We start from the raw sequence: 287,720 nt of genomic DNA, 5'->3' as shown, positions 1-287,720 counted from the left end.
AGACTGAGGGAAGCAGAGAGAAGCATATGAGTGGATGTAAAGGGAGGTAGAGGAGGAAAGATTTAAAAGCCCTGTGAAGTCAAAATATTTGTTTCCCCTGTGTTTTGTATCATATTGTACAACAGCTGATGAAACTAACACTGTAAAAGTGTGAAAAAATGTGATCAGTAACCACGTTTCCATCCACAGTTTTTATGCGAGAAGTCATACCGTATAAAGAAAAATCACGACGGCTGTGATGGAAACAGGAATTTTTGGTACAATTGTATAGATGCAGACAGGTAATTTGTTTGTTCGACATGGTGGGATCTTTTGTGTCGGTAAAGTTATTTACGCAAAAAATGGTGGCGGAAACACCTTTATTCACAAATATTGATATAATTACATTTACATTTTAGTCATTTAGCAGACGCTCTTATCCAGAGCGACTTACAGTTAGTGAATGCACACATGTTTTTTATTTTATTTAATTTTTTTTATACTGGCCCCCTTGGGAAACGAACCCACATCCCTGCCGGCCAAACACACCCCTACCTTGGACGATGCTGGACCAATTGTGCGCCACCCATGGGTCTCCCGGTCGCGGCCGGCTGCGACAGAGCCTGGACTCTAACCAGGATCTCTAGTGGCACAGCTAGCACTGCGATGCAGTGCCTTAGACCACTGCGCCACTCGGGAGTCAACCACAACCACAACCATCCTATTGAAGTAAACTTGGAGTCATGCGATGATATGGTGTGTGGAAAACCATGCAGTTTATTAGGCTACAGATTAAATAAATTATGATGAACTTCACAGGGTGGTAAAAGTGCACAGTGATGAGCGTGATGCAGCTTTCCAATAAATATTGAGGGTCTTATTCTGGTGACATGATGATTGATTCTTGACTGCTGCAAAAAATTTCGCTCTTATCCATAATAATAAATGAATGTAGACTAGCCTACCCGCACTGTATCTGCGAGCTGTTTTTGGTAGAGCGCACGTGCCAAGACCAGAGTAGGCACATTTGCTATTTAACTCAACAGTTTCTGTGACAAAACAATCGGTAGAGTTTAAAATGCGATAGAAACACATTGAGCTTTAGGTTTTTAGTCGGTACATGAAAACGTACGTGAAAAAGTACATTTTGTGTGCACCATGTCATCACGCAATGATTTTTATCAGGTCAGTTTGGTGGAAACACACCACTGGAAAATGCCCATATTTTCTTTATGCAGATTTTTGAATATTTGCATGAAAATCTATTGCCAATTGGATGGAAACATAGTTACACTAAAAAATAAATAGTTTCTAGGACCTAAAGGGGTTATTCGGCTGTCCCCATAGGAGAACCCTTTGAAGAAACCATTTTGGTTCCAGGTAGAACCCTTTTGGGTTCCATGTAGAGCCCGTTCTACAGAGGGTTCTACATGGAACCCAAAAGGGTTCTTTCTGGAACCAAAAAGGGTTCTACCTGGAACCAAAAAGGGTTCTACCTGGAACCAAAATGGGTTCTTCAAAGCCTTTTTTCTAAGAGTTTAGTGTTATTTCCTGATAGTTGCTGGTTGAAAATACAATCTACACAGGACCTTCTATTCAGCAGGTTTACATGGGTGGGAGTTTCCGCTTTCCATAGTGGCATCACAATGTTAATAAACCAATAACAAAGAGTTCAAAACCTTTCTGCCAAAACGGCTGCATTGGGCCTTTAATTGGATTTGCAGCTCTCTGCTTTGGATATGTGTTATTTTTATCATTCATAATTTCCAATATATTAAAGCTTGTTTGAATTTGATTGCATTGAGAGATTGAGATCCACGTTCGGCCCTGTAGGCCACGGGGACAATTTGCACAATGTCGTCTCCCTGATTGATTTGCAGCCATTTGAGATTCACAGGAGTGTGTCTATAAATTAGCACAGCTACTGAAGTCTGCCAAGTTAAGTAGCAGTCCTTCAATCAGATCATCAACTTATATCCCTCCATATACAGTGGGGAAAAAAAGTATTTAGTCAGCCACCAATTGTGCAAGTTCTCCCACTTAAAAAGATGAGAGAGGCCTGTAATTTTCATCATAGATACACGTCAACTATCACAGACAAATTGAGAAAAAGAAATCCAGAAAATCACATTGTAGGATTTTTTATGAATTTATTTGCAAATTATGGTGGAAAATAAGTATTTGGTCACCTACAAACAAGCAAGATTTCTGGCTCTCACAGACCTGTAACTTCTTCTTTAAGAGGCTCCTCTGTCCTCCACTCGTTACCTGTATTAATGGCACCTGTTTGAACTTGTTATCAGTATAAAAGACACCTGTCCACAACCTCAAACAGTCACACTCCAAACTCCACTATGGCCAAGACCAAAGAGCTGTCAAAGGACACCAGAAACAAAATTGTAGAACTGCACCAGGCTGGGAAGACTGAATCTGCAATAGGTAAGCAGCTTGGTTTGAAGAAATCAACTGTGGGAGCAATTATTAGGAAATGGAAGACATACAAGACCACTGATAATCTCCCTCGATCTGGGGCTCCACGCAAGATCTCACCCCGTGGGGTCAAAATGATCACAAGAACGGTGAGCAAAAATCCCAGAACCACACGGGGGGACCTAGTGAATGACCTGCAGAGAGCTGGGACCAAAGTAACAAAGCCTACCATCAGTAACACACTACGCCGCCAGGGACTCAAATCCTGCAGTGCCAGACGTGTCCCCCCTGCTTAAGCCAGTACATGTCCAGGCCCGTCTGAAGTTTGCTAGAGTGCATTTGGATGATCCAGAAGAGGATTGGGAGAATGTCATATGGTCAGATGAAACCAAAATAGAACTCTTTGGTAAAAACTCAACTCGTCGTGTTTGGAGGACAAAGAATGCTGAGTTGCATCCAAAGAACACCATACCTACTGTGAAGCATGGGGGTGGAAACATCATGCTTTGGGGCTGTTTTTCTGCAAAGGGACCAGGACGACTGATCCGTGTAAAGGAAAGAATGAATGGGGCCATGTATCGTGAGATTTTGAGTGAAAACCTCCTTCCATCAGCAAGGGCATTGAAGATGAAACGTGGCTGGGTCTTTCAGCATGACAATGATCCCAAACACACCGCCCGGGCAACGAAGGAGTGGCTTCGTAAGAAGCATTTCAAGGTCCTGGAGTGGCCTAGCCAGTCTCCAGATCTCAACCTCATAGAAAATCTTTGGAGGGAGTTGAAAGTCTGTGTTGCCCAGCGACAGCCCCAAAACATCACTGCTCTAGAGGAGATCTGCATGGAGGAATGGGCCAAAATACCAGCAACAGTGTGTGAAAACCTTGTGAAGACTTACAGAAAACGTTTGACTTGTGTCATTGCCAACAAAGGGTATATAACAAAGTATTGAGAAACTTTTGTTATTGACCAAATACTTTTTTTCCACCATAATTTGCAAATAAATTCATTAAAAATCCTACAATGTGATTTTCAGGATTTTTTTTCCTCATTTTGTCTGTCATAGTTGACGTGTACCTATGATGAAAATGACAGGCCTCTCTCATCTTTTTAAGTGGGAGAACTTGCACTACTGGTGGCTGACTAAATACTTTTTTTCCCCACTGTAACTATGACAAACTTTCCACGAGGATGGGGATATTTGGAAATGTACCCAGGGTTTATTAACTGACAGTACTTTCTTAACAAAGACTAAGACATTGATAAAAATACTTTTTCTTGCACAATACATGTTCAGCAGACCCACTTATCATATGGGATGCCTATAAATGTGCCTTTAAAGGCCATTCAATACAATTTTCATCTCAAATACCAAAATGTCGGTCAATGGAGAAAAGACTTACAACAGAAATAGAAAATCCAACATTACACATCAATAGTGTTGATGAATACAAAAACAGAAACCCTGAATAATCTATATGCAAAACAAAAGGATTTTGAGGAACTTATTCAGGTAAGATTGTGTTTCACAAATAGGATGGAGAACGACGAAAAATGCACCATGTTTTTCCTAAACCTTCAATATAGAAACGCAACCAAAAAGAACCTACAGAAAATATTTACAAATGATGGAGAAAGCCTTCTCACCAAAGGAAGTATGAGGAAGTAAAGTATTTAAAACAAATGTTCTCGTCAAGTTCCTCCAACCTCACTTGACGATGAGTTTTGTGATATCCTTCTCCCCAAAAATCATGTTAAACTATCTACAACACTGTTACATTCCCCAGCAAGAAAACCAAAATGTTTTGCTCAAACAGAAAGGGGAACTAATAAAAAGAGTCACTGACAACAACCAAAATGAAACAGGTGGGGACTTAAGAGGGGTTCTGAAAGACACTCATGGGGTGTCCACTGAAAGTTGACTAGCAACAACAACTGGGACCTAAAAGACATCCACCAAGAAGAGGCAAACAAAATAAACCCCCCCCCCCAGACCAAACTGAAAGACAGGAAGCAAACCACACAGTGGAGCAAAACGAAAACAGGGAAGATCAGATAAAGGATTGACAAGATTCTCTGGTCTGATGAAACCAAGATTTAACTCTTTGGCCTGAATGCCAAGCGTCACGTCTGGAAGAAACCTGGCACCATCCCTAAGGTGAAGCATGGTGGTGGCAGCATCATGCTGTGGGGATGTTTTTCAGCGGCAGGGACTGGGAGACTAGTCAGGATCGAGGGAAAGATGAACGGAGCATAGTACAGAGAGATGCTTGATGAAAACCTGCTCCAGAGCACTCAGGACCTCAGACTGGGGCGAAGGTTCACCTTCCAACAGGACAACGACCCTAAGCAGATAGCCAAGACAACGCAGGACTGGCTTCGGGATAATGTCCTTGAGTTGCCCAGCCAGAGCTCGGACTTGAACCCGATCGACTGTCTCTGGAGAGACCTGAAAATAGCTGTGCAGTGACGCTCCCCATCCAACCTGACAGAGCTTGAGAGGATCTGCATAGAAGAATGGGAGAAACTCCCCAAATACAGGTGTGCCGAGCTTGTAGCGTCATACCCAAGCAGACCTGAGGCTGTAATCGCAGCCAAAGGTTCTTTAACAAAGTACTGAGTAAAGGGTCTGAATACTTATGTAAATGTTTCCATTATAAAAAATAAACGTTTTTTGCTTTGTCATTATGGGGTATTGTGTGTAGATTGATGAGGAAAAAACACAATTTAATAAATTTTTGAATAAGGCTGTAACGTAACATAATGTGGAAAAGTAAAGAGGTCTGAACACTTTCCGAATGCACTGTATAGGCTGGTGTGTGCCTTTCCAAATCATGTCCAATCAATTGAATTTACCACAGGTGGAGTCCAATCAAGTTGTATTAACATCTCAAGGATGATCAATGGAAACAGGATGCACCTGAGCTCAATTTTGAGTCTTAGCAAAGGGTCTGAATACATCTGTAAATAAGGTATTTATGTTTTCTATTTGTAATACATTTGATAACATTTCTAAAAACCTGTTTTTGCTTTGTCATTATGGGGTACTGTGTGTAGATTGATGAGGATTTTTTCATTTAATCAATTTTAGAAAAAGTCTGTAATGTAACTAAATGTGGAAATAGTGAAGGGGTCTGAATACTTTCCGAATGCATTGTATAACTGGCAAAATGTCGGACACACAAAAAGAGGGACTGATCTCACTCCTACTGAAGCAGGAGCCAGGCGGGGCAGTACAAATGGGAGGATGGTGAAGTTGATGTTCTTGATGTACATATCCTGGAAAAGTTTAGCAGTATTGCAACTATTAACTTTGATAGAAAACGTAACAAAATAGATAGGATCTTGAAACCATAGAGAGGGAAACACCTGTCCATCTACAGTCATGGTCAAAAGTTTTGAGAATGACACAAGTATTGGTCATCACAAAGTTCGCTGCTTCAGTGTTATGAGATATTTTTGTCAGATGTTAATATGGTATACTGAAGTATAATTACAAGCATTCCATAAGTGTCAAAGGCTTTTATTGACAATTACATTAAGTTTATGCAAAGAGTCAATATTTGCAGTGTTGACCGTTCTATTTCAAGACCTCTGAAATCCGCCCTGGCATGCTGTCAATTAACTTCTGGGCCACATCCTGACTGATGGCAGCCCATTCTTGCATAATCAATGCTTGGAGTTTGTCAGAATTTGTGGGGTTTTGTTTGTCCACCCGCCTCTTGAGGATCGACCACAAGTTCTCAATCGGATTAAGGTCTGGGGAGTTTCCTGGCCATGGACCCTAAATGTCGATGTTTTGTTTCCCCCGAGCCACTGAGGTATCACTTTTGCCTTATGGCAAGGTGCTCCATCATGCTGGAAAAGGCATTGGTCGTCACCAAACTGTTCTTGGATGGTTGGGAGAAGTTGCTCTCGGAGGATGTGTTGGTACCATTCTTTATTCATGGCTGTGTTCTTAGGCAAAATTGCGCGTGAGCCCACTCCCTTGGCTGAGAAGCAACCCCACACATGAATGGTCTCAGGATGCTTTACTGTTGGCATGACACAGGACTGATGGTAGCGCTCACCTTGTCTTCTCCGGACAAGGTGTTTTCCGGATGCCCCAAACAATCGGAAAGGGGATTCAACAGAGAAAATGACTTTACCTCAGTTCTCAGCAGTCCAATCCCTGTACCTTTTGCAGAATATCAGTCTGTCCCTGATGTTTTTCCTGGAGAGAAGTGGCTTCTTTGCTGCCCTTCTTGACACCAGGCCATCCTCCAAAAGTCTTCGCCTCACTGTGGGTGCAGATGCACTCACATCTGCCTGCTGCCATTCCTGAGCAAGCTCTGCACTGGTGGTGCCCCGATCCCGCAGCTGAATCAACTTTAGGAGACAGTCCTGGCGCTTGCTGGACTTTCTTGGGCGCCCTGACGCCTTCTTCACAACAATTGAACCTCTCTCCTTGAAGTTCTTGATGATCCAATAAATGGTTGATTTAGGTGCAATCTTACTAGCAGCAATATCCTTGCCTGTGAAGCCCTTTTTGTGCAAAGCAATGATGACGGCACGTGTTTCCTTGCAGGTAACCATGGTTAACAGAGGACAATGATTTCAAGCACCACCCTCCTTTTAAAGCTTCCAGTCTGTTATTCTAACTCAATCAGCATGACAGAGTGATCACCAGCCTTGTCCTCGTCAACACTCTCACCTGTGTTAACGAGAGAATCACTGACATGATGGCAGCTGGTCCTTTTGTGGCAGGGCTGAAATGCAGTGGAAATGTTTTTTTGGGATTAAGTTCATTTTCATGGCAAAGAGAGACTTTGCAATTAATTGCAATTCATCTGATCACTCTTCATGACATTCTGGAGTATATGCAAATTGCCATCATCAAAACTGAGGCAGGAGACTTTGTGAAAATTAGTATTTGTGTCATTCTCAAAACTTTTGACCACGACTGTACAGGAAAATTACACTGATTAATGATCTAGCGATATCACAGTTTACATATTCATTCATGGCTCTACCGACTCCAGGAGAATCCTTTTTCAAATCATGCGAGAAATAAATATTTCATTTTATTTGGAATGGCAAACCAGATAAAGTTAAAAGGGGCATATTTATATAACAAACCTGAGTTTGGAGGGTTAAAACTATTAAATATCAAGACATTAAACCTCTCTCTTGTAGCCTCCATTATACCGAAATGATATCTAAATCCAAATTGGTTTTGCAGCAGGCTACTCAGAGAGGCACATCCAATGTTCAAAAGGGGGCTTTTTGCCGTTATACAGATTAAAACCAACCATTTCCAGTGGATTGACAATGGAAGCCTGTTTAAAGTATCCTCCTTTTAAATGAAGCCATACAGAGTTGGTTACAATTCCAATTTCATCCTCCAGAAGAGGCAGAACAAATATTACAGAAAATAATATGGCTAGACTCCAATGTATTGATAGAGGAAAGACCAGTTTTCTAGGAAAAAAATGTATAAGGAAGGTATCATGTTTATGAATGACATTTTAAATAATGACAGTAAAATTATGTCACAAAAGCAATTAACAAAGGTGTATGGAGATGCATGCTCATAACAAAAGTATAACCAACTCATAGCAGCTCTGCCACAAAATGGAAGAGGCAATTACTCAAAAGAGAATGGAATGAATTGGTTTGTCTGCCAATGGAGAACCATGCATGTCTTAAAATGACTACTATGATTCGTAAAATGTATCAGTTTCACTTAAGGTCAAGAGGTTTGACAACTATGCCGCATAAAATTCAAGATAGTTGGGAACAGACTTTTGATGTCCCAATACCATGGCACCGGGTTTATGAACTGATATACAAAACAACAATTGACGCATCAATCCATTCTTTTCAATTTAAACTATTATATAAAATTCTTGTTACAAAACTAATAATCAATATATTGGGCATTGAACAGTCAGCCCTGTGCAGAATCTGCCACGAGGAAACAGAATCTATAGATAATCCATTTTGGTACTGTCCTTCGGTGGCTCGCTTTTGGAGTCAGGTCCAGGAGTGGTTGTTAAGTCATAATGTCTGTGTTCAGATGGACCTACAAAAAGTACTGTTAGGAGATCTGAAAAACCACGGCCAATCAATGGGAAATATGATGGTCAAGTATTTTCAGGGCAATGTCAGTAGAAATGGTACATATAGAGAGGTTCAAGACCCTCGTAAGACATCACAGTAAAATAGAAAAATGGAAAAGGAAATAGTTAAATGGTAGTGTACTGAGAAAGATGGGTTAGTCTGTGGACATCTGAGGGTTGGAATTAAGATTAGAGTGATTGATTGGTTGGCCGATACACTTGAAATCCAGTACGATTATTAAATAAACTTGGACAGCAGGGACCTGGACTTGTATGTACCAAGCATCTCAGAGTAGGAGTGCTGATCTAGGATCAGGTCCCCCCTGTCCATATAATTGTATTCATTATGATCAAAATCAGGCAAAACTGATAACAGATCAGTACTCCAACTATGAGACTTTCAGAGTAATCGTGGAGACTTTCTATGAATACAGGCCCTGGAGACAGTCTGCCCCAATGTGGCCTTGTTGTGAATCGGTCTCTATTCCCCCCAAATCTGACCTGGAAGTGTGAGGGTGGGAATGTGGTGGGATCGACGGCTTTCAGCCCAGGAATATTGATGCTCTGGGAATTTTGGAATGTGGGAATTGCCAGTGGGAATAGGGGGATGCGGGGTCTCATTTTCCAACTCAGTGGTCTATCCCAACATTGGTTGACACAATGAGGGGAAAACAAACGAGGGGAAGAAAGAGGGAGAATAAGTGACAGAGAAAGGGAGAAAGAGGCAGGTATGAGAGATAGAGAGAAAATGAGATATGGTAAAGAGCTAAACAAATACAACATGAGAGACAGAAGGAGGGTTACATTTACATTTTAGTCATTTAGCAGACGCTCTTATCCAGAGCGACTTACAGTTAGTGAACACATATATATATATTTTTTTTTATACTGGCCCCCCGTGGGAATCGAACCCACAACCCTGGCGTTGCAAACGCCATGCTCTATCAACTGAGCTACATCCCTGCCGGCCATTCCCTCCCCTACCCTGGACGACGCTGGGCCAATTGTGCGCCGCCCATGAGTCTCCCGGTCGCGGCCAGCTGCGACAGAGCCTGGATTCGAACCAGGATCTCTAGTGGCACAGTTAGCACTGCGATGCAGTGCCTTAGACCACTGCGCCACTCAGGAGTGGTTACAGAGAGAAACTAGCTGGTTGTAAAGAGACATGCAGTTAATCGTGGCTGTTTGTGATTGAGAAACTGGAGAGACTGATGTATGTGGAGATTTAGGAGAGGAGTATCCCAGCTAACAACAAAAGTTACCACAACTTTAGAGAATGTTCCCTTAAGAGTCTCATTAGGTCATTACCTAACATTTTCATACAGTTGAAGTCGGAAGTTTACATACACCTTAGCCAAATACATTTAAACTCAGTTTTTCACAATTCCTGACATTTAATCCTAGTAAAAATTCCCTGTCTTAGTTCAGTTAGGATCACCACTTTATTTTAAGAATGTGAAATGTCAGAATAATAGTAGAGAGAATGATTTATTTCAGCTTTTATTTATTTCATCACATTCCCAGTGGGTCAGAAGTTTACATACACTCAATTAGTATTTGGAATCATTGCCTTTAAATTGTTTAACTTGGGTCAAACGTTTCGGGTAGCCTTTCACAAGCTTCCCACAATAAATTGGGTGAATTTTGGCCCATTCCTCCTGGATTAAGGTCAGGGCTTTGTGATGGCCACTCCAATACCTTGACTTTGTTGTCCTTAAGCCATTTTGCCACAACTTTGGAAGTATGCTTGGGGTCATTGTCCATTTGGAAGACCCATTTGCGACCAAGCTTTAACTTCCTGACTGATGTCTTGAGATGTTGCTTCAATATATCCACATAATTTTCCTTCCTCATGATGCCATCTATTTTGTGAAGTGCACCAGTCCCTCCTGCAGCAAAGCACCCCCACAGCATGATGCTGCCACCCCCGTGCTTCACGGTTGGGATGGTGTTCTTCGGCTTGCAAGCTGCCCCTTTTTCCTCCAAACATAACGATGGTCATTATGGCCAAACAGTTCTATTTTTGTTTCATCAGACTAGAGGACATTTCTCCAAAAAGTACGATCTTTGTCCCCATATGCAGTTGCAAACCGTAGTTTGGCTTTTTTATGGCGGTTTTGGAGCAGTGGCTTCTTCCTTGCTGAGCGGCCTTTCAGGTTATGTCGATATAGGACTCATTTTACTGTGGATATAGATACTTTTGTACCTGTTTCCTCCAGCATCTTCACAGTGTCCTTTGCTGTTGTTCTGGGATTGATTTGCACTTTTCACACCAAAGTATGTTAATCTCTAGGAGACAGAACGCGTCTCCTTCCTGAGCGGTATGACGGCTGCGTGGTCCCATGGTGTTTATACTTGCGTACTATTGTTTGTACAGATGAACGTGGTACCTTCAGGCGTTTGGAAATTGCTCCCAAGGATGAACCAGACTTGTGGAGGTCTACAATTTGTGGAGGTCTTGGCTGATTTCTTCAGATTTTCCCATGATGTCAAGCAAAGAAGCATTGAGTTTGAAGGTAGGCCTTGAAATGTGTCCACAGGGACACGTCCAATTGACTCAAATGATGTCAATTAGCCTATCAGAAGCTTCTAAAGCCATGACATCATTTTCTGGAAATTCCAAGCTGTTTAAAGGCACAGTCAACTTAGTATATGTAAACTTCTGACCCACTGGAATTGTGATACAGTGAATTATAAGTGAAATAATCGGTCTGTAGCAATTGTTGGAAAAAATACTTGTGTCATGCACGAAGTAGATATCCTAACCGACGTGCCAAAACCATAGTTTGTTAACAAGAAATGTGTGGATTGGTTGAAAAGGTTTTAATGACTCCAACCTAAGTGTATGTAAACTTCCGACTTCAACTGTAGTTAATATCCAGTGATTTGTATTCACCTCCTTTGCTATGAAGCCCCTAAATAAGATCTGGTGCAACCAATTACCTTAAGAAGTCACGTAATTAGTAAAATAAAGTCCACCTGTGTGCAATCTAAGTGTCACATGATCTGTCACATGATCTCAGTATATATACACCTGTTCTGAAAAGCCTCAGAGTCTGCAACACCACTAAGCAAGGGGTACCACCAAGCAAGAGGCACCATGAAGGCCAAGGAGCTCTCCAAACAGGTCAGGGACAAAGTTGTGGAGAAGTACAAATCAGGGTTGGGTTATAAAAAAATATCAGAAACTTTTAACATCCCACGGAGCACCATTAAATCCATTATTAAAAAATGAAAAGAATATGGCAACAACAAACCTGCCAAGAGATGGCCACCCACCAAAACTCATGGACCAGGCAAGGAGGGCATTAATCAGAGAGGCAACAAAGAGACCAAAGATAACCCTGAAGGAGCTGCAAAGCTCCACAGCGGAGATTGGAGTATCTGTCCATAGGAACACTTTAAGCCGTACACGCCACAGAGTTGGGCTTTACGGAAGAGTGGCCAGAAAAAAGCCATTACTTAAAGAAATAAATAAGCAAACACGTTTGGTGTTCACCACAAGCCATGTGGAAGACTCCCCAAACATATGGAAGAAGGTACTCTGGTCAGATGAGACTAAAATGGAGCGTTTTGGCCATCAAGGAAAACGCTATGTCTAGCGCAAACCCAACACCTCTCATCACCCCGAGAACACCATCCCCACAGTGAAGCATGGTGGTGGCAGCATCATGCTGTGGGGATGTTTTTCATCGGCAGGGACTGGGAAACTGGTCAGAATTGAAGGAATGATGGATGGCGCTAAATACAGGGAAATTATTTCAGTCTTCCAGAGATTTGAGACTGGGACAAACGTTCACCTTCCAGCAGGACAATGACCCTAAGCATACTGCTAAAGCAACACTCGAGTGGTTTAAGGGGAAACATTTAAATGTATTGGAATGGCCTAGTCAAAGCCCAGACCTCAATCCAATTGAGAATCTGTGGTATGACTTAAAGATTGCTGTACAACAGCGGAACCCATCCAACTTGAAGGAGCTGGAGCAGTTTTGCCTTGAAGAATGGGCAAAAATCCCAGTGGCTAGATGTGCCAAGCTTATAGAGACATACCCAAAGAGACTTGCAGCTTTAATTGCAGCAAAAGGTGGGGGGTGAATAGTTATGCACGCTCAAGTTTTCTGTTTTTTTGTCTTATTTCTTGTTTGTTTCACCCCAAAATATATTTTGCATGTTCAAAGTGGTAGGCATGTTGTGTAAATCAAATGATACAAACCCCCCAAAAATCCATTTTAATTCCAGGTTGTAAGGCAATAAAATAGGAAAAATGCCAAGGGGGGTGAATACTTTTGCAAGCCACTGTAAGGTCCCACAGTAGACAGTGCATGTCAGAGCAAAAACCAAGCCATGAGGTCGAAGGAATTGTCCGTAGAACTCCGAGACGGGATTGTGTCGAGGCACAGATCTGGGAAAGGGTACCAAAACATTTCTGCATCATTGAAGGTCTCCAAGAACACATTATTCTTAAATGGAAGAAGTTTGGAACCACCAAGACTCTTCCTAGAGCTGGCCGCCTGGCCAAACTGAGCAATCGGGGGAGAAGGGCCTTGGTCAGGGGGGTGACCAAGAACCCAATGGTCACTCTGACAGGGGAGAACCTTCCAGAAGGACAACCATCTCTGCAGCACTCCACCAATCAGGCCTTTATGGTGGAGTGGCCAGACGGAAGCCACTACTCAGTAAAAGGCACATGACAGCCCACTTTGAGTTTGCCGAAAGGCACCTCAGACCATGAGAAACAAGATTCTCTTGTCTGATGAAACCAAGATTGAACTCTTTGGCCTGAATGCCAAGTGTCACGTCTGGAGGAAACCTGGCACCATCCCTATAGTGAAGCATGGTGGTGGCAGCATCATGCTGTGGGGATGTTTATCAGCGGCAGGGACTGGGTGACTATTCAGGATTGAGGGAAAGATGAACAGAGCAAAGTACAGAGAGATCCTTGATGAAAACGTGCTCCAGAGCGCTCAGGACTTCAGACTGGGGTGAAGGTTCACCTTCCAACAGGACAACAGCCCTAAGCACACAGCCAAGACAACGCAGGAGTGGCTTCGGAACAAGTCTATGAATGTCCTTGAGTGGCCCAGCCAGAGCCCGGACTTGAACCCGATTGAACATCTCTGGAGAGACCTGAAAATAGCTGTGCAGCGACGCTCCCCATCAAACATTGACAGAGTTTGAGAGGATCTACAGGTGTGCCAATCTTGTAGCATCATACCCAATAAGACTTGAGGCTGCAATCGCTGCCAAAGGTGCTTCAACAAAGTACTGAGTAAAGGGTCTGAATACTTATGTAAATGTGTATATTTCCGTTTTTTATTTTTAATACAAAAACCTGTATTTGCTTTGTCATGATGAGGTATTGAGTGTAGATTGATGAGGAAAGAACACAATTTAATCAATTTTAGAATAAGGCTGTAATGTAACAAAATGTGGAAAAAGTAAAGGGGTCTGAATACATTCCGAATGCAGTGTAAGCTACAGCTAGCTAGCACTGCAGTGCATAGAATGTGGTGAGTAGTTGACTCAAAGAGAGAGAAAGACAATAGTTTAACAGTTTTGAACAAATTAATGTATTCAAAAATGAGAGAGAGAGAGAGAGAGAGAGAGAGAGAGAGAGAGAGAGAGAGAGAGAGAGAGAGAGAGAGAGAGAGAGAGAGAGAGAGAGAGAGAGAGAGAGAGAGAGAGAGAGAGAGAGAGAGAGATTTTGTATTTTCTTTTCACTTTCAATTACTTAGGTAGCAAATGCAGCTAGCTAGTTTAGCCTACTCAAACACCTGGCTCAAACAGAGGGATGCTATGTTAGGTAGCTGGCTATGACTATCCAACACTGGAACTCTTCCAAGTCAAGGTAAGCTTTTGGTTTTACAAATGTATTGCCACCGGGGCCCGCCGGTGTAACTGCTAAACTGCTTACTGACTGTACACTGTACTGCATGATTGTAGCGGGTTTACTAATGCGTTAGTTCTATTAGCTATGTTGACTATGGCGTTACTTTAGCTAAGATGGTGACAACGATGTAGGCTGTGTGTAGCGGTTATGATATGAAGGTTTGACTTGGAAGGTTTTTTTCGCCTGGTCAAGACAGCTGATGTGCATTGAAGTCCACAAGCAAAGGGAAAAGGTGAGAGGAGGAGAGAACGTAGATGCGAGAAGGAATACAACCAGTACTTGACTCGGGCGGGAGCTCCCCGGGGCTGAGTACCGGCACCTCAAATGTTCTAATGCTTGAGCTCCTGTTCCTCTTACAGAATATGTTCAAAAGTAGTGTAGCTCCTGCACCTAAATATAAACAGTACCAGCACCCAAAATGAGTACCGGAACCTATTTCAGCCAAAGTCAAGCACTGAATACAACGAGCTGTTTGTATGTGGCTGTTTGCGTGTGATCAGGTGTGTATCAGGTTCGTTCCGCCGATTCTGTTGAAAAACGTTTCTTAAACGGAAGCAAATGGAACAAAACGTTGTTAAACATACCTGAATTTGTCCAACAGAAACTCTTGTTTGCAACTGATGGACATTAATATCTTATATTCTGAGAACATGGCAACGATGTTGATGGAATATTCTCCTAACCATCAGAAAACTTAATGTTTTTGCAACGTCTTTTGAAACTTGTCTAGAACAATATATTGTATATTCTGAGGACCAGAGGAGGCTGGTGGGAGGAGCTATTCCATCCATTACAATGAGCCCGTACTCCTATAGCTCCTCCCACCAGCCTTCTCTGCTAAAAACATGGTAACCACGTTCTGGGTAAGTTATGTTTGACATTAAGGGAATGTTCTCCTAACTCTAATGCCAAAACATGCTAAATAGGTTCTCATGAGTTTTTTTCCAACATACATAGAATTTTCCCGTAACTAACGGAAAACTGGACACTCAAACATTAGGTGAACATTACAGGTAACATTACAAAAATGTTCTCTCTCCCTAGAGTTGTTAGCTGGGATGGGAGAGGGAGAATTGGGTAAAGAATAAGCGATAGCTATTTACTGTAGCTCAGGACTCTCTCTGCACCCCTAAAACTGGGTCTGTTTTGATTTTGTAAATATTGCACACACATACACACACAATCCCACAAACACTGGGTCCAATATGGTTAGTAAATATAGCACGCATACACACATGGTCTGAGGAGAGCCTTATGAGTGTGAAATGAGCGGGATATTTGGAGCAACACCATTTATGTTTAACAGCAGTGTTCAGTAGTGGCGGCCTGCTGAATCTCTGTGTCTGAGCTTCAGAGAGAGGGTCCCAACTGTCTTACACTAATCTCTGTGTGTCTGTGTCTGTGTGAACTTGCTTCTGCCTGTGTGTGTCTATGTTTATGCGTGATATGAAAGGGGTGTCGGGTGAGGGAGTGGGATGTTTAGGATTAGGGTCAACAGGGAGCAAGGACAGACTGTGGGGCAGGAAGAGAGCGAGGGGGCACTAGTTGATTTCCTGTTCTACAAATGTCAAACAGCTCACCCATAAGTAACTACCCATTCCTACTGTAAAAACTGTCCTCCTGTTTATTAGTTGCAACATGCATACGCATGGTGCTAGCAACCCAGCTCATCTGGAGGTGATATATTTAAGCAATAAGGCCAGAGGAGGTGTGGTATATGGCCAATATACCACGGCTAAGGGCTGTTCTTAAGCACGACGCAACATGGAGTGCCCTTAGCCGTGGTATTTTGGCCATATATCACAAACCCCCGAGGAACCTTATTGCTATTATAAACTGGTTACCAACGTAATTAGAGCAGTAAAACTAAAAGTTTTGTCATACCCGTGGAATACGGTCTGATATACCATGGCTTTCAGCCAATCAGAATTCAGGGCTCGAACCATCCAGTTTATAATATACAGTGGGGATAAAAAGTATTTAGTCAGCCACCAATTGTGCAAGTTCTCCCACTTAAAAAGATGAGAGAGGCCTGTAATTTTCATCATAAGTACACGTCAACTATGACAGACACATTTAGATTTTTTTTCTCCAGAAAATCACATTGTAGGATTTTTTATGAATTTATTTGCAAATTATGGTGGAAAATAAGTATTTGGTCACCTACAAACAAGCAAGATTTCTGGCTCTCACAGACCTGTAACTTCTTCTTTAAGAGGCTCCTCTGTCCTCCACTCGTTACCTGTATTAATGGCACCTGTTTGAACTTGTTATCATTATAAAAGACACCTGTCCACAACCTCAAACAGTCACACTCCAAACTCCACTATGGCCAAGACCAAAAGAGCTGTCAAAGGACACCAGAAACAAAATTGTAGACCTGCACCAGGCTGGGAAGACTGAATCTGCAATAGGTAAGCAGCTTGGTTTGAAGAAATCAACTGTGGGAGCAATTATTAGGAAATGGAAGACATACAAGACCACTGATAATCTCCCTCGATTTGGGGCTCCACGCAAGATCTCACCCCGTGGGGTCAAAATGATCACAAGAACGGTGAGCAAAAATCCCAGAACCACACGGGGGGACCTAGTGAATGACCTGCAGAGAGCTGGGACCAAAGTAACAAAGCCTACCATCAGTAACACACTACGCCGCCAGGGACTCAAATCCTGCTGTGCCAGATGTGTCCCCCTGCTTAAGCCAGTACATGTCCAGGCCCGTCTGAAGTTTGCTAGAGTGCATTTGGATGATCCAGAAGAGGATTGGGAGAATGTCATATGGTCAGATGAAACCAAAATAGAACTTTTTGGTAAAAACTCAACTCGTCGTGTTTGGAGGACAAAGAATGCTGAGTTGCATCCAAAGAACACCATACCTACTGTGAAGCATGGGGGGTGGAAACATCATGCTTTGGGGCTGTTTTTCTGCAAAGGGACCAGGACGACTGATCTGTGTAAAGGAAAGAATGAATGGGGCCATGTATCGTGAAATTTTGAGTGAAAACCTCCTTCCATCAGCAAGGGCATTGAAGATGAAACGTGGCTAGGTCTTTCAGCATGACAATGATCCCAAACACACCGCCCGGGCAACGAGGAGTGGCTTCGTAAGAAGCATTTCCAAGGTCCTGGAGTGGCCTAGCCAGTCTCCAGATCTCAACCCCATAGAAAATCTTTGGAAGGAGTTGAAAGTCTGTGTTGCCCAGTGACAGCCCCAAAACATCACTGCTCTAGAGGAGATCTGCATGGAGGAATGGGCCAAAATACCAGCAACAGTGTGTGAAAACCTTGTGAAGACTTACAGAAAACGTTTGACCTGTGTCATTGCCAACAAAGGGTATATAACAAAGTATTGAGAAACTTTTGTTATTGACCAAATACTTATTTTCCACCATAATTTGCAAATAAATTCATAAAAAATCCTACAATATGATTTTCTGGATTTTTTTCTCATTTTGTCTGTCATAGTTGACTTGTACCTATGATGAAAATTACAGGCCTCTCTCATCTTTTTAAGTGGGAGAACTTGCACAATTGGTGGCTGACTAAATACTTTTTTTCCCCACTGTACCCATTATCCACACCTGGCAACCCTGGTCCTGTGGATCAAAGGTGATGTTTGATGTTATGTAATTTGTCTCCGTTGCTCTCTCACACTCCTCAATCTTTCTCCTTTTATCTCCCCCTCTCTGTTTCTCTCCCTCTCTGTCTCTCTCCCTCCCTCCTTCTCTCTCTGTCTTGCTTCTTCATGCTCAGACTGACTTTAATTATCCCACTCCATAGACACTTAAATACCACTGCCTGTTAGTGAGAGAGCATCCTTCTATGCTTGAGTGCTTGCGTATGTGTTCAGACTATGTAGATTAGGTCAGTGTAGTTTTATTGTAGTAGTGTGGTGAAGTGTCAGTAACCGTCTGTTGTGGAAACCCAGTAACAAAGTTTCTTGGTGCTAGGTGTTGATTGGGGCCATAAAGAAGTTCCACCAATCAGATAACTAAGCTCCCTCTCTGGGGGTGTGTCTCTATTGCTATGCCAACTCTGAGTGAACCGCTCACAACCAGAACCATGAGACAGGTGTATGGTCGATGATGAGCATTCACCCAAGGGTTTATGTAGAGCAGATGGATTTTTTGGAGAGGGACATGTTTTTATCTCAGTGTTGCATGAATTGAGAGCTGTGACCTACAATACTACAGCCATGCCTCTTTGGGCTGATTCAGACCCGGCCTCGCTTCCTCGTTCTCTCTCTCGCTTTCTTTTCACCTCTCTGTCTCGCTCTCCCTTTCTCCATCTCTTTTGTTCTAAATTACTCTCTCTCCTTCTCTGAAACACACGTGCAAACAAACAGTACACTAAAGCTCTAAGAAAAACATTTGCCAAACGGCTCCCAGATGGCCTGAGGAGAGCAATGAGCATAAACACAAACACACAGCCAACACTAACTTTGACTGTATCATTTCATCTTGACACAAATCAACGGATATATGAGAGAGAACACTGAGACCCACACCTACAGGCCGCACTCTGCTCTGACACACACACATGCATGCGTTCGTATTCATGCGCACACACAAACACACGTATACGAGTGGCGCAGCGGTCTAAGGCACTGCATCTCAGTGCTTGAGGCGTCACTACAGACCCCCTGGTTCGATTCCAGGCTGTATCACAACCAGCCGTGATTGGGAGTCTCATAGGGTGGCGCACAATTGGCCCAGCGTCGTCCGGGTTTGGCCGGTGTAGGCCGTCATTGTAAATAAGAATTTGTTCTTAACTGACTTGCCTAGTTAAATAAAAGTTTAAAAAATATATATATATAAAAAAATTATTTAAAAAATACACACATACACTCAGTGGCAACCATCTGGAAGGGATACATATCAACACCTGGCATATCTGAACTATGTATCTAGTGTGTGATGTTGAGCTTTGGGGGACTATACAGGGTCCCCTGTAGCTCAGTTGGTAGAGCATGGCGCTTGCAACGCCAGGGTTGTGGGTTCGTTTCCCACGGGGGGCCAGTATGAAAAATGTATGCACTCGCTAACTGTAAGTCGCTCTGAATAAGAGCGTCTGCTAAATGACTAAAATGTAAAAATTATAACACTGATTATGTGTTGTGTCCACGTGCAAACAAGCTACTGTAGATCACTAGCTGTACATGGTCCCTGTCAAATAAACAAATACAACTATAAATTGACATTTTCGAGAAACTTTGCTTGCGACAGTGATCTATGAGCTATTTACAAATTAAACAGCATCCTTAAATAAAGCACTTGCTGTTGCTGTCCCAAGCACTAACTTCCAGTTCATTGGGAGGAACGAGGTCAGGTCACTCTATATGAGAAACGGCTATGGTCTTCTATGATGTTCTCTGATGTGTCCTCTATTTGACCGTGTGTCTGTATTTTACATCTCGTGTTCTTAAGCCAATGTTTCCCCAAAGATGGGAACTCTGTCCCTCTGTTATTGGTGATTCCAGGCAGAATTCCAATGTATTCCGGCCTTATGAAGTCAGAGCTCTAAATCTTTTTTGAGTCTGTAATCGTTACACATCGTCTTCTTTGTTCCATGGCTGAGGGAGTAAATCAAAGCCTTAGAAATACAGTTCAGAGACAGTTATATTGTTATTACTGTGTGTATATGTCTGCGTGTGCGTGCATGCATTTGTGCGTGTGTGCGTGTGTCTGACATGTTTAGTGATGATGTGGCTGAGGGATTCTGTCCAAATGTGATTTTGATCAAATCCATGATTCTTTCCAGATGGAATCCAAACAACAAGTTGAGAGTGAGATTACAGAGCCTGGGCCCCACTAACCATACTGCTCTGTGTGTGTACTGTGTGTTGATTGTCAGTCTCTTCCTGGTCAGTGTACCGGAGGAGCAGCGGTCAGGGAGATGGAACCCTCTGTACCTCCTAAGGATTGTTTGCTAGTGGCATGGACCACAGCAAAACACATAAGCCAGGTTTCAGTGCAATATAGTGTTATTGATAATTGGGTCTGATTCTGCATCTAGCAATTGACTCCAAGGGAAACTGGACACACAGAAATGTAAATAAGACATTACCACCCACAGTCAATTATGGGAGTTTATGATTTGTATATGTATAAGGTACACTATATAGACACAAATATGTGGACACCCCTTCAAATTAGTGGATTCGCTATTTCAGCCAACGCCGTTGCTGACAAGTGTATAAAATCGAGCACACAGCCATGCAATCTCAATAGACAAACATTGGCAGTAGAATGGCCTTACTGAAGAGCTCAGTGACTTTCAACGTGGCACCGTCATAGGATACCACCTTTCCAACAAGTCAGTTCGTGAAATTTCTGCCCTGCTAGAGCTGCCCCGTTCAACTCTAAGTGCTGTTATTGTGAAGTGGAAACGTCTAGGAGCAACAACGTCTCAGCCGTGAAGTGGTAGGTCACACAAGCTCACAGAACAGGACCGGTGCTGAAGCGAGTAGCGCGTAAAAATCGTCTGTCCTTGGTTGCAACACTCACTACTGAGTTCCAAACTGCCTCTGGAAGCAACATCAGCACAAGAACTGTTCATCGGTAGCTTCATGAAATGGGTTTCCATGGGCGAGCAGCCGCACACAAGCCTAAGATCACCATGCGCAATGCCAAGCGTTGGCTGGAGTGGTGAAAAGTTTGCTGCCATTGGACTCTGGAGCAGTGGAAACGCGTTCTCTGGAGTGATGAATCACGCTTCACCATCTGGCAGTCCGACGGACGAATCTGGGTTTGGAGGATGCCAGGAGAACGTTACCTGCCCCAATGCATAGTGCTCACTGTAAAGTTTGGTGGAGGAGGAATAATGGTTTGGGCTAGGCCCCTTAGTTCCAGTGAAGGGAAATCTTAACGCTACAGCATACAATGACATTCTAGACTATTCTGTGCTTCCAACTTTGTGGCAACAGTTTGGGAAAGGCCCTTCCCTGTTTCAGCATGACAATGCCCCTGTGCACAAAGCCAGGTCCAAGAACTTGACTGGCCTGCACAGAGCCCTGACCTTAACCCCATCGAACACCTTTGGGATTAATTAGAACAGCGACTGCGAGCCAGGCCTAATCGCCCAACATCAGTGCCCAACCTCACTAATGCTCTTGTGGCTGAATGGAAGCAAGTCCCTGCAGCAATGTTCCAACATCTAGTGGAAAGCCTTCCTAGAAGAGTGGAGGTTGTTATAGCAGCAAAGGGGGGACCAACTCCATATTAATGCCCATGATTTTGGAATGAGATGTTCGATGAGCAGATGTCCACATACATTTGGTAATGTAGTGTTTGTATACTGTGTGTGTGTGTGTGTGTGTGTGTGTGTGTGTGTGTGTGTGTGTGTGTGTGTGTGTTGTATCAGGTCGCCGTTGCGCCTCTGTCTGTTCCACCACCCCCCATAATATCCCTTATTCCCAGTAGGCCTTTACCCTGCTCCTGTCCCCCTCACTCTCCCCCTCTCTTTTTCCCCTCGCTCCTCTGGAGTCTTTCATTACTTAAAAATCTATTATCCCCATGTTTGTCAACTGTGGTCATTTCACTCTCTCTCACACACACACACACACAGTGCTCTGTTGTTTCGTCGTGGGCTCTAATGGTGATTTCAATCTCTAATGGCCACTCCTGAGGAATTCTGGGATTTTGAACGGTTAGACCCTAATTCCCACAATCCTTTTCCTCATGGTTCCTGATTCCCCGATCTGACATGATCCGTGCTTCATCCATATCTTATCCGTGTTTTAATACAGTGGCTTTCATCACGGAGACAAAGGCAGTGGCTTGAGAGTGAGATTACAGAGCCTGGGCCCCACTAACCATACTGCTCTGTGTGTGTACTGTGTGTTGATTGTTCAGCCAGAAGAACCTCAACTCAGAAGTCAGAACGCTATGTACTCTATGGATGTGACCAAAATGTAATATACACACACTCCCACAACACACACACACTCAGACACACACTCATGCACGCACGCATACACATTCCCTCACTCACATATCTCTGAATTCATTGTCCTTTGAGAAGCGAAACCACTGAATTAAATAGAACACGTATCTCTTTAAGTGACACAAAGATTCATCCATAAAGATAATGAACCCCTCTCCTCTGGGTCATATAGCGAGGATCGCTACAGTGCCCCCTCAGAACGGGAAGGCATTTCCCTGTGCTTCGACTTTCTTTCAAGCCGACTCACACGTCCGCCTGTGCATTTCGATGGCCTCATGGCCACCATCCCACTTCTGACACCAATGTAGCGAACGGTGGGGCAGGGAAGCGAACCCGGTTCGCTGGTGTGAAAGGCAGACACCATTCGCATCGCGCCAATAGGGTTAACCAACTTGGTGGGAATTGTAAAGATTGCTACAATATAACATATACACACACACACACTCATAGACACACACTCATGCACGCACGCACACACACTCCCTCACTCACATATCTCTGAATTCATTGTCCTTTGAGAAGTGAAACCACAGAATTAAATAGAACACATCTCTATGGGTGACACACAAATACATCCATAAAGATAATGAACCCCTCTCCTCTATATATTATTCATATACCATCTTAGACATGTACAGTACATCAGGGTAGATTAGTCATTCTGATTGAACAGCTTCAGTTAATGTTTGATGCTCATCTTAAATAAGTAATCTCAGAGTCAAATGGTCTGTCATCTCCTAACTGGTCTCTTGGGGGCCGTGGCTCGTGGTGTTCATATGAAGTAATCATATCATATCATATCTGACTAAGTACAGCTGGGTAAATCAGTCCTCCTCATCTGCCCAAGGAGAGGAAGTGGTGGTGTTCTCCTTATCAGCAAAGAGAGACATTTAGATGGCTCAGAGAGTTCCATTTGGGGTGTGGGTGCGTATGTTTGTGTTCTTTTCATGTTTGGATCCTGACCGTTTGGAGTGGTCGTTTGGATAATGGCACAGTGTCATCAAAGTGCAGGATGTGTGTGTGTTTGTTCATGCGTGTGTGTGTGTGTGTGCGTGTCTTTGTATTAGGTTTTTGCGTGTGATGTTCTATGTGAGAGTGTTTGTTGTTTGGTGAGAGTTTAAGGGTGTGACTTTTCAGGAGGCAGGGAGAGACCGCAGGCCCCATCAGTACGCTGCTAGCTAGTACTTGTCACGAACGTCGGGAACAGATGAGGACCAAGGCGCAGCGTTGCAGGCAAACATACTCTTTATTGAGCGAAACGCGATCAAAACAACAAAGACGGTAACGTGACAGTACACGGTCAAACACAACCAACTTGAAACAAGAACCCACAAAAACCCAAGGAAAAACCGACAGTTTAAATATGGCTCCCAATCAGAGACAACCAGCAAACAGCTGACACTCGTTGCCTCTGATTGGGAGTCACTCAGGCCAACATAGAAATAGAGAACATAGATCTACACACCCTGGCTCAACATAACAGTGTCCCCAGAGCCAGGGCGTGACAGTACCCCCCCCTAAAGGACTCCGACCGCGCCAACTAAATACCACAGGGGTGGGACCGGGTGGGCACTCCGCCTTGGCGGCGGATCCGGCTCTGGGCCCGATCCCCACTCCTCTCCAACCCCCCAAAGTACCCCTGGTCCGGGTCTGGCCCCGCTGGCCGAGCCGGACTGACGACACGCACCCCTGGCTTGGGTGCGTGGAGCAGGAACGACCGGACCGGGCTGACGATCGCACCCCTGGCTTGGTGCGTGGAGTAGCAACTGGCCGGACCGGGCTGACGATGCGCACCCCTGGCTTGGTGCGTGGAGTAGCAACTGGCCGGACCGGGCTGACGATACACACCCCTGGCTTTGTGCGTGGAGCAGGAATGGACCGGACCGGGCTGACGTTACGCACCCCTGGCTTGGTGCGTGGAGTAGCAACTGGCCGGACCGGGCTGACGATACGCACCCCTGGCTTGGTGCGTGGAGCAGGAATGGACCGGACCAGGCTGACGATACGCACCCCTGGCTTGGTGCGGGGAACAGGCACGGGCCGTGCTGGACTGACGACGCACACCACTGGCTTGGTGTGGAGAGCAGGAACGGGCCGAGCCGGGCTGACGAGACGCACCACAGACTTGGTGCGGGGAGCAGGAATGGGCCGGACTGGGCTGACGAAGCGTACCACAGGCTCGATGCGGAGAGCAGGAACAGACCGGACCGCACTGGGGACACACACCACTGGCCCTACGCAGAGATCAGGAACGGGCCCGACCGGACTGGTAACACACCCCAGTACCTCTCGCCGTGCCTCCACACTTTCCCTCTCCTCTGTGACCAGTGGCCCCCTTAACCTGGCGGCCTCCTCTGCGCACCCGCTGGACCGCCTCCATCGCGGCCTCCTGCTGCCCCGTCGTCCCACGACGTGAGCCCCCCCCTAAAAATTTTCTGGGGGTCTCTCCTCCCCGTGGACCAGGCCTCCCTTGTTCTCGCCAGACTCTCACCCCACTGCTCCAAAGTCCAACCTCTCTGCTCTTCACTTGGCTTGGCCCAGTCGAGACTCCTACTCCACTGATCCCAGGTCCATCCTCTCTCTTCCTCACGCTGCTTGGTCCTGTCTTGGTGGGTTCTTCTGTCAAGAACGCTGTAGGTGGGTGTAGTGGTGGAATCAAGCGCAGGACACCGAAGTATAGTCCAAAAGACTTTAGTTCAAATTCGAACAAGGAAAATACGAACAAAACTTGCCCGAAGGCGAAACTACGCACGAAGGCGACACAAACAAAAGGCGCACTAAACATGTGCGTAAACGCTCCAACACAGTGGAGTGAAGCTCAACCGAGCGAAAATACAAGCACAACACACGACAGAAAATAATCACACACAAACACAGACACACCCAACGAGACTTAAATAGAACACTAATGAGGACTAACTAGACACAGGTGTACAACATCAAGACCAAAACAAACGAACATGAAACATAGATCGGTGGCAGCTAGTACTCCGGGGACGACGACCTCCGATGCCTGCCCGAACCAGGAGGAGGAGCAGCCTCGGCCGAAACCGTGACAGTACTATGCAGCAAGATACACTCAACAGCCAGTTTATTAGATACACCACCCCGTTCATGAAAAGGGATCGCTCCTACAGACAGTGGCATTCAGTTACTGGGCCGGCTGGTAGCTTAGTGGGTAAGAGCGTTGTGCCAGTAACCGAAAGGTCGCTGGTTCTAATCCCCGAGCCGCCTAGGTGAAAAATCTGTCGATGTGCCCTTGAGCAAGGCACTTAACCCTAATTTCATCCTGTAAGTCGCTCTGGATAAGAGCGTCTGCTAAATGACAAAAAAAAAAAAAAAAAAATTACTGCTCGATTGAACATTAGAATGGGCAAAACGAGGCGCACCGGATCCAGTATCTCAGAAACGGCCGCCCCCCTGGGCTTTTCACGCACGACAGTGTCTAGGGTTTACCGGGAATGGTGCGACAAACAAAAAACATCCAGTCAGCAGCAGTCCCGTGGGCAAAAACAGCTCATTGATGAGAGAGATCGAAGTAGAATGGCAAGAATCATGCAAGCTAACAGGCAGGCCACAAAGAGACAAATAATGGCAAAGTGCAGAACGACATCTCGGAACGCACAACTCGTCGATCCTCGTCACGGATGGGCTATTGCAGCAGACGACCACACCGGGTTCCACTTCTGTGGGGAATGTTTTCCTGACACACGTTAGGTCCAATGATACTAATTGAGCAATGATTGAACACCACAGCGTATCTAAACATTGTTGCTGACCAAACCCAATAGAGCATCTTTGGGCTGTTCACAGCATGAATGTACCACCTTCCAATCTGCAGCAACTGCGTGATGCCATCGCGTCAGCATGGACCAACATCCCTGTGGAATGTTTCTGGCACCTTGTAGAATCTATGCCCAGAATAATTCAGGCTGTTCTGGAGACAAAGGGGGGTCCGATCCCGTACTAGGTTGGTGTACCTAATAAACTGGCCAGTGAGTGTATCACTTCAACATTCACATGGTAGGAAAGTTCCATCTTTATCACTGTTTCCTACCCACTCTAACCCCCTGCTTTCCATCTTTCTCTCTCCCTCTTTCTCGACCCCCCCATTCCCCTGCTCTCCCTCTGCTCTCCATCTCTTCTCCATCTTTCTCGCTGCCTCCCCTCTCTTCCCCCTCAAGACACAGTATGACCCTGTCGCAGCCCATGTGTGAAACCTGCATCTGCTTAACACTTCCAATCTATACCAGAACAGTGTGAGTTCACAGTGCGATGTATGTTTGTGTGTATGTGCAACAGCGCCTAGTGAAAGTCTACACACCCCTTCGAGAGTCTTTCCATTTTGCCACCTTAAAATTCTATTTAAAAAAGAGATTACATTAGATTTTTCTTCCTGCAGATCTACACAACCAACTCCAAATCTTCAAAGTGAAAGAAACTTAAAGAACATTTTCCTAATTCATTTTTCAACAATAATTGCGTCTGTCTTCACACTCCAGAGTTAATACTTAGTGAAAGCACCTTTGGCAGCCATTACAGCTGTGAATAATATTCTACCAACTTTGCACAACTATTAGGGTGTGAATGGAATTTGTTTTATTATGCACTAATGGAATTTTTTAGATATAAATCAACAGTTAAAGTGAGGGAAAAAAGTATTTGATCCCCTGCTGATTTTGTACGTTTGCCCACTGACAAAGAAATGATCAGTCTATAATTTTAATGGTAGGTTTATTTGAACAGTGAGACAGAATAACAACAAAAAAATCCAGAAAAATGCATGTCAAAAATGTTATAAATTGATTTGCATTTTAATGAGGGAAATAAGTATTTGACCCCCTCTCAATCAGAAAGATTTCTGGCTCCCAGGTGTCTTTTATACAGGTAACGAGCTGAGATTAGAGCACACTCTTAAAGGGAGTGCTCCTAATCTCAGTTTGTTACTTGTATAAAAGACACCTGTCCACAGAAGCAATCAATCAATCAGATTCCAAACTCTCCACCATGGCCAAGACCAAAGAGCTCTCCAAGGATGTCAGGGACAAGATTGTAGACCTACACAAGGCTGGAATGGGCTACAAGACCATCGCCAAGCAGCTTGGTGAGAAGGTGACAACAGTTGGTGCGATTATTCGCAAATGGAAGAAACACAAAATAACTGTCAATCTCCCTTGGCCTGGGGCTCCATGCAAGATCTCACCTCGTGGAGTTGCAATGATCATGAGATCGGTGAGGAATCAGCCCAGAACTACACGGGAGGATCTAGCCAATGATCTCAAGGCAGCTGGGACCATAGTCACCAAGAAAACAATTGGTTAACACACTACGCCATGAAGGACTGAAATCCTGCAGTGCCCGCAATGTCCCCCTGTTCAAGAAAGCACATATACAGGGCCGTCTGAAGTTTGCCAATGAACATCTGAATGATTCAGAGGAGAACTGGGTGAAAGTGTTGTGGTCAGATGAGACCAAAATCGAGCTCTTTGGCATCAACTCAACTCGCCGTGTTTGGAGGAGGAGGAATGCTGCCTATGACCCCAAGAACACCATCCCCGCCGTCAAACATGGAGGTGGAAACATTATGCTTTGGGGGTGTTTTTCTGCTAAGGGGACAGGACAACTTCACCGCATCAAAGGGACGACGGACGGGGCCATGTACCGTCAAATCTTGGGTGAGAACCTCCTTCCCTCAGCCAGGGCTTGAAAATGGGTCGTGGATGGGTATTCCAGCAGGACAATGACCCAAAACACATGGCCAAGTTAACAAAGGAGTGGCTCAAGAAAAAGCACATTAAGGTCCTGGAGAGGCCTAGCCAGTCTCCAGACCTTAATCCCATAGAAAATCTGTGGAGGGAGCTGAAGGTTCGAGTTGCCAAACGTCAGCCTCGAAACCTTAATAACTTGGTGAAGATCTGCAAAGAGAAGTGGAACAAAATCCCTCCTGAGATGTGTGCAAACCTGGTGGCCAACTACAAGAAACGTCTGACCTCTGTGATTGCCAACAAGGGTTTTGCCACCAAGCACTAAGTCATGTTTTGCAGAGGGGTCAAATACTTATTTCCCTCATTAAAATGCAAATCAATTTATAACATTTTTGACATGCGTTTTTCTGGATTGTTTTGTTGTTATTCTGTCTCTCACTGTTCAAATAAACCTACCATTAAAATGATAGACTGATCATGTCTTTGTCAGTGGGCAAACATACAAAATCAGCAGGGGATCAAATACTTCATTCCCTCACTGTATGTGATGGCTGGGGATTAATCAGTTGATACATTTTACTGTTTAGAGACGGACTCATTCTCTTTCTATAGGTCTGTCTCTTTCCATCCCTTCCTATCTCTCCCTCCCTTATATGGAATAGTTGGAGTTGCGTGAGGTAAAGGAATGTATGGTAATCTAACTACATATAGAGGAGAGTGAGGTAAATTTTGCCATTATTTTTAACATTTGGCATTACTCCGTCAAGGGAAATATAGTATTTATTCTAACAAAGGTATCAACATATATTTCAGGATGTTGTGTATCCCTGGAAATAATCAAAGTTAATGTAAACATTATAGTTTTGAAAACATTGCTTGTCTAAAAAAAAGTGTTATCTTGGCAAAACGTACCTAGCCTCATACAAATCTTTGTAGCGAAACAGAATGTGAGCTTGCGAGATCAGGATGGTACAAGGTAAGTTAAGCCGCACTGCTTCTTGACACAATGCCCGCTTAACCTGGAACCCAGCAGCACCAATGTGTCGGAGGAAACACCGTACACCTGGCGACCGTGTCAGTGTGCATGCACCCGGCCCGCCACAGGAGTCGCTAGAGCACAATGGGACAAGGACATTCCGGCCGACCAAACCCTCCCCTAACCAGGACAACGCTGGGCCAATTGTGCGCCGCCTCATGGGTCTCCCAGTCGCGGCCGGCTGCGACAGAGCCTGGACTCAAACCAGGATCTCTAGTGGCACAACTAGCACTGTGATGCAGTGCCTTTGACCACTGCGCCACTCGGGAGGCCTATTTTAAGCATCTTTTAACACAGGCTTAACACATAACACTTTGTACTTTTTAAAACACTTTGAACATAGGACAGACCCTGTTGTTACCTCATATCCCAGTGATAATGCCTTGCATTACACCTGGGAAGAAAACACTTCAATTTGCTCAACTTGCCATTGGCTCAACTTACCACAAGGCAAACATTTTGACTACACTGCTCAAAAAAATAAAGGGAACACTTGAACAACACAATGTAACTCCAAGTCAATCACACTTCTGTGAAATCAAACTATCCACTTAGGAAGCAACACTGATTGACAATAAATTTCACATGCTGTTGTGCAAATGGAATAGACAACAGGTGGAAATTATAGGCAATTAGCAAGACACCCCCAATAAAGGAGTGGTTTTGCAGTTCCTCAGTTCCTATGTTTCCTGGCTGATGTTTTGGTCACTTTTGAATGCTGGCGGTGCTTTCACTCTAGTGGTAGCATGAGACGGAGTCTACAACCCACACAAGTGGCTCAGGTAGTGCAGCTCATCCAGTATGGCACATCAATGCGAGCTGTGGCAAGAAGGTTTGCTGTATCTGTCAGCGTAGTGTCCAGAGCATGGAGGCGCTACCAGGAGACAGGCCAGTACATCAGTAGACGTGGAGGAGGCCATAGGAGGGCAACAACCCAGCAGCAGGACTGCTACCGCCGCCTTTGTGCAAGGAGGAGCAGGAGCAGCACTGCCAGAGCCCTGCAAAATGACCTCCAGCAGGCCACAAATGTGCATGTGTCTGCTCAAACGGTCAGAAACAGACTCCATGAGGGTGGTATGAGGGCCCGACGTCCACAGGTGGGGGTTGTGCTTACAGCCCAACACCGTGCAGGATGTTTGGCATTTGCCAGAGAACACCAAGATTGGTCTTCACAGATGAAAGCAGGTTCACACTGAGCACATGTGACAGACGTGACAGAGTCTGGAGACGCCGTGGAGAACGTTCTGCTGCCTGCAACATCCTCCAGCATGACCGGTTTGGCGGTGGGTCAGTCATGGTGTGGGGTGGCATTTCTTTGGGGGGCCGCACAGCCCTCCATGTGCTCGCCAGAGGTAGCCTGACTGCCATTAGGTACCGAGATGAGATCCTCAGACCCCTTGTGAGACCATATGCTGGTGCGGTTGGCCCTGGGTTCCTCCTAATGCAAGACAATGCTAGACCTCATGTGGCTGGAGTGTGTCAGCAGTTCCTGCAAGAGGAAGGCATTGATGCTATGGACTGGCCCGCCTGTTCCCCAGAACTGAATCCAATTGAGCACATCTGGGACATCATGTCTCGCTCCATCCACCAACGCCACGTTGCACCACAGACTGTCCAGGAGTTGGCGGATGCTTTAGTCCAGGTCTGGGAGGAGATCCCTCAGGAGACCATCCTCCACCTCATCATGAGCATGCCCAGGCGTTGTAAGGAGGTCATACAGGCACGTGGAGGCCACACACACTACTGAGCCTCATTTTGACTTGTTTTAAGGACATTACATCAAAGTTGGATCAGCCTGTAGTGTGGTTTTCCACTTTAATTTTGAGGGTGACTCCAAATACAGACCTCCATGGGTTGATAAATCTGATTTCCATTGATAATTTTTGTGTGATTTTGTTGTCAGCACATTCAACTATGTAAAGAAAAAAGTATTTAATAAGATTATTTCATTCATTCAGATCTAGGATGTGTTATTTTAGTGTTCCCTTTATTTTTTTGAGCAGTGTATATTAGCCCACACAGCTACACAGATGCACTTTCATGCTATGTTTAGGACCTCATATTGAAGCTTATGGAGACCCCAAATGATGTATAGAACAATCTTACAATTATCTAATTTGGTTTAGATACAACCGTCATGAAACCTCTAACATAATAAATAAATTTGACTTGGTGAAAATCCGTTTTTTGGGACGTAACTTGTGGTTACGTTCCATGTGGTTTCTTCCTTCACAGACTCCATGAAATGATGACCTCGTCCTAATTTTGGTAAAATGATACATTTTTTTAACGGTTTCTTAGAAACAAGGGTGGCTCAACTTACCCTTTGGCTCAACTTACCCCACTCTCCCCTGGGCAATATAGGCACCCTTTTGAAAAGGGTCAGAAAAGGGTGGACGAGACAAAGCTCTGGTGTGACGCTGATATACAAGTGTGTTCGAAATGTGTGTAGTGTGTGCGTGTATGTGTGAATGGAATGGAATGTGGTTATGGAGATGTTCAGTAATGGAATGTTTTAGATATAAATCAACAATAATGTGATGGCTGGGGATTAATCAGTCATTACATTTCACTGTTTATAGACAGACTCATTCTCTCTCGCTCTCTTTCTTTCACTCTCTCCATCCCATCCTATCTCTCCCTCCATCAGATGGAACAGTTGGGGAGTGGCGTGAGGTAAAGGAATGTATGGTAATCTAACTACATATAGGCAATATAGGCAGACGAGAGACAGAGTGTGTGTGTTTGCATGTGTCTGTGTGGTCCAGCTTCCCTCTCAACCTTGTGAAAAGGGTCTGGTGTGACTCTGATATACGAGTGTGTTTACAGAGAATCCCTCAATGCCCCTGGTGACCTGAGAGCCAGTGATGACCCATGACCATGACTGGTGAGGGGGTTCAGGCTGACCCCCCCGTATCTGACCCCCACATATCAGAGTTTACTAGGACAGGGCAGGGGGAGCGTGAGTTAGTGGACATGGGAAAGCACTCTTATTGGGTCATTCACCTCAGAGAGTCTAAACATTGTCAATGGTAGGTCAATGGGGAACTCCCTATGAAGACAGCCAGATTGCTCACCTCTTTCCCTCTCTGAAGTCCCTGCATCCATCCATCTCCCTTGCTGATCTCCCTCCATCCTTCATTCTCTTCCTCTTTAATTTCCTGTGGGCTTGTCTCCTGTAATGGACTGTACTCATTTACGTTTCCTTAATCTAATGTTGATATACTCACTGGAGCTCAGACAGATTTCTTTTATCACCTCTGTAAGGCTTTGGCATCAGCTTCTGTGTGTGTTGTGGGTGTGTGGTGTGTGTGTGTGTACTGTATGTTTTAAGGCTCTCTGCCATAGAACAACCTGTTTTCCAAGGCATGCAAAAGTGCAATCTACAGTCTATGAACTCAGGAAAGCGGAAACGAGTGAATGAAAGAAAGCGAATGAGAGAGGGAGGTTGACATACACTGATAAAAGGAGAAAAAGGTGTGAAAGAGCGATAGTGAATGTCAAACAGAGAGAGGAACGGACACCAAGCGTGAGAGAGAGCCGGAGAGAGCGAGAGAGTGTAGAAAGAGAATGATGGATAGAGAGAGAGATTTCGTGAAGCAGCTTCAGAACATAGACAGAACACCAAGGCTTGGAATGGAAGGAGGGGGACCGTTAATGAGGTTACACACTGGAAACAGGAAATGAGTAGAATGGGTGAATGAGGGGTAGATAGGCTGTCTGTGATCAGACCGACTCCCTTTAATTCTGTTAGGACTGCTGTTAGCTCCAGGTGAAGAAAATGATTCTCGACAATGGATCTTCACTGAACCATGTCTTTTTAAAGGGAGAATGGACTCTCATTTCCCTTTTTGTATTTCCCTTTCGGAATCAAACAACAGAATCCGGTGGGGACATGTTGTGTTTATGTGTGTGTGCGAAATGTGTGGTGTAGTGTGTGTGTGTGTGTGTGTGTGTGTGTGTGTGTGTGTGTGTGTGTGTGTGTGTGTGTGTGTGTGTAATGGAATGTGGTTATGGAGATGTGCAGTAATGGAATGTTTTAGATATAAATCAACAATAATGTGATGGCTGGGGATTAATCAGTCATTACATTTCACTGTTTATAGACAGACTCATTCTCTCTCGCTCTCTTTCTTTCACTCTCTCCATCCCATCCTATCTCTCCCTCCCTCAGATGGAACAGTTGGGGAGTGGCGTGAGGTAAAGGAATGTATGGTAATCTAACTACATACAGTTGAAATCGGAAGTTTACATTGGGATGGTGTTCTTCAGCTTGCAAGTCCACCTTTTTCCTCCAAACGTAATGATGATCATTATGGCCAAACAGTTCTATTTTTGTTTCATCAGACCAGAGGAAATTTCTCCAAAAAGTACGATCTTTGTCCCCATATGCAGTTGCAAACCGTAGTGTGGCTTTTTTTATGGCGGTTTTGGAGCAGTGGCTTCTTCCTTGCTGAGCGGCCTTTCAGGTTATGTCGATATAGGACTCGTTTTGCTGTGGATATAGATACCTTTGTACCTGTTACCTCCAGCATCTTCACAAGGTCCTTTGCTGTTGTTCTGAGATTGATTTGCACTTTTCGCACCAAAGTACGTTCATCTCTGGGAGACAGAACATGTCTCCTTCCTGAGCGGCATGACAGCTGCGTGGTCCCATGGTGTTTATACTTGCATACTACTGTTTGTACAGATGTACGTGGTACCTTCAGGCGTTTGGAAATTGCTCCCAAGGATGAACCAGACTTGTGGAGGTCTTGGCTGAAATCTTTTGATTTTCCCATGATGTCAAGCAAAGAGGCACTGAGTTTGAAGGTAGGCCTAGAAATACATCCACAGGTACACCTCCAATTGACTCAAATGATGTCAATTAGCCTATCAGAAGCTTCTAAAACCATGACATCATTTTCTGGAATTTCCCAAGCTGTTTAAAGGCACAGTCAACTTAGTGTATGTAAACTTCTGACCCACTGGAATTGTGATACAGTGAATTATAAGTGAAATAATCTGTCTGTAAACAATTGTTGGAAAAATTACTTGTGTCATGCACAAAGTAGATGTCCTAACCAACTTGCCAAAACTATAGTTTGTTAACAAGGAATGTGTGGAGTGGTTGAAAAATAAGTTTTAATGACTCCAACCTAAGTGTATGTAAACTTCCGACTTCAACTGTATAGGCAATATAGGCAGACGAGAGACAAAGTGTGTGTGTTTGCATGTGTCTGTGTGGTCCAGCTTCCCTCTCAACCTTATGAAAAGGGTCTGGTGTGACTCTGATATACGAGTGTGTTTACAGAGAATCCCTCAATGCCCCTGGTGATCTGAGAGCCAGTGATGACCCATGACCATGACTGGTGAGGGGGTTCAGGCTGACTCCTCCGTATCTGACCTCCTCATATCAGAGTTTACTAGGACAGGGCAGGGAGAGCGTGAGATAGTGGACATTGGAAAGCCCTCTTATTGGGTCATCTACAGTATCTCAAAGAGAGTCTAAACATTGTCAATGGTAGGGCAATGGGGAACTCCCTACGAAGACAGCCTGATTGCTCACCTCTTTCCCTCTCTGAAGTCCCTGCATCCATCCATCTCTCTTGCTGATCTCCCTCCATCCTTCATTATCTTCCTCTTTAATTTCCTGTGGGCTTGTCTCCTGTAATGGACTGTACTCATTTATGTTTCCTTAATCTAATGTTGATATACTCACTGGAGCTCAGACAGATTTATTTTATCACCTCTGTAAGGCTTTGGCATCAGCTTCTGTGTGTGTTGTGGGTGTGTGTGTGCGTGTGTATCAGTGTATTTTTTAAGGCTCTCTGCCATAGAACAACCTGTTTTCCAAGGCATGCAAAAGTGCAATCTATAGTCTGTATGAACTCAGGAGAGCAGAAAGGAGTAAATGAAAGAGAGAGAATGAGAGAGGGAGATTGACAAAAGAAGGAGAGAAAAAGATGAGAGAGAGAGAGATCAGGACTGCTGCTGTGGGGCACAGTGACGGGAAGGAGGGGGACCGTTAATGAGGTTACACACTGGAAACAGGAAACGAGCAGACTGGGTGAGTGAGGGGTAGATAGGCTGTCTGTGATCAGACCAACTGCCTTTAATTCTGTTAGGACTGCTGTTAGCTCCAGGTGAAGAAAATGGTTCCACGACAATAGCTCTTCACTGAACCACGTCTTTTTAAAGGGAGAATGGAATCTCATTCCCCTTTCGTATTTCCCTTTCGGAATCTAACCCCGGACTCCGGTGGGTACATGTTCCCATGTTTTGAGTGGGTTTCTCTCAGTTCATTTCAGGTAGCTCTATGCTTGTCTCCTTGTAAGTCGCTCTGGATAAGAGCGTCTGCTAAATGACTAAAATGTAATCATATCATCCCCTTTGGCCCTCCTTATCTACATAATTATTGGGTGGCCAACCTTTTTCTATCCCTGTGGATCCAGAGTAATGTCTGTCTAGTAGTTATACTGGAATGGGATTTCCTCAGAGGGAGAGAGAGAGAGAAAGAAGGCTGTTTATGTACACTGCTCAAAAAAATAAAGGGAACACTTAAACAACACAATGTAACTCCAAGTCAATCACACTTCTGTGAAATCAAACTGTCCACTTAGGAAGCAACACTGATTGACAATACATTTCACATGCTGTTGTGCAAATGGAATAGACAACAGGTGGAAATTATAGGCAATTAGCAAGACACCCCCAATAAAGGACTGGTTTTGCAGGTGGTGACCACAGACCACTTCTCAGTTCCTATGCTTCCTGGCTGATGTTTTGGTCACTTTTTAATGCTGGCGGTGCTTTCACTCTAGTGGTAGCATGAGACGGAGTCTACAACCCACACAAGTGGCTCAGGTAGTGCAGCTCATCCAGGATGGCACATCAATGCGAGCTGTGGCAAGAAGGTTTGCTGTGTCTGTCAGCGTAGTGTCCAGAGCATGGAGGCGCTACCAGGAGACAGGCCAGTACATCAGGAGACGTGGAGGAGGCCGTAGGAGGGCAACAACCCAGCAGCAGGACTGCTACCTCCGCCTTTGTGCAAGGAGGAGCAGGATGAGCACTGCCAGAGCCCTGCAAAATGACCTCCAGCAGGCCACAAATGTGCATGTGTCTGCTCAAACGGTCAGAAACAGACTCCATGAGGGTGGTATGAGGGCCCGACGTCCACAGGTGGGGGTTGTGCTTACAGCCCAACACCGTGCAGGACGTTTGGCATTTGCCAGAGAACACCAAGATTGGCAAATTCGCCACTGGCGCCCTGTGCTCTTCACAGATGAAAGCAGGTTCACACTGAGCACGTGACAGACGTGACAGAGTCTGGAGATGCCGTGGAGAACGTTCTGCTGCCTGCAACATCCTCCAACATGACCGGTTTGGCGGTGGGTCAGTCATGGTGTGGGGTGGCATTTCTTTAGGGGGCCGCACAGCCCTCCATGTGCTCGCCAGAGGTAGCCTGACTGCCATTAGGTACCGAGATAAGATCCTCAGACCCCTTGTGAGACCATATGCTGGTGCGGTTGGCCCTGGGTTCCTCCTAATGCAAGACAATGCTAGACCTCATGTGGCTGGAGTGTGTCAGCAGTTCCTGCAAGAGGAAGGCATTGATGCTATGGACTGGCCCGCCCGTTCCCCAGACCTGAATCCAATTGAGCACATCTGGGACATCATGTCTCGCTCCATCCACCAACGGCACGTTGCACCACAGACTGTCCAGGAGTTGGCGGATGCTTTAGTCCAGGTCTGGGAGGAGATCCCTCAGGAGACCATCCGCCACCACCTGTAGGGAGGTCATACAGGCACGTGGAGGCCACACACACACTACTGAGCCTCATTTTGACTTGTTTTAAGGACATTACATCAAAGTTGGATCAGCCTGTAGTGTGGTTTTCCACTTTAATTTTGAGGGTGACTCCAAATCCAGACCTCCATGGGTTGATACATTTGATTTCCATTGATCATTTTTGTGTGATTTTGTTGTCAGCACATTCAACTATGTAAAGAAAAAAGTATTTAATAAAGATTATTTCATTAATTCAGATCTAGGATGTGTTCTTTTAGTGTTCCCTTTATTTTTTTTGAGCAGTGTACTTGTTCTTATGTACAAATACACAGATAAGCTTCATGCACAGATAAGCTTGGACAGGAAACTATAGATCAAAAACAGACCATCAAAGCTCAAAATGCCTCTAACCATCCACAACAGATCCACAACTCCATATATCAGTCAAATACATACATCCCCTAATATGCTGCTCTGTACTCATATCTACAGACAGTGACATACACACTGCTTTAAGCTAAGCACACCAGAAACACAGGTTGCGATCCAAAAATGGCACCCTACTCCCTATATAGTGCACTACTTTTGGCCAGGGCCCAAGTGCACTATATAGGGAATAGGGTGCTATTTGGGACTGAACCATAGTCTAACTATCTGTCAGATCTGGTAAATGAGGGTTGTGTAACATGGACATGGTCCTCTCCTCTCTCTGTCCCTGGCTAACCTAATAGAGCTGGGCCTGTGGCTGGCTTAAGTGATGTGATGAGGGCACTTACTGCCTGGTTAGTCTGAACAGTTCTCAGGAGCTTCGACTAGCCTCATGGGGAGAGATACAGGGCATTTCTAGGATTTGTTTAATGGGGTGGCCAAGCGGGGACCAAGAACCAGTCATTGGTGGCCATGGGAAATCAGCTAATTGTATCACAAATAGCGTTGAAAATTGGCTTAAACAATTATGCATTGTATTGAATAACTGTTTCAACTGTTTATTTGTATCTGCCTCTTAACCGCTAGGCTACCTGTTAACCTTTTTATTGGATTTTCAACATTGCATAACTAATTTTATTTTTGTAAACCAACGTTTACAATTTCAATTTAGAAAAATAAAAGACAAATGACATTGACAAAACAGTTTTGAAAACATAGCTTGTCCAAAAAAAAAAGTGGTATCTTGGCACAACTTACCCCGGATATGGGGTAAGTTGAGCCTGGTGATAGGGTAAGTTGAGCCGCCTTGGGGTAAGTGGGTGATGGTGCTGGTAGGTCAACATTTAATTCATGGAATGGGGGTGTGGTATATCTTAAATGTATGCCTACATTCAGATCTGTTCGGTCGGTGCCGTTTAAGATTCATTCATATTCCATTCACCCAGTTCAGTGTAACATCGATAGGTTTACGCTACTACATGATACTCTAATTTTCCATATATACAAATCTATGAATGAAAGTTTACAACATAGGTGAACACCGGTCGAGAGAAAGATTTGAGGTGACAGACAGTGACACATTGACAGACAGTGACACATTCAATAACGCCTTGCACACTCTTGCCTGCATCTAGCTGATCTAGGGTGTAATCATTAGTCCAACAGTTTCAAACAAGAGTTTCTATTGGACAGATTCAGGTATATTTATCCCCGTTCCGTTCCGTTTGCGTCCTTTTAAGAAAAGTTTTTCAACAGAATCGGCAGAATGAATACACCCTTGATCACACATAAACAGATCACTTTCATAGCTACATACAAACAGCTCGTTGTATTCCTTCTCGCATCTATGCACTCTTTTCCTCTCACCTTTTCCCTTCGCTTGTGGACTTCAATGCACAACACATCAGCTGTCTGTGACCAATTGAAAAAACCTTTCCAAGCCAAACCATATCATAACCGCTACACACAGCCTACATAGTTGTCACCATATTAGCTAAAGTAACGTCATAGTCAACATAGCTAATAGAACTAACACGTTAGTAAACCCGCTACAATCATGCAGTACCGCGTACAGTCAGTAAGCAGTTTAGCAGTTATATCGAGCGGGCCCAGGTGGCAATAAATTAGTAAAACCTAAAGCTTACCTTGAATTGGAAGAGTTCCAGTGTTGGATAGTCATAGCCAGCTAGCTAATATAGCATCCCTCTGTTTGAGCCGGGTGTTTGAGAAGGCTAAATTACCTAGCTGTATGTGCTAGCTATGTAAGTGAAAAGAAAATGACGAAATATAGCTAGCTCTCTCGCTCTCGCACTCCTCCTTCAAATATTGTCTTTCTCTCTCTTTGAGTCTACTACTCACCACATTTTATGCATTGCAGTGCTAGCTAGCTGTAGCTTATGCTTTCAGTACTAGATTAATTTTCGGATCCTTTGATTGGGTGGACAACATGTCAGTTCATGCTGCAACAGCTCTGGAGGATGTCCTCCGGAAGTTGTCATAATTACTGTGTAAGTCTATGGAAGGGGGTGACAACCATGAGCCTCCTCGGTTTTGTATTGAAGTCAATGTACCCAGAGGAGGACGGAAGCTAGCTGTCCTCATTGCAAAACAGTATGTTCTAATCAATTATTTGGTGACATGTTAATATATTTTGTATAGTTTTATCTAAAAATGATAACTTTTTAATGTTAGTGAAACACTTTTTTATGAAATTCACTGAGGAGGATGGTCCTCCTCTGAGGAGCCTCCACTGATTCAGATATAGATCTCTCTGTTCAATATCACTTACCCTTCCATTGCTTGATCAGTTGTCTGGGACTGGGATATTGTTTAGTAGTGCCAATTCGTAGGAAAGTTATCTGTATTTGAAGCCCATGAAACTGGACCACGAGATTCGTGATATGTTAAGCAAGCTCAGACTCAGATAAGACCTTGTGTGCCTCTGCTCCTCTATCATAGCCTGTATTTTGCACAGATACATGTTATGTTTGTCAATGTACCTCTTCAGTGTCATTCAGTCTATTTTTTCATCCCTTGCTGCTGCTCTAATGGACTTCTTCCCTTCTCTTACTTCCTTGGCTGCTCTCTCAATAACCTCAAGGGGGGCCAGACCCCTGCTTATTTTATGTTTGTGTGACACACACAAATATATATATATATATATACACAGTACCAGTCAAAAGTTTGGACACACCTACTCATTCAAGGCTTTTTCTTTATTTTTTACTATTTTCTACATTGTAGAATAAGTGAAGACATCAAAACTATGAAAGAACACATATGGAATCATGTAGTAACCCAAAAAGTGTTAAACAAATCAAAATATATTTTATATTTGAGATTCTTCAAATAGCCACCCTTTGCTTTGATGACAACTTTGCACACTCTTGGCATTCTCTCAACCAGCTTCACCTAGAATGCTTTTCCAACAGTCTTGGAGTTCCCACATATGCTGAGCACTTGTTGGCTGCTTTTCCTTCACTATGCCGTTCCGACTCATCCCAACCCATCTCAATTGGGTTGAGGTCAGGGGATTGTGGAGGCCAGGTCATCTGATGCAGCACTCCATCACTCTCATTCTTGGTAAAATAGCCCTTACACAGCCTGGATGTGTGCTGGGTCATTGTCCTGTAGAAAAACACGTCACACGTAACAAATGTGAATGTGTAGATGTATGGTGATTGTTTTTTGGAACCTGAGACCTTTTATTTTTGATACTGGAATATGGAATGGGAAAATGTAATACTACAATAAAATTGTAATGTACTGTATAATTGATTTTGAGAACAAAAAAGAACAATATTTGAATAAATCTTGGAGTGCCTACTATTGAACACTACTAACATTTCTCAGTCTCATAATTTCACCCTGTTAATTCAGGTTCAGGTTTATCATCTGCTGACCACGTCTCAGTCCGAGGCGTGCAACATTTGAATACAGGGGGCATAAAGATTTCTGCTTTGTAACAATAAAAATGCACTATCTTGAGTTCCTATGCATGATCCATTGCAAAAATACTATGCATGAGGGGGAATTCTGACCCGAGTTATGCATGCGTAAATTGAACTTAATTATCTTTTTATTCACTATGCGTATTCTGACCTTGAACTTAAGCATGATAATATCATGCTATTCACCAGCTATTCATTTGGGGTGGAGATCAAATGAAGGTTTGGAGGAGGAGTGTCTACAGATACTCCATATTCTGACCTTGACTTAATTCCCTCATAATTTCACCACCTTTACGCTCAAGGAAACCATGAAAAAGGTTGAGCTAACCAGGTTCCAAGTGGAAAAAGCATCTACTTTCTTTTTTTCTGATAGAAATAACAGCATTCTCCATGCACTGTGCCATTATTCAACATGTTTATTGTATGTCCTCATAATTTGCGGGGATGAAATTTGGAGACCCAAGGGAAGGGAATGGAAATGGAATACCTACAGTGCCTTCGGAAAATATTCAGACCCCTTGACTTTTTACACATTTTGTTACATTAGAGCCTTATTCTAAAATTGATTACAATTTTGTTTTTTTTCCCTCATCAATCTACACACAATACCCCATAATGACAAAGCAAAAACAATTTTTTGCAAATGTATTACAAATAAGAAAACTGAAATATCACATTTACATAAGTATTCAGACCCTTTACTCAGTACTTTGTTGAAGCCCCTTTGGCAGCGATCACAGCATCGAGTCTTCTTGGGTATGACGCTACAAGCTTGGCACACCTGTATTTGGGGAGTTTATCCCATTCTTCTCTGCAGATCCTCTCAAGCTCTGTCAGGTTGGATGGGGAGCGTTGCCGCACAGCTATTTTCAGGTCTCTCCAGAGATGTTAGATCGGGTTCAAGTCAGGGCTCTGGCTGGGCCACTCAAGAACATTCAGAGACTTGTCTCAAAGCCACTCCTGCATTGTCTTGGCTGTGAGCTTTGGGTCGTTGTCCTGTTGTAAGGTGAACCTTCGCCCCAGTCTGAGGTCCGGAGCAGGTTTTCATCAAGGATCTCTCTGTACTTTGCTCCGTTCATCTTTGCCTCAAACCTGACTAGTCACCCAGTGCCTGCCGCTGAAAAACATCCCCACAGCATGATGCTGCCACCACCATGCTTCACCGTAGGGATGGTGCCAGGTTTCCTCCAGACATGACGCTTGGCATTCAGGCCAAAGAGTTCAATCTTGTTTTCATCAGACCAGAGAATCTTGTTTCTCATGGTCTGAGAGTCCTTTAGGTGCCTTTTGGCAAACTCCTAGCGAGCTGTCATGTGCCTTACTGGGGAGTGGCTTCTGTCTGGCCACTACCATAAAGGCCTGATTGGTGTAGTGCTGCAGAGATGGTTATCCTTCTGGAAGGTTCTCCCATCTCCACAGAGGAACTCTGGAGCTCTGTCAGAGTGACCATCGGGTTCTTGGTCACCTCCTTGACCAAGGCCCTTCTCCCTCGATTGCTCAGTTTGGCCGGGCGAGCAGCTCTAGCAAGAGTCTTGGTGGTTCCAAACTTCTTCCATTTAAGAATGATGGAGGCCACTGTGTTCTTGGGGACCTTCAATGATGCAGACATTTTTTGGTACCCTTCCACAGATCTGTGCCTCGACACAATCCTGTCTCGGAGCTCTACAGACAATTCCTTCGACCTCATGGCTTGGTTTTTGCTCTGACATGCACTGTCAACTGTAGGACCTTATATAGACATGTGTGTGCCTTTCCACCTGTCCAATCAATTGAATTTAGCACAGGTGGACTCCAATCAAGTTGTAGAAACATCTCAAGGATGATCAATGGAAACAGCATGCACCTGAGCTCAATTTCGAGTCTCATAGCAAAGGGTCTGACTAGTTATGTAAATTAGGTATTTCTGTTTATATATATTTTTTAAACGCAAACATTTCTAAAAACCTGTTTTCGTTTAGTCATTATGGCGTATTGTGTGTAGATTGATGAGGGGAAAAAATTATTTAATCAATTTTAGAATAAGGCTGTAACCTAACAAAATGTGGAAAAGGGTCTGAATACTTTATGAATGCACTGTAGTCAGTTGCACAACATTATACATTCAACCGAAATGTATCTTCTGCATTTAACCCAACCCCTCTGAATCAGAGAGGTGCGGGGGCTGCCTTCATCGGCGCCCGGGGAGCAATTGTTGTTGGGGGTTAACAGCCTTGCTCATAGGCAGAGCCGCTAATTTTTCCACCTTGCCGGCTCAGGGATTTGAACTAGCGACCTTTCGGCTACTGGCCCAACACTCTTAAACGCTAGCCAACCAGCTGCCCCAAGCTATAGGCTTCTGTAGCGCCGAATCTATCAAGATGATTTATGCGTTTTATGTTTTAATTATATGCCCTGGCTTTTCTCCGTTTAATTTTACAATTTGAATCATGTTAAATATTAGCGACTATCAGTAATACCCACATAATTGTAACTTTAGACTTAGTTTCCTTCAATTTGTAGGCTACATTTTGCATTATTCCATTCCATTCCGTTTATCTTTCTCTGTCACGTCTGTGTGTCCGTGATGGTTGCTAGCAATAGTAGATCATATTAGGCTAACGTTGTGCAATAATTTGGGACATGCAGTCTATTTCAATCATTATGGAACGCAGACCATAAGTAGCCGTTTAAACCTGGAGCCTGGCGCACGGTTCACAATGACTGACCTTTGTCATTACAGTTCCATGATTTGTGAGGATTAGGGTAGATTTATAGGACTAGCCTATTGTTCAAACCCTATTGTACACTTTTTTCACCTTCCAATATTTAATGGTTTGAACTTGAATATGGCAACTTTCAGGATTATTAAACAACAACAAAATATTCATCAATACATTTTGTACGTAAAGGCTCTCCAAACCTGTTGTTTTATGAGTCATACATACTTTCCTAACCTTAAAATGTGCCTAAATAATCTACAAGATCAGAGTATTTTTAAACCAGTTGGTGCCTAAATGGAGACAAATATGCATATATTTAGATGGCTTCCTTTCATTGATCACTAATATTCTGAAGCCGTTCTTTCGATGTATTCTAGTGAGTCTGTCGACAACATTAAAAGGTACACCGTATGTAAAGGGATGGTTTAAGATAAATGTACTGAAAACTCTATTGAATGAAAACTCCACAAGAAAATCTGTTGGAAAATCTGTTGGCCAGCAAGTGGGAGGGTTTTCAGCGGTTGAATAAAATGTATTCAGACTGTGGAAGGGAACCATGCCTGCAAAGCCGGTTACAAGCCTGCATAAGGTAAGTCTGAATACCAACTACTAAGAAGTGCGTAGTAATGGCATGCGTAGGAAAAGCATACATTTCCTAAGTCTGAATCGGCTCCATTATGCATAAAACGGACAAAATGTAATCAACATTTATATGGACATTGGCTCAACTTACCCCCCAAGGCAAACATTTTGACTATATTAGCCCACACAGGATGCACTTTCATGCTAGGTTTAGGACCTCATATTGTAGCTTATAGACCCCAACTGATGTATAGAACAATCTTAAAACTATATACTTTGGTTTAGATACAAGCATCATGAAACATAACACAAATTCATTTGACTTTGTTTTTTGGACCAAACTTGGTTACCACCAGTGTTGGGGAGTAGTGAACTACATGTAGTTCAACTAGTGTCTTTAACTACATTTTGCAGTAGCTTGGTGGTAGTTGAACTAAATTCAAATCTAGGTAGTGTTTTCAGTACTTAATTACTTTTTTTTGCCATGTAGCAGTGCAGCTAATTACTAGAACTACACACTTTTTAAAGCAAAAATAAAATATGGGTGAAGTAGGCAATAATGTATTTTTGGAATATCCTACGTCCTCTCTATCCCTAATTTATCAAGCTAGATATGGGAGACCACCTGGGTCAACACAACACCATGCCTTCCAGTGGAGTTCTCACATATTATTTAAAGGGTAATTCTAAAACTTTCCAACCTCATATTAATTATCCCCCCACCACCAAACCATGTATTCTATTCTATAAATGAAAAAACTATTATATTTGATAAAGAGCTAGGTCCAGAGGATGTGTGAGTGGAGTAACTAGCAGGACTCTACTGCCATCTGGTGGCAGCAGGCAGCAGGGCCATAGGCAAGACTGCATCCTGAAGAGGGTTCTGTAGATATGCATAGTGTCACTAGATGGCAGACCAGTCTGGATCAACACACAGTGGAATGAGCAGGTCCTTGGGGCACTTGCGATTTTAGCATGTAAATGTTGGTGGGGTAAACCCCCCCTGGCAGCAAAGCCACTACACAACACTAAACGCTAAATGACTTAAATGTAAATGTAAACAATACCCGGGCCTCCCGAGTGGCGCAGTGGTCTAAGGCCTCTAGAGATCCTGGCTCTATCGTAGCCGGCCGCGACCGGGAGACCCATGGGGCGGCGCACAATTGGCCCAGCGTCGTCCAGGGTAGGGGAGGGTTTGGCAGGCAGGGATGTCCTTGTCCCATTGCGCCCGGCCCCCCTGTGAATGAACTGTTTCGCTGATAGCCAGGTGTAGTGGTGGTAAGGATTCACTCCATGGTGCTGAAAAGAAAGCTCTGCTGTTGGGACAGCTTTATGTAGACAGTTTGTGGGCGTTATAGTGCACGCTGACCCGGTCTACAGGCACACAGTGTTTCCTACGACACATTGGCGCGTGCAGTTTGTGGGCGTTATAGTGCACGCTGACTCGGTGCACGTGTTTCCTCCGACACATTGTCGCGTGAGTGCGGCTGGCTTCCGGGTTAAGAAGTTGGTTGTGTTTCGGAGGTTGCACGTCTCTCGACCTTCGCCTCTCCCGTGTCCGTACGGGGGTCGCAGCGATGGGACTGTAACTACTACCAATTGGATACCACGAAATTGGGGAGAAAAAGGGGATAAAATACCCCCCCAAAAAACAACTAAACAATACATTAATTGCACTATAACGCCCACAAACTGTTAGGGTCTACATAAAGCTGTCCCAACAGCAGAGCTTTCAGCAGAGCTTTCTTTTCAGCACCATGGAGTGAATCCTTACCACCGCTACACCTGGCTATCAGCTGAGCCTTGTCTGGCAGCGAAACAGTTCATTCATTCAGCCTCATTTACTGCCTTTAAAAAAAAAACATAGCTGATATGGTTGACTTGCTTAAACAAATGTGGTTTCTACAGACAACTATGGCATAAGGGAAGGATGGGCGGATAAGAGGCAATCCGTAGTTTCGATGAAAACATTAATGAGCGAGCTAAGATGGACTTAGTCAATATAACTATCTGTTCAGCACTTTTGAAATTAACAGCGACAGAATTCAGAACATGGGCCATTCTTACAATATTCTCCCTGTACACAAAGTCAGAATCGTAGGATAAATAAAGGGGCCATATAAGCAGACAATGAAAGCTCTTACAATATTTGATAATGACATTTCTCTAAAACGGGCTATAGGCTACATGTGCACCACGAAGTCAGAACAAATCAAATCAAATTTTATTTGTCACATACACGTGTTTAGCAGATGTTATAGCGGGTGTAGCGAAATGCTTGTGCTTCTAGCTCCGACAGTGCAGTACTATCTAACAATTTCACAACATATACCCAATACACACAAAACTAGTAAGGAATGGGATTTAAGAATATATACATATATGGACAAGCAATGACAGAGCGGCATGGACTAAGATACAGTAGAATATTATAGAATATAATGCAGTATATACGTATGAGATGTGTATTGCAAGATATGTAAACATTATTAAAGTGACTAGTGTTCCATTTCTTAAAGTGGCCAGTGATTTCAATAGGCAGCAGCAGCCTCTAATGTGCTAGTGATGGCTATTTAACAGTCCTTGAGAAAGAAGATGTTTTTCATTCTCTCGGTCCCAGCTTTGATGCACCTGTACTGACCTCGCCTTCTGGATGATAGCGGGGTGAACAGGCAGTGGCTCGGGTGGTTAATGTCCTTGATGATCTTTTTGGCCTTCCTGTGACATCGGGTGTTGTATGTGTCTTGGAGGGCGGGTAGTTTGCCCCCGGTAATGCGTTCGGCAGACCGCACCACCCTCTGGAGAGCCCTGCGGTTGTGGGCGGTGCAGTTGCCGTACCAGGCGGTGATACAGTCTGACAGGATGCTCTCAATTGTGCATCTGTATAAGTTTGTGAGGGTTTTAGGTGCTAAGCCAAATTTCTTCAGCCTCCTGAGGTTGAAGAGGCTCTGTTGCGCCTTCTTCACCACACTGTCTGCATGGGTGGTCCATTTCAGTTTGTCGGTGATGTGTACGTCAAGGAACTTGAAGCTTTCAACCTTCTCCACTGCGGTCCCGTTGATGTGGATAGGAGGGTGCACCCTCTGCTGTTTCCTGAAGTCCACGATCATCTCCTTTGTTTTGTTGATGTTGAGTGAGAGGTTATTTTCCTGGCACCACACTCCCAGAGCCCTCACCTCCTCCCTGTAGGCGGTCTCGTCATTGTTGGTAATCAAGCCCAACTACTGTTGTGTCTTCTGCAAACTTGATGATGGAGTTGGAGGCATGCTTGGCCACGCAGTCATGGGTGAACAGGGAGTACAGGAGGGGGCTGAGCACGCACCCTTGTGGGGCCCCAGTGTTGAGGATCAGCGAAGTGGAGATGTTGTTTCCTACCTTCACCACCTGGGGACGGCCCGTCAGGAAGTCCAGGACCCAGTTGCACAGGGCGGGGTTCAGACCCAGGGCCTCAAGCTTAATGATGAGCTTGGAGGGTACTATGGTGTTGAATGCTGAGCTATAGTCAATGAACAGCATTCTTACATAGGTATTCCTCTTGTCCAGATGGGATAGGGCAGTGTGCAGCGTGATAGCGATTGCATTGTCTGTGGATCTATTGGGGCGGTAAGCAAATTGAAGTGGGTCTAGGGTGACAGGTAAGGTAGAGGTGATATGATGCTTGACTAGTCTCTCAAAGGACTTCATGATGACAGAGGTGAGTGCTACAGGGCGATAGTCATTTAGTTCAGTTACCTTTGCTTTCTTGGGTACAGGAACAATGGTGGCCATCTTGAAGCATGTGGGAACAGCAGACTGGGAAAGGGAGAGATTGAATATGTCCATAAATACACCAACCAGCTGGTCTGCGCATGCTCTGAGGACGCGTCTAGGGATGCCGTCTGGGCCGACATGCTTAAATGTCTTAATCACATCAGCCATGGAGAAGGAGAGGCCACAGTCCTTGGTAGTGGGCCTCGTCAGTGGCACTGTGTTATCCTCAAAGCTTGTCTGGAAGCGAGACATCGGTGTCGGCGACGTGGCTGGTTTTCTTCTTGTAGTCCGTGATTGTCTGTAGACCCTGCCACATACGTCTCGTGTCTGAGCCGTTGAATTGCGACTCCACTTTGTCTCTATACTGATGTTTTGCCAGTTTAATTGCCTTGCGGAGTGAGTAGCTACACTGTTTGTATTCTGCCATATTCCCAGTCACCTTGCCATGGTTGAATGCGGTGGTTCGCACTTTTAGATTTGCGCGAATGCTGCCGTCTATCCACGGTTTCCGGTTAGGGTAGGTTTTTATAGTCCCAGTGGGCACAACATCACCTATACACTTCCTGATAAACTCAGTCACTGTTTCAGTGTATTCGTCTAAATTATTTTCGGAAGCTACCCGGAACATATCCCAGTCCGCGTGATCAAAACAATCTTGAAGTGTGGATTCCGATTGGTCAGACCAGCATTGAATAGTCCTTAGCACGGGTACTTCCTGTTTGAGTTTCTGCCTATAGGAAGGGAGAAGTAAAATGGAGTCGTGGTCAGATTTGCCCAAAGGAGGGCGGGGGAGGGCCTTATAACCATCCCGGAAGTTTGAATAGCAATGGTAGAGGATTTTAGCAGCGTGAGTACAACAGTCGATATGTTGATAGAACTTCGGCAGCCTAGTCCTCAAATTTGCTTTGTTAAAATCCCCGGCTACAATAAATGCAGCCTCAGGATATGTGGTTTCCAGTTTGCATAAAGTCCAGTGAAGTTCTTTGAGGGCCGTCGTGGTATCGGCTTGAGGGGGTATATACACAGCCATGACTATAACCTAAGAACATTTGATTGTGAGATATTCTAGGTCGGGTGAACTGAAGGACTCGAGTTCCTGTATGTTACTACAATTACACCATGAGTCGTTAATCATGAAACACACACCTCCGCCCTTCTGCTTCCCGGAGAGATATTTATTCCTGTCCGCGCGATGAACTGAGAACCCATCTGGCTAAGTTATGAGGGGGAAAGGGACCAAATTATTAGGGTGAGGCACATACACCTAGTATTACTTTCTTAGCTACAGTATACAGTGGGGGAAAAAAGTATTTCGTCAGCCACCAATTGTGCAAGTTCTCCCACTTAAAAAGATGAGAGAGGCCTGTAATTTTCATCATAGGTTCAACTATGACAGACAAATTGATATTTTTTTTCTCCAGAAAATCACATTGTAGGATTTTTAATGAATTTATTTGCAAATTATGGTGGAAAATAAGTATTTGTTCACCTACAAACAAGCAAGATTTCTGGCTCTCACAGACCTGTAACTTCTTCTTTAAGAGGCTCCTCTGTCCTCCACTCGTTACCTGTATTAATGGCACCTGTTTGAACTTGTTATCAGTATAAAAGACACCTGTCCACAACCTCAAACAGTCACACTCCAAACTCCACTATGGCCAAGACCAAAGAGCTGTCAAAGGACACCAGAAACAAAATTGTAGACCTGCACCAGGCTGGGAAGACTGAATCTGCAATAGGTAAGCAGATTGGTTTGAAGAAATCAACTGTGGGAGCAATTATTAGAAAATGGAAGACATACAAGACCACTGATAAAATCCCAGAACCACACGGGGGGACCTAGTGAATGACCTGCAGAGAGCTGGGACCAAAGTAACAAAGCCTACCATCAGTAACAAACTACGCCGCCAGGGACTCAAATCCTGCAGTGCCAGACGTGTCCCCCTGCTTAAGCCAGTACATGTCCAGGCCCGTCTGAAGTTTGCTAGAGTGCATTTGGATGATCCAGAAGAGGATTGAGAGAATGTCATATGGTCAGATGAAACCAAAATATAACTTTTTGGTAAAAACTCAACTCGTCGTGTTTGGAGGACAAAGAATGCTGAGTTGCATCCAAAGAACACCATACCTACTGTGAAGCATGGGGGTGGAAACATCATGCTTTGGGGCTGTTTTTCTGCAAAGGGACCAGGATGACTGATCCGTGTAAAGGAAAGAATGAATGGGGCCATGTATCGTGAGATTTTGAGTGAAAACCTCCTTCCATCAGCAAGGGCATTGAAGATGAAATGTGGCTGGGTCTTTCAGCATGACAATGATCCCAAACACACCGCCCGGGCAACGAAGGAGTGGCTTCGTAAGAAGATTTTCAAGGTCCTGGAGTGGCCTAGCCAGTCTCCAGATCTCAACCCCATAGAAAATCTTTGGAGGGAGTTGAAAGTCTGTGTTGCCCAGCGACAGCCCCAAAACATCACTGCTCTAGAGGATATCTGCATGGAGGAATGGGCCAAAATACCAGCAACAGTGTGTGAAAACATTTGACCTGTGTCATTGCCAACAAAGGGTATATAACAAAGTATTGAGAAACTTTTGTTATTGACCAAATACTTATTTTCCACCATAATTTGCAAATAAATTCATTAAAAATCCTACAATGTGATTTTCTGGAGAAAAAAAATCTCATTTTGTCTGTCATAGTTGACGTGTACCTATGATGAAAAGTACAGGCCTCTCTCATCTTTTTAAGTGGGAGTACTTGCACAATTGGTGGCTGACTAAATACTTTTTTCCCCCACTGTATCTCCCTGGCATATTACATCATTTATGCAGCAGAATACAATACATTTTTGGACTCACCTTGTTGTGCTGTGCTCACTTGAACAGGACGGTGGTGCGGCGGTCTTCTTGTGGGCATATTTTGTCATGTAACTTTGTCATCAAAGTCTGACATTCTCTGGATTTATGATGCTTTCAAGACAACTGGGAACTCTGAAAAAAACAAGGTTGAATCATGACGTCAGTGATCTTCAGGTCGGAGCTCTAGAAAGAGACCAGAGTTTCCGAGTTGGAATTCCCAGTTGGATGACCGTTCAAAATATATTTTCCCAGTCATTTTTTGTGTTGAACTCACTGAAGTCTGTCAGTACCGAGTTTCCAGTAGTTTTGGCAGAAGTCATGCTGGACATGCTGGATTGACAGCATGGCAAATGGATTCAACCTTTTCTGGCCCATGGTGTTGCATGTGAATGTTTATCCTTTTAAGCCTGGAAAAGAGACCCTTAAACCCAGACTTGGTCCACACACCCTCTCCACTGAATAGCAGGCCAGTGATTGCTTTGCAACCTGATTCCTTCCAAACCACTCATTGTTGAATTTGCGATTTCCAACTTGTTGTGTAAGGTTAATGTCCAATGGCCGATGAGCACCGATACGTTTCATCTATCATTTCTCTCCATATGGCAAGGATTGAAAAGGATTTGCCAGTAGAGTGTCGACTTGATTCATGATGATGACTGCTTGTCTAGCTTGCTAGCTAAGATTTTGAAAGTATGATGTTGACAAGTATGATGTTGACATCAGTCCAATCAAAGCTACGGTATATATAACGGGATTTGACGTAATTTTATCTTTGTCTAATGACCTTGAGCCTTCTTGGATGGGCACTTCTAATGTAAATCTATGACAGCACCCAAGGGGCTTGCATTTTCAAGATCTCCCTGTAGATTTTGCAGTGACGTAGTGTCCCAATGAGTGACAGAACACTGAGCCAATCACGGCGCAACTAGAGAACATTACTAACCCCTACACTCTGTATTTTCCGCTGGCTGCCCCACCACCACAGAAAGCACTGAGCTAGGCTGAAACACCTGCATTTGGAGCTGCCTTAGTCAAGAAAGCAAAAAAGAGACCATGTTTGTATGCTGCTTTATTAACTCAATGTTGTTGTTTTTTACATTGTTTGCAAACTGATATGTGACACGTATTAATGCAAAAATAACAAGCAAAATAAAAAATATAAAAAATACACACATACAGTGCCTTGCAAAAGTATTCATCCCCCTTGACGTTTTTCCTATTTATTTGCATTACAACCTGCAATTTAAATGGATTTTTATTTGGATTTAATGTAATGGACATACACAAAATAGTCCAAATTGGTGAAGTGAAATGAAAAGAGAAATGAAAAAAATAACGGAAAAGTGGTGTGTGCATATACAGTATATTCACCCCCTTTGCTATGAAGCCCCTAAATAAGATCGGGTACAACCAATTACTTCCAGAAGTCACATAATTAGCTAAATTAAGTCCACCTGTGTGCAATCTAAGTTTCACATGATCTGTCACATGATCTCAGTATACATACACACTACCGGTCAAAGGTTTTAGAACACATACTCATTCTTCAAATAGCCACCCTTTGCCTTGATGACAGCTTTGCACACTCTTGGAATTCTCTCAACCTGCTTCACCTGGAATGCTTTTCCAACAGTCTTGAAGGAGTTCCAACATATGCTGAGCACTTGTTGGCTGCTTTTCCTTCACTCTGCGGTCCAACTCATCCTAAACCATCTCAATTGGGTTGAGGTCGGGTGATTGTGGAGGCCAGGTCATCTGATGCAGCACTCTATCACTCTCCTTCTTGGTCAAATAGCCCTTACACAGCCTGGAGGTGTATTAGGTCATTGTCCTGTCGAAAAACAAATGATAGTCCCACTAAGCCCAAACCAGATGGGATGGCGTATCGCTGCAGAATGCTGTGGTAGCCATGCTGGTTAAGTGTGCCTTGAATACTAAATAAATCACAGACAGTGTCATCAGCAAAGCACCCCCACACCATAACACCTCCTCCTCCATGCTTTACGGTGGGAAATACATAAGCGGAGATCATCCGTTCATCCACACCGCGTCTCACAAAGACACGGCGGTTGGAACCAAAGACCAAAGGACAAATTTCCACATGTCTAATGTCCATTGCTCGTGTTTCTTGGCCCAAGCAAGTCTCTTCTTCTTATAGTGTCCTTTAGTAGTGGTTTCTTTGCAGCAATTAGACCATGGAGGCCTGATTCACACAGTCTCCTCTGAACAGTTGATGTTGAGATGTGTCTGTTACTTGGGCTGCAATTTCTGAGGCTGGTAACTCTAATGAACTTATCCTCTGCAGCAGTGGTAACTCTGGGTCTTCCATTCCTGTGGCAGACCTCATGAGAACCAGTTTCATCATAGCGCTTGATGGTTTTTGCGACCACTTGAAGAAACGTTCAAAGTTCTTGAAATGTTCCGTATTGACTGTCCTTCATGTCTTAAAGTAATGATGGACTGTCATTTCTCTTTGCTTATTTGAGCAGTTCTTGCCATTATATGGACTTGGTCTTTTACCAAATAGGGCTATCTTCTGTATACCCCCCTACCTTGTCACAACACAACTGATAGGCTCAAATGCATTAAGAAGGAAAGAAATACCACAAATTAACTTTTACGAAGGCACACCTGTTAAATGAAATGCATTCCAGGTGACTACCTCATGAAGCTGGTTGAGAGAATGCCAAGAGTGTGCAAAGCTGTCATCAAGGCAAAGGGTGGCTATTAGAATAATCTCAAATATAAAATACATTTTGATTTGTTTAACACTTTTTTGGTTACTACATGATTCCATATGTGTCATTTCATAGTTTTGATGTCTTCACTATTATTCTACAATATAGAAAATAGTAAAAATAAAGAAAAACCCTTGAATGAGTAGGTGTGTCCAAACTTTTGACTGGTACTGTAAGTATTCACACCCCTGAGTCAATACATGTTAGAATCACCTTTGGCAGCGATTACAGCTGTGAGTCTTTCTGGGTAAGTCTCTAATTTGCCCCAAACTTAATGCGTTGTATTCAGGACATAAAGTTAATTTCTTTACCACATGTTTTGCAGTTTTACTTTAGTGCCTTATTGCAAACAGGATGCGTGTTTTGGAATATTTTTATTCTGTACAGGCTTCCTTCTTTTCACTCTGTCATTTAGGTTGGTATTGTGGAGTAACTACAATGTTGTTGATCCATCCTCAGTTTTCTCTTATCACAGCCATTAAACTCTAACTGTTTTAAAGTCACCATTGGCCTCTCACCATTTGCCTCATGGTGAAATTCCTGAGCGGTTTCCTTCCTCGCTGGGTTAGGAAGGACGCCTGTATCTTTGTAGTGACTGGGTGTATTGTCACACCATCCAAAGTGTAATTAATAACTTCACCATGCTCAAAGGGTTATTCAATGTCTGCTTTTTTTTCACCCATCTACCAATAGGTGTCCTTCTTTGCGAGACATTGGAAAACCTCCCTGGTCTTTGTGGTCGAATCTGTGTTTGAAATTCACTGCTCACCTGAGGGACCTTACAGATAATTGTATGTGTGGGGTACAGAGATAAGACAGTCATTCAAAAATCATGTTAAACACTATTATTGCACACAGAGTGAGTCCATGCAACTTATTATGTGACTTGTTAAGCACATTTCTACTCCTGAACTTATTTAGGCTTTCAGCCTAGCTCAATACTTTTTTACTGAAGACATTTCAGCTTTTCATTTTTTATTAATTTGTAAAAATTTCTAAAAACATAATTCCACTTTGACATTATGGGGTATTGTGTTTAGGCCAGTGACACAAAATCTCAATTTAATCCATTTGAAATTCAGGCTGTAACAACAATGTGGAAAAAGTCAAGGGCAATGAAAATACAGAGATGTAGCCTATGTTCCTAAGTCAAGGGGCGTGAATACTTTCTGAAGGCGCTGTACATGTAGGCAGGGGTAAATTGAAACAATCTGCGTTTCTCAATGAGTTCAAAGCACGTGAATGCATCCAACTGGTATTTACTGCTTCACAACTGGTAAATACCACCTTCCAACTTGGTTATGAACGCAGGGTAAGTTAAATGGCCAACTAGGCCTATTTGAAGTACTCCAGATATAACTAACTATATTTCTGACAATATTCCATAGGATAATTCTTGGTAGATTTCAGTTAATTGGTTGCCTTTCTAATTAATGCTTGGCTAGAGTGAAATCCAATACTGTGTCCTCAGAATAAGAATTCAATAAGCAACATTGGCTGCATTTACACACAGCCCAATTCTGATATTTTGCCACTAATTGGTCTTTTGGCCAATCAGATCTTTTGCCAATAATTGGGCAAAAGATCAGAATTGGGCTGCCTGTGTAAATGCAGCTACTATGGCCTGTCATTTTCACTCTTTCTTACAAGCCTCTAGAGCCCCTTTCAACTATATCCAGTCTTTCTCTGTTAGCACTTACCTCAACGAGTTGAAATGTCTCCTCTCTACTGTAGAAAATAAGTTATTTTAGGCTACCTGCAGGCATGCACCTGTGTTGCACTGTTGACCCAAACCCCCTCTGAATTAATCTCACAAATTACCTAATTAGGATTTTAATAAATTACCTATTAGTCATAAATCCTAATTGGACACGGGTCCTATCAGACGCACTGTATTATGACTGAGCCACAAAGCATAATAATGCAGGCCTTAATGCTCAAACCAGTTTTGTTTTTCCAATCTGTTTTGGAATACTGACTGTCCAAACAGAAATGTACAAGTGACCAAATCGGATTTGTGTGTTCAAACTGCAGTCATTTGCTGAATTGGCTACGCTAGTTGTCACTATGGGTGTGTGCGCAGTGGTGTAGGCTGACTGGTGGTGGTGCTCCTTCTTCCTATCATGCAGAAAATATGTAACAAGCTAAAGTGACAACAATGCCAGCCATGGATGTTTCCTAGTTGCTTTGAATGATCGAAATCATAGTGTAAGAACACTTTTGAAGCCTCAAAGGATAACATGATCCAACTTTCAAAACAAGTCCTTTTTGGCTAGCCACAGCAGTGAACTAGCTAGCTAAGTAGCGATTAGTTACCGGAGTGTAACTCCAGTTCTATGAGTGGAGCGGAGCCCCATAGGGGAGCTCTGCTCCTAGTGGTTTACCCTCTGCCCTAAGGCAGCAACAGCCTGAAGCAAAATTATGCACACACCTGCAGCCAATGGGAGCACAGGTGTCCCTATAAGAGGGGAAGCTTCCCCTCAATCAGCCTCCCGAGATATTATCTTCAGCGAGACTAGAGAGGGTCGGCAGGGCCTTGAGTCCTATGGGGCTCCGCTCCACTCATAGAACTGGAGTTACACTCCGGTAACTAATCGTTCTATATCGTGGAGCTCCGCCCCATAGGGGAGCTCTGCTCCTAGTGGTTTAAGGCGGAGCGTAGCGCTCCAAAATGTACTCCCTGCCGAGCCTAACACTTCCCATTAAAAATGAAAAGGTCAAGCCTAGCAATGGCCGCAACCAATTCCCGCAGTACTGCAACTAAAAACCCCTCCGGGCGTCACAATATACCGCGTCATCGGTTAAAGACCCGCCCCACCTAGTTCAATGGCAATGCCAATGACTAGTGGGCAGATCACCAGAATAGAAGCTACACTCATCTGTACTAGCAGATAGATGTGCCTCAATATCCTGTGAAAACACTACCGACCACTAATGGAATGACACCAAGTGTCACTCTACATTATGTACACAGTAGACCACCTCACTCACTCAATGGAATCCCAGAGATTAGGCAGGAACAAAATATAAGTCATACTAAACTGAACACTCAGATAGATGACCTCACATTCTGTCAATTCAATACATGTCTCTACTATACTGACCCTGTCAGTCAAGAGACATGCCACAAGATATGCTTTCCATCCAAAGCGGACCTGATAGAAACCTGTGTCCATCGTCCTGCTCTTCTCTCTTCTAGCTCAAGATTCCCCTTCAGCTATGCTGAGTACAATCGAGCCATAGAGATAGAAAGCCTATCTATCAAAAAACATGTTTTCCTAACCAAAGCGGACCTGATGGGAACCTGCCCATAGTCCTGCTTTATCCTCTCTTCCTGGCTCAAAACCCCCTTTCAGCTTTGCTGAGTACAGACCGAGCCAAAGAGTTAGAAAACATATCTGTCCAGAATATGTCTTCCTAACCAAAGCGGACCTGATGAACACCCATGTCCACAGTCCTGCTTTTTTCCTCTCTTTCTTGCTCAAGATCTCCTTTCAGCCACGCTGAGTACAGATCGAGCCAAAGAGTTAGAAGGCAAATCTCATAGATAGAAACAGAATATGTCTTCCTGACCAAAGCGGACCTGATGGACACCCATGTCCACAGTCCTGCTTTTTTCCTCTCTTTCTTGCTCAAGATCTCCCTTCAGCCACGCTGAGTACAGATCGAGCCAAAGAGTTAGAAGACATATCTAATAGATAGAAACGGATAAAAGGAGACGGTGTCGACCATGACGCTGCTCTACAAATATCCTCTACCCCTGTTCCTCTGAAGAGGGCAGTAGAAGCTGCTACTCCACGAGTGGAGTGAGCTCTGATACCCTGAGGCAGTTGTCGCCCCGCTGCCTCGTAAGCTGTCTCAATACCTTCACAAAGCCAATGAGACAATCGCTGTTTTGAAAGTGGTCTACCTAATGCAGCCGCACCGTGACACACAAACAGCTGAGGCGATGACCTAATCGCTGCTGTGCGCTCAACGTAACACGCCAAAGCGCGCACTGGGCACAGACAATGAAGCTTTTCCTCACTCCTCTCCCCATGAGGAGGGGGAGAAAAAGCCCACAACTCCACGGTCTGTGATCTATATGCACTGTTAATAACCTTCGGCACAAACGCCGGGTTAGGACGTAACACCGCTCTGCTCAGATCGCCATTAATGGCAAGGCAGTCGGGTCTCGTCGACAGGGCACACAAATCACTGACACGCTTAGCGGTAGTCAAGGCGAGCAACAGCGCCGTCTTGATAGACAGCATCTTGAGGGGTATTTGATTCAATGGCTCGAACGGCGACTTACATAGCACTTCGAGTACCAAGGCCAAATCCCACTGGGGCAGCGTGACTCTAGGCATTGGCCTAAGCCGCCGCGTTCTCAATAAGAAACGTTTCACTAAAGGATGGCTGAACACGTTCGTTCCGCCAAACCCCTCATGACCAGCTGAAATTGCCGCTGCAAACACTTTAATGGTGGAGGGCGATTTCTGCTTATCAAACATAAACTGTAGAAAAGAGAGCACACTCTCAACCTGATAGTTCATGGGGTCCACACCTTGTGTGTCACACCATCGTGAAAAAACGTTCCATCTGCTGGTATACATCCTAGAAGTGGAACCGGCTCGTGCACCTTGTATGGTTCTGATCACTGCATCAGATAACCCACGGCGCCTCAACCTGTCCCATTCAGGAACTAAGCCTTCAGTGGTTGGCCGATTATGGGCCACTGCCCTATCGAGCCTCCCGCCTGGGTCAACGCGTCCCGTCGATGTGGAATTGGCCAAGGTGGCGCAATCAACATCTGACTCATCTCCGCAAACCACGGAGCCCCGGGCGATCGGGCGCTATCAGTATCACTGACAGCCCCTCTGACCTCACCCTGGCTAGCAGTGGGAGAATGCAAGACAGCGGAGGGAATGCATACAGGAGAACTTTCGGCCATGGGTAGTGCGCGAATGCGTCTCTTCCCAGTGGTGGCTCGTCCTGTTCCCTCAGAGAAAACCATAGGGGACATTGCGCGTTCACGTGTGACGCGAACAGATCCACCTCGGCTCTCCCGAACTGTTCCCAAATTTGGAGAACAATGTCCGGATGCAGACACCACTCGTCGTCTCGAGGACCCCCTCTTGACATGAGGTCTGCTCCTACGTTCAAGTAGCCCGGAATGTGTGCTGCTCTCAACGAGCGATGGTGCTTGTGAGCCCACAGCCACAATTCCTCTGCCGCCCTGTGGAGGGCAGGTGACCTGAACCCCCCCTGGCGATTTATGTGAGCTACTGTGGTCCGGTTGTCTGACCAGACCAGCACATCGCGACCCCGAAGGGTAGGCGCGAAGTGGGTCAGAACCAGTCGAACCGTTTCCAACTCCAAGAGGTTTATGTGACGACCTGATTGAGGCCATGCACCTCCTATCGCTTGAGTCTGACATGTCCCTCCCCATCCAGTCAGAGAAGCATCTGTAAATACTGGAATGTAGGATGACACCTTGCCCATCGGGACTCCGTGCGTGAGAACGCCGGATTCCTCCAATAGTCCAGGTCTGCTCTTAGCGAGAGAGGAACCACCACCAACCGATGACGTTGACGCACTGGGTCTAGTCTTAGTTGGGCGAACCATCGCTGTATTCTGCGCATGTGCAGAAGTCCCAGCCGGGACCACAGAGTGGGCTGACGACATGAGACCCAAAAGTGACATGATCGACAGCGCCCGTCACTGTGTGATTCGGACGACACTTCCTCAGGGCTAGCAACAATGCTACCCTTCGAGGGTCCGAAATTCGAGCCCTCATCATTACAGTGTCTAGCTGTAGCCCCAGGTAGACAATCTGATGACTAGGCCAGGGTGCGCTCTTTTTCCAATTCACAGCGAACCCCAGACGCGTGAGATGAATCACTGTCTGTGTTGTGTGAGTGAACGCCAGCTCTGCTGACGGGCGAGAACCAGCAGGTCGCCTAGGTAGGCTAATAGCCTTATCCCTTGACGACGAGCGGCTCCAATGCCGCCTCCACACATTTGGAAAACGTTCGAGGTGCCAGGGCGTACCGAATGGCATCCTCGTGAACTCATACGCCACCCCTTGAAAGGCGAACCGCAGAAACTTCCTGTGACGCGATTGTATCGGCACATGGAAGTACGCGCCCTTTAGGTCTATGCTTGTACAAAAGTCTCCTTTCTGGACACATTCCAGTAGACGTTTTGTCGTCAGCATTCGGAAGGGTCGTTTGGTTATGCTCTCGTTGAGAGTGCGTAAATCCAAAATCGGCCTCACTCCCCCAGTCTTTTTGGGCACTAGGAAATAAGGCGAATATAGCCCTTTGTTCCTTTGCTCCCGGGGAACTACTGTGACCGCCTCCTTCACCAAAAGTTCCGTAATCTCTGACATCAGAGCGGCCACTTTGTCTGGCGTTTTCATCACCGTCTCCACCACTCCCCTGAACGGGGGTGCGATTCGATGGAATTGGAGGGCATAACCCTTCTGCAACATCTGTTCTAGCCAGCGTGAGAGGGTACAGCTTCGTTGCCACTGCCAGCAATGCAGAGAAAGCGGGCGCGCATGAAGCTGTGGTGCATCCAGTAGGAAGGACCTGTATTCCTCTATGGCCCTCGCCGCCGCTATTCCCCAGCACTGGGAAGGGAGAGGAAACATCAGCTCGTTCTGAGAGAATCGGAGGCCTTGATACGTCAGTTACGTCTGTAACTCTAGTATTCCGGCCCTCCGTGAACGCAGCACGGTTTTGAGCTGCACTGACTGAGGTATTAACCTGAGACAGAGCGCCCTCCCCGGATAGCAATTGCGTCATCATGTCATTGTCTGACTGAGACTGCTGCTTGCCATGAGATCCGTCCACTGCAGTACTCAACAGAGTCTGGAAAGTGTGGTCTCTAACTGGTACCACAAGGTGGCGCCACAATACCTATTTTTTACTGGTCTCATGAGGCTGCTCAACAGCACACTCTAGGTGTGGTGAGCTGCACTCAGAGTAGTGGGCATTGTTACGTTCTGAATTAACCGGGGGCGCCCATACATTGGTTACACCTGTAACTCTAGTATTCCGGCCCTCCGTGAACGTCGCACGGGTCTGAACTGCGCTGGCTGAGGCGTTAGCCTGAAGCAAGGCGTCATTCCCAGTTAGCGGCTGCGTCTTCATGTCATATTTAGACTGAGACAGCTGCCTGCTATGTGAGACCTTTACTACAGAGCTCCTAGGAGTCTGTAGTAAAATATCTTTATTAGGTGAGCTAAGGCTACGCCTTGCTACCTTTTTCTCCTGAGTGTATTCAACTACGCACCCTTGGTGGGTTGAGCTACACTCAGGATGGTGAGAGAAATTCATAGGACGTGAAGTACTCTGCAATGTGTCATGGAAGACAGGCCCTTTTGTGACAATGTCAGTGAGAGCCAGCTCTTTATTCACACAACAACAATAAACATTTCCCTCCATGCCCTGAACAGTAGGGTGGGGGGAACAGTGGGCTCTGTCGCGTCTTGCGCCGAGCCGTCATCCGTCCTCTCCCCCTCGTCCCGTCATTGACGCCCGTCGTTTCTGGCTGACCTTCTGGTGTTGCCAGGACGGTTTTGTGACGACCTCTCGCCGGAGGAATCGTCGCCACCACCGTCGCCGCTGGAGGGGCCGAGCCCGCTCGCCTGCTGTCGGTGGTAGGCGCCTGTCGCCTGGCCCGTCCCTGTAGTTCTACTGGGGGCGTTGGAGGTTGACGGGTTAGTTGAGGCCCTGCTAAACTTGCCTGCCAATGGCAGGTGTTTAGCCAGGTGCTTTCTCTCCTCGTCCAGCTTACCAAAGCTTGCCCGTCGCCTCCTTAACGGCGACCCCCAAAGAGGCCCTCGCTAGAGACGGGAGCGTTTAGTAGCGAGGCTCTGTCCGTCTCCTTCATGGCTGTCATTGACAGCCAGAGGTGACGTTCCATGACCACCGAGGTGGCCATGGACTGGCCTCGCGATATCGCTGACGCCTGTGTCAAATGAAGAATAGCGCCAGAAATCCTGGACGCCTCTTCAATCTCCTCGCTGGTCAACTCAGACCTACCCGTTGTTAGACGGGATAGGGAGGCCGCGAGGAGGGCAATGTTGTTAGCCGCTGACACAGCCTGGGCTCCCAGCGTAAAATACTTCTCAGCCAGCTGTGCTGTGAGTCTGTCTTTTTGTGCTGGCAAGGTGGATTTCTTGGAGGCCGCCCAGGGACTCGAACCCGGCACTAGATACGCCGCCATGGCGCTCTCGAGCCTAGGGATTCCCTTAGCAGCCCACTCACGTCCAGCCACTCTCGTGAATGGGGTGTACACCTTGGCCGGCGAACGCGCCGCCAGGGGTGTATCCCACGAGCCCTCAACATATTTCCAGAGGGAAGGCATAGCAGGAGCCATCGGCTCAGCTGCCTTCCTCGGTCTAGAGTAGGGGCCGCCCTCCATCATGTCGACCTTCACAGGGGGGGGAGCAGGGGGCAGCGCTATCTCTAGTCGGTTGGCGGCTCTCTCAATGAGTTCGGGGAAGTCCGAACGCAGAGAGGCCGCTGCGAAGGACAGGGCTGCTGACGTAACAGAGCCCGTGTCGTCATCGCACAAGGAGCCTTCAGATCTCACACTCCCCATAGGGAAGGGGGTCTTGAAGGTTGGCGCCAGAGGGTTGGATTGTTCCATTGGAACATCCATCTCTGCGTCTCTCTCCTTGTCCTCCCCTGAGTCAGCACTGTCCGTCGACGCCTCTGAAGCAGAGGCGAGAAGAGACAGTACATCCTCTAGGGGGATATCCTCCCTAAAAAACGCCCAACGCTGCTTCCTCTCCTTTATAGGAAGGAGGGCGCAGGAGGCACAATTAGGGGGATTGCCGGTCCCTTCCTTGGCATGCTGCGGCCCCAAACACACGAAACAAAGGTCGTGGGGGTCCGCAGATGCCATGGAGGAGCATCGGCACTGAGCCCTGAAAAGGGCTTTTGGGGGTGGAAAATTTCCTGGCGTGCTCATTTTAGAAGACGTCGATGGCTGGCTCATCGACGACGATTTCTTCCTGAGTCTTCTTACTTCTTGGCTTCTTCAGTCTAGTCGTCCAGTCGCTGAAGATAATGGGAGGCTGATTGAGGGGAAGCGTCCCCTCTTATAGGGACACCTGTGCTCCCATTGGCTGCAGGTGTGTGCATAATTTTGCTTCAGGCTGTTGCTGCCTTAGGGCAGAGGGTAAACCACTAGGAGCAGAGCTCCCCTATGGGGCGGAGCTCCACGATATAGAACTGTTTAGCTTTAGCTTGTTTGTAAACAATTAACAAGCTAGTTAACTACCACATGCTCTTGTCAAAATGTCAAAAGAGTAGCTAGATATGCCAAATAACAGTCCCAAAAATTAATAATTGAGTCACTTCAAACTGCCAATGTAAACAAAGCTTAAGTGGTCACGGTAGGCCTAACTGTCAATCATCTCTGGGTACCCACCGCTGAGTCCCACCCTTTCCCATGGCATTGAGCAGCAGGCTGGAGCGGAGTAGCGTAGCCCATAGTTTGTGTGGAAGGTTAGGTTACTGCAGGGTTAGATCAAAAAACACATATTGTACATAGTACGTAAACACCCCGGGAGAGACTTGAACAGGAGAAACTCCGACGAACGAGAGAGACCAGGGGCGCGTCTGACCAGTGGGCGTGTTCCTCTGGATTACCTAGTGTGAGTGCACCCCTCTCTTACCGCAGCCCAGTGTGTGTGTGTAGGCTACTGCCGGTGCCTCTCCCGCGGTCATTGACTCGCTAATGGGAAGTTGAAACTACCTGCTTCCCAGTTGACAGCTCACGGAGAACCCGTCCTTAGCATGGCTCAGGCGGTCACTGGCGGCTCTATGGAGGGTGATTCTGGATGATTGAGCGTTTTATCCGCCATCCCTTGAGGAGGAATAATACATTCTGTTGTTGCAGCAGTGAGTGGATATATTCCCTAGTATGTAACCTGTGGTTTGCGATAGCGCCTCGGGCATCGTAGACGCGCGGCAGAGCGGAATAATCAAGGTTTGGACCGTTATCTGATTTACCATTGTTAGTGCGTCGACATGTCGAACCTGGTCAGGAGCAAGAAGGATAAAGAGATAATTGCAGAGTATGAGAGCCAGGTGAAAGGTATGTTGTTGTTTTTTTATCACTAACGCGTCACACGCACATGCACACATCAAAATGTACGCACACATTTACACCCCTCATACACACCCACATGTTTATTAACCCCCCTCTCTCACAGGCACATTCATATATACACACACCTGTCCATATATACTAAACCTGCCTATGTTATGTCTGATTCTACTGCCTCTCACACAGGGCTTGTTTGGAGAATGGATGTGTAGTGGGGGTGACACCTCAGTATGAGATGTCAGTATTTCTGGGTTCATCCTGAGTGCTGCAAGGTGCCTGAGGGGGAGAGGATGAGGAGAGAGGGAGGGGGGGATTCTGCAAAGCTCTTGATCATTCTCAGCCATGTGGAAGTGTGTGTGTGTGACGAACTGTATATAATGAGCACTGCACTCTGCATATGGTGGGAGTGGGACACGGTGTAGGTTTCATCGTGTTGTCAACCCCACTGATGTCCCCGAGCAGAGAGGCTTGTTATGGTTACTGTGACAGTCAGACCCCTGCATAGTGCTGTATCTATGGAACTGCCCCCCTTCCCACCATTATGTCCTGTGGTACAGTATGAGATGAGGGGGACACCTGGGGAGAGCACTGACTGACTAGGTGTTCCACGCGAGACTGATTCTGTTAAATGTCACATCTTACACTAGCACTGAACTGAATACTTCCTCAGACATGGATGGACGTTGAATACAGACTTGTATCACGGGTGACCTGGCTGACTACTTTGTGTGGTGAGCGTTCTGGCACCCAGAGCTGCTGAGGCATCACCATCTTACACTGTGCTACACAGAGTGGAGGAGGAGAAGTCCATTGGCTATATGATGCCCTCTACAAGATCATCAGCAGACTCCGTCACCATCATCTACCATCCTCTGACCAGCTCTCTCCGCTCACCCATGAACTGACTCTCTCCATCTTCGTAGGATGCAGCTTTCAAAGACTTGGCCTCTATTGGTTGACCTGCCATCATATATTGCTTTATTTTATTTATTTTTTGCTCTTGAAGCGCTTTGAGATTAAATGAAAAGCGCTATAGAAATGTAATTTATTATTATTGTTGTTATTATTATTATTGTACTGAGGACTGCACACAGAGCAGTAGGATATTCCAACCAAGATGGTTGCCAGGCCACATACACTGAACATGGCTCTACACCCATCATAATTACATGGGCATGTTGTAGGGCTGTGTGGGATGAACTCTCTTCTTCTCTCACTCTCTCTCCCTCACATGCTCTCCCTCACAGTACCACAGAGCACATAACACATTCTCACTTTATCACCTGCAGTGCCTTCATGCCCACATGATCACTTATCTAAGAAAAGGAAATTGCTTTCACTTTTCACAGGAAAGAGCTCCACATTGTTGTGAAAAAGCCTGCTGTCCCTGCAGGTTGATATCAAAGAGCAAGGAGGAAATGGGAACGGGTGTTGGAAGAGTTTTGGACTGAAATGGCATGTTGTGTGTGTGTGTGTGTGTGTGCATTCTGATCAGGAAAGGTCAGGAATACATCATCAGCTCAGCCACGCACACAGACACACATTGCTGAGTGGAACTCAAGAGTTCATTGAAGAGAATTTCCTCCTCGCTTCTTTACTCTCATCTCTTTCTCTCTCTCCCTCCTGCTGTGCTCTTTCTGTCACTGATGAACTCTGAATGCACAGGCTCTTCCCTGGGCACACACACACTGAATCGACATCAATGACTTTGAGTGATTCGATTTAATGGAGAGCACCGAAGAGCGTATGTGTGTGTGTGCCCATCCCAGTCTGGCAGCTGGCCAAAACACACTTGGGGATGCCCTGCATTACAATGACCACTTAAAGATACAGCACCGCTTTGCTGCTGCTCTCTCCCGTCTTAGCGGAGGTACATGTATGTATCTGAATTGTCGCTATGTGGATTTGCAGTCTGCCTTCCCTCCCCGGCCTGTGATTGGTCAGGAGCAGCTGTGTTTACGAGGGGGGCTGTTCTACTCACGTGATGATGTCACAGTGAGCGTGTTGAGTGTCATGTCGTCATCAGTGAGAGGGTTGATCTGAAGCCCAGGTATCCCCAGGTATTCTGACCTCTGCTATGTATTCCACAATGCTAATGTCTGGCTGGCTGGCTGGCTCTGTGTGCAATGATATGGGACATGTTTGATAACATCAAGTGATGGCTTGGATCATATAAGCCTGAATGATAAATGCAAAAGAAGGAAAGAGAGAGAGCGGGAAGGGGAGAGAGGGAGAGAGAGAGAGAGGGAGAGGGGAATGGAAGGAGATTGGAAGAGAGAGGGAGGAGTGGGTGGGGGTTCGAGAAGAAGGAAGGAGGGGGGCCCTGTGAAAGTGAGCTCTGCTGCAGGCAGCTCTGCTTTTGCCTGCATCTGCATGTGTGTGATTACTGACCCCACATCTGCATGCCTGGGAGGGAAGGAGGGAGAGAGGGGAATGGAAGGAGAGTGGAAGAGAGAGGGAGGAGTGGGTAGGGGTTCGAGAAGAGGGAAGGAGGGGGGCCCTGTGAAAGTGAGCTCTGCTGCAGGCAGCTCTGCTTTTGCCTGCATCTGCATGTGTGTGATTACTGACCCCACATCTGCATGCCTGGGAGGGAAGGAGGGAGAGAACGAAGGGAATGGAAGGAGAGAGGGAGGAGGGAAGAGAGGGAGGAAGCAAAGAAGGAGAGATGGAGAGAGAGCACTCACAACAGTGTGTGGTTGTGAGACTGAAGGAAGAAGAATTTGGTGGCCAACGCCAACACTTACGTGTATGTGTGTCCCTTTATGATTATCCAGCGGTGTTCTGCCCTTGTGTCCTTGGACCTGGTTGTCATGGAAATTTGCCAGGATGAGCTTCCTCTTCCTGTTCAGCTGTGACCACACACACACACACACTCCAGGTGTCTAAGCCATGAAAGGTCATGTAGTGTCAGATTGGTGAAATGAATTGTTCTTGACTTGTGCAGAGTTGTATTATTCACATTCATACATTCAAGATTACTTGTAGTTTTTCATGTTGTCTGTCTGTAATTTTTTTGTAATGACTTGGTGCTGCCTATCTTGGCCAGGACGCTCTTGAAAAAGAGATTTTAAATCTCAATGAGCCCTTCCTGGTTAAATAAAGGTTAAATAAATAAAATAAAATAAAAAAATATCAAAGACACCCTCCACTAATCTTAGACAACAAACAAGACCAAAATCATGGATGGAAGAACAAGAGAAGGGAAAGGTTTTACTACATTGCTACAGCGTCCAACAGAAGTCGTGTATCTCACTCAGTCCTCAGGCCCGCTGTCTCTCTCTCCCTCCCCTGTATCTACCCCTCCATTTCTCCCTTCCTTTCTTTAATCCCTCTCTCTCTCCCTCCCTCCCTCCCTCCCTCCCTCCCTCCATCTCTCTCATAGCGCGTCTGTCTCTAAGGAGTCATCTTGGACTGCATCCTTTGGCCACAATAACATTAAAGAACACACACATTATACATACACAAACCCATTATACAAACACACACATTAAATATACACACACACCAATCCCACAGTCAGCATGGCGGTGCACACTTCAATGGTTGTGCTGTTTCAAAGTGAGGGATCTATCTGACCCAGGAAGGAGAGGACTGGCAGAGAATACACAATGATAACCCCCCCACCTCTCCCACTCTCCCTCTCTCGCCTCTCACACATACACACATTCTATATTTCTCTCTCTTTCTCTCCCTTCCTCATTTTCTTTCTCTCTCCTTATCTCGGTCTCTCCCTCTCTCACACACACATGCACACGCAGACACACCAATCTCCAGGGGACCCTCTCCACTCCACTACCTGTTGTCTTGGCAACCACACACTGTGTGAACCATGTGACGAAGAAGGTGAAGACAGAGCTCAGATCTGCCGCATCGACATTGACACACACACACACACGCACATATGCACAGATATGCTTCATAAAGATCCCAATAGAATAATATCATGGCCTTTAGCCTGAAGAATCTGATTTCCAGTCACGCATGCTCTCTCTCTCTTTTGTGTGTGTGTGTGTGTGTGTGTGTGTGTGTTTGCACACGCATGCACGTAAGTGTGCAGAGACATGCACGTTCCCCACTGTGATAGTGGATATCTAGTGAGCATGTGTTCTAACGCAAAATGGCTGCCATGCATCACCCAGGTGCCTAGCTACACATTAGTGGGTGATGGAGAGAGGTGTTCCCATCATCTGTAAATGGCTTTGAGACCTGGTGAAAAACACTATATGAATACAATTCATTAGTATATGGGCCAGTACTCTGCAAAGGTGTTATGTCTGCATCTGTTAGTGTGTGTTACTAGAGGTGTGTGTGTGTAACTGAATGATTGTGTTTGTCTGTAGAGGTCTGGTTTAGGGTGTGTGCATGTATTTCTGTGTCCATATCAGTGCAGGGAAGTGTGTAAACATGTCTGATTGTGTTTATAGTATGTCTCTGATGATTGTGTGTGTGTATTTCTATAATCGTATGTGTATATATCGCTGATTGTATGTGTGCCTGTGTGTATCATATGTGTATACAGTATATCTCTGATTATGAGTGTATCTGTGTGTAGATGTGCGTGCCCAGCTGGTGGAGCAGCAGCGGTGTTTGGAACAGCAGACCGAGATGAGGGTGCAGCTGCTGCAGGACCTGCAGGACTTCTTCAGGAAGAAGGCTGAGATCGAGACCGAGTACTCCAGGAACCTGGAGAAACTAGCCGAGAGGTTCATGGCCAAGACACGCAGCACCAAGGACCACCAGCAGTACAAGTAAGAGGATGGTGTGTGTGCATAGCTCATGTGTTTAAGTGTAAACAAATCAAATCAAATTTTATTGGTCACATACACGTGTTTAGCAGATGTTATTACGGGTGTAGCGAAATGCTTGTGCTTTTAGGTCCGACAGTGCAGTAATATCTAACAATTTCACAACATATACCCAATACACACAAATCTAAGAAAGGAATTAATTAAGAATATATACATATATGGACGAGCGATGTCAGAGCGGCATGGACTAAGATACAGTAGAATAGTATAGAATACAGTATATACAAATGAGATGAGTAATGCAAGATATGTAAACATTATTAAAGTGACTAAGATACCGTAGAATAGGATAGGATACAGTATATACATATGAGATGAGTAATGCAAGATATGTAAACATTATTAAAGTGGCTAGTGTTCCATTTCTTAAAGTGGCCAGTGATTTCTAGTCTATTTCTATAGGCAACAGCTTCTAATGTGCTAGTGATGGCTGTTTAACAGTCTGATGGCCTTGAGATAGAAGCTGTTTTTCAGTCTCTCTTTCCCAGCTTTGATGCACCTGTACTGACCTCGCCTTCTGGATGATAGCGGGGGGTGAACAGGCAGTGGCTCGGGTGGTTGATGTCCTTGAGGATCTTTTTGGTCTTCCTGTAACATCGGGTGCTGTAGGTGTCCTGGAGGGCGGGTGGTTTGCCCCCGGTAATGCATTGTGCAAGACCGCACCACCCTCTGGAGAGCCTTGCGGTTGCGGGCGGTGCAGTTGTCGTACCAGGAGGTGATACAGTGGCTTTATGCATGTGTTTGTGTTGATTTGACCTCCCCAATCTTTCTCTCTCCTACAGAAAGGACCAGAACTTGCTGTCTCCAGTTAACTGCTGGTACCTGCTGCTGAACCAGGTAATGAATGTGTTTGTTTGCATGTGTGCTCAATCTTGAAGGCACATATTGCTGACATGTTGGTTCTCTTCATTAAATAGTTGCCTGTGTTTAGGCAATGTAAACACATGATCTATCTCTCTCTTCAGGTGAGGAGAGAGAGTAAGGACCACGCCACCCTCAGTGACCTCTACCTGAACAACGTCATCACCCGCCTCACCCACATCAGCGACGACTCTGCCCGCCTGCTCAAAAGAGTGAGCCAATTACAGCCTCTTCTCATGCACGTGTCACATATCATCAGGGGTCAGAGTTCAAATATGACTTTCCCAAGGGAATAGAGGGTTTTATAGCTTTAACGACAAGTCTGTTAGTATAAGAGGAGCTAGAAAAGTTAACGTTTTCTAATGAAAAGTAAAGGCTTATATTTCCCCCTGTGTATTTTCCGAGAAGCCTCTTGGTTTGAGAGGGAGCTATAAAAGGAGCCACAAAGAGTTAACCTGATGGGTTTTAATCAAAAGTACAGAAGCGGCACACATTTTCCCCTGTGTATGTTCAAAGAAGCCTGCCTCCGAGTACTGTCGAACAAGTTAAACACACACACCCACACAAACCTCTTCCGAGTTCAGCTCATCATGTTCATTATTAATCTCTCTGTGGCTCCTGTTTTATTGATGAGAGCTAAAGTGCTGAGAGACCTGCTAGCTAGTAGCTACATACAGTACGCCTAGACATAGAGTCTTAGTAACTGTGTTATAACTGCTTTTGAAGCCAGGGGCGCAACTTTGATTTTAGAAGTGGGGGGGACAATTTATTTTTATATATTTTTCCAGTCGGATAAACACTCCAAAACAGCCTACCCGACCGCTCGGAGGCGTCCGCATGGTCCTAAGGCACATCGTTGCCTCGTTTTGTATCACATTACAATGATAAAACTGGGGGGGACAACAACAACAAAAATGCCCCCCGCCCCCCCGTCCCCCGTCCCCGTCCCCAGTGAAAGTTGCGCCCCTGTATTAAGCTCTAGCACACAGATGACACTTGTCAGTCACTGTGAGTGAGCCCAGGATGACACCAGCTGGTGACCATGACAACGCTGAGTTTCTGACAGCCTGGTGTCCATGGTGACAGAGTCAGCTGGTCCGCCTCACAGTGAGAAGGCTAGTGGAATGGGATTCATCCATTCTGGGATTTCAGAGTAATTTGTCTTAATGCAATATTAATGCTGTACAGAATGCTATACCTCAAACTCCCAAACTGGAAGGAGCTGTTTAATACATGAGAAGGACTCAGACACACACACACACACACACACACACACACACACACACACACACACACACACACACACGAGCTACAGCCTGGTTCCTGCCACTATATTTTTTATTCATATGCCCTCTTTTATCTGATTATGAAACGTTTCTCATTTGCAGTGATGACCTGTGTGTGTATTTCTATATCCTACAGTTATCCTCCCTTCTCCACTGTGTGTTGATGAAATATCTCTCTCCTCCTCTCTCTCTTCCTCCATACCTCCTCTCGTCTACCCTCTCTGCTCTCCTCCTCCTCTCCCCTCCCCTCCCCCTCTCAGAGTAAAGAGATCACCTTTCAGCTGCAGGAGGACTTGATGAAACTCCTTAATGAACTCTACACCGTAAGTGACATCAACTATAACTGCCACACACAGTGTCCATTAAATATATAACTTTAGGGAGTTGCAAGCTTTTTTTACTGTCACTTTTCCTGTGCTTAAACAATACATCATCAAAAACTGCCACACTTCATTTTAAACATTGCAACATGAACTTTGAGGAATGAGTCACTTTTTCTGTGCTTTACCAATACTTGTAATTTCAGAAAAATGCTTCAAAGGAAAGTTGCTGATTGGAGTGTTTAGTTAAGTTTAGTTAAGTGAAGGCTTGGCAGCCTTAAAAGCTTCTGGTGTAAATAAATAAACACATGAGCTAGCAAGAGCTTAGAGAGGGGACAGGTCTGTTCCTACCCTCACAGGGGGAAGGGAGGTTTAGGGTGGGTGCAACTCTGCCAATGGTGGGCAACATTTATCAGGTGCATTTCTATAGGTGATTGTGGTATCAGCAGTAAGGTCATGTTCAGTAGGCACGAAACAGGAGAAAACACTTTCAAACGATGGAGGTACTACCTGAACTTGTCCAATAAGGTGCATTCTTTCTGCTTTCCATGTCAAAACATTTCCGTCCATTAGTGCCTTCTGAACACGACCCAGACGATTTGCCTGGGCAGAGTTGTTGACAGATGGATGCATTGTGGGCTGTGGTTGCTAGGTGATGAAGACATACCACATGTACCATGGGGAGACGTTGAACGCGGAGACCAAGTTGAGGGATGCCGAGCGTCAGGTGGGGCCTGGCGGGGGGGTGGAGCCGTTATTCGGCATGCGTATAGAGGAACGCCACCAGAGACGCAACGCCGTCCGCAAGATGGAGAAGATGAGGGAGAAGGTACGGAGACCCCTGAGGGACAGACCTCAGACATGCACCCTCTCCTTTCCTGCATTAATTTAGATTTTTTAAGAGTCTCTAAAAAGTATAACTTTTCCTTTCTCCCCACCTTCCTTCTCTCTCCTCCCTCTGGTCTCTCTCTCTGTCTCTCTCTCTCCAGAGGAAGGCTAAGTACTCTGAGAACAAGCTGAAGTCTCTGAAGGCCAGGAACGAGTACCTGCTGACGATGGAGGCCACCAACTCCTCCGTGTTCAAATACTACATCCACGACCTGCCCGATATCATAGACGTGAGTACACACACACACACACACACACACACACACACACACACACACACACACACACACACACACACACCAAGCTTATTCAGTAGATTTCACTATTACCTAAGAAGTGTTGGCAAAAAGTGTTAGAAGCTGTGTATCTTTCTTTCTCTAAGACATTACCATCTCATCTCTCTCTCCCTCAGTGTTGTGACCTGGGGTACCACTCCAGTCTGAGTCGTGCGTTGAAGACCTACCTGTCTGCAGAGCTGAGTCTGGAGGCCTCCAGGCGGACAGGGTTGGAGGTACTGGAGGGGGCCGTGGAAGGCCTGGATCCTGCCCGAGACAGACAGCGCCTGCTGGGCCTCTACCCCACTGCCTTCTGCCCCCCGCCACGCTTCAGCTTCCAGCCCCACATGGGGGACCCGGTGAGTGCGCAAAAGTGCAAAAACACACAAGCACGCATGCACTCACACAGACAGACGTACACATACAGTGAGGGAAAAAAGTATTTGATCCCCTGCTGATTTTGTACTTTTGCCCACTGACAAAGACATGATCAGTCTATAATTTTAATGGTAGATTTATTTGAACAGTGAGGGACAGAATAACAACAAAGAAATCCAGAAAAACGCATGTCAAAAATGTTATAAATTGATTTGCATTTTAATGAGGGAAATAAGTATTTGACCCCTCTGCAAAACATGACTTAGTGCTTGTTGGCAATCACAGAGGTCAGATGTTTCTTGTAGTTGGCCACCAGGTTTGCACACATCTCAGGAGGGATTTTGTTCCACTCCTCTTTGCAGATCTTCTCCAAGTCATTAAGGTTTCGAGGCTGACATTTGGCAACTCGAACCTTCAGCTCCCTCCACAGATTTTCTATGGGATTAAGGTCTGGAGACTGGCTAGGCCACTCCAGGACCTTAATGTGCTTCTTCTTGAGCCACTCCTTTGTTGCCTTGGCCGTGTGTTTTGGGTCATTGGAATACCCATCCACGACCCATTTTCAATGCCCTGGCTGAGGGAAGGAGGTTCTCACCCAAGATTTGACGGTACATGGCCCCGTCCATCGTCCCTTTGATGCGGTGAAGTTGTCCTGCCCCCTTAGCAGAAAAACACCCCCTTAGCATAATGTTTCCACCTCCATGTTTGACGTGGGGATGGTGTTCTTGGGGTCATAGGCAGCATTCCTCCTCCTCCAAACACAGCGAGTTGAGTTGATGCCAAAGAGCTCGATTTTGGTCTCATCTGACCACAACACTTTCACCCAGTTCTCCTCTGAATCATTCAGATGTTCATTGGCAAACTTCAGACGGCCCTGTATATGTGCTTTCTTGAGCAGGGGGACCTTGCGGGAGCTGCAGGATTTCAGTCCTTCACGGCGTAGTGTGTTACCAATTGTTTTCTTGGTGACTATGGTCCCAGCTGCCTTGAGATCATTGACAAGATCCTCCTGTGTAGTTCTGGGCTGATTCCTCACCGTTCTCATGATCATTGCAACTCCACGAGGTGAGATCTTGCATGGAGCCCCAGGCCGAGGGAGATTGACAGTTATTTTGTGTTTCTTCCATTTGAGAATAATCGCTCCAACTGTTGTCACCTTCTCACCAAGCTGCTTGGCGATGGTCTTGTAGCCCATTCCAGCCTTGTGTAGGTCTACAATCTTGTCCCTGACATCCTTGGAGAGCTCTTTGGTCTTGGCCATGGTGGAGAGTTTGGAATCTGATTGATTGATCGCTTCTGTGGACAGGTGTCTTTTATACAGGTAACAAGCTGAGATTAGGAGCACTCCCTTTAAGAGTGTGCTCCTAATCTCAGCTCGTTACCTGTATAAAAGACACCTGGGAGCCAGAAATCTTTCTGATTGAGAGGGGGTCAAATACTTATTTCCCTCATTAAAAATGCAAATCAATTTATAACATTTTTGACATGTGTTTTTCTGGATTCTTTTGTTGTTATTCTGTCTCTCACTGTTCAAATAAACCTACCATTAAAATTATAGACTGATAATTTCTTTGTCAGTGGGCAAACATACAAAATCAGCAGGGGATCAAAAACTGTTTTCCCTCACTGTACAGTACCCACATACAGTACACACACACACACACACACACACCCCGGGTAGGCGCCCGGTCATGCTGTGTGTTGTTCCTGTTTCCTGTCAGGTGACCCAGATAGCCGCCCAGCCACAGGTGCAGGCGGAGCTCGCATCTAGGCTGCAGCAGCTCCAGTCACGCCTCTCCACTCTGAAGATAGAGAACGAGGAGGTGAGACACATTTATCACACAGTCATATGTACTTCAGTTTCCCAGTGTGCTTTGCTGTAGAGCTGAGACCAGACATATACAGTTTCCCAGTGTGCTTTGCTGTAGAGGTGAGACCAGACATATACCGTTTCCCAGTGTGCTTTGCTGTAGAGGTGAGACCAGACATATACATTTTCCCAGTGTGCTGTGTTGTAGTTTGGTTGACTCTCAGACTACATGCTGTGGGAAGAAGGAGAGGGAGGTTGGGTTGGAGTGATTTTGTAACAGAGGTAGACCTACAAATAAACTGTTTTTGTGCCCTGAAGCTATAGCTTTTTTTGGTTATGTATTGTGTGTTTTTGGAGTGTGTTTTACTGTTGAGCAAATTGTATATGGATTGCTGTGGAATAGGAGGGCAGCTGTTACCTCACCCTGAAGGGCACAGAAGTGCTGATGGAGACTGGAGTAATGAGCTGCATCTGCATGTCTCAGCACACACACATCATAATTACCATACACAAATAAACACACACCACCTGCACCATACAGATTTAAGATGCGCATACACACTCGCTCAAACCTCATATCCACAAATACATGAACACACACATACACACAAACACCACACATAATCTGTGAGTGATTACTTTGGTCTAACTCTACTTCTCCTACCCCCAGGTGAAGAAGACATGGGGGGCCACTCTCACCACCCTTCAGGACATGACAGTGCTGGATGACTATGACGTTTCCCAGAGTTTCACCCACAGCCCCTCTTCAGAGTCAGTCAAGTCCAGCGTGTCGGACGGCTACCTAAACAAACCCAGCCTCGCCAAGCGCCGTGCCAACCAACAGGAGACTGAGCTCTTCTACTTTACAGTGAGACACACACACACTCAGGGCCGGCCCTGGACGTTCTACCGCCTTAGGCAAGACAGAAGACTGCACAGTACAGCAGGGGTCTGCAATAGGTTTGGCCTTGGGCCAATTTCTTTCTCTGCTAAAAATCAGAGGAACAGAACATAATAGCAGCCCAATCCATATGCCTATGCTACAAATAAAAACGGAAAACATCTGGTTAGTAGGCTATATAATCACTACAATGTCAATAACATAGCCTAATATTTTCAATCTGATTACATTGATAAAATCACCAATGGCTCTATTAAATTCGTTTTTTTATTTCTGTGTGCGTTGATTGGGGGAAAACATCTTGCAATCAAAAGAAAATGGGCTGAAAAAGTCTCAAATGAAAGGTGGATGATGAAATAGAAGTTTCAGGAAAGAATGGGCAGTGAAATAGGCATTCTTACCATATTTCTCCCATGTCAAACCAGTGTCTTGTTTGCAACAGCTGTTTGCAAATAATAAAATCTTAGACATCCTTATGAATCTAAGCATGGCACTTTCAAAAGTTACCTTTCCACCCAGACAGACGCTCTACCGAAGCAGAAAAATTTAAGCTTAATATGCTGGCTACAACAGAAGTGCTTCCCTAAAAGCTGCCTGGGTTTAAACAAACATATTTTCTTTTCAGAAAGTGAAAACCTCAACTAATAGGGACAGAATAGCAAAGTCAATTTGTTTGTCTCCTTGAATATTATAGGCTGCAGCTCAGCTTCAGAATGTCATAGAGAGGAATCAATATATCCCCATATGCATCGGAGTCACGTCTTTCGCGTGCATTTTAAAGCTTGTTTCTACCATAAGGCATCACAGAGTTAAGCATTGTTATAGAACGCTTTATATAATCTGGATACTTTTTATGTATTTATTTCAAAATATAAATCTAACAATAGATATCCTTCCCAGACACTGAGGTATTTAAGGAGTGAATGCGACCGTATTGGAGGATTTGGCTATATCGACGTCTATGGATAGCATAATTGTGTTTGTCAAACAGTTAGGCCTACCACGTTTTTTAATAGGATGAAATAGGCTCCAATTCTATATGCAATTCTATGATTAGGCCCATACATTTTATTGTGTGCGCGCCTGCACATACAGTGGGGAAAAAAGTATTTAGTCAGCCACCAATTGTGCAAGTTCTCCCACTTAAAAAGATGAGAGAGGCCTGTAATTTTCATCATAGGTACATGTCAACTATGACAGACAAAATTAGGAAAAAAAATCCAGGAAATCACATTGTAGGATTTTTAATGAATTTATTTGCAAATTATGGTGGAAAATAAGTATTTGGTCAATAACAAAAGTTTCTCAATACTTTGTTATATACCCTTTGTTGGCAATGACACAGGTCAAACGTTTTCTGTAAGTCTTCACAAGGTTTTCACACACTGTTGCTGGTATTTTGGCCCATTCCTCCATGCAGATCTCCTCTAGAGCAGTGATGTTTTGGGGCTGTTTTTGGGATCATTGTCATGCTGAAAGACCCAGCCACGTTTCATCTTCAATGCCCATGCTGATGGAAGGAGGTTTTCACTCAAAATCTCACGATACATGGCCCCATTCATTCTTTCCTTTACACAGATCAGTCGTCCTGGTCCCTTTGCAGAAAAACAGCCCCAAAGCATGATGTTTCCACCCCCATGCTTCACAGTAGGTATGGTGTTCTTTGGATGCAACTCAGCATTCTTTGTCCTCCAAACACGACGAGTTGAGTTTTGACCAAAAGTTCTATTTTGGTTTCATCTGACCATATGACATTCTCCCAATCCTCTTCTGGATCATCCAAATGCACTCTAGCAAACTTCAGACGGGCCTGGACATGTACTGGCTTAAGCAGGGGGACACGTCTGGCACTGCAGGATTTGAGTCCCTGGCGGCGTAGTGTGTTACTGATGGTAGGCTTTGTTACTTTGGTCCCAGCTCTCTGCAGGTCATTCACTAGGTCCCCCTGTGTGGTTCTGGGATTTTTGCTCACCGTTCTTGTGATCATTTTGACCCCACGGGGTGAGATCTTGCGTGGAGCCCCAGATCGAGGGAGATTATCAGTGGTCTTGTATGTCTCCATTTCCATAATTGCTCCCACAGTTGATTTCTTCAAACCAAGCTGCTTACCTATTGCAGATTCAGTCTTCCCAGCCTGGTGCAGGTCTACAATTTTGTTTCTGGTGTCCTTTGACAGCTCTTTGGTCTTGGCCATAGTGGAGTTTGGAGTGTGACTGTTTGAGTTGTGGACAGGTGTCTTTTATACTGATAACAAGTTCAAACAGGTGCCATTAATACAGGTAACGAGTGGAGGACAGAGGAGCCTCTTAAAGAAGTTGTTACAGGTCTGTGAGAGCCAGAAATCTTGCTTGTTTGTAGGTGACCAAATACTTATTTTCCACCATAATTTGCAAATAAATTCATTAAAAATCCTACAATGTGATTTTCTGGAGAAAAAAAATCTCAATTTGTCTGTCATAGTTGACGTGTACCTATGATGAAAATTCCTGTAGAACTGTAAAAGTTTTGGAAACAAGTGCTTTCACAAATGCATGGCGGGCCTCGTTTCGCTGCAGCAGTGTAAAATAAGTTCTGTCAATGACCCAATTAATTTCGTTTATTTACATATCAAATTTGATTGTCGAACATAAGTTTCAGCATTTCTTCATTTCGTGTCCCGCCTAGTGGCCTCTTTCCTCTGCTGTGGTACTTCATTGCAGTCAGCGATGTTTTCTCTCGGTAGTAATTACAGAGTAAACAGGCGATAGATAATTGAGTAATCTTACAAATTACTCGGTGATAGAATTAATGCGAGTTTATGATCAAGGCTTACCTTTTCAAAGACAAGTTGACGCGCCTGGCCTTCCTGACAGCAAAAGCATACACTGCTTCTTGGAGGTTGATTTTGTAAAAAAGGCCCTCGGATTGATATCCTGCAGCACTGTCATCCGGGACGTGGAGCGACGAATCTGAGTCCGGGTCCTAGATAGTAGGGTCCCTGCTGGCATTGTTTGGAGGTGTGGCTAGGCCTGGTGAGACCAAATGTTCTTGTCCACCCAGAAAGCTGTCATCATCGGTGGAAGTGGATGGCTCGGTCTCCTCCGGTTCGCCCTCTTCGCTGCTAGAACCATTGAAGGGGGTTCGTCCGTCTTGGCGAATGAACGGCCTGTCCTCGGAGGCATGTTGAATCGCTTTGGTTTAGAGGTTGTGCCTCCTTTCTCGTTCGTTAAAAAAAAATATTCGCTTCCTGATAGTTTTTGTCTCTTAGACATGGTAGCATAGCTTACTTTTACCAGAAATTATTTCCACTAGTAGCTAGCTAACATTAACAGACTAGGTTAGGCTACTGCCTAAATCACTAACAGTCTTCCTCACACACAAACATTAAAAAACAATACAATAGTTTAAATCGGTAGATTAATTTTTATTAATGTTTCACAATTGGATAATCCCGTAAAAACACACACATATCACCATAGCTACCAATGATAGTGGGAATGAACTTCGGGGAGAAGCGGGAATGGGGTGGGGGTGGAACTGCAGCAACGGTTATGAGCTGGTGGCTTGGGCGCCGCCGGCGGTGTAGTAGCCGATCAGGGGCACCGGAGGGTGGCAACCAATTCAAGTGCCGCCGTAGGTGACCGCCTAAACTTGCTTAATGGGAGGGCCGGCCCTGCACACACTCAGACACACAGGCTAGATGATATCATTTAGTTAGGCAGATGTACAGTTAATAAAAGCTGCATGTTCTTATGTCTGTGGTCCACAGAAGTTCCGTGAGTATCTGGAGGGCAGTAATTTGATCTCCAAACTACAGGCCAAACACGACCTACTGAAGAAAGCCATGGCCGAGGGTAAGAGACCCCACATTCTATCTTGCTTTCTCATTCTTTCTTGCCGTCTACCCTCTCTCTCTTTGTTAGCCTGATCCACCATCTTGAACACTGCGCTCTCGTTTTGTTTCACTTGAATCAGTGTAGTGGAACAGAATGTAAGCTCGCAATATCAGGATGGTCGAACGAGGCTTTCTTTTTGGAACTCCTATCTCTCTCACTGCCTCTCTTTTACGGCTTAGAAATATGCCTTATGTGCTAATGCCCTCACCGTCTGTCAATAAAACGCCTGCCCTCTCTCTGTCTGCCTGTGTCTTTCATGTCTCTCCAGGGTATATAGCAGACACGCTGACTACCAGGTATAGCTCTTAAACTATAAACATTTTATTGACTGAAGCACTGTTTCTAGCCGTTTCTATCTTTTAGATTGTCTCACCTCTTGTCTTTGAGCTTTGCAAAACAAAACTGAGTCACTCTTGTCTCTGTTTCTCTCCTTCTAGCCGTGGACGAAATAACTCCCATAGCAAACACCAGGTAATGTTTCCACTCTTCCTCCCGCTGCTTCTGTCTGTGTGTGGTTGGCCTCTGCTGGTTGCTTAATTGCATGGATGTGTTTTTTAGGACTCGACTAAAGCCATTCCTCTGCTGGTGGAGAGCTGCATCCGCTACATCAACCTCCATGGTGAGTCTGACTGTTGAAAACAACATGGTGGATCCTCCACTTAGCCTATTTGGGGGCTAGGAGCCAAATCCATACCGTTTATACCTATCAAGTCCTTTCAAGTTCCTCTGATGTGTACTGACACATGATTAGACTCTCATAACCGCCTCTCCATCTCCTTCAGGTCTTCAGCACCAGGGCATATTCCGTGTGTCGGGGTCGCAGGTGGAGGTCAACGATATCAAGAACTCATTTGAGAGAGGTGAGAGGTCACTGTGAGGTCATCATACTTGTGCTTCCAGGTCAGGGGAGAGGAAACTGACCGTGTCCGTTTCTGTGTTGCCAAGGTCACGACCCCCTGATTGACGAGGAGAATAACCATGACATCAATTCTGTGGCCGGTGTGCTGAAGCTCTACTTCCGGGGGCTGGAGAACCCCCTCTTTCCCAAGGAAAGGTTCAACGACCTCATTTCCTGTGTCCGTGAGTAGCACTTCCTTCCTCTATGGTGTGGGGAGGTGGCGGGACAGGGATCACTGTTTTAACGGGGTGGGGGGGTTGTGTGTATGCAATTAGTGTGTGTGTTTGTAAAAATTATCAGCTGTGACGGTTTTGTGATTTACCATGACTGCAGGTGACATTTGGACAGCTCTAACATGCAAAATGACCTTATCAGCATTCAATACGGCCCTTAATTCAAAACGTTTAAAAAATGCAACAGATTCCAATTGCTTTGCATGCTTCACATAAATGCACCGTTTGTTTTAGGTCTCCATAAATGATCAGCGCCTGTTCATTGAAAAAAATTGCAGTTTTGAAATGCAGTGATAAAAAGTGTTATGAGTAATACATTCATGTCAAAATGGGTCCCTCTGTATCTCTCTCACTGTATCTCTCTCACTCTCTTCCTCCCACACACAATCTCCCAGTCCCATTTCTTTGTCTCCAACTCACTTAGTTTCTTTTTGAAACACACACACAGAGCTAGCTGCCTCTCTCTGTGGGCTGCTTATATTCCAGGATGTGTCAGGATTACACCTCATGCTTTCTTGGGAATATTACTGACAGCTGGTGTGTGTGTGTGTGTTCCCACAGGTAAAGAGAGCCTGTATGACAGAGCTCAGTGTATTCGTAAGATTCTGCTGGGTGTTCCACGGGCGACTCTGGTCGTGATGAGATACCTGTTCGCCTTCCTCAACCAGTGAGTGTTTGTACGCTAACACAAAACCACGTCTGGGCTAGTCTAGAACCCATAGAACCACACAGAACCAGGTCTGGGCTAGTCTATGACATATAGAAACACACAGAACCAGGTATGGACTAGTATAGAACCCAGAGAACCAGTACTGGATTAGTTGAACACACAGAACCAGTACCGGGTTAGTCTAGAACATATAGGTCTGCAGTAGTCTAGATCACACAGAACCACACGGTCTGTCTGTCTGTATTTGGCTGAACACGATGTCTCATCTCTGCAGCTCCAAATAGAGATGGAGGAGGAAGTGTGAACGGGAGGAGAGAGAGAGAAGTGTGAGGTGCAGGTGTGATCTACCACAGCAGAGTCTGAATGTTAGATTGCAGAATGTTAGATTGCAGTATTCAGTATGAGTATGAAGAACATTCAGTATACTTATATTTGTATCCTGGAGTTAGTGTTTCACTTCCTGCCTGGTCATGTGATGTGGTGTTTAAATAGTAACATTTGCCCTGTGCCCCCTGCCCAGCTTATCCCAGTACAGCGATGAGAACATGATGGATGCTGGGAACCTGGCCATCGTCTTCGGCCCCACCCTGCTGCCCACGCCCGACGCCCTGGACCAGGTGGCCTGCCAGGCGCATGTTAATGAGGTCATCAAGACGGTCATCCTGCACCACGACAACATCTTCCCCGACCCCCTGGAGCTGCCTGGGCCCATCTATGAGAAGTGCATGACTGGAGACCAGTACTGGTGAGACAGATGGACTATACTGTATATTCCAGCCTTGCAACCATCTGTGCTTTTATCCTTCTGTTCATCCATTTTGTGAAATATCAAGAGGGCCCAGTTCTAGCAAGTCTGTCTAGTATTGCTGACTGCTGCAGTTATGGTACTTACACTCCCTTTTTCTTTCTTTCCCTCCCCCCGCACCCAACCTCTCTTTCTCTCTCTAGCGAGAGTCCGTTCAGCGAGCCGGGTGGGGAGGCGGAGCCTGACGGCAGCACAGAGACCCAGACCAGTGAGGAGGGTACGCTCTGACCTCTACACAATCAACCAGTGTGCTTCTCTCTCATTCACCAATGATAGAGCTGTCTCCATGGCAACAGCTAGCATAGAGACCCCCCCCTCTCTCCCCTGTCGCTGTGTGCAGTGTGTGATTCCCATTGTAGGGGGGATGGGGTGCGGTGGGGTGATGGCTAGCCAAGACTCTTATGCTCTGATTTTCACGTCCCCCTCGTTCCTCATTGGCTGAGGTCGGGGCAAGGTCGAGCCGGGGAGATTAATATTTGACAGGTCCCCCTCGATCATACGATCTGGCTCTTCTCTCCTTTTTCTCTGTCCTCCCCCTTCCAGCCCCTTCTCTCTCTGTTTCTCTCTTTCTCTATAAGTATTTTCCTCCCTCCCTCCTCATCTTTCTTTCTCTCTCTCTATCCCCCTCTCTCTCTGTCTCTCAGAGGGGGAAGCAGTAGAGGCGGTGGCCAGGTTTGACTATACGGGCCGGTCGGGGCGGGAGCTCTCCTTTAAGAAGGGAGTGACCCTGCAGCTGTTCCAGCGTGCCTCACATGACTGGTGGGAGGGGCGACTCAACGGCACCCATGGCCTGGTGCCTCACCAGTACATAACACTGAAGGACAGGCAAGTACACGGCTACAGCATAGCTAGCACATAGCATACACACTAAGTAACACAACCATGCCAAGAGAACGTCTGTAAAATATGCCTACAGCGTTGTCCCGTTGTGGATTGTTATCAAATTAACTGTAGAATGAGGAATTTACGTGCTCAACTCCCTTTTCAGTGTCAAAGGAACTGCCCATGATTCTTTAAACAGTTTTTTGGGGGGATTGATGGATTGATTGACTGACTGATTAAATTGATTGATGACCTAAGTTATTAATTAAATTGATTGGAGTGAACAATTACTGGCCACTGGTATTGATTGACTAATTTATCATTTGTCTGATTAGTTAGAGTGCCCCGATTGGTTGTGTAACAGGTACTGTTTAACACTGATTGGTTGGGGAGCAGGTTCTGTTTAGTGCTGATTGGTTGGTAAGAGGTTCTGTGTGGTGTTTCAGGCCTGACTCTGCATCAACAGTGGACAGCGACAGTGGGAGCACTAGCAATGACGACAAGAGAGCCAGAAGGGAGCTGAGCTCTCCTGCTGACAGACAGCCAGAGACCTACAATAGGTCAGTAGCTAGATTGCCTGAGACCTACAACAGGTCAGTAGTTAGATTGCCTGAGACCTACAACAGGTCAGTAGTTAAATCGCCTGAGACCTACAACAGGTCAGTAGTTAATAACACACAACAGACCACCACAGACTTATAACTTGCACAAAGCTATCAAGCTAAGCTAGCGGTTTGTAGAGTGTATTGATTTAGTCAAGCGCTTATCTTAGCCAACGGTCTATACTGTACGTCTCTCCACAGCAGCCACCGCAGGAAGCGGACTGACATTTTCCACCGCCCCCTCGGTCGCTCTAAAGACCATGGTAACGGGGGTGTGTTGGAGAGGAACTCGCCGCCCGTCACTGGTCACTTCAGCCCACGGGAGCTCCTTCTGGGGCGGGGCACTGGCTTAACCCCGCCTCTCGACAGCCCAGAGCGTCGTCGCCGTTCCACTGCCGTGGTAACGGTTACCGTGAGCCGCCACGATACGCTGCGTCGGCCTGAAGACACACCTATCCGGCGCTCCAGCAGCGGGCAGCACGGCTTCAGCTCCAGAACCCTAGACCCAGACACACTGGCACAGGTACACACTCTCACACAGCAATTATACATAAACAGACAGCTTCTGCACACATCATCAAACTACACTTAATCTTGTATTTTCTCTCTGCCACTCCCTCTTTCCTCCACCCTGCCTCTTCCCCCTCTCTCTGTAGGACATAGATGAAAGTGTGAGTGTGGCTCTGGGGCAGCTGAGGCAGTTGGAGCGTGGGGGCTGCAGGCCGGCTCCTGACGTGGTCCTGGACACTCTGGAGCAGGTTAAGAACAGCCCAATCACAGCCTGCTCCTCCGAGTCGCCCAGCCCCCACAGCACCCCCTCCACCCCAGGGACTCCTGGTACCCCTAGTCCCCTCAGCCCTCTGAGCCCCCTCATTCCCCTCCCTGGCCCCCCTCCCGCACCCCTCCGATCCACCAACCCCTCTCCTGACACCCTGGGCTCCTTCAAGCCCGTAGCGGGAGCTCCACTCCGTATGGGGGCTCCGCTTCGCCCCCCAGCCCTGAGGCCCAAACCCCTGGTGCCCCCCAAGAGCAACACCCCCCCTCTGCCCCCGCTGCTGGACAAGTCCTGCACCATGTGATGAGCCAAACCAGGCCAACATAAAGAATAGGAGAACAGGGTACCTGCTTACTGTTTAGAAACCTGAACAAGGGTAGAAAGTGGTAGGACAGATCTGAAACTAAAAGGGTTTTATGTAGTAATACAAAATAATATATGATATGATCTATGATATGCCATGATATTTATGTGTGTTGTCAGGTTGGTGTGTACTTTCTTCTTGGTGTAAAGGAGTTTACTTTCTCCATGTATCAAAGCATTTATCAAAGGGTAGCTATGTAAAATGGGACTGCTGAATGGGAGAAGTACAAGAAAAAAAGTATAAGCTAAAGAAAGCAGAAACCCTATCCTGTAAAAGAGATGTAGTCACAGATGTGTGGGAAGTGTAGTTCTCCTCCAGTGAAATGTAGTTTCAGTGATGTGAACGTTGACTATGTAATGACGATAGGCTCCTCAGCTAATGAAGGTCTATCACCAAGAGGCTGCTGTATTCTTAGTGTATTTCGATTGGCTGCTGCATCTATGAACGATTTCCAAAGGCGAAGCGAAAGAAAGGGACAATGCAGAATGAAGAGGTGCCTGATGGGTAAAGGGAGGCTCACACAGAGTGGAAACATAAGGGCGGATGTCTGTGTGATCTTTTTTTTAATTATTTTCTATTTCACTTGGTTCCGCTGCTAAGCTCACTAATGCCTCAACCGAAGCCTCTCGAGGCATTGGTGACAAAACTCACATTCTATTTAACCAATGTTCAGCTATTTAATGAATGTTCCAGTATTTAAACTATGACTGTTCAGTTCTCTATTGAATGTTCAGTGGGCACTAATGTCACAGGGGTGGTGGTGGCGTTAACCCTCACTACTAGAAAACAGCCTTCTCGTGTTCAACCGATACACACACTCAGGCCAGGGGAAATAGTTGAGGTACAGTGGTGGAGTTTGTAGATTTCTGTACATTTCCCTCGGCCTGGGTATGTGTGATTTCTTTCCCATTACCTTGTTTGTCTGTGTGTGTGCGTTTCCTCTGCCTGCCCTCATTCTGTTCCTTTGTAAGTGCGATGGTGGATAAAATGATGGATTATTCATGTCTGCCTTTAGTACCAGAACATGTGCAGGACAGGGGTGCGTGTGCTGGCACTTAGTGTGTGTGTGTGGGAATATGGTGTATCTGGTTGTGTTACACTGAAGTCACTAAATAACCTTAAATTCACAGTAAGCAAACAGGGTGGGGCTCTTGCGTGTAAATGCCCAAAATACACTCGAACAGCAGCACACTGAATGTGTCCTCTTTACTGGTGTGTGGAGTACTGGGGATGTGTGTCTCTAAGAATGGGCTATGGGTGTGCATCAATTTGTGTGTGTGTGTGTCAATGTGAAAGTGCCTTTTTTTACCTTTGTCTTTGTGGGGAGTAGTAATCCACTCACGCATGTCCTGAACGAAGAGCAGCAGCACTTAGAATGAAATAATCATAAAGTGTTTAGTACAAGACTGAATTATGAATCCTAGAGTTAATCTATTGTGACATTGCACTTTGATGTATAGGAAAAATCATGTACTTGGCATGTAGCATTATAACATGTGAACAGGTGCATTTTAAGGGATGTTGGTTTCTCTCTGAATGTGTCTGATAATTAAAGGAAATGGTTTTGTCTGTTAGTGTTGCTGTATCTGAAACTCCTGAGCTTCCTAAAGACGAGCTCTTATAGCCAAATGGATAGTATTGATGTGTTGTATTTATATTATAAATAAAAGGGAATAAATGAACAAGTGTGTTTTGGTTAGTCAAGCCTTCATTATTGCCTTGTTTATCACCTGCTGAGTGTGTGAGTGGGGATGTGCTACAGTTGGCTGTCTGAACACTCACTTATGTCTCAGTCTTAAGCAGCATCTGAAACATGTGAAAGGACCTCTCACACACGTCATTATGCTTTTCTACATATTAAGCTTTTTTCTACAGTCATCTCAAAACTTAATTCCCAAATAACAGCAAAATAAGTACAACTAAATAAAGGATGACATACAGTAAAACCAAATTAAGCACTTCTGTTAAAACGGTAAACAAACACATCAATGTTAACAAAAGTATACATAAATTAAACAAAAGCTTTTTCAGTACATAGCAACATTATATCCCTGACAGGGGTAGGAAGTTAGCTATCCTGTGATGGAATAGAATCAAGTCAAAGAAACAGGTCAAATGTCTCAATCGAGCAGTTCACTGTGAGAAGGCCACACTGCGTCTAATATAGTCAGTGACGCATCTCTTTGGTCTGGAACTGATTTGTCAAAACAAACTAAAGGATTCAAAGCATGAAGCTCAACAGAACAAACAGTTGGACCATGGGTTGAAGTCATTCTCTCAATTAAAACAAGCTAATGTTGAGGTTCTAATTATATTTTATACAAATATCAAGTAGTAAAGCAAAAGGTCCTGGCCGCCCATTTTAAGAAGCTAAAACCAATCAGAATGTTGCAACAATGTCACTCAAGAAGCTTTCCTAATGATTAGACAACTTCTGTCTGTAACGGCCTGTCTGTCTATGGAACTGGAACAATGCCTCGTCTCTCTGTGTGTCCTCATAAGGGGCAGAGAGGTTGTGTGTGTATCGTTATAAGAGCTCTGTTTATGATGTGTGTGCGTAGTATATGAAGCAGGTCATATCTCTCTTTCAGCACTTGGAGCCAGGTTTGAGGGTGCTGAATGGTTTAGAGTTCCTCAGCGAGCCAGAGATCTCCTGCAGGAAGGCGGTGATGTGCGAGTCCTTCTCGGACTTCCTGCCGTCGAAGATGACCACCAGGGTGAAGTGTGATTCCGGTCGGGTCAGGTAGTAAGTGCTCTGGACTTTGTCGTCGTAGAAGTGCACCACCTTGTCCAGCGTGTTGAGCTCCGCCTCGCGGTCGCCCATCATCATGATGACGTTGGGCCAGTGCGTGAGCGGCCGTTCGCCCCCGGGAAGGGACACCACAGCAGGAAACTGCTCCACCCCCTTGGGCGCCTCGCGGTACGAGTGCGGGTGGTGGTAGCCGTGGCCCTGGAAGCTGTCCGAGCCACGGTTGTCGAACACCAGGGACACGTTGTTGGCATCGTGTTTGCGGATAAACGAACAGATCTTGCCGTGGTAATCGGGTGCCGTGCGTGCCGTCAGGGCCTTCATGTCTGCGGACGCAGTCTGACGGCTCAGCGCCTCATGGAAGTAGAAACTGAATTTAGCCAGGAGCGCCCCCTGGAGGCGCTGCAACCACACGTACAGGTGAGGCGGCTGCACGGCCTTCTGGGACTGGCCTCCGAACAGGTGCTTGCGGGTCTCCCTCTGGCGTTGGAAGAGCTGTCCCCAGGCGGTGAGCTTAGAGCTAGCCCCGTGCAGGCTGAGCAGGGCAGGCAGGAAGTGCCACTCTGACACCTGGGCCTGGCAGCGCAGCAGCTGTGTCACCACATCCACCTCTGTCTGGAAGCTCCCCTCCAAGCGGCCCAGGATGGGGTGGTGGAACCTGGGAGGGAGGAGATGGAGGGGGTCATTGGAGAGCAAGCTATTGCTAACATAAGGTAGAAATGTTGGTGTGTCAGATGGCAGCCTTAACTGATCACACTCCACTACGAATCAATCGTGTTCACTATTCAGTAAGACCAATTATCCTAATGATAAATAGCCTCCTCATTAGTACTAATGCTGATTAATATACTGTAAGAGATGGATTGTGGCCGTGGAACAGTATTGGATGTCTCTGGTCTTCTGTGCTGCTAAGGGTGTGTGCACTATGCACGTGTGGGCGACTGGGTGTGGAGGTTCTGGCCCTGATTAGCAGTTAATATCCTGTGTATTGTCATTCTCAGTGCCGATTACTTTCCCTGGCTGTGTCGACTGCTGTGCGAGAGAGTCACCTTCACCCCTAACTGCACAACCACCCGTGTGTGCCAGATTGTGACTCGCTGCAGTGTGAACTGCGACTCAGCCGCACAGTGGGGTTGGGCTTGCTTTGGTTCCGGCTGAGCTAAATTTTATATCTGCTGATTTCAGCAGAAAGCCCCCCCCCCCTCCCCCGTCGTGCTCGCTCGCCCACCCTTCCCCATTCTCTTGCTCTCTCTTTTTTTCTCCAATTTCTCTGCCACTCACACACTATTACAGTCTGCACAGACAGCACAGCTGAGCTTACAAACATGACACGTCCCACACACACCTGGAGCTGTATTTCTGCAGCACTGCGTCGAGGGTGGTGACCAGCTCCTCTGAGTTGATGTTCTTCTGGCTGCCCAGCGCGTGCATCTTCTCGTACAGGTCAGCCATCTCCATGCGGGCCTGGGTAAAGTGGCACAGCTGCTCCGACAGGTGAGACAGCAGTTCCTCCAGGTTGGGTGCGGAACCTGGCTGGGCGTGGCGCCCCATGGTCACCACCTTCCTCAGCGTGTTGAACAGGGAGGTGTAGATGGTGCGGATGGAGTCCTTGCGGCTGAAGAACGACTGGCCGCCTGCAAGAGTGGGTTATGATCCTGATTACCACACACACACACTCACTCACACTGCAGTAGCAACATATTGGAGTAACGTAGAGAAAACAGTCCATGTTGGAAATTGTTGTTTGGGGAGCTATAACCTAATGTGGCTGATGTAAAAAGACACCAGAGCGGAGTCCCAACAACCATTTTTCAGGGGAAATGGAAGTTAGGTTGAAAATACTGTATCCTTGAAAACCGGAAACATCCACTTTCAGCCGACCCCTCAGAGAGTGGGGTAGACGTGATGTGCTGTCTTCTTCGGTGGGGTTTATCGGCGGTTGGCATCCAACGTTATGGTGCATTACCGCCACCTACTGTACTGGAGTGTGGGCCAGAGACAAGGAGAAACTAAATCCTAAATCCTAACTGCCAGCCGCGTTGCTCTTAAAAAAGATAAAATGTGAGACTATATATACTCTTTAAAACTAATTTCCTGTATCCCCTTCTCCCTCATACTAGATCTCATCCTCTCTCTTTCCCTCTGATTCTGCCCACACTGTAGCAATACATGCTCAACGGTCTCTGTTTCCTGGCAATAATCACACATTTAAAGTCTTATTCAACCGGCTGTGTCCCACCCTTAATCTTGAAAAAATAACCTCCTCTCTTCTGTCCCTTCCTGCCGTCCTCCCCAACTTTCCTCTGTACTTGAAATAAATGCCTGCCCTTAGTACAGTGGCTTGCGAAAGTATTCATCCCCCTTGGCATTTTTCCTATTTTGTTGCCTTACAACCTGAAATTAAAATTGATTTTTTGGGGGTTTGTATCATTTGATTTACACAACATGCCTACCACTTTGAAGATGCAAAATATTTTTTATTGTGAAACAAACAAGAAATAAGACAACTTGAGCGTGCGTAACTATTCACCCCCCCAAAGTCAATACTTTGTAGAGCCACCTTTTGCAGCAATTACAGCTGCAAGTCTCTTGGGTTATGTCTCTATAAGCTTGGCACATCTAGCCATTGGGATTTTTGCCCATTCTTCAAGGCAAAACTGCTCCAGCTCCTTCAAGTTGGATGGGTTCCGCTGGTGTACAGCAATCTTTAAGTCATACCACAGATTCTCAATTGGATTGAGGTCTGGGCTTTGACTAGGCCATTCCAATATATTTAAAATGTTTCCCCTTAAACCACTCGAGTGTTGCTTTAGCAGTATGCTTAGGGTCATTGTCCTGCTGGAAGGTGAACCTCCGTCCCAGTCTCAAATCTCTGGAAGACTGAAACAGGTTTCCCTCAATAATTTCCCTGTATTTAGCGCCATCCATCATTCCTTCAATTCTGACCAGTTTCCCAGTCCCTGCCGATGAAAAACATCCCCACAGCATGATGCTGCCACCACCATGCTTCACTGTGGGGATGGTGTTCTCTGGGTGATGAGAGGTGTTGGGTTTGCGCCAGACATAGCGTTTTCCTTGATGGCCAAAAAGCTCAATTTTAGTCTCATCTGACCAGAGTACCTTCTTCCATTTGTTTGGGGAGTTTCCCACATGCCTTTTGGCGAACACCAAACGTGTTTGCTTATTATTTTGTGTATGTCCATTAAATGAAATCCAAATAAAAATATATTTAAATTACAGGTTGTAATGCAACAAAATAGGAAAAACGCCAAGGGGGATGAATTATTTTGCAAGGCACTGTATCTCTATTCCACTGCTCCTGCCATCTCTGCACCATCACTGTCCATATCAGGCTTTTTGCCTCTGCCTTGCTCATTGAAACTACAACATCAACATCCCCACTACTAAGTGCATGTTTAGCCAGTACATCAACTGCCTCGTTCCCCTCCACCCCCACATGGGCTGGGACCCAAGTAAATCTTATCTGTATAACCATCTGTCTAATCCTGCCATGGGTTTGTAGTACCTCATAAAGCAGGTCTTGTCTGCTACGTGAGCTAAAGGACTGAAGACTCAACACTGCACATGAATCCGAGAAAATAACTACTCTGGCTGGCTTGACTTCCTCCACCCACTTTAAGGCCACTTTAAGGCCAACAGTATGGCCATCTGCTCCACAGCCAGATGATCTGTAATGCGTTTCCTGAATGCCACCACACATTCCTGCACTACAAATGCTGACCCAGTGCGTCCTGTCCTTGGATCTTTTGAACCATCTGTGTACATGGCCACAAAATACGCTATGCTAACATAGTCTATTACAGATTGGATCAATGCAACATACATGGTCCTCAATGAGGAACGCCCAGTCTCCCACTCCTTCCCAGTCAGACATCGCATCACATTTAGCACCTTCTTACACTTTCCCACCACTCTCTCAATGTGTTCTGCCCAAGTACACCCCAAGGAACTGGAAGGACCCCACCCTCTCCAAGTTTCTTCCATATAACCTAAAGCATACCTCATCTCCCAACTTCCTCCTGGTAAAGAACACTGTCTGAGTTCTCTAAAGAGAACCTGAATCCCCACTGCTCTACCTCATCAATTGCTTCCTGTACCTTCCTGACTATGTATGGCACATTTCTTCCCCTCTTCCATAAGGCCCCATCATCTGCAAATAACGACCTCCCAATATCTGGCCATACCTGAGAGTAAACCTCATTGATCATTGAGAACAACAGAGGTCTAATCACGCTCCCCTGCGGTGTACCGTTATCCTCCCTCACCTGGATAGACCTTCCAAACAGGAAATCCTTTATCCAGTTGTACGTTCTTCCTCCTACCCCCATAATATCAACGTGATGTGCTGCTGAATACATAAGTCATAAAAATATGTGGGCTTGTATCGCCACCTGCTGTTAGAAACCTACACTTCAACTTTCTATTATGGAACGTGACTTTTCGTCAGGATAATAACATCATATTGGTATTGTTCATGGTGATACTAGTCCCACTTGTGATAGGTTGCATTAATTGCACTGAGGAGTGACATTTTGCCACACCAATGATTTTTGTAGTGCAACAAAATGGTCATTTCCTGTCAGTGCGTGTTTACATTGGGTGCTTCTTACCCAGTTTTTGTCCCAGGAACGTCATGTTGTGATAGGCTTTCTCCGCTGCGGCAAGGTGTGCGAAGGCGGCGAGGAGAGCGGCCCAGATGGCTCCTGCGCTCTTGCTGCTGTCCTTCTCTTTCTCCACATAGTCCTTCGCCCGGTCAAACGAGAACATTCCGAGCTGCGTGAAGAAACTCTCCAGAATCGCCCGCTCACGTGGCACCGGCCGCAGTTCTTCCTCGCACGGAGCCTCCATCATGCTTTTAGGATAGCTAATATAGCAAGTTAACTTGTCTCAAGAATAGTTATTGCCGTACTAAACTGGTCGCATACTAGCTAGATACTACTGATATCATGCTAACTAACCATCTAGGATAGCTTTTTTTAGCAACACCACTCTCGGCCCAAACTGAATTTCTGTCCGAATTTATTGTTAATCTAGCACTGGCATACAACACATTGAAGTTATTAAACATTATGCGTTAAATACTCGCTATTCCGTCAACGCCATCTTGGTTTCAATGCGCATCACAACACTATGGCAAATTAGAAGTGACTGGCGGGACCGTGAGAAGCGTTGCAATCTTAACCTCTAGCGCCTTCTTTTGGCTTGGAGTGGTTCAAAATACAGGTAGATACAGAAACACACTTGAACGGAAAAATGAAAATAAATTGTTTCATTCCATAATGTTCGTTGGATTGAGCTGTGTTAATATTTAAGTACTTACCAAGTTGTAGAGAGTGTCATGCCATCCCAATGCCATGGGAACGAAAAACCATCTTGATTTACCTTACAAAACCTGCAAACAAACACTCAATGTGACACAATTTACTTAATTTGGCTGTTAAAGTATCCCTGAACAACCTTCAGATTTTCTGGGGTGAGTGTTAGCAGCATTTGACGTCAAACATAAATGACTGATTTAGTACTCTAGAACTGCTAAAACCTGACACAGCACATTTTTGCCACACAGCAAGAAGAAGAAGAAAAATAAGAAGGTTAGGGTTGGGTAAGGGTTATGGTTAAGGTTGGGGTAGGGACTTCCCAAGGGTACTGGATAGCACTAACCACTTTTTTCATCTCTCATGCTGTTAATCAGTCACAGATGGATTAAATAATCCGTGACCACAGACCCAGAGAGAGAGTGGAAAAATACACCACAACGACCAATAATGTTTATCAATAGTACAATATAGGGGGCAGAACGGATTAATGTGTGCCATATTGGTAACAGATTATTGAAAATTGAATGCTTGATATTTAGAATCAGAACACTTCCCACTTTTATCCACAAGGGGGCAACATTCGCCATTGCATTTCTGTGATGCTCTGAATTGAACTCGATCGCCACAGCGTGGAGAAAAGTAGAACTACTAGTACTGCCAATCTGTTTCTGGTTTGCTGCTTCCGCAAATGAGAGGCACCAACAATGTCAAGTTACTCCAGAGTAATTCATCATGCCACCAGTATATTATGCAGCAACAAAGGTTCATTGGTCCTCCAGCAATTGCACAGGAAAGTATTCCAGCGTGTTGAAATAACCGAGGACGACTTTTGGTACATCGTAAAGAAGTGTTCTCGGTTTGCTGTGGTGCGGAACCGAGAGAGGACGGACGAATGGGGAGCTGACTGTGTGATTGTCGCCAAAACGTCGCTGCGACTATGCAAAAATTACACAAAGCAAGATTGCAGAGATTGCCAGGAGCTTCACCTTTGCAAATATTTTGTTTATGGAAACTGTAGATTTGGGAAAGGCAGGTAAGAGAAACCTCGACCGTGGTGAGTAGTTTTTGCTAGGTTAAGGAGGGGAGTGGCTAGCTATCAGCAGAAATAGATGAGATAGCTGGCACGCCCCCTTTTATTCTGTATTGATCAATCTGGACAAATAACACCTGCATCTTCTAGTCTAGTCCACTAATGCGTGTAAAGCTGTGGTAGCACATTTATTTTTATCATCAGGTATATTATCAATACAAAATATTGCAGTATGATGCAGAATTGCCTATATTTCCTTCAATTCCTTGATTTGGAACAAGGCATATTATGATCATGAGTTTTCAGTAGCCTACACAAAAACAAAATGATGCTTGATGTCTTTATGGTACGCTCCTGTCTGTTTACCTACTCTATCCACATGTACATATTACCTCAATTACCTTGAATAACTGGTGCCCCCGCACATTGACTCTGTACCGATACCCCCTGTATATAACCTCCCTACTGTTGTTTTATTTTACTGCTGCTCTTTAATTAAAATAATAATAATTGTTATATCTTAAACTGCATTGTTGGTTATGGGCTTATAAGTAAGCATTTCACTGTAATGTCTACACCTGTTGTATTCGGCGCATGTGGCAAATAACATTTTATTTTATTTGATCTGTGTGTGCTGTTCTCTCTCACTAGGAAGCAGTGTAAGTTCTCCCATGACGTGCGTTCGGAGCATAACTACCCGCTCCTGAGGGAGTGCACTCTGCATGAGCTGCACGAGGATGACCTGTTCCTGTTACTGCTGCAGAATGATCCTACCTTGCTGCCGGAGGTAACACACATACACACACACACAGAGAAAATAATGCACGGGCCGCTCTAGAGCCCCACTACACACCTGGAAGGAGCCTTAACAGGGCCTTGTGGTCTCCATTAAGAAATTAGCCCAGTTCCAATCCCTAGCACCTCTCCCTAAGCCCCTGTACACTTTCATATACCTTTTCTCCCTTAGATGAATACATTAGAAACACAATGCTTTGTCTCATGCTCTCTATGTATGTGAACTTGTCCCTCTTGCTCCATGAAGTCTTGCTCCCTTAAGTAAAATGTGGGACGTTTCTGCATTACAGGTTTCTGCCCTCAGGGAGGGTAGCAGTGTTCTGAGTGCTCTTTGTGTACGAGCTCATGGGTAGAAGGGGTAGACCTCCTCTATCTTTCTCTTTTTTTCTCTCTCACTCTCTTTTTCTCTCACTCATTCTATCTCCCCAGAGAGGGAAGGACAGGAGTAGCTTACATCCTGGCATTCCAGAGAAGGGAATTCTGGACGAGTTTATAGGCAGGTTCAGTGCCAGTGAGAAGTGAATCCTGCACACTGATCGGATGATACCTCTCCGAACCAGATGCACCCGTAATCTGATTGGACAACTATACGGAGGCCTCAGAGCCACAAACAAGTTTCTCAAAAAGAAAAATGAAAAAACGTGTGTTCAGTTTTCCGAGAGTAATGTTGGTTCATCCAGTCTAAACAAATATCACAGTAAATCAATGAAATGTTTTAAAAGACAAAACAAAAAACCTAAAAACACTACAAATACCACCACGTCCAGCCTAAAGCCCAATGTGGGTGAAGAGGGATCAGAGCGTTCACCTTCTGAGATGAAGACAAGCCACCTTGGATCTGTGGGACTTCCTGTGTGTAAAAAAAAAAAAAAAAAAAAAAAAAAAAGCTAATAAAGAATGTTATATATTTTTAAAGAATACAACAAAAAAGGAAATATAAAAAAACGTATGCTGTTGATGTGGGTTTGTCTCCGGGAAGTATTCGTTACCCAGAGAGGTAAAGTAGAACTTCTTGGTGTGCGAGGTTAGATTTTTTTTCAACGATGACCATGTAAGCCTTCTAAAGGCAACTGCTTGGCCCAGCCCCTCTGGTTGGCTATATATGACTGCATTGCCACGATGATTGTCTCTGACATTGTTGCCGTATGTTCCTGACGTCAGGTGTGCTCTCACTACAACAAGGGCTCCGGGCCCCACGGTGCGTGTACCTTCAGGGACGGCTGCACCAAGGTGCACATGTGCATGCACTTTGTGCAGGACGACTGCATGTTCGGGCCTAAGTGCAAGAGGCAGCACGTCATCGACCAGCATGGCCGCCGCATGCTGGAGGAGAGGGGCCTCAGCGGTGACATCATCAACGACCTGCCCTTCGTCTACCAGAACCTCCACCGCCTCAACACACCCACTACACCCTACGCTGCTAAAGGTACGATATCCCTCAACTGGAGTGTGTGTGTTCTTTTGGCTTGATCTGCAGTATTTGTGTAGCTGAGCTGTTCTCTTGGCCTGATCTGCAGTGTGTGTATAATCCCTCTGTATATGTAATCCCTCTGTATATCCCTCTGTACAGAGCGTGTAGGTGAGCTGGTCTCCAGGCCTGTGATCCAGAAAGAGGAGAGGAAGGAGATTTGTCTGCATTTCATACGCAGGAACTGTAGATTCCAGGGTGAGCTCTCTTCTACTTGATGTTTATTTTTATTTTTTTATGTTTTGCCTGTTGGGATATTTTCTATGCTTTTGGTATGTTTGGTTGTGGTTCTCTCATGCTTGTTTGTGTAATGCGTTTGTGTGCCCAGACCAGTGTATCCGTGTGCATTTTAACCTGCCCTATAAGTGGGAGGTGTTTGATGGGAACGGCTGGAAAGACCTGCGTCACACTGAGGACATCGAGAGAGCCTTCTGTGACCCCCGGAACACACACAGGTCAGGGTTCACTACTGCCCACTAAAGTTGAAAGTGGACTCTTATGCACCTTTCAAACAAAGACGTTTTTCTACCAACTTTCACTTTATTTCTGCGAACCGACCTAGTTGGGATTGCAGTAGTTATGCCTACGGCTTAGTATGAAATGTAGCCGTAATGCTGAGGCGGCATTGGCACGCACTTTGCTCTTAAAGGAAAATTCCACCCAAAATACTGGCTGTTTTTTTGTATTTTGAAAGTTATATATCTTGAAAACTTGATTTCTGACATGCAGAAGATTTTGGGACTATATCAACAATGGACTAATGAAACAAATACCAAAATATCATTTTTTGGTGGAGTTTTCCTTTAAGCTCTTGATGGTTGCTAGGCAGCGCCCTTACTACTATCCTCATGCAGTTCTAAACTTTGGGAGGCATGTCACTTCACCCATCTCTTCCCATAGCCTACCACAATAACTGCTTTCTTAACCACAACTGGATGGATCCATAAATAATGACTTTGGGAATAAGTATCACTGAAGGATGAACATATTGGAATAATGTAGGCTAATGCAATTGAAGGCATCAAATTGTTGCTTACTGAAACTCAGAAAGTCATCAAATTGTTATAATACATTTGAAGCATAGCCTACCTGTGTGTGGTCAACTATGTCAGCACCGTTTTGCGCTGCTTTGAGACAAGCGTGGGGACTCTTGATAAATCAATCAATGTCAGATTTTTCTTTTCACTGAATCTCAGTTTGGATATTGGTTAGGGTACAATTAGGCTGTAGAAATGTTAGCTAATTTGAGGTGAAGCTGCTCATGATCATCTTGTCTAGTTGGCTCATTTATTAGCACTGATCAGAACATTTTGCCAGCATGTTATGTAGCTTAACAAGTGGATTATTTTGCTCTTCACTTGCAGTCACTTAGTAGCCTAGACCTACCTGACCAAAAGATTGTGACTTGTCTTTTAATCAATGTGATTTTCTTTCACTGAATCTCCGTCTGTAGGCTATATTTGGTTAATTCTCTGGCTGGGCAAATAGAGGTGGTATAGCTAATCTATTTGTTTGCTCATCTATCACTGATATAAACATTTAGCATGCAATAATGTAGCCTAAATCAAGCCTGCAGAGGTTGTGAAATATGAACACGAGACATGCTTTTGAAAATATAGATTGCTATTATTTTCTGTCGGTATTACATTTACATTTATGTCATTTAGCTGACGCTCTTATCCAGAGCGACTTACAGTTAATGCATACATTATTATTCTTCATACTGGCCCCCCGTGGGAAACGAACCCACAACCCTGGCGTTGCAAACGCCATGCTCTATCAACTGAGCTACCTCCCTGCCTGCCATTCCCTCCCCTACCCTGGACGACGCTGGGCCAATTGTGCGCCGCCCCATTGGTCTCCCGGTTGCGGCCGGCTACAGCAGAGCCTGGATTCTAACCAGGATCTCTAGTGGCACAGCTAGCATCATGATAAAGATACTCTGAATGCAAGACCCTACGCCTGCTCCCTAACAAAGCGGAGTGAGGGTAGGAAAGAGCTGAAACGTGGATAAAAAAAAGCATGAGCTTGCCTTGGGCTCTGTTTCAAAATACAACTTTTTTATATGACAGCGGTTCCACACGTTGCCATGACGCAAGGTGTGGGGGGAAAATATTATTTGTATTTTATACTTTCGTCAGGTGTTATAAAATACACTGAACAAAAATGTGACCGACCACCTCGATTCGGTATTATGTAGCAACATTTAAAATTGTGTTTTTTACATTGGATAAAAGTAGAGACTCAGTGCTACAAAATTGTATATCGTACACTGCAGTTGAGGAACAATGGGAAAGTAATTCTGCTTTGAAAGTTGATAAACTTGTAACCTCACCTTTTAGAAAATGTCCCTTGAATGTTTTGGTACACCTCTTCTTCGTCTACACCTATTCAGCATTGTTCACACCCTCTTAAGCCATAGCCCCACCCATCTCTTTAAGGATTCACAGGTGAGGTCATGTGCTAAACAGAGTGAGTAAGGCAGAGTAGTAAACAACCAAAGATTTCAAGACTAAAAGTGGTGAAAGTAGTAGCCTCCAATAAGGAAAAACTCCAGGTAAAAATACACTGGATCTAGTCCTTGGCCTTTATCCTAATCTGACTTTGGTGCAGGTCATGTTTGTTATCCACATTACCGTCTCTGGTAAACACACACTATATCAAATAAAATCAATGTATATTTGTCACATGACACAGGATACAGAAGGTGTAAACGGTACAGTGAAATGGTTACTTGCATAGTAGCAATAACAAAATAAAAGTGTCCAGATAAAAAGAATGTATAATTATTAGATGATGCTTACCCAGACAGACACACTTGTCTAAAGTGATGGGTCATATGAAACAAATGCTATAACCAGCTGCCAGCCACATCTAGCTAATTGGATTGGTCACTATTGTCTAGACATGTACACATGTTCATGAAATACAATAAATAGATGGCCGTAATCACTCCCAGACACACCTGGCTAACTTGATGGGTCATGTAATCTGGCGAAGTGGAGTCTTTTGTTTAGACGTAGCAAAAAATGAACCATAATCCCAACCCATCCTACTAGCAATACAAACTGATTGTCATAGCTAGCCACCATGCATGAAATGCTGTAGTATGAATCTGCAGGTACAGTGAGGGAAAAAAGTATTTGATCCCCTGCTGATTTTGTACGTTTGCCCACGGACAAAGAAATGATCAGTCAAATTTTTATGGTAGGTTTATTTGAACAGTGAGAGACAGAATAACAACAAAAAAATCCAGAAAAACGCATGTCAAAAATGTTATAAATTGATTTGCATTTTAATGAGGGAAATAAGTATTTGACCCCCTCTCAATCAGAAAGATTTCTGTCTCCCAGGTGTCTTTTATACAGGTGACGAGCTGAGATTAGGAGCACACTCTTAAAGGGAGTGCTCCTAATCTCAGCTTGTTACCTGTATAAAAGACACCTGTCCACAGAAGCAATCAATCAATCAGATTCCAAACTCTCCACCATGGCCAAGACCAAAGAGCTCTCCAAGGATGTCAGGGACAAGATTGTAGACCTACACAAGGCTGGAATGGGCTACAAAACCATCGCCAAGCAGCTTGGTGAGAAGGTGACACAAAATAACTGTCAATCTCCCTCGGCCTGGGGCTCCATGCAAGATCTCACCTCGTGGAGTTGCAATGATCATGAGAACGGTGAGGAATCAGCCCAGAACTACACAGGAGGATCTTGTCAATGATCTCAAGGCAGCTGGGACCATAGTCACCAAGAAAACAATTGGTAACACACTATGCCGTGAAGGACTGAAATCCTGCAGCGCCCGCAAGGTCCCCCTGGTCAAGAAAGCACATATACAGGGCCGTCTGAGGTTTGCCAATGAACATCTGAATGATTCAGAGGAGAACTAGGTGAAAGTGTTGTGGTCAGATGAGACCAAAATCGAGCTCTTTGGCATCAACTCAACTCGCCGTGTTTGGAGGAGGAGGAATGCTGCCTATGACCCCAAGAACAACATCCCCACCATCAAACATGGAGGTGGAAACATTATGCTTTGGGGGTGTTTTTCTGCTAAAGGGACAGGACAACTTCACCGCATCAAAGGGACGATGGACGGGGCCATGTACCGTCAAATCTTGGGTGAGAACCTCCTTCCCTCAGCCAGGGCATTGAAAATGGGTCGTGGCTGGGTATTCCAGCATGACAATGACCCAAAACACATGGCCAAGGCAACAAAGGAGTGGCTCAAGAAGAAGCACATTAAGGTCCTGGAGTGGCCTAGCCAGTCTCCAGACCTTAATCCCATAGAAAATCTGTGGAGGGAGCTGAAGGTTCGAGTTGCCAAACGTCAGCCTCGAAACCTTAATGACTTGGAGAAGATCTGCAAAGAGGAGTGGAACAAAATCCCTCCTGAGATGTGTGCAAACCTGGTGGCCAACTACAAGAAACGTCTGACCTCTGTGATTGCCAACAAGGGTTTTGCCACCAAGTACTAAGTCATGTTTTGCAGAGGTGTCAAATACTTATTTCCCTCATTAAAATGCAAATCAATTCATAACATTTTTGACATGCGTTTTTCTGCATTTTTTTGTTGTTATTCTGTCTCTCACTGTTCAAATAAATCTACCATTAAAATTATAGACTGATCATGTCTTTGTCAGTGGGCAAACGTACAAAATCAGCAGGGGATCAAATACTTTTTTCCCTCACTGTAGCTAAAGCTAACCAACTAGGTTCAATGTTAGCTAGCTAGCTAACTTAAAGGCTATAACTAGCAATGGAAATGGCTTTCTGAGATACTAATAATATTACTACACAGAACATACACGTAACATTAGTTAGCGAGCCAGCAAGCTAACGTTCCCTAGCTAGCTAACAGTATGCTTTAACTTGCAATGAAAATGACTTTCTGACTAAATTAGAAACGTACAGTATAATATCTGAAAATGAAGCTAGACTCTTACCCGTATACATGGATGAACGCTTCACAGCAGACTGGAACCCCTTTAACTCTGTTTTGTCTGTACAACTTGTTTGACCCTCGTTGTGTCAAGTCACTCCGGTTCACACTGAAAGTGTGCAGAAAGTAGTACATCACAACTTTTTCCCACTGATATTTGTCAATAGTGCCTGCTAAATTCAGGGCAGCAATGTTTTCAAGAACAGTAGCAACACTTTTGCAGTTCTCTATTGCTAACGTTATATCTTTCAAAAAAGCAGTGGTAACAAGGATTATTTACACATACTGAGCAGCTCACGTTATAGACAGAAGCATGCAAAATCGAAAACCGTGATTATTAAAACAATAATCGAACCGAAACCGAACTTACCTCAAAAAGCACTAATCGCTCAACACTAGCAGTAGCCTAAACCTATCGATGTTACATTTAGCTGGGTGAATGGAATATGAATGACAGTCATCCAATATGCTGTAATAGAAATAAAGCCATGCTCATAAAATTAAACATTTGTCCTCCCTCATTTTGTGGACCGCCACTGACATCGGCCCACATGTACTCTCACTCTTAAACTTGCCAGCATGTTCACGGGAGACATAAAATGCTTATCCAAGCAAGAATGTGGTAAAAAGTGGACTGTATGAATTGGGTTCTAAAAAACATTTTCCGATTTTATTTTTTTACAGGCAACATACTGTAAAGTCTGACTGTAAAATGAAAATAATCCATGAACGTCTCTCTCTCTCTCTCTCAGTCCGGGCTCTCGGCCAGTAGACTTCCTAACGATGACGCGGGAGTCGGACCCCGTGCGGCGCCTCTCCACGGTATCCTCGGTAACAAAGCCGGCTCACTACATCCTGACCACTGAGTGGCTGTGGTACTACAAGGGCGACCACGAGAACTGGATTGAGTTTGGAAGACCCGTGAGTCTGGAGGGAGAAGGGGGGGCATTAAGCTTTGCAGTTGTTGTTTTGTGGTTGAGATGTGGTTGTGAGGATTCAGTGATGTTAAGTTGTAGTGGTGCTGTTGTGGTTGAGTTATGGTTTAAAAGCATTCAGTATTGGAAAGGGCCGGATTCAATCCCAGGCACTCTATAGAGCAGCGCATTACCCTTGAGTTTTAATTTAGCATTAGAGCCGACATGCGCAGTGTTTACCGTGAATGCTATCTCCGCGAACGTCGGGGAAATTACCATTAAAAGGCGCATTGTCGGCTGTCCAGTGTGCTGCTCTATAAAATGCCTTGGATTGAATCCCGGCCTAAGTATGTGGTGGTGTTGGTTGTGTTGTGGTCAGGACGATAAACAGCGAATGACATCCCTCTCTTCCCGTGAGCTGGAGGAAGCGTACCTGGCAGACAGATCTGCTGAGGTCACCATTATGAAAGGTCACCGTAACTACTACCTCAGTTTTCAAGGTAAAGCCCTTATTACATCCCCAACATACACCTGCACTGAAATAGCTGTGTAAGAAAAAACCTGATCAATATGTTTTATATCAAAACATACAGTGACCAGGATGAGGAATCATTAGTCTTTGAACTCTCCTCCATCTCTTTTTTGTACCCTTCCTTTCTCTACCCTACTCTCATCTCCTCTGCCCCTCTCCTCATCAACTTGTCCTCCACTTTCAAACCTTCCTGCAGACATGTACCAGCGGAACCCCAAACACAACACCAAGAGGAGGGTGCGTCGCCGACCACGCTTCATCTCCATCATGGAAGTGGAGAACAAGACTGCACCGTAAAGAGAGAGAGAAGGGAGCAAGTAAATAAAGAGGATGAATAAATGGGCAGATCTGTTCCTCTGAATTAATGTAGTACCTTTACTCTGGATCTGGTGAGTGGGGATAAATTGGACTGGCTGACAGTCACCCCAATACAACACAGTATGTAAATCACCCAATACCACAGGGATAACTACCTGGTACAGCCACGAAGAGCCAGCAACAGGAAATCACAGTGTGTTGCTAATTTCAAATCATGTTACTGATATAATATGCATTTTGTTTGCAATATGTTTTTTTTTGTTCATTGGAAAACCCGGTGCCCTCAACTGAAGTCTGTTTTTACGTTTCCTGTAATCAATACCTACAGTTGAAGTCGGAAGTTTACATACACCTTAACCAAATACATTTAAACTCTGTTTTTCACAATTCCTGACATTTAATCCTAGTAAAACATTCTCTGTCTTAGGTCAGTTAGGATCACCACTTTATTTTAAGAATGTGAAATGCAGAATAATAGTAGAGATAATTATTTCATCACATTCCCAGTGGGTCAGAAGTTTACTCAATTAGTATTTGGTAGCATTGCCTTTAAATTGTTTAACTTGGGTCAAACGTTTCGGGTAGCCTTGCACAGGCTTCCACAATAAGTTGGGAGAATTTTGGCCCATTCCTCCTGACAGAGCTGGTGTAACTGAGTCAGGTTTGTAGGCCTCCTTGCTCACACACGCTTTTTCAGTTCTGCCCACACATTTTCGATAGTATTGAGGGCAGGGCTTTGTGATGGCCACTCCAATACCTGGACTTTGTTCTCCTTAAGCCATTTTGCCACAACTTTGGAAGTATGCTTGGGGTCATTGTCCATTTGGAAGACCCATTTGCGACCAAGCTTTAACTTCCTGACTGATGTCTTGAGATGTTGCTTCAATATATCCACATAATTTTCCTTCCTCATGATGCCATCTATTTTGTGAAGTGCACAAGTCCCTCCTGCAGCAAAGCACCCCCACAGCATGATGCTGCCACCCCGTGCTTCACGATTGGGATGGTGTTCTTCGGCTTGCAAGCTACAACCTTTTTCCTCCAAACATAACAATGGTCATTATGGCCAAACAGTTATATTTTTGTTTCATCAGACCAGAGGACATTTCTCCAAAAAGTACGATCTTTCTCCCCATGTGCAGTTGCAAACCGTAGTCTGGCTTGTTTTTTATGGCGGTTTTGGAGCAGTGGCTTCTTCCTTGCTGAGCGGCCTTTCAGGTTATGTCGATATAGGACTTGTTTTACTGTGGATTAGATACTTTTGTACCTGTTTCCTCCAGCATCTTCACAAGGTCCTTTGCTGTTGTTCTGGGATTGATTTGCACCAAAGTACGTTCATCTCTAGGAGACAGAACGCGTCTCCTTCCTGAGCGGTATGACGGCTGCATGGTCCCATGGTGTTAATACTTGGGTACTATTGTTTGTACAGATGAACGTGGTACCTTCAGGCATTTGGAAATTGCTCCCAATGATGAATCAGACTTGGCTGATTTCTTTTGATTTTCCCATGATGTCAAGCAAAGAGGCATTGAGTTTGAAGGTAGGGCTTGAAATACATCCACAGGTACACCTCCAATTGACTAAAATTATGTCAATTAGCCAATCAGAAGCTTCTAAAGCCATGACATCATTTTCTGGAATTTTAAAAGCTGTTTAAAGGCACTGTCAACTTAGTGTATGTAAACTTCTGACCCACTGGAATTGTGATACAGTGAGTTGTAAGTGAAATAATCTGTCTGTAAACAATTGTTGGAAAAATTACTTGTGTCATGCACAAAGTAGATGTCCTAACCGACTTGCCAAAACTATAGTTTGTTAACAAGAAATTTGTGGAGTGGTTGAAAAACGAGTTTTAATGACTCCAACCTAAGTGTATATAAACTTCTGACTTCAACTGTAGTTACAACTTGTCTTAGAATATCTATCACGTTACGAGTTAATCGCAGTCTGTAGTATATAACGCAATTTCCTAGCATGCATCTCTATATTTATGTGAAGATGTGATAATAAAACTATAGACTGGTCTGGCATGTTTATTTGTGTAATAGTTTTTCTACATGTCTATTTTATGTTATTCAAGACCATACTCAAGACTATCACTTGCATGTCTCCCCATGTTTATCATAATTAGTTACACAGAAAACGTATTATGAACATCATTTGGCCCTAATATTCTAAATGAAAGCCATATTGATCCATGATTCACCTATGCCTATGCCTTGCATCAAACAGGACAAGTTAACCGGTATTTTGAGTGGCCAATGACCAGGTATCATGTTGGCACACGCATTTGAGGAATGACAGGGGTGTTGCAGAAAACACTCTGCTGCAAAACATCCCAAGAATAAACCCAATTATGGCGTGCTCATGATTTGTGTGTAGAATGAAATATCATTTTCGGGTATTATGGGCCGTAAATTACAGGGGCTATGATAAATTCCTGATGAGGACAGTATGATACTGAGACGTGTCCGGAATCTCAGGTTTTCCAATGATGGGCGCTCGAACGTGTGACGTTTCACCGCGAGATGATCACTGAATGTATGAACACGGCGCGGCTGACGTTCAAGTGGTCGGCCGCGAACATGTTCAGTAAATACTGGCGACATTGGGAGTTATTTTTCTAACGGAAAAAACTGGTTGTCAGGTTCTGCATTTTGCAACATAGTAATTTTGTTGGTTCTCTCTCCTTGCTGGGGAGCGCGCGGCCGCATGGGCCTTGGAGAGGCGTGACGCGGTTGTACCGCATCTCCTGGATGGCAGGTAGGCTCCATCACGTCGCTGTGATAAAATAGGCTATGGAAAGAAAGCAATGCGGCGAGTGCTGTAAGCTAACTGTTTGTGTTTGAGAGATTTTGATTAGGTTATTTCCTTTTCTTTCAGTTACACATAGGTTAGTTTAATATTATCCGCCGATTCAGTCTTAAAAGGCTTCCAAATTTGAGCCATTAACAGCTCGCGCTTGCCGCCCTTTTTATCACTAAAATAATGCATCGATTTGTCTATTGCTGCGCAAGTGTAGGCATACTGTGGGAAAATGTAGGAATGTCCGCTAGACGAGGTAAGGTAATGATGAAGATAGGATAATAAGCTGGGAGTTGTGGCATGAGTCTCATGACCGACATTATAGGCTAATTAGACTAAAACAATTAAATCCGTTGTAGCCTATCGTTTCATGGGCTATTTTAAATAGGCCTAATAAAAACCCCAAAATGAATGAACCACACCGTGTCCGTCCGATGTGTGAGATGCATGATGTTTGTTGGCAGACGTGGCCTAGTATAAGCTTCCCAAAAATGGGGTCAGTCAGCCAGCTATCAAATGTGACAGGACACTGGTAAGGCAGCCTGTCTGCTGCTTTAGTAGGCGAGTTTAAAAATAGGGATTAACCCATTAAATATTTTTATACTATTAAGATATTTTTATTATTAGGCCTTTATCTCAATAGATTTGTATTATTAGATATTTGCATATAGGGCCTCATGGTCGCCAGAAAGCATGCAGTGATGATGCTATAGCTGAGAGATGGCATCACACGTGTGTGATGTGACTCCTCGCGTGCCATGGAGAGTCTGATCCTGACAAGCGCGGGTTCGAGGATGTGCCCCCGAGCCTCTCATGGCCTGCGCACTAATTGCGCGCACCTGCTGGTAGCTGCCTTGTTGGTGTCCATGACGATGTCAAGCTCACCTGTTGCAGGTATGTGACAATTTTCTTACTCTCATAGCCATGGATGGCTGGTGGCTTTGACTCTGAATGATAATAATTACTGTTCACACCTGGTTTCATCAAGGTACACTAAGAGACAGGGCCAGTATTTGACTTTTCTTGGACTTTTCTTAGACTTTTCCAGTATTTGACTTTCCCTAGACTTTTGGAGCTGTCCTTGGTGCTAATGCACCAACTTCCATATTCACCACCATCTCCTCGCCTCATGTCTTTCCATCCTTTTACCTCTCTCATGTAGTCTATCTGTCCATTCATCCTCCTCCATCTCTCAGTGACTCGGTTATGTCGTCAGGGACAGATGGACAGTGGATGCCTACACACACAGTCATCCCTCACTCAGTCCCACTCACTGGCTTTAAGGCATCACACACACTGATACTCACACATACACACGGCGCATACAAGCACCCACTCAAAATCAAATATATCCTGACTTAAAATAAATAAATCTGTGGGCGGTGTGTGTGACGGGGGCAGACGGACTGCTGCCTGGTGGTGAAGGATGTTTAGCACTGCTGATTGGATCATTGTCATCAAAGCCATGTGGATCGACCGAAGGGTGCTGCATGCTATTCTTAGAAACACAAGTCTTTACTCTCATCTATCTTCATTCCTGCAGTCTCACTCTCTTTCTTTCTCTTCTCTCTCGATTACTCTTCCCTGCTCTAATTCTATTTCTCTGTATTCTTTCTGCTCTCTTGCTCTCTCCATCACTATCTCCCTCTCTGTATCAATGTAATGTGTGTGCGTGTGCGCATGCGTGGGTGCGTGTGATTTGATCCTGCTGTTGGCTGGGATGCCTCTGAGCTGTGTGCCGTGTCTGCAGCATACCAATGAGCTTGCTGCCACACAGCACGTGACGCTGCCGCAAAGCATGGCAGCGCCTAGTCGAGGCTAGGAGGAGGAGGCAGGGTGCTCGCTGTAATGTAACTTACTGTGTGTGTGTGTGTGTGTGAGTGAGAGAGGGGATGGATGGATGGATGAGGCGCAAGGAGAGTGTTCATTTATTCTGTTTGAGTCAAGGTAACCATCCTAGAGAGACCTGGTTATGGTTATCATATAGCTGTACTATAGCGCTTTGTGGTACACTATATTGTGCTTAAAATCATGATAAATGAACAGTGGCACTGGGTGTTTCTCTATGCCTATGTGTGCGTGTAAGACTCTTCAGTGTCCTGTTGAGTGAGGATTGTGTGTTCAGGGCCGACACTACAAATAAGCGACAGTCAGGGTCTCAACTTACTGTTGAGAGTTAGAATAATAGAATACACAAGGTGCCATTTTGAAATTTGGGATTGCATCAGCAGTTTTCCTCTTATGTCAGTCACTGAAAGTCACTCAATTAGCCCATGTCAGCTAACATTTTATAAATTGCTAGGTAAGTTAGTTAGCCAGCTATCTAAACCTTGTAGTAACGCAGGGCACGTGCCAAGGGGCCCTGACTTCTAGGGGTCCCCAATTGATTTTGTTAGTCAAGCTCACCCAGATATTGTATTAACATGGCATAAGTCATGGCAGAATGTGTAGAATTGCTGGGAATTGGCTTTAAAATAGAAAAAAAAAAAAAAATTAAACTGCAAAATTTCTCTCTGCCCCATGACAAAATGTGTAAAATTGCAGTATTTTTTTAATTTATTTTTGCCGCCAAGAGGGGAAGCCACAAATGTTTTGCCGTGAGATGGAGGTCACACAACCAAATCTCGCTTAGGGCCCCTAAAAGGCTGGTGTCGGCTCTCTCTCTGTGTGTGTGAGATCAGTGCTGGGCTCTATCCTCTGCTCGTTGTATTCTCTAGATGGAGCTCAGCTTTAACTAGGTCTCTCAGCCACCAGCAGGGATTCTGCTCAGCCTGCTGTGTTCATACATTAATTTTAACCACGCACACATGTACACGGCCCTGCGAAAGACTAGCGTCCTGTCCAGGGGGCTCCTGCACTATGGGCCATTCTGGCCCGGACAGTCACGTGTTGTGACTGCAGTTTATCTCTCCACAGGGGGTGTGGACTCCAACGGAATGACAGCAGCACGGTCCTCATCACGGTCGCCATCGTCATCGTCACCCTCTTCCAGATGGCCAGGCGCCAGCCCACCCAAAGACACTGGTCACCCTGGTAACACTGACACTGCCTCAGTGGACGATGAAGCTCAGGGCATACACCTCCTCCTGAGACCCCCGGACCTGCTGTCTCCCAGCCACCCCCCTCCTTTGCCCCCCCACAGCCAGCCCACCCTCACCCCTCCCCCGCCCTGGGAGCACGCCCCATCCCTAGAGGAGGCCTGGGGGTCCGGAGACTACCTGGAGACGCTCTCCTTCATGGGCCCAGAGGGGGAAGAACTGGCCCTGGCCACACCCTTACCCAGCCACACCTACGATCCTGACGACGGGGCATCCTACGACACCTCCTTCCCCTCCCGCCCAACCCTCCCCCTGTCCTCCAACAACCTCCTCCCCTCTACGTCCCCCACCTCCCCCTTCCGGGAGGGCCTCCCCTTCACCCACCCTGCCCAGCCTGAGGGATACCCTCCCTGGGATGAAGAAGACTATGACCTGGGGGACATGTTTCCTCTGGAGCCCACGGAGCTGCTGCTGCCGGATATGAACAGTCTGGAGTACTACACCAATCTGCTGGCCAGAGAGAGAGACGAGGAGAGGACCAGGGAGAGGGAACGGGAGAGGGAACGGGAGAGGGAACGGGAGAGAGAGAGGGAGAGAGAGAGGGAGAGAGAACTGGAGAGAGAACTGGAGAGCGAACTGGCAAGAGAAAGGGAGAGAGAAAGGGAGAGGGAAAGAGAGAGAGAGATGGAGAGAGATAGGGAAAGAGAGAGCGCTAGGGAGAGAGATGGAGAAAGAGACAGAGATAGAGAAATTGTCATCCCACCCCCAAAGACCACCCCCAAACTCGGCATCACACCCACCGCTACCACAAAAACACCCACCCACACACACACTCAGCCCCCATCCCTGTCCCCCTCCCCTAGCACAGGGCCCCCTCCAGCCCGGGACCACAAGCACCCCCCTGTCCCCTCAGCGGGTCCCACTCCTCCCCTGACCCTCTCACCCACTCTGTGGGACGGTCAGGGTACCCCCACCCCTGGAGTTAGACCCACCTCCAGAGTACCCCCTCAGCCTCCTGTTCCGCGGCCCAGAGTCCCCCCAGCTACCCCGGGCAGACACCCACCACTGCCCCCCTCTAACACCACCAGCCTGGCTCGCCCCCCCATGCTGCGACCTCCAGGGAGGGACCCCATAAAACCACCACCACCACCACCTGTGACCGAGGTCCCCAGCAACCGACCGACGACCACTACCAAGGCAACCACTGTTACCACGACAACCCCTGGCACCCTGGCGAGCATCACCCGGACTCCCCCAGCCCAGGCCCCTCCGGGACGCCAGTACCTGTGTAACGTCACCAAGCCTGACATGTACCTGGTCAGAGTGGGTAAGACAACACCAGTAGAACTCATAGTAGACTAGAGATGGAGGCACATATGAGAGGCAATTGTATGTCAATACTGTAGATGAAGATGCATTGCACTGTGCTGTACTGCTCTGGCCTGTCAATGTGTTGTGCTGGGATCTCATGGTCACCTGTTTTAAAGGGAGCACATCCCTTGGTTAAGGAATAGCTTAGGAGTGTGTTTTCAGGGAATGCGTTGTCAATGGTTGAATGCAGGTTTTTTTAGGTTAACCCTGTCTCTTCCTAGTCCTGCCTAAGTCTGGCTCCACTGTGGGCTTTGGCCAGGTCAGGGACATCTTGAAGAGGGAGTTCAACCGCTCAGTGGAGCTGCAGGTAGGCTATCTATCAATACTCACTGGAGAAGCTTTGGGGAAAGAGCATGTTTGGAGCAATGAGTTGCATTGCAGGAATGTGCAAGTTTGCCCTTCACAAATGTCTTGAAAGCCAAACATGCCTGCGTTTCCCTCACCCCCTCTCCTCCTCACTCTCCCTCTGCTCTCTTCTCCCTCCCTCCCTCCCTCCCTCCCAACCCCCCTCTCTCTCTCTCTCTCTCTCCCTTCCTCCGCCAGTTCCTGAGAACTCCGTCTAGCTTTGCGTTCCGTGCTGTGGCGGGACCTCTGATCTTCACCGCCATGTCTGTCATCAACGCTCTGCGCCAATCAACACGAAGCTCCTCCTCCTTCCCCACTGTCTCAGCCCTCTATGGCATACCTGATCACAAGTACCAGATACACTCTGGTAGGAACCTGTCTCTCTCTCTCTCCCTGTATGTGTGGTGTGTTAGTGATGTGCAGTTCGCAAACAAGTTTTTCTTTTTGAACTACTCTTTTTACTGACTTGAGTGTCATGATTTGTTTTTCGGAGAAACTCGTTCATTTTAGTCGTTCATTTGACCTGCTGGTCGCAATGAGTCCTATAGCAGGATTAATACACTGTCCTCCGGCTCAGAGGCTCCAGAGACGTGGTCCGACCAACAGCTGTCTGTCATATATGCGCACATGGAAATAGATCATGTTCCAGGCAGCATAGAGAAGAAAAATACATGTTTAGAACTGATCATTTATCTCATGAATTAATTGATTTTTGAATGTTGTGATGACACGGCTTTGTAGAACCAAAACATGCTCAACAAACTTGAGAACGAATTGTTTGGGGGACTGCAGTTTGAACGATATTGTGCTTATCACCCTCGTGGCAGTCAAGCAATGCATTCTGCCAAGAGTCGTTCACAATCTAGTTTGGTTGCAGCCACAACTAGACCTTGTTTCAATTTATCAAGAAATAATAATATTTGTGTGCCTAGCATATATGTACATTGTTTAAATCAAACTTTTACAAGTCTGTCACAAATGGCAGCTCAAATAAGCCCCCTATGGTGAACGACGTGAACGAGAGGATTGTAGAATCATGACTTGAGTTTTCAGTTCATCGTACGGAGGTAGGGGGTCCTTCCTTCATGCTCTGGGCATTACTGACTCAAATGAACAAAATTAGTCAAAATATTAGAGTCGAACTTCCCTGTGTGTTTGTTTTAGTGCTGCATTGGACAACGTGTGTGTACTGTCAGTGTGATGATCTATAATGTGTGTGTTTTTCAGTGCTGCAGTTTGTGCCCAGTCACGTGGATGTGCGTGTGTGTAACTTCAGTGAGCGAGTGGAGAGAGGACTGCTGATGGCCTTCACAGAGACACGCAGACGCACACATGAAGTTGGCAATGTTACTGTACAGGTAAGAGTCGTAGCCGTGAAAGTGTGTGTACTAGCCATTCACTTGGGTAGGTTCAGCAGAGCTGAGGAAAGGGATTCAGATCAATCAAAAAGTTAGTCAATCTGTAACACGTGTGTGTGTGTGTGTTTACTTGTATATGTGTGTGTGTGTGTGTGTTTACATGTGTGCGTGTGTTGTGTGTGTTCACCTCCAGCTTCTGAACATCACCATGGGTCAGGCCAAGCCACAGGGTGACCAGAAGATTCCGGTGGACATCACGTTTGCGGTGCGTGACGGGCGGGGCTACCTGTTGGGGTCAGAGGTCAGCGGTCACCTGAGACACCTCAGCACGGTGGAGTTCAGCTTCTACCTGGGCTTCCCCACGCTGCAGATCGCTGAACGTAAGTCACACACACCACACACACACTCATCTACCCCTCACTGACACCCCACATCTATACACCAGCTACTATCCCACACACACACGCACACCAGCACACACACACACACGCATGTGCACACACACACTTATACACTCTCACACCTGGGTGCCGTTTGTAGCATCCTAACCATAATTATACATATACTGTACTCGCACACATACCTATACTAAGGAAGTCTCGAGGTTTTGCTCGCCTGAGGTAGAGTATCTTATGATAAGCTGTAGACCACACTATTTACCAAGAGAGTTTTCATCTATAGTTTTCATAGCTGTCTATTTACCACCACAAACCAATGCTGGCATTAAGATTGCACTGAATGAGTTGTACAAGGCCATAAATCAACAGGAAAACGCTCATCCAGATGCAGCGCTCCTAGTGGCCGGGGACTTTAATGCAGGGAAACTTAAATCCGTTCTACCTAATTTCTACCAGCATGTTAAATGTGCAACCAGAGGAAAAAAAACTCTAGACCACCTTTACTCCACACACAGAGACGCATACAAAGCTCTCCCTCGCCCTCCATTTGGCAAATCTGACCATAACTCTATCCTCCTGATTCCTGCTTATAAGCAAAAACTAAAGCAGGAAGCACCAGTGACTCGGTTAATAAAAAAGTGGTCAGATGACGCAGATGCTAAGCTACAGGACTGTTTTGCTAGCACAGACTGGAACATGTTCCGGGATTCTTCAGACAGCATTGAGGAGTACACCACATCAGTCACTGGCTTCATCAATAAGTGCATCGATGATGTCGTCCCCCACAGTGACCGTACGTACATACCCCAACCAGAAGCCATGGATTACAGGAAACATCCGCACTGAGCTAAAGGGTAGAGCTGCCGCTTTCAAGGAACGGGACTCTAACCCGGACGCTTATAAGAAATCCCGCTATGACCTCCGACGAACCATCAAACAGGCAAAGAGTCAATACAGGACTAAGATTGAATCGTACTACACTGGCTCTGACGCTCGTCGGATGTGGCAGGGCTTGAAAACTATTACAGACTACAAAGGGAAGCACAGCCGCGAGCTGCCCAGTGACACAAGCCTACCAGACGAGCTAAACCACTTCTATGCTCGCTTCGAGGCAAGCAACACTGAAGCATGCATGAGAGCACCAGCTGTTCCGGATGACTATGTGATCACGCTCTCCGTAGCCGATGTGAGTAAGACTTTTAAGCAGGTCAACATTCACAAGGCCGCAGGGCCAGACGGATTACCAGGACGTGTACTCCGAGCATGTGCTGACCAACTGGCAAGTGTCTTCACTGACATTTTCAACATGTCCCTGACTGAGTCTGTAATACCAACATGTTTCAAGCAGACCACCATAGTCCCCGTGCCCAAGGACTCTAAGATAACCTGCCTAAATGACTACCGACCCGTAGCACTGACGTCTGTAGCCATGAAGTGCTTTGAAAGGCTGGTCATGGCTCACATCAACAGCATTATCCCAGAAACCCTAGACCCACTCCAATTTGCATACCGCCCCAACAGATCCACAGATGATGCAATCTCTATTGCACTCCACACTGCCCTTTCCCACCTGGACAAGAGGAACACCTACGTGAGAATGCTATTCATTGACTACAGCTCAGCATTCAACACCATACTGCCCTCTAAGCTCATCACTAAGCTAAGGATCCTGGGACTAAACACCTCCCTCTGCAACTGGATCCTGGACTTCCTGACGGGCCGCCCCCAGGTGGTAAGGGTAGGTAACAACACATCTGCCACACTGATCCTCAACACGGGGGCCCCTCAGGGGTGCGTGCTCAGTCCCCTCCTGTACTATCTGTTCACCCATGACTGCATGGCCAGGCACGACTCCAACACCATCATTAAGTTTGCCGACGACACAACAGTGGTAGGCCTGATCACCGACAACGATGAGACAGCCTATAGGGAGGAGGTCAGAGACCTGGCCGTGTGGTGCCAGGACAACAACCTCTCCCTCAACGTGACCAAGACAAAGGAGATGATTGTGGACTACAGGAAAAAAAAGAGGACTGAGCACGCCCCATTCTCATCGACGGGGCTGTAGTGGAACAGGTTGAGAGCTTCAAGTTCCTTGGTGTCCACATCACCAACGAACTATCATGGTCCAAACACACCAAGACAGTCGTGAAGAGGGCACGACAAAGCCTATTCCCCCTCAGGAGACTGGAAAAGATTTGGCATGGGTCCTCAGATCCTCAAAAAATTCTACAGCTGCACCATCGAGAGCATCCTGACTGGTTGCATCACCGCCTGGTATGGCAACTGCTTGGCCTCTGACCGCAAGGCACTACAGAGGGTAGTGCGTACGGCCCAGTACATCACTGGGGCCAAGCTTCTTGCCATCCAGGACCTCTATACCAGGCGGTGTCAGAGGAAGGCCCTCAAAATTGTCAAAGACTCCAGCCACCCTAGTCATAGACTGTTCTCTCTGCTACCGCACGGCAAGCGGTACCGGAGTGCCAAGTCTAGGTCCAAAAGACTTCTCAACAGCTTCTACCCCCAAGCCATAAGACTCCTGAACAGCTAATCATGGCTACCCGGACTATTTGTACTGCCCCCCCACCCCATCCTTTTTACGCTGCTGCTACTCTGTTAATTATTTATGCATAGTCACTTTAACTCTACCCACATGTACATATTACCTCAACTACCTCAACTAGCCGGTGCCCCCGCACATTGACTCTGCAACGGTACCCCCCTGTATATATAGCCTCCCTACTGTCACTTTATTTTACTATTTTATCTTTTTTTTCTCAACACTTTTTTTGTTGTTGTTTTATTTTTACTTTTTTTGTTAAAAATAAATGCACTGTTGGTTAAGGGCTGTAAGTAAGCATTTCACTGTAATGTCTGCACCTGTTGAATTCGGCGCATGTGACCAATAAAATTTGATTTGATTTGATAAATGCGTTACTTGCCCCACAGACATCAGTGTGTAATCTGACCTAATCTTATCTAACCTGTGTTTGTCTCCTCAGCCTTCCACTACCCCGAGCTGAACGTTTCTCACCATCTACGCTCCTCCTGGGTCCGCACAGGTACCAATTTGAGCTTTGGGATTTTCAGACTTAGGCTCAATATTGAGAGAATGACCGTGCTAGAGCAGCATGCACGTGTTTATATGTTGCAGTCATGATTGGCGTACATAAGCAGTGCATTAGTGTTGCGTGTGTGTGTATTGCAGTGTTACTGGGTGTCCAGGAGCAGACGGTGACTGAGCGGAGCTTCAAGGCTCGTCTGGAGCGCCGTCTAGCCCTGCTGCTGGAGGAGGGGCTAGGGGAGGGGACTAAACGACCCCGCTGGAAGAGATCCACCGCCGTGGGTAACAACAGCTTACAGGTACACACACACTTACACACTCACACACACTATGGGTGCTGTTTGTAGCATCCTGACCACATATACATGCTGTACTCACTCACACACTACACACACACACACACACTCGCTCTGATTCCATGGTGTTGTCTCCAGGTGGTGCGTGTGTCGAGACTGGCAGGTTCAGGGCATTCTCTGGAAGTAGTGTATTTCGTGGAGGGACCAGGGGGAGAGAGAGTTCCTGCTGATACCACCGCTGCCACCCTCAACCGCCTGGAGCTGCAACGGGCTGCCATCGTACTGGGGCACCGCGTCCAGAGACCCCTTGCCCAACGTGAGTCTGTGTATGAGTCTGTGTGTGTCTGTGCGTAAGTGTGTGTTCGCGCACAAGCGCATGGCCGCGTGTGCACTTGTGTATGTGGGATTTCGATAAGTAGTACTTATGTTATTCAGTGAATTGCAATGTAAGCCCATGTAGGTTGGCTGCACTCATTTCCTAATGTACAGTAGTATATTGCGTAAATAAAAGTGTAAGCTGATTGTATATGTACATATTGTATATGTATTTGTCTTCTGTAGCTGTGGAGACCCTCACAGTGCCCCCGTCTGAGACTCAGAGCAGCAGTGTCTGGCTGATTGTGGGGGTGGTGGTGCCTGTCCTGCTGGCTATCTTCATCATCATCATCCTCTACTGGAAACTGTGCGGCTCGGAGAAGCTGGAGTTCCAGCCTGACGCCATCAACACCATCCAACAGAGACAGAAGGTCAGGGGTGAAGGGTTAGGGGTAGAGGGCCGACCTCGATGGTTGACTGTGGATTTGTTATCTGACTGGAATTGCATCATAATAAGAATGGCATAAGGCTGTAGTCATGCAGACATAAAGGTCCTGATGTGATTGGATCTCTCTCCTTGCTCCAACCTTTTCTCTCTCATCCCCATCTTTATCTCTCTCTCTCTCTCTCACTTTCTATATCTCCCCTCTCTCTTTTTCTCCAGCTGCAGGCTCCCAGTGTGAAGGGGTTTGACTTTGCCAAACTCCACCTGGGGCAGCACAGTAAGGATGACATCATGGTGATCCAGGAGCCTGGTACCCTCCCTGTGCCCATCAAAGAGGCCTCCCCCTCTGAGGGAGGGGATCTCAACACTCCCAAATCCAAGGGCTCCTCCACCAAGGCTGCCCGCGCTAACCGCCGTAGGGGGAGGTTGGTAACACATGCACTTACAAGGATACATACACACTAATCCACAAACCCACACTAACTTCTGTTTTTCTCTGATTGGCCAGACTGTCCCCGTCAGATGGTGACTCGTTAGGTAGCGACCAATCGAGTGGCAGAGAGTCTGCAGAGGAGACCACCAGACATGTGGCCACGCCCCACGAGGGGAAACCGCACCGAAACAAAACACCCAAGAATGGCAAGAGACACACCACTTTCTCTTTACCTGAGGCCTTATTCATAACATTCTGATAGAAATGTACCGTGATAGAACAGACTTGATTCTTTGTCATGTCGATTATAATGAGGAATCGGGTCATCTCTACATGTATACTATTCTATCTACAACGCCCATGCTGAAACACAGAGGAGAATAAGTGGTGGAGGGAGAGGTTGTGTGGATGAGCGAGAGAGTGAGAGTGTGTATATCTTCGTGTGTGTGCATGAATGTGTGTGTGTGTGCGTGTGTCCCAGAGAGAGCTATGCGCTGAATCAGCAGGAGAACAACTGATTAAAGGAGTTGCATCAAAGAGAAAAACAGAGGGAGAGCAAGAGGGCGAAAGAAACCACAGGAGAGAAAGAGGTAGTGAGAGGGAGCAGGGAAAGAGAGGAGTGCAGGAAAGAATGCAGGATGGAGAGAGAGTGGAGGAGGAGTGGAGAAAAAGCTTGCAATGTGAACATGTCCTAAATTGCTCTCTCTGATCACCAAGTGATAATGCTTCTCGCCCCCTCCCCTCTGTCTCCCTCCTCTCTGTCTCCCTCCTCTCTGTCTCCCTCCTCTATGTCTCCCTCTCTCTGTCTCCCTCCTCTCTGTCTCCCTCCTCTCTGTCTCCCTCCTCTCTGTCTCCCTCCTCTCTGTCTCCCTCCTCTCTGTCTCCCTCCTCTCTGTCTCCCTCCTCTCTGTCCTCCTCCTCTCTGTCTCCCTCTCTCTGTCTCCCTCTCTCTGTCCTTTCTTTTTGTTCTGGCCTGAATCATAGGGAGGAATAAGATGGGTAAGTCCTCCCTTCATGTTGAGTGGTTCAGTAAAGCTGCAGCTTGCCAGAAAGAACACAGTTTAGTGCTACAGTTTTACTATAGTTTAGTGCTACAGTTTTACTCTTTCTCCCTCTCTCCTCCCTTTCCTGTCCCTCTCCCCAGTCCCTCCCACGGGCAGTGGTCCAGATGAGCTGCTCTCCTCTTCCTCCATCTTTGACCATGTGGACCGTCTGTCCCGAGGCTCGTCTGACGGCAGGGGTCGCCAGACCAACAAGGTCCAGTTGATTGCCATGCAGCCCCGGCCAAGCCCACCACAACATTCACACAGCCCCACCATCACAGAGAGGGTCAGCGCAGAGGTGAGAATACACACTCTTACACACACACACACACACACACACACACACACACACACCTTAAAACTCCTTAACATCTTGGTGGTGTGTGTGTTTATCTAGGTGGCTCTGAGACATAAGTCGGAGATCGAGCACCACAGGAACAAGCTGCGTCAGCGGGCTAAGAGGCGGGGCCAGTGTGAGTTCCCCTCTATGGATGACATCCTGGATGCCTTCGGACAGGCGCAGGAGGAGGCTGGGCAGGGAGGGTGTCCCCAGCGCCTCTACAGCTCAGCCCATGACCACATGGACAGCATCATGCATCCCGACCACCCCTCGCCCCCCACCCCAGGGGAATCCAGGAAGAGGTGCGATGGTCATACATTCTCCGACTCTTAGTCTTACCTCATGGTTAAGATCAACTTGTTTCATAAATACATCCTACAAGCATCAGGTTGTTTTCATTCTGTATCAAGATTATCCTTTTCGTTCTTCTGCATATAACTCTAGATAGAAGATATTTGCATCCCTTGTACACGGTTTCACTGTAGATCCCAATGAATAGTCTCGCTGAATATGTGTGACTGATCTGAATTAGTGTCTGTGACTGAATTAGATGGGTGTGTGTGACTCAGTTGTATGAATGTGTCTGTGACTAATCTGTGCCGATGTGTTTCCCTGCCCTGCCAGGGGGAGGCGCTCTCCTCGGGGCCGGCGGAGGCAGCAGGGAAACGGCAGTCTGCCAGACACAGACAGACTGACGGACAGAGACCGCCTGCTCACAGACCACAGCGCCACCTACAGGAAATACCCTGGACTCAACAACGTGGCCTACATGGTGAGACACACATACTATGCGCATACTGTGTGTGTGTGTGTGTGTGTGTGTGTGTGTGTGTGTGTGTGAAGGTGCGCATAGTATGTGTGTCTCACCATGTAGGCCACACACGCACCATATACACACTCACTCACACTTTTTCCTCCTCTTCTCTCTCCTCCAGTCGGACCCAGACCTACCTCCAGACCACGGCAGCCCCTCCCCTAACGACGAGGTGTTTGACCACGCCCCTCCCCCGCCCCCCTACGTGCCCCCCCAGCCGTCCATCGAGGAGGCGCGGCAGCAGATGCACTCCCTATTGGACGATGCCTTCGCCCTGGTGTCGCCCTCCTCCCAGGGCAGCGTCAGTGTTGGGGTCATGCAGGTCAGCCCCGCCCTGCCAAGCCCCACTCCCTCCCCACAGACACGCCCATCACGCCAGTGGGGCTCCTACCCCGTAGCCCCCACACACAGCCCCTTCTCTGCGGTAAGAGTGTGTGTGTGTTTGTGTGTGTACTTCCAGGGTCTCTTCTATGAAGTATGAATCATACGGTCTCTCTCTACCTCTCACTTTCTCTCTCTCCCTCTTTACTTCTCTGCATCCACATGTTTTCCTCTTTATATCTCACCTTCCCTCTCTCTTTCTATGTTCTCTCCCCTCTTCCTCTACAGAGGTATGGAGAGTTAGGGATGTCTCCCTCGTCAGTACAAGGCCTGTTGCAGAGGTGAGTCCGATACTACTATACTACCCAAGCTGAAGTACATTCAATGAATGTCAGCATTTCTAAAGTCTGGTGTATGTGTGTGTTTCAGGCAGGGCCTGGGTTCGGGGGCCTATGTTACTGCAGAGGAGCAGCAGCTGCAGGAGTCTGTCTACGCCAACAGAGGGCAGGATGAAGAGCCTCCCTCCTCCTCCAGACCTCGGCCTGTTGGGGGGAGCACAGGTAAAGGCGCTGTGTGTGTGTGATTCAATGTGTGTGTGTGTGTGTGTGTTAATTGGGATTGATATGTGTGTATGGTAAGTGTATAATGTGTGTATCTAATTATTACTTACACATGGTGTGTTGTTTGTGTTCTCAGGTGCTCAGCTGCATCACCTGACGCAGGTGGGTTTGTCGAGCCGGATCAGTGCGTACCCCGGGGTGGGCCGCAGCGTCTCTGGGCCAACAGGCTCCAGCTGGAACCAGCAGCCTTTAGACCAGGACCGCTCCAGACCTGGAGCCAGCAGGGAGAGTGTGAGTCAGACCACATGATGACCAACAGGGGACAGCATGAGACAGTATTGGGCGGGCCACATGTCAGAGATGGAGAGAAACATTTGTTTTCCAGAGAAGTAATTTGATCTCTTTCTCTTTTTCTTGCCTTCTCTCTCATCATATCTCTCTCGCTCTTACCCTGTCTCTATCTCTCTCTCTAGGTGCTGTCGTTCCCTGAGTTCTCCTCCTCCGCTGTGTTTCAAATGCCCAGCTCCTCTCTTGGAGACCATTCTGTCCCACCGATGCTCCTGGCCCCTCCCACTCCAGAGTTCCCCATAGACGAGACCTCCCCCTCAGCCCAGAGCTCCGCCTCCCTCATCAAGGCCATCAGGGAGGAGCTACGACGGCTCGCCCAGAAACAGGTTGCTGTGGCCGGCAGCTACTCCTAAACCAGTGTGAGCCCCTACCCCATAACTGGTCAAAACTACTGACTCTAAACAGGTCCGAACCAGTTTGAACTACTCATCCTAAACAAGTATGGACCGACCGCAACCACTACCCCAAACTAGTATGCAACAGTCAGAACCACTTTCCCTAAACTGGTCTAAAGAGGCTTACACTGCTATTCATAAGCTGGTCTGAACAAGACTGAACCAGACTGCAACAGATACGATTTCCTTACAACAATAACATCACGGTTCTTTACAGGGTTCTTCTCTCTGTAAAGGTTCCTCGTTCTACAGCACAGTGTTTCCACTGGACAGGAGGATCGAGTTTGTTTTCTTCAGAGTTCCATAGAAGTGCTTCCGTGAGAGGGGCCGTCTCTGCCCTTCCTGACCTCCTGTATGTGGTGCTAAACGTCAGCCTAATGTCTCCTGTCATTAAGTTAACCACGCATTGCCTTCAACACACATTCATCATCAGCCATGTTGGTGAGATCTTCTCCATTCATCAGCCATATTGGTGAGGTCTTGCACTGTAGAGAGAGTTGGAGACTTGGAGTGTAGTATACTTTGGGCATGGGGGACTTGAATATATAGATGAAAAAAGTATATACAAATGAAAATATTATATGTAAAGAGATGTAAAAATCCTAAATGAGCACAATATTAATTTATAAGAGTGACCAATGGAGTATTGAAATTGTATTTATTTTTTATTGCTCTGAAAGTATACTTTAAATCCTTTATTTTGTTCCCACACCCCCCCCCCAAAAAAAAGACCAATACTGTTTGGATGTTCTATGGCTGTATTCTCCCTGTGTTTGCGCTCGCTGTTGCCATGGAGCTGATCATAACGTTGTTTATCGCAGTGGAGACGTTGCATAGCATAGTTGCTCGCTGCTCGTGTGTTCATGTGTTGATGGTACAAAAATGAAAAAAATACATGGATTATGCTTTGCCGATATATAGCGCTTTTCGGTAGGTGGCAAAAGACTTGACATGGGGCTAACCTATCCCATCCACCACCAATGTGACCTTCTGCAGCATAACTATCACAGAACAAAGGCATTTCTAGGATGACAATTGACTTTGTCAAATTGTGATAGTGTTTCTCTTGGTGGGAAGAGATGGAAAACCACTCATGCTTGACAACCACAGAAAATAGGCTACCTGTGAAATGTAAGATTTAAATAGGAATGACACCTACATGTCCAATTTCCCCCCAAATAGCTTCCTTTCCTCATCTCCTTTCCTTGGTCAACTCTTATCCAAATGGATTCAAAGGTGAACCTCTGGAAGGAGGTGGAACTAGAAAACCAAGCCATTTACGACAAATGGACATACTGTACTGTAGTAGTTGGTGGGTTTGGTGGTGGTTAAGAAGTGATCTTTGTCGCCATCTGCTGGTAATATGGCTGCATGGCTGGCTTCCATCTCTGCTTCAGGCTGTTTTCTCTGGTCTAATTGTATTGGGTTTGGTCAATGGTCAGTAATGTGTGGGTTTATGCAGGCGAGAGAAGGTTTGCCCATCCAGCTCTGTGCTCTAGCTATCTACAGCATGTTGACTAAGTTTGAGGCTTTGGCTAGCTAGCTATTAGTGATGTGACAGTTATTGTTGTCTTCTCTCAGGCATGCTGCTAAAATAAGTTTAAAATTGTTTTTAAACAAAAGTTAAACTGAAGAGTTATAACACACAAGTAAAGAGTGAGTAGTGTTATACAGTGCCATCCGAACCTGATCCATCCAAGCACATAATACATCATGATAATCAAGCAGTAGAAAAGATACACTATGTAAGTGGCATTCTGTTATACTCTTGTTTTGCCTTTCTAATAATATTTTTGAACCTAAATGAAAATTGATATGACAATAAATACAGTATATAAAAGAAAATAAATATTATAAGCGTAAAATATGTCAAACTATTTTATCTGTGATTTCTCAATAATATGGACAACCGTCCAACAGAAGGACTAACACATCTTCCCTGTGGACCAATCCTGATTCAGAACTCTTCATCTGCTGGGCTTTATAACCTTCCTGATTGGACCTAGCACCTGTCAATAAGGCTGTGGGACTATACACAGAGTGGCGTCACAGAGATGTGTGTGTGCGGATGACAAAACATTCAAATGGTGCTACTAAGTAACTTACAGTAACAGACCCCTCACTCCCTCTGTACAGGGGGTTGAAGTGTGTTGATGTCTCCTCAGTCTAATAGCCTATACAGACATGGGGACCACATACACACAATGCCAACATGGAAAACATACACACTCAGATGTTGACAGATATTCCAGTCTAAAAAGATAGGATTATTTTCTCACTTCAAACTCTGGACTTTGAGTAGCTGCAGCATCTCCTGAATGTTTCATAGATCTGTGTTTTATAGATCTGCATTTCATAGTTCTGTGTTTTATAGATCTGTAATTCTCAGTGTGTGTCTCCAGAGTGTCGGAGCAGGTGTGTTGTTGGCCCTAACGCCCTTAGATCATACCCCTATACTCTGTCCCCAGAGGGTATTTGTTTTGTTTACTCTTGAGACTAGGGCAGGCCCATCTATAGGCCACACCCTGGGGCGTATCATTGACAGTGTAGTAGACACTCAGGTGTGTTAAATGTTAGATAAGGGTGGGGTTCCTGTCCGACTAGATGCACAGACGTTGCATTGCGTCAACCAATGGGTGCGTGCCACGTCATCGACTGCTCAGTCGGGCATCACATTTCTATATCACATGTTGTGGTTAACTGATATGTTAAACACCTATCCAGCTGTTGTGAGGTCTGGCATGTCTCTGCAATGTTGTCGGGCAGGAACACCACCAATACCACCAAAAGCTCTCTCTCTCACCCTCCCACTCTTCATAACCCTCACTCTCGCCCCTCCTTCCCCTCCTCTCTCTCTATCTCTCTCTTTCTCCTCTCTCCTCCTTCTGAGCTGCATCCCTGTGGTGTATAGAGTCTGAATGATGTGTAAATCAAACATTAAAGAAATTATGTGTTTAAACTCAGCCTTTGCTGTCTGTTATTTTTCTCCAAAAGTTTAAAAATCATTGTATTTTAGTTGCTGCTACCTTTTTTTTTGTGAGGATTGGCTAAGTTGTACAGGTGAGTGCAGCTGTGGAACAGAAGTCCCCCTGTTTAGTTTTGCACCTCCTTCCCCATTCTGATAACTGATACCTAACCCTTAAGTCCCTTCACCTTCCAACAAACAGAGACAGAGAGAAACAACAGGATAAACCTGACTTAATAATGTCTCAACTCAACCCAACCTCTTCCCAACAATAGACAACATGTAGATTTGCTCTCACACACAAACCGGCAGATATCCTTCCACCCAATCTCTACCTCCTCAACAATACCAGGTAGGCTAAAATGTATTTATGTCCAAGGCAAGTAGTAATTCTCATTGGGTAGTCCTGTTTGAATATAATATATCGTGGACAGAAAAGGAAGTGACAAACTTTCGCGATCATTTTACTAATTGGTAACCGAGATTAGTTTGAATAGGGTTGTTTATTTCCTTTTACAATATTGTAATACTAATTAGCATATGTAGGTTACATACGTTAGGCGGGACCTAAAAACGTGTCGTCTGACCTTTTTAGGGGTGTTGTCATCAACTTCCTGATTCACCTGTCCCAAGGTGAGCAGAACTGCCCGAGTTTCTGAGTTGAAATTGATTCTCAAGATGGCCAATATATGAAAAGTTATTCTACATGACAAAGATAGCCTTCTTAAAAAAAGTAGAGAATTCATCACAAAAAGCAGGTAACAGTGATTCCCCGCAGTGCTGTGATTTACCGCGTAGTTTACTTTGTACATTATTATTGATGTGTAGGGATGCGGTTAACTTTGCATAGTAAATCTATGCGGTCCTCAATGTATGATAAAAACGTTTTGATTTTGTTTAGAATTTAAAACTTTGCCGAATATTTGTAGTTGAGCAGAGAATCCAAGAGAGGGAAGTTGTAAACCCACTTGGGCACCTTGGGTTCTTGAGAGCTAGTTGACAGGTAGGCTTAATGTTGTTGGTGATGTTACAGTATGGGCAGGTGACAATGTTATATGTCGTGGTAGGTTTCTATTAAATATTAAAGGGCCACTTTGCGATTTCTACTTCTATCTTTGCACTTTAAAACTCATTGATTCTTAAAGAATATAACTTAGACATGCTTCATGAGCTTAGTTCAACTGGCCCCCTCAGAACTCAAAATAAGCTTGTTTAACTCCATTGTTTGTAAACAATGTAATTGTAAACAAACTGTATAGCCTCAAAACATGATTAAAACTATAATTTTGATCTCATGGGTGGTCAGTCCTTGCATCCATAGCTCTGTCTATGAATTTAAGTGGTTACATTTCTCCAGCCCCATCCCGCAACTGTTTACCAAAACAGTGGTGGGGTGCCCACTTTGTTGATTGTTGAGCTAATGTTACAGTATTGGCATAAGATATTATATTAATAGTATGGTAATGGTGTAGACTGCAGTGTCCATGGGCAGTGTAGGGAGACCGAGGAGGTCCTCCATGAAGACTCAGCTGGTTAGTGCCATCCAGCTAGAGGAAGTGGAGATGGAGGAGGTCAATAACCATCACCAAGAGGTCAACAGCCCTTACCAAGAGGTCAATAACCCTCACCAAGAGGTCAAAGGTGAGCCCCGCTCATAAACCACCCAGTGGATAGAGTGTTTGGTCATGTGCTGGGAAGGGATAATGTGGGATTTGAACTTTGACCTTGTGTTTCAGAGCCACAGACGTACAGTGTGGAGGAGGCAGTGGAGACCATCGGCTTTGGTCGCTTCCATGTTATGTTGTTCATCATCATGGGCAGTGCCAACGTGAGTGTCTGTGTGTGTGTGTGTCTGTCTGTCTAGCTGTGTGTCTTTGTCTGTCCGTATGTAAGTGAAAGAGCTCTTGCTAAAGGATGCATGTATGCATTGTAGATAGCGGAGGCGATGGAGATCATGTTGCTGGCCGTGGTGTCTCCTGAGATCCGCTGTGAGTGGCATCTGGACGACTGGGAGGTGGCTCTGGTCTCCACGGTGAGGAAATACACCAATCAGCATGCAGCTAGGTTTAAATATGTGTGTGATACTAGGAGTAGTACATATTACACATGTATATGATACAACTTTCTGTCTGTCTCTGTCTGTCTCAGATGGTGTTTGCGGGGTTCATGGTGTGTGGAGTGCTGAGTGGATACTTGGCCGATAGATATGGACGCTGGAAGGTCTGCCCCTTTACAGGTTTATGTGATAAAAATAAATATGAAATCTTCTGGAACTGTTTAACAGTCTGTGTTGGAATGAGAGTGTAGATGTGTCTGACGGTCTATCAATCTATCTAGGTGGTGTTTGGGGGTTCTGTGTGGGCAGCGTACTTCTCCCTGCTCACCTCCTTCTCTCCGTCCTACGGATGGTTCATCTTCCTTCGCCTGATGGTGGGTTGTGGTGTGGCCGGGTGCTCCCAAGGGTAAGACACACACACACAGACACACAGACAGAGAGAGAGAGGAACACACACAGACACACACACACACACAGAGGAACACACACAGACAGTTCCATGTTCTGAGACCCACTGTTAGTGATATTACTCTCCTTTCTCCTAGGTTTGTCCTAAAGACTGAGTTTATCCCTGCTAGTTACAGATCCTACCTGCTACCTCTCGCCTCAGTAAGTCGCCATAGCCTCACATAGCCATCATCATCATCATCACAGTTGTTTCAGCTTTAGTTTTGTCTACCCCTTTAGATCTTCTGGATGGTAGGCTCCATGCTCATCATCATGCTGGGTATGACTGTGGTTCCAACGCTGGGCTGGCGTTGGATGATCCGCCTGTCCGTCATCCCCAGTGTTGTCCTCCTCCTTCTCTTCCAGGTAGGAGTCCCGCCTCCTCTGAGTCTCAGCAGCATCTCTCTTTGACACGCCCCTCACTCTCTGACCCTCTCCTTCCCTATTCCTTTTCTATCCCCTCCACCTCCCCTTCTCTCCCCATGACTCCCCAACTTAAGAATGTGCCATTTGAAAGTGAAAGTGTTGAGACTACCCTTTCTGACACGCTCTTCCTGGTTAACTTTCCTGGTGTTCCCATGTGTCTGTAGCTTATCCCGGAGTCGGCTCGCTACAACGTGTCTGCAGGGAACGTGCAGGCTGCAGTGGAAACACTCCAGCGTATTGCCAGGATGAATAGGGCCTCCATGCCACCAGGGAGGCTCGTGGAACCTTTGGTGGTGAGTAGTGTGTGTGTGTGTGTGTGTGTGTGTGTGTGTGTGTGTGTGTGTGTGTGTGTGTGTGTGTGTCTATTGATGTCTATTGATGTCTCTGTGGTGTATGTGTTTCAGAAAGAGAGGGGCAGTTGGCGCCTCCTGGTCAGTCCAGCATTCAGGAGGACCTCCCTACTACTGTGGTACTCATGGTAATGCCCCATACACTTTTCCTCCTCCTCCTACTCTTCCTCCTCCTACTCTTCCAACCTAAGAGCACTTCCCTGTTTGTATTTGAGTATGTGAGGACGGCGTGGTGTGGAAGGGTGTATGACATTCTACGTGGTCCTCTGTAGCTCAGCTGGTAGAGCACGGCGCTTGTAACGCCAGGGTAGTGGGTTCGATCCCCGGGACCACCCATACACAAAAATTTATGCACACATGACTGTAAGTCGCTTTGGATAAAAGCGTCTGCTAAATGGCATATTATTATTATTATTATTATTTTTCAACATCTATATGTGTGCTGTAGGTTTTTCCTTTTCTTACTGTGTGTGCGTGTGTGTGTGGTTGTTTATTCATTTATGTGTGTCTATGTATGTACTGTAGGTTTGTGGCGTCCTTCTCCTACTACGGCTCTGTGTTGAGCAGTTCTGAGCTGCTGGAAAAGAACCTGCTGTGTGTGACGGACGCAGATGCAGAGCACCAGCAGAAACACAGCCACCCAGAGGACGGAATGTGCTACTGCATCCCCTTCGGCTTTAACGACTACCAGACCCTCCTCATCAGCTGTCTGGGGGAGGTCGCCCGTGAGTGAGGGGGTGGAGTGGGGGTGGAGTGGGGGTGGAGGGGGGTGGAGGGGGGGAGAGGGGGGGAACTATGGGTGTGGGCGTGCATGTGTAACAGATGTCCAGTGAAGACAAAAAGATTGGTCTCGGCACCAGTGTAACAGATCGTACTTCATAACTCTCTTGCGTTGTGTTTTTCAAGAAAAGACTTCAGGTCCAGGTTGTTTGGTGTTTGTTCTAACAATAGACGCAAGGAAGCACATTAGATGTGCAGGACAACAGTATGTTGATGGCTGTCGATTTGTGATTAGTCTGTTAGCATGGAAATAACCATGAATTAGCAGGGAGCTAATGCAACCATTACAAATAGAGCATGCTAGCTAACTCGCTCTTACAGCAATAGCATACAAAAGTATCTCCCAGTAAGTCCCCAATATCTAACAGGTACTATGTATATATATTAGTCCTCCTGAGTGGCGCAGTGGTCTAAGGCACTGCATCGCAGTGCTAACTGTGCCACTAGAGATCCTGGTTCGAATCCAGGCTCTGTCGCAGCCGGCCGCGACCGGGAGACTCATGGGCGGCGCACAATTGGCCCAGCGTCGTCCAGGGTAGGGGAGGGAATGGCCGGCAGGGATGTAGCTCAGTTGATAGAGCATGGCGTTTGCAACGCCAGGGTTGTGGGTTCAATTCCCACGGGGGGCCAGTATAAAAAAATATGTATTCACTAACTGTAAGTCGCTCTGGATAAGAGCATCTGCTAAATGACTAAAATGTAAATGTAAATATATATATATAGAGAGAGAGGAAGTATATATATATATATATATATATATATATATATATCACACACACACACATCAGGACATGTACATAGTGAACTCGTACACATTGTAAATATAAAAATTGAATATAGTATTTCAGAACATGACCTACCGCTTGCATGTCAATATCAGACTGGTAGAAATTTACAATCTCTGCTAGCGTAACCAATGGCATAACACCTTATTGATATGTAAATTCAACTAACCAGTAGAAATACATATTTTTGCAGTGTCAAGTGGAAACCCTGTTACACATGCGTGTGTGTACAGTGGGTGTCAGATTCATGTTTTGTTTTGCTATCTGAATAATGGTACTGTTCGTGTACAAGTCTGATTCGTTCTTGCGATCGCTCTCTGTCTCTCTCTTTCTCTCTCTCTCTCTATCTGTCTCCAGTCATCCCTCTGAATATATGCCTGTTGAACGTGTTTGGGAGGAAGTTGAGCATGGTTCTGCTGGAGCTCATGGCAGCCCTGTTCTTCATGCTGGTCAACGTCTGCTCTACTATGTATGCACTATAACCCCCCCCATTGAGTGTGATTATTTGACTGTTTTATTTTGTCACCAATTTAAAATACAGTATCAATACTTTTGTTCATGAGATTCTCTCTCTGTCACTCTCTCTCTCACTCACTCACTCACTCACTCAATCACTCTCACTCTCTCTCTCTCACTCTCTCTCCAGGTTTGGTTTTACCATTGTGCTGTTCTTGATCCGGTCTCTGGTCTCCATGAATTTCAATGTGGTTTATATTTATACTGCAGAGGTATGTGGATACAACTTTACATTCCATCCATAGATATACTGTTAGTGTATAACAATGAATTGTACAGATCTCTCTCAGGTGTATACTGTGTCTGATGGCTCCTTCTGTCTCTCAGGTGTACCCGACTGCAGTGCGTTCTCTCGGGATGGGTTTCTGCACTTCTTTTAGCCGCATCGGCGGCATGATCGCCCCCTTTATAGCACAGGTCTGTGGCTGTGTGTTGTTCATGTTGGCTGATGTTTGTGTGTGTATGTATTAATATTTGAATGTGTGTTACAGGTATTTCTTCTTAAATTTGTGTGTCTATTAATGTTTGACTGTGTGTGTTGTAGGTGTTGATGTCACATTCAGTGATTTTAGCTTTGCTGCCATTTTCTGTGGCCTGTGTGCTTTGTGCTGTTGGAGCCTTTCTACTGCCTATCGAGACAAAGGGACGAGCACTACTGGTACGACACTGTCTGCGATATTGTGTGAAATTAAGATAATACTGTATAAAATCTTGGTTTTATTACTGTATTTCATTGGATTAACTTTTTCTCTTCACAGCAAAGTTCCTGACTGTGTACATGTGATTCTCAACACATTCATGTAATTGCATATTTACACATTAAACGTTTTATACTTTGACAACTGTCTTTGTGTTTTAAATCATCAAGATATTTATATTTCAGAAAGTGTGTACACTTGAGTGAAAATAAATAGTCAGGCAGGGGAGTTCAGTCTCACTTCCCATCACTAGATGGTGACATTACCCTGTAGGGAGATGGAGCTGTCGTCTATATATAAGACAAAGTCCTAATCCAATGGGGTTATGTGAAATCTTAAGCAAACAGAGGGACACTTGTTTGGGTTTCATTGGAAAGGTTGAGAAGCCCCGTCATGGAGAGGTTAATGTTAAAATTAGACTGTAACACCACCCACCCACACACCATTGGGCAGCTTAGTGGGGTGTGTGTGCGTGCGTGTGTGTGTGTGGTGGGGCGTGGGCGTTATACTGAAGTAGTTACTGGAAATACAGTATGGATCAGTGAAGGTGATCAGGTATTAGCTGCAGTGTAAGTCATGGGGTCAGGGGTTAGCCACAGTGTTTAGCTATAGATTAAGCCCTGTGTGACTTTTTCACCCACCCTCTCATAAGGCTTGGGTCTTCAGCTATGGAAAACATGGCTAATTTTGGGTTAGTAGAAAAGATCTCCATATGAACATAAATTGAAAATTGTGGGTAGGCCTATAAACGTGTATTTGCTCTGTCATGTGTAGGCCTATACCTGGCATGTGCAGCTACCTCTACACAGACAGAATGTATAACCCAACCCTTCTCTCTGACAGCACTGGAGGTTTTGGGTCTTAGCCATTTGCACAAATAGGCCTCTGTCTATGTGTCTGTTCACACATACCCACTCTGTTTTTGTGTGCCTATGAGCGGGATCTCTCTCCCTCAGCGCCACGTTCTTACAGAATTATCTCTCTCTTCTGACCCCTCTCCTCTTTAAGCTTGTTAGATCCCAGTCTGTTTCCCAGGGACACCATGAGATTAGGTGTGTGTGCGGGCATGCCCGCGTGACTGTGTGTACTGTAGCCTATGTGAACATGCTGTGTGGGAGGAGTCTGTACTTGGCTGTTCCCTGACCTTGGACGAGAAAAGTGTTTGGGTGTGAGAGAGCGAGAAAGACAGACTTGGAGAGTTTGTCATCAACATAATGCACAGCACACTATAAGGAAGGGAGGGGGACAGACGGAAATAATGGGGGCTGCAGTATAGGCTACTGCAGTGCAGGTTTGTGGGGTGTTGTTTCTGTGGCTGAAGAGAGATTTACATTAGGATTCTGAGAGACACCTGGCAACCCGTGGCTGAGCTGGGGAGTGACGATGTCTGTACAGGCCAGATGACAACACAGCATATAGTAAGTCCTACACAGCAGTCTGTGTGTGTTCTTCTGGCAATGTGTGTTTGTATGTGTACTTGAATGTGTTATCTAGAAAGTATTGTGTGGACTGTGTGTGGACACAATGGACAGACAATAATGAAAGAATGAAAGCTTTATGATTGTTCTAGGTGATTATGTAGAATATCCTAGGCACTTAGACTGGATAGTATATGACTTATGTAAGGTTTTTAGTCTTGTATGATTATTTGCTGCTATTTATTTCTCCTTGGGGGATTAATAGAGTATCCAATTTTCTCATTTAATCTAATGTAAACTTCTATACTGTACATCTCCCCCTGCTATGCTGACATTGCAGTGTGTGTGGATGCTGGAGTATGTGTGTGGGTTTATCTTGGTGCTTGGTGCGGATGGATCCACTATGTATGAGGTGCATTGTGTCCCCAACCCCCCCTCACCCCACCCCACCAACCTCCCTCTTTCTCTTTGTATTGTCTGGTGACTGCTTTGGTTATTGTCCCAGTCTTGGGATGTGGGCACATATTATACCTCCTTCCCCTAAGTCCTTATACACCCTATATTGTTATTGTGTGAAAAGGGAATATGTTCATAATGTATTCAAAGGATATCAGATTATGTGGGCTGATTATACCATGCAGATATATACTGTATAATGCACTTTATGTTCACACACCTAAGTGCAGTGAATATAATGCAATTAGCAGAATATGGTACACTTTTCTGAGGGCTTTGATTGTGTGAGAACCAGTCTCAGCAGCAGATATACTTCATTACCCATAAGCCCAGTGAACAGCATGGAGAGCTGGTTTATCTGGGCTCTAACAGTATAAGAACATCTCTGGCCCTACCTCCCAGCAGGGGACCTAACCTCTGATATGCAGCCAGCTCAGACAGAGAACACCTTAATCCACACACACACACACACACACAGTAGCCTACTTCCAAACTTAGAAATGTACTTGCATGTTTTATAAGCAATTTATTACGCATGTAAGGAGTGACAAGGAGTTGGAATGATAACACAAACAGACTGGCAATTAGACATGGATTCTACATGGGATGTCAGTGTGGAACATTGGAACGTAGTCTCTGTCTTTTCTCTCTCTCCTGGCAGCCAATGAGAGAGCCCGGAACAGGAAGCTGAGATGGAGTTCTCAGGGTGCCCTGCTGCTGCCGGCGTTGCCGTGGGCGACGAGGCCCAGGAGGCGGAGAAGGAGGGCCACGCCCACGTTCTATTTGATGAGTTTGTCCAGGCGTCCACCTGCAGAGCGACACTCCGTGCCTTCAACCTGCTGTGTGAGCACCTTCAGCTCACACACACACACACACAGCCACAGACATACTCCCCGACGCAGCCGCAGCGGCCTTTCTACCACACCCTCAAAGAACGCCTCAGCTACTGGAAGGCCAACGCACTGTGGGCCAAACTGGACAAACGGGCGGCCCACCACGAGTATGGGAAGGGCCGTGTCTGTGCCAACACCACGGTACTTATTAGTCATTCAATATTTTCAAATATACAGCCCAAAACAAGTACTTTTATTGGAGTATTTGAATGGTTATTTGTAAAAACCAAATAGTCCACCAAATTGAATTTTCAAATACTATTTTCTAATGCCTGGGTTAAATGCATGGGAGTGTGTATAGTATATGGATGTCAAGCGTGTGTGGCTGCACAGCGTGTGCATGTTTAAGTGTGTACGTTTCTAGCTTCTCATCCCAGCTGTCCCCTCTCCCAGTGTGTGATCATCGGGGCGGGGCCGTGTGGTCTGCGTACAGCAGTAGAGCTGGGGTTCCTGGGGGCCAGAGTGGTGCTGCTGGAGAAGAGAGATGCCTTCTCCAGGAACAACGTCCTCCACCTCTGGCCTTTCACCATCCACGACCTCAGGGGCCTCGGGGCCAAGAAGTTCTACGGCAAGTTCTGTGCTGGAGCCATCGACCACATCAGTGAGTATGGAATGATCCCTAACCCTTGACCCTTGAGTCTCCATGGTTACAGCTTTGGGGCTTCAATATTCATTAGAGAATCCTCTCTCTATACCCTATTTCTCTCCCTCTCTCATTCTCTCTCTTCCTCCCTCTCTCTTTCTCTCTCTCGCTCTCCCCCACTCTCTCTGTAGGTATACGGCAGCTACAGTTAGTGTTATTAAAGGTAGCTCTGTTGTTGGGGGTGGAAGTCCATGTCAACGTAGAGTTCAAGGGACTGGTGGAGCCACCTGCGGACCAGGAGCAACAGAGTAAGACCTGCCATGTGTGTGTGTGTGTGTGTGTGTGTGTGTGTGTGTGTGTATAATGCCTTTGTGTGTTTGTGTGTGCCTCAGAGGTAGGTTGGAGGGTGGAGGTGAAACCTAAGTCTCACCCTATTAACCAACTGCAGTGTGACGTGGTGATCGGAGCTGATGGACGACGGAACACACTGCCAGGTAATCATCTAGTAGCACCTACTGAAACACTGAACTGAAACAGCAACAGGCAGCATCAGTCAGAATTCCCTTCACTGAAAGAACAGATGTCTTAGTAAATGCCTTAATGGGAAGGGAATTTTTCTAGCCCTCTGATCCCAGACTTCCTGTTTGCCATCACATCCTGTCTCCCATGTGTCCAATCAGGCTTCAGGCGTAAGGAGTTCCGGGGCAAGCTGGCCATTGCCATCACAGCTAACTTCATGAACCGTAACACCACGGCTGAGGCCAAGGTGGAGGAGATCAGCGGAGTGGCCTTCATCTTCAACCAGAGGTTCTTTCAGGAGCTACGGGACGCCACGGGAGTGGACCTGGAGAATATAGTGTACTACAAAGACGACACGCACTACTTTGTGATGACGGCTAAGAAGCAGAGTCTGCTGGAGAAAGGAGTCATTCTGCGGGTAACAACGCACACAGACACACAAATACACATACACATATGGCACACTGATACAGCTGCTTTGACTGTGTCATTATTTTACTCATGTTGACCTCACAGCTGTGTTACTGACCTGATATGGACTGTATAACTATGTTATTGTTCAAACATTGATTGTGTTCTATTGCATTGATGTTTACTGTGTCATACCTATCAGGACTATGCAGACACAGAAACGCTTCTCTCACGGAGAAACGTGGACCAGAATGCACTGCTGGCCTACGCCCGCGAGGCGGCGGACTTCTCCACCAATCACCAGCTGCCGTCTCTGGACTTTGCCATGAACCACTACGGGCAGCCTGATGTTGCGTTGTTTGACTTCACCTGTATGTACGCGTCAGAGAACGCTGCACTGGTCAGACAGAGACATGGACACCATCTACTGGTCACACTGGTGGGAGACAGCCTTCTGGAGGTGAGGAGAGAGGAAGAGAAGAGTAGAGTTGAGGGAGAGTAGAAGACTGTTAACGTCAGCAATCCTGATGTACTCTGAAAGTAATTCTGTTGTAAGTAGCATATGTTTGTAATGTGTGTGTGTGTGTGTGTGTGTGTCTGCTTTTGTGTGTGCGTGCATGCGAGTTAGCCGTTCTGGCCCATGGGGACAGGTATAGCACGGGGGTTCCTGGCAGCATTGGACTCTGCCTGGATGGTACGGAGCTGGGCTCAAGGCCTTGCCCCCCTGGACTTACTTACTGAAAGGTGAGAGAGCAGGTCTGCAGTCAGGAGAACACACACACACACCAGCAATCAGTCTTTAATTATCATTCACCTAATTCCCTAAATAAATAATCCTCTCTCTCTCTCTCTCTCTCTCTCTCTCTCTCTCTCTCTCTCTCTCTCTCTCTCTCTCTCTCTCTCTCTCTCTCTCTCTCTCTCTCTCTCTCTCTCTCTCTCTCTCTCTCTCTCTCTCTCTCTCTGTCTCTGTCTCTGTCTCTCTCTCTGTCTCCTCTCATTTCAGAGAGAGTCTGTATCGTCTCCTTCCTCAGACCACTCCAGAAAATGTCAACAAGAACTTTGGTCAATACACTGTAGACCCAGCTACCCGCTACCCTAACATCAACACCCAACTCATCACTCCCGCACAGGTATACACAGGCACACACAGGCACACACACACATACACACACACAGGTCTGATGATGATGATGATGATGATGATGACAATCTCTGTAGGTGGGCCATCTAATATACACAGTAGCGAGTGGAGGTTCGGATGCGGACCAGGAACCGCGACCCCGATCCCCCTTGCCGAAGCTACTACGACAGGGTGAGTCTGACCCTCTGAGTACTGAACGGTACATTAACATAACTCTAACCATTGGCTTGATCAGTATCTTCACACATATTTTTTTCTTCCTCTCTGGTTCCCCAGAGTCCTTCTCTCGCTTCAGTAAGCTTTTGTCGTGGTGCCAGCAACAGACACAGGGTTACCGTGGTGTTGCGGTTAGCGACCTCACTACTTCCTGGAAGAGTGGCCTAGCTTTGTGTGCCCTCATCCACCACTACCGACCTGATCTCATGTGAGTCACATCTGACCTCTAACCTCTCGCTCCTCACAAATCACCTCGCCTCTCACCTCATACAGCTCATCCCAAAGGTAGCATTCAGGCGCAATGTAGTTGGTCCATTGCCTCACTTCTCATCCCACCTCTCACCTTTCGAATCTCAGTCTCATTTCCCTTTCACGCAAGCTCAGGTGCATGTGCATGTGTGTTTGTGTGTGCGTGTGTGTGTCTGTGAGAGAGGTGAGAGAGGTTGATGAGTCAGAAGACCATGGTCCTGATTGGTGCCCTTTTAATTACCTGATTGGATCAGTGCCTCTCTTTGTCCACTTGCTCTGGTGTGTGTGTGTGTGTGCGTGCGTATGTGTGTGAAGTGTGTCAATTTGCATACGTGTGTGTGTGTGTGACTCTCTCTTACTTTGACTCTCTCGTCCCATCTCTCTGCAGTGACTTTGACTCTCTGGAGGAGGATGAGGGGGAGGAGAATATGAGGTTGGGGTTGGAGGTGGCGGAGAAGGAGTTTGGAATCTCTCCTGTGATGACTGTAGAGGAGATGTCATCTGTCAGTGAAACGGACACTCTCTGTATGGTCATGTACCTCAGCCAGTTTCACCAGCTCTTCAAGGACGCACTACCCCCAAGTGGTGAGTTTCTAAACCACAGTAGTCAGTGTAAGAGCTAATTAATTCTCAATTCTCCTCATCACCCTCTATTCTTATCCTATCCTCTCTTTCCAGAATGCTCAGAACTCTACATCATCTCCGGCCCTCTCCTTCATAACCACTTATCTACAATGCCTTACTAAGCGAACGCAGAGTGGTGAAAATGTTTCTATTCCCATTACCGGTCAGTGGTTGTGAAGGAAAGGAGATGGGGAATGGCTGTGCATGACTGTTCTTCTCCTCTTTTCTTGTCTGTAGAATCCCAGACTGAGAGCCTAGATGGGAGGGCTGCTGTGATCGGTCCTGCCTCACTCCTTAGCCGCCTGGGCCACAGCCCATCCCGCAAGCGCAACCCCAAGGTACACACCCCTGTTTGTTTACGTAGGGACTCTGTTTGTCTGTGTGTAGGTGTATAGGTGCATGTGTGTTTACATATATTTGTGTGTATCCCTCCCATCAGGAGCAGAAGGAGAAGGATGTGGTGGGGAAGAGGAGGAAGACCAGTCGGCCATGTCTGGAGGACGTGAGACAAGATCCCAGATTAGTGGACAGTTATGAGGTGAGGGGTGTAACCTGTAGCCATGGGTTACAGTGAGGGAAAAACGTATTTGATCCCCTGCTGATTTTGTACGTTTGCCCACTGACAAAGACATGATCAGTCTATAATTTTAATGGTAGATTTATTTGAACAGTGAGAGACAGAATAACAACAAAGAAATCCAGAAAAACGCATGTCAAAAATGTTATGAATTGATTTGCATTTTAATGAGGGAAATAAGTATTTGACCCCTCTGCAAAACATGACTTAGTACTTGGTGGCAAAACCCTTGTTGGCAATCACAGAGGTCAGACGTTTCTTGTAGTTGGCCACCAGGTTTGCACACATCACAGGAGGGATTTTGTCCCACTCCTCTTTGCAGATCTTCTCCAAGTCATTAAGGTTTCGAGGCTGACGTTTGGCAACTCGAACCTTCAGCTCCCTCCACAGATTTTCTATGGGATTAAGGTCTGGAGACTGGCTAGGCCACTCCAGGACCTTAATGTGCTTCTTCTTGAGCCACTCCTTTGTTGCCTTGGCCGTGTGTTTTGGGTCATTGTCATGCTAGAATACCCATCCACGACCCATTTTCAATGCCCTGGCTGAGGGAAGGAGGTTCTCACCCAAGGCCCCGTCCATCGTCCCTTTGATGCGGTGAAGTTGGCCTGTCCCCTTAGCAGATAAACAACCCCAAAGCATGTTTCCACCTCCATGTTTGACGGTGGGGATAGTGTTCTTGGGGTCATAGGCAGCATTCCTCCTCTTCCAAACATGGCGAGTTCAGTTGATGCCAAAGAGCTCGATTTTGGTCTCATCTGACCACAACACTTTCACCCAGTTCTCCTCTGAATCATTCAGATGTTCATTGGCAAACTTCAGACAGGCCTGTATATGTGCTTTCTTGAGCAGGGGGACCTTGCGGGCGCTGCAGGATTTCAGTCCTTCACGGCGTAGTGTGTTACCAATTGTTTTCTTGGTGACTATGGTCCCAGCTGCCTTGAGATCATTGACAAGAACCTCCCGTGTAGTTCTGGGCTGATTCCTCACCGTTCTCATGATCATTGCAACTCCACGAAGTGAGATCTTGCATGGAGCCCCAGGCCAAGGTGATTGACAGTTCCTTTGTGTTTCTTCCATTTGCGAATAATCGCACCAACTGTTGTCACCTTCTCACCAAGCTGCTTGGCGATGGTCTTGTAGCCCATTCCAGCCTTGTGTAGGTCTACAATCTTGTCCCTGACATCCTTGGAGAGCTCTTTGGTCTTGGCCATGGTGGAGAGTTTGGAATCTGATTGATTGATTGCTTCTGTGGACAGGTGTCTTTTATACAGGTAACAAACTGAGATTAGGAGCACTCCCTTTAAGAGTGTGCTCCTAATCTCAGCTCGTTACCTGTATAAAAGACACCTGGGAGCCAGAAATCTTTCTGATTGAGAGGGGGTCAAATACTTATTTCCCTCATTAAAATGCAAATCAATTTATACCATTTTTGACATGCGTTTTTCTGGATTTTTTTGTTGTTATTCTGTCTCTCACTGTTCAAATAAACCTACCATTAAAATTATAGACTGATCATTTATTTGTCAGTGGGCAAACTTACAAAATCAGCAGGGGATGAAATATTTTTTCCCCTCACTGTAGGTAACCGAAATTGTAACTGCCAGTAGTTCTTTGACTAAATTAATGAGATGACATGCAATAATATGTTAGACGTTAGAACAGCAATACAACATCTTTGGCCTTAAAGTGACATGGGTCAAACTCTCCACCATTCTGCCTTCCGCAGGAAGAGGCTGCCCTGTGCTCTGTGGGTGGAGCAAGCCAGAGCAGAGTGCGCTCGATGGCCAATCAGCTGCTGGCCAAGTTTGAGGAGAACGCCCCTTGCCCCTCCTCCACGCCAGCTGCAGCTCTACGCAGACAGGTGAGATGGGATGGAATTCAGAACTCCTAGCTGCTAAGAGTTTTCAGGTGTTACTAAGAGTGTTTTCCCTCGCTCAAAGTCTCAACATTCTGAAAAATACTCTTATTTAAAATCTGTGCTTTTAATCTGAATAAAGGAACTTGTACAGCACGGGTCTGTCATCAATAGCTGTTGGTAGTTTAGATCCTCCATGTGTGAGCTGACTGACTGACTTCCTTTGAGGTTTCAGAGGATAAGCCAGATTAGCTGCACTGTGATGGGCATTTTGGGTCAGGGCCAATGGGACTCACTGAGCCTTGGAGCAGTAGGTAAGGGTTACAGTGAGGGAAAAAAGTATTTGATCCCCTGCTGATTTTGTACGTTTGCCCACTGACAAAGAAATGATCAGTCTATAATTTTAATGGTAGGTTTATTTGAACAGTGAGTGACAGAATAACAACAAAAAAATCCAGAAAAACGCATGTCAAAAATGTTATAAATTGATTTGCATTTTAATGAGGGAAATAAGTATTTGACCCCTCTGCAAAACATGACTTAGTACTTGGTGGCAAAACCCTTGTTGGCAATCACAGAGGTCAGATGTTTCTTGTAGTTGGCCACCAGGTTTGCACACATCTCAGGAGGGATTTTGTCCCACTCCTCTTTGCAGATCTTCTCCAAGTCATTAAGGTTTCGAGGCTGACGTTTGGCAACTCGAACCTTCAGCTCCCTCCACAGATTTTCTATGGGATTAAGGTCTGGAGACTGGCTAGGCCACTCCAGGACCTTAATGTGCTTCTTCACTAGCCACTCCTTTGTTACCTTGGCCGTGTGTTTTGGGTCATTGTCATGCTGGAATACCCATCCACGACCCATTTTCAATGCCCTGGCTGAGGGAAGGAGGTTCTCACCCAAGATTTGACGGTACATGGCCCCGTCCATCGTCCCTTTGATGCGGTAAAGTTGTCCTGTCCCCTTAGCAGAAAAACACCCCCAAAGCATAATGTTTCCACCTCCATGTTTGACGGTGGGGATGGTGTTCTTGGGGTCATAGGCAGCATTCCTCCTCCTCCAAACACAGCGAGTTGAGTTGATGCCAAAGAGCTCGATTTTGGTCTCATCTGACCACAACACTTTCACCCAGTTCTCCTCTGAATCATTCAGAAGTTCATTGGCAAACTTCAGACGGCCCTGTATATGTGCTTTCTTGAGTAGGGGGACCTTGCGGGAGCTGCAGGATTTCAGTCCTTCACGGCGTAGTGTGTTACCAATTGTTTTCTTGGTGACTATGGTCCCAGCTGCCTTGAGATCATTGACATGATCCTCCCGTGTAGTTCTGGGCTGATTCCTCACCGTTCTCATGATCATTGCAACTCCACAAGGTGAGATCTTGCATGGAGCCCCAGGCTGAGGGAGATTGACAGTTCCTTTGTGTTTCTTCCATTTGCGAATAATCGCACCAACTGTTGTCACCTTCTCACCAAGCTGCTTGGCGATGGTCTTGTAGCCCATTCCAGCCTTGTGTAGGTCTACAATCTTGTCCCTGACATCCTTGGAGAGCTCTTTGGTCTTGGCCATGGTGGAGAGTTTGGAATCTGATTGATTGATTGCTTCTGTGGACAGGTGTCTTTTATACAGGTAACAAACTGAGATTAGGAGCACTCCGTTTTAAGAGTGTGCTCCTAATCTCAGCTCGTTACCTGTATAAAAGACATCTGGGAGCCAGAAATCTTTCTGATTGAGAGGGGGTCAAATACTTATTTCCCTCATTAAAATGCAAATCAATTTATAACATTTTCTTGACATTCGTTTTTCTGGATTATTTTGTTGTTATTCTGTCTCTCACTGTTAAAATAAACCTACCATTAAAATTATAGACTGATCATTTCTTTGTCAGTGGGCAAATGTACAAAATCAGCAGGGGATCAAATACTTTTTTCCCTCACTGTAATTTGGTTGGAGGGAGCAGCTATGGTTGCAGTAATATGGGTTAAGATTAACTGGTGGTTAGGGTTAGCAGTGGTAGCTCTTGACCTAGGCCCTATATGCTTAAAGCTGTGGTTGTAGTATGGTATAAAGGTAGCCATGGCCGTCCCGGCTCCACAGCCCTCACGCCCTCTACTAACTGACCACCAGGGGGACTCCATGCCCACGCTTCCACATCCTCCAGCATCCCCTGATCCCCAGGCCCAGCCAGCCCCTATGGCCTCCGCTACCACCTGGAAACAGGTAAAAATAGTAAGCCTCTCCACCTTTGACTCTTAGAGGACTGCAGAGTTATATAGCTGTATCTCTCTGTGTCACCACATGGGGGTGCATGATTGTGTGCTGTGTAGTTCAGTCGCGTGGCATTTTGTCATAGCTCTTTCTTAGCTTTAGTTCCCTAGATTTCACAGTATTTCACTATTTCGCTACCTCAACCACCCACTCACATTATGCCGTCTAAACCATCTAACCCCAGAAGAAGCGCACGCAGCAGCAGGAGCAGATGAGTTTCAAGTACAAGGAAAAGGTCAAATGTCACACCCTGCCCAGCAGGGGGGAGCAGGTACGCCACCCCAGAGGAATCTGGGTAATGTAATGTATAGACCAGATGGCATGTAGACTAGTACTGATGTCCCATGCCACCCATAAATGTTCATAGACTTCCCAAGTTCCCAGTAGCTATCTGTAGACTAATGTGTGTCATTGGTGTGATGACTTTTGAGGACTCTTCTCGGCTACCTCAGTGGTTCCCTGATAAATCTTCAGGACACAAAAGACCAACTGTCAGATCTTGACAGATACATGGTGAATGTTGGCAGTAAGAGTTGCCCACGGTCAAAGCGTTAACCATACCCCTAGTGTGGACCTACCCCATTCATAGACACTATTGAAGATAGTATAGCCCCGAGGCTTGCTCTAAACATTAACACGCATTGCTTGCGGTACGGTTTTGGAGACATATGGAACCTGTCTTTCATATAAACAATAATGAATATATATTAGGGCTGTCAAATGATTAAACATTTTAATCAAATTAATCAGAATTTTCAGTGGATTAATCATGATTAATCACTATTTGCAATTACACCTGAATCCTAACCATTTTTTTTCTGAAATGCATACCAAAAGATAAATAACAGGACACAGATACATAATTTTCATATTATGTCTGTTTATTAACACAGCCAAATAATGGTGTTTTAAATCAAGCTGAAACATACTACACACCATAATATTTGTCTTTGGCTGTGGCTCTTGACGGTGGCTTATAGAATGAGTCTTGAGACGCCACTTGCAAAACATCAAGGAAACCTGAGTCTTCTACAATGCTAATGGGTCTACAATCCTTTGCAATCCATTTTGCTATTGTGTTGGTCAAATTATCTGAGGTTGATTTTGTTAATTGCCTGCAAACATTCAGCGTGGTCTGGCGCAAACCACTTGCTGAATCTGACGGCCCAGCAAACGCATGTTTGGCGTTGACATGGTACTTCAAGCTTGAACAGCTCCGGTGAAATTGAAACTCCTTCTTACAAATCTTGCAAATAACCTTGTACTTGTTAACTGTACCATCATCATTCTTTTTATATTTGAATCCGTCAATAGGCCCACTTTGCTCACCTTGCTCCATCTCGCCTCTAGCTCCCAACCACTTTCCTGACCTGAATAATTTGTCACACTGCGCATGCGTGAAATGCGTTAAAAAAATTGACGTAATTAACAGCAAACAACTAATTAACGTCGTTAACGCGCTATTTTTGACAGCCCTAATATATATATATATTTTTTAGTTAAATTACTTAGACACCTTTTAGGGTTAGTGTTCTCAGACAGCCATTTCCATGTTACAGCATTTGTTTACAGAAAACAGAGTGGACTACATGTGCTAATTAGCTATCTGCGTCTCCGAACAACTGTGTGTAAACTGAAGACAGACGCCACAAACGTGTTCTCATTGAAAAATGCTGTTGGTTGCAACTGTGTTAAAACCGGTTAAAACAGTGTACAGTAATTGTGTATTTTGCATTTGTGAAATAAGATCGATGTGATATGAGAGGGATTTGTGTTTCTAGAACCTTACCACAATTGAGAATTGATTCACATTTAGATGGAGTATTTGGCTGTTTTGGCTTCCAGAGACAATTCGCCTTTAAACAGAACATGTAAGATCCTTGGACTATAAGGAGTAACATTAGGCCCCATTAGTCCATTAGTGGGCTAGTGTGGACCATGAGTGGGCTACAACTTGACCTATAGTCATTGAGTTCAATCTGTCGGCCTCAGGGCAGTGTCAGAGTGCTAAATGATGCTGTAAATCATATAAACAACTATTGTTTCAGAGAAAGAGGAGAAAACTGAACTGAACTGTCAGAGTGCATCTTGTTTGGGCTTTAAGAAAGTATATTTGTATAACTTACTGCAGGGCATGTGGCATGTGACAACGCTCCAACTGAAATTTTCCCTTTTAAGATTAGAAAGATCAGAGGCCTGTGAATGGTTTTTGTTAATGTTTGCACAGTTTTCTTTCCTCGGACACCTCACTGTTTTGCCTACAAATTAAGTTTGATTGGTGTGGGATAAGGGCCTAGTGATAACGTTTATATTGATTATTTTGGACAATGATTACACTGCAACAGAAAGAAGGTTATCCAGTAGGGGATTGATGTTTCTAGAACTTTGACCTAGCTTTGTGTCCATTTCCACATCCATAACACAACATCAAAACTCTCTGTTTGTGGCTCCGATTGTGTCATCCCTAGTGAGTGTGTCTCTGTGTGTGTTTACTGTTTGTTCTGTCCTTCGTCCTCATCTTGTCTCTCTTTTCTCCTGCTATCTTTTAGAAATACGTTCAGATGTACACAGGGGGAGTTAGCTCATTGGCTGAACAGATATCCAATCAGGTTCAAAGTCAGGAGTCATCATCACCCCAGCACACTCCTAATAGGAAGGAATCGGTAAGAATCTATTTGAGTCGATTTGAACTCACCCACACTAATACTGTCGTTAGGCCGAAACTCATCCAGCATTGGATTATACCCTACCTAGGCTGGTTCTGAAGTAGGTCATTTCCATGTGAAAGGACCCATGAGCACCAACATGTGAAGTTCATAGGAGCATGTCAAATTGGATGTCAAATGAAAGCTAAGAGTCAATTCTTTTTGTAATTAAGGCATATATACATTTTTCAACCGTTTTCCATCCAAAAAAATTTGAATAAGCGAAGGCTTTGATTTCTGGACAAACAGATGGAAAAGGGGTCTTAGAAAACATCTACCAGGAAAAAGTCTTAAAAGGTATTATAAATGTATCAAAACACAATCCGGTTGAAGTAAAGACCCCTGCCAACTAATATCAACACTTATATTTAGTTTTGGATACATTTCTGTAAGTTTAAGAAACATTGCCTTGTGCTGTGAAATTCCGTACCAAAAACCCACATATCTTGAAGACATCTTCTAATTTCTCTACCTCATGAGGAGGGAGGAAATTGAAAGCTCACAGAACTAACAAGTAAAGGTATACCTATCAATTAGTTATAGTTTTTTTTAACCAGTTGTGTAAAATACTTAAGTAGAAATACTTTAAAGTACCACTTAAGTAGTTTTTGGGGGTATCTGTACGTTACTTTACTATTTATATTTTTGAAAAACTTTACTTTTATTTTTTTTAAAAATTTTTAGGGGGTAGATCAGTTTTAATATTGCAGATAGATTGTAACTTCCATCAATGTAATTGTCTGCTTCACTTCCAATCCCCCATATGTTTTTTTTCTCATAATATATATATATATATATATATATATATATATATATATATATATATATATATATATATATATATATATATATATATACATACATACACACACACATACATACATATAAATACATATACATAGATATATATACATATCCTTTAAAAAAAAATATATCCCTTTATTACTTTCCAACCCCACCACCCCTTCCCTAATTGGAGTAAATTAGTGAACAACAATGCTTAGGCCTCTACTTCCAGCTTATATATACTATATAAATGTTATGGACACAGTCAATTTTACAAAACTTTTACTTTTACTTCAGTACATTCCTGAAGAACATGATGTACTTTTTACTCCATACATTTTCCCTGACACCCGAAAGGACTTGTTACATTTTGAATGCTTAACAGGACAGGAAAATGGTCCAGTTCACACACTTATCAAGAGAACGTCTCTTGTCATCCCTACGGCCTCTGATCTGGTGGACTCACTAAACACAAATGGTTCGTTTGTAAATTATGACTGAGTGTTGGAGTGTGCCTCTGGCTATCAGTAAATAAAAAACACGAAAATTGTGTGATCTGATTTGCTTAGTATAAGGAATTTGAAATGATTTGTACTTTTACTTTTGATACTTAAGTATATTTTAGCAATTACATTTACTTTTGATACTTAAGTATATTTAAAACCAAATACGTTTAGACTTTTACTCAAGTATAATTTTACTGGGTGACTTTCACTTTTACTTAAGACATTTTCTAATAAGGTATCTTTACTTTTACTCAAGTATGACAATTGGGTACTTTTTCCACCACTGGTTTTTACTGATATCAATTCAGGATCAGTAAATCAATCGGTAATGGTATTTCCAAAAAATCTGTAATGGATTTTCCGCAATTGAGTTGGCTGCAATGGGAAACCATAGTAGTCACAAACCACAGTTGGGTTAACATTTACATTTGAGTCATTTAGCAGACGCTCTTATCCAGAGTGACTTAAATTAGCAATTTGGGTTAAGTGCCTTGCTCAAGGGCACATCGACAGATGTTCACCTAGTCGGCTCGGGATTCGGACCAATGACCTTTTGGTTACTGGCCAAGCTCTCTTAATCGCTAGGCTTCCTGCAAGCCCCACAAATTGCATTTTTGTTCCCCCCCCCAGTTTTATCATTGAAATGTGATACAAACCGAGGCAATGGTGTGCTTTAGGACCATGCGGACGCATCCGAGCGGTCGGGTAGGCTGTTTGGAGTGTTTATCTGACTGAAAACATATATATATATATATGTCCCCCCCACTTCTAAAACCAAAGTTGCGCCCCTGGTATTTTCATTTGATTGTCAAACAAATCACTTAGAAAAGTAGGCTACCTGTGCATGTTCCTCCACTCCTAAATAATCCCAGCATCCAAACTGCATATATATGCCCATTGATGAATTGAAATAGACATCTGTTACAAAAATACAAAAAGTCTGCCTAATGACATTCAGAGATTGTCATTGATTAGGCCTACATTAATTGATGCATCTTGCTGACAAATTGACATTTTTTGTAGCCAAAAATAGGTGAGTAAACTCTGATTGCCGGTAGCAGTGAAAAAAAGAAACGCTCCCTATACTTTCAATGCATTTGTCAGAAAAAGGCGTTTACCCTCCACTAGGCCTACACCACCGCCAGTAGCCTACCATCTCAGCCAAGGCAATTTTAAACACAGGAACACACGCCGAATAGGTAGCCTACATTCAATATAATACATGAGTTGAATCAAATTATGTTTTACACCCTAGTTCATGAGTTGTCCATAATTCATGAGTTAATGCTTCGAGTCTTCACAGATCGTGTGACATAAAACACTACCTTTCTTTCCTTACATTAATGACAGTGTTATTTGTCATTTTTAAGCATTTAACAATTGAATTAGAACATTGAACTTCAACCCTGTATGAATCATGGATCTTTGAGATCTCTGAAAATACACTGTATGTGTAACTATGCCTACGTAACATTTCATTATGTTTCGCCGTGAAAACAGTTCTCATGGGCACACAAATCCAAAATAATGTAGTCCTATGCCATTGCAAAATCGAATGCTTCTAACAGAAAGAGTCAACTATAGGCCTACTGTCAGTAACGTATACTTGTTGGATGTATTGGATGCGCATTGGTGTCTAGCTATAGGCTAGTTGTCTAGTGATATTGTCGACCATCATCAGGTGATCCAGGAAAGACAATTATTATTGACAGAAAATAATAAAGCTAAATGGTCTACTACTTCTGGCCACGGATGGCACGGAGAACACCAGTACCCGCGTGCACCTGAAAAACAAAACAATGAGTTCTCTAAACAGCTGACTGACAAAATCAAACAAGTATAAATCAACTGAGAAATCTAATGCATTGGAATAAAGGCAATGTTTTAGCAAGGACGCATGGCAAACAAATGGCAAAAATTAGGAAGTACAAAGGAAAATATGCGTAAAGGGCCTCAGCTGAGGCTGAAATTCAGCCCTACTGAGTGGACAGTGCAGCCACATAGAAATACATGGTTTAAACCATGACAGAAGCATTTATTTCATATTTACCACAGTCAAACATATTTACCACTACATTTTTAACAAATAGGAGAATAGTTAAATTACTATTACTTAGAGACTTTTGTTGCATTTAGCGGAGGTAATGTCCCATTCAGGGGAGCTGAGCCCCTCCTGGCTCCCAGTAATCCACACCATGTTTATATCTTTTGTGTACCTATTTAGGATACCTCACGATAAAGAGAATGACATTCATATCCATAATTATGCATTTCTGTGTAGTACAGATCAGGGACCCATGATGAAATTCCGTTACCGCAATTCTGTTACCGGGTGTAAATCCACTTCATTTACTGTAGTTCAATAACCCAAATAGATTTTTTCAAACTCAATGTGTCATGTCATAGCTGACACATGATTCTTTCTGCAGACATCATTGAATCTTAATTTAACAGATATTGAACCATTTTTGAAAAACGTGGACACAAAACATTTAGGGCGATTTTACCATAGTTATGTTACCAAACTTTGCATCTGCACAGTTCTTCTAGTAAATGTGTTTTTGCAACATCAGTGTAAATTGTTAAAAGTAGTCATTGTGCATAGAGTTGTATGGTTTGTTCAACTTTGAAATCAATGTTTGGCATATATTTTAAGTGAAAAATCTGAGTCTCAGCGCAATTCCGTTACTGTGGAATTGCCCAGTAACCTCTATAGTAGTAGGCTAACTCTGAAGTGAGGTGATCCATGTATTACAGCTTATTCTCTCTTTCTCCCCTACCCCCTCCCTCTTAGGCTGGCGTTCGCTCTGTGTTGGCGGGGGCGGGGCCAGGGCCAGGAGGAGCCAGTGACGTGTGTTTCTTCTGCAGTAAGCGTGTGTACGTGATGGAGAGACTCAGTGCTGAGGGACTGTTCTTCCACCGGAGCTGCTTCCAGTGTGACCACTGCAGCTCCACCCTCCGCCTGGCCTCCTACGCCTACGACCGGCCTAACGGTGAGCCCCTGAGAGGGAGGGATGAGAGTGAGACCAGGTCTATGGAGAAAGGGGAGAGTCCTGGGGGGGTGAGGGCAGGGAGAGGGTGTCACTGAGCACCAAAGAGTTAAAAGTGGGTAACTCTAATGAATGACAAGGGCTGCCCTACCACACACACACTGAAAATACCACTACCAGCCCAGCATGGTCTTGGCACTGAAACACTACCACAACTTTTGATATGCTCTACCACAACTTGTTGTGTAATCTTGAATGCAACTCTGACCTCCAGTTTATGAGGGTCAGTGACACTCAATCATTCTGATTTTACACTGATTGCTCCAATCTGCCCTCAGGGTTTATGTTACACCGCCTGATCACTTTGTAAGGCTTCCAGGTTATCAGCAGACCAGAGACCAACTCAGTTAACACATGATGAACACAAACTCAGTGTGTTGCTTACTGCACCGTTGGGGCCTGGGGCTCCCTGGACTGACTGTGTGGATGTTTATATTTGATTGTGCGTCTGTGTGTGTGTGTGTGTGTGTGTGTGCGTGTGTGTGTATGTGTGTGTGTGTGTGCGTGTGTGTGTGTGTGTGTGTGTGTGTAGGGGTCTCAAATTACTGTAGAATACAGAAGGTGCAAGTAAAAAATGTGGTTGTGCATCAGCAGTTTTTCTCTTGTTATGTCAGTCACTGACAGTCACTCAATTAGCCATGTCAGCTAACAATTTTTTACATTGGTAAGTTAGTCTAGCCAGCTATCTAAACTTGTAGTAATCAAAGCCGAATACCGACCGTGCATGCAAGGGACCCTGACCTCCAGGGCGCCCCCATTGATTTTGTTAGTCACTCTCACTCAGATATCATTAACATGGCATAAGTCATGGCAAAATGTGTAGAATTGCAGGAAATAAACTTTAAAACTGCAAACATTTCTCTCCACCCCATGGCAAAATGTACAATCTGCTGTAGAATTGCAATATTTTCTCTCTGCCCCATCGCAAAATGGTAGAACTGCAGGAAATGAAATGTAAAACTGAAATGTTTCTCTCCGCCGTCAATAGGAGGGCCACCAAAATGTTTTGCCCACGAAGTGGGGGTGGCCCCCCAACCAAATCTCCCTTAGGGCCCACAAAAGGCTATGGTGTGTGTGTGTGTGCATGCCTGCTTGCGTGCGTGTGACTGTGTGTATTGTATCTCTTAGAGATGTGCTGTGTGTTTGTAAATGGAGGGGGGGACAGATATAAAATATGTCAGTGATGTCATGTCAGGCGCTGATCTCTAAGTTTAATTCAAACCCTTCAACCAATCAGGGATGAGGTGTCACGTGATAGTCGTTTGAGTGTGAGGCAGGAGAGGATTGTGTGTAGGGTAGACTATATATGAAGTGGTCTGTCAGTGTAGGGACCAGATCGAGTGTGTCTTCCTGTTATTCTGTAGACCGGCACTGTTTTCAATGGAGGAGTCACACTGTAAGACACAACTCTATTTAATTCTCGCCATTCCTTTCCGGGAAGCTGAGAGATGTAGCTTTTCCTCAAGATCTAGGGACACTGTTTTTGTGTGGAAATGTAAATAAGATGAGACTTGTAAGTTTTATAACACTGTTTTCTCAGTAGTTCTACTGTAGTTAGATAACACTTAGTTTTTGTTTAAAGTTCTTCTTTAAGATGCATGGGAGCTGCAGATCTCTCTGTAGTGCGGTTCTAAAGCTGCAATTCTTAGTGTAGTGAGGTTCTAAAACTGCTGGGATTCTGTGTGTAGAGCGGTTCTATGTATAGTGTTCTAACACATTGGTTCTGTGTGTAGGGAAGTTCTACTGTAAGCCGCACTATGACCTCCGTCTGGTTGGGCCGGTCCAGAGGAAGAGACCAGCCCCTCCTACCTCCGACCAGCCCCCAACCCCCTACGAACGGACCCCCTCTCAGCGGACCCTCCTGGTAAGGACTTCTGCCTTACCCCTCGTACTCTGGCTAAATGGAAGCTCTTGGCTGACCTGGGTTTTCATCTAATTCCTGATATTTGTTTAGACATAGCAATTAAGGTTTCATTTAATTGACGAGCTCTCTCTCTCTCTCTCTGTATATTATATTGTTTTGAGGAGAATATGTTACGTACTGTATGTATGAGGTTTTCTGTAGATCAATACACTGATCCTTGGAATTCTTTGGGGTAAAATACTATTTTTTCTTTGACCCCTCCTTTGCTCCCTCCTTACCAGGAATCCCCAGCTGCTCTGTCCACTAACCCTCGCTCCTCAGTAACTGTGGTGACAGCAGATCGCAGGTCTTCAGGTAAGCCAAGAGGTTCATGTATCTGTCATGTGTGTGTTTTCAGTCGTAATGCTTGTGACGTGTGTGTGTGTGTTTGTGCACAGAATGTGTTTCTTAGTGACGCCGCTGAGTGTGTAAAGAATGTCCTGAGTGTGCAAAGAATGTGACATTGACTTTGGCTAAGTGTGTGTCTGTGTGTGTGTGTCTGGTGTGTGTGTCTCAGTGGCGTCTCTGGTTGGGAGTGGGTCCGGCTTGGTAAAGCTTCTATGTGTGTGTGTGTGTGTATGTGTGTGTGTGTATGTGTGCGTGTGTGCGCTCAGTGGCATCGCTGATTGAGAGGGAGTGTGGCTTGGCTAAGCGCGTGCGCGGCACGCCAGAACGTATAGAGCTGGAGAACTACCGTGTGAGCCTGGGGAGCCTGGAGACTGAGCAGCTAACAGATGAGCCGGAGGAGGTGCCAGAAGAGACGCTGGCCAATTACAACCTCAGTCTGCTGGTGACAGAGGAGAAGAAGGCCAATCACAAGCGCAGCCCGTTGCAGGACAAGAGCAACGAGGGCTCCAGGTCAGCATTACAAAAACAAACATTTATCTTTATTTCTATCTAGCGTGTCCTCTGTCTCTCCCCCTCTTTCTCTCTCCCCCTTTTCTCTTGTACACACACTTACACACACGGACACACACACACTAATTGCTCTCCTCTCTCCTCATAGTTCGGAGTCAGAGATGGAGGAGGAGGGGGAGAGGCAGCGGGCTCTAACCAATGACCTGGCTAGAGACTCCTGGAGGAAGGCCATGGAACTACACGCACGCCTCAGAGGAGAGAGAGAAGAGGAAGAAGAGACAGAAGAAGGAGAGGAGGAAGGAGAAGTTGATGAAGATGATGATGATGAGGAGGAGGAGGAGTTATCAAGTGATGGTAATTGTGCCTTTTTCTCTGTTTTCCTATATGTGTCTCTCTATGTGCTGTCAGTCAGAAATATTTGTTTTTAGACTAGTTTCCTTTCCTTTCCTCTCTTTTGTTCTCTGTTCTGGTCTCTCAACCCTCTTTCTCTCTGTATTTGTGTCTGTGTGCCCTCCCTCCCTGTTCGTCTGTCTATCTGGTGTGTCTCCCCCTGCTGGTAGAAGGGGAGTACTGTCCGTGGGAGAGGGAGCGTCACTCAGGTCTGTGGCTCCTCCCTCTAGAAGAGGTGGAGGAGACAGGTAGCACCGCCACAGGAGAGAAAGCTAACAAAACATGTTTAACATTTTTAGTATGGTACTTCTTTTGTTACTAACTATTTTGCATGTTTTGTTGTGTCATTGAGCATAATGGCACACTAGTAGGCCAAAATGTCCCAACAGTAACTTCCCCACCTTAACTTCCCCACCTATTGCACCCCATGGACTTACACAAGGGATTCTTGCACCACTGTCTAATGGCTTTGGTGGCTGTGGTTGCCCAAACCTTACTACAAATATCCTTTGCCTCATCAAGTCTACGGTGTTGCCAAATAACTACCAAAAAAAACGTAACACCTACTCTAGCTCAATGCCAACTGTGGCTCACAAGCAATATTTTCTGTAAGACACAGGAGGTTGCTATCTAGTTTTCTCAGTAGGGATTCTGACTTTCACTTTACTTCCCCTCCCTCCCACTCTCTTTCCCCCTCCCTTTCTCTCTCTCTCTCAGAGGAAAGATCATCTCCCCTCACCGCTGAAGAGGTAGCCTCGTTGGACGAGTGGCAGCAGAGCACACACTCTCCAGACACACACTCTCCAGACACACACTCTCCAGACACACACTCTCTAGACACACACTCTCTAGACACACACTCTCCAGACACACACTCTCCAGACACACTCACGCCTGACACACACTCTCTAGACACACACTCTCTAGACACACACTCTCCAGACACACTCACGCCTGACACACACACGCCTGACATACAACTGCCTGACTCGACAACACCCAACACACATAGTCCACACAGCCCCACCAGCGTACCCAATATCACCTTCTCCACTCCAGCCACTGCCTCAACACCATTCACACCCACACCCTTACCGTCACATGCACCCACACCCACATCCTCTGTCTCAATTCCAGATTCCTCTGTCTTTACCTACTCCTCCCCCAACTCCTCCACCACCTCAGGCTGCTCCCCTGGTCTGGACGAGGGAGAGGAGGATGGGGAGGAGAAAGAGAAGAAAGAAAGGAAGGAGAGAAAAGAGCGAGAGGAGAGGGAGAAAGGGGGGAAGGAGAGGGAGAGGGTGCGTGACCCCAGCAGTAGTTCGGGGATCGGTGTGGGCGGGAGCTCCACCACCTCTACCTCGGATCCTCTCACCCCTCCCTGCATCCCTCCCCCCGCCCAGCTCAGGGCATGCTGGGATAGCCTGCCCCGCCCTTCTGTGGAGGCGGAATCACCTCAAAGCCGCGCCCCTCGCCCCGCCCCTCGATTTGCCCCCGCACCTATCATGGCGTCGGCTGTTGTGCGGGGGATCGGGGGCAAGAAACTGAAACCGTGGGACGTGGGTGGGGGAAGGAGGTCTGTTGCGGGGGGATCTGTTGGAGGGGGGTCTGTTGGGGCGGGGTCTCTTGGGGAGCAGCTGTGTAAGGATGAAGTAATAGACCCCTTAGAGGACATCAGCCCCCCCTTGTCCCCTCTGAAGCCCCTTAAGGCAGTGCCCAGAGACGAGAGAGAGATTGGGAGGAAGAGGGAGATGGAGAGGAGGAGGGAGATAGAGAGAGCAGCCATGGGGGTGGGCTGGGAGGACACGAAGATCCCCCTAGGAAAGGAGCCTTTCCCAGGGAAGAGCAGGGGTGGTCTGGACCCCCGCAGACTCACAGAGAGCCTGCCCCCCCTCCTCCTCACACAACTCCAGGGGGGCGCCCTCTTCCCTCCACGTAAGGGCCGCAGGGACAACCAGCCCCCCAGCCAGAGTGTGCCTGAAGCGGGCATAGGAGAGGGTGGACCCCTGGGCCTGTGGAGAGCTGTCATCTCTGGCTATAAGAGTGACAGGAAGAAGAAGGGCAGGACTTCCCTTCCCAATACGACAACAGCTCCAGCCCCCAAAGAGCAGGGCAGGAGGAAAACTTCTGCAGAGAGAAGAGGTAACACACACACACACACACACACACACACTGGTGATCTGGTATAGTGATTTCCTATGGTGAACCTCTGTGTTTGTGCAGGTGTGAAGTTCAGGGAGCGCCAGAGCTGGTCGGAGCCGGAGGAGTCAGACATCACCTGTTCTGTTGTGATGGAGAGATGCTCCATGAACCCCAAGGCCAACGTAAGAACATCACTACTAACACTACCACTGATCTTAGAGCAGCAGGTTGTCATTACACTACAGCTCTGACTGTGGGAGTCAGTGATGTCACTACAGACCTCTGTTCAGCTCTACAACTCTGTGTATGCCAGCAATGAAAAATGTACAGCGATTGTTTGGAGGAAATTCATTCACACCATAGGAGGCTGATGTCATATGTGTTAGGGGATATCTGGTCTTTGTTGGTTACTATATCATCTCCTGTCTTCAGAGGCTCAGGTAAATGTTTTAATGGATGAATGTTTTTAGCTTCGTCTGGAGCTGTTTGACCTAGCGTCAGACCTTCAGAAGGAAACCATTGAGGAGGAAGAGGAGGAGGAGAAGGAGGAAGGGGAGGTATACTACTTTGTGGCAGTAGAATGAAGGCTGCTGTGTCCTAGTCTAGTTAGAGATAGTTACAGTAGAGTTACTGAGAGAGGTTACGCTTTTCCCAATGTGTAGATGGGTCGTTTATAGCTGTAATAAATAGTTTGTAAGTTCCGATTAGAGGACGTTTTGTGTGAACTATACATACTATATATTGTGTGCCCTATTTTGATTGTTTTTTGGTCTTCATCTTTCCAAGTCTGCATATGTGCCTCATGCCCTGGCCTTTAAGAGGGCATATGCCATTAAGGTAGTGTGAACATTCCCATTGGCTGCATCAAGCCTTTCTGTGCTCTGTGCTGCGTCCTTATCATCCCTAAACCTCAGTAGTGTGTATACTAAGAATTTGCTGCTATGGTCAAATCTTAATGGTGTGTGTGTGTGTGAGCGCATGCTATGTATGTGTGTAGCCTGCTGATTCTCTCTCTCCTACAGAGGCACGTGGGGAAGGAGAAGGAGTGGGACAGGTCCTGCCATATGGATACACAGCGGAAATCATCGTGCCCTACGGAGGTGGTGGGGGTACTGGTGCACATGAAGGACCTGAAGGACCCGTCCAGCCTGGATGTGTCAGAGGCCATGTTCCACAGAGACAGAGACCCAGAGGAGGAGCAGCTAGATGCCAGGTTAACACGCAGAGTACAGAGAGCAGCACGCAAACTGGCCAAACAGGAGCAACTCAAGAGACTGCACAGAGCCCAGGTAGGATGCAGGTTTATAATGTATGTCTGTGTGTGTAGAATTTGTGTGAGTGCGTATGATTTGTTTAAAGCCTCATTGATGTTGTAGATGGCGTTAACATGCATCTTTTGTCCTGATCTTGTCCACATTCTGATTGTGCCCACATTTTCAGAAATATGTCAAGTCATGGTTTTAAAATATCTTATATCCGTCCACTGTGTCCGCTTTGTGACCAGATTCCCTGGTCCCTCCCTGTATGCAAATTATTTGACAGCTATTCTTTATTTATTTATTTATATTGATGCCATAAGTCAATGGTGCCACCTGTCAATTATTTTAGAAGGCGGGATAGTAATTATTTAAATGATTTCACTGTCCAGATCCGTCTACACTTCTAGATATCCAGACACCATGGCTGCATTTACACAGGCAGACCCATTCTGATATTTTGCCCAATTATTGGCAAAAGAGCTGATCTGATTGGTCAAAAGACAAATTAGAGGAAAAATATCAGAATTCGTCTGCCTGTGTAAACACAGCCAATGCGTGCCTGACTACCTCCGGAGGTGGTCAGGAAGATCACAATCAGATCACAATGCATATTTTAATCATCTACACCTGTCTGAAAATGTGGGCCAATCAGAATGTGGATAAGATCAGGACAAATAATGCATGTTAGAATCAGGTATAAACAGGGCTTGAGTGTATACAATTTGCACGTGTCAGATGATCCAAAGGCAGTTGGAGCAGGTGGAGGAGAAGCAGAGGCAGCTGGAGGAGAGGGGTGTGGCTGTGGAGAAGGCCTTGAGAGGGGAAGCAGGTTAACAAACACTATTTACACAACTGTTTGACATCATGGTTTGTTTTACCTATATTACTCTTAGTTAGTTTGACTAAGCAAATGATCCGTGTACGTGTGGTCATGTGGTCATCTCCCTGGTATGTTCTCATTATAGACTACTGGGGAGAGTCGAATGACAATGAAGAGCTGGACTTACACCTGGGAGGTATGTACCTCACATACAATGCTGTATTCCCTCCAGTGGAGGCTGCTGAGGAAAGAACGGCTCATAATAATGGCAAGAACGGAGCAGATGGAATGGCATCAAACACCTGGAAACCATGTGTTTGATGTATTTGATGCCATTCCACTGATTCCGCTCCAGTCATGTGGTCCTCTAGCTCAATTGGTAGAGCATGGCGCTTGTAACGCCAGGGTAATGGGTTCGATCCCCGGGACCACCCATACGTAAAAATGTATGCACACATGACTGTAAGTCGCTTTGGATAAAAGCGTCTGCTAAATTGCATATTATATTATTATGATATTATATTATTATTACCACGAGCCTGTTCTCCCCAATTAAGGTGCCGCCAACCTCCTGTGATTCCCTCCTACTATTCATTATCCTACCCTCCAATCTAACCCCTGGTTCCTCTCCTTCTCTCTATCTCTCTTTCTCTGTCCCCCTTCCCCCTCCCTCCCTCCCTCTCTTTCCATCTTCCTCTCTCTCATTTAGTCATGGGCATGCAGGATGACCCAGCTCTGATGCAGCAGTGGTTCAAGCTGGTCCAGCAGAAGAACTGTCTGATGCGCTATGAGTCAGAACTCATGATATTGTGAGTATCTATCTGACCTTTGACCCCCTCTGAGCGCCACACTTTGGACTGATGTGGTCTCCATGGTGACTGTCTCTCCCTCAGTGCTCGGGAGCTGGAGTTGGAGGACAGACAGAGCCGTCTTCAACAGGAGCTCAGAGAGAGGATGGCCGTAGATGGTATGTACACACACACACACACACACACACACACACACACACACACACACACACGCACACACACACACACACACACACACACACACACACACACACAAATGTGATACTGTACCATAATGCTCTTAATAGATTCTCTGTTTTCAGCCTTCTCTCACTCCCTCTCTCCTTCTCTCTCAGACCACCTGAAGGGTGAGGCAGAGCTGGCTGAGGAGAAGCTAATCCTGGGGGAGATGTTGGAGGTGGTGGAGCAGAGAGATGCTCTGGTGTCTCTGCTGGAGGAGCAGCGGCTGCAGGAGAGCCAGGAGGACAGAGACCTGGAGGCCATCATGCTGTCCCGGGGCCTGGGCCTGCACAACTGGGCCTGAGCTCTATCCCGGGGCCTGGGCCTGCACAACTGGGCCTGAGCTCTATCCCGGGGCCTGGGCCTGCACAGCTGGGCCTGCACAGCTGGGCCTGAGCTCTATCCCAGGGCCTGGGCCTGCACAACTGGGCCTAAGCACAGACACACACGTCACTTCCCCTCTAAAGCTACGATCAGGGTCATGGTTGTGAGGTCACTTCCCCTCTGATACAACGTCATGACCAGGATCAAGGCGGGACTGTGTCTGGATGATCCATTTTTAGGATTGGAGATGTTTCCCCAATCCCCACTGCTACACCCATCTTGCTACATCCCTGACTCACTGACTGATGGGCCTCTAAGACTGATGGCTCTATGCTCTCTATACTCACCCAGGCTGTTGTTATGGCAATATGTGGCATGTTTGAATTATTTGTATTGTTATTTATTAACATTTTTGAAAAATGTATATTATGTAAAACGAAACAATACTACTTTTTTAAAACCTTTTAATATTACATTAATTATATTTTACTTCATACATTGGATAATAAAGACATTCTGACATCATGTTGTCATGTTTGAACATTTGAGATGATAAGGGGGACAGGAAGGGAGGGAGACCTGGGGGTGGGATTCCAGTGAGCTAGGGAGGGAGGGGAACTTTCATGCAGTCTGCCTCCTGCACAGGTGTGGATTTTGTGTTCAGTCAGAAATAGCTGCTGAGATTACTATCAACTTGTTCACTACTTTCTGAACCTGCCACTTGTATATGTTGTGAAATTGTTAGATATTACTTGTTAGATATTACTGCACTGTCAGAGCTAGAAGCACAAGCATTTCGCTACACCCGCAATAACATCTGCTAAACACGTGTATGTGACAAATACAATTTGATTTGATTTATATAAAGGGGTGTGGCAAGATACAGTATGTGAAGGAGTTTATGGCTCTGGGGTTAAGTATTTGCCATGAAGCCAAGAGGTTGTGGGTTTAAGTCTCATTACCTGTGCTTTTGTTTCTGCTAATGTCAAATATATGGAAATAACTATTCCTGGATTGACTCTGGGGTTAAATCCCTGCCTTGTAGCCAAAGAGTTGTAGGTTCAAAACACCTGTTTTGTGTGGATTTCTTCAATTCTCAATGTCAAAAATACAGAGGGAAGGAGTCTGTGGCTCTGGCCCCCAAAAGTACAGGGTTGTAGGCATGAACCCAGGTGCCTGCTCTGGAGCATGGTTGGATAATGAGGACTTTACTGGTCATTGAGTCAAGGCCACCTGAGGTAGTTCTGCCACACAATGATGGCTGATTGGATGGGGGGCAGTGGTGTTGGCTGGATGGGAGTAATAAGTGGAGGCGAAGAGGGTAAATTCCTTGGTTTCGAAAACGTTGACAAGCATTAGGCCAGATCGTTCTTCAAGATGTTTAAACGTTCATAATCACAGTGGTAATAGAGGGTGAAAAAGTTCAGCACCTCAGGAGTAATTGACCAGTAATGTCCTCATTATCCAACCATGCTCTAGAGCAGGCACCTGGGTTCATGCCTACAACCCTGTACTTTTGGGGGCCAGAGCCACAGACTCCTTCCCTCTGTATTTTTGACATTGAGAATTGAAGAAATCCACACAAAACAGGTGTTTTGAACCTACAACTCTTTGTGGCTATGGAACCCTGACCTGCTCAGGGCTCACCGGAGGTGCTACCTTGTCCCAGACCTGCTGTTTGATCCTGTCTCTCTCTACCGGACCTGCTGTCTCAACCTCTAAATGCTCAGCTATGAAGATAGCTGAGCATTTAGAGGTTGAGACAGCAGGTCTGGGACAAGGTAGCACCTCCGGTGAGCCCTGAGCAGGTCAGGGTTCCATAGCCACAGATAGAAACAGCAGAGAATGGATCAGCAGCACAACCAGGTGGACTGGGGACAGGGACAGCCAGGAGTCATCAGGCCAGGTAGTCCTGAGGCATGGTCCTAGAGCTCATGTCCTGCATCCTTTATTTAACTTGAGTGGAAACTAAGCCCTAGAGGTTTTGTAACTTCACATAATTTAGCCTACTTGTCAATCCAGATCTGAATATTTGATATCATTTTTACTGTACACGGCTAATCACTGAATGTCCTACTACAAGGATGTGGTCAGGTTGACACTTCGAAGTCATAATAACACAGAACACACACACACACACACACACACACACACACATCAGATTGCAAGGGCAAGTACAATGAGCAGTTAGGAAAATGAAGTATGCTGCGTGGTTGTAAAATAAACACACACACAAACTTAATTAATTTTTTGCATTGTATTTATTATGGATCCCCACTCTTCCTCGGGTAAAGCAAAATTAAGGCAGTTATATAATTGTAAAAACATTACAATACATTCACAACACAAGTGTGTGCCCTCAGGCCATTACTCTACTACCACATATCTACAACACAAAATCCATGTGTATGTGTGTGTACTGTGCGTATGTTATCGTGTGTATGCATGTGTCTGTGCCTTTTCACAGTCCCCGCTGTTCCATAAGGTGTATTTTTATCTATTTTTAAAATCTAATTTTAATGCTTGCATGATTTACTTGATGTGGAATGAAGTTCCATGTAGTCATGACTCTATGTACTACTGTGCGCCTCCCATAGTCTGTTCTGTTTAGGTTAGTGTGTAGTCAAGGCTTTGTCATTAAAATAATATTGTGCCTATCTTTCAGATCTGCCAACCAGGCTCGTTTCCACCAATCTGTTCCATGCCTGGAGTGGCACGCTGGAGCTTCCAGAGGCTAGTAGACCTAAAGCAGTGTGATGTGGTCCAGGTTTTGGCTGTGTCTGATGTGGAACTGTGTTAGAGCTGTCAAATCCACAACCGGCTCCTGGCATTATACCTAAAGCTGACATTGCCGTTGGCTGCATGGAGTCGCATTACATGAAATCTCATGCAGCCGTTTACAAATTTGAAAACATGAATGTGAGATGTAATCTACACCTGGATTAGGCTGATAGAAGTCCATTATTTTGTTTAATGATGAATTTGAGCGTCATTATTTCTATATAGCCTACACTTTCTCGTACTGAATTTGTAATGCGAGTAGGACGGTGTAGTTTCGTGACAATGATCAAGAGCAGCTGCTTACCGATTTGACAGATCCAACACAGTAACACCTCAGACACCTCCAAAACATCAGCTATGCGGGTGTCGGCTATTGCCGGTTAACGCTTGATCTGATTGAATCTAGGCCTTACACTCATTCAGTCTGTTTAGTTGTATGATTATTGTCAAATTGTGCCTCTCTCTTTTAGATCTGCCACCCCCAGCAGGTCACAGCAGTCCTCTGCTGTGGTATTTAATTTACCGGCTGCACCAGTTCCTACTACACTGGCCGTGAAGGGAGACACTTTTGAGGATTCCCAGATGGATACAGGTCATTAAGAATTATATTGCATATGCTCACTCATACCAACAGATGTGCACACAGACATGTTGTTGAGCTGTACATACTGTCACTTTGTGCATCTCTCTTTTAGATCTGCCATGCACTCCTCCACTGCCTGACAGCCTCACCCAGAAGTGCATACACTGGGCATATCAAGACTGACAAAGCAGAGATGGGTGGATGACACGGAAAAATAAAACACAACATACACACACATTATCCACAATGTAAATAAGTTGTAATTACTTGTTTATTTTATGTTTGCATCCATTCTATTTTAGGATTGGAGATATCTACTCCTACATATCCATTCTCAATATCTACATAATGACTGTAAATATCTATCCAAGTGTGATTGATAGTATTGTATAAGACTATTGCTTAATATGTACAGTTTGAGGAAATTCTGTGTGCTTTTTTTCTGAATTGAAAAACATGCCTCCCTCTCACACACATACATTAGACCCGATGTAAATACTTAATTTTATGTATACTCCCATTTTATTTGAGGATTGGATATATATATGCCTACATATCCATGATCAATATCTACATAATGACTCTAAATATCTATCAAATCAAAGTGTGATTGATAATATTGTAAACGACTATTGCTTAATGTGTACAGTTTGAGGAAATTCTGTGTGCTTTTTTCTGAGTTGAAAAACATGCCTCCCTCTCACACACACATTAGACCTTGTTTATTTTATGGATATTCCATTTTAATTGAGGATTGTGTGCAATAAAGTACATTCACAGTTAAAGCAACAGTTTGGTTTATTGGATATTTCTCTGATTAAAATGAATTACCAAAAGGAAGTTGGCAAACCTGCAACCCTCAGAGTATGTGCAGGTTTTGTCATCTGGAGCTGAAACAGGGCCCCAACAGCCCTCACATATGTACAGGGTTCCCAGGAGCGGCAGGCAAATATGTTGTCTTGCAAAAGTATTTAACGTACCAAGGCCATTCCCTGGCTACCCATCCACATCGCTCACGTTTGCCCTGAGATGAATACCTCGATGTCAGGGTTGGGGTCAATTCTGAATTGAGTTGCAGATTCTACACATCACCATAAAAATGTTTATTTTGACATCTTGTATGGTTACCAATACCATGTAGCATAAGGAAACATTTCATTTTTAACACTCATTCTCTATAATAATTCCTTTAATGTTTTTAAATGTCCAAATATATTTCCCAGAATGCATTAGATCAAACACTAGTATCAAAGGGAATAAGCTAACATCTCATGACAAAGAAAAATACTGGTTTGAGTTATAATCAAACTAAAGCCTATATTCAATCAGATCAAGCGTTAACCGACGATAGTCTCACTTGCATTAGAAGTTCAGAACTAGAAAGTGTAGGCTATATAGAAATATTTATGCTCAAATTGAAAAATCATTAAACAAAATAATGAGGATTTCTATCATCCTAATCGAGGTGTAGATTACATCTCACATTCCAGTGTTCAACTTGTAAACAAGGCATCATGGGATTTCTGTTAATGTGACGCCGTGCAGCCAATGGCAATGTCCGCTTTAGGTATAATGCCGGGAGTCAGTTGTGGATTTGACAGATCTAACACTTCCACCTCCGTTGTCAAAACAACCGCTATGCGGATGTCTGCTAAAACAGATCTTATCGAATAGAGCCATAATATTTGAAATGGTATGTGTATTCTTTGCATTAATAAGTGGCATAAGCTTTTTTATAAAATATTTGTCAAATGAATAGACTTTCATGTCTTAGTTTAATTGGTTTGAATTAAATTATACATCCTTCAATTCAAATTCTGCTTCCTGTGGCAAATTCAAATTCATTGTTTGAATTCAATTCAATTCAGAAATTCTGAATTGACCCCAACTCTGCTTGACGAATCACAAACCTTAATGTAAAACAAACAGAAACAAGCCAATTCTGAATAGCTGTCGAGCAAAGTAGAGACAGTTATAAAAGGTGGGGGGTGTGACTGGAAGCTTCTCTCTAGATTTCTCCGGTCGTTTTGGGCAATGGGGGGGTCCCGGTAATAATGCCGGTCTCGGAGTGCTTCCGTTGGGATTCCAATTAGAAGAATCAGGTGCTCTTGCCGGTGTCCACCTTCAGATCCTTGGCGACCAGATTGGCCGTTACCGGGTGCATGGCTGCCCGGTTGGCTATGAACACACGCACCGCCTCCTCACGATACTTATCAAAGTTATACACCTCTCTAAAAGAAGGGAGGGAGAAAGACAGGGATTAGGTAGAACACACGCACAAAGGGTCTGTAAGTAAGAGAATAGGACTCATCATGTTTTTAACAAGATGCTGCCTAGAAATAATTGTATCCAGAAAGCACAACAACGCATGGCATCTAATAACAGAGATTGTCTCTCAGATTGTGGCGCCGTTGGTTACTTGAAGAGTGGCCGTGTGAACTTCATCCTCCCCTGCTCGGTCGCCATCTTCAGCGCCATGGGAACGGCATCCTCCCACTTGGACTTGACACACAGTCGCAGCCACCTGGAAGAAGGGAGCCAACAGTGGGAGACAATGATACACAGACAAACACTTTGCCTGTACATACTGCATGATGGGACTCCAGAACAGGAACTCACCTGAAGCGGATCTCTGCATTGATGAAGGCGTTGAGTTGGTACACTTCCTGCATCCTCTTCACATGGCTGAGGGGGAGGGGCTCCTAGGGGGGGAAGATACTGTCATTGGTCTGCTTTGGATTCGGATAGAACGATCACATGGCTTATGGAAGGTTGCTATGATGACCAGGTGAGTGACAGTGAGGCGTGTCTACCTCTTGCAGGAGCAGAGACAGGAACTCTATGAGCTGGTGGGTGGAGAGAGTCTTCACATCCACCTCATTGAAATTCCCCAGATCCCCCTCTTTGGTCTAGAGAGGGAGAGAGAAATTAACATACTGTAATACTTCTAAAAATGCTATGTTCTATCATCATGAGGTTCTATAACATACACATTATCAATGTGGAGCATGCATCCTCACCTTCACCCATCTCTTACACAGTGCGATACAGGCGTCTGCCATGGTGGTGTCGTATCTGGGGGAGGAGGGTGGCAACGATTTAACATACACCTCAGATTGAGTGGACAGGTAAACAGTGACACAGCTAAACAACTGACCCACAAAATAACAGTAGTGTGGCTCAAAGGTGTAACAGCCAGCCAGGTGAGTGATTCTCAAGTGAAATGGTTAGGTAAGGTAAACCCACTGTGGTTTGACAGGGGGCATCCCAGGGGTGTGCATCCAGGCGTTCCAGTCCACCTTATTCAGGATGTCCACCTGAGATCGGATAGGGAGCAGTAAAGGTGAAACAGAGAGAAGTTCAAGAGCCACAGCAACGGGCTTTGATAGCAACTTGGTTAGGTGGAGAGTGGTGGTTACTGTACCTTGTTCTTAAAGTAGGTGAAGAGGTAGTTCTTCCACTCCTCAGTAGTGACGCTGCTGTAAGCAAACAGCTGGATGTATGACTTCACAAAACCCATAAACACCTCTGTAAGAGACACAGCCAATTACATGACGCAAGCGACTTCAATAATTTGGTGTATTTTTTTTTTACTGAATGAAATGCAACTGTGTATGTGTGCGTCTCTCACCAGGTCCTCCCATGAGCTCCTCCAGGTGGTAGAGAAGAGCGAAACCCTTCTCGTAGGGGACAGAGGAGAAGGCATCATCAGGGTCTACCTCATTCATGTTGGGAACCAGGTTGGTCAGAGGGTTGTTGGCCCCAAACGTGTTCACCTGGGAGACAGAGGTAACAGATCAGATAAGGTCGGGCATACACAGTTGCACACGCACGCACGCAGACACACACAGGTAGAAATGAACAGGTAAGTGGCTTATCTTTCAGTGAAGTCGGACACATTACTTTAGCCTTGTTCACACTGCTGGCCTCAATGATCACACTGCTGGCCGTTTTGGAATACTGACTGTCCAAACAGCAAGTTACAAGTGACCAAATTGTATTTTTGTGTGTTCAGACAGCAGTCATTTGCTCACTTCTACGCTAGCTGTCATTGTAACGAAGGGTGTGTGCACAGTGTTGTAGGCTGATTGGTGGTGGTGCTTGTGCTTCCTATCACTCAGAAGTTATGTAGCAAGCTAAGGTGACAACAAAGCCTGCCATGGACATTTCCCAGTTGCTTTGAATGATCAAAATCATAGTGTTAGAACACATTTAAAGCCTCAAATGATAAGATGATCTAACTTTCAAAACAAGTCCTTTTTGGTTAGCCACAGCAGTCAACTAGCTAGCTAGGTAGCCATTTGGCTCTCTAGCACATTCACTAATTTGAACACCACATGTTCTTGTCAAACTGTAGCTAGCAAGCAACAAGATATGCCAAATAAAAACCACTTGAGAACAAATTAATCCGATTTGACCGTTTACATACAAGTTGCATGGCCAGGAATCAGATGTATATCTGACTTCAAATCACCTACGAAAGGTGGTTTGAAATGTGACTTGAAATATCCGATTCCATGTGCCTTTTGGCTGATCAAACTCTGGAAAAATTTGAGTCACTTCAAACTGACAATGTGAGGCTTAAGTGTACTCCTGTGTGTACAAGGGTGTTACAGTGTACTCATGCATGCGTGTGTGTTCTCTCACCGATTCCTGCAGGTCCTTCCAGCCGCCCATGGCCTTGAACTGTCTGAACTGTTCACTCTCCATAGACCTGCCAATCATTCTCTCAAGGTACACCGTGTGACCCTCATTCAGCCTGGAGGAGGAAGGGGCACAGACACTAATTAACTCCAGAAAGCGATCTTCCTTTTCTATCTCTCCTTCTCTCAATCTCTCCATCCCATTTGGCTGATACTCAGTTATGGCTAATTTGACCAATTAACATGATAGCATTCCCATTCATTCAAGTGAGAAAAGACATTGATAGTATGTTTTCTCTGTGTTGTACCAGAAGTGCTCCCAGGTCTTGTTGGTCACCAGGTTGCCAGTCCAGCTGTGAGAGATCTCATGGGCTATGACCTGGAGAGAGAAACAGGAGGACACAGGTTAACACACCCATACACAGATATAAACACATACTTGAGAAGACACGTACACCTGTGAACTGTGTTTACTTACATTGGACAAGGATCTGTCTCCAGCCTTTAAGATAAACATAGGAACAAAGGAATGTTACAAAAAATAAACAGGCAGGGGGATTTGGTATAGTGATGTGTGTAAGGTGTCTCACCAGCAGTGTGGGGGTGGCAAAAGTAAGGCAGGGGTTCTCCATGCCGCCATACGGGAAGGAGGGGGGCAGGACCAGGATGTCATACTGGCCCCACACATACGGCCCCGCAAGGTCCTCAGCTGTCTTCAACATGGTCTCTGTCTGAGAGGGTCACATACACATTTAGGCAAAGCTGACATTTCAATATTAAACTCTGCTGATGTAAGATGAGTGGGACAGACAAATAACCTACGTACCAAACAGATACAGTAAATACTGATAAACTCACCTCTGAGAACTCAAATGCTGCCTTGTCCACAAACTCCTTCTCTGACCAAACACGAGACCTGGGCCCAATCTCTCTTGTAAACAACAAACAAACATTTGTTACTAATATTTCACTGATCATTTATTCATTTAAAATAATGAGTAGGAAAACAGGGCAATAGTTATATGTATGGGTGTGTGTGTGTACCTGCTCTCCAGAGCTCCAACCACGATGGCAATGAGGTAAGAGGGCATGGGCACCTGGGAGGTGTCAAAGGTCAACAATGGTGAAATAAATCAAACACAGCGGTCAGACACACACAGCCATGTACCTGCTCCAACACCAGTCTCTGACTATGCATTTCATTCAGATTGCAGGCGTGCTACGACAGTTCCTTTTGTTATCTGGCTGTTTCATCTAATCATTCCTTCTAATTAACTCATTATTGCTTGATCAGCAGCTACTTTGGCAGCACTGTACCTTGAACAGTCAGGCCAAAAAGCAAGACTGACTGCATTAAGCTATGGATGACAATGGATGGTTGGATGGAGAGATGGATAGAAACAGTGATAGAGAATAGAGACACTGACTGGTTGTCTGAAGCGGTAGATGACCCGGCTGCTGTCCTGGGGATCAGGCTCCTGTCCGTCCCGTACAGCACTCATCACAGCTACCAGCTCCTTGGGGACAGACACCTGGGCATAGTAGGTGTGTTTCATAGCGGGGGTATCCTGGCAGGGTACCATGCTCCTGCAATGGTTGGCCTGTGTGATGGACATTTCTGTTAAACCTTTATCATGCTTGTGTACTAGAATATCTTTCTTTAAACCTAGTTGCTTAGGCATTAACTTTGAGATTCTTGATATAACTAGGTCATATGAGATGGGATTGTGCGTGCATGGGTATGGGCCTGTTTCTAACCATTCTGTGGATGTGTAGCATAGGAACCTAGTTTTAGGGAAGTATGTACATGATGTCTGCGCTCACAGCCAAGAACTGGCAGGGACAGAATGTGGTCGGACCATCATATAATTGGCATATACATTACTCTTATTGAATTTCCACGTGGGCGAGGATATTGGAAATTTAATCAAAGCCTATTGGATGATAACTTGTTTTTAACTAGGACAGAGGAATTTATAACAGATTTTTTCCAACATAACATAGGTACAGCAAATCCCCTTATTGTATGGGACACTTTTAAATGTGCCTTTAGAGGCCATGCAATTCAGTACTCATCTCGAAAACAAAAGCAATTTAGGTCAAAAGAGTCCATACTAACAAAGGAAATAGAACAGATAGATAGCAATAAGAACTGTAACATAGAGGTTCAGAATAAATTAGAGGAAAAACAAAAAGAAATGGAGAAACTTATTCAAGAAAGATCAAGTGTAATATATTATAAAAATAAAGCAAACTGGATGGAATATTGGGAAAAATGCACCAAATTCTTTTTTAATCTTCAACATAGAAATTATACCAAAAAGAATTTACTGAAACTGGTTACAAATGACAGAGTCACCCATGATTTACCAAATTATATTTTGAAGGAGGAAGCAAAGTACTTTAAGCATATGTTTTCGTTTCAGGCGCCTCCCTCTCCTCTAACTGAAGCTAATTGTAGGGATTGTTTTTCTTTTGATAATGTAAAATTAACAGCCATACAGAAAGACTCATGTGAAGGTGAAATTAGAGAGGAGGAACTTCTGGATGCAAATAAAGACTTTAAGTCCGGGAAAACTCCAGGGTTGGATGGCATACCAGTCGAGGTATACCAAACCTTTTTTGATATATTCAGAGGACCGTTATTAGCATGTTTTAACCACTCCTATGTAAATGGTAGATTATCAGACACTCAAGAAGAAGGTCTGATTGCATTATTACTGAAACAGGATACAAGTGGGAAATATAAAGATCCAGTCCATTTAAAAAATTGGAGGCCCTTTACACTTCAGTGTTGTGATGCAAACATTCTAGCAAAATGTATAGCGAAAATAATTTAAAAGGTATTTTTTGATATTATTCATTCTAATCAGACAGGTTTTTTATATGGACAATACATTGGAGATAATATAAGGCAAGTACTGGAAACAATAGAACACTATGAAAAATCTGGGAAACCAGGCCTGCTATTCATAGCAGACTTTAAAAAGGCATTTGATAAAGTACGACTGGAGTTTATATATGTTTTCTTTTAAATCCACAACTTGAATTACATTTACATTTAAAAAAAAAGATTTTAGTCATTTAGCAGACGTTCTTATCCAGAGCGACTTACAGTTAGTGAGTGCATACATTTTTCATACTGGCCCCCCGTGGGAATCGAACCCACAACCCTGGCGTTGCAAACGCCTTGCTCTACCAACTGAGCTACATCCCTGCCGGCCATTCCCTCCCCTACCCTGGACGACGCTGGGCCAATTGTGCGCCGCCCCATGGGTCTCCCGGTCGCGGCCGGCTACGACAGAGCCTGGATACGAACCAGGATCTCTAGTGGCACAGCTAGCACTGCAATGCAGTGCCTTAGACCACTGCGCCACTCGGGAGGCCACGACAGCCTCAATTCCTCCACAGCCTCATAGAGGATCTAGATACGTTTTCTAACCTCTCTGGATTACAACCAAATTATGATAAATGTACTATATTACGTATCGGATCACTAAAAAATACAATTTTACATTACCATGTAGTTTACCAATAAAATGGTCTGATGGTGATGTGGATATACTCGGAATACATATCCCAAATGAAATAAATGATCTCACTCCAATAAATGTTAATAGAAAGTTAGCAAAAATAGATAAGATCTTGCTACCATGGAAAGGTAAATACCTGTCTATTTGTGGAAAAATCACCCTGATTAACTCTTTAGTATTATCCCAGTTTACCTATTTGCTTATGGTTTTGCCTACGCCTAGCGAACAGTTTTTAAATTATATGAGAAAAAAACATTCCATTTTATTTGGAACGGCAAGCCAGACAAAATTAAACGGGCCTATTTATATAATGAATATGAATTCGGAAGATAGAAATGATTAAATATTAAAGCATTAGACCTATCACTAAAAGCTTCAGTCATACAAAAGTTATACTTAAATCCGAACTGGTTTTCTAGCAAATTAGTAAGATTGTCTCACCCCATGTTCAAGAATGGCCTTTTTCCCTTTATTCAGATTACAACCTCTCACTTTAAGTTATTTGAAAAGGAAATAATCTCCCAAATATCACTATTTCTAAAACAAGCTATAGAAAGTTGGTTGCAATTTCAATTTAATCCTCCAGAAACGACAGAACAAATAATGCAACAAATATTATGGTTTAACTCAAATATACTAATTGATAAAAAAAAATTTTTTAAAGGTATAATCTTCGTAAATGATATCATAGGTAGGACTGGTGGAGTTATGTCGCACATGCAGCTAACAAAAACATATGGAAATGTCCGCTCTACCCAAAATTACAACCAAATAATTGCAGCATTACCGCAAATATAATTAATTGAAGTAAACAAAGTAATATTGAGTGTAATATGTAGTAATATCAATATCAGCGACAGATGAGCCAATGATCAAGGTCCTCTCATAAAGTTTATCAGTGCTGCAGCCCAACACTGCACCTTTGGACACACAGGTGATACACAAAAAAAGAGGGATTAGAGGAAGAGAGGGATATATAATAGAGAAAGAAGGCAGGGGCAAAGGTAACCTCACTTGGCACAGGTTATGATCAAATTATGAAATCTTTCTTCTTTTTTCTAATGATCAATTAGCCTTTTAAAATGATAAACTTGGATTAGCAAACACAACGTGCCATTGGAACACAGGACTGATGGTTGCTGATAATGGGCCTCTGTACGCCTATGTAGATATTGCATTAGAAATCAGCCGTTTCCAGCTACAATAGCCATTTACAACATTAACAACGTCTACACTGTATTTCTGATCAATTTGATGTTATTTTAAATGGACAAAAAAATATGCTTTTCTTTCGAAAACAAGGACATTTCTAAGTGACCCCAAACTTTTGAACGGTAGTGTATATATATATATATATATATATATATATATTTGTGAGAGAGAAAAAAACATATGGGGGATTGGAAGTGATGCAGACCATTACATTGATGGAAGTTACAATCTATCTGCAATATTAAAGCTGATCTTTAGTGAGAACTATGGTTTCCTGCTAGTGTGGGTGTCAAGACCCACATCATCTAGGCAGACAGCGAAAGACGCTTGCTTGCTCGGGTCAAGGAGCAATTTTGAGGAACTATGTCTGGGGACATTTCCTGTTGTTTTAGCACCTATTGTTCTCTGAATGAGACAACCTTTTTCACAGCTAGTCTGCATCCTGTACCCCAGTTTCGTCTCATTGTCCAGCACATACACACACCAAGATCAAGAGTTTTCTACATGCTTGCATAAGATGACTTGCCTATATAAGGTTTCTGTACTCCTCGTGTCATTCCAGCTCTCTGGCGTAAACCTCAGACGTGCATGCCCGACCAGCTCCATTATTGCAATAATTAATAGATAAATAAAGTATAATTGTTTGAAGCACATTATCACATCAACCACCTAATCTGGATTTATCTCCAAGAGGGGACAAATATAATTAATTGAAGTAAACAAAGTAATATTGAGTGTAATAATATGTAGTAATATCAATATCAGCGACAGAGGAGCCAATGATCCTCTCATAAAGTTTATCAGTGCTGCAGCCCAACACTGCACCTTTGGACACACAGGTGATACACGAAAAAGAGGGATTAGAGGAAGAGAGGGATATATAATAGAGAAAGAAGGCAGGGGCAAAGGTAATCTCACTTGGCACAGGTTATTTTACATTTACATTTTGGTCATTTAGCAGACGCTCTTATCCAGAGCGACTTACAGTTAGTGAATGCATATATTTTTTATTTTATTTTATTTTTTATACTGGCCCCCCGTGGGAAACGAATCCACATCCCTGCCGGCCAAACCCTCCCCTACCTTGGACGACGCTGGACCAATTGTGCGCCGCCCATGGAACTCCCGGTCGCGGCCGGCTGTGACAGAGGCTGGACTCGAACCAGGATCTCTAGTGGCACAGCTATCACTGTGATGCAGTGCCTTAGACCACTGCGCCACTCGGGAGTCAATCAAATTATGAAATCTTTCTTCTGGTAAGAACTTCAAAGAGCAGAAGAGGATTCTGTGCATGACTAGAATACCACTGGCCAGATGTTGCAGAACAGGGGGTTGGGAAAGTGTCTTTTGAGACAGTCTTGCAACTAATTTTACAGTTAAAATGACCGTTAAGCAAGACTGGCATCCATTGTGAAAATGTTCCATTGTGATGCCAGTTTGCAACTACTTTTACCATAAAAGTACTGTTCATAGTCTTTTGTTGAGTGAGAACGAGCCCTACCGAAAAATAAGACTTTTCATGTTTGTGCATGTCCATAAACTCACACAGTGTGTGTGTGTGTGTGTGTGTGTGTGTGTGTGTGTGTGTGTGTGTGTGTGTGTGTGTGTGTGTGTGTGTGTGTGTGTGTGTGTGTGTGTTACCTGGCACTGGCTGAAGAGGTAGGGGTATTTCTTCCCAGCAGTCTGTTCAGGAGTGAGCCACTGCAGTGCAGAAGCACTAGGAGCCGTCTCATAAGTCACCTCCACGATCACATGCTGACCCCTGACAAACAAACACACACACTAAATATTACACCTAAACCAGTATCCATCAGTTCAATCTCTGAGGGTTGAGTTACCTGGGGTGCAATCAGTGATGTGCAGTGTTCTGAACGTTACAGATAGAAATGGAATGAATAGAGCAGACACTATTCCCTATTCTATAATGACAAAATCATTTCTGTTCTACACAATTAATTTATATCGGAACGTTCTATAACATTACATCTTCCTGAACAGGCCCCTAAGGTGTGAGAGTGAGACATAGGGGTGTGGTTACCTGGAGAGGTCAAAGGGCAGTGTGATCTCCAGAGGGGTTCCCATGAACCTGTGCTTGGGTCCCAAAGTGAACTTTGCTGCCTGTCCATTGGCTGTTACCTTGGAGACCTTCAGGTCCTTCGTGTCAAGGGTCTGTTGGTAGGAAGGAGAGAGAGAGAGGAAAGAAAGAAAGAAAGAAAGAAATAAAGAAAGAAAGAAAGAAAGAAGTTTGGGTTACCAACAGTTATAAAGCAAAATTGTGACAAAGTCAAGTGTGTCAGCAACTACAAGAACCACAACCTCCAACTTCCCCCAGATTGTGACTGTAAAACATCTGTCACCATAAAAAAGACATAATTCTATCTCTACCTGGCCCTTAGAGGCTGACTACATTTTCTACACCTGCTGTGAGAAACACACATGTGAGAAACTGTCTGAACTCAGATCTTAAGTTCACACGCCTGGTATCATATGCCAGCTCGACCTGTCAAAGTCCTAGTCTTACTGTCACTGAGCAGAACAGTGTCATAAAGCACATATGGCTAGCTACATATCATTCCTGAATGTGATCAGGTTTGATCAGATTTGCAATGAGTGATATTCAAATCACAGTTTGTCTTGCAGCAGTGTGTGATACGTTGTGTTTCTGATAAACTCAACCAAATGCTTTGTAGCGGTGAACTGAAACAGGTGTACTGAAACAAGGCTTAGAACTGAAACAAGGAGTACTGAAACAAGGCTTTTCCCAGGTCAAATTCAGTTGCATTTGCTAGCAAGAATTAATTAACTTCGCTAGCTAGTTTACTAGCTTGCTGGCTAACAAGATTGAGAAATTAGATGAATACTGTACCAAAGACGTGAAATGATCCACTAAAACCTCCACGGTGAGCGCGACCTTAGCTTTGAGGATATGGCTGTCAAAATCCACATGATAGGTGAGATTCAGGTGTTTGGTAACGCACTTGGAGAAGGAGGAAAAGGAGCAGGGGTCTGTAGCTGAAGCCATATTCGGTCCAGGATCATGAAGCGAGTACGCAAAAAAACTTGCAGTAACTACATACAACACCGCTCACCGCACAACCATGTGACAGCGCCCTGCATGCATTGTGGGAGTTGTAGTTTACTCTGGAGCTGAATGTGTTCAGTTTCTTTCTAAATGAATCATCAAACAACTCCATACTAGAATGAGCTGGTATATTTAGCTACGTTCCCTTTCAACGATCTATTTCTTTGCGTTAATAAACACGTCGGGGAAACATTTTAATCATATGAAAAATGATGTAGATTTCAAAGCAGTCTTTGAATAGCACTTGTTTTTAGCTTTTATCAGAACAACTATCTACTGTAACTACAGGACAGGGGGATTCAGCTGTAATTTCAAGCCCTTCTCACTGGAGGGCGCAGCGTCTTGCTTTCATGTCACGAAGTAAATAGCGGACAGGGCAACACAATCATTCGGGACAATGAGAAAATGCACCTCTGAGTCGTGATGGACCCGTTTGACAGCTCCGAATCTTGTCTTGTTGAGTCGAAGAATGCGGCAGAGAATACAGAATCGCGTTTGCCATGGGCCCGGTTCTCGTCGTGGCTGGAGTGTGTCTGCGTCGTTACCTTCGACCTCGAGCTCGGCCAAGCCATAGAGGTATTGTGGGTTGCAGTGTACTACTGTAGTGTAGCAACCCTAGCAGGTGTTGTTGACATCACATCTGACATCCGTTCTAGCTAGCTAGCGTGCTAATGTTGTTCATGTGTACAAAGTCTTGTTTGCTCGCAGAAAGAAATCAACATGATCCACATAACCAGATCCAACCTCTCATGTGTTTCATAATCTGACCAGCTGGCGCATGTGTGGAATAGTGACATCTTGACATACTGGCACTTTCTCCTCTATTCCAGCTTGTGTACCCCCACGATGTGAAACTCACTGAGAAGGAGGTATGAAATGAATTTATGCTCATACTTTTTGTGATGCCCCCCATACATAACAAGCTAGTTGCCTGTCAATGAGTCAATCATTTTGTATGTCCCTGATTGTGCTTCCTCTCTTTTAAACTCCAGAAAACCAGCATTTGCTACCTGTCCTTCCCTGACTCTTACTCAGGTTAGTGAATGAGATTACACAATCTGTCATCACATTATCACAAAATACAATACAGTCAGAGTCAGAGGCCCAACCCCAAATCGATCCAGGACTCTAGGCACTATGCACTTGTGGAGATCTGACATGAATTGATGGATTTTAGCAATATGGTGAAACTTCCACCTATCATATCAGAAGTTGGAACTATTACCATATTGCAGGCTATATCCAGGCTCTGTCGCAGCCGGCCGCGACCGGGAGACTCATGGGCGGCGCACAATTGGCCCAGCGTCGTCCAGGGTAGGGGAGGGAATGGCCGGCAGGGATGTAGCTCAGTTGATAGAGCATGGCGTTTGCAACGCCAGGGTTGTGGGTTCGATTCCCACGGGGGGCCAGTATAAAAAAAGATGTATTCACTAACTGTAAGTCGCTCTGGATAAGAGCGTCTGCTAAATGACTAAAATGTAAATGCAGGGTTCCCAACTGGTGGCCCATGGGGGTGATCTTATTTGGCCCCCCAAGCTTTCTGAGCAAAAACAAAAATAGTTTGAAAAAATATATATTTTTATTGCTGGACACAAAAGACTGTAAAAACACCAGCAAATCAGCTCCAAGTGATTTTAATTTAGGAAATCTGTTCCAAAGTATTACCACGCATAGTAGATAGATACATGTGATCGTATACAAATGTAAGCTACGTTTGAAATGATTATGTTTTAGTCTAATATTATATCTGTTTGGGCTTTGTGCAGTCAATTTACAGTCTACAAATTATTTGTATTATATTCTGGCCCTCTGACCATCTGCTGAAGAAAAGATCGGCCCGTGGCTGAATCTAGTTGATGATCCCTGCCGTATTGCTTACACTTGTCAAATCCACTCAGATCTCCACAAGTCTAGGGGGTTGATTTGGGATTGGGCCAAAAATCTATATCAGTCACATGACCTGTGTGATGTGTTTCCCAGGATGCCTTGGGGACACCCAGTTCAGCTTCAGACTGCGTCAGTCTGTGGGCCGCAGGGGCTCCTGGTTCGGAGAGGAGGACGCTTACAGCAGAGACGCACCTGTCACACTACAGGTGAGCCCTCTGTCTGGCCCAATCCCAAATCACACTTGTGGAGATCTGATTGGATTTGACAGGTGTAAGCAATAGGGTAATAGCTCCACGTTGCCCTCTGATAGGCTAGGTGAAAGTTTCACCATATTGCTTATATCAACCAAATTCTCTCACATCTCCACAAGTGCATAGGGTGTAGGGCTTACTCTTAGGGGTCGATTTGGGATTGGGAGTGTGTCATCGGTCCTTTACTGTGGTCTGACTGAACAACTGGTCTAAGCCAGGAACAGTTTGGTAGTTTACCTTTTAGGGCTATGGTTGGTTCTTTGGTAGGGACAGCTAATCTGAAATCAGTGACTGGAGTGGAATATCATGTCAGCCACCACTAATCTTCTGTCATTGCAATAACTTGATTATTCTCATCTCTCACCCTTTCCCTTTCTCCCTCAGCGAGAGCTGGCCCATTTCTATGGCTATGTCTACTTCAGACAAGTCAAGGATGCCGCTGTCAAAAGAGGCTACTTTCAGAAGGTGAGAAGCTTATGTTACAGATCTGATTCGTCATCAGAACCACAATGTATTCACATTTGGTTTTCTCTTTCATTCTCTCTCCTGTCTTTCTCTTTCACTCTCTAGTCTCTTGTCCTGGTGTCCAGACTACCATATGTCCACCTCTTTCAGTCCCTGCTGCAGATCATAGCTCCAGAGTATTTTGAGAAGTTGGAGCCTTGCCTTGAAGCAGGTGGGGAGATAACTTCTTGTCTATCTTATTTCTAATTAGTCTCCCATTATAGTTACCTGGGGCTCTATGGTACAGTCTTGACTCTACTTCCCTAACCTTTTCTTTCTCACTCTCCCACCATGCAGTGTGCAACGAGATTGACCAATGGCAATCTCCGGTGCCAGGGCTGACACTCAACCTGCCTGTAATGGGCGTGGTCATGCAGGTCAGGATCCCATCCAAAAATGACAAACCAGGGGGAAGCCCGGTGAAACAGGCACAAAAGGAGGTTGGTATAGGTTTTTATGTAATGGCTACATGCCCATGGAAATACGACTTCTCCATGATGTTAGTAAAATTGATGTTAGTTGATAGGTATCGCTAGAGGATTATTAATCTAAAAAAGTATGTTCCTGTTATAACCAGAATCTTCTACCAGCCCCTATGATGCTACCGACCATACATGAGCTTGACCTCTTCAAGTAAGTGAAAATCTAAACATCATATACTGTAAGTAGTTATGTATCTGTTTATGTATTTGTGTAAATTACATGGCTTGAACTTAGCTGTATTTTCAGTTTAATTTGAGGATACATTGTATTAGTGAAAGCAGCATCCATCGTATATGAACTGACCTTTGCCCTCTGACCTGTCCAGGTGTTTCCAGTCCTTCCTGATCCACCTGCAGATGCTCTGGGAGCTCATGCTACTCGGGGAGCCCGTGGTCGTCATGGCACCCTCTCCCACTGTCTCCTCGGAAACCGTGCTGGCCCTAGTGAGGTAAACAGAAAATGCATGAAAATATGCCAAAATATGTATGACATTTAGCTTCACGTGTATGTAACGCAACTCAATGTAACTCAGTGAGTTTGTAGAATGAAATTATTTTTTCTCCCTTCCTATAGCTCGATTGCTCCACTGCGGTATTGCTGTGACTACAGGCCCTACTTCACCATACACGACACTGAGTTTAAGGAGTATACCACTAGGACACAGGCACCGTGAGTAGGGCTTACTCTAAATACTGTGTTTATACCCGAGGGGCAACTCAACTCACTCTGCTCCCTTTCTCTCTCCTCTCCAGTCCCAATGTGATTCTGGGGGTCACCAATCCCTTCTTCATAAAGACCTTCCAGTCCTGGCCCCACATTATACGCCTTGGAGAACTCAAGATGTCAGGTGATCTGCCTAAGCAGGTGAAGGTGAAGAAACTAGCCAAGCTGAAAACACTGGACACTAAACCAGGTAAAACATCTGGAATTATGGAGCCAACATAGTTTGAGAGAGTAAGTTATTAGTGTGTAAGAATATGTTCTCCCTACCTGTAGGTATCTACACAGCACATAAAACATTCCTTCAAAAAGACAAGTCCCTCATCAAAAGACTCCTAAAGGGGATCCAGAGGAAGAGGCCATCTGAGGTGCAGAGTGCCATCTTGAGGAGACATCTATTAGAACTCACCCAGAGCTTCATCATCCCACTGGTGAGAGGACTGCCTTCCCTGCCACATACACTACCAGTCAAACGTTTTGACACACCTACTCATTCAAGGGTTTTTCTTTATTTTTACTATTTTTTACATTGTAGAATAATAGTGAAGACATCAAAACTATGAAATAACACATATGGAATCATGTAGTAACCAAAAAAGTGTTAAACAAATTGTATATTTGAGATTCTTCAAATAGCCACCATTTGCCTTGATGACAGCTTTGCACACTCTTGGCATTTTCTCAACCAGCTTCATGAGATAGTCACCTGGAATGCATTTAAATTAACAGGTGGGCCTTCTTAAAAGTTAATTTGTGGAATTACTTTCCTTCTTAATGTGTTTGAGCCAATCAGTTGTGTTGTGACAAGGTAGGGGGGGTATACAGAAGACAACCCTATTTGGTAAAAGACCAAATCCATATTATGGCAAGAACAGCTCAAATAAGCAAAAGGAAACAACAGTCCATCATTACTTTAAGACATGAAGGTCAGTCAATATCGAACATTTCAAGAACTTTTAAAGTTTCTTCAAGTGCAGTCGCAAAAACCATCAAGGGCTATGATGAAACTGGCTCTCATGAAGACCGCCACAAGAATAGAAGACCCAGAGTTACCTCTGCTACAGAGGATAAGTTCATTAGAGTTAACCAGCCTCAGAAATTGCAGCCCAAATAAATGCTTCACAGAGTTCAAGTAACAGACACATCTCAACATCAACTGTTCAGAGACTGTGTGAATCAGGCCTTCATGGTCGAATTGCTGCAAAGAAACCACTACTAAAGGACACCAATAAGAAGAAGAGACTTGCTTGGGCCAAGAAACACGAGCAATGGACATTAGACCAGTGGAAATTTGTCCTGTGGTCTGGAGTCCAAATTTGAGATTTGTGGTTCCAACCGCTGTGTCTTTGTGAGACACGGTGTGGGTGAACGGATGATCTCCGCTTGTGTATTTCCCACCGTAAAGCATGGAGGAGGAGGTGTTATGGCGTGGGGGTGCTTTGCTGGTGACATCGTCTGTGATTTATTTAGAATTCAAGGCACACTTAACCAGCATGGCTACCACAGCATTCTGCAGTGATACGCCATCTGGTTTGGGCTTAGTGGGACTATCATTTGTTTTTCAACAGGACAATGACCCAACACAGCTCCAGGCTGTGTAAGGTCAATTTGACCAAGAAGGAGAGTGATGGAGTGCTGCATCAGATGACCTGGCCTCCACAATCCCTCAACCTCCACCCAATTGAGATGGTTTGGGATGAGTCGGACGGCAGAGTGAAGGAAAAGCAGCCAACAAGTGCTCAGCATATGTGGGAACTCCTTCAAGACTGTTGGGAAAGCATTCCAGGTGAAGCTGGTTGAAAGAATGCCAAGAGTGTGCAAAGCTGTCATCTAGGCAAAGGGTGGCTATTAGAATAATCTCAAATATATAATATACAGTTGAAGTTGGAAGTTTACATACACCTTAGCCAAATACATTTAAACTCAGTTTTTCACAATTCCTGACATTTAATCCTAGTAAAAATTCCCTGTCTTAGGTCAGTTAGGATCACCACTTTATTTTAAGAATGTGAAATGTCAGTATAATAGTGGAGAGAATTATTTCTTTCAGCTTTTATTTCTTTCATCACATTCCCAGTGGGTCAGAAGGTTACATACACTCAATTAGTATTTGGTAGCATTGCCTTTAAATTGTTTAACTTGGGTCAAACGTTTCAGGTAGCCTTCCACAAGCTTCCCACAATAAGTTGGGTGAATGTTGGCCCATTCCTCCTGACAGAGCTGGTGTAACTGAGTCAGGTTTGTAGGCCTCCTTGCTCGCACACGCTTTTTCAGTTCTGCCCACAAATTCTCTATAGGATTGAGGTCATGGCTTTGTGATGGCTACTCCAATACCTTGACTTTGTTGTCCTTAAGCCATTTTGCCACAACTTTGGAAGTATGCTTGGGGTCATTGTCCATTTGGAAGACCCATTTGCGACCAAGCTTTAACTTCCTGACTGATGTCTTGAGATGTTGCTTCAATATATCCACATAATTTTCCTTCCTCTTGATGACATCTATTTTGTGAAGTGCACCAGTCCCTCCTGCAGCAAAGCACCCCCACAGCATGATGCTGCCACCCCCGTGCTTCACAGTTGGGATGGTGTTCTTCGGCTTGCAAGCAACCCCCTTTTTCCTCCAAACATAACAATGGTCATTATGGCCCAACAGTTCTATTTTTGTTTCATCACACCAGAGGACATTTCTCCAAAAAGTACGATCTTTGTCCCCATGTGCAGTTGCAAACCGTAGTCTGGCTTTTTTATGGCGGTTTTGGAGCAGTGGCTTCTTAATTGCTGAGCGGCCTTTCAGGTTATGTCGATATAGGACTCGTTTTACTGTGGATATACATACTTTTGTACCTGTTTCCTCCAGAATCTTCACAAGGTCCTTTGCTGTTGTTCTGGGATTGATTTGCACTTTTCGCACTAAAGTACGTTCATCTCTCGGAGACAGAACACGTCTCCTTCCTGAGCGGTATGACGGCTGCGTGGTCCCATGGTGTTTATACTTGCGTACTATTGTTTGTACAGATGAACGTGGTACCTTCAGGCGTTTGGAAATTGCTCCCAAGGATGAACCAGACTTGTGGAGGTCTACAATTTTTTTTCTGAGGTCTTGGCTGATTTATTTTGATTTTCCCATGATGTCAAGCAAAGAGGCACTGAGTTTGAAGGTAGGCCTTGAAATACATCCACAGGTACACCTCCAATTGACTCAAATGATGTCAATTAGCCTATCAGAAGCTTCTAAAGTCATGACATCATTTTCTGGAATTTTCCAAGATGTTTAAAGGCACAGTCAACTTAGTGTATGTAAACTTCTGACCCACTGGAATTGTGATACAGTGAATTATAAGTGAAATAATCTGTCTGTAAACAATTGTTGGAAAAATTACTTGTGTCATGCACAAAGTAGATGTCCTAACTGACTTGCCAAAACTATAGTTTGTTAACAAGAAATTTGTGGAGTGGTTGAAAAACTAGTTTTAATGACTCCAACCTAAGTGTATGTAAACTTCAGACTTCAACTGTATATGGATTTGTTTAACACTTTTTTGCTTACTACATGATTCCATATGTGTTATTTCATAGTTTTGATGTCTTCGCTATTATTCTACAATGTAGAAAATAGTAAAAATAAAGAAAAACCCTGGAATGAGTAGGTGTGTCCAAACTTTTGACTGGTACTGTACATCCCACCCCTATATAGACTATTTGTCTCTCTGTCCTGCCGCATGCTGTGTGTCTCACTTGTCTTTCTGTCTGTCTTCCCAAGGAACGCTACCTGGCCAGCCTGATGCCTCTGCAGAGGTCTGTGACTCCTTGGAAGGTGGGTGATATTGATAACAAACCTGTTTCTATGGTATGTTGAAACTATGTTTGAATATGGTAATAACGTGTGTGTGTGTGTGTGTGTGTTTCAGACCCCTCCTCAGATCCGTCCCTTCAGTCAGGAGGAGTTCATGGGGACTCTGGAGCACGCTGGACCTCGGCTCACCTCTGTGCTCAAAGGGGATTGGGTGGGCCTGTACAGGTGAGTCTGTCCACCTGCCACCTCACCTGTCATTTCTAACTATTGTATCTTGTTGTGGCATGTTTTTCTAAACAAATCATTCATAATGCATTGTACTTCGATGTATGGCCTTGTAGGAAATTCTTCAGGTCCCCCAACTTCGATGGCTGGTATCGCCTGCGACACAGAGAGATGACCCAGAAACTAGAATGTCTCCACCTAGAGGTCGTCTGTGATGCTGTGAGTTGATCCCCACAGCCTTGTTCACTCACACCTAAAGACATTAGTTTAACTCTACTTACAGAGCATCATGTGACCAATAAACTCAACCACACGACTCCACTGACTTTACTTCAGTTAGGAGTCCTTTCCCTACCCATAAGACTTGATTTAGTTTAATGTTTTGTTAATGATCTGCTCACCCAGGACCTGCTGGGTTGGACCAAAGACAAGTCAGAGGTGGAGATCGTGGACCTGGTTTTGAAACTGAGAGAGAAACTGGTCTGTAGAACCCATCATACTCACCTCAACGGGTGCCGTTTGTAACATGCTATATTTAGTTTAAGAAAATAATTCTGTGCCACAAACCATTGCAAACTATAGTCTCTGTCTGTCTCCCCCACTCCAGATGAAGGCTGGCAAGCAGCAGCTCCCAGTGAAAGAAGGGGTGCTGGAGAAATTAGAGGGATACCTCCAGACTGTCATCAGCTCTCTACCAGAGGACCTGCAGACTGTACTACACAGATACTGACGCTAACACTGATACACTGCTGAATAGATACAGAAACTGACACTGAATAATGTTTTGTTTTTAGTCTTTTAAAAACAACCTGAAACTAAAAGTATTGCCATCACCCAAACCACTACCCCCTCTGAGTAAGATAATGACGATTTAGAATGTAGCAAACTAGAAGTTTAGGTAATATAAGAAACATAGCTATGTTTCATCATGACAATAACATTACGTTTTAATTTAATTTAAGTTAAGGGGAATAGAGTAGTTGAAATGTAGGCTTTATGAGATTATGCCTTCACTAAGTATCCTGATTGTTACTAGAGGGATTGAAGCATATACCTGTGGAGAGGGACATGTTTGAGTATAGCCTTTTGCTCAATTCCAGCTATTCAGATGTAACATGCATAGTTGTTAGTGTAAAATATAACTAGCATATGCACCTTTTTATTTTGATGATTTTAAAACTCATAAAAGGGGTGAATTACATTTAAGTGACTACATTGAGGCTTTCATCAGTCTCAGTATTTTCTATTGATCAAGCACAAACAAATCACACTACATTGAAACACCTCTAAATATCCAGGTTACAAAGTCTTAGATTCCAGATTTCAGTTTAGGGTTATATGTATGTACAAAGGTATGTGGACACCCCTTCAAATTAGTGGATTCGGCTATTTCAGCCACACCCATTGCTGACAGGTGTATAAAACCGAGCACACAGCCATGCAATCTCCATAGACAAACATTGGCAGTAAAATGGCCCTTACTGAAGAGCTCAGTGACTTTCAATGTGGCCCAGTCATAGGATGCCAACTTTCCAACTAGTCAGTTCGTCAAATTTCTGCCGTGCTAGAGCTGCCCCGGTCATCTGTAAGTGCTGTTATTGTGAAGTGGAAACGTCTAGGAGGAACAACGGCTCAGCCGCAAAGTGGTAGGCTACACAAGCTCACAGAATGGGACCGCCGAGTGCTGAAGCGCGTAAAAATCGTCTGTCCTCGGTTGCAACACTCACTACCGAGTTCTAAACTGCCTCTGGAAGCAACGTCAGCACAAGAACTGTTCGTTGGGAGCTTCATGAAATGGGTTTCCATGGCCGAACAGCCACACACAAGCCTAAGATCACCATTCACAATGCCAAGCGTCGGCAGGAGTGGTGCAAAGCTCACCGCCATTGGACTCAGGAGCAGTGTAAACGCGTTCTCTGGAGTGATGAATCACACTTCACCATCTGGCAGTCCGACGGACGAATCTGTGTTTGGCGGATGCCAGGAGAACGCTACCTTCCCCAATGCATAGTGCCAACTGTAAAGTTTGGTGGAGGAGGAATAATGGTCTGGGGCTGTTTTTCATGGTTCGGGCTGGGCCGCTTAGTTCCAGTGAAGGGAAATCTTAATGCTACAGCATACAATGACTTTCTAGACGATTCTGTGCTTCCAACTATGTGGTAACAGTTTGGGGAAGGCCCTTTCCTGTTTCAGCATGACAATGTCCCTGTGCACAAAGCAAGGTCCATACAGAAATGGTTTGTCAGGATCGGTGTGGAATAACTTAACTGGCCTGCACAGAGCCCTGAGCTCAACCCCATCGAACACCTTTTGGATGAACGCCGAGTGCGAGCCAGGCCTAATCGGCCAACATCAGTGCCTGACCTCACTAATGCTCTTGTGGCTGAATGGAAGCAAGTCCCTGCAGCAATTTTCCAACATCTAGTGGAAAGCCTTCCCAGAAGAGTGGAGGCTGTTATAGCAGCAAAGGGGGGACCAACTCCATATTAATGGCCGTGATTTTGGAATGAAATGTTTGACGAGCGGGTGTCCACATACTTTTGTATACTTGGTGCACAGTAGACATGGCTGAAACTGAGCTTATTTCTTTAACGTTATAGTGGTCAATGAGTGCATAAAACACATGTAATACACACATTATCTCTTGTGGTGTATGTGCAGGGTTTTTTAACAAAGTTGACAGCGCCAGTCCTAGCCAAAGCCGCTCCAAGCTAATTCAGCTAAGATATTCATCCATCAGCTAACATCTTTCCTAAACTACAACCAATCCTAATATTTCAGGTTACCAGTGAATGTAAAACCAATGCAGCTGATCAGAGCTTCTGCCTCACTCACTGTACTCCCTTTTGTCTGTCTACTAGGCCTGCGTTTATATAGGCAGTCCAATTCTGATCATTTTTTAAACTTTTTTTTACTTTAGACCAATCAGATCAGCTCTGAAAAAGATCTGATGTGAAAAGATCTGATGTGTTTGGTCAAAATACCAATTAGTGGAAAAAAGATCAGAATTGGGCTGCCTGCGTAAACGCAACCCTATTGTTTCTCAAGTAGGTACTGTATACAGTGGGGAAAAAAGTATTTAGTCAGCCACCAATTGTGCAAGTTCTCCCACTTAAAAAGATGAGAGGCCTGTAATTTTCATCATAGGTACACGTCAACTATGACAGACAAAATGAGGGGAAAAAAATCCAGAAAATCACATTGTAGGATTTTTAATGAATTTATTAGCAAATTATGGTGGAAAATAAGTATTTGGTCAATAACAAAAGTTTCTCAATACTTTGTTATATACCCTTTGTTGGCAATGACACAGGTCAAACGTTTTCTGTAAGTCTTCACAAGGTTTTCACACACTGTTGCTGGTATTTTGGCCCATTCCTCCATGCAGATCTCCTCTAGAGCAGTGATGTTTTGGGGCTGTCGCTGGGCAACACAGACTTTCAACTCCCTCCAAAGATTTTCTATGGGGTTGAGATCTGGAGACTGGCTAGGCCACTCCAGGACCTTGAAATGCTTCTTACGAAGCCACTCCTTCGTTGCCCGGGCGGTGTGTTTGGGATCATTGTCATGCTGAAAGACCCAGCCACGTTTCATCTTCAATGCCCTTGCTGATGGAAGGAGGTTTTCACTCAAAATCTCACGATACATGGCCCCATTCATTCTTTCCTTTACACGGATCAGTCGTCCTGGTCCCTTTGCAGAAAAACAGCCCCAAAGCATGATGTTTCCACCCCCATGCTTCACAGTAGGTATGGTTTCTTTGAATGCAACTCAGCATTCTTTGTCCTCCAAACACGACGAGTTGAGTGTTTACCAAAAAGTTCTATTTTGGTTTCATCTGACCATATGACATTCTCCCAATCCTCTTCTGGATCATCCAAATGCACTCTAGCTAACTTCAGACAGGCCTGGACATGTACTGGCTTAAGCAGGGGGACACGTCTGGCACTGCAGGTTTTGAGTCCCTGGCGGCGTAGTGTGTTACTGATGGTAGGCGTTTGTTACTTTGGTCCCAGCTCTCTGCAGGTCATTCACTAGGTCCCCCCGTGTGCTTCTGGGATTTTTGCTCACCGTTCTTGTGATCATTTTGACCCCACGGGGTGAGATCTTGCGTGGAGCCCCAGATCGAGGGAGATTATCAGTGGTCTTGTATGTCTTCCATTTCCTAATAATTGCTCCCACAGTTGATTTCTTCAAACCAAGCTGCTTACCTATTGCAGATTCAGTCTTCCCAGCCTGGTGCAGGTCTACAATTTTGTTTCTGGTGTCCTTTGACAGCTCTTTGGTCTTGGCCATAGTGGAGTTTGGAGTGTGACTGTTTGAGTTTGTAGACAGGTGTCTTTTATACTGATAACAAGTTCAAACAGGTGCCATTAATACAGGTAACGAGTGGAGGACAGAGGAGCCTCTTAAAGAAGAAGTTACAGGTCTGTGAGAGCCAGAAATCTTGCTTGTTTGTAGGTGACCAAATACTTATTTTCCACCATAATTTGCAAATAAATTCATTAAAAATCCTACAATGTGATTTTCTGGATTTCTTTTTCTCAATTTGTCTGTCATAGTTGACGTGTACCTATGATGAAAATTACAGGCCTCTCATCTTTTTAAGTGGGAGAACTTGCACAATTGGTGGCTGACTAAATACTTTTTTTCCCCACTGTATGTGGTACTTAAATACTTTTTCTTCAGTTTGTTTTGTGAAGTACTGTAAAGGCATTTGGTCACTTGGGAAGCAGTAAACTGCAGTTTGCAGATAAGAGTATTGATCATCCTGGTGTTAATTTATTTATAATAACCTATAGTTTTTTTTTTAGATACCATTTTTTTTTTTATGGTTTCTGATGCAAATATACTGTTAGTGTTACTAATAAAAAAGTTGGAGACAACTGTGCTGAATGATAACTTAAAAGGCTGTGATACATCCATGCACCCACACGTTTAGAGAATCGCTGATTTATTTTTTAATCTTTATGTTAAGAGGGAATCAAAAATATGCGTTTCAACAATAAGCATTGTATTATCCACACAATAAAACGGTATACTAAACTGTAATTACCAACCAAAGTATTCAGTTTTTTAGCCCTCAGATTATCATACAATTATGTACAACACATACAGGAGCGCTAGCATTAAAGGGATACTTTATCTACTTCCCCAGAGTCAGATTAACTCATGGATACCATTTTTATGACTTTATGAAGGAAGTTAGTTTAGCGAGCCAATGCTAACTAGTGTTAGCGTGATGACTGGATCTAATAGCAGTCACCATAGACTTCCAGTCATTGCGCTAACGCTAGTTAGCAACTTCCTTCAAACTGCACACAGAGACATAAACATTGATTCCATCTGACTCTAGGGAAGTAGATAAAGGGCTTCATTGCCAAAATCCTGAAGAATCTCTTTAAAGCTACTGATGCAAACAAAGATTCACCCATTTAGAATGTTATTGTATTTCTGCATGTTCTATTGATTCCCGGGGTCATTTCATGTTTTCATGTGTACCGGTGAGATTTGCCCTTCAAGCAGGCAGAAATACAGTCGCTATGAAGAGAGATAACCAGTGTTGTAAAGAGAAAAACAACTCTCACACAGGTCATAAAGACTGAGGTTTGTTATCGAAAAGTTAACAGATTCTGTCGGTCAATATTTGGTTACCTTCTTTTGACAGAAACTTTGGAAACACAGATGTGAGCCTCATTTTATCTTATCAAAGAATCAAAACAACCAAATATTCCTAAACTATGCTTCACATAGTGGCAAATACAAAAACAAACCCACACTTCTATATCCACTCATTAGATTTCGAAATCCAATGTTTTGTGTGCTTCTTTCACACAGAAAGCAATCATTTTGAATAAAGTCTTGAGGAAAATCAAACGTAATAAACATTGTCAAAGCTCAAATGTTGGTTGCCATTTCATTTGACACCACACTCCTGGGAAAACAACACACCAAAATAAATATACTTTATTCAGGAAAACTAAACAACACTTTGACTGTCGGAGGAATGTTTCAAATGAGCTCTCATTATTTACAGAGTGAGGCGCTGAACTCTTCTCCTCCATCATCATTACCTCATCCCTGCCGTCCACCACGCCTGGTTCTGGTGCTGTTTGACCACCGCCTGCTTCTCCTGGGGGCTGAAGTGCAGGATGGTCAGTATGGCTGTGAGGGTCTGCTGACGCCCCCTGGTGTCCTGAAGGGTGAGGAACTTGTAGATTACGTTCTTGAGGTACTCCAGGTTGGCCCCCTCCCTGCCCTGGTCCCTGTGCCGTTTGTCCAGCTGGCCCCGGAGCTCAGCCACCTCCTCATCGTAGCGCTCCCCGTTGGCGATGAGCCTCCCCTGCAGCTGGTGCACGTCCTCCTCCAGCCGGTGCTTCTGCCGCCGCAGCGAGCCGATCTCCACCTCCTTTCTCGCCAGCTGCTCGGCGTACAGGAGGAGCGTGGGCTCGTTGGGCCCCACCAGCCGCAACGCCTGGGTGATGATGTCACTCTCCTCCTGCGCCGGGTCATCCATGTTGTTGGCGTTGTTGCTGTGGTTGCTGCCGCAGTCCGCGGTCGCTCTGAAGTCCGCCCCCGTGTCTCCTTCGTCGCTGTGGTGACCTCTGTAACCAGTGAGACTGTAGCCGATAGACTTTAGCTTCTCCAGCTCCTGGTCCTTCTCTTGCAGCAGGCCCATGGTGCGGTCCCTCTGCCGGTGCAGTTCCCCCTCCAGCCTGAGGAGGCTCTCTCTGTACTGGGCCTCAGCCCGGTCAAGCTCCTGTTTATGACCCTGCTGCAGCATCCCTATCCCCTGCTGACACTCCTCCAGCTCCCGGCGGTGCTTGGCCTCCGCCTCGTCGCCATGGATACGCAGGTTGATGTACTTCTCCTTGAGCTCAGCCAGCTGGTCACGGGCCTCCTCCAGCTCTTTGGCCAGGCTGCAGTCTTTAGCGTTCTTGTTCTTCAGCACCACCTGCGCCCGCACCTTGTAGCGCTCAAACTCCTCCTTCAGCTGCCGCAGTTCCTGCTGGTAGTAGAGCGCCGAGGCCTTCTCCCCATCTGACGACTCCCCCCCACTGCCCGTTCCCTGACCCAGCCCCAGCTGCCCCTCCATCTCAGCCAGCTTCTCTATCTCCATGGTCTGCTCTGGTTGGTTCCTCTGTGTGGCTAGCAGAAGAAGCCTCTTTACCTTCTCCAGGCGCTCCTTCAGCACATTCACGTCCAGGTTAGCCTCGTCCATGCTGAGGTCCAGAGGGGAGCCCCGGGTGGAAGCGGCGATGGCCAGGGTCTTGTTCTCCATGTCCAGCTGCAGGATGCGCTCTCTCAGCCGGTGGGCGTTCTGCTGGTCCCTCTGCCGGGCCTTCTCGCAGGCCCCAAGCAGCTCAGACAGCTCAGAAACCCGCAACTCCAGGCTGGCCACACGGCCCTCCTCCAGCTGGGATTGCTCCTGCAGACGCTCCTCTGCCTGCGACGCCTGCAGATAGAGAGATGACAGGCACATGACAGCCATGAGACACAAATGGACAATGGAAGACAACAGTACATGTATTGTGTTCTTTCTTCCTCTCCCTGAAAAACAAATGTCCTTATAAATGCCATGTTATTCTCTACTATGGCATTTACGTTTTATCAAGCTATTGTAGAAGTGCTCAGAAAGTGACTTTTGAAACAGAATGCCAAAACATTCAAGCGATATAGGTGCTCAAAGTTGACCTATTTTGCATACCCCCCACCATACAATGAGACATCCATGTCTTCATCACTGGAAAATATATAATTTAAAAGCTTACAAAACAGGGTTGTGAAACTATTTAATAATTTCTAGGGAAAATATTGTTTTAATAAAAAGTGTATTTTTTAAACTGAAACGTCAATTATATAATAACACGTAAACGCATTTTTTTTCTCCATATTTGCATATGCTGTAGCTTAGACCCTATTTTACATCATCTAAGGTTTTTGTGTTGTGCCCGCCATCGGTTGAGACAACATGCTCTTGAATACAGGGTGGGTGTCAAGTTTTGGCTGACAAATATTCTAAAATGGGAATACAATTTTAATGTCAACTTTCAAATGGAACCCCAAAGATGGTTGGAGGTCCACACATCAGAAAATGTTGACTTGAATGGGAATATCGGTTTTAAATTATATACTTTAAATCCTCCATAGGAAACCTATTGAAATCATATAAATATACAGTGCATTCGGAAAGTATTCAGAACCCGACTTTTTCCACATTTTGTTACGTTACAGCCTTATTCTAAAATAGATTACCGGTAAATTGTTTTTTTCCCCCCTCATCAATCTACACACAATACCCCATAATGACAAAGCAAAAACAGGTTTTTAGAAATGTTTGCTAATTTATTAACAATAAAAAATGGAAATATTACATTTACATAAGTATTCAGACCCTTTACTCAGTACTTTGTTGAAGCACCTTTGGCAGCGATTACAGCATCGAGTCTTCTTGGGTTTGACACTACAAGCTTGGCACACCTGTATTTGGGGAGTTTCTCCCACTCTTCTCTGCAGATCCTCTCAAGCTCTGTCAGGTTGGATGGGGAGTGTCGCTGCACAGCTATTTTCAGGTCTCTCCAGAGATGTTAGATAGGGTTCAAATCCGGGCTCTGGCTGGGCCACTCAAGAACATTCAGGGACTTGTCCCGAAGCCACTCCTGCATTGTCTTGGCTGCGTGCTTAGGGTCGTTGTCCTGTTGGAAGGTTAACCTTCGCCCCAGTCTGAGCGCTCTGGAGCAGGTTTTTATCAAGGATCTCTCTGTACTTTGCTCCGTTCTTCTTTCCTTTGATCCTGACTAGTCTCCCAGTCCCTGCCGCTGAAAAACATCCCCACAGCATGATGCTGCCACCACCATGCTTCACCGTAGGGATGGTGCCAGGTTTCCTCCAGATGTGATGCTTGGATTCAGGCCAAAGAGTTCAATCTTGGTTTCATCAGACCAGAGAATCTTGTTTCTCATGGTCTGAGAGTCCTTTAGGTGCCTTTTGGCAAACTCCAAGCGGGCTGTCATGTGCCTTTTACTGAGGAGTGGCTTCCATCTGGCCACTCTACCATAAAGGCCTGATTGGTTGAGTGCTGCAGAGATGATTGTCCTTCCGGAAGATTCTCCCATCTCCACAGAGGAACTCTAGAGCTCTGCCAGAGTGACCATCGGCTTCTTGGTCACCTCCCTGACCAAGGCCCTTCTCCCCCGATTGCTCAATTTGGCAGGCCGGCCAACTCTAGGAAGAGTCTTGGTGGTTCCAAACTTATTTAATTTAAGAATGATGGAGGCCACTGTGTTCTTGGGGACACATTTGCACAAATTTCTAAAACACCTCTTTTCGCTTTGTCATTATGGGGTATTGTGTGTAGATTGATGAGGAAAATCATTAAATTTAATCCATTTTAGAATAAGGCTGTAACGTAACAAATTGTGGAAAAGGGGAGGGGGTCTGAATACTTTCCGAATGCACTGTATCTTTAAGATATTTTCTAATTTCTCTCCCTCATAAAGGTATACCTTTCAATTAGTTAGTGTTTTTACTGATATGAAGTTTGTTTATGAATTATTAAGTGATTCAAACTTGTAATTCTGTTACCAAATCTGTAAACACCAGACATCCACAGACGTTGAAAAGTTGTTGAAATTTGGTCAGTCCTCCCTGGCCGGACCAAATCTGAACCAATCATAGACGTCTATGTTTCACAAGTTTGGACAGTACAGTAGAGCACAGTAAAGAAAAGTACAGTATAATGTACTTTATTGTACATATCTACTTTACTGAACTCTACTGTGATGTCCAAACTTGTGAAACATAAGACTTCTATGATTGTTTCAGATTCGGTCTGGTAAAGACCAACCAAATGTGGTCTTGTTTGGGGGCAAAGCTCATTATAATAATAGCCGTGTGTAGAATAATACCCAAATGTGCAAAAGAAAGATATTGCATATTTCTACCTTTGTGTACCTATTCAGGATACATCACCATGAAGAGAACGATATTCATAACCATAATTATGCATTTCTGGACAGTACAGATCAGGGACCCATGATGTAATTCCGTTACCGGGTGTAAATCCACTTCACCTACTGTAGTTCAATAACCAAAAGTAATGTTTTTAAGCTCAAGGTGTCATGCCATTGCTGAAACCCCATTCTTTCTGCAGACATCTTTGAATCTTAATTCAGAGCAGACATTTAACAGAGTTTTTGGAAAATGTGGTAGCATAAAAAACTGAGGGAGATTTTACTGTAATTCTGTTACCAAACTTTGCATCTGCAAAGTTCTTCCAGTAAATGTGTTTTTGTGAAATTCTGTGTAAATTGTTCAAAGTAGTCCTTGTGCATAGAGTTGTATGGTTTGTTAAACTTTGAAATCAATGGTTTTAGTTTGGCATACATAAATCCGTTACCATGGAATAGTCTGTATGGAAAATGGGTCAACTTTGAGTATCTTTATCTCCTGAATGTTTTGGCATTCAGGTCCAAAAAGTCACTTTCTGACCACTTCTCCATGAGGAAACATGCATGGAAAGTGTTCTTTAAATCAAATGGGATGCTGTTAAAATGTAATTGAATTCAAATGGATATACCCTGCAGTGTTCCTAATCATTACCATACCTTTCTGATCTCATGCTGCATCTGCTGCTGAAAGTGGTTCTTTAGCGCCGTCAGCTCCCGCTGCAGCTCCTCCACCTGTGGGTCTGGCTTGTTCCTCTCTGCCTCCGCAGCCTGCAGGCTCCTCCTCATCTCCTCCCTCTGCTGGGTCACCTCCTTTAGCCGGGCCTCATAATCATGCTTCCGATCTGCGGCCTGTGTGACCTCCAGCAGGACCTCCCTGGCATCCTCCAGCCGAAGCTCGGCATCCTGCCTCTGGCCTCTCTCCTCCTGCAGCAATTTCTGGAGCTCTCTGAGCATAAGGGCGTGGTCGCCCTGCTCCTGTTCTCTCTCATGCTGCTGGGTGATGACCCGGGCCTTACTCTCCACCAGCTGCTCATGCAGGGTGTGGATCTCTGCTTCATGCTGCCTCCTGGCCTCCTCCAGCCTCCCTTGGAGCTCATCCATCTCCTGTTTGATCTTCCGCTTGTCGGCCTGGAAATTGGCCTCCATCCTGGACTTTTCCTGCGTGACCGTGGCCAGGGAGCTGGTCAGGGTGGTCAGCTGGGTCTTCAGCTGGAGGACCCTCCGGTCGGCCTCCATTGAAGAGGTGGGTGGGGGTGTTGGTTGCTGCTGAACCTCAGACCCTCCACTACTGCTGGAGCTGATACCGCTCTCTGACCCACTAGCCTCCTCAGACCTCTGGGACACTGAGGGGCCTCCAGGCCCGGTCGCCCCCATCTCTCCTGGGCTACTACCCTGCTCCTCTTCAGCCTGGTCGCCCTTGGTGCTCCCACTGGTAATGCTGGTAGCAGTGTCAGCGGAGGCTGCAGTGTCAGCGGAGGCTGCAGTGTCAGCGGAGGCTGCTGTGTCCAGACTGTCCTCGCTGTGCATGGAGCAGTGATCATCTGGGAAGTCAGAGGTCATATAGCTGCCACTGGCAGAGCCATCATCTCCACGCTGGCTGAAGTCTACCTCCTGGGAGACGGTCAGTACCTTCAGACTAGCCTCCAGAGCCTCCTTCTCCTTCAGCAGGCTCTTGTAGGCCCTGACCACATCCTTGAAGCGTGTTTGATACTGGACCAACTGCTTTCTCTGAGTCTCTATGGTGTCCACAAGCTCCTTCTTGCTGGGGCCACCCACAAAGCTCATCCCAAACTTCTCCATGGCTCAGTGGGTTTTTGGTTTTATTTTCAGTTGCTTGACTTTCATCTGGGATCCATGATTGCTGGCTCAAACAAAAACCCTGCATGGGATATAGTAAGAGGAACCATTGTTAGACAGCATCATAAAACATAAAATTGTAGCAAGCTAATGTTAGTGCCAAAGATACATTGCCTTCAGAAAGTATTCATACCCCTTGACTTATTCCACATTTTGTTGTGTTACAGCCCAAATTCAAAATGAATTAAATTGTTTTTTTTCCCCCTCACCCTACACACAATACCCCATAATGACAAAGTGAAATGTTTGCAAATCTATTGAAAATAAAATACAGACATCTCATTTACATAAGTATTCACACCACTGAATTAATACTTAGTAGAAACACCTTTGGCGGCGATTACAGCTTTAAGTTGTCTTGGGTATGTCCATTAGCTTTGCACATCTGGATTTGGGGGATTTTCTCCCATTCTTCCTTGCAGATTTTCTCAAGCTCTGTTAAGTTAGGGCAGTGGTTAACAGCAATCTTCTGGTCTTTCCACAGATATTCAATGGCATTCAAGCCTGGGCTATGGCTGGGCCACTCAAGGACTTTCACATTCTTGTTCTGAAGCCATTCCAGCATTGCTTTGGCTGTATGCTTGGGGTCATTGTCCTGTTGGAACGTAAATCTTCTCCCCCAGTCTAATATCATTTGCACTCTGAAGCAGGTTCTCTTCAAGGATTTGGCTGTATTTGGCTCCATTCATTGTTCCCTCTATCCTTATCAGTCTCCCAGTCCCTGCTACTGAAAAGCATCCCCATAGCATGATGCTGCCACCACCATGCTTCACGGTAGGGATGGTGTTAGACAGGTGATGAGTTGTGACTGGTTTTCTCCAGACATAGCGCTTTGCATTCAAGCCAAAGAGTTTACTTTGTGTCTCATCAGACCAGATAATATTTTGCCTTATGATCTCAGTCTTTCACATGCCTTTTTGCAAACTACAGGCGTTCTGTCATGTGCCTTTTTCTCAGGAGTGGCTTCTGTCTGGCCACTCTTTCATAAAGCCCAATTGGTGAAGTGCTGTAGAGTGTTGTCCTTCTGGCAGGTTCCCTCATCTCAGCAAAGGAATGCTGTAGTTCTGTCAGAGTGGTCATTGGGTTCTTGGTCACCTCCCAGATCATGGTCTTTCTTGCCTGGTTGCTCAGTTTGGTTGGACGGCCAGCTCTAGGCAGAGTCTGGGTAGTTCCATATTTTTGTCAATTTCCCAATGATGGAGACCACTGTGCTCTTGGAAACTTTTAACACTCTAGAAATGGTTTTATACCCTTCCCCAGATATACACTACCAGTCAAACGTTTGGACACCTACTCATTCAAGGGTTTTTCTTTATTTTTACATTGTAGAATATTAGTGAAGACATCAAAACTATGAAAAAACATATGGATTCATGTAGTAAACAAAAAAACAAATCAAAATATATTTTATATTTGAGATTCTTCAAATAGCCACCCTTTGCCTTTGACAGCTTTGCACACTCATGGCATTCTCTCAACCAGCTTCATGAGGTAGTCACCTAAAATGCATTTCAATTAACAGGTGTGCCTTCTTAAAAAGTCAATTTGTGGAATTTATTTTCTTCTTAATGTGTTTGAGCCAATCAGTTGTGTTGTGACAAGGTAGGGGGGGGGGGTATACAGAAGACAGCCCTATTTGGTAAAAGACCAAATCCATATTATGGCAAGAACAGCTCAAATAAGTAAAGAGAAACGACAGTCCATCATTACTTTAAGACATGAAGGTCAGTCAATACGGAACATTTCAAGAACTTTGAAAGTTTCTTCAACTGCAGTCGAAAAACCATCAAGCGCTATGATGAAAATGGCTCTCATGAGGACCGCTGCAGAGGATAAGTTCATTAGAGTTACCAGCCTCAGAAATTGTAGCCCAGATAAATGCTTCACAGAGTTGAAGTAACAGACATCAACAGTTCAGAGGGGACTGTGTGAGTCAGGCCTTCATGGTCGAATTGCTGCAAAGAAACCACTACTAAATGACACCAATAAGAAGAAGAGACTTGCCTTGGCGAAGAAACACGAGCAATGGACTTTAGACCGGTGGAAATGTGTCCTTTGGTCTGGAGTCCAAATGTGAGATTTTTGGTTCCAACAGCTGTGTCTTTGTGAGACGCGGTGTGGGTGAACGGATGATCTCTGCATGTGTATTTCCCACCGTAAAGCATGGAGGAGGAGATGTTATGATGTGGGGGTGCTTTGCTGGTGACACCGTCTGTGATTTATTTAGAATTCAAGGCACACTGAACCAGCATGGCTACCACAGCATTCTGCAGCGATACGCCATCCCATCTGGTTTGGGCTTAGTGGGACTATCATTTGTTTTTTAATAGGACAATGACCCAACACACCTCCAGGCTGTGTAAGGGCTATTTTACCAAGAAGGAGAGTGATGGAGTGCTGCATCAGATGACCTGGCCTCCACAATCCCCCGACCTCAACCCAATTGAGATGGTTTGGGATGAGTCGGACCGCAGAGTGTAGGAAAAGTAGCCAACAAGTGCTCAGCATTCCAGGTGAAGCTGGTTGAGAGAATGCCAAGAGTGTGCAAAGCTGTCATCAAGGCAAAGGGTGGCTATTTGAATAATCTCAAATATAAAATATATACAATTTGTTTAACACTTTTTTGATTACTACATGATTCCATGTGTTACTTCATGGTTTTGATGTCTTCACTATTATTCTACAATGTAGAAAATAGTAAAAATAAAGAAAAGCCCTGGAATGAGTAGGTGTGTCCAAACTTTTGACTGGTACAGTATGCCTCATCACAATTCTATCTCGGAGATCTACGGACAGTTCGTTGGACTTCATGGTATAGTTTCTGCTCTGACATGCAATGTCAACTGTGGTACCTAGGCAGGTGTATTTCTTTCTAAATCATATCCAAACAATTGAATTGGCCACAGGTGGACTCCAGTCAAGTTGTAGTGACATCTCAAGGATGATGAAAAGAAATTGGATGCACCGGAGTTCAATTTGGAGTGTCATAGCAAAGGGGTGTGAATACTTATGTAAATGAGATATTTCTGTATTCTGTATTATATTTGCAAAAAATTTCGAAAAACATGTTTTCACTTTGTCATTATGGGTTAGTGTGTGTAGAAGGGTGAGAAAAAATATATATTTAATCAATTTTGAATTCAGGCTGTAACAACAAAATGTGTAATAAGTCAAGGGGTATGAATACTTTCTGAAGCACTGTAACGTTACCTTCTGTGTTAGTGCTGTCTACTGGTCTGTTTACTTTACAAGACAGATTTCAACCGACATGGACAGACAAGTTGCAAATAATAATGTATTATTCGACAACTAGCTGGCTTGATAGTTCGTTAGTTGTCATGCTAAGCTACACAACAATCTGGAATGGTCTTCGCGAAAGACCTCTCTCTCGCCCTCTTCGACAGCATACCATTTGCAACAAACAGTTCGATACACCGATGTATAATCAAATTTACACTAATATAATCAGAATGTGCAATATCGTAAATTTAAAGTAAACTCACCTTCAGAATACGACTTCTCGACAAACGATGGTTTCCCAAGCTATTTCCTGTTCTTCACAGTGGGATTTTTTTAATGTAAAAAAAAAAAAGCACCAGAAGCAGTCTGTAAAAGCGGCCATCTTGCAAAGGTCGAAATAATTGGTTATCTGTCAAATACAGAGAAGATTCTCTGTATTCAACATTCTCAATAAACTACTTCTGTGCACATTTTGATACTATACACTATATACATTGTACAATGAAAAGCTCAATAAACGATAGCTACATTGTGCAAAATGAAGGAGCGAGTCTGTGAATAAAGTTATGTGAAAGCGCTGACGTCATTTATTCCGCGTTGGCCTGGACGTGGCATCTGAGAAGACTGCGAAAGGAAAGCTGCACCCACTCTCTCTGTCTGGTTACAATAAACAGCTTTTGTTTTCTATTTTATTATCGTCACGCGGAGTTCTTTCACAACATGGGGCTAACAATTTCGTCGATATTTTCTAGGCTTTTTGGCAAAAAACAGATGAGGATACTTATGGGTGAGCAATCCTCTTATCAACCTGGCCAAGGAACTAGGTGGCTGCTAGCTAACGTTAGCTACCTAGTCGGAGGGAGTTGCCATATCAGGGATGTACTTTGCTTTTTGTAAAAATATTAGTTATAGTAAACTACCTGTTCACCTGTCTTGCCATATGTCTTGTAACGTAAACATTACTCGTTTGAGAGCAATCGGAGTAAAAACAGACTAGCTAGGATAACACTCCGTCTTAGGCGGAAGATGGCTAGCTATTTGTGATATTGCACAATATTTACTGGTAGTTCGTTCACTTAATACCAACGAATGGCTTAGCTACGTCATATCTCAGGTCTGTACAAGTTTGTAGTTGTAGTTAACTTTTTATAATGGGTCTCTAGCTTTCAATACAAAGTATCTAGACCCATGTCCATCACTCTTACAATAGCTTTTCCAGACTATATTTTGGGGTTGTGGATGCTGCTCCTAATTTGAGTTGAAGGCACAGTTGTTACCCTATATATTTGTATACGTTGTCCAAATCATTGCAGTTTGACAGCTGATAATGGGAAACTAGGCACCCCCTCTGTTAGCTGTCAGAGGTGACACAGAGACAGACCTGTCTTGTAATAGCTACCTATCTCTTTTCAGTTACAGTACAATATGTTTGTCTTGCTTTTTTGATTTTTTTGATTTTTTTGTATGGAAAATAAGTAACCTATCTGGGTTTATTATGATTGGGAAGTTTGTTGACATTACTCTTTTCTTCTGTAGTTGGTTTGGATGCTGCTGGAAAGACCACTATTCTCTATAAACTGAAGCTGGGGGAGATTGTAACCACTATTCCAACCATTGGTAAGAACATCTCTGGCAATGATCAGAGCCAAAGATTGATAGATCTCTAGCGTACACAACCATACACAAAACATGGGCCCTCTCAGCTCCTGGCACTGTCTTTAAAAGCATCTCCTCAGTAATCTGAAATGGGGGAGTTGCTTTCTCATGGAGCTTGTGGGCAAATTAAGATTTATTTTGATGTCTTGTTCTGGTGACTGACTTAGCATGACACACACATACACTGAGACCAATCTTTGATGTGTCACCATGGTAATCAAGTCCAATTGTTCAGGGATGTTGGCCTACCCTGTTTAATGTTAATGGAAATTGACAATAAGGTCCACACACAATTCAGTCTGTCAAATTTCAGAAAAATATATTTATTGGGACATGACAGTGAGGGATAGAACTGGAGCTAAATGGTTTTTAAGCATTGCATGACAATTGTTCTGGGACAAAGAACAGTAGATGGCTGCAATGCCTCCATGCTCCAGAGCTGTTAGTGCTTGCTGGGTGAGGGGGCTCTTTTTATGGAGCAGATTGGTTGATAAGTGTCTAAACTCCTAGACAAAATAAGTAGGGAAAAAAATAATGGTTTGTCCCACCTGAGATCAGATGGACAGAATAGGGTAACATTTCCATCATTTTTCATTTTCAACTTGAGCTACACAGGCAGTACTTTACTCCTATTGCAAATTGGTTTTAATTAGCCTATAATTTATACAGAACCTTATTTCTACCATAGTGATCTAGATCGGAGCTGTTTATGCTGGTAGAGGTCAGACTTGTGATTCTGGATCTAGTCTCGGTGTGAATTCCTGTTGCTGATGCTCTCTCTCGCTCTTCGGTGACTGAGTAGGTTTTAACGTGGAGACTGTTGAGTACAAGAACATTTGCTTCACCGTGTGGGATGTGGGCGGTCAGGACAAGATCCGCCCCCTCTGGAGGCACTACTTCCAGAACACACAGGTATGACACACACCTGTGACATCAGTGATGTCATCATAGCATATCTTTGAGATCTTAATTCAACTATACAAATAGTGCTAGAATCAATAGGTGTCAGAATGGTCCCTGTCAAAAGGACTCTTGTTTATCTAAAAAGCTAGGTTAATATGTACAGTAGACAAAATACATAACAACAGTAGCCTGACCTTTGAACCTTGACCTCACAGGGCCTTATCTTCGTAGTGGACAGCAACGACAGAGAGAGAGTAGCAGAGTCGGCAGAGGAGCTGTCTAAAATGGTAAGTGTTGCATACATGTCTAATTATAAGATACTGTTGTTTTTGGTCAAGGTACAGTATGCTTTTTGTGTTGGCATTTACAGTATTTCTGTGAAAAGGATCCTAAAACTGAGCTCATGGTTGACATGGGCAAATAAATAGTAATTCAATAGTAAATAATGGTGTTATTTATATAGTTGCCATTGTGACTGTGATCATTCATCTGTGTTGACACACACAGCCTTTTGTGGCCTATGGTTTCCCATTGACCGCTTGCATAAATGTTTTCCCTCCCCTTGTTCTCCCTACCAATTTCTCTCATTTATTTATCTCTCTCTTTACAGCTGCAGGAGGATGAGTTGAGGGAGGCAGTGTTGCTGGTGTTTGCAAACAAACAGGACCTGCCCAACGCTATGGCAGTGAGCGACCTCACAGACAAACTGGGCCTGCAGAGCTTGCGCAGCAGAGTTGTGAGTATCTCTTCTCTTTCTCACACACACACTTGAACAGTCCTTCCAAAGAGTTGTACAGTAAAATGTATTTCTGACCAGATAAACATGTAGTCCATGTAATATACATTGTGGCTATGCAGAGTTATTCATAAGTATGACATTACTGGCTTTTATTTACTGCAACTCATGTCGCTCTCCTTCCAGTGGCATGTCCAGGCTACCTGTGCTACCCAGGGCACTGGGCTATACGAAGGACTGGACTGGCTATCCAACGAGCTGTCGAAACGCTAAAGAATGGAGAAATCGCAGGACCGGAGTGAACAAGAGATCTGAACACGCGAGCGAGAGTAGAAGGGGCGCAGGCTGAGCATTTCATCAATGGAAAAAAAACTGCAACTTTTTAAATTATCAGTGTGTTTGTCTGGTAGAACTTGCAGTTATGGACTTTGCAATCAGTTCCTGTTCTGAAACCTTTTTTCATCATTCTTCCCTTTTATTCCCATTATTGTCATACCTGTAGATGTTTCTTAGACTGTTTATATCTTTATGCCACCCAACTTCCTCAACAGTAAAATTGTTTTAAGTTGCATGTTTAAAAAACAACATAACAACAAATAGATTCACATGATGGTTGTGTGCTGAAATTGATCGTTGTGGAATGGAACGGTGGGCCAATAGGTTTTGTTGGGTGGGCATTTTGATACCTGGAGTTTGTATGGGATCGGGGGGGTTTGGGTGCAAAACCCCTCTGGCCTCCCCTGACTGAGTCATTCCAGAGAGCTGAACCTGAAGGCCAGTTCCATTCCTAAACAATGTGAAGAGTGCAGGACCTTCAGTCATTTCAATGGCCATTATGATGCAATAAAATATGTTTTCCTTTTTCTTTTCTTAACTCTTAAAACATTGTCAGTTCTCTTTTCTGAGTGGGCGAGGTGGGACATAGTTGGTCATGAAGGAATGGAGAATCTTGAGATGCGGCCATGGTTCAAATAGTTGGGGATGTTTCTTAGCCTAAACAAGCTGTTCAGTTTTAGTTTGTACATTTTAAGCAAAGAGAGTGGATTCTTTAATTAGGTTTATCAAAACCGGATACCTTTATGAAAAGTGAATTGCATCTTGCAGAAAAAAATTGTGTAGTTAGGAAAGTAAGCTGCTTTAAAGTGCTTAGAAAAACAGTTCCATGCCCATGTCTTTACATTCCCTTCAGAAGTGCTCCCACTTAATCTTCAGATTAAAATCCTACTTAGATATTCATTGTTTACATTATGACTTGCTTTAAAGCTGCAATATGTAACTTTTTGGGCGACCTAACCAAATTCAGTTATAGAGCTCATTCATCGAATGCAAGTCTAAAAAGCAGTAGATTTGTTCTATGTGCGCTATTTCTATGCTTCCCCTTCCATTTAGTTTTTTGCATCTTTTACTCTCGGTTTTGTACAACAGCTTCAAACAACTGAAAAAATATTTAGTTTAGATGCTACAATGATTCTCTACACTATACTTGTGTTTTGTCACAAACTGAAATTTGGCAAACTATTAGAATTTTAGCAACCAGGAAATGGCAGAACGATTTCAGCATAGTGCAACTTTAAAAAGGCATTTATAAACAAGTTCAAAGCATGTGGATGTTTATAAGCAAAGCTTTCTTTGAGATAGTCAAACCAAGGTATTTTATTTAGAGAAGGCCCTAAATCTTCCAGACAATTTAACATGCAAAGACAATAGCTCACAATAAAACAGTCATTGCATGTGTATATTCATTAGTACTGATAGCAACATTGCACACTCATGACACTTAGTACAGGTTAGAAAAAAACCAGCACAGAGTTACCCTAACAATATCAACTTCCATCAAGCCACATTCAATAGGGCACGACATTAATACATATAAATGTATTAAGAAGAACAGACATGCCTCTGACATGTTGAGTATTTAAAGATATCAGCTCTATCCATGGTATTTATATCTGCAACATTCAGTATGTTAAACAAAACCCTGCTGGGTTGTTGGGGAGCATTCAAACTAAATAGCAAGTGCACAGATAATATAAACTGAATAGATTGAATTCCAGTCTACCTGCCACACACAAACCGACACTTCATTACCATCACATACTGTAGGGACTAATAGACCACAGCACTTTTCTGTTCCATTTCTCATTGCAACCAAAGTTACCAATTAAGATTACACATGCAGTTTGATATGCCTATTTTGGCCCATTCAATGTGAACTCTTCAATATCTATACTGAACAAAAATATAAACTTTACATGAGCTGAAATAAAAGATCCCATACATTTTCCATACGCACAAAAAGCTTATTTCTCTCAAATTTTGTGCACAAATGTGTTTATATCCCTGTTAGTGAGCATTTCTCCTTTGCCAAGATAATCCATCCACCTGACAGGTGTGGCATATCAAGAAGCTGATTAAATAGCGTGATCATTACACAGGTGCACCTTATGCTGGGGACAATAAAAGGCCTCTCTAAAATGTGGAGTTATGTCACAACTGGATGCCACAGATGTCTCCAGTTTTGAGGGAGCCTGCAATTGGCAGGCTGACTGCAGGAATGTCCAACATAGCTGTTGCCAGATAATTTAATGTTAATTTCTCTACCAACGTCGTTTTAGAGAATTTGGCAGTACATCCAACCGGCCTCACAACCACAGACCACGTGTGACCACGCCAGCCCAGAACCTCCACATCCAGCTTCTTCACCTGCGGGATCGTCTGAGTAGGGGGATGGGGGGTGCTGAGGAGTATTTGTCTGTAATAAAGCCCTTTTTTAGGGAAAAACTAATTCTGATTGGCTGGGCCTGGCTCCCCAGTAGGTGAACCTGGCTCCCAAGTGGGTGGGCCTATGCCCTCCCAGGCCGCACTCATGTGAAATCCATAGATTAGGGCCTAATTTATTTCAATTGACTGATTTACTTCTATGAACTTTAACTCAGTAAAATCTTTGAAATTGTTGCATATATATTTTTGTTCAATATAACTTAATTTGTGCTTTCTTCTGAAACCTTATAGAACTAGGAATGGAACAGTTCAGTGGATTACGGAGTCCCTGTCCTGTGTGAGTGCGTGGATTGGAGTGGTTTCCCTCGTCCTCCCAACCCATCTCCACTACACGCTTCTACACCACCACAGGTTCCCTCTGGTTGTTCTGACGTTTCACCACAAACACCTTCTGACCAGACACGGTCACTGTGTACACATAGTCCTCGAGCATGACTGTGAAGAAAGAGAACACAGGGAGGTCTGGTTAGAGCGGTATGTTGGGAGCAACAATACTGTGTTTGCGACTGACCCCATGTCACAGGTGTGTGTTGTCTGACTTACCGGACATGCGTTTGAAGGGTGGCTCAGCAGCACCCTGCAGTCTGAAGCGACACGCGGTCCGCACCATCTGCATTATGACCCCAGCTGTGTGCTCGTCATTCTCCAGTTCCCCCGCAGACTGAGAGAGGGGGGTAACAGGGAGTCAGTTGGGAATGAGATGGAGTTTAGGATAGGCGTGCTACAACCTGGGCTTTATCTAAGCTGCTAACAGGGCAGGACATATAGGTACGCATGTTTGTGTGAACATACCGCCAATACGCCATCCTCACTGATCACCAAATACCCCAGTTGATCAGGGATCCTCTCCAGACCCTGTGTTAGAGCGCTAGTAGTCTAAAACACAAACAAATGACATGCATGGACACATGTTAGGATCTGTGTGAGAGATACAATTCTCTGCCACCACAAACTGTTTAAGGCGCAAAGGAAATTAACTTTGCATCAACTCTGCTTTTGTGAATAGTAAAGCAGAATATAAGAGTTTATACTTGCCATTTTCACTTGTTTTGCCAGTTGAGGAAGCCCATCTGCTGTGTTTCCTCTCTTTTTTCACGTGACTTCATCAGCTGATGTGACGTCACGTCATTCCGATATAAAATAATTTTATCCTTTGTGAGGCATAAAACCAAAACCACTACTTATTTTATAAAACAATTTAAAGCTCTTCAATGTATTGCATTATCATTGAGAGACAGTAATTTTTTTCCTGCTCGCCATTTCATGATTTCTTTATTTTATATAGACCAGCAGATGGCGTTATCTGCGTTTTGTGACAGCTGACATCTCGAGCGCTCACCAAAAGCGGAAGTACTGGTCAGCTGACAGCTTCGTAATTCAGAGAAGAAACAAATTCCAGTCATCGCTTGTTTTTGCTGTTTTATCTTGTATAATTGAATAATGGCTGGGCGAGGTAAATTAATTGCCGTCATTGGTGATGAAGATACGTGTACCGGATTCCTACTCGGTGGCATTGGCGAGCTGAATAAAAATCGTAAACCGAATTTCTTGGTGGTCGAGAAGGAGACAAGCATCGCAGAGATAGAGGAGACCTTCAAGTAAGTTATAGCTAGCTATGTACCTAATTTTGAGATCGAAGATAAATACCTAAAAGCAGACGAATTGTGAGCTTGTTTTCACACAGGGTGAAGACGTCGAAAATTATCTGTGCTACACCAAACAGTACCTAACCTGTAATTCCCAGTATAATGGATACCATTTATTAAATTTTTTTTTTTTGGGGGGTGGGGGTGTTAAATCACATTATTTGGTGTTACAATCTGTAGGTGGTATCGTGATATCTGTATTCCATTAGGCCTAGTTATGTGATTTGAATCATAACACCTTGAAATACTACTAGTGTCTCTTTCAATCCATATACATTACTGCTGGGCAACATACCTTGTTGTTTGGTGTTTACAGGCCTGCACTGTAATGTTCAGTCGTAGTCTCTCTAATTTACTTACTTCTGTCACCCCCCCCCCCCAGGAGTTTCCTGACCCGCAATGACATTGGAATCATCCTGATCAACCAGTTCATAGCAGAGATGATCCGTCATGCCATCGACCAGCACATGGAGTCCATCCCTGCAGTGCTGGAGATCCCCTCCAAGGAGCACCCGTACGACGCCTCCAAGGACTCCATCCTACGCAGGGCTAAGGGCATGTTCTCCGCTGAGGACTTCAGATAAACACACAACACGTACCCAAAGATGCAAGGCCATGGTCTGGGCAGGGACAGAGATGGAGGAGGGGGACTTTGGAGACTGTCATGATCCTAAATGTGTTATCTTGTGTAATGCCATGGAAGGCTGTAAAGTATGAATTGGCCTGATGGCAGTTTCATGTGTTATCCATATTGACTGAGTCCATATGTGGTCCCTACAGTCCCACTCTCATCTCTTGCCAGGGTCCTGCTCCATCCACCTGGCAATGCACTTTCTCCAGACCCAATGTTGAATTGTTTGTTGTAATATTTAGTTTATCATTCCTTTGCCTGGAACATTATGGTATTACTATTCATTGACCACATTGATGGTTGAATTGTTTTGTTGTCTATGCCTTTCCGGGTTATTCATGTTGTATTACGCAGGTACTGTATCTTGTAGTGGTCTCATTCAGTCTGTTTTTCAAATGCTTGCTTCATTTTGTCATAACCTTGGGGAGAGTATGCTTTCATAAGAAATCTCAGCAAAGAATTGTGGATAGTCATTTTTCAGAGCATGCATGTGACAATGACTGTGTTTTAACTTCACATTTGTAATTTATGGAAACATGCCCTATGTGTATCTTTAAAAAAACGGTAAAGTAGCATTTCATAATCTGGTGAAATGTATCCTGTGGATTGGAGAATAATATTGTACATCTCATCAACAGAAAATCCACACAAAAAAATTCACAGCTTGAAAAAACGATATGTTGAGCGCTGCAAAATGACTATCTGTCGTAATGTATTGCGATTGTGACAGTTTTAACTTATACCTGTAAAATAATAGAAAATAAATTATTCTATCCAACCTGTCCTGTGTAAGTTATTAATGATAGTGTCAAGTCCAGCACAACTGTCTTAAATGTTTGATATTAGAAGACAATCGCACTTCACAAAGCCAAATGTGTTTAACAACTCACTGCATAGTTTAGGCAGAAGTGAAGTACTTCCCAGCATCTCTGCCAGTGGCAGCCAAGGACAAGCTCACAAGCTTCAATCACTGGAAAAAAATGAAAAAAACCTTAAAGCCCAGTGTATGACAATAAATCAGACTCAGAGTGGTTCCCATGATTAAAGCCTGACCCTGAGACTGACCCTGACTTATTACAGTATGTGAGGGCCTGCACACACGGATGCTGTGAACCAACTGGCAAATATTTGAACAACCTTGAGACGGGCCTCATCATTCTTCTTGCTGGACGTGTGTCCTTCAATTCTCTCCCATGTTCTTCAGTGAACCAGGGACAAACACCAACACACAAACACAGCTCTGTTCTACTAACTGCACTTTATAAAGATATGGAAGGTTGGCCAAGAGCTCAGTAGGCTATATAAGAGGTTCTCCCAGAATTAACCTGTCTCTGGACGCTGGGGATTTTTTCACGGACCTAACAGCCCTTACGGAGAACAGATGATTCCTGCCTGGTCTCTCGGTGTCATCCTCCTGGGCTACGTCTTTGGATTCCCAGTCCCCTTCAACAGCACTCAGAACGATACGAGGTAAGACATCTATCTACCTGTGGAAATTAGAGGTTGTATGGATGAATGGATGGATGGATAGAGATGTGACCTGTGAGGCATGTGCATTTTCTTTCCTCTATACAATATGAATATGAGACTTTTCCTCAACTCAACGACACAGTGGACAACGCTACAGAGTGAGTGTTGGGTTCTAGTACTAACAACTAATAAGAGTTTGACTAAATGTGAGAATAGTGAGACCAACAGACTGCTTTGCTCTTTCCGACCCTTTATGTCAAATGACACAGTCGAATGAAACAGAGATTCCCTTCCCTTTTCAGTGAGTACATTTATGGGTCTATATTTGTATAGTGTTGAAACCAAATGTTGTAAACCATTTAGAAGAAAGAACAGCTACGTTGCATCTCATGTTGGGCGACAGGTAGCCTAGTGGTTAGAGAGGCGAGCCAGTTTGAATCCCAGGTCTCAAATCCTAGATGCCATTGCCTACCATTGTGCCCTTAACCCCCCACAACAGCTCCCCGGGCGCCCAGTGTTGCAGCTCTCCGCACCTCTCCAAAATCATGTATGTGTGTCTTTCGGAGGGGTTGGGTTAAAAGTGGAAGTACATTTTCGGTTGTGTAATTTACCAATAAAGTGATCTTAATGTCTTGTTCTATCATTACAGAATGATACTTCCTATCGAGAATATGAGTCCATTATTGTAGGTCAGCTCTTCAAACTCCCCTTGTCCCCTGAGGGCCAAACAGATTTACTTTATCTGTGTAAAGACTATTGATTCACGATTGATTCATTTAAATCTTGTTTTCCACATGAAGCTGTGTAAACACTATTGACTAGCGATTTACTCTTTTCTATCTTGTTTTACCAGATGTGAAAGAACAAGTTTTGATTGATTGACAGACATTTTTCTAAAATATCTAATCTTTTTTCTTTTTTAAATGTACGCAAGTACAATGCGATTGAATGATTTGACTGAGCACACAAGCCTGTGTGTGTGTCCAACGGTTGTGTATGTGTCCAAATGTTGTGTGTGTGTGTCCAACAGCACTATTGCATATACATAACCATAATTGTTTCTTTAGCAGCAGCGACACGGTCATTGCTGCATGTCTGACCACCCAGCATGACCCACTAGAGACCTCTAACCTGATACTCCCCTCCTTTCAATACAGAGGCAGTGTGTCTCTCTGCTACCTTCCCACCTGTATGAACTCTAATCTGGCGTCAGCCCTGCAGAAAGACCAAAGACCCCCACGGGATAGGCAGAAAATGACACTGACACAACACAGCTTAAATCGGCACACAGCTTTTTAATAACACGTTTTATCACATTGGTTGCAGCTTTTTACAAACTAGGAGTTCAACTCTGTTGTTGCTCTTTTGCCAACAGGCCTGAGGAGCCAATGCAGAGTTGGAACGAGACAGATAGCAACTCAACATTACCTATGTGAGTTCTCTTTTCTATTATTATAAACAGGCATTTACCCTTTATTTTAGCACATGTTCCAATATGTCATTAATAATTTATTTCCCCTCTACTGCACATGGACACAGGTACAATGGTCCTCTGCGCCTTAACATTGAAAGAAAAATTCCAGTGTAAGTATGTGTATTCAGTCACTCATCATACATTTGATCAGTAGGTGGCGCTTTATCTCTAAAGGAGGGAAGACAAAAAGCATTACTAAACTGTACATCGTTGAAGTGAAATCAATGTTTCCTCTGTCCTTCTTGGCAACTGTTTTTAGGCGCTGCGTGGTGAGTCTCTGTGCCCTAAATAATCTAGGACATGAACTGAACCGGGGCGGGGACGAGAGCGCAGGCAGTGCAACCAGAGACCCACATGGCAACGGCAAGAGATGAGAGGAAGAGCAGTGGAGGAAGATGAGAAAATGTGTGATGTGGGGCCTCATACAGGAGCTGCTGGCTGTGCTCTATTTCTCTGAAACCATTACTTTTCTTTGCCTGCTTTCCTTTGTCACCACTGATCTGGAAGGACAAGAGGATTGAGAGAAACGTTGAAATATTGTAGTCACTACACCTGCATATTGCTTATGTGCACCACTTGGTGATGGAGGAGAGGACACAATAGGAGAGTAGTTGTACAGAGTGTAATTTGTGTGTAGTAAACTTAACAAGTTGCTATTTATTAAAGACAGATTAATAATTTGATGATCCACTTTTAATAAAGAAAATTATCAAATATTTGTCATTGTGTGACGCAGGACTGGCTCCAGGCATAAGTGACATTTAGGGCCCCCCTAAATGAATACACAAGATGCAAGTTCGAAATGTGATTGTGCCGTCACTCAATTAGCCATGTCAGCTAACCATTTTTAGATTGGTAAATTAGTCTAGCCAGGTATCTAAACTTGTAGTAATCATGGCTGAATACCGACCGGGCACGCAGGGCACGTGGCCAGGGGCCTGACCTCCAGGGGGACCCCATTGATTAGTCACTCTCGCTCAGATATCATTAACATGGCATAAACTCTGCAAAAAGGTGGGTGAAAAACGAGGGATGAAACTGCCACAAATCAACGAACATCAACGTGAAGCCAAACCGGTGAAAACGCTGACCAGAGAAGGGGCGCAGGTCAAAAGTAGAGATGCGAAGGTCCTTATCGATGTGATGCGGACGGTTTTGGGAGAGACTCGGGATGTGCTATATGATGGCTTTTCGGACGAGGAGACTGGACGCTACAAATACCTCCTCATTAGGAAGCGCAAGGATCCTGAGGTCAAGTCCCTCTACCCTATAACCAGCAACTGGCAGTATGGATGGGGTCTGGGTAAAAAAAATAAAAAAATCTTATTTTAAATTATTAGGCTTAATTGTTGATTAACCAATTAAACAGGCATTCTAGCAACATGATAAAACCACTCATCATGGATTTGGAATGTTTAAATGTTTTCTACTTTGAAATAGCCAAAATGAAATGGCACAGCACATGCAATGGGGCATACAGTAGAAAAACTACTCAGGGGGTGACATCATGGTCCTGCCCAGCTTTTATATCTACTACATTCCATGTCTTATCTCTGGTTGTCATGGTAACTGTCCCTGCTCTGTTCCCCTCTGAATGCCGGTGACATGAACAAGGCCTACATCCCAATGTACGCACTCAACGCCATTGTGAAAGAGAGCTTCTTCCGCAAGAACGGCATCTTCCCTCACGCCGCCACCTCAGACACCGTGGCGTGATGGTGCCCACCGGATCACACAGGACCCAACTGACAATACAGACACACCACCAACACCTGCACTGGTTTTATTGTGTATTCATCCTATTTTGTGAAGACGAAAATCGTCTAAGCTGCTAAATAGAATGTGTAAAATAAAAGCATGGTTTTGGAAACTTGTGCCACTGGAGTTTGAGATGGATATTGCCAGGTTGGCCAACGTGCCCTCCACATGCCCCTCCCCCCTTTCAACACACACTGTCTAAATGATAATTAACTAAATTATTAATGTGAAGTCATCCACCAGACACTCAGACCTTTGCCCCTGTTGGCTATGAGGCTATGGCCTAATGTCATTAATCATTCACCTGCTAGATTAATATCATATTAAGTCCTGCTTTTCACAAATGGGCAGATCAGCTTACTTTTACCTGGCTGCCACAGGTGGGCAAGGAGAGTTGGTCTGCAGTCAGGGATGAGTGAACCAATGCTGAGCCCAGACAATAGAGTGGATTCTGTTACAGTTGGCTACTCTGGTAACAGGGAGAGGGATTGATGGCCAGACACTGGCCCTGAGGTAAGGGGGCATGCCATGGTCCCGTGTAGCTCAGTTGGTAGAGCATGGCGTTTGCAACGCCGGGGTTGTGGGTTCGATTCCCACAGGGGGCCAGTATGAAAAAATGTATGCACTCAGTAACTGGAAGTCGCTCTGGATAAGAGTGTTTGCTAAATGACTAAAATATAAAAAATATATGCCCACCAGCCCCCTTACCTCCCATCTCTCTAATTAGAGGGATGAAAATGTATCGCCTCACCACAGTTTGATAGGTAGTAGACTATTCTGATGTGTCTAACATACAACATAACAATGAGCTTTCTCTTCTCCTTACAGAATTCTATTGCTGCCTGTTCAAACAACTAAGTCAGTGAGCCCCAGTAAAGATCATGCTGTGAGTCTATTAGTATAGTTACCACAAGGGGGAGCCCAAATCTCACAATAGACAGAGCTGTGAGCATGATGACATGATATGGCAGCTCAGTCAAAAGCCGCTCTGAAATTACATGAATGATCATTCAAAGCAATGTACTGTAACCCAAGGGACAAAGGCTGGCATTTATGTGAAATGTAACTACCCTAATTTAGTATAATAAAAAAATAAATATCTACAAAGTATCTACTTATGTCAGTCAAAGACTCTACTTGAATCACAGCATTGACCACCAGACAACAACACAGGGGCGAATGACCTCCAGAGAGTGCCACTGTTTTTTCATAGACGGATCAATGGCAATACTCTATTGTAACACAGAGCATTAGTGTAGATATTGTCCAAAAAATGTGAGACGTGCCATGGCAATTCACTGCATTGGCACTTTAGCTATCAAACAAATTGGAAATGACAGGCTCCTCTTTTTCTTAGTCTGATGATGCTCTCTCTCTCTTGTCACAGGGCCCCATCAGAACAGCAGGCTGTGCTCTGTCAGATAAATGGCTCTCATTACCCACCCAGACACTCCCACTGAGAGACAGCATTAGCACAGGCAGCCAAATGTCACCAAAGCCAGATTCCGAAGCATAGAAATATACTAAACAAAAATATAAACGCAACATGTAAGGTGTTGGTCCCATGTTTCATTAGCTGAAATAAAAGATCCCAGAAATTATCCATACGCACAAAAAGCTTATTTCTCTAAATTTTTTGGCAAACATTTGTTTACATCCCTGTTAGTGAGCATTTCTCCTTTGCCAAGATAATCCATACACCTGGCAGGTGTGGCATATCAAGAAGCTGATTAAACAGCATGATCATTACACAGGTTCACCTTGTGCTGGGGACAATAAAAGGCTATTCTAAAATGTGAAGTTGTCACAAAACACAATACCACAGATGTCTCAAGTTTTGAGGGAGTGTGCAATTGGCATGCTGACTGCAGGAATGTCCACCAGAGCTGTTGCCAGAGATTTGAATGTTTGTTTCTCTACCAACGTCGTTTTAGAGAATTTGGCAGTACGTCCAACCGGCCTCACAACCGCAGACCACGTGTAACCACGCCAGCCCAGGACCTCCACATCCGGCTTCTTCACCTGCTGAGGCATATTTGTCTGTAATAAAGCCCTTTTGTGGAGAAAAACTCATTTTGAGTGGGTGGGCCTAGCTCCCAAGTGGGTGGGCCTATGACCTCTCAGGCCCACCCATGGCTGCGCCCCTGCCCAGTCATGTGAAATCCATAGATTATGGCCTAAGGAATTTATTTCAATTGACTGATTTCCTTATATGAACTGTAACTCAGTCAAATCTTTGAAATTGTTGCATGTGTCATGATTTAACTGGATTTGAACCCAAATGCAGACAACTACACCAAGCCAGAGAAGGTTTAACAGGTTTATTTACAATGTTCAATTAGTCCAGGTTTCCAATAATAGGGGAAGAGCAAGTCCAGGTTACAGGGAGGGTAACAGATCCAGGTCAGGGCAGGTGTGGTACCGTAATGTCCTAGTGTCCGTGGTGAGTCCAAAAGGGAGGTCCGGTAGTGGAAAGCAGGATGGTGGTGGCAGGAGTGAAGCGGAGGCAGGAGTCAGGTTCCAATAATCTGTGGCACAGGAGAAAAGTAAATAGAACAGGCCAAAAACACAAAGAGCGAAAACAAACAGGTTGAGTCGACAGCGAGACTAACATGGTCGTCTTGACTATGATCTGACGATGAGTGGCAAGTTTGACCGGGTCTTAAAGGCTGAGGTGATTATGGTGAATGAGCTGCAGCTGGAACCCTGACTCCCGCACACCAGACTTCACTCCTGCAATCAAGGACAGACAGAGGGGAGGGGGAGAGCAGAGAGAGCTACCTAGCAGCAGTAGGCCTAACAGTACCCCCTCTACGGACGCCACCTGGCGGCCGACAGGGTTTATCAGGATGTAACCTATGAAACTCACGGACCAGAGCAGGATCCACAATGAAGCTCCTGGGCACCCAGGAACGTTCCTCAGGACCATAACCCTCCCAATCCACCAGGTACTGGAAACCACGACCCCGGCGGCGAACATCCAGAAGTCGCCGGACAGTGTAGACCGGACCCCCACCCACGATCCTGGGCGGAGGAGGGGGACGAGAGGGCGGGCACAGAGGGCTAACCGACACAGGCTTAATCTGGGAAACATGAAAGGTGGAATGAACCCCTAGGGAGGCAGGAAGCTGTAGCTTAACCGCGCAGGGGTTAACAATAGAAAGTATCTTGAACGGTCCTATAAAACGAGGCGCCATCTTCTTAGACTCCACTTTCAATGGAAGGTCACGTGACTTAAGCCATACCTCTTGACCAGGAGAGTAACCGGGAGCCTGGGACCGGTGACGGTTGGCTTGCCTCTGCATGTACGCCGAAGCTCGGGACAGAGCTACCCTGGCCTTCCTCCAGACCTTGAAGCAGCGGCGCATGTGGGACTGCACCGAGGGTACCGCCAGTTCCCTCTCTTGAGAAGGGAACAGGGGAGGTTGATAACCCAGAGCACACAGAAAGGGAGACAAACCAGAGGAAGCGCTAGTCAAGGTGTTATGAGCATATTCCACCCAGGGGAGCATGGAGCTCCATGACCCAGGGTTAGACCCTGTGACACAGCGGAGAGCGGTCTCCATCTCCTGGTTCGCTCTCTCGGCTTGCCCGTTGGTCTGGGGTGATATCCAGAGGACAGGCTGGATGTGATGCCCAAAGCTTTACAGAAAGCTTTCCATACCTGGGAGACAAACTGGGGACCCCTGTCAGAGACAATATCCGTGGGTAGACCATGAGAGCGGAACACATGTTCAACCAAAATATCAGCCGTCTCTCTGGCAGTGGGCAGTTTAGGTAGGGCCAAAAAATGAGCGAACTTAGAAAAACGATCAATCACAGTAAGAATGACAGTCTTTCCAGACGAGGGGGAAGTCCAGTGACAAAATCCATAGCAATGTGCGACCAGGGCCGGCTGGGTATAGGTAGAGGTCGTAGATGACCAGCGCTGGCCTGGGTGGAGTTCTTACTTCGTGCACATACCGTACAAGCAGCAATGAAGGCTCGAGTGTCCGCCTCCATCGTGGGCCACCAGAACTTCCGTCGCACAAAGTCAAGGGTCCGCGAAACTCCAGGGTGACAGGTAAGGGGAGACGAGTGAGCCCACTGAAGTACCTGGGAGCGAGCAGACTCAGGGACAAACAACCGGTTAGGAGGACCCCTCCCAGGGTCAGCTTGATGATGTTGAGCCTGTCTAACAATCCCTTCGATGTCACATGTGATGGCCGCAATACTGCAGGTAGGAGGCAAGATGGGTTCAGGGTTACTACCAGTATCAACAGCCGAATGAACACGAGACAGGGCGTCAGGCTTGACGTTGCGTGACCCAGGACGGTAAGACAGAGAAAAATTGAATCTCCCAAAAAATAGTGCCCACCTGGCTTGACGGGGGTTGAGCTGCTTCGCTGACTGGATGTAAGCCAGAGTCTTATGATCTGTCCAAACGATGAAGGGTTGTTCCGCCCCCTCCAACCAATGTCGCCACTCCTCGAGAGCCAGCTTAACGGCAAGCAGTTCACGATTGCCAACATCATAATTCCTCTCTGCCTGAGAAAGTTTCCTTGAAAGAAAAGCACAGGGATTCAGTTTGTTATCTTCAGGAGAACGTTGTGACAACACCGCACCTACCCCAGTGTCGGATGCATCCACCTCCACGACAAACTGGCGGTCGGGGTCCGGCTGCATCAGAATGGGAGCCGAGGCGAAGCGATGTTTCAGTTCTTCGAACGCTGATTCGGCCCCTTCATTCCAAGCGAACGGTCGTGAGATGGAGGTGAGAGCGGTGAGTGGCGCCGCAATGCGGCTGTAGTCCTTGATGAACCTCCTGTAGAAGTTCGCAAACCCCAGGAATCGTTGAAGTTGTTTGCGGGTGGAGGGGGCTGGCCAGTCCGTGACAGCAGAGATATATAATAATATATAATATGCCATTTAGCAGACGCTTTTATCCAAAGCGACTTACAGTCATCTTAGCTGGGTCCATCCGCAACTCCCCCTGAGCTATGATGTAACCCAAAAAAGAGGTCTCAGACACATGAAATTCACATTTCTCCATCTTCACAAACAGTTTGTTCTCCAACAACCTTTGCAACACCTGGCGCACATGCAGTTCATGTTCCTGGGAGGACTCTGAGAAAATCAAGATATCATCCAGATAGACAAAAACAAACCGATTCAACATGTCCCGAAGGACATCATTGACTAGTGCCTGAAAAACAGCAGGGGCATTGGACAACCCAAAAGGCATAACTAGATACTCAAAATGTCCCAAGGGTGTGTTGAAGGCAGTCTTCCATTCATCACCTTTACGAATGCGCACCAGGTGATACGCATTTCGTAGATCCAGTTTGGTAAAGATAGTTGCACCATGAAGGAGGGGAAAAGCAGAATTAATTAATGGCAGAGAATATTTGTTCTTAATGGTGATGTTGTTAAGTCCACGGAAATCAATACAGGGTCTGAGGGTCTTATCCTTCTTAGCAACAAAAAGAATCCCGCTCCTACAGGTGACGAGGAAGGACGAATAATACCTGCCGCCAAGGAGTCCCGAATGTAGTTCTCCATAGCCTCCGTCTCCGGGCGGGAGAGATTGTACAGGCGACTGCTGGGGAGCGGGGCTCCTGGCTGGAGGTCAATGGCGCAGTCGTAAGGCCGGTGAGGAGGAAGAGAAGTAGCTCTGTGTTTGCAGAAAACGGATGCCAGGTCATGATACACGTCAGGGACAGCAGAAAGATCCATGGACTCCAGTGGAGGTTGAGGCACAGTGCTGGCAGGGGTCTGAGCAGAACACAAACAATTCACATGACAAAATGTGCTCCATGAAACAATTCTACCTGTCACCCAATCAATGTGTGGATTGTGTCTTATGAGCCAGGGGATACCAAGGACCAGGGGGGTCTGTGGGCAGTCGATTATATGGAATTGAATGTTCTCCTGATGATTACCCGACACTCTGAGACAAACAGGAACAGTCTGATGAGTAATACGGGTCAACAATTGTCCATTTAGACCCTTAGCCTGCAGCGGACAGTCCATAGGAACAGTCTCCAAATCCATTTGTTGAGCCAACTCTCGATCTAAAAAGCTTTCATCGGCACCAGAGTCAACCAGCGCACTAACAGAGAAATTCTGGGACTGCCACTGGAGGGATGCCTGGAGCAGAATGCGGGGAGAAGAGGAAGAATCCGCTGCTCGGCTCACCAAAACTTCTCCCAATAATGATGAGCCGGCCCTTTTCCCGGACGAACTGGGCAGGAAGGAACGAAATGACCAGCTTCTCCACAATACAGGCAGACCCGAGCCTGAATACGACGTGCACGCTCCTCTGAGGACAACCGTGCACGACCCACCTCCATGGCTTTGGGTTCAGTGCTCCTCGTATCGACTCGGGAAGACACGGCTTTCTCCGTAGGGAAGATGCGGGGAGGAGTTTGTTGACGACAGACAGGTTGCTTGGAACTAACACTCCTCTCCCGGCGGCGCTCCCGAATCCGATTATCCAACCTGATGGTGAGTGAAATAAGATTATCCAGTGTAGGCGATTCATCATATGACACCAATTCATCTTTTAAAGTCTCAGACAAAGCATTGATGAACACTCCTTGTAATGCCTCGTCATTCCAACCACTCACTGCCGCTAAAGTCCGAAACTCCACTGCCATCTCCGCCACACTGCGAGCACCCTGCCGAAGAGAAAACAACCGTTTCGCAGCCTCCTTGCCACGTACGGGGTGGTCAAAAACCTTCCTCATCTCAGTGGTGAAGGCAACGTAAGCGTTGCAAATGTCCGACTGACTCTCCCAGACCGCGGATCCCCAGGCACGAGCGGAACCGCTAGTAGAGTTGATAAGGTAGGCAATACGGGCTCTTTCTGAGGCGTAGGTGAGGGGCTGTTGTTCAAACACTAACGAGCATTGAGTCAAAAAATCACCACAGGTTCCCATGTTCCCGTCATAGCGCTCTGGAGCAGGAACAAAAGGCTCTCTGATCTGGGCTGAAGGGGTAGGAAAAACAGGTGGAGCAGGAAAAGGAGCAGTTTGTATGCCATGCCCGAGGGGTGCATTATTAACTTGGGTAGTAAGGGCAGACACTTGATTGGTGAGTAATTGAACCTGATTAAGCAGCACCTGACTGTTCTCAGCAATAGTCTTAAACAGGGTATCATGTTGGCCAAGTAAAATGCCCTGATTGGCTATGGCAGTCCGAATTTGAGTGCACTCTGGGGTGGTATCCGAGCTACTGTCTGCTGGGTTCATGTTGGTCAGATCATACTGTCATGATTTAACTGGATTTGAACCCAAATGCAGACAACCACACCAAGCCAGAGAAGGTTTAACAGGTTTATTTACAATGTTCAATTAGTCCAGGTTTCCAATAATAGGGGAAGAGCAAGTCCAGGTTACAGGGAGGGTAACAGATCCAGGTCAGGGCAGGTGTGGTACCGTAATGTCCTAGTGTCCGTGGTGAGTCCAAAAGGGAGGTCCGGTAGTGGAAAGCAGGATGGGGGTGGCAGGAGTGAAGCGGAGGCAGGAGTCAGGTTCCAATAATCTGTGGCACAGGAGAAAAGTAAATAGAACAGGCCAAAAACACAAAGAGCGAAAACAAACAGGTTGAGTCGACAGCGAGACTAACATGGTCGTCTTGACTATGATCTGACGATGAGTGGCAAGTTTGACCGGGTCTTAAAGGCTGAGGTGATTATGGTGAATGAGCTGCAGCTGGAACCCTGACTCCCGCACACCAGACTTCACTCCTGCAATCAAGGACAGACAGAGGGGAGGGGGAGAGCAGAGAGAGAGCTACCTAGCAGCAGTAGGCCTAACAGCATGTTGCATTTATATTTTTGTTTAGTATATCATTACTAGAATGGTCAAATTGACTTGAATGAGGATCCCCATGTTAGTAATTATATTTATATGGCAGAGGAGCCTCCGTACACTTGGCTATTAGCAGTGCGTCACCTAGTCGCATCTCCCATTGACCTCGCTGTGACCTCCAAGTGGAGAGTTTCCCAGACAGTGATGGAGCGAATGTGTCACTCAGAGGAAGGAACGAAAGTGCATAAGTGTTTCCAGGACACTGGCAATGTTTCAGGCTTCTTAGAAGCTTGTAGATTATTATTGTCCCAATCAGTGAGTGAATCAGCTTGTCGTTTTCGATGACAGTAACCCCCATATCCTGAAGTGACAAGAAAGAGTCATTGTGATGAGGGGGTGTTTAGAATCAATATTGGAGCCAAATTGGCTAAATTGGAGGAGCCACAGAACTGATTGCTCATTTGTAAGGGTGGGAGGGGTATAGAAGGTCCCCATATGGCTTCTTCCAAGTTCACAGGGGAGAAAATGTAGCCTAATGTAAACTGTATGAAGGCTGGCGTGTGGTTTGGTTTCCCAGTCCACCTCAATCCACAGCAGGTTTCCATGGTGAGGTGAAGTCACAACAAAGTGGATTAAGCCTCTTACTGTATTGCTGCTACGGAGCTCTAGACCTGTTCAGAAGTTTCTGGAGTAAAGATCTTGTACTGTTATTGCTCTTTTTCTAATGACTGATTCATCAAATGTTACAATGTGAAACAAAAAGGAACTGCAGTGGGTGCTATTGATTCTAGTTTTCTCAGATGATGCAATTTTGCCTTAACCTGAGACATCTGGATCAGTGGTTGAATAGAGCTCCTTGCCAATCAAATTAAATAACCAATATCTTCCTGGTCGATGGCCTATTACTTGATAACATTTTCAAAATTGGTTTCATAGATAAGACATTCACATCTCTAGTTCCTCCTGGAACACTTCCACAACACAACAGCACTAATTAAAAAATAAAACCATCTCTTTGAGACTCCAAAGGGATATTTACAAAAGTTTCAACCATCCACTTCTATCAATAGGGATGCATATCTGCAATCCAAAATAGTTACGGGCAAATTACACCAGTGCCTCTGTAATCTCTTGAGTGTTAGGTTATTTATCACCCCCTTCCATCACTCACACACACACACACACACACACACCATCTCCCTTAAGTAGTCCCTATATAAGGCTCTAATATGGCCTCATAGAGAGTTCTAATCAGACAGTTTCTCCCCCGGTTGCAATCAGTCATCACCCCTCTTAATCCTCTCTAGCTTGACTCATGGTGTGTCATCCTATCCTGTGACTTACTGCTGCCATCTTCATCTATAACAGGAGGTCAACCCTGCCACGCTTCTCCCACCCACATCTGGCACATCACATATATTTTTTGTTTTTATGGGTGTGTGTGTGTGCATGAGATTGTGTGTGTGTGTGTGTGTTCCTGTGTGTGTGTGTGTGTGTGTGTGTGTGTGTGTGTGTGTGTGTGTGTGTGTGTGTGTGCCCGTGTGTTTTATGTGTGTTTTGCAATAGAGACAAACTGCACACTTGTCAGTTGAGTGATGAAAGGTCTGTCATCCTAACCCAGGCAGAACTGATCTCTGGCACGGTTAAATGATTCACACCTCCATCTATGACCATTATCACCTGCCCTTTCACCATTGGACAGATTATGTCTATACTGGCTCTATACTGGTCTCCAATTGGGTAGAAAACGAAGATGGAAGATCGCTCCATATATGGCGCATTGGGAGTTTAATGAGTCAGAGTAGACTGTAAAAATGTTTAGTTAATGGTTACATATCGGCCCGCCAGCCTTCATTCTTCATATGAAGTGGGTTTTAATGCGAGACCACCATCACCCTACTCAGTGTCCGCCAGCGTTTAATGGAGAGGAATAATCTCTTACACGTATGAGTGATTCTGAATAAAATCGCCAAAGGTTAGCCAACCTTGGTCTGCTGAAAACTTTGCTTATGACCCTTTTACGCAGAAACCCTTCTGTCCTGAAACCCTAAGTACCTGACTCTGTTTAAACTATAGGCAGATGAATTACTCATGCTTACGCGCCGTGAACGCTGTATGGCTAGACAGGACACGCATGGTTAAGTCTTCCTAAATTATCAAGTATCTTAACCCTTTTTCTTTTCATTCCCTCTCGCTTCCTTTTGTCCATACTTCATTCTGGTTCAGTCTCAAAGAGATGAGGTTGTCACTACTAACTTTGCTGAAAAGGTTACTTTTCAGTGCTTCATCTCTCTTCGTCTCTCGCTCTTCTAAAAGTTTCCAGTTGTCCCTAATGGTTTTTGTTTCCTCTCTCTCTCTCTCTCTCTCTCTCTCTCTCTCTCTCTCTCTCTCTCTCTCTCTCTCTCTCTCTCTCTCTCTCTCTCTCTCTCTCTCTCTCTCTCTCTCTCTCTCTGATGTATGAGGATGACTGTGATCTCTTTGCCAGTGTTCGGGGAGCGTATTTTTACTTTTATATTTGGGTAAAAACAACACCTGCCGTTTCACCTGCAGATATCAGTCCTGCCAACAGTTTATTTCCCCAAAGTCATAACCGTCCAACTGTACCACATGGTGCGTGAAACAAAGTGGTCCAAAAATAATCCCATACCATTCCAAGTCTCGCAGCGATAACAGAATGTGTTATTCTGTCTATGTTCTTAGCCCCTATATCCACTGTTTACTTTAATACTTCTATCAGTAAAAAGACCAATCCAATCCCGGAGACAAGAAAACACAATCCATGACATTCCATTCCATTTCTCGTGTTGTTCGTATACGTATCAGTGCATCAGAGAGAGGGAGAGGGTTAACTGATTGGGAATGCAATCACTCCACGCTGCTGCTAGCTGATTAGATGATTATACCGTAGACTGGGCTGCTCTTTGAGCAATCAAACATGGCAGGGAGAGACACAGAAGCAGGTGTGTGTCACAGCTCTTTGTCTAGGCATGTGTGGCTGATGCAGGGTGAACACAGGGATGGAATACTGAAACAAAAGCCCAGGGAGGAGAGAGAGAGAGAGAGAGAGAGAGAGAGAGAGAGAGAGAGAGAGAGAGAGAGAGAGAGAGAGACGCAGAGAGACAGAGAGAGAGACGCAGAGAGAGAGAGAGCGAGAGAGAGAGAGAGAGAGAGAGAGGCAGAGAGAGAAATAGAGAGGCCTTCTGTTCCAGGAGATCCTGTCCAACTGGCGACTCAGTGGTGCGTTGGGGACAGCGCTTCAACTTTTTTTACGCTGCCATGAACACAAACACACACCCACTCATAATAGCACACAATAAGCATTAAGCACACACAAAAGTCACAACACATGCACGCGCACACACCAGTGGAGGCTGCTGAGGGGAGAACGGCTCATAATAATGGCCTGAATGGAACAAATGGAATGGCATCAAACACCTGGAAACCATGTGTTTGATGTATTTGATACCATTCCATTGATTCCGCTACAGTCATTACCACGAGCCCGTTCTCCCCAATTAAGGTGCCACCAACCTCCTGTGGCACACACGCACACAAACACACAAACATCGGGCCATTTAGTTAGCGTGCTGTCGAACCTGATCAGTTTTAATGGCTGACACGATGGGGGGTTGCTTGTACACTCACATCACTCACAGCTAAATAGATTGGCTTGGGGGAGCGATTGACAGGCACAAGCACCTCTTTATGGGTTTGTCAATATTACAACTGTTTGGAAGAGGGCTAATGGACGGAGCAGGCAGGGCGGGGGGGTGGTTCCAGGCTGCCCTAAATGGACCATGGAAATCATTGCTCCATGATATATACATCGATACATATATAGGAGATTTATCTTCTACTGTCCCAGTCGATAAGCAACAGGGTCTCACTAGTGTCCCCTGTGGTAGAGTAAGGAGTTGCACTATTGCACAAATACAGTATATTACACCACCTTTTCTGAAATCCGGTCCTCGAGGTAAGAAAGAGTACTGATTTTCATTCTTCTTCTCTAGTCAGGGCCTGATTTAGTCCTGGGACACCCGGTGAGCGGACTGTCTGGTAGTGTGAAGCGATAAAGCTATTAAACAACTAATTGACTGAAGTCGGTTCAATTACTTAAATTCCATTTGGTTCTGGGTTTTTTGTGAGGCCAACGTGCCATTTCTCAGGAGAGAAATCAAGTCAAGAACCTTGTGGGACGCTGGGCTGAAGGGAGTTTTCATAAAGCAAATATTCAACCTAGTTCAGTGCAGAAACATGTTTAGTACGGTAACTACAATGACCATAATCAATTGCACCTGTTTTTTTCTGGCTCGGAAAGAGACGGGTCAGAGAGGACGAAGCAAGAGGTTTCACTTTTGCCAAAATCTGTCAAAAATAATCCCATTGCGTTTCTATGTGCTTATTTTGGATCTAAGCTTGTCGCCTTCCTCCCCGCCTTTGGGAAAACAACATCCATTATTAGGGCGGAGATATGAACATCTCGTCATTATATACAGATCTCTGGACGGATACACTTTTACGCCTGATACAGTACGTTAGGTCAGGGTTTCCTAAACTTGGTCCTGGGTGCAAGTTTTGGTTTTTGCCCTAGCACTACACAGCTGATTCAAATAATCAAAGGTTGATGATAAGTTGGTTATTCGAATCAGCTGTGTAGTGTTAGGGCAAAAAACTAAACATGCACCCAGGTGGGGCCCCAGGGCCGAGTTTGGGAAACCCTGTGTTAGGTTAGATACACCCGGACCACATAGACTGCATGAGAGAGAAATGTAGCCTATACCACACAACGACGAGCGGGACAGAGACAGTTTGTGAAAGTATGCCTTATCTATTTTGAAGAATTAGTAAAATGATTTTGTCAGACAGCTCTGCAGCATACTTAGGCAGGCTAGCTAAATAGGATGACTAAAGACAGTACAGTATGGGGAGAACATAGATAACTGGCTGGCTGACTGCTACTGCCTGAACAGAGATGAGATGATGACTTTAAGGAATACAAAATAATAAAGTCATCAAATAAAACTAAGTAATATATACAACTGAAATATTGTATTATTTAATAGTAATTTCCTATTGATGTCTACCCAATGTGGACCTGACAGAGTCAATATTTTGTATGTTTTGGCAATTGAATGTTCACACATCTTGGCTTTGGAATTTCCATTAAAAAGCTCTAAAATCATTGTAATGTCATAATTTCATCATGCATTTAATATTTGTGATTGTTTTTTTTATAATCGAACCGAAACCGAACCGATCTCAAAAAGCATTAATCGCTCAGCCCTACTGAGTGAGGTCAATCAATCACTTATTAACTACCAGGGAGAAAATAAAATCGGAAGTATTTTGGGCTCGGATTTGAGTACCCCTACAGTACCCTAGACTCACATGCCGGTTAAATCAACTCCAATCTCCTTGACTTAAAAACCTAATTTTCCCACTGCATTCAAGGAGATGGTCATCTGCACAGAAGTGGTCTAGTTGTTGTAATGAAGTCATGGGTCAATGAGGTCAATGGAGGCTTAGACCTTGGCTACGTTACAAATGCCCCCCAATTCCCTACGTACTGCACTACTTTTGACCAAAAGCAATGCACTATATAGGGAACAGGGTGCCATTTGGGACGCAGACCTTAGGCTTGACCTGGAAGGGATAACCCAGAGGAGTTACACAAGAGGAACATCAACACTTCTAGAGGGGCGATGAAGACTTAGTAAGAGAACAACTGCCCGAGAGCCTTATATCTAAATATCTAAATATTAGCTTAGCTTCAGAGACAGCATTGGGATGCAGGGTGGTATGCAGCTGGTAGACTCCAGCCATTGTAGTAGATTGACTGTGACTGTTAATTTATCCTGAGCACAGCTATGTAACATTTGTGGTTGGTAGCGAACTCTTTAGTGAGTGTTTATAGGCCTAGAGCTGGTTGGGGACAGCCTGTCCTCTTTTAACAGATGTTAGATCAGGTGGTATTTGCAAACACAGTCTAAATGTAATGAATTCCTCCAGTGGCAGGCCAGAGCCAGGCTTATTAATGTAATTCCTCTTTAATGAAAGCTAAGCCCTGCCAGGAACTCTGCTGATACCATAGCCCTCTGTTAGCCTGTCTGCTCATCCCTCTCTATCGCCCTCCCTCCCTCCCTCTCTCTCTCTCTCTCTCTCTCTCTCTCTCTCTCTCTCTCTCTCTCTCTCTCTCTCTCTCTCTCTCTCTCTCTCGCGCGCTCTCTCTCTCTCTCTCTCTCTCTCTCTCTCTCTCTCTCTCTGGTGCTCTCTCTCGCTCTCTCTCTGTCACCCCTCTCTTGGTCCCCCTCTCTCCCCTATTTCTTCCTCTCTTTCATCCTTCCCTCTGGCCCACTCTTTATCTTTATCTATGTTCCTCTTTTTCTCTCCCCCTTCACAAACTTTACAGGATATGTTAAACTTATTGTTCTCCTCACACTCATATCAGGAAGTGTTACATCTCTTATGTGAAGTGCCGTGGTGGTATAATAAGGAATTATTTTAGTCTAGACTGTAAAGTGAAGTCAAGTGAAAACCACACACTGCTCAGATGGGAGAGAATCATGCTGTTCACAATAAATGCTGCCTTTTGTCATTGTTCCTGTCGACAGTGTCTAAATATAAAGCTCCTTGGTGAGAGTTTTGATTTTCACACAATGGCTCTCCTAATATGAGCCAACTAATAGCAGACTGAAAATAAAGAAGGAGAAAGAGAGCGAGAGCGAGAGGGAGGGGGATAGAGACTGCTTTTAACCTGTCAAGCTCACTCCTCACCAAATCAATAATCTCAGACAGAATAAATAACCCTGCAAAGTGAATGATTTATAAAAGGTCACACACACACACACACACACACACACACACACACACACACACACACACACACACACACACACACACGCACTGCTTTTACATGCACCCACTCTCTCTAAATTTGAGTTGTTTTTCCACATCTGAGAAACATTCAGACATTTAGTGCATAACAGCATTAGACATTACATTCAATCGGAAAAGCTCCTTGCTTATCTAAACTACTTTGCTTTCAAACGGTGAGCATTCTCAGTGTGCATACAGATCTCCTGTATTTTACATCAAAGACAACAGCAATTATGATGATGATGGTCATGTTATGGTAAGAATCCCTCCTGGACCATTTCTACAGTATTTCTCTGAATGGGTTTGATGTTCTTCAGAGGGCCCTTCAGCAGAGAATGATGGAGGACACTCAATACACAGCCCAGATTTCCTTTCAGCCGAGTGACTGACATTTATGCTGAGACAGTAAAACGACAAGAAAGGCACTTAGGATGACAATTCAGAAGATTTCTATGATATCTCATCCATAAAAAAACTATGTTTTTTATATTGTAACTGTATTGCAACTGTTTCTACTGAGGTGCCGTTTGAACTCTTGAGCTGGTGGCGGGTGTTTACTTGTAATGACTCAATTACATTAAAACGGGGTGTTCAGTTCTAGTCTTAACCTTATATCCACACCTGAGCCCTTTAATGTGTATTAAAGCCTTTGAATGAGTAGTCTCTGTTTGAAATCCCTTCTAGTGCTGATGAGTGATGTTCCTATCAGGTATCAGGGGGAAGCAGGCCATCAGCACAACACACGTGGAACAAGTGACAGCAGACTAGGGGATTCAAGACCAGCCAGCACTCAGCCCAGCAGGGGAGGTGGGTTCTGGGGGGAGAAAGGGGCATGTTAGAGGGTTCAGCTGGCTCTGATCCACCAGAGAGAGAAGTCCCAATTTGACCACCTGTGGAAAGGAGGAGGCGGGTGAGTAGGGAAGGAAAGGAGAGATGGTTGGTGGAGGTGAAAGAGAACAGGAGAGTAGGAAAGAAAGGACGATGGTGTAGTGGATTATGGTGGAGAGAACAGAAGGAGAGGACAAGGGAATAGTGACAAAGGAGGAGAGGGAGAGATGAGGGTTGGAGAAAGGATGAAGGTAGAGGAAGATTAAGGATGGGGAAGAACAAAGCAAGAACATTACACTTGAGGGGGGATCTATGTCCTCAATCACCCCATACCTTTTTAATATGAACAGAGTCACACACTGATGCATAAACACACACACAAACACACACACATACTTAATGGTAAGAGATGAATAAAGAGGAAAAGGGAAGGTGTCTCGAGCATATTTGTTCCCTGTATCTTTTATGGGGGATATAAAGACAGAACACATAAGTGTTTTGGAGCAGACAATGTCAGAGGGGAGACATCCAGCTCAGGCATCCACTCAGAGGAAGCAAGAACGGGAGGGAGAGGGGCTAACAGCCCCCTAAAATAGGCAGTAAAAGATAGTGGCCACAGTCATGGCCCTAATAAAATACATTTTCAACTGATCCATGAAGGATCTGTTGTCTACTAGAACAGAACACTCTGTGTAATCACATTAACAAGGAGACACAGCACAATCACACCCACCCACAGACACACACGTGCAGAAGACGCACACATACACGCACACCAGTGGAGGCTGCTGAGGGGAGGACGGCTCATATAGCTGGAACAGAGCGAATGGAATGGCATCCAACAGATGGAAACCATTTGATACCATTCCACTTATTCCACTGCAGCCATTACCACGAGCCCGTCCTCCACAATTAAGGTGCCCTTCAACCTCCAGTGACGCACACCGAACCACATACAAACATACATTATTTATACAAAAGTATGTGGACAGCCCTTCAAATGAGTGGATTCGGCTATTTCAGCCACACCCGTTGCTGACAGGTGTATAAAATCGAGCACACCGCCATGCAATCTCCACAGACAAACATTGGCAGTAGAATGGCCTTACTGAAGAGCTCAGTGACATTCAACATGGCACCGGCACCGTCGGGAGCTTCATGAAATTGGTTTCCATGGCCGAGCAGCCGCACACAAGCCTAAGATCACCATGCGCAATGCCAAGTGGCTGGGGTGGTGTAAAGCTCGCCGCCCTTGGACTCTGGAGCAGTGGAAATGCGTTCTCTGGAGTGATGAATCACGCTTCACCATCTGGCAGTCCGACGGACGAATATGCTTTAGCAGATGCTTCCAACTTTGTGGCAACAGTTTGTGGAAGGCCCTTTCCCCAGTGCACAAAGCGAGGTCCATACAGAAATGGTTTGTCGAGATCGGTGTGGAAGAACTTGACTGACCTGCATAGAGCCCTGACCTCAACTCCATCGAACACCTTTGGGAAGAATTGGAACGCCGACTGCGATCCAGGCCTAATCGCTCAACATCAGTGCCCGACCTCATTAATGCTCTTGTGGCTGAATGGAAGCAAGTCCCCGCAGCAATGTTCCAACATCTAGTGGAAAGCCTTCCCAGAAGAGTGGAGGCTATTATAGCAGCAAAGGGAGGACCAACTCCATATTAATGCCCATGGTTTTGGAATGAGATGTTCAATGAGCAGTTGTCCATATCCTTTTGGTCATGTAGTTTATATGTGCAAAGAAGAAGCACCCACACGCATGCATGTATCCACACACACAAACACACACACACCAATATTCCCGCTCAGCCCAGTCAAAACTGTTCGCTGCTCTGGCACCCCAATGGTGGAACAAGCTCCCTCACGACGCCAGGACAGCGGAGTCACTCACCACCTTCCGGAGACATTTGAAACCCCACCTCTTTAAGGAATACCTGGGATAGGATAAAGCAATCCTTCTACCCCCCAAAAAAAATTTGTAAAGTGGTTATCCCACTGGCTATAGGGTGAATGCATCAATTTGTGAGTCGCTCTGGACTAGAGCGTCTGCTAAATGACGTAAATGTGCCCTTGAGCAAGGCACTTAACCCTAATTGCTCCTGTAAGTCGCTCTGGATAAGAGCGTCTGCTAAATGACTAAAATGTAATGTAAATGTACACACCGCGGGAGGCCGACTTTCCAGTCATTTCCTGCCTTGAAACCAACATCTCTGATGAGACAAAAGCACGAAACACTCCACACAAAAACCCCAGGAGCTTTTTCTATATTTTTTCACATTCATACAAACCCCATGCATCGATCCCTACGTAAACACTCAGGACCAATACTGTTTCATGTTGTTTCATGAGCTATCAACAGATGCCTTCTATGTTCTATAGCACCTCCCATGGCTCCTTTTCTCTCTCTCTCTCTGACAGTATAGGCTGACAGCCACTCTCGCCTCACGTTTGGCTCCTCTATTTGCCATAATGCCGGGTAATAAGGCAATCAGTGCCTAATTGGATGGGAAACATTCAGCTGTGAATGTATCATAATGCTGGAACAAAAAGCTTTTATCAGGCTTTTAACAACATCACCATCACCAGCACTGGGCCTGGGTCCAGATTATGATTCATACACAGATGGAAGTGAAAGTACGCTCTCATTGTAATTTTAACACTTTTTAAAATATCTGTAGTTATTGCTTCCACCAGGCAGTTACTGCTCAAATTAGCAATAAAATACTTTTAGTGTGGTAAAGGGGGGAGATGTTGCCAAAAGTGGCGTATAATATGTCCCCACTAAAAAAAGCGGTTTGGGATTCTCAAAGGGTCCTTTAATTTCCACTACAGAAATGTCCTTTCTTCTAACCTTTCAAGTGTATGATTGGTGCAATATTATTGGTAATCCATCTCCCTTTCCTTCTACTTATGTAGTTAGTACTTCTACCACATTCACTTTCATTCACATTCACCGAACCCTCATTGGTTTGAATGGTGTCAGCAATTTGTATCTTGTAACTTTACATGAATTGGGGTATTTATAGTAATTTATAGGTAGACAACATTGAACAGAACAAGGCTATGTCAATAACTAAATTTGGTAGAAAATTCACATAGAACCTTATAGTCCCATGCCCTCGAAATGTCAAATGGCAGACTATAACTTTGAAGTTTGAACTATAGGTCTATCTATTTTATAAATATCGTAATATAGTCCACTCTAATAATGTCTATGGCCATTACAGCACAACATACAGTACCTCTCTAAATTCAGAACAGTACTGATCTTCCTCTCTGTGCCTCTTCCAGCCCGAAACCACCATTCGGAATTCAATTACGAGAAGTAGCCGGAACCACACAACCTAAAGAGGTCCGTCTTTTTTATGTAGTTGTCAATACTGCCAATAAGGTTAAATAAAAACAAGTCTCCGTTTTACATCTTATGCAGGTTCCTGTAATGTTTAATGCCCTGTTTGAGAAGAATGATGGATGAAGGGAGAAGGGAGGGGGAAGAGCCAGCCCTGTTGGGATAAACCCAGGATCTTTACATTTCTGAACACTTTCAGTGAGGTCTTCTGGAAGAGTCTCTCAGGGGACAGAGGCATCAAATGAAAAGGAACTTGGTGAATATTAAGTAATGCGGCTGTAAACACATACTGTAGGCACACAATGACACACAACATAGACACAGAAAGACAGAGATACATGAATGCACGCACGCGCACACACATTTTTGTCAACCCTTCTGTCCTCTGCTGCTTATTAGCTGCTTATTAATCATCCATGCATACAGCATATGTCTCCTTGGGCCCCATTGTGTGGGCTTTGAGGTCATTTATTGTAAACCTCACTTATTGTCACGCATAGTCACACACATCGCATGCATGCACACACACACACATCCTGAGTCTCTAGACAGAACATATGCGGACGTGTGGAGGAGCTACGTCAGCAGGTCCCAGCCTATCTTTTCTTTCCTCTCTTTCTCTCTCTCTTTATCTAAGAATCTCTAGATCGCTCACACACTCTCCCCACACAGTCACACTTGTTCCCTACACTCATATATCATTGTCCTATCCATCCCTCCAAGGACACACAGGAAAAAGCTGCTATCTCAGTACATTGTAAGTCAGTGTTTCTTTCCTCTGTGAGAATAATACTGATGCATAGTTCAAGGAAATGTTTTCTAAAATGCGGATTCTGAGAACCGTACCTCTTTTCATGGCATGACAAATGTTAAAGTGCATTCGGAAAGTATTCAGACCCCTTGACTTTTTCCACATTTTGTTACGTTACAGCCTTATTCTAAAATTGATTAAATGTTTTTTCCCCCTCATCAATCTACACACAATACCCCATAACAACAATGCAAAAACAGTTTTCCAGAAATCTTAGCAAATGTATAAAATAAAAAAAACTGAAATATGACATTTACATAAGTATTCAGACCTTTTACTCAGTACTTTGTTGAAGCACTTTTGGCAGCGATTACAGCCTCAAGTCTTCTTGGGTATGATGCCACGAGCTTGGCACACCTGTATTTGGGGAGTTTCTCCCATTCTTTGCAGATCCTCTCAAGCTCTGTCAGGGTTGGATGCACAACTATTTTCAGGTCTCTCCAGAGATGTTCGATCAGGTTCAAGTCCGGGCTCTGGCTGGGCCACTCAAGGACATTCAGAGACTTGTCCCGAAGCCACTCCTTTTTTATTTTATTTTATTCACAATGAATGAAAGATAACATTTAAAGACATTGTACATTTTTCCCCTTTTTGACCCCCTTTGACCGCCCCCCCCCCCCAGAATGCCTCCAAACACATTTTAAAAGAAAGGGAAAGTCATTGAGGTACATGTCAGAAAACAAAACAAAAGTATGCAGCAATGTTACTTCAATACAAGCAAAAATGTAATAGCCTAACAATTTCAGGTGATTAGGTGATCTTATAGGCCTATGGTAGTAATCTCAAGGGGCGGGGGTGGGGCCAAGAGTACTAATCTGGAGGAAGTGTTTGGAGCTGTTCAAAATAGGATATCATCGGGTCCCAGGTGGAATAGAATGAGTTGGTTGACCCTCGAATGGTATACTTAATTTTTTCTAATTTTCGGAACAGCATCAGATCTTTGAGCCAAAGAGAGGCTAAGGGAGGATTGATAGATTTCCAATCCAATAAAATCCTTCTGCGGGCTAACAGGGAGGCAAAGGCAATGGCATCCAACTGTCCATTTGTCAGAGAAGAATTGTTGTTTGGTACTCCAAAAATAGCCATTTCTGCACTAGGCTGCAACTTTATATCAAATGCTTCAGAAAGTGTTTAAATATAGTGGACCAATAATCTGCCAGACAGGGACAGGCCCAGAACATGTGGGTCAAGTCCCCCAAGGAGCCTTTACACCTGTCACATGTACCATCAATATTTGGGTAGAATTTGGACAATCTGGCCTTACTGAAATGGATACGGTGAAGTACCTTAAACAGTATAAGGCTGAGCCAGGCACAAGAGGAGCTTCCATTTACCCTAAGTAAGGTACCATTCCAGACTTCATCAGAGATCTCTCCACCAAGTTCCCTTTCCCACTCAGATCTGATTTTATTGAGTGACGGGTTATCAAGGGACATGATTATCTCAGAAATATGGGATATGAGTCCCTTTAGTTGAAAGGGTGTCTTAAAAAGGGCATCCAGATCCGATCCGGGTGATAGAATTGGAAAGGTTGGGCTTTGAGTGTGAATAAACTGGCGGATTTGGAAATACATAAATAAACTTGAATGGGGTAGATAAAGTTTGATAGTGAGGTCTTCGAAATTGGCAAAGGTGCCATCAATATGAAGGTCATTAAACTTAGTAAGGCCATTCCTCTGCCACAGCCTGAAAGCTGAATCCAGTTTGACTGGAAGGAAGAGGTCATTATTACATATAGGACCTTGAATAGAGAAATCACAGAGTTTAAAATGTTGACGGAATTGAGTCCACATTTTAAGAGTATTGACAACAATTGGATGTGTAGCGCGAAGCTGAAAGAAGGAGATTGGAGGTGACTAAAGCTGACAATGAGGAGGAGAAACAGGAGTTGGCTTCTGTTTGACACCAGTCAGTTTCTGGGGTGTGAAGCCAGTAAACAATCTTTTGTATATTTGCTGCCCAGTAATAATACATAAAGTTAGGAAGGGCTAGTCCTCTGTGTGTTCTATCTCTCTGGAGGAATACTTTACATATTCTTGGATTCCCACCGCCCCATAAAAAAGATATAAGCTATCCACTGAAGTGAAAAAAGACTTTGGTACAAATACAGAAATCTGGGCAATACATTCATCTTGATACAATTCACTTTACCAGCTAAATGTCAGGTGTCAGTGTGCAGCGGTAGGACGGAGTCAGGCGCAGGACACAGAACTGAGTAAATAACAAACTTTACTCGGAAAAGCAATAAATCTCATTTCCACGCAGGGAAATACAAATGCTCACAGCAGTGCATAACACCAAACAAAGAACAATCACGCACAAAACCATGAGGGAAGCAGAGGGTTAAATAGGGAACCAGGTGTGTGCAATCAAGACAAAACAACATAGAAAAAGAAACGTAGATCGGTGGCAGCTAGAAGACCGGTGACGATGACCGCCGATAGCCGCCCGCACAAGGAGAGGCACCAACTTCGGCGGAAGTCATGACAGTACCCCCCCCCTTGACGCGCGGCTCCAGCAGCGCACGTACCCCGGCCTCAGGAACAACCCAGAGGACGAGACACAGGACGATCCGGGTGGAGACGGTGAAACTCCTGCCGTAAGGAAGGATCCAGGATGTCCTCCACCGGCACCCAGCATCTCTCCTCCGGACCGTACCCCTCCCACTCCACGAGGTACTGAAGGCCCCTCGCCCGACGCCTTGAGTCCATGATGGCTCGCACAATATACGCCGGGGCCCCCTCGATGTCCAGCGGGGGCGGAGGAACCTCCCGTACCTCAGACTGTTGGAGCGGACCAGCCACCACCGGCCTGAGGAGAGACACATGGAACGAGGGGTTAATACGGTAATCAGGGGGGAGCTGTAACCTATAACAAACCTCGTTCAGTCTCCTCAGGACTTTAAATGGCCCCACAAACCACGGACCCAGCTTCCGGCAGGGCAGGCTCTGGGGCAGGTTTCGGGTCGAGAGCCATACCCACTGCGGTGGCGGTCGGCGCTCGCCTTCTGTCGCCTGATGGCCCGTTGCAGGCGCTCATGGGCAGCGTCCCAGGTCTCCTCCGAGTGCCGAAACCATTCATCCACCGCAGGTGCCTCGATCTGGCTCTGATGCCACGGTGCCAGGACCGGCTGATACCCTAGTACACACTGAAATGGAGACATGTTAGTGGAGGAGTGGCGGAGGGAGTTTTGGGCCATCTCTGCCCAGGGGATGAAAGTCGCCCACTCCCCCGGCCGGTCCTGGCAATAGGACCGCAGAAACCTACCCACATCTTGGTTGACTCTCTCCACCTGCCCATTACTCTCGGGGTGAAAACCTGAGGTCAGGCTGACCGAGACCCCCAGACGTTCCATGAACGCCCTCCAGACCCTCGATGTGAACTGGGGACCCCGATCAGACACTATATCCTCAGGCACCCCGTAGTGCCGGAAGACGTGGGTAAACAGGGACTCCGCAGTCTGTAGGGCCGTAGGGAGACCGGGCAAAGGAAGGAGACGGCAGGACTTAGAAAACCGATCCACAACGACCAGGATCGTGGTGTTACCTTGTGACGGAGGAAGATCCGTCACGAAGTCCACCGATAGGTGTGACCACAGCCGTTGTGGAACGAGTAGGGGTTGTAATTTCCCTCTGGGCAGGTGTCTAGGTGCCTCGGTGTGCACTGAGTGCACACCGAGCAGGAGGAAACATAAACCCTCACGTCCTTAGCTAAAGTGTGCCACTAAGACAGCGCACTGTCCGACCGATGCCAGGATGACCAGAGGAGGGTGACGTGTGAGCCCAACAGATCAATCGATCGCGGACATCCAACGGAACGTACAGACGCACAACTGGACACTGGGTGGGAGTGGGCTCCGTGCGTAACGCCCGCTGGAGATCCGCGTCAACCTCCCATACCACCGGTGCCACCAGGCAAGAAGCCGGATGTATGGGAGTGGGATCCGTGGACCGCTCCTCTGTGTCATACATCTGGGACAGAGCGTCTGCCTTAGCGTTCTGGGAACCTGGTCTGTAGGATAGGGTGAAAACATAACGGGTGAAAAACATGGCCCACCGTGCCTGGCGAGGGTTCCTCTGGTAGTAGTTGGAAAACCCTAAGAACCACTGCACCTCCTTTACCATGGTTGGAGTCGGCCAATTACGCACGGCTGAAATGCGGTCATTTTCCATCTCCACCCCTGACACGGACAGGCGGTACCCTAGGAAGGAGACGGACTGTTGAAAGAACATACATTTCTCAGCCTTGTGTACGCCGAGCATGTGTCCTTGGTGCGCAAGGTGCTTGCTCCAACAGTCGACCAAGCACCTTGCGCACCAGGGACACATGCTCGGCGTGTTTAGCGGAGTATATGAGAATGTCATCTATATACACCACTACACCCTGCCCGTGCAGGTCCCTGAAGATCTTATCGACAAAGGATTGGAAGACTGATGGAGCATTCATCAACCCATACGACATGACGAGGTACTCATAGTGCCCAGAGGTGGTACTAAATGCCGTCTTCCACTCATCCCCCTCCTGGATACGCACCAGGTTGTACGCACTCCTGAGATCCAATTTTGTGAAGAAGCGCGCCCCGTGCAATGACTCGATCACACTGGCTATGAGAGGCAACGGGTAACTGTACTTCACTGTGATCTGATTTATGCCCCGATAGTCAATGCACGGGTGTAAACCTCCATCCTTCTTCTTCTTCACAAAAAAGAAACTCGAGGAGGCAGGTGAAGTGGAAGGCCGAATGTATCCCTGTCCCAGAGATTCGGAGACATATGTTTCCATAGCCGCCGTCTCCTCCTGTGACAGAGGATACACGTGACTCCTGGGAAGTGTTGCGTCTACCTGGAGATTTATCGCACAATCCCCCCGTCGATGGGGTGGTAATTGAGTCGCCTTCTTTTTACAGAAGGCGAGAGCCAAATCGGCATATTCGGGGGGAGTGTGCATGGGGGAGACCTGGTTTGGACTTTCCACCGAAGTTGCACCTATGGAAACACCTACACACCTCCCTGAGCACTGACGTGACCATCCCTTCAGAGCCCTCTGTTGCCACGAAATAGTGGGGTCATGATGGGCCAACCAGTGAAGCCCCAACACCACAGGAAACGCAGGAGAATCGATCAGGAAGAGACTAATACTCTCCTCATGACCCTCCTGCGTTATCATTCCTAGTGGAGCTGTGACCTCCCTAATCAGGCCCGATCCTGAAGGACGACTATCTAAGGCATGTACAGGAAAGGGCACATCAACAGGAACAATAGGGATCCCTAATCTAAGTGCAAATGCACGGTCAATAAAGTTCCCAGCTGCGTCTGAATCTACTAGCGCATTATGCTGGGAATGCGGGGAAAACTCAGGAAACTTTACACAGACATACATGTGCGCAACAGGGAGCTCTGGGTGAGTCGGGTGCCTACTCACCTGGGATGATCCACCAGTGCCCTGACTGCTGCCTCGACTCCCTGGGGAACCTCCCCAGCACCGACCAGCAGTGTGCCCTCTGCGGCCACAGGTGGTGCAGGAAACGGCCCCCCCTCCGGTCACCCTACGAGCAACACCTCCGAGCTCCATTGGTGTAGACGCGGAAGTGCTGGGAGATGGAATGGACGGACCCCAATCCGAGTGTCCGCGGGTGGCCAACAGGTTATCCAGCCGGATGGATAAATCCACCAGCTGGTCGAGTGTAAGGGTGGTGTCCCTGCAGGCCAGTTCCCACCGAACGTCCTCCCGTAGACTGCACCAGTAATGGTCGATCAGGGCCCTCTCATTCCATCCCACGCTGGCAGCCAGGGTCCGGAAGTCCAGTACGAAGTCCTGTGCGCTCCTCTTCCCTTGTCAGAGATGGAACAAGTGTTCCCCCGTCGCTCTCCCCTCAGGCGGATGATCGAAGACCGCCTGGAAACGGCGGGTGAAATCCTCGTATTGAACCAACGTAGCGTCTAGCCCGCCCCATTCGCTGTTGGCCCACTCCAGCGCTTTCCCCGACAAACAGGAGATGAGGGCGGACACTCCACCTGGAGCAGGAACCCCTGGCACCCGGCAGCCATCCCATCATAGGCCTTCGGGAGCGAGAGCCGAATCCCACTGGGTCCAGGTGACGGAGGGGTGGACAGCGGTGTGGGTTGAGGTGAAGTTGATGGGGGTGTGGGAAAACCCTCTCTTTCCATCGCTCCATGGTGTGCAGCGCGCGATCCATCACTGTGCCCAGATTGTGGAGCATTGTCGCGTGCTGCTGGACGCGCTCCTCCACCGGTACCGGAGGACTGGGTGCACCTGCTGACTCCATAGGTGGTGCGTGATTCTGTCAGGTGTCAGTGTGCAGCGGTAGGACGGAGTCAGGCGCAGGACACAGAACTGAGTAAATAACAAACTTTACTCGGAAAAGCAATAAAACAATGAGGGAAGCAATTCAATTTATACCCCGAAAACACACCAAACCTACGCAGTAGGTCCACTACCTCAGGGACACACGCTTCAGGGTCTGATATATATAAAAGCAAATCATCTGCATACAAGGAAACTTTGTGTTCCAGTCCCCATCTGTAGATACCATGTATTGAGGGTCTGTCCTTTAGCATAATAGAAAGGGGTTCTATTGCCAGGGCAAATAACAGAGGGGACATTGGACATCCCTGGCGTGTGGCCCTTGATAATGGGAAATACTGTGAACGAAGTCTGTTTGTAAGTACTGATGCCTTGGGTGATGAGTACAACAGTCGGACCCAGGAAATGAAGTTTGCACCAAAGCCAAATTTTCCCAGTACAGAAAATAAATATTCCCATTCTACCCTGTCAAATGCCTTCTCCGCATCTAAAGAGATAACTACTTCAGGAACGTCCGAAGATGCAGGAGAGTGTATGACATTAAGCAGACGTCGAATGTTAGAAAAGGAGTGGCGACCCTTAATAAACCCTGTCTGATCAGTCGATATGATGTCATAGTGAACTCTATTCGAGAGGCAAGCAATTGTAGGGTCTGAAGGTCTATTGATTTTGCTGACATTTGCAAATGGTGTAATAGATGAACTTTACTCTGCTTTGCTGAAGCATTTGGAAAAGCATTGCTACATAGGCTTCTTGGAATAGAGGACATTTGGAGATATGTGAAAGCCGGGGATTGGTCTGTCAAAAACCACCCATCTTATGTTACATTGGATAAATACCATGTTTTGAACAAAGGACGGGGAGAATAACATATTACAGATTGGAGCCGGTTATTCTCCAGATATCTGCAGATGTCTGTAAATTGATGCTGGAGTCCTTTGATGGAATAAACCTTTATAATCAAAGTACAGCGTCAGCGGAATTCTTATCATCACAGCATAATTAGCAACATATTTTGAGACACCACAGAATGGCGACGAGGATTTGGGTCGTGTTGCGTCTTTTCTCAGCTTCCATTTATGGGCACCGAGCTGACTCTCGCTCCAGAGTCCGGCAGATAATGGTGAGTTTTCTCACTACTTTGGGCACTGGTTAGTTAGTGTGTCTGTGTGTGTGCGTTGAATGACACCGTTAAGAACTTGCGTGTGTGCTTTGCTGTTATTTGCTGTGGGGTAGGAGTCCGTTCTACATTTCTAAATTTGTTTGCGCTGGTAACAACGCAAACAGGGGGGAGTGTCTATAAGGATATTTTGCTGGAATAAAATTCAAAAAGAATACAAGGAAGGAAAGGCCAGGAACTAAGGAAAATGTATACAAATTAGGGCATCGCGAATCTATGGAAAGCCCTCAAACGAGGCGATCATTAGGATGGGCCGAAAATCCTAAAAGCGCATTAGGTGAATTTAGGTCAGTCCCGGGGACTGTGGGTTGTGGTATATACATTAGATTGCAAGTTACCGCTCAACTTATAGTTGACGAATTATATGTTTGATGTAACCGCTCATTGGATGTCCGCGAACTCGAGGTAGCAAAAATGTAGGAACAAAGGAAAAAATGGCGCGATGATAGTAGCATGCTTAGAGGTCCGTAGGAACGGAAATAAGCCTCTTAAACTGTATGTGTGTGTGTGTAGAAGAGAGTAGGATTTGTGTTCTGTTTTTTGTGTTGGGTTGTGAGCTCTGTTAAGTGTTACTGTTTGTCTATGGGGGGAGAGAACGGAGCGACAGCGGGTCTGTCTACTCTGTTGTTTAGACTTGGAGAGAGCTGCTTGAGAGCTCTCTCCACTCTGAAATCGCACTGGTGAATGAACTGCACAGGCGTGTGATTTTATGAGCTTAGAGATACGTAGAGCAAATGTGCCACTCTCTGCCTGCACTGAGCTGTTGGGAGACGCAGACTCAGAGCAGACAGAGAGGGAGATGGAGACTTACATACGATTAAATTATTCTGTTTGTTAAATCGGCTGTTGCTTAACGATGAAAAAATTTGTTGAGATCTATTGAATTGATAAATGAGAGATACAGTGGGGAAAAAAAGTATTTAGTCAGCCACCAATTGTGCAAGTTCTCCCACTTAAAAAGATGAGAGAGGCCTGTAATTTTCATCATAGGTACACGTCAACTATGACAGACAAATTGAGAAAAAAAATCCAGAAAATCACATTGTAGGATTTTTAATGAATTTATTTGCAAATTATGGTGGAAAATAAGTATTTGGTCACCTACAAACAAGCAAGATTTCTGGCTCTCACAGACCTGTAACTTCTTCTTTAAGAGGCTCCTCTGTCCTCCACTCGTTACCTGTTTTAATGATCACAAGAACGGTGAGCAAAAATCCCAGAACCACACGGGGGGACCTAGTGAATGACCTGCAGAGAGCTGGGACCAAAGTAACAAAGCCTACCATCAGTAACACACTACGCCGCCAGGGACTCAAATCCTGCAGTGCCAGACGTGTCCCCCTGCTTAAGCCAGTACATGTCCAGGCCCGTCTGAAGTTTGCTAGAGTGCATTTGGATGATCCAGAAGAGGATTGGGAGAATGTCATATGGTCAGATGAAACCAAAATAGAACTTTTTGGTAAAAACTCAACTTGTCGTGTTTGGAGGACAAAGAATGCTGAGTTGCATCCAAAGAACACCATACCTACTGTGAAGCATGGGGGTGGAAACATCATGCTTTGGGGCTGTTTTTTCTGCAAAGGGACCAGGACGACTGATCCGTGTAAAGGAAAGAATGAATGGGGCCATGTATCGTGAGATTTTGAGTGAAAACCTCCTTCCATCAGCAAGGGCATTGAAGATGAAACGTGACTGGGTCTTTCAGCATGACAATGATCCCAAACACACCGCCCGGGCAACGAAGGAGTGGCTTCGTAAGAAGCATTTCAAGGTCCTGGAGTGGCCTAGCCAGTCTCCAGATCTCAACCCCATAGAATATCTTTGGAGGGAGTTGAAAGTCTGTGTTGCCCAGCGACAGCCCCAAAACATCACTGCTCTAGAGGAGATCTGCATGGAGGAATGGGCCAAAATACCAGCAACAGTGTGTGAAAACCTTGTGAAGACTTACAGAAAACGTTTGACCTGTGTCATTGCCAACAAAGCGTATATAACAAAGTATTGAGAAACTTTTGTTATTGACCAAATACTTATTTTCCACCATAATTTGCAAATAAATTCATAAAAAATCCTACAATGTGATTTTCTGGATTTTTTTCCCTCATTTTGTCTGTCATAGTTGACGTGTACCTATGATGAAAATTACAGGACTCTCTCATCTTTTTAAGTGGGAGAACTTGCACAATTGGTGGCTGACTAAATACTTTTTTTCCCCACTGTATGTTGACGGATTAAAAATAAAAAATAATAAAATAAATAAAATAAAATGTTATAGAGCTATTTATAATATTCCTGAGTTAAGCTGTTTCTTAGCGCCAATGTGAACATAGGTAGTGCATAAAATACTAAATTCTTGTCTGAAGGAGGAGACAGAGAGAGAGAGGAAGTGCTGACGAGTGCATCATGCGACAGAGTGTGCTGCAACGGATCAAGTCAAATCAAGGCTAGTACTGTTCTATTTACAAAACTTACCTTCCCATAGAGGATATTTTGTGTGCCTAGCATATTTGATGTTGTGACAATTTGACAAGGACTTGGCAACAGACTGATCAATTGATGTAATTAAGAATTGCATTTTGGAGTTTTTGTGCATGAGTGGGTTTGATTAGAGTTGAGGGGGAAATCGAGCACTGACATTATTCTGTAAAATTAAGGTCATTGGGTGCTTATTAAGCAATGGGTTTGTGAGTGCTGTAGTGTTGCTGGATTAGAGGTCTTAATTTTTTTGGGTTGCTCTGAAGTTGACTACTTTCATTTACTTTTCCTGATCGGATGTGGTAAGATTGCCACTAATCAATAAGTTGGTAAAATAAAATAAATTGATAAAATAAATAAATTGATGAATAAATCGATTGATTGATTAATTAATTAATTAATTAATTAATTAATTAATTAATTAATTGATTGATTAATTATTTTGAATCACACAAAAAATATCAACAAAAAAAAGGAGGGAAACATATAAAAGAGTTGTTACAATGGGGAAAAAGGACATAAAAACTATGAAAGTAATTACTCCTGTTGATGTAGTAGAAAATAGTAATCCTTTAGTTAATGGTAGTGCAAGGTTATCTGGAAAAGGGAATAAACGTTGGCATGACATTGAACAACCATGGCTAGTGGAAGGGACTCTTAACCCTGACGTCATCAACATGATGAAAGTGCTTGAATAATAGAGAGAGGAAAAGCAAAAACGACCATAAAGATGAATCCAAACTCCAAAAGTAGGAAGAAAACGAGATGTCTGGAAACTAAGGGTGGAGTGAGGTTCAGGAGGATGGAACTTGAAGATGATGATGATGATGATGATCAGAGTGATTGAGAAGAGATCATGGGTGGATATGACTCTGTGATCAGAAGGAAGTTGGCAAGAGAGGAAAGAAGGGGTGATGGAAGTTGAAGGAAGAAGAAGGATACTAGAGATTCGATCTCTGATGAAAGTGAAGATGGAAAAAGCGATGAAGATTTGGAGATTAAAGGTGCTTCATATTCAAGAGGATTTTATCCTACAATGATTAGCACAGAAGAAATAGAAAGAGATATAGACTGATGCGTATCATGCCTGGATAAGGGGAATAATTTAGAAGAAGTAAAAGAACTGGAAGAACAACTCAAGAAGCTGAAGATACAGAAGAAAAAAAAAGCTGCTGAGAAAAGGATCCCAAGAATTGGAGAAGAATAATACATTGAGGCCAAGGAAGGAGAGCACAAGTAAGAAGATGATGCCAGATGATATTTCAAGGACAGAACCTAGAATATAAGCCTTTGAAGAATACCGATATGTCAGATATACTTGAGAAGCTGTCTACTCTTCAAGATGGAGCATATCCTTGGATTTCAAAGTTGGAAGAAATTACGGTGGGAACACAGTCAGCCATAGGAGATATTAAGAGACTTTTGGCTAATCTCCTTGGGATTCCAGATATGGAAGACATTTTTCAGAGAGCGGGACTTCATAGATATGTGGGGACTGCAGTGAATGACCCTGAATTGTTGGCTGCAAGTAAAAATAGGCTGTGGAGAGCACTGAAAGTTACGTTTCCAACAAATGTGCATCCTGACAACATTCTGATTGACCCACTAGGACAACAAGAAAATCTGAGAGCCTATGTGTCAAATGCTCATCAAGTGTGGAGAAATATTACCGGAAATGATCCAGATGTGAGTCAAATTGAGCAGTCAATTTTGAGAGCTAAACTACATTTACATTTTTACATTTTAGTCATTTAGCAGACGCTCTTATCCAGAGCGACTTACAGTTAGTGAATACATCTTTTTTTTTATACTGGCCCCCCGTGGGAATCGAACCCACAACCCTGGCGTTGCAAACGCCATGCTCTATCAACTGAGCTACATCCCTGCCGGCCATTCCCTCCCCTACCCTGGACAACGCTGGGCCAATTGTGCGCCGCCCATGAGTCTCCAGGTCGCGGCCGGCTGCGACAGAGCCTGGATTCGAACCAGGATCTCTAGTGGCACAGTTAGCACTGCGATGCAGTGCCTTAGACCACTGCGCCACTCAGGAGTCCTGAATGTAAACTGTAAACTCTCAGAAAACTCAATCAAATACAACTGGTGGAGAATAAGAAGGAGAAGAAACAAGCTTTGGTTATGCAGAATCAGTGTGCACCAAATCAACAATCACTGCCACAGCTTCAACCGAACCAGTTCCAACCGCAATTGTACCAGCCACCAATAGCGGTACCAGTTGTTTCATATCCACAGCCAGTTTCTGGACAGAGACAGAATTGGAGAGGAAGAGGACGAGAAGGCTTAGGAAGAGGAAGAGGAGGAAGATTTAAGCCATACTTCCAGCAATCTTCAGAAGTGTGTTATAATTGTGGACAGGTTGGTCACTTTGCCTGTGAGTGTAATGGGCCAGGAGGAAACACAAGAGGGAATTTCAGAGGAAGATACAGGAGCAAGTGAAGATCATCTGGAGGATAGGTGAACCCTTATAGGGACAAGGAGCAAGGATTCTAGGGGTGCCTAGAAGATCCGAAAGGGGGGTGTCAGCTGGTAGCACCAGTTAGGGGAAAAAGATCCAACAATTGAGGTGAAAATAAACAAACGACCATTGGAAGTGATGGTGGATAGCAGAACTGCTTTTATCTGTGTTCAGCCTGAAGAGGTTACACATCTCACTATGTCAAATCAACTAATTAGGATAGGGATTTGAGGGAGTGAAACATTTGATTACTCTTAAGGGACCAATTGAGCTCTGCTATGAAAATCAGAAAATTACAATACCCATACTGGTATCAGAACATAAACCTATTGCATTGTTGGGAAGAGATGCATTGTGGAAGTTGAATTGTACAATTAGATGTACACCAGACGGCTGTCTGGTAGAAGTGCCAAAGGAAAATGTTTACCAATTGTTGATGATGACAGAGATGGATTCTTCTTCAGTATTCTGGATTGGAAATTTTTGGATTGAAAGATTTTTTGGAGCGAGACCTCCTTGGAAGAATCAGTATCCATTGAAAGATGAAGCAATCCAAGGGATTGAACCATAAATTGAAGGACTTTCAAAAGCAGGTGTTTTGAAGACAATGATAAAATCCTTAGAGTAGCAATCAATTGTTGTTTTGGGAGAAACCATGAGGGGTTGATAGTAGCGCCTCTAGACCTATTAGGTCTGAGGATTTAGGAAGCTATGGGTTAGCTAATGTTGCAAGGGGGAGATTAGGAGAAAGATCACAAAGGAGTATGGTTTTTGGGAACCATATTTGCTTTAACAGGTTGACTATGTCATAGGCAGGTGCATAATCTGTCTGAAAAATAATGTTTGCAGGGGTGTGACTGTTATTCTTGATTACATTCCTACACCAAGAGGTGCATAAAATGTCCAACTAAGCTAAAAGATGTTCAGTCGGTTGCAAAGTTCTTGTGTAAAGAAGTCGTAAGCAGGTGGGAATTTCCCGATTTAATATCCTCAGAAAATGGGAAGGAGTTTTGTGGATAAATCAGTGAAATGGTTTTTGAAAAAAAAATGGGGAAAAAGTCAGACTAAAATGTTATGAAAACTAGGGTTGAAATAACTCTAGGAAATTTTGAATATCTGATTGTGGGATAATTATATTATTGTGATATTTAGTATTTTCTTATGAATCAAAGGGGGAAATGGAATGTGATTCATCTTATATATCATTTTATATATCATTCTTATATTATTGTTGATATTGATGTTTTAATTTGCATGTGTTGTTTTGCAAAATATACTGGTTGGTGTTTTCTTTTCTTCCAGAAGTATATGGGAATGTGTAGAGGGGATTCAAATACTCAAACATGGACAATATGAATGGACTGGAGGAAGTGGAACAAGGAAGGTGTGGAAATGTTCAGATTCCATCATCGACGTTTCATTGGAAGTCAACACTACTGAGGAGATTAAGTGTAGTGGACTACATTCCAGTGTCTGCAATGATATATAGACATATTTGCATGCGTAATACATAATTTGTGTCATATTCTTTCTGTATTAATTTTTGAAGAATGATATTTTCTGTTGTTAGGTACATGTGGGGACCTCAGATGTTTTTGTTTATTTCTTTGAAGCTTAGGGATATTGGGTCTAGGCAGGGACAGAGAGAATCCACAGGAGGGTCCGATGGGTCGACCAGCCTGAATGTGGACATTTTTGATTGTATTTAGTTTACTGAGGTTTTCATGTGTATTCAATTGCATCATAGCTTAAAATGCATTGATAAAGATTTATGAATTGATCTGGAGTACTTAGGTGGTCGCCTGGGGCAGAGGGGCCGTGAGAGAATTTTCCTGTCTTGATTGATTGATGGATAGTTGGAATGAAAGCTGCCAGACAGGTTTTTCGCTCTTACACTCCATAACAATTTATTTACATTCCATAACAATTTATTTACACCCCATACAAAAATGTGTCTATATAAACATGTGTTTACTCTCCATAAATTATGGTTTATTGCTGAAGTTACTCAAGAACAAAAATAGTTATTTGTCATAATTCTATTATTTTTGTTTTTGAGACTTAATTAGTCTCGAATTGGGGAAATATGTAGGGTCTGAAGGTCTATTGATTTTGCTGACATTTGCAAATGGTGTAATAGATGAACTTTACTCTGCTTTGCTGAAGCATTTGGAAAAGCATTGCTACATAGGCTTCTTGGAATAGAGGACATTTGGAGATATGTGAAAGCCGGGGATTGGTCTGTCAAAAACCACCCATCTTATGTTACTTAGGATAAATACCATGTTTTGAACAAAGGACGGGGAGAATAACATATTACAGATTGGAGCCGGTTATTCTCTAGATATCTGCAGATGTCTGTAAATTGATGCTGGAATCCTTTGATGGAATAAACCTTTATAATCAAAGTACAGCGTCAGCGGAATTCTTATCATCACAGCATAATTAGCAACATATTTTGAGACACCACACAATTTCGCTAATATTTTAACATCTGCATTGAAAAGTGAGATCGGTCTGTATGAGCCACACTCAGATGCATCTTTTCCGGGTTTGAACAAAAGTGTGATCGACGCCTCTGTCAGGGTTTGGGGTAAAACACCCTGGTTTGGGGTAAAACATTTCAAGCAGGAGTGGGGCCAGTTTGGCAGAAAACGTATTGTAGAATTCGATTGGGTAGCCATCTGGGCCAGGAGATTTCCCACTTTGCATTGCTGTAATTGAATTAATAATCTGCGAAGGTTGATCAATTTCCTCTCTCTTCTCTGTAGTAATGGTAGGAGTTTCCAAGTTGTCAAGAAAATCATTCATAATTGAATTATCTTCAGGTGATTCTGACGTGTAAAGATCTGAATATGTTTTTTTGAAAGTATTATTGATTTCAGTGGGACTAACTTTTAAGACACCCGAGGTATTGTGAATTTGAGGGATCAGCTGCGAGGCAGATTTGCACTTGAGTTGATGAGCTAGAAGTCGACCAGCCTTTTCTCCATGTTCGTAAACAAAACCGTGTGCGCGGAGTAGCTGCTGCTCAGCCTTATCTGTGGATAGTAAATTGTACTGAGATTGAAGACTCAGCCTTTCTTTGTAAAGTTCTTGTGATGGAGAGGCGAAGTATTGTTGGTCTAATTCCAGAATTGCGTCGATCAGCTGTTGTTGTTTAATTTTCCATTGTTTATTGAGAAGAGAGGAACAGGAAATTATTTCGCCTCTAAGAACAACTTTAAGTGTTTCCCAAAGTGTAGATGGAGAGATCAATTCTGTTTTATTTGTCTCAATAAAGACATCAATTGCATTCAATAGAATGGTGCAGAATGAATTGTTTGAAAGTGTAGATGAGTTAAGTCTCCATGGGGGGCGATCTGTTTAGTTCAATGAGAATGAGAGGTCGAGTGACAGAGGAGCATGGTCACTAATAACAATGGCAGAGTATTCTACTTTCTTAACAGAGGGGAGAAGGGCTTTATCTATGAAAAAGTAGTCTATTCTAGAATAGGAGTGGTGCACTTGTGAAAATAAAGAAAATTCTTTGTCACTGGGAAAAAGGAACCAGATACCATAACAAAACGTCCCAGTGGATCCGATATTATATCAGCAGCAGTAAATTGTACTTTCTTATGAAGAGGTATTGCTGTTCTCCTTGCATTAGCATTGAATTTTGAATGGAACATTTGTCCTACCCAAGCTTTACGGAGTCTACCATGATCTGCTGTACACAGATGTGTTTCTTGAAAGAATGCTATATCAGTTTTTTAATTCTGAAGATGAGCAAATACTCTAGCCCGTTTAACCGGGCCGTTCATTGTCTTGACGTTCCAGCTTGTAAACCTAATAGCTGACCCCCCAACTACCACCCCAATATCTGAATTGTCAGTCATTAAAAGTTGAGATTACTAAATTATTACTGGAATAGAGATGAAAACCCTGTATAAGACCACCAATCATATCCTGTGACAAAAGAAAAAGCATGTACCGAAAAGTTGGGCAAAATACTGAAGGCAAACAACGTCCCCACTCCCCCTGACATAAAACCCTAAAAATAACACAACAAAATAAACACAGTACAAAATAACACTGTCCTATGCTCGCCTCTAGGGTGGACTGCAGGCTTCCCCAAATAGGGTCAAACTCCCGGTTAACTTACCCTACACAAGAGGGCTCCCAATTAATAACATAATTATTTACAATGCCAGTTTAAAATTGTTTGTACTCAAATATGAACAGTGTCACTCAATAGTCGATTAGTTACAGTGAGGGAATTAAGTAATTGATCCCCTGCTGATTTTGTACGTTTGCCCACTGACAAAGACATGATCAGTCTATAATTTTTATGGTAGGTTTATTTGAACAGTGAGAGACAGAATAACAACAACTAAAATCCAGAAAAACGCATGTAAAAAATGTTATAAATTGATTTGCATTTTAATGATGGAAATAAGTATTTGACCCCTCTGCAAAACATGACTTAGTACTTGGTGGCAAAACCCTTGTTGGCAATCACAGAGGTCAGACGTTTCTTGTAGTTGGCCACCAGGTTTGCACACATCTCAGGAGGGATTTTGTCCCACTCCTCTTTGCAGATCTTCTCCAAGTCATTAAGGTTTTGAGGCTGACGTTTGGCAACTCGAACCTTCAGCTCCCTCCACAGATTTTCTATGGGATTAAGGTCTGGAGACTGGCTAGGCCACACCAGGACCTTAATGTGCTTCTTCTTGAGCCACTCCTTTGTTGCCTTGGCCGTGTGTTTTGGGTCAGTGTCATGCTGGAATACCCATCCACGACCCATTTTCAATGCCCTGACTGAGGGAAGGAGGTTCTCACCCAAGATTTGACGATACATGGCCCCGTCCATCGTCCCTTTGATGTGGTGAAGTTGTCCTGTCCCCTTAGCAGAAAAACACCCCCAAAGCATAATGTTTCCACCTCCATGTTTGACGGTGGGGATGGTGTTCTTGGGGTCATAGGCAGCATTCCTCCTCCTCCAAACACGGTGAGTTGAGTTGATGTCAAAGAGCTCGATTTTGGTCTCATCTGACCACAACACTTTCACCCAGTTCTCCTCTGAATCATTCAGATGTTCATTGGCAAACTTCAGATTGTCCTGTATATGTGCTTTCTTGAGCAGGGGGACCTTGCGGGTGCTGCAGGATTTCAGTCCTTCACGGCGTAGTGTGTTACCAATTGTTTTCTTGGTGACTATGGTCCCAGCTGCCTTGAAATCATTGACAAGATCATCCTGTGTAGTTCTGGGTTGATTCCTCACTGTTCTCATGATCATTGCAACTCCACGAGGTGAGATCTTGCATGGAGCCCCAGGCCGAGGGAGATTGACAGTTCTTCTCACCAAGCTGCTTGGCGATGGTCTTGTAGCCCATTCCAGCCTTGTGTAGGTCTACAATCTTGTCCCTGACATCCTTGGAGAGCTCTTTGGTCTTGGCCATGGTGGAGAGTTTGGAATCTGATTGATGGATTGCTTCTGTGGACAGGTGTCTTTTATACAGGTAACAAGCTGAGATTAGGAGCACTCCCTTTAAGAGTGTGCTCCTAATCTCAGCTCGTTACCTGTATAAAAGACACCTGGGAGCCAGAAATCTTTCTGATTGAGAGGGGGTCAAATACTTATTTCCCTCATTAAAATGCTAATCAATTTATAAAATTTATGCCATGTGTTTTTCTGGATTTTTTTTGTTGTTATTCCGTCTCTCACTGTTCAAATAAACCTACTATTAAAATTATAGACTGATTATTTATTTCTCAATGGGCAAACGTACAACATCAGCAGGGGATCAAATACTTTTTTCCCACACTGTACATCCTCCATTGGCTTTAACAAACGCAAATAGCCAAATAAAATGCTTCTGTTAGTCAAGACTTCGCCCATGGGTTGTGTTAGGGGCACGCTCCACGCCACGCTCCCGCACCGCACAACTGTGTCACAGGGTTGACTCCAGTCTCAATTCACTCCATGACGCCAACGATCCGAATGTTTTCCCTTCTGGTATAATTCTCCAACGAATCTACCTTGGAAAGTAGAGCTGTGTTGGCCGTTTTCATATGAGATACAGCTGCTTCTAGCTCGGCAATCGTCTCGGTGTTGTCAGTAGAGAAACCTTCTAGTGTAGTGAGGCTTCGCCCAAACGTGTTGACTGTTTCTCGAAAGTCGTCAATGGAAGTTTGGAGAGATGCCAGTGAAGTACTGATGAGAGAAGCCATATCCTCTTTTAGGCTACTTATTTGTTTAGCTAGCTCATCTACAAGCGTGGTCATAGACAAGAACTCCGACTCTGTTAGAGTAGTTGTGTTCGAGTAGTTGGTTCGGTCTTCGACGATGTGTTAGATCAGTAACAGTCAACAACGGCATCTGAGTGTTGTCTCCAGGCATCACAACTCCAACCCATCTCAATATCATAGCCTTCGCAAAGGTCAGTAACAAAGTACAAAAGCAAAACATCACACACAACGCTATCAGAGCTGCTACTAAAATCTGAACCATCACTGCTCCCACTGGGCCTAACTGATCTTGCAACCAAGCCTTTGCTGACCATCCAGCTCCTTCAGATCTACCAAACGCATCCCTTATATTCTTCAATGCATCTATAACACTAGTGATATTATCGGAACTATCTGGGATCAAAGTATAACAATCATCCCCCGTCAAATTCATAGCCAAACATAAGTCACCTTGTTTTGCTAAAATATAGTCAAGAGCCATGTCATGTTTCAACAGCGTCAGTCTGTGACTTCTTTGAGTATTCGACAGAAGGTTAAACCCTCTTATCGTTTCATTTGCAAAACCCTGCAAAGTATAGGTAATGTTATCAATATGATCTGCCAAAAATGTTACACCATACCATGGAAAAAGTCCCAGTCCCCACTTCTCTCCTAGACTTATCCTCCAATGGTAGGCTTCCAGACTATGAAATTCCGCCATGTCCCTTTTCACCCTATTTCCAAACCTAGACTCAGATTTATCTGTGTCCGGTGCTTCCCCTCTTTCAATGGTAAAAACCTCATATGGAAGCTTCAACGTCGACATGTAACAACATCCTGTCCATCCATAGGGTAAGAATATATACGCTTTATCACCACAAACCCACCAAATATCTCTAAAATTCCCAATAGTCACATTACCAGGCAAAAGCTGATCTTTCACCATCAAAGTCCTGCTCTTCTTACTAACTGGAACATAAAAAGTTACATTATATTTCTCATTACTAACCTTATGTTCATGCTTACCCAAAGTCATCATATAATCATCACAATCTGATATTCCCATAAACATACCCTTTCCATCATATGTTTTATTAGAACAAAAACAGCTTTTAGCCCTCACTGGTTTCACCTCCAATGCTTCAGGAGTCGCTGTTAACTGATTTTCCTTCCCATCTAACAAATTCACATAGGGTATTTCATTTAACCAAGAACACTTAAACCTAGGCCTAAACAAATGTTTCGACAACGACATTATTGTATCTGTTAATGATTGTTGCTGATACAACAGCCATGATAAAGCATAAGATTGACACGTACTTGATAAAGGTTTAGCAACCGTCTCTAAAATAGAACCCCATGTGCCTGGTGCTGGAATTCTCAACAGACATGGACCCTCAAGATTCCTCACTGATCTTACAGAATGAGTTAACTGCTGGAACCAAAGATTCCTACCTGCCCATCCATCTTTAATTTGCAAAACAGAAGAATCAAATCCATATGCCTTCCATTTAGTTTCTCTCTTCCCTAACGAGCGGTACTGATCAAATATATCTTCTTGTCTTTCATTAAAATCAAAGAACTCATCCTGTACCTCCATGATAGTATCCTGCACTATTTCAGATGAATCTGCATCATTCTCGACTACCATCTGCTCTCCTATCTCAACACTATCCTTACTACCATTGACAGCACTCTCCATCCGTATCATAAACTCCTGAGTCACTCTTGCTACATCCTTTAGTTTCAGAAAAGTTGTTGTTGGTGTCTGTGTCATATTTCCTACATTTGTTATTGCCGTCGTACCATTAATCTCTTTCAAAGTTACTATTAAAATAGTTGCTTTAGTTGATGTATTAACACTCTTAACTATTTCCAGTGGGAAAGTTACAGATATCCTCTGTGTAGTATTTACTGTTGGAGTGGCTACTGTAATATACTTCTCCTGAACTCCTTTGGTGACTGTGGAAGCTTCAACAGACTTCAAATCTTCCATCATAAGCGTCACCTTACGAGTTACATTGCCTTTTAACCAATAATTCTTAGCCGGAACAAACTTTAATGCTTGCACTAAATAAGTACACATATATTCTCCCTGATCTTTCCATGTAACATTACGCAAAAGAAGTGAGCAATCACTTATAACCCTCTTCCACTTCATATCGTTGTACAAAATATACTTCCTTTGACTAGGGGGCACAGCTTCTACTTCTGGTCCTGATAACAACACTTCATCTCCATATTTATCTCTCCATGTGGGAGGAACGTCACCACCCCCACTCCATCTCTCACATCTACAAGGAAGATGAGCTGTACCACCCATCCTAACCCTAATGGCAGTCTTTTCCTCTAAAATTGGTGCTGGAGCGATTGGCTCCCTTGTAATCAAATGTGATATATTTATAGCTTTAATAATTGTCAATGTTGAAAGAGTTAAATTGCTTCTCACTGTTGTTATAATAGGCTGAAGTGTTGATGTCATTGTTGTTAATTCATCCATTCTCCCTAAGGCTTTGAACTCTTTACTTGTATTTCCATCCATCACCACTAGTGTCACTACATTAACTCTCAGTCCCACCTCTAATCCCTCACTTTCAAACTGTTGATTATAAAAAATACACTTATAATCACCTTGATCTTCCTGCTGGGAATTGTAAACATAGATACTGCAATCACCCTCAATCTTCATTCTTCTCTCATCATTCAGCAACGCATAAGGCGTAGGCATCCTTCTTCCTGTTACCAATTCATGGGGTGTCATACGTAGATCACGCAACTCACTTGAGCGACACACCATTAATGCTAAAGGAAGCGCCGCTATCCAGTTTAGACCCGTATGCTGACAAATTTTGACTATGCGATTTTTCAAGACACCGTTCATTTTTTCACAAATCCCTTGACTTTGTGGGTGATAAACTGCTCCAAGACGTTGCTTAATTCCCAATTTTTGCAACATCAATTTCACTGATTTATCCACAAATTCCTTCCCATTATCTGAGGATATTCGATCGGGTAATCCCCACCTGCTTATGACTTCTTTACACAAGAACTTGGCAACCGATTGAGCATCCTTTCGCTTGGTTGGACAGGCCTCCGGCCATCGTGAAAATCTATCTACAACCACCAACATGTATCTTTTCCGAATCAACTGGTTTTATCATATCAACAAAGTCAATAACCAACTCATGCATAGGACCTCTCGGTGTAGGAATGTAACCAGGAAGAACAGTCACACCCCTGCGAACATTATTTTTCAGACAGATTGTGCACCTTCCTATTATATAGTCAATATGTTCAAGCAAATATGGTGCCCAAAAACCATACTCCTTTGTGATCTTTCTCCTAACCTCCCCACTTGCAACATGAGCTAACCCATGTGCTTCCTGAATCATCAGACCTAAGAGGTCTAGAGGCGCTACTATCAACCCCTCATGGTTTCTCTAAAGACCAGTAGCATCTTTGACCGCCCCTCGGTCTAGCCACAACTGTTTGTCAATCATAGAAGCAGCTTCCTGCATCAAAATCACATCCTTAAGCGTAATTTTGTCTTCCAAGTCCACTCCATGAGTGACCAGAAAAACCTTGCCCAATTTGTCCGCTCCTGTGACGGCTTTTGCAGCTTCATCAGCAGCTTTGTTCCCTTGTGTGACTTTTGACACATCTGTTTTATGAGCTGCGCACTTAGCTATCGCTATCTCTTTAGGCTTCATCATAGCCTGCAACAGTTCCATTATTTGCGCCTGATGTTGTATCGGAGAACCATCCGCTTTCTTAAACCCTCAACCTTTCCATACTGCCCCAAACAAATGACATACACTATGTGCATATGCTGAATCAGTGTATATCGTCACTCGCTTTCCTTCTGCTAACAAACATGCTTCTGTTAGCCCCACAAGTTCAGCAAGTTGTGCAGACGCAGGCTGTGGTATTACTTCAGCCTTTTCAACAACAAATCCAGTTCCTTGGGCTTTAACTACTGCATAGCCAGCACACAATTTATCTCCCACACGCTAACAAGACCCATCAGTCCAATACTCCAGGTCTGCCTCACGTAATGGAAAGGCTTGCAAATCTGATCTAAGCCTTGAGTATTTCTCTGCTTCTTGGACACAATCATGTGACTCACCATCCTCTGAAGTTGGCAAATTCTCAGCTGGATTTACCGTATCACACCTCACTAGGGTGACATCTTCCTGCTCTAAGAGCCTATGATAGTCTCTGAGCCTAGGCATAGTCAATGTATATTTCCCATAGTTCAGAAGATTTCTGAGACTATGATGGGTATGAATTGTTACTGGGTAACCCATCGTAACCGATGATGCTTTGTCATACATTAAATATACTCCCACCATTGCTCTGTAGCACAGTGGTAGCCCTAGTTCTACATCTGAATAGGCAGTAGAGTAGTAGGAAATAGGCTGAGGATTCGTCCCTGTGCCTGTCGGCTGACAAAGAACTGCACATGCATATCTACCTCCAGTAGAAGTAGACACATATAGCAAAAAGTTATTAGAGTAGTCTGGTAGTGTAAGTGCAGGTGCCTCCTGCAACCTCTGTTTGATCGTTTCAAATGCCACATGGCCTTCCGGTGTCCAGGAAAGATTGCTATGGAGTTGTCCACTTCCAGTATCCTTAACCATAGCTCTCAAAGGTCCCATCAAACTAGTATAGCTCTCCACCCAAGCTGAGGAATAACCAGCAATACCAAGAAATGTCATCATCTCCCTGACAGTTCTAGGCTTCGGAGCCTTACGAATAGCTTCCAATTGACTTTCCGAAATGCTTCTGTGTCCATGCGTTATTTTCTGACCCAAATAAACAACCCTCTCCTGGCAATATTGCAACTTTTTCTGTGAAACCTTATGCCCCTTTTCTGCCAATACCTGTAGCAATTTAATTGAGTCTCTATGACATGTTTCTTTATTTTGTGAGCAAATTATTATATCATCTACGTACTGAATGACAATGCTTTGCAATATCTGATCTATCCCTACCAAATCATCCTTCAGTACTTTATTGAAGATATGACTATGCTTGTACCTCTGTGCCAAACGACTATACTCATAGAATTGTCCCTTATATGTGAACCCAAATAAACCCTGACTTTCTACACTAAGTGGAACACTAAAAAATGCACCGCATAAGTCTAACACCGTAAAATGTGTCGCATCAGGAGGAATTTGGGCTAACAAGGTATGCAGGTCTGGCACTTCTGCTGGAAAGTCAGTCACTACCTCATTCACCGCTCTCAAATCATGAACCACACGATAAATTCCATCTGGTTTTTCCACAGGCAACAAAGGTGTGTTACTCTGAGGATTTTTTGTTGTCCTTAAAACACCTGCTTTCAAAAGTCCTTCAATTTGTGGTTCAATCCCTTGGATTGCTTCATCTTTCAATGGATACTGATTCTTCCAAGGAGGTCTGGCTCCTGGTCGAAGTTCAACTTTCACCGGTTGAGCTGATTTCACAAGTCCAATATCGGTACTGTGTTGAGACCACAAACATTCCGGAACTTGTTCCAACATCTTCTCTTTCATAGGGTCTGAATTCATCTGCACACTGCAAATAGATTAATGTGTCATCCTTACAGCTTGTGCCTCTCCTTGTCCTTGAGCCGAAATCATTATTTTGAGAAATCGTTGATCTTCACTCCTCCAAATCGCCAAATTCTCTTTCATCGGTCTGAAAACAGCTTTATCTGCTTCTGTCATCATTTCTCCTATTTGCTTCTGCTCATAGCCTTCCGAAACCAACAAGGTCACATGTGGCACACTCTTCTCAATCTCAAATTCTTTATTCAGATAATCGTCTGTGTTTATCTTCATAGCTGCTCCTTGTGGTCCTAAAATAATGCAACATGAGCTAAGTTGAACATTCTTTGGTTGATGACTCAACCATTCCTCTGAGTCTGGTTGGGCAGCATTCTTAAAATACTTGAGCGTACAATGAAATGGATATTCCGGAAGCCTGCATCTGGCATATTTGCCACAATACATTTCTCCCATATCTTAGCCTGCTTCAAAAAATCTTCACTGAGATTTCCAATCCAGAATACTGAAGACGAATCCATCTCTGTCATCATCAACAATTGGTAAACCTTTTCCTTTGGCACTTCTACCAGACAGCCGTCTGGTGTACATCTTATTGTACAGTTCAACTTACACAATGCATCTCTTCCCAACAATGCAATAGGTGTATGTTCTGATACCAGTATGGGTATTGTAATTTTTTTGATTTTTATAGCAGAGCTCAATTGGTTCTGTAAGAGGAATCAGCTGTTTTACTCCCTCGAATCCGATTGTCCTAATGAGTTGATTGGACATAGGGAGATGTGTAGCATCTTCAGGCCGAACACAGGTAAAAGCAGCTCCGCTATCCGCCATCACTTCCAATGGTCGGTTGTTTATTTTCACCTCAATTGTTGGATATTTTTCCGGTCCTGATGCTACCAGCTGATACCCCCCTTTCGGATCTTCTGGGCACCCCTAGAATCCTTGCTCCGGGCCCCTATAGGGGTTCACCGGTCCTCCAGATGATCTTGACTGACCCCTGTATCTTCCTCTGAAATTCCCTCTGATGTTTCCTCCTGGCCCATTGCACTCACGGGCAAAGTGACCAACCTGTCCACAATTATAACACGCTATATGATCTGTATAGACACCTTTTGTCATGCTTCCAAGTCCAACCACCTCTGCCAGTTTGCTCCTTACTGGTGAGGGCAGTCCCATCTGCAGTTTAGCTCTCAAAATTGACTGCTCAATTTGACTCACATCTGGATCATTTCCAGTAATATTTCTCCACACTTGATGGACTCTTGACACATAGGCTCTCGGATTTTCTTGTTGTCCTAGTGGGTCAATCAGAATGTTATCAAGATGCACATTTGTTGGAAACGTATCTTTCAGTGCTCTCCACAGACGATTCCTACTTGCAGCCAACAATTCAGGATCATTCACTGCAGTCCCCACATATCTATTGAGTCCCGCTCTCTGAAAAATGTCTTCCATACCTGGAATCCCAAGGAGATTAGCCAAAAGTCTCTTAATGTCTCCTATGGCAGACTGTGTTCCCACCGTAATTTCTTCCAATTTTGAAATCCAAGGATAGGCTCCATCTTGAAGAGTAGGCAGCTTCTCAAGTATATCTGACATATAGGTATTTTGCAAAGGCTTATATTCTAAGTTTTGTCCTCGAATGATCACTGGCATCATCTTCTTACTGGTGCTCCCTTGTCTTGGCCTTAATGTATACCTCTTCTCCAATTCTTGGGATCCTTTTTTCAGCAGTTTTTTCTTCTGTATCTTCAGCTTCTTGAGTTGTTCTTCCAGTTCTCTTACTTCTTCTAAATTATTCACTTTATCCAGGCATGATACGCATCGGTCTATATCTCGTTCTATTTCTTCTGTGCTAGTCATTGTAGGATAAAATCCTCTTGAATATGAAGCACCTTTCATCTCCAAATCTTCATCGCTGTCTCCATCTTTTCTTTCATCAGAACTCAAATCTCTTGTATTCTTCTTCTTCAAACATCCATCACCCCTTCTTTCCGCTCTGGCCAACCTCAGTCTGATCACAGGGTCATATCCACCCATGATCTCTTCTGAATCACTCTGATCATCATCATCATCATCATCAAGTTCCATCCTCCTGAACCTCATTCCACCCTTAGTTTCCAGACATCTCGGTTTTTTCTTACTTCTGGAGTTTGGATTCATTTTTATGGTCGTTTCTGCTTGTCCTCTCTCTATTATTCGTTCATCTTCATCTCTGATGCAATAATCACCCTCCTGAATGATCACTGGAAGCTGAGGATAGACGTCCTTAAACTCTACTTCTTTCTCATAAGGTGGGGGTCTTTTTGCTGAATCCGTATGTGAGAAAGGTGTACTGACTTCTGTCATTAGTTTTTCTGTCACCTTCACTGCATTTACAATTTTCTATATACCTTTGTTTCTTTTATCATTGGTATCTTTTATCAGTTTTTATCCTTCATTTTCAAACAACTTAAGAACACCCTGCTCTCTTTGTCTCTTTTCTTTACGTTGTTCCCTTTTTTCCCTTTCTTTTGTTCTGCTTTATGAATTGACAGAAGCACTTTCATTATGTTGATGACGTCAGGGTTAAGAGTCCCTTCCACTGGCCATGGTTGTTCAATGTCAGGCCAACGTTTATTCCATTTTCCAGATAACCTTGCATTACCATTAACTAGAGGATTACTATTTTGTACTATATCAACAGGTGTAATTACCTTCATAGTCCTGATGTCCTTTTTCCCCATTGTAACAACTGTTTTATATTCCTTTATTGTGAATTATTTTATTATTTTAGACTATATAGCTTATAGTTTCCTTCCTTTAATTATTAATAAAAACTAAAAAAAAAAAAAAAAGATTTTATTTATTTTTATTTTTTATTTATTGAAATTAAACAATTAATTAATCAATTTATGAATAATCAAAAAAATATTAAATAATATATATATATATATATTTTTTATTAAACAATTAATCAATCAATATTTATTTATTTATTTTTATTTATTTTACCAATTTATTAATTAGTGGCAATCTTACCACATCCGATCAGGAAAAGTAAAGGAAAGTAGTCAACTTCAGAGCAATCCAAAAAAGAAAATACCTATAATCCAGCAACACTACAGTACTCATAAACCAATTGCTTAATAAGCACCCAATGACCTTAATTTTACAGAATAATGTCAGTACTCGATTCCCAACACAACTCTAATCAAACCAACTCATTCACAAAAACTCCAATATGCAATTACATCAATTGATCAGTCTGTTGCCAAGTCCTTGTCAAATTGTCATAACATCAAATATGCTAGGCACACAAAATATCCTATAAGGGAAGGGAAGTTTTGTAAATAGAACAGTCCTGGCCTCAGTTTGACTGGATCCTGTTGCAGCAGACTCTGTCGCGTGATGTACACGTCAGCACTTCCGCTCTCTCTCTGTCTCCTCCCTCTCGTCTCTCATATGACAGAATAACAAAGAACAGACAAGAATTTAGTATTTTATGCACACACTGAGTTATTTCAACCATTCAATACTCCTCCGTTCACATTCGCGCTAAGAAATAAGCAAACAACTTAACTCAGGAATATTATAAATAGCTCAATAACATTTTATTTTATTTATTTTTAATCCGTCGACATATCTCTAGTTTATCAATTCGATAGGTCTCAAGAAAACAGTTTAATCTTCAAACAACAGCCGATTTAACAACCAGAATACACTATTAGTCTCTAAATCTTCTCTCTCTTTGTCTGCGTCTCCCCGCTGTCAAGGGCTGAGCGTAGATGTGGTGCAGAAATCAAGCGCAGGACTACAGAGGCTCTTCAACAGTCTTTAGTGAGGATCAAACAAATACAAAAGACTCACGGTGTCACGCTCGTCTACGAGAGAGGACCAATGCGCAGCGTTGAAGGTGAACATAATATATATTTATTAACTGATCACATGATCAAAACAATAACCAACGATGCGTGACGTCTAAGGTTACAACACGAACAAACCTTAACGGAACAAGAAACCACAACACAAAGTGAAAAGACCGATAGTTAAATATGGCTCCCAATCAGAGACAACCAGCTGACACTCGTTGCCTCTGATTGGGAGTCACTCAGGCCCACATAGATATACAAACATAGACTTACATACCCTGGCTCAACATAACATAGTCCCCAGAGCCAGGGCGTGACAGTACCCCCCCCCAAAGGCGCGGACTCCGACCGCGCCAAACAACCACAACAGGGGAGGGACCGGGTGGGCACTCCCGCCTCGGCGGCGGATCCGGCTCGGACATGACCCAGGCACGGGTTGTGCTGGACTGACGACGCGCACCCCTGGCTTGGTGCGTGGAGGAGGAACGGGCCTTACCAGGCTGACGACGCACACCGTAGGCTTGGTGCGTGGAGCAGGGACAGGCCGGACTGGGCTGACGAAGCACACCACTGACTTGGTGCGGGGAGCAGGAACGGGCCGGACCGGGCTGACGAAGCGCACCCCTGACTTGGTGCGGGGAGCTTGGATGGGCCGGACTGGGCTGGCGACGCGCACCACAGACTTGGTGCGGAGAGCAGGAACGGGCCGGACAGGGCTGACGAAACGCACCACAGACTTGGTGCGGAGAGCAGGCACGGGCCGTGCCGGACTGACGACGCACACCACTGGCTTGGTGCGGGGAGCTTGGATGGGCCGGACTGGGCTGGCGACGCGCACCACAGACTTGGTGTGGGGAGCAGGAATAGACCGGACCGTACTGGGGACACACACCACTGGCCCTACACCGGGATCTGGAACGGGCCGGACCGGACTGGCAACACACGCCAGTACCTCTCGCCGTGCCTCTACATCCTCCATCCCCTCTTCGACCAGTGGCCCCCGTAACCTGGCGGCCTCCTCTGGCAACCCACTGGGCCGCTCTATCGCGGCCTCCTGCTGGTCCGACGTCGTGAGCCCCCCCTAAAAAATTTCTGGGAGTCTCTCTTCCCCGTGGGCCAGGCCTCGATAATTCTCGCCCACCTCTCGCTCCTCTGCTTCCAATCTCCGTCATTCAGCTCCTCATTCGGCTTGACCCAGTCGAAGCTCTGCCTCCACTGTTGCCAAGTCCACCTACTCTGCTCCTCACTAGGCTGCTTGGTCCAGTTCTGGTGGTTTCTTCTGTCACGCTCGTCTACGAGAGAGGACCAATGCGCAGCGTTGAAGGTGAACATAATATATATTTATTAACTGATCACACGATCAAAACAATAACCAACGATGCGTGACGTCTAAGGTTACAACACGAACAAACCTTAACGGAACAAGAAACCACAACACAAAGTGAAAAGACCGATAGTTAAATATGGCTCCCAATCAGAGACAACCAGCTGACACTCGTTGCCTCTGATTGGGAGTCACTCAGGCCCACATAGATATACAAACATAGACTTACATACCCTGGCTCAACATAACATAGTCCCCAGAGCCAGGGCGTGACACACGGCAAAATCCCAGCCGGAGGGCAAGCGAAACAATTACGCACACAGGGAACAGTGCGTAACCCAAACTGCGCACACAGTGCGGACACTCTCTCAAAACAAAAACAAAACGAGAGAGAACAAACTGATGCCTAGCTGACACGAAACAATTACACACAACACATGACAAAACCTAAGAGAACTTATAGGGCACATAATCAACACTAACAAGGAACAGGTGTACAAACAGACCAAACCAAACGAACATCGAAACATAGAACGGTGGCAGCTAGTACTCCGGAGACGACGACCGCCGAAGCCTGCCCGAACAAGGAGGAGGAGCAGCCTCGGCCAAAACCGTGACAGAACCCCCCCCTTGACGCGCCGACCCCGGCCTCGAGGATGACCAGGCGGACGCGGAGCAGGGCGCGTAGGATGATCACGATGGAACTCGGTCAGAAGAGACGGGTCTAAGATGTCCCTCCTCGGCACCCAGCACCGTTCCTCCGGGCCGTACCCCTCCCACTCCACGAGATATTGGAGCCCCCCCATCCGGCGTCTCGAATCCAGGATGGACCGAACAGTGTACGCCGGAGCCCCCTCGATGTTCAGCGGGGGCGGAGGAGTCTCCTCTATCTCAAAGTCCTACCACTGGCCTGAGGAGAGACACATGGAACGAGGGGTTAATATTCTTGTAATCAATAGGCAATTGTAACCTGTAACACACCTCGTTCAACCTCCTCAGGACTTTAAAAGGCCCCACAAACCGCCGACCCAGCTTCCGGCAGGGCAGGCGGAGGGGCAGGTTTCTGGTCGAGAGCCAGACCCGATCTCCCGGTGCGTACACCGGTCCCTCACTGCGGTGGAGATCGGCACTCGTCTTCTGTTGACGGATGGCCCGCTGCAGATGGACATGAGCAGCGTTCCACGTCTCCTCCGAGCGCCGCACCCACTCATCCACCGCAGGGGCCTCGATCTGGCTCTGATGCCAAGGTGCCAGAGCCGGCTGGTATCCTAAAATACACTGGAACGGAGTTAGTTTGGTGGAGGAGTGGCGGAGAGAGTTCTGTGCCATCTCGGCCCAGGGAACATACCTCGCCCACTCCTCCGGCCGGCCCTGGCAATATGACCTCAGAAACCTACCCACATCCTGGTTCACACGTTCGGCCTGCCCATTAATCTCTGGGTGGTACCCCGAGGTAAGGCTAACCGAAACCCCCAAGCGCTCCATAAAAGCTCTCCAGACTCTGGAGGTAAATTGGGGGCCTCGATCAGATACTATATCCTCGGGTACCCCGTAATGCCGGAAGACGTGGGTGAATAGTGCCTCAGCGGTCTGTAGGGCAGTAGGGAGACCTGGCATGGGAAGGAGACGACAGGCCTTCGAGAACCGGTCCACAACGACCAGAATGGTGGTATTCCCCTGTGAGGGGGGAAGGTCTGTAACAAAATCCACCGAGAGGTGCGACCAGGGTCATTGTGGAACGGGCAGGGGTTGTAACTTACCCCTGGGCAAATGTCTAGGCGCCATACACTGGGCACACACCGAGCAGGAGGAAACATAAACCCTCACATCCCTGGCTAACGTTGGCCACCAGTACTTCGTGCTAAGGCAGTGCACCGTCCGACCAATACCTGGATGGCCAGAGGAGGGTGACGTGTGAGCCCAATAAATGAGTCGATCCCGAACCTCGAGCGGAACGTACGTCCGACCCACCGGACACTGGGGAGGACTAGGGTCGGTACGTAACGCCCGCTCGATTTCAGCATCGACCTCCCACACCACTGGTGCCACCAAACAAGACTTCGGTAGTATGGGAGTGGGCTCAACGGACCTCTCCTCTGTGTCATACCGCCGAGACAGGGCGTCTGCCTTTCCGTTCTGGGACCCAGGAATGTAAGTGATCTTAAACACGAACCTGGCTAGAAACATAGTCCACCGCGCCTGGCGAGGATTTAGTCTCCTAGCTGCCCGAATGTATTCCAGATTACGGTGGTCAGTCAAAATGAGAAAAGGGTGTTGAGCCCCCTCAAGCCAATGCCTCCACACCTTTAGGGCCTGTACCACGGCTAACAGCTCCCTGTCCCCTACGTCATAATTTTGCTCTGTCGGACTGAGCTTTTTCGAGTAAAAGGCACAGGGGCGGAGTTTAGGTGGCGTGCCGGACCGTTGCGAGAGAACGGCTCCGATACCGGCTTCTGACGCGTCCACCTCCACTTGGAATGGTAAAGCGGGATCCGGGTGCGCCAGCACCGGCGCCGAAGTAAACAGGTCCTTCAGTCTCCCAAAAGCCCTGTCCGCTTCAACTGACCACCGCAAGCGCACCGGACCCCCCTTCAGAAGGGACGTAATGGGAGCTGCCACTTGTAATTCGCAAAGCCCAAGAACTGCTGCACCTCTTTAACTGTGGTTGGGGTTTGCCAATTACGCACGGCTGACACACGGTCAACCTCCATCTTCACCCCTGACGCAGACAACTGATAACCCAAAAAGGAGACCGACTCCTGGAAAAACAGACATTTCTCTGCCTTGACATACAGGTCGTGCTCCAACAGTCTCCTCAATACTCGGCGCACCAGGGCTACATGCTCGGCTCGGGTAGAACTGTACACCAGAATATCGTCTATATACACGACCACCCCCTGTCCCTGCATGTCCCGGAAAATCTCATCTACAAAGGATTGGAAGACTGACAGAGCATTCATTAAACCGTATGGTATGACGAGATACTCGTAATGACCCGAGGTGGTACTAAATGCTGTCTTCCATTCATCGCCCTCCCTAATGCGCACCAAGTTGTAGGCGCTCCTGAGGTCCAATTTTGTGAAGAACCTTGCCCCGTGTAATGACTCCGTCATAGTCGCAATCAGAGGGAGTCGATAACTGTATTTTACAGTAATCTGATTGAGACCACGGTAATCAATACACGGGCGCAAACCTCCATCTTTCTTCTTCACAAAAAAGAAGCTTGAGGACGCAGGGGAAGTGGAGGGCCGTATGTATCCCTGTCTCAGAGACTCAGCTATGTATGTCTCCATAGCTCTCTTCTCCTCTTGCGACAACGGATACACATGGCTCGCGGGAGCGCAGCTCCTGCCTGGAGATCTATCGCACAATCCCCCTGTCTATGAGGTGGCAATCGCGCCGCCCTCGCCTTGCTAAACACGACTGCCAGATCCTCATACTCGGGGGGAATGTGGAATGCGGGCACTTGGTTTGGACTCTCCACCGAGGTCGCCCCCACGGAAACACCCAGACATCGCCCCCCACACTGGGCAGACCACCCCTTAAGAGCCCTCTCTCACCACGAAATAGTGGGATCATGAGTAATCAACCAGGGAAGCCCCAGCACCACCGGATACGCAGGAGAGTCAATCAGATATAGCTGAATCGTCTCCTCATGACCCCCCTGCGTCTCCATCCTAAGTGGCGCTGTGACCTCCCTAATCAACCCCGATCCTAACGGACGGCTATCTAGGGCATGTACAGGGAAGGGATCTTTAACAGGAAGGAGAGGAATCCCTAACTCTTTACAAAACTTACGATCTACAAAATTCCCAGCCGCGCCTGAATCTACTAGCGCCTTATGCTGGGAACGAGGTGCAACCTGTAAAAAACAAACAGGTATGGTTATGTGCAAGACAGAGAGCTCTGGGTAAGTGGGGCGCCTACTCACCAGGAAGGACTCCCCAGCGCGTGGCCTGCCGTCTCGTCCCTCAGGAGACCCTCCCCAGCACCTGGCCGCAGTGTGTCCTCCACGGCCACAGTTGGTGCAGGGGACGGCCCCCCTCGAACTCCCTCTCCTCCGTTCTCTAGCGCCAGCCCCCCCGAGCTCCATGGGACTCGACTCGGAGGTGCTGGAGGGTGGAATGGGCGACCCCCCCCCAGGGCGTCCGCGGGTGGCCAGCAGGGTGTCTAGGCGAATTGCCATGTCCACCAGTTGGTCAAAGGTGAGAGTGGTGTCCCTGCAGGCCAACTCTCTACGGACGTCCTCCCTGAGGCTGCAGCGAAAGTGGTATGAGGGCCCGCTCATTCCACCCTGCATCAGCCGCTAGAGTCCGGAACTCCAGTGCAAAATCTTGGGCACTCCTCATCCCCTGCCGGAGGTAGAACAGACGCTCCCCCGCCGCTTTCCCCTCTGGTGGATGGTCGAACACAGTCCGGAAGCGGCGGGAGAATTCCGCATATGTGATAGTAGCGGCGTCTATCCTCCTCCATTCGGCGTTGGCCCATTCCAATGCCTTGCCGGTGAGACAGGAGATGAGGGAGGAAACGCTCTCGTATCCCGAGGGCACCGGGTGTACAGTGGCTAGGTAAAGTTCGACTTGTAGAAGGAAACCCTGACACCCGGCAGCGGTGCCATCATACGCCCTCGGGAGCGAGAGCCGAATCCCACTGGGCTCCGGAAGTTGAACAGGCGGACTGGCTGATGGCGATGGTGCGATGGGTGGATGCGTGGGAGCCCCGCCGATCTCCCATCTACGGAGGGTCTCCACCACCCCCTCGAGAGAGTTCCCAATCCAGCTGATCTTTTGATCCTGTTCGCGAAGGCGCTCCTCGATTGCCTCGACAGATGAGGCGGCTCCTGCTGATTCCATAATGGTGTGTAATTCTGTCAAGGGCTGAGCGTAGATGTGGTGCAGAAATCAAGCGCAGGACTACAGAGGCTCTTCAACAGTCTTTAGTGAGGATCAAACAAATACAAAAGACTCACGGCAAAATCCCAGCCGGAGGGCAAGCGAAACAATTACGCACACAGGGAACAGTGCGTAACCCAAACTGCGCACACAGTGCGGACACTCTCTCAAAACAAAAACAAAACGAGAGAGAACAAACTGATGCCTAGCTGACACGAAACAATTACACACAACACATGACAAAACCTAAGAGAACTTATAGGGCACATAATCAACACTAACAAGGAACAGGTGTACAAACAGACCAAACCAAACGAACATCGAAACATAGAACGGTGGCAGCTAGTACTCCGGAGACGACGACCGCCGAAGCCTGCCCGAACAAGGAGGAGGAGCAGCCTTGGCCGAAACCGTGACACCCGCAGAGGAGTGGCACATTTGCCCTTACGTAACTCTAGAGTCATAAAATCACGCGCATGCGTAGTTCATACACCAATACGAGTTCAGGGTGGATGGAGCTCTCTCCCAGCTCTCTCCAAGCCAGACAACAGAAAGTTAACAATCCCGCTATACCTCCTCTCTTTTACCCCTCATAGACAAACAATAACACTTAACAGAGCTCACAAACCATAGGACACAAATCCTACTCTATTCTACACACAGTTTAAGAGGCTTAATCCATTCCTATGGACCCCTAAGGTAGCATGCAGCATGTAGCATGTAGCATGTAGCATGTTACCTTCATTGCGCCGTATAATTCCTTTGTTCTAAATTTGTGCTACCACGAGGTCCGCGGAAATTCAATGAGCGGTCACATCAATCATATAATTCGTCAACCACATGTTGAGAGGTAACTTACAACCGAATATATATACCACAGCCTCAAGTCCCCTGGACTCACCTAAATACACCTAACGTGTTTTTAGGATTTTTGGCCCATCCTAAGGATCGCCTCCTTAAGAGGGCTTTCCATAGATTCGCAACGGTTCTAATTTGTACACATTTACCCTAGTTCCTGGCCTTATTCCCTCTATTCTTCAATAGTTATAGACACTCCCCCCCTGTTTGCGTTGTTTTACCAGCGCAAACAAATTTAGAATTTTTAGAACAGACTCCTATCCCACAGCAAATAACAGCAACATCTGCACACATAAGTCCTTTAAACGGTACATCTCTCCAGCGCACACACCCATAAGCAAGCGAATCAACCCGCGCACAAAATTGTGAGAAATCTCACCTTATGAGCCGGCGTCTTGAGCGGGAGTCACTTCGCAGCACATGAATGGAACACTAGAGAGACGCATCACGTCCCAAACGTTCCTCGCCGCCATTTCTGTTGTTTATAAAGAATAATGCTAATCTTTGCTGTGAGACCAAGGAGTCCGCTTACACTGTACTTTGATTATAAAGTTTTATTTATATCACAAGATTTCAGCATAAGTTTACAGACGTCTGCAGCATCTGGAGAACAGCGACCCAAAATAATATGTTTGTTCTGATCTCCTCTGTCTCAACCAAGTATTTATAATCTTTACCATGCTGTGGGTGGTTTCCCATACAGACCAATCACCTGTCTCCACACAACAGACTTCCTCTGTTCTATGGGGTGTCCCCACAAAACTGCTCCCCAGATGCTCCCTCCAAGCTGAATAAACATCCTCTCAGATACCATTTTGAAAACGTTAGCAAAGTCATAATTCCTCAGATACTACAAAGGTTTTCCCATCTCATCTCCACAGAGGAACTCTGGAGCTCTGTCAGAGTGACCATCGGGTTCTTGGTCACCTCTCTGACCAAGGCCCTTCTCCCCCGATTGCTCAGTTTGGCCGGGCGGCCAGCTCTAGGAAAAGTCTAGGTGGTTCCAAACTACTTCCATTTGGTTCTTGGGGACCTTCAATGCTGCAGAGAATTGTTGTATCGTATATGAAGATTATGTCTTTGTTAAATGTTTTTCATGAAGAAATGGAATGTTGTTTATGTTAGTATCAAAAGGGAATGTTTTGGTGTGACGTCACATACAACAGACAGGAAGTGTGTTGTAGACAGGGGAGACTGGTGATTGGCCAGAAGAGGGAGCATCTTTTTGCATTGTTTATAAATAGGGGCTAGACTACAGAAAGGGCAGAACGGCCATGACAAACTGGGACGCCGTTCTCCAGGCACCGCGGGTCTGTAACTTATGCTGTAACCTCGAGATTTTAATAAAAGCCTCTAACACGGTGCAGCTTGAGCGGACTCTTTGTTGACAGCAATAATTGCCACCATTCACCCGATACGACAAATGGCGCCCAACATGGGGCTGGTCTGCACCTCTCCTGTGTTTCATTCAGCCGCCAGGCTAACTCGCTTTGAAGCATGGCCAGATAAGGGGGAGTTTTCCTTACCGCTTTGGAGCTTGTTAGATTGGATACGACTTGTGTACACTGGAGAGATGTACCATACGACCGTGCCTCGGGTGGCGTTGTTGCTGTCGACTAGGAGGCTGCCTAAAATGTTATTCCATTGGAAACGGCAGATAATTGGAATTTTAGAGCATAAAACGGTAGGAATTAAGTATTGAAGGTGTACAATTAAAACAGATATGCGCATTCATTAGGGCACTGTACCGCTTAAGACCCCGGGGGGGCCATTTAGAAAATGATGGGCCGGCAAATCCGCGTGCACGATAGAATGTGCATTCGGTGGGTTTTAAAGAAAACTCGGTTTGATGGGATTTATCTGATTGTGATTATGACTCGACTCTCGTCCGACGGGGGGTTTGATTGGGTTTGATTTCTCGGTGTAATGGTCATTAATCCACGGTAGCAAAAACGGTAGGATAAATATGTTAAAATAAATAGGGCAGTGCAGGATGTTTGTTTGTGTGGTAGGCCGCAGTTAGCTAAAGGCTAAGGCTAATGTTAATGCTAAATGGGATTGGGTTTCATGCTACATGGTACATAGCGGCTAATGCTAAATGCTAAGGCTAATTGTGTTGCGTGCTACATGCTAACGGATATCCTTAGAGGGCCATTGCGATGGATTAAAGCCTCTTAAATTTGTTTGTATGTGGGTGGAATTCAGAGTTCTACGCAAATGTGAGTTCTGTTATGTGTAATTGTCTGAGTATAAGGTATAAAATAGTGAAGCTGTAGCGTAATGCTATCGGTCTAGTGTTTGGGAATCGTATCATTGAATGCATTTGCGCATGCGTTTAATTTTGCGACACTACACTACAGAAAGAGGGAGTTTATGGCACGAGATTAGGACACGTTTTGGTTTACGGCACTAAACTACAACACGAGGGTATAGTAAAACTACAAAAACGGGATTGTGGGTAACGTGTCATATTTCTGGGGGGCTGCGTGTCGCAGGGAGAGAAATAGACACAGACGAGGAAACAAAGAGAAGATATATTTTGACACGAGTATTCTAGTTTAAACGGCGGTTGGTTAAAGATGAAACTTGTTTTGTGACCTATTGAATTGATAAATGAGAGAGATATGTTGACGGAGTATAATGAATTAAATTAAAGACGGATTAAAATAAAATAAAAATGTTTTTGAGCGATCTATTTAGTTCTGAGTTTAGTCTTAGAGTGAATAATGTAGAACGAATGAATATTGAATGGTTGGAAATACTCAGTGATTGCATTAACTACTAAAATCTGTTTCTGTGTCTTTGTTCCCTTGTCATATGAGAGACAGGAGAGAGAGAGAGAGGAGATACAGGAAGTGCTGACGTGACATCACGTGACGCGGCAGAGGATCAGATATCAGGCTAGTTCACAAAATCATCCCTTACAAAATATTTGATGTTATGACCATTTCACATAGGCTTGGCAAATACTATTTCATTAAAAATTGCATTTTGGAGGCTCTGTGCATCACTGGGGTTTGATTGGAATTGTGTTGGGAATCAAGGACTGACATTATTCTGTAAATTTAAGATATTTGGGTGCATATTAAACAATGGGATTTATAAAAATCAAAGGGGTTGTAAGGTTAGAAGGCTTTGTTTTTGGGGATTGCTTTGAAGTTGACTAACTTACATTTGCATTTGATGGGTTGTGGTAAGATAGACAACACTAATTGATAAATTGGTGACATAGCATATAGGAATAAAAATTGGTTTTAATTATTCATGAATTTTAATTGATTTATTTAAAAAAGGAGTTGTTAGGTTTATATTAATAATTAGAGGGGGGAAGCCATAGGCTATATAGTCTAAAATAAGATAATTCATAATAAAGGAATATAAAAGGGTTGTTACAATGGGGAGAAAGGACAGCAAGGCTAGATGAAGGTGATTACACCGATTGATATAGGGAAAAAATAGTAATCCTTTAACTAAAGTAGTGTTAGAAAGTAGTGTTAGGAAAACTAATGGCAGAAGTTAGTACACCTTTCTCACATACGGATTCAGCAAAATGACACCCATCTTATGAGAAGGGAAGGAGAGCTTAGGGATGTTTATCCTCAGCTTCCAGGGATCATCCAGGAGGGTGATTGTTGCATCAGAGATGGAGATGAACGAATAATAGATAGAGGACAAGCAGAAACGACGATAAAGATGAATCCAAAACTCCAGAAGGAAGGAAATGAGATGTCTGGAAGAGAAGAGTGAGGTTAAAAACGATGAGGATGATGAAGATGAGAGTGATTGAGAAGAGGTCATGCATGGGTGGATATGACTCTGTGATCAGAAGGAAGTTGGCAAGAGAGGAAAGAAGAAGGATACTAGAGATTTGATCTCTGATGGAAGTTGAAGGAAGAAGGATACACGAGATTTGATCTCTGATGAAAGCAAAGATGAAGAAAGCGATGAAGATTTGGAGATTAAAGGTGCTTTATGTTCAAGAGGATTTTATCCTACAAGGACTGGCACAGAAGAAATAGAAGGAGACATAGACCGAGGCTTATCAGGCCTGGAGGAAGCGAGGACTTTGGGAGAGGTAAGAGAGCTAGAGGAACAGCTCGAGACGTTGAAGAGAGAAGGAGAAAACCTGCTGAGAACATTTTTAATCCCAAGAATTGGAGGAGAAGAAGAATACATTGAGGCAAAGATGCTGAAGAAGATGATGGAAGATGATATTTTGAGGACAGAACTTAGAATATAAGCTTTTGAAGAATCCTGATATGTCAACAGCAAGAAAGAACAGGACGAAGAAACTCTGAGAAAACTCAATCATACAACTGGTGGAGAAGAGAAGCTTTGGTTATGAAGAATCAGAGTGAACCAAATCAACAATCACTGTTACAGCTTCAACTGAACAATATCAAATGCAATTGTACCAGCCAAGGAGGGTACCAAATGTTCCATATCCACAGCCAGTTTCTGGACAGACACAGAATTGGAGAGGAAGAGGACGAGAAGGCTTAGAAAGAGGAGGAAGATTTCAGCTACACTTCCAGCAACTTTCAGAAGACTGTTATAATTGTGGACAGATTGGGTACTTTACCTGTGAGTGCAACAAGTCAGGAGGAAAAACAGAGAACATTTTTAATGAAGATACAGGGGCAATTCAAGATCACCTGTTCTCCAGGTGAACCCTAAAGATTCTAGAGTGCCTAGAAGATACGAGGGGGGTGTCAGCTGATAGCATCGATTAGAGAAGAAGAGAAAATAGCTAACAATTGAAGTAAAACCAGAGGACTATGAGAAGTGATAGTGAATAGTGTAAAAACGTATCTGTGTTCAGCCTAAAGAGGTTAAACATCTCACTATGTAAAATTAACTAATTAGGATAGGGATTGGAGGTAGTAAACAGCTAATTACTCTTAAGGAACCAATTGAGCTCTGCTATAGAACTCAAAGAGAAATCAAAATAGACATACTAATATTAGTACCTATTGCATTATTGGGAAGAGATGCATTGTGTAAAGTGAACTGTACAATAAGATGTACACTAGACGACTGTCTGGTAGAAGATTTTTAAAAAAGTAGGGTTTTTGGGAATCATTTGCTTAAAAAGATAATATCATAGGAAGGATGATAATCTATTAGACTGCCTATTAGACAATCTGTCTGAAAAAAGTTAAAAGGGGTGACTGTTATTCTGGGTTACATTCTTACACCAAGAGATTTCAGGCTAGGCTAAAAGGTGTTTAGTCGTTTGCCAAGTCTGTGTAAAAAAAGTCAGAAGCAGGTGGGGACTTTCCCAATCACATATTCTAAAAATTTGGTGGTAAAGGGATTTTGTGAACAAATCAGTGGAAAAGGTTTTTAAAGGTTAGGAGAAAAAGATTAGATTAAAATAAGTTAGGAGAACTAGGTTGAAGGAACTCTAAGACAGTAAGCTAAGTTTCAAAGTTAGTAGTAAGAGAGAGAGAACAGTGGGGAAGGACATTTTAGAGTTTAGTGGGAAGATATGGTAGGAGTTTAGATCTGTTAGGAGCAGATGCATTGAGAAAGTATGTGTTGCTGAATGATAAGAGAAGATTGAGTATCTATATTTACAGTTCCAGCAGGGAGATCAAGGTAATTATAGGTGTATTTTTTATAATCAAAAGTTTGAAAGTCAGGGATTAGAGATAGGACTGAGAGTTGGGAAAAAGTGACACTAGTGGTGATAGATGGAAGTACAAGCAAAGACTTCAAATCTTTGGAAAATGGATTAAGTAACAATAAGGACATTAACACGTCAGTCTATTAAAACAACAGTGAGAAGCAATTTAACTCTTTCAACATTGATAGTTATTAAAGCCATAAATATATCGCATTTGATTATAAGGGAACCAATAGCTCACCAATTTTAGGAAAAATACTTATTAGGGTTAGGATGGGGACGTTCCTCCCACATGGAGAGATAATTATGGAGAAGAAGTATTGTTATCAGGACCAAGAGTAGAAGCTGTTGCACCTAATCAAAGGAGGTATAGTTTGGAAGAGGGTTAGGAGTGACTGTTCACTTATGTTGCGTAATGTTACAGAGAAAGGTCAGGGAGAATATATGTGTACTTATCTAGTGCAAGCATTAGAATTTGTTCCGGTTAAGAATTATTGGTTAAAAGGCTATGTAATTCATAAAGTAACGCTTATAATGGAAGAGTTGAGGTCTGTTGTAGCCTCCACAGTCATTGAGGGAGTTCAGGAGGAGTAGATTACAGTAGTCACTCCAACAGTGAATAATACACATAGGATATCGGTAGTGAAGAGTGTTAATACATCAACTACATCAAATACTTTAATGGTAACTTTGGAAGGGATTAATGATACGATGGCAATAGCAAATGTAGGAAGTATGACACCGACAACAACTTTTCTGAAATTAAAGGGGGTAGCAAGAAGGACTCAGGGGTTATGTTACGGTTGGAGAGTGCTGTCAAGGATAGTACGAATAGGGTTAAAATAGGAGAGCAGATAGTGGTAGAGACAATATAGATTCATCTGAAATAGTGAATGATACTATCATGGAGGTACAGGATGAGGTCTTTGATTTTAATGTAGGGAGGAGAAAAACTAAATGCATGTAGTTTGATTCTTCTGTTGTGAAAATTAGAGATAGATGGCCAGGTAGGAATCTTTGGTTCCAGCGGTTAACTCATTTTGTAAGATCAGTGAGGAATCTTGAGGGTCCATGTCTGTTGAGAATTCCAGTCAAACATGTTAGAGACGGTCGCTCGACCTCTATCAAGTATGTGTCGATCTTATGCTTTGTCATGACTGTGGTAGCAACAACAATCAGTAACAGATAAAATAATGTCGTTGTCAAAACATTTGTTTAAGCCTAGGGTTAGGTGTTATTAGGTTAAGTGAATTAACTTGTGTGAATTTGTTGGATGGTAAAGAAAAATCAGGTAACAGCGTAACTGAAGCATTTGAGGTGTAACCATTGAGGGCTAAAAGTTGTTTTGTTCTAATAAAACATATGAGGTAAGGGGTATGTTTATGGGAATATCAGATTGTGATGTTATATGATAACTTTGGGTATGCATGATCTTAAGGGTAGTAATGAGAAATATGTTACTTTTTATGTACCAGGTAGTAAGAACAGCAGGACTTTGATGGTTAAAAGATTAGCTTTTGCCTGACAATGTGACTATGGGGAATTTTAGAGATATTTGGAGGGTTTGTGGTGATAAAGCATATATATTCTTACCCTATGGATAGACAGGATGTTGTTACATGTCAACGTTGAAGCTTCCATATGAGGTTTTTACCATTATAAGAGGGGTAGCACCGGACACAGAAATCTGAAGCTATATTTGAAATTGGATGAAAAGAGACATGGCTACATGTCATAGTCTTCAAGCCTATCATTGAAGGATAAATCTAAGGGAGAAGGGGGGACTTGTTCCATGGTATGGTGTAACATAAGGTTAGTTATACTTTGAGTCCAGATAGTTCAGATATTATCACTAGGGTTATATATGCATTGAAGAATATAAGGGATGCGTTTGGGAGATCTGAGAAGACTTGGTTGCAAGATCAGGTAGGCCAGTAGGGGCAGTGATGGGTTACATTTAATGGCAGCTTTGATAACACTGTGTGTGATGTTTGTAATTTGTTACTGACCTTTGAGAAAGCTATGATATTGAGATAGGTTGGAGAGTGATGCCTGGAGACAACACTCAGATGCTGGTGTTGACTGTTCCTGATCTGGATGAAGATGGAATGGATAAATATCATTTTTGATTATTTGATGATTTTTCAAAAGATTTTTTTTTTTTTTTTTCAATATTAGGGTGATGTTGGTATGATTTTATGAATCAAGGGGGGAAGAGGTTAATGTGATTCATACATCATTTATATATAATTTTTATATTCTTAGTTGATATTGATGGTCAATTTGAAAGTGTTGTTTTGCAAAAGATACTGTTTGGTCTTTCCTTTTCTTTCAGAAGCATTTGGGGAACATATGGAGATTGAAATACTCAAACAGGGACAATATGAAGGGACAATATGACTGGAGGAGATGAAACAAGGAGGGTGTGGAAAGATTCCGATTCCATCATCAACAAATCCATTGGAAGAGGAGACTAAGGGGAGATGAAGTGTAGTGGACTACATTCCAGTGTCTGCAATGAAATATAGACATGTGTAATACATAATTGTGTCATATTCTTAGGGATTAATTTTTGTAGAAGGATATTTGATGTTATTGAATACATGTGAGGATCTTAGATGTTTTTGTTTATTTCGGTGATGTTTAGGGACAGGGAATTTAGGCAGGGAGAGGTTCACTGTAGGGTCCAATGGGTTGACCAGCCTTACAAGTGGATGTTTTTGGATAGGATTTTGTTTGCAGGGGCTTACATGTGTATTTAATTGCATCATAGTTTCAAATGCATTTACATTGTTTATGAGGTTATCTGGAGTACCGAGGTGGTTGCCTGGGGCAGAGGGACCGTGAGAGAATTTTACTGTCTTGATTGATGGATGGAAGGTTGCCGGACAGTTTTTCGCTCTTACACTCCATAGAGATTTGTTCATATTTCATAGTAATGTATTCACACTTCATAAACAGTTGTTCATATTTCATAGAAAGGTATTTACACTCTAGAGGAGAATGTTTTTGGGTTAATGTTAAAGATACTCAATAAGATAAATTGTTACTGGTCATAATCCTATTCTGTTTGTTTTCGAGACTTAGTTCGTCTCGAAGGGGGGAATATCGTATATGAAGATTATGTCTTTGTTAAATGTTTTTCATGAAGAAATGGAATGTTGTTTATGTTAGTATCAAAAGGGAATGTTTTGGTGTGACGTCACATACAACAGACAGGAAGTGTGTTGTAGACAGGGGAGACTGGTGATTGGCCAGAAGAGGGAGCATCTTTTTGCATTGTTTATAAATAGGGGCTAGACTACAGAAAGGGCAGAACGGCCATGACAAACTGGGACGCCGTTCTCCAGGCACCGCGGGTCTGTAACTTATGCTGTAACCTCGTGATTTTAATAAAAGCCTCTAACACGGTGCAGCTTGAGTGGACTCTTTGTTGACAGCAATAATTGCCACCATTCACCCGATACGACAGTTGGTACCCTTCCCCAGACCTGTGCCTCAACACAATCCTGTCTCAGAGCTCTACGGACAATTCCTTCGACCTCATGACTTGGTTTTTCATCTGACATGCACTGCCTACTGTGGGACCTTATATAGACAGATGTGTGCCTTTCCAAATCATGTCCAATCAATTGAATTTACCACAGCTGGACTCCAATAAAGTTGTAGAAACATCTCAAGGATGATCAATGAAAACAGGATGCAGCTGAGCTCAATTTCGAGTCACATAGCAAAGGGTCTGAATAGTTATGTAAATAAGGTATTTCTCTTTTTGATTTTTAATACATTTTCACATTATGGGGTATTGTGTGTAGATTGATGAGGGAAAAAACTAATTTAATCAGTTTTAGAATAAGGCTGTAATGTAACAAAATGTGGAAAAAATCAAGGGGTCTGAATACTTTCCGAATACACTGTAGGTTTGGATGAATGTGTTTTCTGAGTGCTGGAAGGAAAAATCCTCTATTTATTGCATTGACAAATGCACAAATAATTTGTAAGTACATTCTCAGTCACGCCATTCATGGCACGTATTGCTACCTACTTCATGCCTAACAATGACAGGTATGCCAGAATTACAGTCATATGGAGTGTGCAGAGTGCAGTGTGCGTTGGGTGAACCTTGATGCGCACGCTGTGAATGACATTCTTTCTATATCAGCCTGGCTGAAAAATCACCATGTAAAGAGGTACTGTACGGGTTATTTTATGACACTAATGGTGGCCTTTTTCTCTGTGCTGTAACAAAATGTATACATTCATAGAAGGAAGGGATGGTGATAATAACAGAAGACCTCAGGGACATCATTAAAAACTGAGGATTGATCAGGTTTAACAGACTCACCCGTTGGTTATGGGGGCACATGTTATAGACACACACACACACACACACACACACACACACACACACACACACACACACACACACGTGGACCCCAGGAAGAGTAGCTGCTGCATGAGCAACAGCTAATGGGGATCCTAACAAACAAACACACACACACAGTACATAACTAACATTAACATCACTCCAGTCTCCTCATCATTTCTCTGTATTGGAGCAGGAGGATGGCTGTATCTTTAATAGTCAGTTAAGTCCCTTTAAAAACATAATGGACAACTGGACATCCAATAACTGTACAATCAAGATAAATTCAATGAATTGTAAAGCATTACTATGATAATAGGTTGACAACAAAGGAAAGTAAGACAGTTACATACAGTACATAATGCTTTCATAGAGGTGGTTGTGGTGGTGGTGGTGGTGGTGGTGTTTGGGGGGGTGGGGGGGGTTGCTGTTACCTTATTACCTTTCATTGATTCACATTAATCTCCAAACCATTATGGTAGGCTATGGTGCCAGACCCCATAGGCATTGTGGCTATTGAAAGAGCCTCTGGGCTTCTAATTGTGTCTCTACTAAGCATTCATTCAGCATCGACAGAGAAGCAACACAAATGCAACACTGAGAAATTATGTTCTTTTATCATGTTTTGTTTTTGTCTTCTGGCCGAGTTACGCTGACTTTCACCCTTCACCGAGTCTCCTCTCACCTCTCACTGCCAGGGACGGCTTCCTACCTGTAAATTACAAAGTACACTGTGATCAAGCTCGCATGTCACTATCGTGGACTATTCTAGCACCTGTGGGTGTGTGGGTGAAAGGGGCTCCTGTACATTTCTGTGTGTGTTTGTGTGAGAGAAAGAGGGAGAGAGCGAGAGAGAGAGAGTGAGTGAGTGTGTATGTGTGCATGCAAGTGTGTGAGGAATAACATTGTCAGTGTGTGACCCTTCACCGAGTGTGTGAGGATGACATGTGTAAATATGTAGATGTATAAGCATACTCCTGTGGGCAGTATGGAGCGCATGTCATCCTTTGATTACCATGCTAACTGGATCTAATTGATAATATCACATGCGGACAGTAATTTGAACCTATTGAACCTAGTCCATTCCACTAACAAAGCTCTGAGAATAACAATCTATAGAAATAACTCACAACATAGAGTCGGCTTCATGGAAAAATATGTTTTTCTCAAAATAATACGAATAATAATGTTTTCAGATTGTCGTATCGGGTGAATGGTGGCAATTATTGCTGTCAACAAAGAGTCCGCTTAGGCTGCACCGTGTTTTAGAGGCTTTTATTAATATCCCACGGTTACAGCATAAGTGACAGATGTCATGACATCCGGAGAGCGACGCCTCAGAATGGCCGCTCTGCCCTTTCATCGTTTAACCCCTACTTATAAACAATGCAAAAAGATGGGCTCCCTCTTCTGGCCAATCACCAGTCTCCCCTGTCCACAACACACTTCCTGTCTGTTGTATGTGGCGTTACACTAAAACATTCCCTCTTGATACTAAAATTAACGTCCTCTCTGGTTCCACTTAAAACATTAACAACGTCATAATCTCAATACACGACATATGCCCCCTTCGAGACGAACTAAAAGTCTCGAAAACAAACAGAATAGGATTATGACAAGTAACAATTTATCTTATTGAGTATCTTTAACATTAAACCAAAAAACATTCTTCTCTAGAGTGTAAATACCTTTCTATGAAATATGAATAACTGTTTATGAAGTGTGAATACATTACTATGAAATATGAACAAATCTTTATGGAGTGTGAATACATTACTATGAAATATGAACAAATCTTTATGGAGTGTAAGAGCGAAAAACTGTCCGGCAGCCATCTTTTCAGATATCCATCCATCAATCAAGACAGTAAAATTCTCTCACGGTCCCTCTGCCCCAGGCAACCACCTCGGTACTCCTGATAAACTCATAAACAATGTAAATGCATTTGAAACTATGATGCAATTAAATACACATGTAAGCCCCTGCAAACAAAATCCTATCCAAAAAATATCCACTCTAAGGCTGGTCAACCCATTGGACCCTATAGTGGACCTCTCCCTGCCTAGACTCCCTGTCCCTAAGCATCACCGAAATAAACAAAAACATCTAAGATCCCCACATGTATTCAATAACATCAAATATCCTTCTACAAAAATTAATCCCTAAGGCTATGACACAAATTATGTATTACACATGTCTATATTTCATTGCAGACACTGGAATGTAGTCCACTACACTTCATCTCCCCGTAGTCTCCTCTTCCAATGGACTGTTGATGATGGAATCGGAATCTTTCCACCCCTCCTTGTTTCATCTCCTCCAGTCATATTGTCCCTTCATATTGTCCTTGTTTGAGTATTTCAATCTCCACATGTTCCCCCAAATGCTTCTGGAAGAAAAGGAAAGACCAAACAGTATCTTTTGCAAAACAACACTTTCAAATTGACCATCAATATCAACTAAGAATATAAAAATGATATATAAATTATGTATGAATCACATTAACCCTTTCCCCCCTTTGATTCATAAAATCATACCAAAATCACCCTAATATTGAAAAAAAAAAAAAAAATGAAAAATGATCAAATTATCAAAAATGATATTTATCCATTCAGTTCCACTTGTCCATCTTCATCCAGATCAGGAACAGTCAACACCGGCATCTGAGTGTTGTCTCCAGGCATCACTCTCCAACCTATCTCAATATCATAGCTTTCTCAAAGGTCAGTAACAAATTACAAACCTCACACACAGTGCTATCAAAGCTGCAATTAAAATGTAACCCATCACTGCCCCTACTGGCCTACCTGATCTTGCAACCAAGTCTTCGCTGACTTCCAGCTCCTTCAGATATACCAAATGCATCCCTTATATTCTTTAATGCATATATAACCCTAGTGATAATATCTGAACTATCTGGACTCAAAGTATAACTAACATTATCAATAGGATCTTCCCAAATGTTACACCATACCATGGAAAAAGTCCCCCCTTCTCCCTTAGATTTATCCTTCAATGATAGGCTTGAAGACTATGACATGTAGCCATGCCTCTTTTCATCCAATTTCAAACCTAGCTTCAGATTTCTGTGTCCGGTGCTACCCCTATTTTAATGGTAAAAGCCTCATATGGAAGCTTCAACGTTGACATGTAACAACATCCTATCCATCCATAGGGTAAGAATATATATGCTTTATCACCACAAACCCTCAAAATATCTCTAAAATTCCCAATAGTTACATTGACAGGCAAAAGCTGATCTTTTAACCATCAAAGTCCTGCTGTTCCTACTACCTGGTACATAAAAAGTTACATTATATTTGTCCTCTCTAACCTTATGTTCGTGCTTATCTAAAGTCATCATATAATCATCACAATCTGATATTCCCATAAACATACCCCTTACCTCATATGTTTTATTAGAACCAAACAACTTTTAGCCCTCAATGGTTACACCTCAAACGCTTCAGGGCTCGCTGTTACCTGATTTTTCTTCCCATCTAACAAATGCACACAAGTTAATTCACTTAACCCAAGAACACTTAAACCTAGGCTTAAACAAATGTTTTGACAACGACATTATTTTATCTGTTACTGATTGTTGCTGATACCACAGTCATGACAAAGCATAATACTGACACACACACTTGATAGAGGTCGAGCGACCGTCTCTAACATGTTTGTTGCTGGAATTCTCAACAGACATGGACCCTCAAGATTCCTCACTGATATTACAGAATGAGCTGTTGGAACCAAAGATTCCTACCTGCTATCTTTAATTTTCACAACAGAAGAATCAAACCACATGCATTTAGTTTCTCTCTTCCCTAACGAGCGGTACTGATCAGATACCTCTCCTTGTCTGTCATTAAAATCAAAGACCTCATCCTGTACCACCATGATAGTATCCTTTACTATTTCAGATGAATCTATATTCTCTCTACTACTATCTGCTCTCCTATTTTAACCCTATTCGTACTATCATTGACAGCACTCTCCAATTCGTACCATAAACCCGAGTCCTTCTTGCTACCCCCTTTAATTTCAGAAAAGTTGTTGTCGGTGTCATACTTCCTACATTTGCTATTGCCATCGTATCATTAATCCCTTTCCACAGTTACCATTAAAGTAGTTGACTTAGTTGATGTATTAACACTCTTAACTACTTCTAGTGCGAAAGTTCCCGATATCCTCTGTGTATTATTTACTGTTGGAGTGGCTACTGTAATCTACTCCTCCTGAACTCCCTCAATGACTGTGGAGGCTACAACAGACCTCAACTTTTCCATTATAAGCGTTACTTTATGAATTACATAGCCGTTTAACCAATAATTCTTAACCGGAACAAATTTTAATGCTTGCACTAGATAAGTACACATATTCTCCCTAATCTTCTCTTATCATTACGCAACATAAGTGAACAGTCACTCATAACCCTTTTCCAAACTATACCTCCTTTGATTAGGTGCAACAGCTTCTACTCTTGGTCCTGATAACAATACTTCTTCTCCATAATTATCTCTCCATGTGGGAGGAACGTCCCCATCCTAACCCCAATAAGTATTTTCCCTAAAATTGGTGAACTCTTTGCTTGTACTTCCATCTATCACCACTAGTGTCAAATGACGTAAATGTAACTTACATTCACTCTCTCTTCCTACTCTAAACCCTAACTTTCAAACTTTTGTTTATAAAAAATACACCTACAATTACCTTGATCTTCCTACTCTAAAGTGTCCTTCACCATTGTTCTCTCTCTTACTACTAACTTTGAAACTTAGCTTACTGTCTTAGAGTTCCTTCAACCTAGTTCTCCTAACTTATTTTAATCTAATCTTTTCTCCTAACCTTTAAAAACCTTTTCCCACTGATTTATTCACAAAATCCCTTTACCACCAATTTTTAGGATATGTGATTGGGAAAGTCCCCCTGCTTCTGACTTCTTTACACACAGACTTGGCAAACGACTAAACACCTTTTAGCCTAGCCTGAAATCTCTTGGTGTAAGAATGTAACCCAGAATAACAGTCACCCCTTTTAACTTTATTTTCCAGACAGATTGTCTAATAGGCAGTCTAATAGATTATCATCCTTCCTATGATATTATCTTTTTAAGCAAATATGATTCCCAAAAACCCTACTTTTTAACATCTTCTACCAGACATCCGTTTAGTGTACATCTTATTGTACAATTCAATTTAAACAATGCATCTCTTCCCAACACTGCAATAACAGTATCTTCTAATATTAGTATGTCTATTTTAATTTCTCCTTGATTTTTTATAGCATAGCTCAATTGGTTCCCTAAGAGTAATTAACTGTTTTACTACCTCAAATCCCTATCCTAATTAGTTCATTTTACATAGTGAGATGTTTAACCTCTTTAGGCTGAACACAGATAAGTTTTTCCACTATTCACCATCACTTCTCATAGTCCTCTGGTTTTACTTCAACTGTTAGATATTTTATCTTCTTCTCTAAATCGGTGCTATCAGCTGACACCCCCCTTCGTATCTTCTAGGCTCTAGAATCCTTAGGGTTCACCTGAGAACAGGTGATCTTGACTGGCCCCTGTATCTTCCTTAAAAATGTTCTCTGTTGTTTCCTCCTGGCCCATTGCACTCACAGGTAAAGTAACCAACCTGTCCATAATTATAACAGTCTTCTGAAAGTTGCTGGAAGTGTAGCTGAAATCTTCCTCCTCCTTCTAAGCCTTCTCGTCCTCTTCCTCTCCAATTCTGTGTCTGTCCAGAAACTGTCTGTGGATATGGAACACCTGGTACCCACCTTGGCTGGTACAATTGTATTTGATATTGTTCAGTTGAAGCTGTAACAGTGATTGTTGATATGGTTCACTCTGATTCTTCATAACCAAAGCTTCTCTTCTCCACCAGTTGTATGATTGAGTTTTCTGAGAGTTTCTTCGTCCTGTTCTTTGTTGTTGACATATCAGGATTCTTCAACAGCTTATATTCTAAGTTCTGTCCTCGAAATATCATCTTCCATCATCTTCTTACTTTTCCTCTGTGCCAGTCCTTGTAGGATAAACTCCTTTTAAATACACAGCACCTTCAGTCTCCTCTTTCTCGCTGTCTTCATCTGAACTCGAATCTCTTGTATCCTTCTTCCTTCAACTTCCATCAGAGATCAAATCTCTAGTATCCTTCTTCTTTCCTCTCTTGCCAACTTCCTTCTGATCACAGAGTCATATCCACCCATGATCTCTTCTCAATCACTCTGATCTTCATCATCTTCTTCCTTAACCTCACTCTTCTCTTTCAGACATCTCATTTTCTTCCTTCTGGAGTTTTGGATTCATCTTCATTGTCGTTTCTGCTTGTCCTCTATCTATTATTCATCTTCATCTCTGATGCAACAATCACCCTCCTGGATGATCCCTGGAAGCTGAGGATAAACATCCCTAAGCTCTACTTCCTTCTCGTAAGGTGGGTGTCTTTTCGCTGAATCCGTATGTGAGAAAGGTGTACTAACTTCTGCCATTAGTTTTTCTGTCGCCTTCTCTATACCGTTGTTTATCTTATCGCTGGAATCTTTTATCAGTTTTTGTTTGAGAATGAAGGGCAACTTTTGTTTCATTTGCCGGATAACCTAGCACTACTCTTAACTAAAGGATTACCATTTTGTACTATATCAACCGGTGTACTGACTTTTATAGCCTTGCTGTCCTTTCTCCCCATTGTAACAACCCTTTTATATTCCTTTATCGTGAATTATTTTATTTTAGACTATATAGCCTATGGCTTCCCCCCTTCAATTATTAATATAACCCAAACAACCCAAAAAAAAAAAAAAAAAAATCAATTAAAAATCATGAATAATTAAAACCAATTTTTATTCCTATATCCTATGTCACCAATTTATCAATTAGTGGTGGCTATCTTACCACAACCCATCAAATGCAAATGTAAGTTAGTCAACTTCAAAGCAATCCCAAAAACAAAGCCTCTAACCCTTCAACACTACAATTCCCATAAACCCTTATCTTAATTTTACAGAATAATGTCAGTCCTTGATTCCCAACACATCTGTAATTAACCCAAGTGATGCACATAGCCTCCAAAATGCAATTTTTAATGAATCAGTTTGCCAAGCCTATGTGAAATTGTCATAACATCAAATATTTTGTAACCAGACCAGTCTCAAAACCTTTTTGACTTGATCCTCTGCCGCGTCACGAGACGCTACGTCACGCACTTCCTGTATCTCCTCTCTCTCTCCTCTCGCTTATCGTTCCTCTCATATGACAGAAGAACAGAGACACAGGAAAAGATTTTAGTAGTTAATGCAATCACTGAGTTATCTCAACCATATTCAACATTCCTTCGTTCACCCATTATTCACTCTAAGACTAAACTCAGAACTAATTATCGATCGCTCAAAAACATTTTATTTAATTTTAATCGTCTTCAAATTCAATTTATTATAATCCGTCAATATATCTCTCTCATTTATCAATTCAATACGTCACAAACCAAGTTTCATCTTTAACCAACCGCCGCTTTACAACTAGAAGACTCGTGTCCAAATATATCTTTGTCTGTGTGTTTCTCTGTCTTCCTGCAGCCCCCAACAGAAATATGACCCATTAGCAAAAACGTGTTGTAGTTTAGTACCGTAACCCAAAACGTGTCCTAATCTCGTGCCATAAACTACAACTCCCATGTTTTGTAGTGTAGTGTCATAAAATTAAACGCATGCGCAAATGCATCCAATGATACGATTCCCAAACAATAGAACGATAGCATTACGCTACAGCTTCACTATTTTATACCTTATACTCACACAATTACACATAACAGAGCTCACATTTGCGTAGAACTTTGAATTCTACACACACACAAACAAGTTTAAGAGGCTTATCCTATTGCAATAGGACCTCTAAGGATACGTTAGCATGTAGCACGCAACACAATTAGCATTTAGCATTAGCATTTAGCATTAGCCGCTATGTATAATGTGGCATGACCCACACTCCAGCATTTAGCATTAACATTAGCCTTAGCCTTTAGCTAACTGCGGCCTACCACACAAATAAACATCCTGCACTGCCCTTATTCCTTTTAACATATTTCCCTACCATTTTGTGCTACCGTGGACTTAATGACAATTCACCGAGAAATTACACCCATGCAAACCCCCCGTCGGACGAAAGTCAAGCAATAATCACAATCAGATACATTTCATTAATCCGAGTTTTCCTTTAAAAAACCCACCGTCTTGCACATTCTATCGTGTAAGCGGATTTGTCGGCCCATTATCTAAAATGGCCCCCCTGGGGTCTTTAAGCGGTACAGTGCCCTAATGAATGCGCATATCTGCCTTAATTGTACACCTTCAATACTTAATTCCTACCGTTTTATGCTCTAAAATTCCAATTACCTGCCGTTTACCCATGGAATATATTATAACAGACTCTAGTCGACCGCAATAACGCCACACGAGGCACGGTCGTATGGTACACCCCTCCAGTGTACACAAGCAGGATCCAATCTAACAAGCTCCAAAGCGGTAAGAAAAACTCACCCTTGTCTGGCCATGGCTTCAAAGTGAGTTAGCCTGGCGGCTGAATGAAACAAAGGGGAGATGCAGACCAGCCCCACGTTGGGCGCCATTTGTCGTATCGGGTGAATGGTGGCAATTATTGCTGTCAACAAAGAGTCCGCTTAGGCTGCACCGTGTTTTAGAGGCTTTTATTAATATCCCACGGTTACAGCATAAGTGACAGATGTCATGACATCCGGAGAGCGACGCCTCAGAATGGCCGCTCTGCCCTTTCATCGTTTAACCCCTACTTATAAACAATGCAAAAAGATGGGCTCCCTCTTCTGGCCAATCACCAGTCTCCCCTGTCCACAACACACTTCCTGTCTGTTGTATGTGGCGTTACACTAAAACATTCCCTCTTGATACTAAAATTAACGTCCTCTCTGGTTCCACTTAAAACATTAACAACGTCATAATCTCAATACACGACAAGATCTAATGCCATATAGTCTTGAAAGGTCACATGGTGTTTTGAATGACCAATTTATCCTAGAGCCAAGAAACTTTTGCAGCCTATGCAGGGAAATTATTACTTTCAATGCAAGGTTTTTCCAGGAAGCTGACAATAGGCTGAAATCTCCATGAAGGCATTTCAACTGGCTGAAACATAAAAACTAGACCTCCAGTTCTTTCTATGACCCTCTCCCTCTAGGTTGGATCAGTCCCCTTTGTTTCAGGAGTCTTGAAAATAGCCATTCTCGGTCTGCAGTCCTATGGGCCGTGGTCAAAAGCAGGTTAGCGTTTTTTATCATGGTTCTGGAGGCAGCTATGAGGAGTGGTCACTAGCTGGCACAGCCACAAAGATGTACAAATCTGATTAAACCTAACCCGAACCTTAACCCCACTGCTAACCCTAATGCTTAACCCTAACCTTAAATTAAGACCAAAAACTACGTTTTTTCCCATACATTTTTACAACATAGCCAATGTAAATGAAGGTTGGGTTAGGATTATAATTTTGTCAACAAATCATGCCCCCTTTTGCCAAGCTCCATGTGCAAATCCCCTCTGCCCACATCGCTTCTCTTCATTGAATATGGCTCTGATGTTTAATCGCCCCCCAAAATGTTCAAAGAATCACAGGCCCTATACTGATTGGCAATGCCTCCACAGCCAAAGCTCTATGGCAGTGGTCACCAATGTTCCCTCTAAGCTGTGGTGCGCAGTAGTCCCGAGACTGCTGCGAAGCTCCCCAGGACTACGCGCAGAGCGCAGAAGAACTATCAGTCCATGGAGAGAAGCACAAGATTGAACTTTCTAGAGTTTTGCCTGTTAGTTAACACTATCAACGTTTCCCTTTACTGTGGCAATTGTGATCTAATCAACACAATATTAGTCACTTTCAATGCAACATACCGAAATAAAACAAACTACACAAGAGATTTTGTTGTAGGCAGAACTCATCAGAGTAGGATTCTATTGCTCATGACAGCCCATACTCTACCTAGACCTGTGCGGCATAACCAATCAGAGATGCAGTAGGCCTTATGCAAATAGACCATAGCCATATATGGATCTGTGCCATTTACTTTGAACTGGACTGTGTTTATAGCTTTGAGTAGATGTGCTTGTTTTGAGATCAAAGCAAGAGCTGCATGTAGCCACATGTGCACATTTTGTTCATATCCTTTGCTAGTTAGTGAGTTATCAGCCCAGTTATAGATAATTTGTAGTCAGAAATAGGGGAGTGATTGCGTCTTACAAGAGCACAAGACGTGTACATTTCTAGACTTCTAGACATTTCTATCTTTGAAAAGCAAGTCAGGTAAATAGCTTTGTTTTTGTCTTAAAGGGGCAGTGTTGTATTTGGAGACTGGATTGAATAAGCTAAGTAGCCAATAGGCAGAGGGTAGCATAATTTGTTTGATTCTCTGTAATAATGGTATGGGAATAATAATGCATTGTATTTTGTAAAGTGGTTTCTTGCATCAAACAAAAAAATCAGTCACCTTGTCTGAAGGAGAAGTGGATAAACAGGTTAATGTCAAGCCCTGAATGTTTTTTTTCAAAAGTCTCATGTAGGCTGAATGATAGAACAGCTATTTCCATGTTAAAATGTTATGGGATACATTTTCTCCATTGTTTTTGATGGTAGGCCACTCTGGTAGGCCTACATTATGATCAAATAGCCACAGTAACCTACTTGGTCACTGTTAAAACTGTAACTTAGAGTGGGTATAGCCTCAGTGCTCACAGTAAAGCGAGCTGGAAGTTGCACAGAATTTTCACAACATTCAATATTCGCTATGCTTGAATTGCCCTGCCAATGTTGTTCTTCTCAGACCATTTTGAAATTATTTTAACAATTGTTGGTATTGTAGCGACCCGCACAGACAGCTGTGTGTTATGTGTTAGGCTAGTAGATGGTTGTGTTGTACCTACCAATACCCAGTGTTCGCGGGGTCCGACATGTCAATCAACCTGCTATCTGCCAATCACGGGAATGCCTGGAATGTTCTGATGCCGGGCATCCTGGCGGTTGGGCGGAGTGGCGTGAGAGGGGTTGGGCAGGGGGATGGAGCATTGGAAGTTAAGACCAGGTTTAGCCTTTGTTCTCTCTCTTTTTACGTCTGGGCTTCACAAGAGAAGGTCACGATTGGCTTGTGGGTTATCTTTCATTTATTTGGCGTGGGCTACGGCCAAACAGTAGCCTGTGTAAAGTTGGTTTAATAAACCGTCCATTCGTAAACTCAATCCTCTGTCTGGACAGTTGTTCTTTTATGATCTAGTCAGGTCATCACATTGGTGTCAGAAGTAAAAACGTTGATAAAAGTTAGCCAGCTAGCTAGCTGACTTCTGTGGCTAGCTACCGTAGGTGAGAACGGGGGTTGAAGATGCTTCGAGGGAATCCGAAAGTGAAGGTGGAGGTAGGGGACGATTATGGCCAAGGAGGTGCGTGTGCATGGACGTCGGGGGTTCTCGCTGAGGAGATCGCCAGGGCATCGTAGCCCAGAGGCCGCTTGAGGGAGGACGTTAGAGTGATGGCGGCAGAAGCGGGCATGAGTGCTTCGTCGACTGTGTTTCGCGCAGATTCTGGTGGGCGGACCGAAGGGGTGACGTCGACGCGGCGGGACGAGGGAATCTGGGGCTCAGGATGTAAACAAACATGGCGGCGCCCAGTTCCCGGCTGCGTCCGTATCCGTTAAGACCCCGAAGTATTCCGGTAAGGCGGATTGGGAAGCTTTTCATGCTCAGTTTGAACTGTTAGCTCATTTTAGGGGGTGGTCGGATGAAGATAGGGCACTGCAGTTGGCTTTATGCCTCACGGATGAAGCTCTGGCCTGTTTGATATTGATTAGCCCCGAGGACAGACGTGATTATGGTGCTTTAGTGGGAGCACTGAGGAGGCGCTGTGGACAGTGTGTACAGCCCGGGCTACTGCGCTCCGAACTGAGTAATAGACGCAGGCAGCCTGGAGAGCCTCTACGGGTGCTAGCTAATGACATTGAGAGCCTCTCTCGGCGGGCATATGCTCACATGCCCCCCTCCGTGCAGAGCGAGCTAGCACGGGACCAGTTCATACAGGCGCTCTCTCCTACGGAGCTGCACATACAGACCCAGCTGGCTCATCCTGAGTCATTGCAGGTAGCCTTGGAGATGGCTTTGGAGAGGGAGCTGGTGTGGGCTGGGGCTTCAGCTGGGGCTTTGGTGGGGGGTGCAGGGAGACAGACCCTCTGTGCGAGCTGGGGGCAGAGCAGCCCGGAGCCGGAAAAGCCTGCATGGGTGGCTGAAATGACAGAACTCATTCGTGCTGTGTCGCTACAGGCGGCACGAAACACACGCCCTGGTCCCAGGGTCTGCTGGGGTTGTGGCCAGCCAGGCCATCTGCGCCGAGATTGCCCCCATGTCCCCCAGAGCTCAGGGAAAGCGGCTCGGGGTCCGCATAGACCGGGTAGTGCGGACCCCTGGCTTTCTATCCCAACCACCATTTTCTTCAGGAGGAGCCCACCGGCACAGACGGGAAGCAAGGCTCCACTTCCCCCAGAAGCAGACGAGGGCAAGCGGATGGAGCCTGTTGTTGTGGTGGGCCGGACCTGTGTTGGGAACTTTTGTCATGTCCCTGTCACTGTGGAGGGGGTGCCCTGCTCCGCCCTGGTGGACACTGGGTCCACAGTAACCCTGGTGAGGCCAGATATTGTGCCAGGTTGGACTCAGTGTGAGCCTACAACTGTGCAGCTCCGCACAGTCACAGGTGAGCTGGCACCCATGAAAGGGAAGGGAATAATGACTCTGACAGTAGGGGGCAGGACTGTGCGTCATCCTGTGTGGGTGGCGGCTGTGCAGGACCCTTGTATCCTGGGGTTGGACTTTCTTAGGAGCACAGGCTGCCAGTTAGACCTAAATAGGGGCACACTGAGCTTCCAGGGAGGGCCGGAGGTCACCATGGCCCCTAATGTCACATTCACTCAACCCAACAAACCCTTTTCTCCAACAGTTAAAGCAGCAGAGACTCATGGCTGCCCCCTCCCCCACATCTGGGTGTGACTTTTCCCCAGCCCCCCTGTCACCTACGGCGTTGCGTTACATTCCCCCAGCTACCTCCACGACACAGTCCTCTGTGAGCCCGGGCCGCGCCCCCCAGCCCAGCTACCCCAGATGGGAGGGGAGAGGACACTGTCTGCAGTGAGGGAGATATGGGGGAGGAACTGTGTTGGTCTTGACCCCGAGCAGCAGGAATGGTTGAGGCAGTTGCTGTTTGAATTCAGAGACAGCTTTGCGCTGAGTGAGGAAGAGGTGGGTCAGACTCATCTGGTGCAGCATGAGATCGACACAGGTGATGCTCGACCTATCAAGATGCGTCCCCGCCGTATCCCGCTGGCACGCCAGGAGGCGGCAGACAAGGCTGTGTTGGAGATGCAGCGGGCAGACTTCATTGAGCCCTCAGACAGCCCCCTGGGCGGCGCCAGTCGTCATGGTTCCGAAGAAGGGGGCAAGCTGAGGTTCTGTGCGGACTACAGGCGGCTGAATGAGGTAACCAGGAAGGACTCATACCCCATACCACGTATCGATGAGTCGCTGGACCTGGTTAGGGGGTCCTCCTGGTTCTCCTCACTAGACCTCCGCAGTGGCTACTGGCAGGTGCCCCTCTCCCCAGAGGCCAGAGCCAAAACTGCGTTCTCCACTAACAGAGGACACTGGCAGTTCAAGGTCCTGTGCTTTGGCCTGTGCAACGCTCCAGCTACTTTTGAGCGTTTGATGGACAGGGTGCTGGATGGCATCCCCCGACAGCAGTGTCTGGTATACCTCGATGACATCCTGGCCCATGGCAGCTCCTTCCAGTCAGCCCTGGGGCGCTACGGTGTGTGCTGGAGAGGGTGGCTGCCACAGGTCTGAAGCTCCACCCCGAGAAGTGCCACTTCATGAGGAGAGAGGTGTCCTTCTTGGGCCACCGAGTGGGAAGGAGGGGATCAGCACCATGGAGGACAAGGTAGCGGCTGTCAGAGACTGGCCCACCCCCACCGACCAGCGTCAGCTGAAGAGCTTCCTGGGCCTGGCCTCGTACTACAGGAGGTTTGTACGGGGCTTCTCAAGCGTTGCTGCTCCACTGAACCGCCTGCTGCCGAAGGACAAGGCTTTCACTTGGACAGTGGAGTGTGAGGAGGCGTTCAACACCCTCAAACGTGCACTGATCGAGGCCCCCGTGCTCGCCCCCTGACCTCACATTGCCCTTTATCCTGGACACAGACGCGAGCAATGTGGGCATGGGTGGGGTGCTGGCCCAGGTGGGGCCAGAGGGGGAGAGAGCGGTGGCGTACTTCAGCAAAACATTTGACAAACATGAGCGCCGCTACTGTGTCACGCGGCGGGAGATCTTGGCTGTTGTGGCTTCCGTCAAACACTTCAAGTACTACCTGGGTGGTCTGCCCTTTACTGTAAGGACTGACCACTCTCCAGTGGCTCATGTCTTTCAGAGAGCCAGAGGGGCAGGTGGCACGCTGGTTGGAGGAGCTTCAGCCGTATGACTTCACGGTGGTGCACAGGGCAGGGGCACGCCACTCCAACGCCGACGCCATGTCCCGTCGGCCCTGTACTGCAGACGGCTGCCGCCACTGTGAACGGAGAGAGGGACGGGAGAGAGAGCTGTGTGCAGAGGAGGGGGTCTGTGCCACAGTGTGTCGGGCGAGCGGGCCTGTCTACTGTGAGCTGCAGACTGTCGACGTGGCTGAATGGGGGCAGCAGCAGGGACGGGACACAGACCTACAGCCAGTGCTACAGTGGGTAGAGGCGCAGGTGATGCCACCATGGGAAGAGGTGACAGCGCTCTCACTCGCGACCAAAGGGTTGTGGTCAAAGTTTGAGCGACTGCGGCTGGCTGATGGCGTGTTACAGCGGGCATGGAAGGAGTCAGCTACGGGGAGGAGAGGTGGCAGGTGGTGGTCCCAAAAGCATTGCGGGAGGCTGTGCTCCAGAGTACTCATGGGGGGTGGGGACTGGACACTTTGGGGTCACAAAAACACTGCGCCGCCTCCGTCAGGGCTTTTACTGGGGGCAGCACAAGAGGGATGTGGAAGACTTTTGCCGCCGCTGTGACAACTGCACAGCGAGAAAGGGCCCCCAGGCCGCTCTCATGCTCAGCTCCAACAGTTCCCAGTGGGGGCTCCCATGGAGAGGGTGGGAGTGGATGTAGTTGGGCCGTTCCCCACCACAGACAGTGGAAACCGCTGGGTGCTCACGGCCATGGACTATTTCACAAAATGGCCCGAGGCCTATGCTCTGCCTGACCAGGAGGCAGAGACCATCGTCGA

At 44.8% G+C, this 287,720-nt stretch overlaps 12 protein-coding genes across 14 annotated transcripts; 8 read left to right on the top strand and 4 right to left on the bottom strand.

Moving 5' to 3' along the window:
• Window positions 1-62,846: 62,846 nt before the first annotated feature.
• LOC121543702 (SLIT-ROBO Rho GTPase-activating protein 1-like) lies at window positions 62,847-84,260 on the top strand. Of its 2 annotated transcripts, none has more exons than XM_045208964.1 (23): window positions 62,847-63,453; window positions 68,018-68,213; window positions 69,056-69,110; window positions 69,239-69,346; window positions 70,681-70,743; window positions 71,393-71,569; window positions 71,730-71,858; window positions 72,041-72,262; window positions 74,003-74,104; window positions 74,762-74,959; window positions 78,741-78,825; window positions 79,136-79,163; window positions 79,305-79,338; window positions 79,426-79,486; window positions 79,650-79,727; window positions 79,813-79,947; window positions 80,560-80,665; window positions 81,189-81,413; window positions 81,617-81,690; window positions 82,118-82,298; window positions 82,742-82,855; window positions 83,102-83,420; window positions 83,554-84,260. In XM_045208964.1, exons 1-23 carry the CDS (start codon window positions 63,387-63,389, stop codon window positions 83,974-83,976), a joined length of 3,180 nt encoding a protein of 1,059 aa, XP_045064899.1. In that variant the 5' UTR covers window positions 62,847-63,386; the 3' UTR covers window positions 83,977-84,260. The 2 variants fall into 2 exon arrangements, with proteins under 2 accessions (XP_045064899.1, XP_041709773.2); XM_041853839.2 differs by having other exon boundaries at window positions 62,848-63,453; window positions 83,099-83,420.
• Window positions 84,153-92,516, bottom strand: LOC121543703 (KICSTOR subunit 2). The gene is made up of 3 exons (XM_041853840.2): window positions 91,417-92,516; window positions 88,131-88,419; window positions 84,153-87,443 (listed from the first exon to the last, which is right to left on the bottom strand). The coding sequence occupies exons 1-3, from the start codon at window positions 91,655-91,657 to the stop codon at window positions 86,624-86,626; spliced, it is 1,350 nt and encodes a 449-aa protein (XP_041709774.1). The 5' UTR covers window positions 91,658-92,516; the 3' UTR covers window positions 84,153-86,623.
• Window positions 92,517-92,741: 225 nt separating this feature from the next.
• LOC121543704 (protein mono-ADP-ribosyltransferase PARP12-like) lies at window positions 92,742-102,149 on the top strand. Its single transcript, XM_041853841.1, has 8 exons — window positions 92,742-93,157; window positions 93,806-93,941; window positions 95,111-95,375; window positions 95,520-95,615; window positions 95,746-95,872; window positions 101,111-101,279; window positions 101,652-101,772; window positions 102,001-102,149. The coding sequence occupies exons 1-8, from the start codon at window positions 92,829-92,831 to the stop codon at window positions 102,099-102,101; spliced, it is 1,344 nt and encodes a 447-aa protein (XP_041709775.1). The 5' UTR covers window positions 92,742-92,828; the 3' UTR covers window positions 102,102-102,149.
• Window positions 102,150-108,642: 6,493 nt separating this feature from the next.
• On the top strand, window positions 108,643-121,663 carry LOC121543705 (UPF0606 protein KIAA1549). The gene is made up of 20 exons (XM_041853843.2): window positions 108,643-109,292; window positions 109,558-109,643; window positions 109,880-110,048; window positions 110,909-111,039; window positions 111,233-111,419; window positions 114,440-114,499; window positions 114,646-114,800; window positions 114,936-115,113; window positions 115,359-115,543; window positions 115,777-115,982; window positions 116,066-116,196; window positions 116,975-116,989; window positions 117,135-117,331; window positions 117,431-117,675; window positions 117,998-118,145; window positions 118,309-118,611; window positions 118,797-118,849; window positions 118,938-119,068; window positions 119,205-119,359; window positions 119,542-121,663. The coding sequence occupies exons 1-20, from the start codon at window positions 108,650-108,652 to the stop codon at window positions 119,767-119,769; spliced, it is 3,606 nt and encodes a 1,201-aa protein (XP_041709777.2). The 5' UTR covers window positions 108,643-108,649; the 3' UTR covers window positions 119,770-121,663.
• A 1,757-nt stretch (window positions 121,664-123,420) lies between these two features.
• LOC121542525 (putative transporter SVOPL) lies at window positions 123,421-128,966 on the top strand. Of its 2 annotated transcripts, XM_041851920.2 has the most exons (16): window positions 123,421-123,534; window positions 124,249-124,417; window positions 124,513-124,604; window positions 124,710-124,808; window positions 124,925-124,996; window positions 125,114-125,238; window positions 125,378-125,441; window positions 125,520-125,645; window positions 125,870-125,998; window positions 126,110-126,183; window positions 126,581-126,780; window positions 127,978-128,089; window positions 128,267-128,348; window positions 128,464-128,553; window positions 128,681-128,794; window positions 128,895-128,966. In XM_041851920.2, exons 2-16 carry the CDS (start codon window positions 124,261-124,263, stop codon window positions 128,904-128,906), a joined length of 1,548 nt encoding a protein of 515 aa, XP_041707854.2. In that variant the 5' UTR covers window positions 123,421-123,534; window positions 124,249-124,260; the 3' UTR covers window positions 128,907-128,966. The 2 variants fall into 2 exon arrangements, with proteins under 2 accessions (XP_041707854.2, XP_041707853.2); XM_041851919.2 differs by lacking the exon at window positions 128,895-128,966 and having other exon boundaries at window positions 128,681-128,886.
• A 1,024-nt stretch (window positions 128,967-129,990) lies between these two features.
• On the top strand, window positions 129,991-156,334 carry LOC121543978 (protein-methionine sulfoxide oxidase mical3b). Its single transcript, XM_045208413.1, has 34 exons — window positions 129,991-130,252; window positions 131,370-131,742; window positions 131,995-132,202; window positions 132,376-132,492; window positions 132,577-132,678; window positions 132,865-133,121; window positions 133,317-133,574; window positions 133,743-133,858; window positions 134,118-134,244; window positions 134,333-134,426; window positions 134,532-134,679; window positions 135,109-135,305; window positions 135,582-135,682; window positions 135,784-135,882; window positions 137,648-137,782; window positions 139,898-139,990; window positions 140,223-140,309; window positions 142,588-142,701; window positions 146,830-147,028; window positions 148,819-148,949; window positions 149,231-149,303; window positions 149,603-149,846; window positions 149,995-150,200; window positions 150,407-150,484; window positions 150,954-151,267; window positions 151,640-152,378; window positions 152,460-152,560; window positions 152,849-152,935; window positions 153,401-153,667; window positions 154,373-154,466; window positions 154,603-154,653; window positions 155,167-155,266; window positions 155,351-155,424; window positions 155,602-156,334. Exons 2-34 carry the CDS (start codon window positions 131,401-131,403, stop codon window positions 155,787-155,789), a joined length of 5,541 nt encoding a protein of 1,846 aa, XP_045064348.1. The 5' UTR covers window positions 129,991-130,252; window positions 131,370-131,400; the 3' UTR covers window positions 155,790-156,334.
• A 4,872-nt stretch (window positions 156,335-161,206) lies between these two features.
• LOC121543706 (leukotriene A-4 hydrolase) lies at window positions 161,207-171,665 on the bottom strand. The gene is made up of 18 exons (XM_041853846.2): window positions 171,428-171,665; window positions 170,600-170,730; window positions 170,203-170,323; window positions 165,244-165,417; window positions 164,861-164,913; window positions 164,675-164,747; window positions 164,407-164,547; window positions 164,295-164,318; window positions 164,125-164,195; window positions 163,821-163,932; window positions 162,805-162,949; window positions 162,598-162,701; window positions 162,420-162,490; window positions 162,194-162,248; window positions 161,987-162,082; window positions 161,793-161,875; window positions 161,593-161,697; window positions 161,207-161,404 (listed from the first exon to the last, which is right to left on the bottom strand). Exons 1-18 carry the CDS (start codon window positions 171,581-171,583, stop codon window positions 161,272-161,274), a joined length of 1,848 nt encoding a protein of 615 aa, XP_041709780.1. The 5' UTR covers window positions 171,584-171,665; the 3' UTR covers window positions 161,207-161,271.
• Window positions 171,666-171,737: 72 nt separating this feature from the next.
• Window positions 171,738-180,704, top strand: LOC121543707 (protein DENND6B-like). The gene is made up of 17 exons (XM_045208962.1): window positions 171,738-172,219; window positions 172,474-172,512; window positions 172,636-172,678; window positions 173,624-173,736; window positions 174,166-174,246; window positions 174,352-174,457; window positions 174,583-174,725; window positions 174,863-174,918; window positions 175,094-175,216; window positions 175,342-175,437; window positions 175,521-175,681; window positions 175,765-175,919; window positions 179,248-179,301; window positions 179,396-179,505; window positions 179,622-179,724; window positions 179,911-179,985; window positions 180,113-180,704. The coding sequence occupies exons 1-17, from the start codon at window positions 172,067-172,069 to the stop codon at window positions 180,233-180,235; spliced, it is 1,734 nt and encodes a 577-aa protein (XP_045064897.1). The 5' UTR covers window positions 171,738-172,066; the 3' UTR covers window positions 180,236-180,704.
• Window positions 180,705-184,453: 3,749 nt separating this feature from the next.
• LOC121543708 (GRIP and coiled-coil domain-containing protein 1) lies at window positions 184,454-195,029 on the bottom strand. Its single transcript, XM_041853848.2, has 3 exons — window positions 194,816-195,029; window positions 190,113-191,334; window positions 184,454-186,961 (listed from the first exon to the last, which is right to left on the bottom strand). Exons 2-3 carry the CDS (start codon window positions 191,253-191,255, stop codon window positions 185,576-185,578), a joined length of 2,529 nt encoding a protein of 842 aa, XP_041709782.1. The 5' UTR covers window positions 191,256-191,334; window positions 194,816-195,029; the 3' UTR covers window positions 184,454-185,575.
• A 133-nt stretch (window positions 195,030-195,162) lies between these two features.
• On the top strand, window positions 195,163-198,730 carry LOC121543709 (ADP-ribosylation factor 4). Its single transcript, XM_041853849.2, has 6 exons — window positions 195,163-195,339; window positions 196,089-196,169; window positions 197,011-197,120; window positions 197,327-197,398; window positions 197,722-197,847; window positions 198,034-198,730. The coding sequence occupies exons 1-6, from the start codon at window positions 195,273-195,275 to the stop codon at window positions 198,118-198,120; spliced, it is 543 nt and encodes a 180-aa protein (XP_041709783.1). The 5' UTR covers window positions 195,163-195,272; the 3' UTR covers window positions 198,121-198,730.
• Window positions 198,731-200,751: 2,021 nt separating this feature from the next.
• On the bottom strand, window positions 200,752-201,887 carry lamtor4 (late endosomal/lysosomal adaptor, MAPK and MTOR activator 4). The gene is made up of 4 exons (XM_041853852.2): window positions 201,664-201,887; window positions 201,421-201,504; window positions 201,172-201,289; window positions 200,752-201,063 (listed from the first exon to the last, which is right to left on the bottom strand). The coding sequence occupies exons 1-4, from the start codon at window positions 201,664-201,666 to the stop codon at window positions 200,966-200,968; spliced, it is 303 nt and encodes a 100-aa protein (XP_041709786.1). The 5' UTR covers window positions 201,667-201,887; the 3' UTR covers window positions 200,752-200,965.
• An 80-nt stretch (window positions 201,888-201,967) lies between these two features.
• Window positions 201,968-203,683, top strand: LOC121543710 (V-type proton ATPase subunit F). Its single transcript, XM_041853850.2, has 2 exons — window positions 201,968-202,226; window positions 202,657-203,683. The coding sequence occupies exons 1-2, from the start codon at window positions 202,069-202,071 to the stop codon at window positions 202,856-202,858; spliced, it is 360 nt and encodes a 119-aa protein (XP_041709784.1). The 5' UTR covers window positions 201,968-202,068; the 3' UTR covers window positions 202,859-203,683.
• Window positions 203,684-287,720: the final 84,037 nt, after the last annotated feature.

The sequence above is a fragment of the Coregonus clupeaformis genome, chromosome 28 (assembly GCF_020615455.1).
Source record: "Coregonus clupeaformis isolate EN_2021a chromosome 28, ASM2061545v1, whole genome shotgun sequence".
In the NCBI taxonomy this organism is placed as follows: Eukaryota; Metazoa; Chordata; class Actinopteri; order Salmoniformes; family Salmonidae; genus Coregonus; species Coregonus clupeaformis.
This window is presented reverse-complemented; position numbering and strand designations above follow the sequence as displayed.

What these genes read in the sequence shown, in the direction of transcription:
- LOC121543702 (XM_041853839.2), top strand. Translation starts at nt 63,387, where the DNA reads ATGTCGAACCTGGTCAGGAGCAAGAAGGATAAAGAGATAATTGCAGAG. An exon ending in ACCTGCCCGATATCATAGAC is followed by an intron (nt 71,859 to 72,040) that starts GTGAGTACACAC and finishes TCTCTCCCTCAG; the next exon opens with TGTTGTGACCTGGGGTACCA. An exon ending in CCGCTACATCAACCTCCATG is followed by an intron (nt 79,487 to 79,649) that starts GTGAGTCTGACT and finishes CATCTCCTTCAG; the next exon opens with GTCTTCAGCACCAGGGCATA.
- LOC121543703 (XM_041853840.2), bottom strand. Translation starts at nt 91,657, where the DNA reads ATGATGGAGGCTCCGTGCGAGGAAGAACTGCGGCCGGTGCCACGTGAG. An exon ending in GTTCCTGGGACAAAAACTGG is followed by an intron (nt 88,420 to 91,416) that starts GTAAGAAGCACC and finishes CCACTCTTGCAG; the next exon opens with GCGGCCAGTCGTTCTTCAGC. An exon ending in CTGCAGAAATACAGCTCCAG is followed by an intron (nt 87,444 to 88,130) that starts GTGTGTGTGGGA and finishes CCTCCCTCCCAG; the next exon opens with GTTCCACCACCCCATCCTGG.
- LOC121543704 (XM_041853841.1), top strand. Translation starts at nt 92,829, where the DNA reads ATGTCAAGTTACTCCAGAGTAATTCATCATGCCACCAGTATATTATGC. An exon ending in TGTAGATTTGGGAAAGGCAG is followed by an intron (nt 93,158 to 93,805) that starts GTAAGAGAAACC and finishes CTCTCTCACTAG; the next exon opens with GAAGCAGTGTAAGTTCTCCC. An exon ending in ATCCTACCTTGCTGCCGGAG is followed by an intron (nt 93,942 to 95,110) that starts GTAACACACATA and finishes TCCTGACGTCAG; the next exon opens with GTGTGCTCTCACTACAACAA.
- LOC121543705 (XM_041853843.2), top strand. Translation starts at nt 108,650, where the DNA reads ATGGAGAGAGATAGGGAAAGAGAGAGCGCTAGGGAGAGAGATGGAGAA. An exon ending in TTGGCAATGTTACTGTACAG is followed by an intron (nt 111,040 to 111,232) that starts GTAAGAGTCGTA and finishes GTTCACCTCCAG; the next exon opens with CTTCTGAACATCACCATGGG. An exon ending in CACGCTGCAGATCGCTGAAC is followed by an intron (nt 111,420 to 114,439) that starts GTAAGTCACACA and finishes TTGTCTCCTCAG; the next exon opens with CCTTCCACTACCCCGAGCTG.
- LOC121542525 (XM_041851919.2), top strand. Translation starts at nt 124,261, where the DNA reads ATGGGCAGTGTAGGGAGACCGAGGAGGTCCTCCATGAAGACTCAGCTG. An exon ending in CCCTCACCAAGAGGTCAAAG is followed by an intron (nt 124,418 to 124,512) that starts GTGAGCCCCGCT and finishes CTTGTGTTTCAG; the next exon opens with AGCCACAGACGTACAGTGTG. An exon ending in GTGGCCGGGTGCTCCCAAGG is followed by an intron (nt 125,239 to 125,377) that starts GTAAGACACACA and finishes CCTTTCTCCTAG; the next exon opens with GTTTGTCCTAAAGACTGAGT.
- LOC121543978 (XM_045208413.1), top strand. Translation starts at nt 131,401, where the DNA reads ATGGAGTTCTCAGGGTGCCCTGCTGCTGCCGGCGTTGCCGTGGGCGAC. An exon ending in TGCGGACCAGGAGCAACAGA is followed by an intron (nt 132,493 to 132,576) that starts GTAAGACCTGCC and finishes TGTGTGCCTCAG; the next exon opens with AGGTAGGTTGGAGGGTGGAG. An exon ending in AGGAGAAGGAGGAAGGGGAG is followed by an intron (nt 152,936 to 153,400) that starts GTATACTACTTT and finishes TCTCTCCTACAG; the next exon opens with AGGCACGTGGGGAAGGAGAA.
- LOC121543706 (XM_041853846.2), bottom strand. Translation starts at nt 171,583, where the DNA reads ATGGCTTCAGCTACAGACCCCTGCTCCTTTTCCTCCTTCTCCAAGTGC. An exon ending in CAGCATTTGAGTTCTCAGAG is followed by an intron (nt 164,548 to 164,674) that starts GTGAGTTTATCA and finishes TGACCCTCTCAG; the next exon opens with ACAGAGACCATGTTGAAGAC. An exon ending in AATGCAGAGATCCGCTTCAG is followed by an intron (nt 161,698 to 161,792) that starts GTGAGTTCCTGT and finishes CCCTTCTTCCAG; the next exon opens with GTGGCTGCGACTGTGTGTCA.
- LOC121543707 (XM_045208962.1), top strand. Translation starts at nt 172,067, where the DNA reads ATGGACCCGTTTGACAGCTCCGAATCTTGTCTTGTTGAGTCGAAGAAT. An exon ending in ACGCACCTGTCACACTACAG is followed by an intron (nt 173,737 to 174,165) that starts GTGAGCCCTCTG and finishes TTTCTCCCTCAG; the next exon opens with CGAGAGCTGGCCCATTTCTA. An exon ending in GGTCTGTGACTCCTTGGAAG is followed by an intron (nt 179,302 to 179,395) that starts GTGGGTGATATT and finishes TGTGTGTTTCAG; the next exon opens with ACCCCTCCTCAGATCCGTCC.
- LOC121543708 (XM_041853848.2), bottom strand. Translation starts at nt 191,255, where the DNA reads ATGGAGAAGTTTGGGATGAGCTTTGTGGGTGGCCCCAGCAAGAAGGAG. An exon ending in TGCAGCATGAGATCAGAAAG is followed by an intron (nt 186,962 to 190,112) that starts GTATGGTAATGA and finishes CTCTATCTGCAG; the next exon opens with GCGTCGCAGGCAGAGGAGCG.
- LOC121543709 (XM_041853849.2), top strand. Translation starts at nt 195,273, where the DNA reads ATGGGGCTAACAATTTCGTCGATATTTTCTAGGCTTTTTGGCAAAAAA. An exon ending in ACAGATGAGGATACTTATGG is followed by an intron (nt 195,340 to 196,088) that starts GTGAGCAATCCT and finishes TTTCTTCTGTAG; the next exon opens with TTGGTTTGGATGCTGCTGGA. An exon ending in CAGAGGAGCTGTCTAAAATG is followed by an intron (nt 197,399 to 197,721) that starts GTAAGTGTTGCA and finishes CTCTCTTTACAG; the next exon opens with CTGCAGGAGGATGAGTTGAG.
- lamtor4 (XM_041853852.2), bottom strand. An exon ending in GTGAGGATGGCGTATTGGCG is followed by an intron (nt 201,290 to 201,420) that starts GTATGTTCACAC and finishes CCCCTCTCTCAG; the next exon opens with TCTGCGGGGGAACTGGAGAA. An exon ending in ACCCTTCAAACGCATGTCCG is followed by an intron (nt 201,064 to 201,171) that starts GTAAGTCAGACA and finishes CTTTCTTCACAG; the next exon opens with TCATGCTCGAGGACTATGTG.
- LOC121543710 (XM_041853850.2), top strand. Translation starts at nt 202,069, where the DNA reads ATGGCTGGGCGAGGTAAATTAATTGCCGTCATTGGTGATGAAGATACG. An exon ending in GAGATAGAGGAGACCTTCAA is followed by an intron (nt 202,227 to 202,656) that starts GTAAGTTATAGC and finishes CCCCCCCCCCAG; the next exon opens with GAGTTTCCTGACCCGCAATG.